We start from the raw sequence: 288,358 nt of genomic DNA, 5'->3' as shown, positions 1-288,358 counted from the left end.
CTAATTAAAAAAATATGAAAGAAAAAAACAAATTGACTGTATCCAAGATGAAAAGAGAGACCTCACCCCTAATGAAGAGGAAATCAAGACAATCATTAAAAACAATTAGGCCCAATTATATGGCAACAAATGTGGCAATCTAAGTGATATGGATGAATACTTACAAAAATATAAGTTGTCTAGACTAAAAGAAGAAGAAATAAATTACCTAAACCACCCCATATCAGAAAAAGAAATTGAATAAGCCATCAAAGAACTCCCTAAGAAAAAAATCCCCAGGTCCAGATGGATTCACAAATGAACTCTATCAAACATTCAAAGAACAACTAATTACAATGTTATATAAACTATTTGACAGAATAAGCCAAGAAGGAGTTCTACCAAATTCATTTTATGACACAACATGGTAGTGATCCCAAATCCAGGCAGGTAAAAAACAGAGAAAGAAAGCTATAGGCTAATCTCCCTAATGAATATAGATGCAATAATCTTAAATTGGATACTAGCAAAAATATTCGAGCAAGTCATCACAAGGCTAATTCACTATGACCAGGTAGGATTCATACCAGGAATGCAAGAATGGTTCACCATTAGGAAAACTATCCACATAATTGACCATATTAACAAGCAAACTGACAAAAATCACATGACTATATCAATAGAAGCATAAGAAGCCTTTGATAAAATACAACACACATTTCTATTGAAAACACTAGAAAGTATAGGAGTAGAAGGACCTTTCCTAAAAATAATAAACAGTATATCTATCTGAAACCATCAGCAAACATCATCTGCAATGGGGATAAACTCGAAGCTTTCCCAATAAGATCAGGAGTCAAACAAGGATACCCTTTATTATCTCTATTATTTAACATTGTACTAGAAACACTAGCAGTATCAATTAGAGAAGAAAAAATTGATTGTATTAAAATTGGCAATGAGGAGACCAAGCTATCACTCTTTGCGAATGATATGATGGTTTACTTAAGGAATCCTAGAGAATCAACCAAAAAGTTACTAGAAATAATCAACTTTAGCAAAGTTGCAGGATACAAAATAAACCCACATAAGTCATCAGCATTTCTATATATCTCCAGCCCAGTTCAGCAGCAAGAATTAGAAAGAGAAATTTCATTTAAAATCACCCTAAACAATATAAAATACTTAGGAATCTCTCTGCCAAGACAAACATAGTGACTATATGAACCAAACTACAAAACGCTCTCCACACAGTTAAAACTAGATCTAAACAATTGGAAAAACATTTATTCCTCATGGGTGGGACAAGCTAACATAATAAAAATGACCATCATACCCAAAATTATTTATCTATTTAGTGCCATACCCATTGAACTACCAAAAAACTTCTTTACTGAATTAGGAAAAAAAAACATAAAAAAAGTTCATTTGGAAGAACAAAGGATCAAGGATATCCAGGGAAATCATGAAAAAAAAATGCAAAGAAAGGAGGACTTGCTGTCCCAGATCTCAAACTGTACTATATAGCAATGGTTATCAATACAATTTGGTACTGGCTAAGAAACAGAAAGGAGGATCAGTGGAATAGACTTGGAGTAAATGATCTCAGCAAGACAGTTTATGACAAACCCACAGACCCCAGCTTTTGGGACCAAAATCCAGTATTTGATAAAAACTGCTGGGAAAATTGGAAGACAGTGTGGGAGAGATTAGGTTTGGATCAACACCTCACACCCTACACCAAGATAAATTCAAAATGGGTGAGTGACTTGAACATAAAGAAGGAAACTATAAGAAAATTAGGCGAACACAGAATAGTATACATGTCAGACCTTTGGGAAGGGAAAGACTTCAAAACCAAGCAAGACTTAGAAAGAGTCACAAAATGTAAAATAAATACTTTCGACTACATCGAATTAAAAAGTTTTTGTACAAACAAAACCAATGTAACTAAAATCAGAAGGGAAGCAACAAATTCGGAAGCAATCTTCATAAAAACCTCTGACAAAGGTTTAATTACTCAAATTTACAATGAGCTAAATTAATTGTACAAAAAATCAAACCATTCTCCAATTGATAAATGCACAAGGGACATGAACAGGAAGTTTTCAACCAAAGAAATCAAAACTATTAATAAGCACATGATAAAGTGTTCTACATCTCTTATAATCAGAGAGATGCAAATCACAACAACTCTGAGGTATCACCTCACACCTAGCAGATTGGCTAACATGACAGCTATGGAACATAATGAATGCTGGAGGGGCTGTGGCAAAGTTTGAACATTAATGCATTGCTAGTGGAGTTGTGAATTGATCCAACCATTCTGGAGGGCAATTTGGAACTATGCCCAAAGGGCAATAAAAGACTGTCTGCCCTTTGATCCAGCCATAGCTCTGCTGGGTTTGTACCCCAAAGAGATATTAAGGAAAAATACATGTACAGGAATATTCATAGCTGCACTCTTTGTGGTGGTCAAAAAATTGGAAAATGAGGGGATACCCTTCAATTGGGGAATGGCTGAACAAATTGTGGTATATGTTGGTGATGGAATACTATTGTGCTTAAAGTCATAATGAACTGGAGGAATTCCATGGAGACTGGAACAACCTCCAGGAAGTGATGCAGAGCGAAAGGAGCAGAACCAGGAAAACACTGTACACAGAGACTGATACACTATGGTACAATCGAAGGTAATGGACTTCACCTTTAGAGTCAATGCAATGTCCCTGAACAATTTGCAGGAATCTAAAAAACACTATCCACCAGGAGAGCATAAACGGTGGGAGTAAAAACACCGATGAAAAGCAACTGCTTGACTACAGGGGTTGAGGGGATATGACTGAGGAGAGACTAAATGAACACTCTTGTGCAAATAACAACAACATGGAAATGGGTTCGAATCAAGGATATATATGATACCCAGTGGAATCACGTGTCGGCTATGGGAGAGGTGATGGGAGGGGGGGAGGAAAAGAAAATTATCTTTGTTTCCAATGAATAATGTTTGGAAATGACCAAATAAAATATTGTTAAAAAAAAGAACTGCTATCAATATTTTTGTACAAGTAGGTGTCCTTCCATTCCTTTTTTTTTATCTCCTTGACATATAGACCTAGTAGTGGTATTATTTATTCAAAAGTTATGCATTATTTTATAGCTCTTTGGGTATAGTTGCAAATTGCCTACCAGAATGATTGAATCAGTTCACAACTCTGCCTACAATTCATTACTGTCCCAATTTTGCCATATCCTTTCCAATATTTATCACTTTCTTTTACTGTCATGAAGGCAAATCTGATTGGTGTGAGGTGGTACTGCAGGATTGCCGTTTTTTGCATTTCTATAATTAAGTGAGATTTAGAATATTTTTTCATAAGATTTTTGATAGCTTTGATTTCTTCATCTAAAAACTGTGTGTTCATATCCTATGACCATTTGCAAGTTGTGGAATGCCTTGTATTCTTATAAAATTATCAGTTCTCTATATTTTGAGGAATTAGATCTTTATCAGAGAAATTAGCTCTAAAGGTTTTTTTTTCCTAAGATTGTAGTTTCCCTTCTAATTTTGGTTTCATTGGTTTTGTTTGCACAAAAACTTTTTAATTATATATAATCAAAATTATTCATTTATATCTTGTAATATTCTCTATCTCTTATTTGGTCATAAATACATCCCTTCTATCAAAATCTGATAGAAAAAAATTTTCTATATTTCCTTAATTTGGTTATGGTGCCACCCTTTATGTCTAAGTCCTATAACTATTTTGACCTTATCTTGATTTAGGGCAGTGATGGTGAAACTTTTAGAGTGCCCAAACTGCATCACTCACTACACATGTGAGCCACCCAGTTACCCCAGGAAGGAAGTGCTCCTATTGAGGTTCTGGGCAGGCAGTTGGGTGATTTAAGAAATATCCTCATGAGCAGTGGGGAGGTGGAGGGAAGCAGCCACCTCTGGTGTGCATGTCATAGGTTCACTAACATGAGATACTGGTCTATACTTTGTTTTTTTCCATATTATTTTTCAATTTTCCTAGTGAAGCATATAATTATTAATGCATTAAATGTTTAAAAGTTCTGTTAATTGAACCTACATGGTTGAGTCCATATAACAAATGTCTTAATACCTTTAGTATGGAATTGATTATGCCTATCTAAGTTAATTCACACTGAGACATAACAGTTTATACAATCAGATTTGGGAGAAGGAAATAAATATGGATATTCTGGAGAGCAGAAAAGACCTCATTAAGGGGATGACATTTTATTTGGAAGGAAACTAAAGTTCTCATATTTTTTCCATATTCCTACATTGTCAAACATTTTAGAGTTATCTACATCTAATATTTCAATATTTGCAATACCCAACCTCCCTAAACCAGGGCCCTATATTCATGAACCATATTGGTATGGAGATGAATCTGGGATATTTAAGGATGGGTTGGTACAATTCAATCTATGGCAAGTTCCATCACCCTAGAAAGGCTTTGAGCACAGATCTTGTGCAGAATGTGTCATATTTCTAAAGACCAAAATAGCTATGTACAAAAATGCTGACACCAGGTGATAGATTCTTTGGCCATGGCAACTCACAGAACAATGAAAAACAGAAATAGTCTCTAAGTTCTATGTGACTCTTTTCTGCTTCTGCAGTGAATCTGACAGTGATAGTGAAAATGGAAGGGGACTATGAATATAAACAGTTTTTATACTGTCTATAAATAGACACATAGAGAGTTTTAAAATTGTCTATAAAAATAACTTAACTTTTTGCACTTAAATATGAAATACTTGTTTGATGACCAGTAAATCTATATACTACTGGAGGAAATAAATAATTTCAAGATGACTATCCTCACTTTAAGTGAAGTCAGAAGCTATAAAGAACTTTCAACTCAACAAAAGAGCGGCTTATATGTTTTCCTTTAAAAAAAGGAGTTAGTGAAGTCAGTCTTCTTATTTTCCAAAGTCAACAATAAGTCATCTAGAAGCAGGTACAAGTTCATACTATGTACCAGCTATTGTGCTAGGTTTGGAGAATAGAAAGAAAAATAAACATTGCCTCATGGTACACTTGGCCATCTCACATCAAAGGGCTTGTGATGACCTTAAATATCATCATGATAATAATTATGGTAGATATGCCTATGTCTGTTGGAAATGATGAGGAAGCAAAGTGATTATGCAGTGAACTACGTCAGACCCTCCAAACAAAATCAACCTACACATTAGAACAAGGTAACAATTGCAAAGGTGGGACTAAGAAAAGATTTTTTTAAAAATCCGAAAATATGACTTAGAGAAAGGAAATAAAAGTTTACATTTTTTTTTTTCACCAAATGGAATAGCATCTAGATTTCTAAAGGAAAAATTGAAGGAGCTCAAAGAGGAAATAGATAGCAAGACTATACTAATGGGCGATCTCAACCTTCCCCTTTTAGAACTCGATAAATCAAACCAAAAAATAAATAAGAAAGAAGTAAGGGAAGTGAATGAAATGCTGGAAAAATGAGTTAATAGGTATCTGAAGAAAACTAAATAGGAACAAAAAGGAATATACCTTCTTCTCAGCAGAACATGGTACACATACAAAGATCAACCATGTACTAAGGCATAGAAATATTGCAAACAAATACAGAAAAGCAGAGATCATAAATGCCACTTTTCAGATCATAATGTGACAAAAATTATAATTAATAAAGATTCATTGAAAGGCAAATTTAAAATTAATTGGAAACTAAATAATTTAATTCTGCAAAACTGATGGGTCAAAGAAGAAATCATAGAAACAATTACAGATTTCATTAAAGAGATTTCATTAAAGAGAATAACTATGAGGAGACAAGTTGAGTGCCTATACCAACAAAAGAGAAAGGGAGGAGATCAATGAATTGGGCTTACAACTTTTAAAATTAGGAAAAGAAAATACTAAAAATGTTCATATACAAACTAAATTGGAAATCCTAAAAATTCAAGGAGAAATTAATCAAATTGAAAGTAAAAGAACTATTGAAGTAATAAATAAGACTAGGATCTGGTACTTTGAAAAAACAAATAAAATAGATAAAATACTAGTCAATCTAATAAAAAAGAAAGATCAAATTAACAATATCCAAGATGGTCTCACCTCTAATGAAGAGGAAATTAAGATAATTAATAAGAAATATTTTGCTCAATTATATGGCAATAAACATGATAATCTAGGTGAAGTGGGTGAATATTTACAAAAATATAAATTGTGTATATTAGCAAAAGAGGAAACTAAATCACCCTTTTTGTCTTAGAAGTTCCTCCCATTTTATCTTGGGCCATTCCCTAGCACCCCAGCTTCTGGCTACAGCCTCTTTCTCAGGCCTGTTTATAACCAATCACTGTGTTTTCTGTCCTTAATCCCCCAAAAGGCATATAAGACCCCCAAGTTCTGTCACTCTTTGGAGAATCATTTTTGGTGGTGCATTTTCCCAGAGACACCATTCCCAGAGTCCCAGAACTTTGGCTCTGTGTGTTATTTAGCATTTGACTCTGTGTGGTAGCCAAATATTAAGAACTTGTCTCTTATCCTGACTATTCCTCTCCTCACATTCTGAGTCTTCTCCTGGGTTTTGAACTATGCACACCCAACTACCTGGGAAGATAATACCCTCATTGAATTTGGGGAATCAGTAGCCAAAGCTAGTCCATCAGACTGTTGGGTATGCAAGAAACACCCACAAAGCCAAGAATCCCCAGTCCCTTGCCTATGGTCTTGGTGCCTCAAAAGTCTACCAAATGCCTGAGGCTTCCAGGAAATTCACATTTACTCTAGTTTTAGCTACCCTCTGTGGGATATCTTAGAGAAGGCCCCCTGCTTTCTCATGAGCAACTTTTCCCTTTGACTGAATATCCCCAGGCCCAGCTCATGGGGATGATGTTCATTCAGGATGGATGGGTTAATCAAAATCCCTTCCAGTATAAGTGCTTTGGTATCGGTTGGTTCACTGACCATTTTCCTTTTAATATGACTCAATGCACTGTGTAGAAATTGCACTGGGAACCCTGTCACCTCCAGGAAGGGAATGATGATATATTCCTCCAATTATACATACTTGTATCCTAATGTAGCATCATAGGCACATAGTCAGGGGGCAGGGCATGCCATAAAATGGGGGGTGGGCCCTGGAAGGCAGTCTGGAGGTGGGGTGGGACATGGCATGAGGTCCCTAAGAAGTTCCAAAAGATTTCCCATCACTGCCCTAGAAGCACAAGTTTTATTATCCCCATTTTATAGATTAAAAAATGGAAACTTCAAGATTTGAAGTAAATGATTTACCGCTAGCATGGCTAGTCACCTTTAGAGCTCAGATTTAAACTTTGATTTCCTGAATGTAACCTTCAAAACTTTTTATTACATAAGTTGTGAGAAACCAATGGTGATAATAATAATGTGCTATCGAAATATCCACATTTCTTTCTATAATAATTGTGCTAAGGACTGAAAAATATCTTCATCTCACACATTTTATTCATTTGTTCATGAAATCATTTGATTCCCTTTTTTTGGTTAAGAATTTCTAATCTGTGACAAATGACAAATTAGAGACAGATTTCATAGATTAGAATTTAGATTCTTAAATTAAATAAAGGTAACATGGAATATTCAGACAACATAAAAGGCACAGGTTACATGAAGAACAGTTTGTTTATCTTATAGATATTTACCTCTTTATACCCATCAGTGAACCCAAATGACATTTTCAGTTGGTTACTAAAGTTTATATTTTAATGATCTAAACTTAGAAGTTAAAGAATTTTAGTAATTGCATGTTGTAATCACACTTGCCCTCTTCTTTGGATACACATTTTAATCGCTTATGTTACTAATTTCTCTCTCTTTCCCTTTTCTATCTCTTTCTCATTTTCCAAACTTTTTATGTAGATCAATTAAATTGTTTTTGATAGTCATTTCCCCTAACATTTAACAAGTAAACAAAAATCTCCCTGTGGCAATTGTCCATCAAAGCTTCTGGATCTTTGTTTACTCCTCGTGGAATATTCTTCCATCTCTTACTGAGGTGTTGATAAGTTTTTGTACCCAAGTTTGAGCAATTAAGGGGTGATTTTCCATTTGATTTCTCTAGCACACATATTGATTGATGTTTGCACCTGGATTGAGTTGAATTTTTTCAAATTACTTTTGTGTTTGGGGAATAATATTCTTTTTTCACAGAAAATTAATTTAGTCAATTTAGAACATTATTCCTTGGTTACAAGAATCATATTCTTTCCCTCCCTCCCCTACCCTTCCCCCTTCACATAGCCAACATGCAATTCCACTGGTTTTTACATGTGTCCTTGATCAGAACCTATTTTCATGTTGTTGAGGTTTACACTAGGATGATCATTTAGAGTCTACATCCGCAGTCATATCCCCCTCAAGCCATGTAATCAAGCAGTTGTTTTTCTTTGGTGTTTCTACCCCCAGTTTTTCCTCTGCTTGTGGATAGTGTTCTTTCTCATAAATCCCTCTGAGTTTTTCAGGATATCTGCATTCCACAAATGGAGAAGTCCATTACATTCAATTTTTCCACAGTGAATCAGTCTCTGTGTATAATGTTCTCCTGCTTCTGCTACTTTCAATCTGCATCAATTCCTGGAGGTCATTCCAGTTCACATGGAATTCCTCCAGTTTATTATTCCTTTAAGCAAAATAGTATACCATCACCAACATATCTCAGCCATTTTGTTCAGCCATTCCCCAACTGAAGGGCATTCCGTTTTCCAATTGTTTGACACCAAAAAGAGCACAGCTGTGAATATTCTTGTAAGTTGTTTTGATTTACCTTTCTCTGATTATACGAGATTTAGAACACTTTTTCATGTGCTTATTAATAGTTTTGATTTCTTTATCTGAAAATTGCCTATTCATGTCCCTTGCCCAATTCAATTGGGTATTAGCTTGATTTTTTTTTTGCACAATTGATTTAGCTCTTTATAAATTTGAGAAATTAGACCTTAATCAGAGGTTTCTGTAATGAAGATTTTTCCCAAATTCATTGCTTCCCTTATAATTTTCTTTCATTGTTTTTGTTTATACAGAAATTTTTTAATATAATATAATCAAAATTATTTATTTAATTATTATTTATTATTGTAATTTTTTCTAACTCTTGCTTGGTCTTAAAATCCTTCCTTTCCCAATGATCTGACATGTATACTATTCTGTGTTCATCTAATTTACTTATAATTTTATTCTTTATATTCAAGTCATTCACCCATTCTGATGTCATCTTGGTATAGGGTATGAGATGTTGATCCAAACCTAATCTCTCCCATATTGTCTTGAAATTTTCCCAGCAATTTTTATCAAAAAGTGAATTTTTATCCCAAAAGCTGGGATCTTTGGACTTATCATAGACTGTCTTACTGAGATCACTTACCCCAAGGCTATTCCACGGATTCTCCTTTCTGTCTCTTAGCCAGTACCAAATTGTTTTGATGACCACTGCTTTATACTATAGTTTGAGATCTGATACTGCAAGGCTACCTTCCTTCCCATTCTTTTCATTATTTCCATGGATATGCTTGATCTTTTGTTCTTCCTAATGAACTTTGTTATGTTTTTTTCCAATTCAGTAAAACGTTTTTTGGTAGTTCACTGAGTATGGCACTAAATAAGTAAATTAATTTGGGTAGGATTGTCATTTTTATTATGTTAGCTCGTCCTACCCATGAGCAATGTTTTTATAATTATTTATATGTAGTTTCAATTGTCGAGAGTGTTTTGTAGTTGTGTTCATATAGTTCCTGTGTTTGTCTCAGAAGATAGATTCCCAAGTATTTTATATTGTCTCGGGTGATTTTAAATGGAATTTCTCTTTCTAATTCTTTTTTCTGAGATGTGTTGGAAATATATAGACATGCTGATGATTTATGTGGGTTTATTTTGTAACCTGCAACTTTGGTGAAGTTGTTGATTTTTTCTACTAGCTTTTTAGTTGATTCTCTGGGATTCTTTAAGTAGACTATCATATCATCTGCAAAGAGTGATAGCTTGATCTCCTCATTGCCAATTTTAATACTTTCAATTTTTTTCCGTGTCTAATTGCTACTGCTAGTGTTTCCAGTACAATGTTGAAATCAAAGAAATGATAATAGGTATATTTGATCCTGATCTTATTGGGAAGGCTTATAGTTTATCCCCATTGCAGATGATATTTGCTGATGGTTTTAGATATATACTATTTATTATTTTTAGCAAAGGCCCTTCTATTCTGAAGCTTTCTAGTATTTTCAAAAGGAATGAGTGTTGTATTTTGTCAAAGGCTTTCTCTGCATCTATTGAAATAATCAGTTAATTTTTGTTAGTTTGCTTGTTAATATGGTCAATCTTGTGGATGATTTTCTTAATATTAAACCATCCTTGCATTCCTGGTATAAATCCTACCTGGTCATAATGCATAACCCTCATGATTACTTGCTTAAGACTTTATGCTAGTATTCTCTATTTAAGATTTTTCTTCTATGTTCATTAAAGAGAGTAGTTTTCTTTCTGTTTTTGACCTGCCTGGCTTTGGAATCAGTACCATATTTGTGTCATAAAAGGAATTTAGTAGAACTCCTTCTTTGCTTATTCTGTCAAATAGTTTATATAATATTGTGATTAGTTGTTCTTTGAATGTTTGATAGAATTCATTTGTGAATCCATCTGGTTCGGGGGATTTTTTCTTAGGGAGTTCTTTGATAGCTTGTTTGATTTCTTTTTCTGATATGGGGCTGTTTAGCAATTCTATTTTTTCTTCTGTTAATCTAGGCAATTTATATTTTTGTAAGTATTCATCCATAACACTTAGATTGGCATATTTATTGCCATACAATTGGGCATAATAATTTTTAATGATTTCCTTAATTTCCTCTTCATTAGATGTGAGGTCTCCCTTTTCATCTTGGATACTGTGAATTTGGTTTTATTTTTTCCTTTTTTAAAAATAGATTGACTTTTATCTATTTTATTTGTTTTTTTCAAAGTACCAGCTTCTAGTCTTATTTATTAAATTAATCATTCTTTGACTTTCAATTTTATTAAATTCTCCTTTGATTTTTAGGATCTCTAATTTAGCCTTTATCTGAGGATTTTTAATTTGTTCACTTTCTAGTATTTTAATTTGCATGCCCAATTCATTGACCCTCCCTACTTTGTTAATATATGAACTCAAGTATATAAATTTCCCCCTGAATACTGCTTTGGCTGCATCCCATAGATTTTGAAAGGATGTCTCATCATCATCATTTTCTTCTATGAAATTATTAATTGTTTCCATGATTTGTTTTTTGACTAACCAGTTTTGGAGAATCTTATTGTTTAATTTCCAATTAATTTTTGATTTACCTCTCCATGTACCCTTACTAATTATTATATTCATTGCATTGTGATCTGAGAAGATTGCATTTATTATTTCTACTCTTTTGTACTTGTTTGCAATGTTTTTTTATGCCCTAATACATGGTCAATTTTTGTGAATGTAACATGTGCTGCTGAAAAGAAGGTGTATTTCTTTTTGTCCCTATTTATTTTTCTCCACATATTTACTAACTCTAATTTTTTAAGATTTCATTCACTTCTCTTACATCTTTCTTATTCATTTTTTGGTTTGATTTATCTAGTTCGGATAGAGGAACGTTCAGCTCTCCCACTAGTACAGTTTTTCTATCTATTTCATCCTTGAGCTCCTCTAGTTTCTCCTTTAGAAATTTAGATGCTCTGCAGTTTGGTGCATACATGTTGAGTACTGATATTTCCTCATTGCCTATACTGCCTTTTATCAGGATGTAATTACCTTCCCTGTCTCTTTTGACTAGATCTATTTTTACTTTGGTTTTGTCAGATATCATGATTGCAACTCCTTTCTTCTTTTTATGAGTTGATGCCCAACAGATTTGGCTTCATCCTCTTTCTTTTACCCTATGTATTCCTACTTTCTTCATGTGTGTTTCTTGTAGACTGCAAATGGCAGGGTTTTGGTTTCTAATCCATTGTGCTTTTTATGGGTGAGTTTGTTCCATTCACATTCAGAGTTATGATTACCAGCTGTGTATTTCCCAGCATTTTGATTTCCAATCTAGTCCTGCCCTTTCTTCTTTCACTATTTCCCTCTACACCAGTGTTTTGTTTTTAATCAGTCCCATTAATTCTCAGAAAGGAAATAATTCCCTTTCTATCCCCTTACCTTCTTATTCCCCTGTTATTTTCTTAAGTCTTTTTAAACTATCCATCCACCCTATACCTCCCTTGTATTATTTGCCTCACCACCAGCCTGTTTTTTTTATCCTTCTACTTTTCTATAGGGCACAAATCAGTTTGTTGCTCCAATGTATTTGCTTTTTCTTCCCTCTTTGAGTCTATTTCAATGCACGTAAGAATTGAATATTTCCTATCTCCAATCTCTTTACCATTCCAGTGTATTGGTGTTCTCCCCCAATCCTGCTGTGTGCTTCTTTATGATGGATACATTTTATCTTCCTATTAACCTCTTTTTTAAAATCTAGTTTTCTATATATGTATACATATATATTTATATACATATATTTATGCATACATATATCTATATACATATTTATGTCTTGACATTTCCTCTTATACTGTTTGTCACTGTTCCCTCTAAGTATAATTCTTCTAGCTACTCAGGTGATAATAATTTTTAAGACTTACCAATGTCCTCTTTTCTTAAATGGATATATATCATTTTAACTTATTGGGTCCCTTAAAGAAAAAAAAAAGTTTTTTTTGTTTATTTTCGTTTTTACTTTTCTTTTTTCCCCTTTCTTAATTAATTTTTGATGATTCTCTTGAGTTCTCTGTTTGGGCATAGAATTTTCTTTTCAGGTCTGTTCTTTTCTTTATGAATGCTTGGAATTCTTCTATTTTATAAAATGACCATACTTTCCCCTGTAAGTATATAGTCAGTTTTTCTGGGTAGTTGATTCTTGGTTGTAGACCTAGTTCCCTTGCTTTCCTGAATATCACATTCCATGCCATACTGTCCTTGTAGATGCAGCCAGATCCTGTGTTATCCTCACTGTAGTTCCATGGTATCTGAATGATTTCTTAGGAGCTTGAAGTATTTTTCCTTGGTCTGGTAGTTCTTGAATTTATTTGGCTATAATATTCCTGGGTGTTGTCAGTTGGGGATTAAGTATAGCAAGTGATCTGTGGATTCTTTCAATCTCTACTTTTCCCTCTTGCTCTAGAAGGTCAGGGAAGGTTTTTTGGATAATTTCCTATAGGATGATGTCCAGGCTTTTTCTTTTGTCATGGTCTTCCAGTAGACCAATGATTCTTATGTTTTTCTCTCCTGGACCTGTTTACTAAATCTTCTGTTTTGTGGTTGAGGCATTTTATATTTTCTTCAATTTTTTTCATTCTTTTGATTTTGTTTTATAGGTTCCTGCTGCCTTTTGGAGTCGTTTGCTTCTAATTGTTCTGTTCTAGTTTTTAAAGACTGAATTTCATCCCTAGCTTTTTGGTCATCCTTCTCCTTCTCATCTGACTTTTTTTGGAGGTCATCTTTCATTTTCTTTGCCTCATCTTTCATATACTTTGCCTCATTTTTAAGTTGATTAATTTTGGATTTCAAGACAATATTTTCTTGTTTTAGTTCAAGTGACTCTGTTTCCAGATGACATATCTTGCCTTTGAAGTTCTTTTCCCAATTGTCTTCAGCCAATTGAATTGTATTTTGAGTTCTTCCTAAGCCTGTGCCCAATTTGCTGAAGTTTCTGTGTTTTTTCTTGGTGTTCCTTGATCTGCCTTGATTTTTCTTTTTCTGTTGTTTGCTTATATTTGCCCCTTCTTTCCCCCCTGGAGTTGCCTGTAGTCTTGCTCTTCTTATTATGTGCTGGATCTGTGGGTTTGGGCTATTCTGTCCTGAAGGGGCTTATTCTCTGCTCTTCTGATTGGTCAGGTCGAGTCCTAATGTCAGATCTTCCCCAGCTATCAGCATAAGCTGAAAAGGAACTGGGATTTCCACCTTGTTATTAAGGTGTTCTATAGTTGTTGTAGCCTTTGCTCTTGGACCTTGATCATTAAGGCTCTCAGAGCAGCCTGTTGGGTAGGGGTGTTGGAGCTTGAGCTTCCCTGATCTCTAAAGGCTTGATGAGTTTAAACCATGGTGGAGTTGAACTTACAGAAATGGATGTGCCCTGAGGCCAAAATCTTGGGAAGGGGCAGTCAATATTGAGTGTCTCAGCTGCAATTGGGCTACCTTCTCTGAGTTTCTTTTCCAGCTGTCTCCCTTCCATCTGTGTTCAACATCCTGAGTCTGGCACTGCTTTGTCTGCAAGGTACTCCCTCCAGACTAGTACCCTTGCCTACCCAGAGATTCCAGCCACTGCTGGAGGCTCAATACTGTAGGTGGGGGAGGGTTCTAGAACCTTCCTTCTTCCTTCCCATTATACTCAAGTGTTCTCGAATTAAGGTTTTTGGGTGTGTACCTTTTAAGTTGAGTCCAGCAGGAGAGTTCCTTAGCTCTGTCCTGTTGTTAGATTTGCTTTTCAGTCCCTTAAAAGCATTTGATTTTTAATTGGTGAGGATCGGTTTTCAGTGGTCTAAACTTTTGCTGCCTCTACACCACCATCTTGATTCTACCTTGGGGAATAATACTCTGTATGTTTTACTGTTTTCAACAACTGGGCAAAATATGTCAACTTTTGTTTATGTTCAAAATCAATTAGATAAATTTTTAGCTATTAGATAGGTAGCATTCGAGGGCACATTTGTTCCAGGTTAATCATATCTCCTTATTTTTTTCTTACTATTGTTCTTGTTATCAGTCTTTGAAGTTGACTGTCCTTTCAAGTCCTAAATTCAAAGGGCCTTTCCCATTTTTGCTGAATCCATACTGAATGAAATGGCCTTATTCTGGTTGAAGTGGCATAACATCATCAAATGACCTTTCTCATCTCCTCAAATATTTATTCTGAGTGATTTCAGATGTCAGTTTTAAATTTTTTAATCACCTACTTCTTTTCTGCTACTGTTGAAATTCTTCAGGTACATTTCTAACTCAAATGTCCCTGGGAAGTGTCCTAATCTAGGTCAGTGGTCCCAGTGTAATGTGGTATTACACTTTATGGTTTGGGAAACATTAACATTTGTAGCTATTTCATACATTTCAAATGGATTTTTATTCCAAGGTAATTCTAATAATTTATCTCCAGATACTCTTTTATTAATTAACATCATTTTAAATCTATGAAGTATCCTTTCTTCCTCTGTGAAAGGTTTGTTATTTTTTGTTCTTTATAATCAGACACCAATCCCTTTATGTTAGGGGAATAAATCCTCAGATAACTTACTGAAAATTAATAAGGTTTTGCCTTTCTTTTATTACATTTTTGTAAATACTTCAAATCTATTTTAATAGCATCTTATAAAAGATCTTCAATATTTCTATTCCTTCATTACCTAACAAAGACTTCTCTGTGTAGCTCTATCTGCATTGTTAATTACTGGTGCTCTAAGTCTATTATCTGTTCTTTGAATCATAGTAATCTATAAATAAACACAAATATTGAAGCTTAAATACTAAAATAACCAACATTATATCACAGGAATTAGTCTGACTTGCAAAAAAGAAAAAAAATATGATGGGGAAACAATCTTTATTAGAAAATAATTTTTCTCTTCATAAATCTTTGTAGTAGTAGGATATCCAATAAATACCAAGTGGTAAGTCCCTTCTAATACTAAGAAATCTCCATGAATTCATAGTTAAACCTACATATAATTAATTTAGCCACTATCTCAGCTTTTATTCTCTGGCGTTTTTCACTTACCCTAATCTTTCCTTACATCAGTAGGCATGGAATTCCTAGAGAGGGATAAGTACAATGACTAATATTTAAATTCTGTTACAATCCCAAGGACCAGTGTGTATGTATGTATGTAGGGTGGTAGAGGTGAATAGGATATATTCCTATTAATTGCCATTGTAGCTTATAAAAACACACTGGAGTTGTTTCCCATTAATATAAAATCAGTTATCATGATACCAAGAATTCAAACATAAAACCTAAGTAAAGATAATTATAACATCATACTCAATAAAAAAGATTCAATTCCATCTATAAGCTTTCTTTCACATTTTTTCACTAATGGAAGTTCTATTCATTCAAAAGAGTGGGCCTACTTCTGTAAAGTATGGGAGGCAAATAGGGAAAGCTATGTACATGGAGGAAACTCACATCTTTGAATTGAATTCCTTAACACCCTTGTTCTCTTTAGAAAATTTAATACAAATAAAGCTGCTTCTTTGCTAGCGGCTTTCCTTCTAGTCCTTAAAATTCTCTTGTGGTAAAAACCTCTTCTATGTTTAACTAATAAAACAGTGCAAAATTTTAAAACTCAGAATAGTCTTCAATAGGGGACTTAGAAAATGTCATCTATTGTAATCAAGTAATTTCCTTTAGAGAGACATACTAATCTCCTTCACTTGGCTCTTTGGCAATCCAGACTAGTCAATCCTCTCTTTAATGAAAAGGATTCTGCATTATGAGTAACATTCAAGCCACTTTTTACATCAAAATATCTATTCAACCTGTCTTTTCTCTTCTATTTTGCCTCTCAAGGTACAAATGACAGTGAAAGGCAATAACTAAATTTGCAACAGATTGCCTCTTTTAGAATGAACTTCAATCCTTTCTTCATCCAATTAACCAACTTCAAGCACAGAAATGGAGATTTCTGTTATCTGATCATCTCTTTCCTCTTCCTCCTCCTCTAGGGAATGCACACTTCCTCGGAAGGCTCCTATAGGTTAATTTATACTCTACTACATTGTTATGATAGGAAAAGGGTTGATTTGAATTATTTGTCTCCTGTCCTTGGAGATTCAAATATTATACTTTCAAGTGCCCTGCCTCAAGAAATCCATGTGAAGCAATTCTTAAACAAATTATGGTAGCTTGAAAGTAATAGAAGGGAATTGATTTTCACATATCTTAAAGATTATAAATTCCTTCCTTCATTCCTTCCTCCCTTCCTCCCTTCCTCCCTTTTCTTTAAAAAATATTTATAGACTTTTATTTCTAAGATTTCTGAATTTAATTTAAATGGAACAGAATATATTAAAAATCACTTCTGTGGGACTTCCGGTCAAGATGACGGCTTAGAGAAAGCTAAAGTTCAGATCTCTGGAAACCCTTCCTGACCGATCTCACACTATAGGCTCCTAGGGCACCGAAATTCAAAACGATCAATAGCATAGACCCTGGGAATCCTCCTCCTGGACCTGGACCTGGATCAAAAGGTACAGCTCCCCTCAAAAGCCAGAACCCGAGAACACTCGGACCTAAGGGGTAGGAGTGCAGAGTCCAAGGCTCCAGGAAGCCGCGGGCCTTCCCCCCTCAGACAGCAGGGTCATCTGAAACAACAATAACCCTAGGGGGCTTCTATCCAAGTCTCAGTGAAAGTCACTGCCCTCGGAGCTTCGAGAAGCCCCGGCCCCTCCGCCCTCAGAGAGCAGGGTCTTCTGAAACAACAGCAATCCTCAGGGCCTGCAAGACAGCCTCACGGGCCAGATTCTTCTATCCAAGTCTCAGTGAAAGTCACTGCCCTCAGAGCTCCGGGAAGCCGCGGCCCCTCCCCCATCAGAGAGCAGGGTCCTCTGAAACAACAGTAACCCTCCAGGGCAGAAAGACAGTCTCAGGGCCAGCTATTCTGAAGGCAACTTCCGGAAATCAACCCGACCCAGTCAGGGGGCACCCAAACAGCAGGGAAACAGAGAGAGAGCCAGGGCGAATGTAACCCCCTGGCCAGATCCTTCCATTCCAGTTCCAGTGAAAGTCACTGCCTTAAGGCATACACAGTTCAACTCAGGGAAAGTTCATAGAACAGACAATCTGCCCAGGACTAAAGCCTCTGAACACCAGACAGAGATAAGAAAAGCTAATACTCCCCATTCAGAGATGGCAAACTCCACAGAAGCACAGAAGCCCCAAAATCCCAAGAAAAATAAGAAGAAAGGGGCAACTTTGGACACATTCTGTGGAGCCAAAACACAAAATACAGAGGAGATAGAAGACGATACACAAGAAAATGCTCCGAAACCTTCCAAAGCAAATGGAAACTCTCCACAAACCCATGAAGAATTTGAATCAGAATTGACTAAAAAGATGGAAGCCTTCTGGGAGGAAAAGTGGGAAATAATGCAAAAGAAATTCACGCATCTACAAAACCAGTTTGACCAAACTGAAAAGGAAAACCAGGCTTTAAAGGCCAGAATCAGGCAACTGGAAGACAACGATCGGGTAAAAGAGCAAGAATTAATAAAGCAAAGCCAAAATACCAAGAAATTAGAAGAGAACATAAAATATCTCACCGACAAGGTGACAGATCTGGAAAATAGAGGGAGAAGAGATAATTTAAGAATAATTGGACTTCCAGAAAAGCCAGAAATAAACACCAAACTTGACATCGTGATACAAGATATAATCAAAGAAAATTGCCCAGAGATTCTAGAACAAGGAGGTAATACAGCAACTGACAGAGTTCACAGAACACCTTCTACACGAAACCCCCAAAAGACAACTCCCAGGAATGTAATTGCCGAATTCCAAAGCTCTCAAACAAAAGAAAAAATCCTACAAGAAGCCAGAAAAAGACAATTTAGATATAAAGGAATGCCAATCAGGGTCACACAAGACATTGCAAGTTCTACTCTGAATGATCGTAAGGCATGGAACATGATCTTCAGAAAGGCAAGAGAGCTGGGTCTTCAACCAAGAATCAGCTACCCAGCAAAACTGACTATATACTTCCAAGGGAAAGTATGGGCATTCAACAAAATAGAAGATTTCCAACATTTTGCAAAGAAAAGACCAGAGCTGTGTGGAAAGTTTGATACCAAAAAAACAAAGAGCAAGGAATACCTGGAAAGGTAAATATTAAGGAAAGGGGAAAGGAGAAAAATGTTATCTTCTTCTTTTATTCAAACTCTCTTCTATAAGGACTACATTTCTATCAATCTATGTATACTAACATGTGGGGAAAATGTAATGTATAAATAGGGGGTAAAGAAAGACCAAATAGAATAATCTTCCTCACACAAAGATTCACATGGGAAGGGGAGGGCAAGAAAACTCCTATAAGGAGGAGAGGAAGAGAGTGTTTTTTACTTAAACCTTAATCTCAGGGAAATCAACTCTGAGAGGGAAAGACATCCAGATCCATTGGGATCTTGAATGCTATCTTACCCAACAAAGGCAGGGAGAAGGGAAAACCAAGGGGGGGAGGGAGAGGGAAAACAAAAAGGGAGGGACTAAAAAGGGAAACATCAAGGGAGGGGACAAGGGGGACTGATTCAAAGTAAATCACTGGACTAAAAGGTAGAGCCAAAGAAGAAAAGGTTAGAATTAGGGAAGGCTATCAAAATGCCAGGGAGTCCACAAATGACAATCATAACTTTGAACATGAATGGGATGAACTCACCCATAAAACATAGACAAATAGAAGAATGGATTAGAATTCAAAATCCTACAGTATGTTGTCTTCAAGAAACACCCATGAGGTGGGTAGACACCCACAAGGTCAGAATTAAAGGATGGAGTAAGACCTTCTGGGCCTCAACTGACAGAAAGAAGGCAGGAGTGGTAATCATGATATCTGATAAAGCCACAGCAAAAATAGACCTGATCAAAAGGGACAGGGAAGGTAATTATATTTTGTTAAAAGGGACTTTAGACAATGAGGAAATATCATTAATCAACATGCATGCACCAAATAATATAGCACCCAAATTTCTAATGGAGAAACTAGGAGAATTGAAGGAGGAAATAGACAGTAAAACCATATTAGTGGGAGACTTAAACCAACCATTATCAAATTTAGATAAATCAAATAAAAAAATAAATAAGAAAGAGGTAAAAGAAGTGAATGAAATCTTAGAAAAATTAGAATTAATAGACATATGGAGAAAAATAAATAGGGATAAAAAGGAATACACCTTCTTCTCAGCACCACATGGCACATTCACAAAAATTGACCATACATTAGGTCACAGAAACATAGCACACAAATGCAGAAAAGCAGAAATAATGAATGCAGCCTTCTCAGATCACAAGGCAATAAAAATAATGATTAATAATGGTACATGGAAAACCAAATTAAAACCAATTGGAAATTAAACAATATGATACTCCAAAATCATTTAGTTAAAGAAGAAATAATAGAAACAATTAATAATTTCATCGAGGTAAATGACAATGGCGAGACATCCTTTCAAACCTTTTGGGATGCAGCCAAAGCAGTAATCAGAGGTAAATTCATATCCCTGAGTGCTTATATTAACAAACTAGGGAGAGCAGAGGTCAATCAATTGGAAATGCAAATGAAAAAACTCGAAAGCGATCAAATTAAAAACCCCCAGCAGAAAACCAAACTAGAAATCCTAAAAATTAAGGGAGAAATTAATAAAATTGAAAATGATAGAACTATTGATTTAATAAATAAGACAAGAAGCTGGTACTTTGAAAAAACAAACAAAATAGACAAAGTACTGGTCAATCTAATTAAAAAAAGGAAGGAAGAAAAGCAAATTAACAGCATCAAAGATGAAAAGGGGGACAGCACCTCCAATGAAGAGGAAATTAAAGCAATCATTAGTAATTACATTGCCCAATTATATGGCAATAAATACACCAATTTAGGTGATATGGATGAATACATACAAAAATACAAACTGCCTAGACTAACAGAAGGGAAATAGAATTCTTAAATAATCCCATATCAGAAAATGAAATCCAACAAGCCTTCAAAGAACTTCCTAAGAAATCCCCAGGGCCTGATGTATTCACCAGTGAATTCTATCAAACATTCAGAGAACAGTTAATCCCAATACTGTACAAACTATTTGACATAATAAGCAAATAGGGAGTTCTACCAAATTCCTTTTATGACACAAACATGGTACTAATTCCAAAACCAGGCAGTTCAAAAACAGCGAAAGAAAACTATAGACCAATCTCCCTAATGAATATAGATGCAAAAATCTTAAATAGGATACTAGCTAAAAGACTCCAGCAAGTGATCAGAAGGGTAATCCACCATGATCAAGTAGGATTTATACCAGGGATGCAGGGCTAGTTCAATATTAGGAAAACCATCTACATAATTGACCACATCAACAAACAAACCAAGAAGAATCACATGATTATCTCAATAGATGCAGAAAAAGCCTTTGATAAAATACAACACCCATTCCTATTAAAAACACTAGAAAGCATAGGAATAGAAGGGTCGTTCCTAAAAATAATAAACAGTATATATCTAAAACCATCAGCCAACATCATCTGCAATGGGGATAAACTAGATGCATTCCCAATAAGATCAGGAGTGAAACAAGGATGCCCATTATCACCTCTACTATTTGACATTGTACTAGAAACACTAGCAGTAGCAATTAGAGAGGAAAAAGAAATTGAAGGCATCAAAATAGGCAAGGAGGAGACCAAGTTATCAGTCTTTGCAGATGACATGATGGCCTACTTAAAGAATCCTAGAGATTCAACCAAAAAGCTAATTGAAATAATCAACAACTTTAGCAAAGTTGCAGGATACAAAATAAACCCACATAAATCATCAGCTTTTCTATATATCTCCAACACAGCTCAGCAGCAAAAACTAGAAAGAGAAATCACATCAAAATCACCTTAGACAAAATAAAATACCTAGGAATCTACCTCCCGAGACAAACACAGGAACTATATGAACACAACTACAAAGCACTCTCTACACAACCAGAACTATACTTGAGCATTTGGAAAAACATTAACTGCTCATAGGTAGGACGAGCCAATATAATATAAATGACCATCCTACCCAAACTTATTTATCTATTTAGTGCCATACCCATTGAACTACCAAAATACTTCTTCACTGATTTAGAAAAAACCATAACAAAATTCCTTTGGAACAACAAAAGATAAAGTATATCCAGGGAAATAATGAAAAAAAACACATATGATGGGAGCCTTGCAGTCCCTGACCTTAAACTATATTACAAAGCAGCAGTCATCAAAACAATTTGGTACTGGCTAAGAAAGAGAATGGAAGATCAGTGGAGTAGACTGGGGGAAAGCGACCTCATCAAGACAGTATACAATAAACCTAAATATCCCAGCTTTTGGGACAAAAATCCATTATTCGAAAAAAAATTGCTGGGAAAGTTGGAAGACAGTGTGGGAGAGACTAGGAATAGATCAACACCTCACACCCTACACCAAGATAAATTCAAATTGGGTGAGTGACCTAAACATAAAGAATGAAACCATAAGTAAATTGTGTGAACACAGAATAGTATACATGTTAGACCTTTGGGAGGGGAAAGACTTTAAAACCAAGAAGACATAGAAAGAATCACAAAATGTAAAATAAATAATTTTGACTACATGAAATTAAAAAGCTTTTGCACGAACAAAACCAATGTAACTAAAATCAGAAGGGAAACAAGAAATTGGGAAAAAAATCTTCATAGAAACCTCTGACAAAGGTTTAATTACTCAAATTTATAAAGAGCTAAATCAATTGTACAAAAAATCAAGCTATTCTCCAATTGATAAATGGGCAAGGGACATGGATAGGCAGTTCTCAGATAAAGAAATAAAAACTATTAATAAGCACATGAAGAAGTGTTCTAAATCTCTTATAATCAGAGAGATGCAAATAAAAACAACTCTGAGGTATCACCTCACACCTAGCAGATTGGCTAACATAACAGCAAAGGAAAGTAATGAATGCTGGGGGGATGTGGCAAAGTAGGGATATTAATTCATTGCTGGTGGAGTTGTGAACTGATCCAACCATTCTGGAGGGCAATTTGGAACTATGCCCAAAGGGCGACAAAAGAATATCTACCCTTTGATCCTGCCGTAGCCCTGCTGGGTCTGTACCCCAAAGAGATAATGGACAAAAAGACTTGTACAAAAATATTCATAGCTGCGCTCTTTGTGGTCGCCAAAAACTGGAAAACGAGGGGATGCCCATCAATTGTGGAATGGCTGAGCAAATTGTGGTATATGTTGGTGATGGAATTGTGCTAAAAGGAATAATAAAGTGGAGGAGTTCCATGAACACTGGAACAACCTCCAGGAAGTGATGCAGAGTGAAAGGAGCAGAACCAGGAGTACATTGTACACAGAGACTAATACACTGTGGTATATTAGAATGTAATGGACTTCTCCATTAGTGGCGGTGTAATGTCACTGAACAATTTGCAGGGATCTAGGAGAAAAAAAAAACACTATTCATAAGCAGAGGATAAACTGTGGGAGTAGAAACACCGAGGAAAAGCAACTGCCTGAATACAGCGGTTGAGGGGACATGACAGAGGAGAGACTCTAAATGAACACTCTAATGCAAATATTATCAAAATAGCAATGGGTTCAAATCAAGAAAACATGTAATGCCCAGTGGATTTACTCGTCGGCTATGGGGGTTAGGGGGACCGAAAAGAAAATGATCTGTGTCTTTAATGAATAATGCTTGGAAATTATCAAATAAAATATTTTAAAAAATCACTTCTGTGATACCTTGAAACATAGCCTAAAGTATTTTCAATGGATTGTAGTTTGAGTTTGATCCGAAGATCATTCCCAAACCTTAAATGAGATAATTAGTAGCAGGGCTTCCCAGAACCTAGATCCTGAAATCGCTTAGGGCTGTTGGTCTTCTAGGAGAGGTCTGGCTTAAAGTTCTTCATTATAATGAATGTGTAAATAATAATTTCTAGTTTTCCACTGCTCAATTTTATTTTGGGTGGGGCTGGTCTGGAGTGAAGTATATTATACAATGGTTTTGTCATGTATCAGTGAGGATATTAGCAGTTTAATGCTAAACAGGAAATGAGGAAGAAAAAAATGACTTACTATATTTATCCTGAAACAAGATTCAATCTGCCACTCTATTTAATGCTATATTTTTCATTATCTCACAAGCATATGTTGGAACTGCTACAGATGATGAAGTTAGCTGCTGGGCAAAGCTATCATCAAGGTTTTGCATCTTTATTTTAATAAAAGGAATGAGCAAATTGTTTGTGACCTTTGTCAAGGGCTTCCTGGAAGAAAAAAAAAACTAGCCATAGTAACACTAGCCTGGAGCCCTGCTGAATATTCAAAACTCCTTTTTCTGAATAAGACAGGTTTTTAACAAAGCTATTGTCTGGTGGCACCTAGTTTAGAACAAAAGGACAAAAAAACTAAAGGCAAAAACATGGTTTCATTTTTCCCCTAAACTAATTCTTTATATAAATATTGGGAGTTATCATGTTTATTTTGTGGTTGATATGGAAATACTGTTTATAAGAAATATTGTCTGCTATATAGAATAATAGGACTCTTAGGATAGCAAAGCCCCTAAGAAGGTATACTTTCTTTCCCTCAAAATTGTGTATAGTATCTTAATTGTTGATAACCATATATATAAATGATATAATATGCAACATAATAACATAATACAATTTTTATGAATCTGCAATGTTACAATATACTTATACAAAACAACAACAAATTCTCACATTAGTTATGTTAGAAAAGCTATATCTTATTTTTTCCCTACTCCCTCCTACTTGCCCTTGTTTCTCTACCTCCTCCCCAAGAAGGCAAGAAAGTTGTATATATATTATCACATAATGCATATTTCCCTGTTCATTATGTTGTGAAATATGATATTGCTTATGCTAGAGAAAAAATATGGTGGAAATTGATAACCTTGTTTAATGGAAACCCCAAATTTAAGTTTGTCCCTTAGGAATTTACTTGTACTTACTATTAGGGAATCCCCAGATTTACCTCAGTCTTAGACTGAACAATGGCCCATCAATTATCCATTAAGAACCCTGAATCCTAGTGATAAAGATACTCAATCCTCAAATACCCTTTTTTTGTCTTCTTAGTCTCTCCTAGACTCTTCCTGGTATTCCAGCTTCTGGCTACAACCTCTTTCCCAAGTCTCCTTGTAACCAGTTAGTGTGGGTTTCTTTTCCTTCATTCCCCAGGATGTAGATAGGACCCCACATTCTTAATTTCATCACCTTTCAAGGTGAATTTTCCCAGAAACAGTTTCCCAAAGTCTAGAACTTGTCTTTGTGTATTATCTTGAGCCCAACTTTGTTTGGTGACCGATAGAGCATTGTCTCTCTTGACCTGATTAGAGACTTTTTCTTTTTAATTACTTTGGTGGTTCTGTGTTTTTCAAGGTTGACAAAATAAAATGAAGGATATATTTCAATCTGTATTTGGACTCCAACTGTTTCTTCTATGCCAGTGGATATATTTTTTTTCTCTTAAGTCTTGGAATTGTGTTAGATCCTTGTCCTGATGATAATAGTTGTCATTCACAGTTGATAAATATTTATTGTTGTTACTACATACAAAGTTATCCTGTTTCTGCTCACATCACTTTGTATCACTTCATATCTTTACAGATTTTTAGTAAATATCTTGTTTGTCATTTCTTATAGTATACTGTCACTTCAATGATATTTGCACATTGTTTTGTCATTCTCTAATTTATGAATATCTCTTCAGTTTCAACTTCTTTGTCACCACAAAAACAGCTGCTATAAATATTTTAGAATATATAGTTGGTCGCTTTGGGGAAACAAATCTAATAATGGTATTATTGGGCCAAAAGGTACATATACAGTTCCATAATTCTTGGAGTATAATTCAAGATTGTTCTGCAGAATGATCAGATCAGTTCACAGTACCTATTTTTCCACATCCCCTCCAAAATTTGCCATTTTTTCATTTAACCTGTTGATAGGTAGAAGATATCTCAGAGTTGTTTTGATTTGCGTTTCTCTAGTCATTGATGATGAAGAATATTTTTTCATATAGTTTTATATAGCTATAATTTCTTCATCCAAAGACTATCTGTTCATACCTTTTGACCATTTATAAACTGGGGAATGACTCATATTAGGTATTTGACAAAGTTCTTTATGTATTTTAGATATGAGTCCTCTTTCCAAGAAACTATTAAATCCCCCCAACTTCCAGATTTCTTTTTAATCTTGACTATAGTAGTTTTATTTCTACAAAAATATTTTCAATTCAGTGTTTTCAAAATTATCTATTTTAAATTTCACAATGTTTCCTATCTTGCTTATTCATAAATTCTTCTCTTCATGAATATGATAGAGAATATTTTACCCTTCTAATTTGTTTATATTCTCTCCCTTGGGGTGAACTCAAACAGCAAAAATTGATTCCTCTGTGATTATCCTTCCACACCAATTGAAAATAAAGTACTTCAATTGGAATAGAAAATCAAATACAATCAAAAGATCAAACTGCAGGACCCTCCTGCTTGATTCAACTTAAAAGCTTTGCAGAGAAGGTTGATTTTTCAGGCATAAGGAAAAGAAAGAAGGAGGGTTCCAATGTCCCTCCTCCACCTACTGTGCTGAGACTCTGGTGGCTGGTGGGATCTCAGGGTGAGGGCTCCAACCCGGACAGGGTGCCTTGCTACTATGTGTAGGTCAGGGCTTTGGCCACAGCTGGCAAGGAGGTAGCTGGAGAAAAGAAGCAAAGGAAAGGGGTAAGACTTCAGCCACTACACCTCCATCTTAGGACTCTGCCAAGGGAAGTTTTGGCCCCGGGGTACATTCAGCTCTCCAGATCAGCTCAACTGGCCTAATCCAGTATAGCATCAGAACAGAGAAGAAGCCTTTGAGGACAGAAAAACTCAAACTCACATAGTCAGTAAACAGCCAGAGAATCAAACATACAAGGAATAAACAACAGGAGAAGAAAAAAAGAAACCACAATTGAAAACTACTATTCAGAAAAACAAAGAACAGATAGGACAGAGGCAGACAACAGAATATTAAGCAAAACTTCATAAACTCCAGTGAACTGGATTCAGGGTCTGGAAAAGCTCAAAAAAGAATTAAAAAAATAAATAACATGAGCTGAAGAAAACTGGTAAAAAAACATAAAAAATAAGATAGGTCATCTGGAAACAGAGGCACATGAACTAAAACAAGAAAATTGCTTTGAAAGTCAGAATTGACCAGCTAGAAAGCAAGGTAAAAACAAATAAATAAATAAAAGACAAAGCAAATGAGTTACAAAGAAAAATAATTCAAAAGGAAAAGGAGGATCAAAAAGTCATGTAAAAAATCCTGGTCTTTAAAAATTAGAACCGAACAACTAGAAGCTAATAATTTTACAAGGTATCAAGATTTTATAAAAAAAAAAAAACAAAATCAAAAGAATGAAAAAAAATAGAATAAAATCTAAAATACCTTATCAAAAAAAAATGACAGACCTGAAAAATATATCCAGGAAAGACAATTTAAAAATTATTGGACTACCCGAAGGCCATGACCAGAAAAAAAGCCTTGACATCATACTACAAGAAATTATCCAAGAGAACTATTCTGATATCCTTGAACAAGAGGATAAAATACACATTGTAAGAGTACACAGATAACCACCTTCATTAAATCCCCAATTGACAACTCCCAGGAATATTTTAGCCAAGTTCAAGGACTCTCAGACAAGTAGAAAATACTATACTATCTCCTTTAATGTCAAGGTCATGTATCTATCCCTTTTGATTTTATCTTGGTAAATAGCATAAGATATTGATCTGTATCTAGCTTTTGCCAAGCTGTTTTCAAATTTCCCCATTAATTTTTAACAAATAGTGAATTCTTATTCCAAAAACTTGGAACTTTACTTTTCTCAAACACAAGGTTACTATAATTATTTATGGCTGTTTATTTTATGTCTATTCTGTTCCACTAATCTACTTTTCTAGTGCTTTGTACCAGGTAGTTTTGATAATTATTACTTTATAATATATTTTGAAATCTGGTACAGCTAGACCTCTTTCTTTAACATGCTTCCTCCCCTCCACATTTTTTTTTAATTTCTATTCTTGACCTGCTGTTTTTCTAAAAGAATTGTGTTTTGTTTTGTTGGTTCAATTTTTTTTTTTAGTAATTGAATTGGAATGGAAATGAATAAATACATTTATTTAAGTAAGATTATCATTTTAATTGTACTGGCTATGCCCACCCAGGAACAATTAGCATTTATCTAAATATTTAAATCTGACTATTTGTATAAAAAGTTTTAAAATTATATTCATATAGTCTATTTTGGCTGATATAAACTTTGGCATTTTATTCTATTTATGGTTAGTTTAAATGAGTTATTTCTCATTACTTCTTGTGGAACATTGTTAGTGATTTATAGAAATGCTCATGATTTAAGTGGGTTTATTATATATCCTGCTACTTTGCTAAAATTATTGATAATTTCTTTTAATTTTTAGTTGAATCTGCAGGATTTTCTATGTATATCATCATATTATCTATGAAGAGAGATAGTTTTATTACCACTTTGATGATTCTTATTCCTTCCATTTCTTTTTCTCCTCTATTACTATTACTATTACTAGTATTTCTAGTACAATATTAAATAACATTGGTTATAATGGGTATCCTTGCTTTACTTCTAATCTTATTGGGAAAGAAAGTAAGGAAACCATAGAATTAATAAATACAACTATGAGATGGTTTTATAAAAGAAAAAACTCAAAATAGACAAACCAATAATTAATATGATTTTTAAAAAGAGAAGAAAACCAAATCACTAAAATAAAAAATGAAAAGGATGAATTACCACTAATGAAAGTAAAATAAAAATAATTGAGTTCTTTTGCCCAATTATATGCCAACAAATTCAATAAATAAAATGGATGAATACATATTAAAATCTAAATGTCCTTGAATAACAAAGGATAAAATTCGTTGTTTAAATACACTTATTAAAAAAAATTAACAGACTCTAAAAGAGCTTCTTAAGGGGTGGGGGGGGGGGGAGCTTTAAGACTGGCTGGATTTTCAAGTGAACTTTACCAACCATTTAAAGATCATCCAATTACAATATTAAACAAATTATTTAGAATGATAGGTAAAGGAGTCCTACCTTATATAAAACAAATATGGTGTTGATACTTAAACCAGGAAGAACAAAATGGGAGAAAGAAAATAATAGTCCTATTTCCTTTAATAAAATACAAATGCAAAAAATAAAATAAAATACAGATGCAAAAATTCTAAATAAAATATTTGTCAGGAGACTATAACAATATATTACAAAGATTATGTATTAGGAACAAACAAGATTTATAAAGGCATGCAGGGGTGGTTAAGTATAAGAGAAACTAAAACTAAGCAAATCCAAGATGGTGGCTTAGCAGCAGCAAGAGCTGAGACTGCTCTGAGTATCCTTCCTAACTGAACTTTAGAAGGCACCACAAAGCAATGGGAGTCAAAGCAGGATGTAGTGAAGGGGTTCTCCCACTGAACACACCTTGAGAGGTAGGCAGAGAGAAAGTTAATTTTCACAAGTGTGAAGATTGGATTTAGCTATCTCCTGATTATAACAATGAAGATACTTAGCTCTTCCTTTATTGTAAAGATAAAATTGGAATCCACAATCTATTTTTAGATTTTACTCTACAAAAAGGTAATAACTCAGTGTTTTAAATACATCTATACATTTAATCACAAAAAGGTGTTAAGTAACTACAAAAGGTGAACTTACCAAAAAAGGTGTTAAGTAACCCTAAAAGATATAATCTAACCAAAGAAGGTGTGAACTAAAGAGTGGGCAGTCCTGGAGAAAAATATCTACTGTGATTGGTAGATATGAAATTTAGGGGAGGTGACACAAGAGAAAAAGATCTTTAAAAAGAGGATCAAAGGCCAGAAGAAGAAATATTAGAGATATATTTGATACAAGGATCGCTGACTTAGAGTTGGACTCGGAGGAGAGACTGGAGACAAACACTTGAGGAGCGACCAGAAGACAGACACCTAGACTTCTTTTCATTTAGATGGTCATTGTTAGTGAGTAAAAGGCTGACTTAGTGACCCTTCTTTTCTCAGAGGTGAAAGTCCAGGAGGCTTGGAATATTATATTGTGGAAGGTAAGGGAACTGGGTTTACAACCAAGAATCACCTATCCATCAAAACTGACTCAATTCTTTCAGGGGAAAGTAAGGTCATTTAATAAAACAGAGTATTTCCAAGCATTCCTTAAGACAAGACCAGACTTAAAAGGAAAATTGAATACCTACATTCAAAATTTAAGAGAAGCATAAAAAGGTAAATTAGAAACAGAAAAAAATACAAGAGTTTTAATAAGGCCAAATAGCTTATATTCCTATATGGAAAGATGATATCTGTAGCTCTTAAAATTTTTGTTATCATTATCATAGTAGTTAGAATAAGTATACATAGAGTATGAGGTAGTAATCTTTTTAGGAGGATATGTCAAAAAATATAAAACTAGGGGTGAAAAAAGGATAATACTAAGAAAATGGGAAATGAGAAGTAAAATGGGTTAAAATATAGCATACAATGAAGCATAGGTTGGTGTTGGGAAGAAGACCAATATAATGGAAGGGAGGAAGGGTTTGGTGACATTTTATACTTAAACTTTATTCTCCATGGAATTGGTTCAGAGAAGGAAAAATCGATTCATTAGGGTATAGAATTGCATATTACTGTATAGAGAAGTAGAGGGGGAATGAGAAATGGGGAGGGGAGTAAAACAAGGGAGAGAGAAGTTTGAGGAGGTGTGATCGAAAGGCCTTTCTGTAAGAGGGGAATGAGAAGGGAGGTAGTTGAAAGGGGAGTAATTTAAGAGAAGAGGAAGTAGGGAGAATGACTAAAAGCAAAATACTGCAGGGAAGAGAAGTAATGAAAGGAGAAAGATCAGGATTAAAGGGGGAAGACAAAATGAAGGGTAATACACAGATAGTAATCAAAACTGTGAATATAAATAGGGTGAATTCACCCATAAAATGGAAACAGATAACTCAGTGGATTAAAAACCAGAATTTTAATATATGTTGTTTACAAGAAACACATTTAAGGCAGAAAGTGTGAAGATGGGATTAACTCTCTCCTGACCATTTTTAGATTTAATCACCAGAAGCATATACACCCCACTTACACTTCAGTGGGGGAGGTCTGTGACTCATATGTATGAAAGTGGGTGACAAATCCGAAACCACTGACTGACCCCGGGCAGTCCTAAGCAAAACTATAGACTATAAATTGTCCATGTAAAAAGTAGAGAAAGGCAGATGAAGTGACACAAAGAAGCATCTTTAAAAGGTTCTTCATTATTTGGAGTTCTGACTGAGTTGGAGGCTGGTGAAGAATCTGCTTACTGGACCTGAGACCTTGGACTTGGTGAGACTGTTCTTAAATCTCTCCATTTGAACTACCACGTGGGTGAGTGAAAAAGGCTGACTAGTAAAAAACCAAATTAAAAATCCCCAAATAAAAACTAAGTGGGTAATTCCAAAAAATAAAAGTGAAATTGGAGAAACTACTAAACTAATTAATAAGACTAGTGTAACCTCAAAAATACGGTTTTCATGACTGTGAATTGCCAAAACTGTAAAGATAATTTTAGTGTCTTGATTTTATATTAAAAATAAATGGTCATCATGGGAAAATTCCCAAATATGAAAAATACCCAAGTCAGCTGGGTTTTATGCAGATTTGAATTGATACAAATGAAGTAATTAAGGGAAGGGAGAGAGAGAGAGTAAGAGGAAATAGTAGGAAGGGACTAGGCCTGAACCTTAAGAGAGACTAGTCAGTCTTTTATCACTCACCTCAAGATTTGTCCCAAGCAAAACTCCAGTCCTTCACTGAAATCTTCAACTTCTGAACTCAGTTCAGAGACCCAGCTCCTCCAACTAATTCCAAACTCCAATCTCCACAGAGAACTCCCAAACTGAACTACAAACTCCAACTAGTCCGAATTCCAACTAACTCAATTTCGAACTCTCCTTCCTTGTAAAGAAATTTTCTCTTGTGTCACCTCCCCTAAATTTTTACGTCTACCAATCACAGTAGACATTTTCCCCAGGACTGACCATTCTTAGTTCACATCTTCTTTTGTTGTCACCTTCTCTGCTTAGATGATATCTTCTGAGTATTTCACATCTCTTTGCTAAGCTTGCCCTTTGTAAATTGCTTGACCTTTTAGTGATTAATTTAACCTTTATAGGTACTTAGTACGTTTTTGTATTAGATCTAAAAATAGACCTAGCTTAAGGTTTTTGCTTCAGTATAAGTATGAGTTGGGGACTTTTCATTGTTCAGTAAGGAGTTTACAACTTTATCTTCCCCTAAAGCACTGTCTGAGCACGGTGAAGTAATTTTAAAATTCCCAATACATTCCTGATCAAGTACCTCCATTTGTTACAATAAGGGAATAGCCTTAACCAAATCTTCTAAGGTAGAGTCTAATTAACAGTATCAAAAATGAAAACAGCAACCTCACTTTTAATGAAGAGGAAATTAAGGCAATTATTAATAGTTTTTTTGCCCAATTATATGACAATTAATATGACTATGTGAAATGGATGAATATTTAGAAAAAATGTAAATTGCCTATTAAAAAAGAGGAACTGAAATACTTAATCCTGTCTCAGAAAAAGAAACTGAACAATCCGTCAAGCAACTCCCTATGACAAAATCCCCAGGGCCAGGTGGATTCACAAGTGAAATCGATCAAGCATTTAAAGAACAACGAATCCCAATATTATGTAAACTATTTGAAAAAATAAGTAAAGAAGGAGCCTTACTAAATTCTTTTTAGAATACAAATATGGTACTGATTCCCAAGTCAGGCAGACAAAAAAAAAAGAGATAGCGAGAAAGAAAACTATACAACAATTTCTTTTATATTCTATACTATTCTCTATCTCTTGCTTGGTCTTAAATTCCTTCCTTTCTCACACATACGACTGGTATACTATTCTATGTTCACATAAATTATTTACTATTTCATTCTTTATATTTAAGTCACTTACCTATTCTGAATTTAGCTTGGTTCAGGGTATAAGATATTGATCTAAACCTAATTTTCACCATACTGTTTTCTAATTTTTCCAGCTTTTGTTCTAATCCTGATATTGATCAGGTCAGGGGCTGTGTACTTGATCAAATCAGGCACACCCTTGATTGTCCTGTCTTGGAGCTCTGCCCTGAGCTTTTCGGTTTTTCTTTTCTTAAAAAAATTGTTTCACTCTGTCTCCTTGTTGGTTCTTTCAGTCCTTTATTCATTTTGTGGAGATATTTTAATCTTGGTCAGAGAGGATTCTCATGGTTCTGGATTACTGCGCCATCTTGACTCAACCCCAGAAGCCTACAAATCCTATCTAAATTAACTTACTTATTCAATGCCATACCTATCAAACTACCAACAAAACTTTTTTATAGCATTAGAAAAAATTATAACTAAGTTCATCTGGAAGAACAAAAGACCAAGAATATCTAAAAAAAAATTGAAGGATGGTGGCCTTAAACTGTACTATAAAGTAATGACCATCAAAACAATATGGTACTGGCTAAGAGAGAGAAGGGTGGATTAATGGAATAGACTAAGGGTAAATGACTTCAGCAACTTAAGTGTTTTATAACCCCCAAATCCCAGCTTTTGGGACAAGAACTCACTTTGTGATAAAAACTGCTCTGAAAATTGGAAAACAGTATGGGAAAAATTAGGTTTAGATTAATGATTCACACTTTATACCAAGATAAATTCAAAATTGGTAAATGACTTAAATAGAAGGAGTGAAATAATAAATAAAGTGAATATTAGAATAGTATACCTGTAAGATCTATGGCAATAGGAAAAATTTAAGACTGAGCAAGAAAGAGAGAACTTTACAAGATGTAAAATGAATAATTTGTTTATGTTAAAATAAAAACATTTTGTACAAACAAAACCAATGCACCAAAAATTGGAAGAGAAGGAATAAGCTGGATAAAAACAAAAAAAAACCATTTATTACAAATTCTCTGACAAATGTCTAATTTCTCAAATATATAAGGAATTAAGAGAAACTCACAAAAAATCAAGACATTCCCCAATTGCATATGGTCAAGGGATATGAATAGACAGTTTACAGAAGATGAAATCAAAACTATCAATAATCACATGAAAAAGTGTTCTAAATCCCTCCTGATTATGGAAATGCATATCAATACAACTCTGAGATACCACTTCACAACTGGGAGATTAGCCAACATGACAGTAAAGTTAAATAATAAATGTTGGAGGGCATGTGGCAAAATTGGAACACCTATGCATTGCTAGAGGAATTGTGAATTGCTCCAAACGTTCTGGAGAGCAATTTGGAATTATGCCCAAAGGGCTTAAAATATTGTATTACCCTTTGACCCAGCAATACCACTACTGAGTTTTACCCCAAAGAGAAAATTAAATGGACATGGTCATTTTTTGTGCAAAAATATTTAGATCTGTGCTTTTTGTGATACCAAAAAATTGAAAAATGAGGGACTGTCGGGGAATTGCTGAACAAATTGTGGTAAATGATGGTGATGGAATACTATTGTGCTATGAAAAATTATGAACTACTTGATGTGTATAAAAACTGGGAAACCTCCATGAATTGATGCAGAATGAAATGACCAAGACCAGGAGAGCATAATACACATTAACTTAAACATTGTGAACAGCATCAAGGATGAAAAGGGGGATCTCACCTCTAATAAAGAGGAAATTAAGGCAATCATTAAAAACTACTTTGCCCAACTATATGGCAATAAATATACCAACCTAGGTGATATGGATGAATATTTACAAAAATATAAATTGCCTAGACTAACAGAAGAAGAAATAGATTTCTTAAATAATCCCATATCAGAAAAAGAAATCCAACAGGCCATCAAAGAACTTCCTAAGAAAAAATCCCCAGGGCCTGACAGATTCACCAGTGAATTCTATCAAACATTCAAAGAACAGCTAACTCCAATACTATACAAACTATTTGACATAATAAGCAAAGAGGGAGTTCTACCCAACTCCTTTTATGACACAAACACGGTACTAATTCCAAAGCCAGGCAGGCCAAAAACAGAGAAAGAAAATTATAGACCAATCTCACTAATGAATATAGATGCAAAAATCTTAAATAGGATACTAGCAAAAAGACTCCAGCAAGTGATCAGAAGGGTCATCCACCATGATCAAGTAGGATTTATACCAGGGATGCAGGGCTGGTTCAATATTAGGAAAACTATCCACATAATTGACCACATCAACAAGCAAACCAACAAGAACCACATGATTATCTCAATAGATGCAGAAAAAGCCTTTGATGAAATACAACACCCATTCCTACTAAAAACACTAGAAAGCATAGGAATAGAAGGGTTATTCCTAAAAATAATAAACAGTATATATCTAAAACCATCAACTAATATCATCTGCAATGGGGATAAACTAAATCCATTCCTATTAAGATCAGGAACAAGGATGCCCATTATCACCTCTATTATTTGACATTGTATTAGAAACACTAGCAGTAGCAATTAGAGAAGAAAAAGAAATTGAAGGCATTAAAATAGGCAAGGAGGAGACCAAATTATCACTCTTTGCAGATGACATGATTGTCTACTTAAAGAATCCTAGAGATTCAACCAAAGAGCTAATCGAAATAATCAATAACTTAAGCAAAGTTGCAGGATACAAAATAAACCCACATAAATCATCAGCATTTCTATATAATTCCAACACAGCTCAGCAGCAAGAACTAGAAAGAGAAATCCCATTCAAAATTACCTTAGACAAAATGAAATACTTAGGAATCTATCTCCCGAGACAAACACAGGATCTATATGAAGACAACTACAAAACACTTTCCACACAACTAAAACTAGACTTGAACAATTGGAAGAACATTAACTGCTCATGCATAGGACAAGCCAATATAATAAAAATGACCATCCTACCGAAACTCATCTATCTATTTAGTGCCATACCCATGGAACTTCCATAAATTTTTTTACTAATTTAGAAAATACCATAACAAAGTTCATTTGGAAGAACAAAAGATCAAGGATATCCAGGGAAATAATGAAAAAAAAAATACAACGGAAGGGGGCCTTGCAGTCCCAGATCTCAGACTATATTATAAAGGAGCGGTCACCAAAATAATCTGGTACTGGCTAAGAGACAGAAAGGCAGATCTGTGGAATAGACTGAGGGCAAGCAACCTCAGCAAGACAGCATATGACAAACCCAAAGATCCCAGCTTTTGGGACAAAAATCCAGTATTTCATAAAAACTGCTGGGAAAATTGGAGGACAGTGTGGGAAAGATTAGGTTTAGATCAACACCTCACACCCTACACCAAGATAAATTCAAAATGGGTGAATGACTTGAACATAAAGAAGAAAACTATAAGAAAATTAGGCGAACACAGAATAGCATATATGTCAGACCTTTGGGAAGGGAAAGACTTCAAAACCAAGCAAGACTTAGAAAGAGTTACAAAATGCAAAATAAATAATCTGGAATACATCAAATTAAAAAGTTTTTGTACAAACAAAACCAATGTAACCAAAATCAGAAGGGTAGCAACAAATTGGGAAACAATCTTCATAAAAACCTCTGACAAAGGTTTAATTACTCAAATTTACAAAGAACTAAATCAATTGTACAAAAAATCAAGGCATTCTCTAATTGATAAATGGGCAAGGGACATGAACAGGCAGTTCTCATCCAAAGAAATCAAAACTATTAATAAGCACATGAAAAAGTGCTCTACATCTCTTATAATCAGAGAGATGCAAATCACAACAACTCTGAGGTATCACCTCACACCTAGCAGATTGGCTAACATGAAAGCTATGGGTAGCAATGAATGCTGGAGGGGATGTGGCAAAGTGGGGACTCTAATTCATTGCTGGTGGAATTGTGAATTGATCCAACCATTTTTTAGGGCAATTTGGAACTATGCCCAAAGGGTGATAAGAAACTGTCTGCCCTTTGATCCAGTTATAGCACTGCTGGGTTTGTACCCCAAAGAGATAATAAGGAAAAAGACTTGTACAAGAATATTCATAGCTGCACTCTTTGTGGTGGCCAAAAATTGGAAAAGGAGGGGATGCCCATCAATTGGGAAATTGCTGAACAAAATGTGGTATATGTTGGTAATGGAATACTATTGTGCTAAAAGGAATAATAAAGTAGAGGAATTCCATGGAGACTGGAACAACCTCCAGGAAGTGATGTAGAGCTAGAGCAGCAGAACCAGGAAAACATTGTACACAGAGACTGATACATTATGGTACAATCAAAGGTAATGGACTTCTCCATTAGTGTCAATGCAATGTCCCTGAACAATCTGCAGGGATCTAAAAAATACTATCCACAAACAGAGGATAAACTGTGGGAGTAAAAACACTGAAGAAAAGCAACTGCTTGACTACAGGGGTTGAGGGGATATGACTGAGGAGAGACTCTAAATGAACACTCTAATGCAAATACCAACAACAGGGAAATGGGTTCGAGTCAAGAACACATGTGATAACCAGTGGAATCGTGTGTCGGCTATGGGAGAGGGAAAGGTGGTGGGAGGGGGGTCGGAGAGGAAAAGAAAATGATCTTTGTTTCCAGTGAATAATGTTTGGAAATGATCAAATAAAATAATGTTTAAAATTTAAAAAAATTTAAAAAAAGTAAAAAAAAAAACTTAAACAGTGTGGGTTCATCAAATTTAATAGACTTTGCTACTAATAGTTTCATTGACTAATACTTAAAACATAAAACAGTGTCCTATCAAAAAGACGTGAAAAAGGCCATTTGTTTCCCCAAAATTTCTATTTTGTTTTGCCTATTGATAGATCTCCAGGAGACTTGTGAGATTTCTGAATACAGTGTCTTTTCCAACCTAGGCCACCAGAAATAGTACTTCAGAGCAACTAATTCCCTCATTTTGACCATTCTTTTGATATTGCGTCTTTTTCTTCATCTTGACCATTTACCTCTCCTGCCACTATCCTTTTTGGCCTCTCTGCAGTCTTTGATGCTCCTTCTCCTGAATAAATTCTTTTCTCTAGGTTTTCATGACATAATCTCTTAGTTCTCTTCCTACTTATGTGATAACCACTTCTGAGCATCCTCAGATGGATTTTCATCTGAGTCACACCTATAGTAGATAACTTCTAAAACTCTGCAAAGTGTTCACTTTTCATCTTTAGTATGCTGTCTTGCTTGGTCATTCTATTGTCCAATTATCATCTCTATTCAGATCATTCCTAGATTTATAAATCTTCCCATAACCTCATTCCTAAGTTCCTTTCTCATATCACTAATCCAATACATTTTAACATCTTGAATTTCATTACACATAGACATTTCATATTCAGCATGTCCAAAACAGAACTGTTTCTCCCCTAACCCCATTCCTACATGACTCTTCCCAACTTTCCTATTACTTTAAAGATCACCATTTTCCCAGTAACCCAAGCATGACACCTTGGAGTTATCTTCAACTCCTTTCTTGTATTCACTCCACGTAGCCAATTTGTTTACAAATATTATTTCTGATGAGATTTTTCATATATGTGTCCTTTCTCCTTTCATAGCAGTCACCATTATGCAGGCTCTCAAAATTTCTGTCCTAGATTATTTTATTAGCCTTTTGACTATTCTCCTGTCAATCTATCTCAGCTGCCAAAGTAATTTTCCTAATGTTCTACTATGATAATCATGTCACATCTCTCCTCTATCTAAGCTCAGGATCACATATAAAATGCTTTGCATTTAAAACTTTTACAAACTTGCTATTTTTTCTTCTTATTATAAGAAACTGATTATAAGAAACTAGGTTTTTTGCTAAATATGAGAATTCTAATGTAATATTGTGATCACTGATTTAAAAATATTCTAACTTAAGTAAAAATGACTTGTAGCAGCTTTATTTACAATCTATTATGGCCAGTAGAATTACCATACACAGTCTCTAAAATTACCACCCCCAGCTTGCTTTTAGGTAAACTAGAAATGTCACTAAAGAGGACAAAGTTGGGAAAAGCTACTAAATTAAAATGTGTATACAAAGAGAATTTGCATCTGAAGAGACAAGATGTCTAAGAATGAGAAGATATTAATATTGTAGAAAAAAATCGATCTACTGAATTTTAAAAAAGCCAATTAGCTTCCTCTTGTTGTTTTAATTTTTTTTTTACAAATATCTAACAATACTTCAAAAAATGATGATGGAATATAATGTAAAATTGTGTTTCTTGGCACTTGGCAATAAAACCCATTAAATCAACTCTTTTATTTGGTTCTTCAAAGTGTACTTCAAAGGAAACCATCCTTTCTTTTTCCTGCAACTTCCTTTCTTTTGTCTTTGTTGATAACAAGAATGTCAATTGATAGAGATATCAATATCTCCACTTGTTGGTCATTGGATAATTATCTTACATTAGACTAACCATCAAATGAAAAATTTTTTTTGTCGTCAATTGACTGCGAAATTACTAGCATCTTCTTTACTCTTTCCTACCACTTGCAAAAATGGAGAATGAGGGACCATATTCTATTTTTATGTTTCATGTCATTGCCAAAACTCAAATGATTATTATGCAGTCAGTCTACCTGTGAGGAACTTCTCCATACTTAGTTAGCTAGTTCTGTCCTTGGAAAATATACATTCTTCTGGGAAAGGTATAATATATGCTCTTCTAGTATATTTAAATATATTAGGTCCCAGAGCTTATGACTTATTGGCATAGAACTCAGGGATCCAAGGTCACTAACAGACTATAATAAGATATTTAGATAAATAATGTAAATAATATTATTAATTGACTTTATGAATGGACTTAAATGTAAGTTTTTTGAATCAAAATGATTATACTGACATTAATATGGAATTGCATGTTAAAGTTTACAATTTGTAATTATCATTATTTTTATTATCATATAAAATTCAATTGGGACTTTTTCAAGGTCTCTAGCATCAACTAATGCACTGAACTTCATCTGCATTGGAAGATTAAACCCCTTGACACTGAATTTCAATCATGTCATTTTATATACAAACATCTGTTAGTTGAAAATTGAATATAAACTGTCAGAATTTTTTTTAAATGAAAGCTGTTTTGTAACATTCAAAATTAAAAGTGGTGAATTCTGTGTTATTCATCTAACTAATTTCATTCTTGTTTATTTTGTTTTTCTAGCTACAGCAAAATATCCTTGTCATAACAGAAAAGAAATATGGACAGTCTTTAGTGTTGCAATTGATAATGACTAAGGGGAAAAGATTATGCTTACTTAAAGCACTTGATGAAAGAAAAATATAGAGTTAAGTGTTAGGATACATTTGAAGTTAATGAGGCAATTGAATTACATCAATTCACTATTTGAATGATGGAAAAGAAAAAAAAAAACCTCATCATATGATGAATAAAAGTTGTTTGAACATTTGTGTGTTTGTGTTCACTAAAGTAAAAAGATTTTCCAAGAAATATGCAGCATAATAGTTTTTATTCATTAAACACCTCTTGACTTTCCATAAATGATGTTTTAAGAATGAGATGCTATCTTGACATAGTGTCTTTCTAACTTTCTGATCTTTTATTCCTTCCTTTATGGTCATATGCTTTTGTTACCTTACTTTTCTTATTTTTCTGTTTCAAGTTTACTTTCAGTAATAGGAACAAGACCCAATCAAAAGAGAATACATTATTCATTTTTCTCCTATCATTTCATCTTTCATTATTGTCTTGGACATTATATCCTATTTCTTCCTTTACATATGTGACTCTGAGGTTATTTTTCTTATTATTTATTTTTCCCTTTTATTTAATATTTAAATTAATGCTACATTTTTATACTGGTGTATTCCTTTCCACTAGGATTTTTAAATACCTTATTCTTATGCATATTATCTTCAGTTATTCACTTTCTTAAATGGGTGCCATTTTCTCTTAGACACAATAAAATATAGGTTCTTTTTAAAAAATGCATTCTGAGGAATGATGACATTTCTTTGATGAATATGTCAGAAAGAAAATGAAGTGGACTATGTAGGTGTGTTATATGTCCATATTCAACCTCCATAGTGGAAGGGCTATATAACATAAGCTCAATATAAGCTGAATGACATTTCCTTATTTTTATTATATTTTGTACCACACCTATATTTCCATTGTCATAAAGAACTTCTGATGAGAAAACTTCCTCTACTGAAGTAGAGCAATACCTTCTCCATAAATGGCAGCCTTAAAGTATTTCTTGGGGTCACTAACTTACCTAGGGCAACATAACCAATATATGTCAAAGGTGTTACTTAAACCTAGGTTGCCTGAAAAGATGGCTTTATATTTCATATAACAGATTATTTTTGCATCTTCTCATTTTAACATTTTATTAGTAGAAGGAGTTTCCTCATTGTGAGTTCCCTATACCAGTGAAATCACAGATTCTAGGGCTCCAATCAGTTTTATTATTTGAGGTCAGTATATTATCAAAGGTCTATTAATGGGCTGAGAGAAGAATATGCTTTGTATGGACTTTTCAGGGAGTATGACTCAAAACATTCATTTTGAGATGAATAAATGAACCTGAAAAGGAAGCTGAGATGCAAATAATTAGTAATGGTGCTATATTCCTTTAGCCTCTATTGACAAATTAACTGTTCCTTCCTTACCCTGAGAAAATTAAGCATTGCAAATTTAGATTCTGTATAAAAGCTGAATAAATGCATTCAAAGGCAGCAAAGCAGCAAACCACCTTTCATTAAACTATTCTTTGAGAATGGAGAGGTGGAGGACCCAACAATCTGCTCTTGTGATTAGTGACCTTATTGCTACCATTAATTAATTTTATTTTGATGCTGAATGCTTGGAAAATATAATTTCTAATATCTAGCAAAATAGTTTTGACATTTCACTAACATTAGTGCGTCTACACTGAACCATCTGCTTGTGAGTTCTGAGAGTTGAAAGAAAGGTATAAACCTGGATTAGGATAGATGGGCTTTTCAGTTTTTTGGCTGATTCACATCTCACTGGAGGTTTTCCAGGGCCCCTCTGAAACCTAGATTGCCATTGTACAGCACAATGCCATATGCTACAATTCATGTGACATAATACCTAAAAGTCATAAATTATTATACCACATCTTATTGGGCTGTGATTAGAAATGTTTATGTAAATGCACTTCAAAAGAAAAATGGCATGCAATGTTAAACAATAATGTGCATGGCAGCTCTAATGAGGTACTTTAAGTCAGAATGTTGTCTTGAAAGCAATCTGATTCCAGGAAAATGAGAAATTAATGTCCTTTCTAACTACATTGATCTTGGCATAGGCAGGAGCTATAGAAGAAATTATTAAGAACTAAAACATGCACCTTTGTCTGTGAAGCAAAATAAGGAAGAGTGGGGATAAAATGCCACATATTAAAATAGTTGATACACCAATTTATAAATGATCTTAAGCAAGTCCAAGTATCACTGAAAATGAATGGGAATTCCATTATTCTGAAAAGAGGATGATGATAAGTGCGGTTAATCTAAGATATTAGACTAGAGGAATTCACAATTGGATTTTTCTCATTATTTAATTGATGGCCCAAGCAGTCTTTATTCATAATTTATATATATATATACATATATATATATATTTATACAGGTATACACACATATATATGAAATTATAAATAAATTTTTCTGTGTTCTTTGGAGATTTTATATATATATATATATTTCCTTATGTAGAGATGGGATGTGCTTTTGGGAATGTTTTCTTCGGAGTGGTAATGAGGGGTTTGTACCAATACAGACAAATGAATAACTGTAGACACAGACAAGAACAAATGGTAATTGTTCATGTGTCTATATATGGGAAAAAAATGGTGAGTGTGATCCCTTCAAATTGTCATAGATATCTGTGGACATGATTTAATATTTAATTCTTGATGATAATTTGAAGTAAACTCTAACTTTGGAAGATCAAAATGTCATTACAGCTAGTTTGCTTATGTCTTCTCAATCCAGAAAATATGTAGCCACATTTATAATGATAACTAATAATGATAGTTAATATTCAAGTGATATATTAATGTCGATAGTGTCTTCTAGATACATATTCTAATTTGCCTTACAACCATACTATGAAGTCAAGTATCATTGTTCCCATTTTACAGAGGAGGAATTTGAGGAGCAGAGACACATTATCATATAGCTAGTACATGTCTGAAACAGATTAAACACAACTCTTCTTAACACAAAGATTGTCATACTACTCACTACATCTCAGTAAAGCACTTTAGGAATTTTGAAGGGATGTACATATGTAATTGTATATGTACACTGAAGATATATATAAATTATATAACTATATATTGTGTAAAGGAAGTTATTTAGGGGACCTTGATCATGAGGACAGAATCTAAGCTCTGGTGCCCCACTGGGGTCAGGAGGAAAGTAAGCAAGTAAGCAATTAAGATGGGAGACAAGTAGGGAGAGCCAGTGATCCCTGGGCAGCCCTAGCAAAGGAGGAAGGGCTAAAAGTTGGCCAGGAGGCATGACATGTGAAAATTTGTGGGCTGGGGAAGGTTTGAAAAATCCAGGTGTCCTTCACTCTCTGGACTTCAGCAAAAGAGATAAGATAGCCACACTGCTGCAGTATAATATAGGGCCTTAGCCAGGCAAATGGAGAATCATATTCTGGTTAATCTTTCTTTAAGGGAAATATATCTATACCTCTTTTCTCTCTCATCTTTTACTCTCATTTTATTAACAAATGTCTGTAATTCTGTCCAGACCCCTTTTTATTCCTAACACCATGTGCCTTTATATATCTGTGTTTATATACACACAGGGGAACACTTATTCCTTCAGCTTACATTGTTTTTGATTGACATGTTCCCAAGACTCAATAACTCTGTTGAGTGAATATGATTGACTGGTACTAGTTTCATGGATGTCTGTCCCCACAGTGAGAAAAACTGCAATAAGGATTATGAAAGGCAGGAATATTCAGATTGCTGTCATGATTAACCCAAACTGTTCTTTGCTACACTCTTGAGACTGAAAGGGTAACACTGGATTTAATTGTGACAATGTGTAACCATATTCCAGACACAAAAATCCATTATGACTTCTTGGAAATCTCATAGACCATTGTGCTATGTACTCTGCAGCAACCCACCAAAGTTATTTTTTAAATGATTCTTTACAAATAGATTTTTTGCTATATTTATCAATATATATTTGCTAAATGATTTGAATATATTCAAGAAGTTTGCTTTTTTTTCTATTATAATAGTTGATATCCAGTGACAATAATGATGAAAAACAAAATAATTCTTCCACTCTTGTGGAAAGATAGGCTTAACATAGACAAGTATACACAAGTAAATTTGGAACAGTTTCCACTGAACCCAAAATATAGTCATTAATGATTTAATGCCAGCTGAATAGCATGTTTCTAGAAAAGTGCCCCAGGGATCTGTTCTTGGCCTTGTGTTGGTTAACATGTATATCTGTGGCTTTAATAAAATCATTGATGGAATGTGTATTCAATGAGACAAACTTGGGAGAGATTTTAACATAGTGGATTAGATATGATATTCAAAAATATTATTAGACTAAAACTCTGAGGCTAAATCTAATAAGATGAAATTCAACTCAAATAAATGTGAAATCATTTAGGTTTTAAAAAATCAACTTCAAAAATAAAAATATAGGTAATAATCAAAAATAACTCCATAGAATCAATGCCCAAAACAGCAAAAACAGACAGGAGTCTGGAATGAAGCTGAAATAGGGAGGGGGATTTTTTAGCTCCTCTGGCCTCAGTTCTTTTGCTGTAGTTCTGGGGGCAGGAACAGAGAAAACAGTGAATTAGCAAAATAGCCTGTGCAGGCAACACCAGAAACATCACCTTGTTTACTGAGCCATGGAGCTTGCATCCCCAAGGATGCCAGTAGGATTGGCAGGTGGAATTCTCTGAGAATAATTGTGTTTGAGGTCTTAACTCTGGAGACCCCTCCTGGTTCACAACTGAGGACTAAAGAAGTGGGTACCACAGAGCCTATGTGTGCCAGGGCCTAAAACAGGAACTCAAATCTTGTGGATAACAAATGAGGAACTTTAGTGGTCCAAAGAAAGCAGAGTAGATACTTGCTCTATCATGGGATCAGACAGAGCAAGAGAAGAAGAGAAGGAATACATAATAGTGAGTGTTACTGAGTGACTAGGGTCCCATCAATTGTGGTCACTCTTAGGAAAATAGAGTCTTTGACTGTTGCCACATGGGGAGGTGGACAGTCTGCTTACAGAGTGGCAGAGCTTCCTATGGACACTGGCTAGAATACCTGAGGTCAATAACAGACTGGAGTTTGAGCTGGGGAATGGGAGTACATCTGCCCCTAAACTATAAAATCTGAAATAACTAAACAGTATCTGGAAAAAACAGACATTAAAAAAATTCTGAAACCTCAGGTAACATATACCTATACACTAAGATCCCTGGGTCTCCAGCAAAAAGCTAATAACTGAATCTATTGACCTGGCCAACAAAATTAAGATAAATAAAAATGAGCAAGCAAGGGAGAAAAACACAGTTATTGATAGCTATTATGGTGACTGAGAAGACCTCAGGTGAAACTCAGAGGACAAAAAACCCCTATTTAAAAAATAATGAAGAGATTAGAAATTTGGGTGCTTCAGGTCAAGATGGCAGTGTAGAAGCAGCGAAAGTTCAGACCTCCGAAACCCTTCCCTACCGATCGCAAACAAAGTGCTCCTAGGCCACCGAAATTCAAGCTGAACAACAGGATAGACCTGGGGAAACCTCCTCCTGGACCTGGATCAAAAGGTACCGCACCCCAAAAGCCAGAACCCTAGATCACTCGGATCTAAGGGGTAGACAGAAAGAAGGTCCCAGGACCCATCCCCCCCAACCCAGAGTGCTGAGCCCAAGGCAGCAGTGGGAACCTCAGGGCTCTGAGGACTCACCTTGAAAGCAACCGGAGCCAGTCTCCGGAGCGCCCAACACAGATGGCAGGGAAGCATAGAAAGAAGGGGGAAGCCTGTGGCCCCCTGGCTGGGTTCTTCCCTCTGGGTCTCGGGGGAGGTCCCAGCTTTGGGGCACCAGCTGAGCCCAATCCCATCGGGAGCCCTCAGAGCTACTGAAAGGACAGAGGGCTCAGGGCTGGCAAAGGGGTGGCTCCGAAGAGCCTACCTTGAAAGTAACCCGGGCCAGTTTCTGGGCACTCAACACAGACTGAGGAAGAGGAGGTTGCTGCTTTTCTCTTTCTTCTTTTTTTTTGCTCCGGGATCATTTGGCCCACACTACCTGAACCTAATCCCATCAGAAGCCATTAGAGTCCAGGCAAGCCACGACCCCTCCCCCCTTAGAGAGGGTCTTCTGAAAGAACCAGCTGAACCTAATCCCATCAGGAGCCCTCAGAGCTACTGAAAGGACAGAAAACTCAGGGCTGGCAAAGGTGTTGCTCCAAAGAGCTTTCCTTGAAAGTAACTCGGCCAGTCTCTGGGCACTCAACACAGACTGTGGAAGAGGAGGTGGCTGCTTTTTTTTTTCCCTTCCCTTCTTTGGCTCTGGGATCTTTTGGCCCACACCACCTGAACCTAATCTCATCAGGAGCCCTCAGAGTCCAGGCAAGCCACAACCCCACACCCCTTAGAGAGCTGGGTCTTCTGAAAAAACAGAAACCTAGAGGCGAAGTCAAGATGGCAGCCTAGAAGGAGCATAGACCTGGCAGCCTGGCCAGAGCTTTACAGATCCTCCATATCTGCTCCAGCCGTCCAGGAAGTTTAAAACTCAGAATAAACCCATCCCAAATAAGCTGAACTCAATCCCATCAAAAGTCTCCAGAACACAGGGAAGCCCAGGCTCCCCATCCATCCTCACTGACTGCTGAACTTTAAGCCAATCAAAAGCCTCCAGAGGACAGGAAAGCTCAAACCCCCAACAACCCTCCCTCAGAGATTACACCAAGAGATCCTCTGTTAAAGCTCCAAGAGGGGAGACTGATAGAAGTCCCTAAAAAACAAAAAAATGAGAGGAACAAGAGCACAGACAAATACAGGGAGGAAAGAAGGGGTGAATTTGAACAAACAACAGAAACAGAAGAAAGAAACTACAATAGACAGCTACTACTCACCAAATGGAACAGAGGGGGAGAGATCAGCAAACGATGAACCAGAAATCCCAGCGAATTGGATACAGGCTGTGGAAGAACTCAAAACACAGCTAAGAGAGGCTGAAGACAATTGGGAAAAGAACTTAAAAATTAAGATAAGTCATCTGGAAACAGAGGCACTTGAACTAAAACAAGAAAATAGTGTCCTGAAAGCCAAAATCATCCAGCTGGAAAATGAGGCAAAGGAGATGAAAGATGAAGCAAAGGAGATGAAAGACGAGATAAAGAGGATGAAAGACAATCTTCAAAGAAACTCAGACCAGAAGGAAAAAGACGACCAAAAAGCCAAAGATGAAATCCAATCTTTAAGAACCCGAGTAAAACAACTAGAATCAAGTGACCTCACAAGGCAGCAGGACACTATAAGACAAAACAAAAAGAATGAAAAAATTGAGGAAAATGTGAAGCATCTCATTCACAAAACAGACGATTTAGAAAATCGTTCAAGAAGAGACAATTTAAGAATAATTGGACTACCAGAAGACCACAACAAAAGAAAAAGCCTGGACATAATACTAGAGGAAATTATCCAGGAAAACTGTCCCGAAATCCTAGAACAAGAGGGGAAAGGTGGAGATTGAAAGAATCCACAGATCACCCCCTGTTTTTAATCCCCAACTGACAACACCAAGAAATGTTATAGCCAAATTCAAAAACAATCAGATAAAAGAACAGGTATTACAAGCTGCCAAAAAGAAACCATTCAGATACCATGGAAACATGGTGAGGATAACACAGGATCTGTCTGCATCCACACTGAAGGACCGAAAGGCATGGAATATGATATTCCGGAAAGCAAGGGAACTAGGCCTACAGCCAAGAATAAAATACCCATCAAAACTGACTATATTCTTACAGGGGAAAGTATGGTCATTTAACACAACAGAGGAATTCCAAGCATTCATAAATAAAAGACCAGACCTGAACAGAAAATTCAAAGTCCAACCACAGAATTCAAGAGAATCATCAAAAGGTAATTAAAAAAGAGGGGAAAAACAACAACAACAAAGGTTTTTTTTTAAGAGACTCAATAAGTTAAAATGATATGTATCCCTATAAGAAAAGAGGTCATTGGCAACTCTTAAAAACTGTTGCTATCACCTAAGCAGCTAGAAGAACTACACTCAGAGGGAAGGGACAAACTGCATAGGACGAAAGGACAAGACATAAATAGGTATATAGAGATATGCATGCATAAATACATATACATGTGTATGTATATATATATATATATATATATATATATATATACATGACTAAAGCTAAAAAAGAAAAGAGGTTATGACTAAAAGAAATGGGAAAAGAAACAAATGGGGGTAAATTTATATGTCACAAAGAAGCTCATGGCGGGAGGGGGGAGAACATCGATACACTGGAAGGGTAAAGAGGTCGGAGATAGGAAATATTCAACTCTTACGTACTTTGAAACTGACCCAAAGAGTGAAGAACAATCCAATCCATTGGGGAAGAGAATAGATTTGCGCCCTATAGAGGAGTAGAAGGGTAAAAAACAGACTGGTGGGGAGGGAAGCAGTACAAGGGAGGGAAAGGGTGGGGGGGAATTTTTAAAAAGACTACAGGGGAAAATAAGGGAGGGAATTAGAAGGGAGGGGGGTAGAAAGGGAAATACAAGGGGGACTGATTTAAAGTAAATCACTGGACTAAAAGGTAGAGCTGAAGAAGAAAGGTTAGAATTAGGGAAGGATATCAAAATGCCAGGGAGTCCACAAGTGACAGTCATAACATTGAACGTGAATGGGATGAACTCACCCATAAAACGTAAACAAATAGAAGAATGGATTAGAATCCAAAACCCTACCATATGTTGTCTCCAAGAAACACACATGAGGCGGGTAGACACCCACAAGGTCAGAATTAAAGGATGGAGTAAGACCTTCTGGGCCTCAAGTGACAGAAAGAAGGCAGGAGTGGCAATCATGATATCTGATAAAGCCAAAGCAAAAATAGACCTGATCAAAAGGGATAGGGAAGGTTATTATATTTTGTTAAAAGGGACTTTAGATAATGAGGAAATATCACTAATCAACATATATGCACCAAATAATATAGCACCCAAATTTCTAATGGAGAAACTAGGAGAATTGAAGGAAGAAATAGACAGTAAAACCATATTAGTGGGAGACTTGAACCAACCATTATCAAATTTAGATAAATCAAATCAAAAAATAAATAAGAAAGAGGTAAAAGAAGTGAACGAAATCTTAGAAAAATTAGAATTAATAGACATATGGAGAAAAATAAATAGGGATAAAAAGGAATACACCTTCTTCTCAGCACCACATGGCACATTCACAAAGATTGACCATACATTAGGTCACAGAAACAGGGCACACAAATGCAGAAAAGCAGAAATAATAAATGCAGCCTTTTCAGACCACAAGGCAATAAAAATAACGATCAGTAATGGTACATGGAAAACCAAATCAAAAACTAATTGGAAACTAAACAATATGATACTCCAAAATCATTTAGTTAGAGAAGAAATCATAGAAACAATTAATAATTTCATCGAGGAAAATGACAATGGCGAGACATCCTTTCAAACCTTTTGGGATGCAGCCAAAGCAGTAATCAGAGGTAAATTCATATCCCTGAGTGCATATATTAACAAACTAGGGAGAGCAGAGATCAATCAATTGGAAATGCAAATAAAAAAACTCGAAAGTGACCAAATTAAAAACCCCCAGCAGAAAACCAAACTAGAAATCCTAAAAATTAAGGGAGAAATTAATAAAATTGAAAGTGATAGAACTATTGATTTAATAAATAAGACAAGAACCTGGTACTTTGAAAAAACAAACAAAATAGACAAAGTACTGGTCAATCTAATTAAAAAAAGGAAGGAAGAAAAGCAAATTAACAGCATCAAAGATGAAAAGGGGGACATCACCTCTGAGGAAGAGGAAATTAAGGCAATCATTAGAAATTACTTTGCCCAATTATATGGCAATAAATATACCAATTTAAGTGATATGGATGAATATATACAAAAATACAAACTGCCTAGACTAACAGAAGAGGAAATAGAATTCTTAAATAATCCCATATCAGAAAATGAAATCCACCAAGCCATCAAAGAACTTCCTAAGAAAAAATCCCCAGGGCCTGATGGATTCACCAGTGAATTCTATCAAACATTCAGAGAACAGTTAATCCCAATACTATACAAAGTATTTGACATAATAAGCAAAGAGGGAGTTCTACCAAACTCCTTTTATGACACAAACATGGTACTGATTCCAAAACCAGGCAGGTCAAAAACAGAGAAAGAAAACTATAGACCAATCTCCCTAATGAATATAGATGCAAAAATCTTAAATAGGATACTAGCAAAAAGACTTCAGCAAGTGATCAGAAGGGTCATCCACCATGATCAAGTAGGATTTATACCAGGGATGCAGGGCTGGTTCAATATTAGGAAAACCATCCACATAATTGACCACATTAACAAGCAAACCAACAAGAACCACATGATTATCTCAATAGATGCAGAAAAAGCCTTTGATAAAATACAACACCCATTCCTATTAAAAACACTAGAAAGCATAGGAATAGAACGGTCATTCCTAAAAATAATAAACAGTATATATCTAAAACCATCAGCTAATATCATTTGCAATGAGGATAAACTAGATGCATTCCCAATAAGATCAGGAGTGAAACAAGGATGCCCATTATCACCTCTATTATTTGACATTGTACTAGAAACACTAGCAGTAGCAATTAGAGAAGAAAAAGAAATTGAAGGCATCAAAATAGGCAAGGAGGAGACCAAGTTATCACTTTTTGCAGATGACATGATGGTCTACTTAAAGAATCCTAGAGATTCAACCAAAAAGCTAATTGAAATAATCAACAACTTTAGCAAAGTTGCAGGATACAAAATAAACCCACATAAGTCATCAGCTTTTCTATATATCTCCAACACAGCTCAGCAGCAAAAACTAGAAAGAGAAATCCCATTCAAAATCACCTTAGACAAAATAAAATACCTAGGAATCTACCTCCCAAGACAAACACAGGAACTATATGAACACAACTACAAAACACTCGCCACACAACTAAAACTAGACTTGAGCAATTGGAAAAACATTAACTGCTCATGGGTAGGACGAGCCAACATAATAAAAATGACTATCCTGCCCAAACTTATTTATCTATTTAGTGCCATACCCATGGAACTCCCAAAAAATTTCTTTACTGATTTGGAAAAAAGCATAACAAAGTTCATTTGGAATAACAAAAGATCAAGGATATCCAGGGAAATAATGAAAAAAAACACTAATGAGGGTGGCCTAGCAGTCCCAGACCTCAAACTATATTACAAAGCAGCAGTCATCAAAACAATTTGGTACTGGCTAAGAGACAGAAAGGAGGATCTGTGGAATAGACTGGGGGAAAGCGACCTCAGCCAGATAGTATACGATAAACCCAAAGATCCCTGGTCTTGGGACAAAAATTCACTATTTGATAAGAACTGCTGGGAAAATTGGAAGACAGTGTGGGAGAGATTAGGAATTGATCAACACCTCACACCCTACACCAAGATAAATTCAAAATGGGTGAAAGACTTAAACATAAAGAAGGAAACCATAAGTAAATTGGGTAAACACAGAATAGTATACATGTCAGACCTTTGGGAAGGGAAAGACTTTAAAACCAAGCAAGACATAGAGAGAATCACAAAATGTAAAATAAATAATTTCGACTACATCAAATTAAAAGGCTTTTGTACAAACAAAAGCAATGTAACTAAAATCAGAAGGAAAACAACAAGTTGGGAAAAAATCTTCATAAAAACCTCTGACAAAGGTTTAATTACTCAAATTTATAAAGAGCTAAATCAATTGTACAAAAAATCAAGCCATTCCCCAATTGATAAATGGGCAAGGGACATGGATAGACAGTTTTCAGATAAAGAAATCAAAACTATTAATAAGCACATGAAGAAGTGCTCCACATCTCTTATAATCAGAGAGATGCAAATCAAAACAACTCTGAGGTTTCACCTCACACCTAGCAGATTGGCTAACATGACAGTTATGGAAAGTAATGAATGCTGGAGGGGATGTGGCAAAGTAGGGACATTAATTCATTGCTGGTGGAGTTGTGAACTGATCCAGCCATTCTGGAGGGCAATTTGGAACTATGCACAAAGGGCGATAAAAGAATGTCTACCCTTTGATCCAGCCATAGCACTGCTGGGTTTGTACCCCAAAGAGATAATGGACAAAAAGACTTGTACAAAAATATTCATAGCTGCGCTCTTTGTGGTGGCCAAAAATTGGAAAATGAGGGGATGCCCATCAATTGGGGAATGGCTGAACAAATTGTGGTATATGTTGGTGATGGAATACTAGTGTGCTCAAAGGAATAATAAAGTGGAGAAGTTCCATGGAGACTGGAACAACCTCCAGGAAGTGATGCAGAGCGAGGGGAGCAGAACCAGGAGAACATTGTACACAGAGACAAACACACTGTGGTATAATCGAATATAATGGACTTCTCCATTAGTGGTGGTTTAATGTCCCTGCACAATCTGCAGGGATCAAGGAGAAAAAAAAGCTATCCTCAAGCAGAGGACAAACTGAGGGAATAGAAACACCAAGGAAAAGCAACTGCCTGACTACAATGGCTGAGGGGACATGACAGAGGAAAGACTCGGAGCGAACACTCTGATGCAAATACTAACAACATGGCAATGGGTTCAAGTCAAGAACACATATGATACCAGTGGAATCAAGTGTCGGCCACGGGGGGTCGGAGGGAGGAAAAGAAAATGATCTTTGTCTTTAATGAAAAATGCATGGAAATGATCAAATAAAATACTATAAAAGTAAAAAAAAATAATGAAGAAATACTATAAATTACCATAAGATCAAAAAGATCTTTTGAAATATCTTTAAAAAGACCTCAAAATCCAACTGGGAGAAGTTGACAAAAAATTGGAAAAAAATGAAAAAATGCAAGAAAATCAAGAATATTATAAAAGATTGCTCAAATGGAAAAAGATATCCAGAAACTCACAGAAGGAAATAATGTATTAATAACTGGAACTGGACAAAGAGAAGCTAACAATTTCCTGTCAATAAGAAATAATAAAGCAAAGTAAAACCAGAGAAATATTAGAAGAGAAAATGAATCATCTTATCACAAAAACAACTGGCTTGGAAAATAAATTAAAGAAAGTTAATATAAGACTAGTTGGACTCCCATGAAGTTATAATCAAAAAGATTTTAGACACCATACTGCAAGAAATCATCATGGAAAACTGTTCAGAAATCCTATATTCAGAGAGTAAAAATAGAAATTGAAAGAATCCACATATTACCACCTCAAAGAGACCCAAAGATGAAAATGCATAGGAACATTCATTGCTCTTTTCTGTAGCTCCCATATTAAGGAGATAATACAAACAACAAGGAAAGTAAAAAAAAAACAAAACAAAACAATTAAAACATTGTGGAGCCACAGTGAGTATAATATAAGGTTTAGAAGCCACAAGATTTCAAGGTATGGAACACATAATTTCATAGAGCAAAATAAATGGGCTTAATAACCAAGGAACAATGATCATAATGAACTAAAGGAGTTTCACCTATTTCTGGGGAAAAATCCAGAACTCATAAGCAACCCAAAAAATAAAAATGCTTGATTCTCATATGGGAGAAAGTCCTCAGTGGCCCCTATGAATGGCATCATTGCCTAGGTGTTTTGAAGGGGCACGAATGAATGAAAAATTCAAGGTCAAGGTGAATTTAATATAATGAGCCAAAATAGTTGTGGAATGGTCCAGGAGGAGGTACAATGGAATGACTCCAACACATTGTAAAATGGAGATTTGATCCCTAGACTTGAATCCCCATAAGTCCTTGGTATTTCCCAGAATTCCATATAATCTCACATGAGTCTCCACCTGGGCGAGATCACAATGAGTATTTAATTGACTCTCTGCCTTACACAAACCTCTCTACTCAGTCATTGCAATGGTGTAGTAAGTAAGCTAAGCGTGGGCATTCTGAATTGGCTAATAAGCCATGGTCATGTGGTGTATTTTCTTTATTCCTTGATTTTCTAATAATCTTTAATAAACCTCACAAAATATAATATTTCTATTACTAAGACTAAATTTAATTTTTACAGTTTTGGTGACCACAAAGGGATGAGAATTTCTCAATTAAAAAAAAAGATAGCCTAGATAATATTTTTTAAGCCACATTTCTCCAAGGCTTTTCAGCAAAGCCTCTTGATTCAACTCACTCCTGCTGCCTGCTTCTACAGCTCCAGTCATCCGATCATCACCTTCTTGACCCAGATTGCTCTCCCGATCCCGACCTGCTCCGGCCCAGCTCCAGCTGATCCTCAGCCTCCAAGCCCGATTGTCCCAGGCCAGCCACAGGACCCAGGCTGCTGGTAGCTGCTCTTGTGTCTTCAGAATCAAAAACCAGCTGGTAAAAATGGGGGTGATTTTTCCTTAGGTTACAATTAGCCTCCACAGTGGCAGGGAACCATAAGGGGGGACAACAAGGGGACAGAAGAGACGTTTCCAAATAGGAAGTTGATTACAAGCAAGGTGTGTTTCAAGGAATATCTTTTGAGTGCACTGATTCTGTTATTTATCTCACCTGAGATTCAGGGGAAAATTTCATCTCCCTGCAACTCTTTGGCCCAATTTGAGATTCCTAAAACCCACCCTCATTATGGGGGGTGTAAACCTCAAAATTTCTTAGACTTATAAATGTTGGAAATTTCACCATTGGGAAATTTCATACTTGGAAAATTTCTTACTAATAGTCTATTGGAATGTGAACCCCATTGGCATGGGAGGTTCCTCCTCCTCCCTTCTTAAGATTACTTTAGGACAGAAACCGTTTGCTGAACAATGGAAAGGGCTTTGACCTATGCTTAAGCATAGAACAGGAATTTCTTTGAGTCATGATTGATTTTAGAATTGATACAATAGAGATACTTGGAATGACAGAACCAGGTCTTGGAAAATACAATTTCCACCCCACTCAGTCCTAACAGGATTTAGGAAAGGCTGCAGCATAGATCAAGATTTAATTATTTGAGAATATGACCTTCAACAGACATGTGCAAAGCCACAGACCTCTGGGCGGTCCTGGGTTAAGGTAGAGCCATCATTGGCACAGGGAAGACATGGACAGTGATTGGTAGATGTGAGAACTGAGGGGAGGGAACTTGGATGGTTTCCTTAAAGATAGAGGGGTCTGAGGACTGAGAGAGGGTGGTTGGAGAGTTTTGGCTCTGAGTGGTTGGAGAGGTGCTCTGAGAAGCTTGCTCTGAAGGAAGCTGGAGGTGGAGGCCCCCGAGACTGTTTCTTCATTTTGGTCACGTGAGTAATAGGGACTGATCTCCTTTCTTTGCCCCAGCTATCTAAGGGCTTGGGCCTTTTGGCCCAGCCTAAACAGAAGGGGTATTTAAGCCCTATTCCCTTCTCTCCCCTTTCTCTCTCCCTCTCTCTCTCTATCTCTAATACCTTTCTTCATCCTGTTTGTAATTAAAATTTATAAAAGGTTGACTGCTGACTTGAGTTTTCATTTAGGAATTACATAGCTGAATTCCTTGACGACCTTAAATTAATATATATCAGTCTTTTAAAGTGATTTCCTTGTCACGGGGGGGGGGGGGGGCAGATCAGTGGCTCAGTGGATTGAGAGCCAGGCCTAGAGACGGGAGGTCCTGGGTTCTAATCTGGACTCAGACACTTCCTAGCTATGTGACCCTGGGTAAGTCACTTGAACCCCATTGACTACTGTAAAAAATAGACTCGAATACAGAACTACAATCCCCGTGAGTCTTTGCTCCACTTCCCCAGAATGCCTTGTAATCTCACCTGGGCCAAGATCGAGAAGGTATTTAAGCTGATTAAAAGGCTTTTGAGGGTCTCTCTTGGCTCTTTTTGGACTTCCGTTTTGGAGCAGGCGTGTCTCTTGCGTGATGTGAGGTCATTTTGTCTAGGCCTCTGGCCTAGGCACATGTTTCTTACTTGTATATTCTTTAATCTTTAACCTTTAATGAACATCTAAAAAATATAATACTTCTTGCAGAGAGAAACTAATTTCTACCTGCCTCAGATGCCTCAGTCTCCCCATATTCCCTAAATTTTAATCTTTATAGTTGGCGACCTAATGAGGAAAAAAACCTTTCAATCATCTGATTTCTTTTCTGATCTTAAATTCAGTTTTAATAGCTAGTACCTAGAATTTATTTTTTTTTTTTGAGCCACATCTCTCTGGTCAAGGTGATTTTTTTTACCCTCGCAAAGCTGTTGCTCAATCCAGACTTGTCGCGTTTGCCGCCCACCCCACCGCACCAGGCTCAGACGCTTTTGCCTGTGGGCTTTCAACCCCACCCCCCATCCAGACCTGATTCAACTAAGATTGCAATCACCTGGTTCCCGATCTCCCGGCCCTCTGGCCCTGGCTGCCTGTTTCTGCACCCCAGACCCACAAGCGTGACACCAGCTGGCTCATCACCCAGATCCTTGGAGCAGATTGCTCAGGACTCATTGTGACCAGCTGGTAACAGTACTGGTCACGTGGGCGGAGGGGAGAGAGGAGAGGGAAAGGAGAACGTTCCCTTAGGCTAAGCCTCCAAGAAAATGGGGATGTTTTGGCTCCAAGTGGGTGGACTGGGGCAGTAGGAGGGATCATATCAGGGGAGAGGGGAAAGAGAGAAAAGGGAGAGGAGAAGAAACCGATTTTTCAAACAGAAACTTAAAAAGCAATGGGCTGTTTAAAAGGATTTTTGACTGTTATGGTAATTTCTTTGATTTTACCTGCCTGTCAGGGAGCAGACTCAGCCCAAAGATTCAACTTTAACTTTGGGGAGGAAAATGGGTGGCTCAGCGACCTGATAGCCAGACATAAAGACATTCAGTCCTGGGTTAAAATCTGGCCTCAGATACTTCCCAGCTATGGGGCCCTGGACGGGTCCCTTGAAACCCATTGCCTAGCCCTTACTACTCTACCTTCAGACAATAGACATTTAAATGGATAAGAACCCAAGGAACTTTGAAGAGACTAAAGGCTATATTCTAAGACATTTCAGACTCCAGTGGTTTATAAAAATCTCTGTATTCTATTGCATTTTTTGTTATGGTTTAACTTTGTGATTTTAAGTTCATATATTACTGGATTCAATATTATTCTGCTTGAAATGAAAGTTGATTGAATTTATTTTGAATGTACTTAGTTTTAAAAATTCTGTTGTTTTTCCCCTATAACTATTGAACAAATATTATTGTGAATAAGCCCATATATGAAAAAACAGACTTTTTCTATTTTGCCGAGGATAGATGGACTTCAGAACTGGTTATAATTGTATTAACAACCTTGGAAAATTTAATGTGCTAAATACCTCAAATGATTTGATATTAAGGGTTTTTTAAATATGATTTTTGGAATTTTTTTTAAACAATCTGGTTATTTTTGCCTGCCCTACCACCAGGTAAGGCCTAGTAGCTGAAGTGAAATACATTTTATAACCCCCAACCTTCCCGCATTTCTAAATATGTGAATGGAAGTTGGGCAGTTAATCTCAGGGCATTTGTATCCCTAAAAGCCTCCAAAAAAGGAGCACCCCTTTATTTATGCTCTTCAGCTCACTATTTAACTTCCACCAGAATGATATATAGATTTCTTGATTATGTTCTTAACCTAAGATGAGTTTTACTTTGTTTAAAAAAATATGTTTAAATACCAAGGTTGAAGGATTGCTATGTTTGTAATAATTGTGACAAATGTCCATCAATTCATAGGCTTTAAAAATGTCATACAGCAACTTATGTGAAATATGAAAGTGTGTTTGTTTGCTATTGTAATTAATTGGGCTATTGAGAATTTTGGGGATTTTGATATATACATATTTGTACTACTGTATTTTTAAAAAATGAAAAATTGTTAACCTTGTTCAATTCATTTGCCTTCTACTCACAGTGATCATGGCCAGATATTAAGAGGAAATGGATCTCATTTTTTGGTGAGAAAGCCTTGTATTTTATATTTTCTTAACTGACACAGAGTGTCAATGATTATAAGCTATATTTTTGAATTTTAAAGCTCTTTTATTATTATATTTTTCTTGCATGTGTAATATACTTTTTCAGTTTTTTTTATTATTTTTCTCTCCTTTTTATATTTGAAGCACATGTCACCAGCATTAAGATTTTCTTTAACCTTTTGATTTTTCAGTACTACAAGTGTAAGATACATTTCTCAGAGCATGCCCAAAAAGCTTGTGACTATAAAAATGATGCCACTAATTATTTAAATAAATTATGGGACTTTGCTTAATGATTCTGTCTGATTCCAGGACAAGATATACACACAAGAGCCATTGCACAGAGCCAAAGAAAGGCCAATCTAGGATGGATTGATGCACTTCTAGGCCAATACAAAGGTCTTGAACCTAGTGTGAAGACTCCAGGTTACTATGTTTAACATGTGTTAAGACATAGGCTTTCCTTGTATCCACACTCACCCTGAAGATACTCACAGATGAGTATCCCCAAAACCTTCGCTCCTACTTGGCTTCTATAATCTGGTCCCTTTCTTTTCTGCCTCTCATAGTGTAGTACCTTTCTGTAGTCCTGGCTACTGACTGGATAAATGCATTATTGCTTAGATCATTTTAATTGGGCTCTGATTCAAGGACCTGTTATAGATTTATTTTTCTTTTACTTGGAATTTTTACACATAAGACTTTGATAGTCTATATTTTCATCCAGAAATTTCTCTTTCCTTTTGATTTTTCTGATGTCTTTTTAATATCTCTTGCCAATTGATTCATATACCTCATACCTCAGCCATGCATCCCTAAGTGATCCCCCTTTTTTATATCACCCTCTTAACGGGGGGAATGTAAAAAAAATATCATTATTTAAATTGCAAAGTTTAAATTCCTTTTGAGAAGAATTTTAGGTAAAGAAGATGCTACTTCCCTGAATCCAGAAACTGAACTGTTGGAGAAGCCATCATGAAGAAGCCTCCAGACCACGAACTGCACAAAAATGAACTTTGGGTGTGGTTAATGAACATTTATTTGCATGCATACTTTCATGCCAAAGGGGACTGCCCCCTAACTGGCTTTCTGTCAATGCGTCCAGTAATTATTGGTTTTATTCTTTTCTTTCTCTTATCCTCAAATTATTGTAATCTTTAAATTGATTATGTTTTCATGATCCTTTGGAAAAAAAATTAATTTTTTTCAAATGATCAAACGGGGGTATGTAAAAAATAGACTCGAATACAGGACTACAATCCCCATGAGCCTTTGCTCCACTTCCCCAGAATGCCTTGTAATCTCACCTGGGCCAAGATCGAGAAGGTATTTAAGCTGATTAAAAGGCTTTTGAGGGTCTCTCTTGGCTCTTTTTGGACTTCCGTTTTGGAGCAGGCGTGTCTCTTGCGTGATGTGAGGTTATTTTGTCTAGGCCTCTGGCCTAGGCACATGTTTCTTACTTGTATATTCTTTAATCTTTAACCTTTAATGAACCTCTAAAAAATATAATACTTCTTGCAGAGAGAAACTAATTTCTACCTGCCTCAGATGCCTCAGTCTCCCCATATTCCCTAAATTTTAATCTTTACACTACCCTTTACCAATCTTCTGCCTTCTGACAATAGGCATCTAAATGGATAAAAAAAATGAACTTTAAAGAGACTGGAGGTTATATTTTTAAGGCATTTCAGACTTCAATGTTTTATAAAAATCTCTATATTTTATTGCATTTCATTGATTGTCTTGTTTAAGATTTAATTTTGTTGGTTTTAAGTTCTATATTAATGTGTTCAATACTATTCTGTTACACTGAATCATTTTAATGTGCTGGGTTTTAACTACTGTTAAATTAAAAAATTCTGTTGTTTTTTCCCTATAACTATACTGAACAAATATTATTGAATAATACTATATAAAAACAGCCCCTTTTCTGTTTTGACTTTGTAAATTGTCACATAGAGGATAGATGGACTTCATCATAACTGGTTACAATTGTATAGCAACCTTTGAAAAATTTAATGAGCTAAATACCTCAAATTGATTTTTAGGGGTCTTTTAGAAATGATTTTTATATTTTTTCCAACAACTCTGGTCATTTTGCCTGCCCCTAACAGGAGGTAAGGTCCATTTTAGTAGCTGAAGTGAAATACAATTATAACTCACACCTCCCACATTTATAAAAATGTGAACAGATAGGACATCAGAGTCTCATACCAAAGGAGCTGGGAAGTTAATCCCAGTACCCCTGGATGACTCCCAAAAGAGGACCATCTCTCATTTATAACTCTTCAGCTCACTTTACTTCCATCAGAATGATCTAGATTTCTCAATGATGTTCTAGACTCAAATAAGTTTTTTTCTTTAAAAATATGTTTGCCAAGGTTGAAACATTGCTGCGTTTATAAAAATTGTGACAAGTATCCATTTTCTTTATATGTCATACAGCAGACTTATGTAAAAAATGATAGTGGTTTTGTTTGCTATTGTAATTAATTGGGCTTTTGAGAATTTTGGGAAATTTTAACTACTTTTCTTTATAAAAAAAACTGTTACTTTGTAAAAATTCATTTGCTTATACTTACAGTGGATCATGGCCAGGCATGGAGAGGAAATGGATCTCATTTTTGGTGAGAAAGCCTTGTATTCTATATTTCCTCAGCTGACACAGTGTGACAATGATTATAAGCTATATTTTTTGAATTTTAAAACCCTTTTATTATATTTTTCTTGCATGTGCAATATAATATTTAAGTTTTTTATTTTTCTCTCCTTTTTATATTTCAAGCACATGTCACCAGTATTAAGATTTTCTTTAACTTTCTGATTTGTAGTAATATAAGTTTAAAATATATTTTCTATAATGTCAATGCATGCCCCAAAAGCTTGAGACTGTAAAAATGATGCCACTAATTGTTTTAAAAACTTATGGGACTTTGCTTAATGATTCTGTCTGATTCCAGGACAAGATAATACAAAAAGAGCCGTTGCACAGGGCCAAAGAAGCACAAAGCTAAACCTGAATTGTGCCAAAAGAGTAAACAGGTAAAAAAAGAAGAAACCAAACCCAAAGTGGTTGATGAAAATTCTAAGCCAATACAAAGGAGTTGAACCTAGTGTGAAACTCGAGGTTGTGATGCTTGACATATGTTAAAACAGGCCTCCCTTGTATCCACACTCTTTGTGAAAATGCTTACAGATAAGAATCTCAAATTTGGCTCCTACCTAGCTCCTATAATCTAGTCCCTTTTCTGTCTTTCATAATGTGGCAACTTTCTGTAGTCCTGGCTACTGACTGGGCAAATGCTTAATTGCTTATATCATTTTAATTGGGCTCTGATTCAAGGGCCTGTTATAGATTTATTTTTCCTTTACTTGAAATTTTTACCCATAAGACTTTGATAGTCTATATTTCATCCAGAAATTATCATTTTTTATTTGGATTTTTTTTAATGTTTTTGATTTCTCTTACCAGTTGATTCATATACTGCATAACTCAGCCATGCATCCCTAAATGATCCATGTGTTTTTCAATCACTGTTTTCAGGGGTAAATGTAAAATTATTATTATTTTAAATTTCAAAGTTTAAATTCGTTGAGAGAGAAATTTTAGGTTAAAAAACATGCTACTTCTCCGAATCCAGAAACTGAACTGTTTGGAGAATACACCATGAAAATGCCTCCACAAACCACAAGCTGAAGGAGAAGATCAAGAATTAACTTTGGTTGTGGTTGATTAAACATTTATTTATGTATACTCTTATGCCAAAGGGGACTGCCCCCTAACTGGCTTTTTGTCAATGCGCCTAGCAATCACTGGTTTTGTTCTTTTCCTCTTATCCTCAAATTGTTGTTATTTCAAAGTTGGTATGTTTACAAGACCCAGAGGAGAGACTAGTCTTCCTCGGGCCTGAGGGAGAAAAGTAAAATGGAGATTTGAGCCTTAGATGTCCCCAGAAGTCCTTGGTATTTCCCAGAATTCCCTATAATCTCACCTGAGTCTCCACCTGGGTGAGATCACAATGAGTATTTAACTGGCTCTCTGCCTCACACACGCCTCTCTACTCAGTCATTGCAATGGTGTAGTAAGAAAGCTAAGTGCAGGTGTTCTGAATTGGCTAATTATCCATGGGCAAATGGTGTATTTTCTTTATTCCTTGATTTTCTAATAATCCTTTCTAAACCTCAAAAAATATAATATTTCTATCACTAGAGACTAAATTTAATTTTTACAACACAGAGAAGGAATGAGTGGAGAAGGAATTTTAACAGAGTAGGGGAGGAGAGGATGGAGGATTAGTAGTAGTAGAAGCCCATTCTTATCAGGCCTGGGATAAAGAGGGAGCAATATACAGAATAAGAAGGATAAAATCTTCTTATTATACAGAGAAACAAGAGGGAAGGACAAGGGGATAAGGGTGAAACTCTGAGTGCTCTTGGAGGATGGAGGGAAAAAGAGAAGGAAGAGTGGGTTAAGAGAAAGGAGGGCAAGGAAACAACTAAAGGTAGGGAAGGGAGGATACCAAGAGGGGAGTATATATCAAGAGATGGAGTAAGGTGACAGCATAAGGGGAGGGATTCTTAGGACAAATTAAGTGAGTTATTTTTAGAATCAAGCAAATATAAAGGAGTAGGAGGACATGGCTGAGGATAAGAAAGGGATTTTTAGAAAGGTGGATAGACTAAGAATTAAAAGTTAAGGAAGAAGGGACAGAGGAGGGGATGTTTGGAAAGGTGGTCTAATTTGGAAATAGGAATGCAATGGGAGAAGATAAGGAAGGATTTTCAGGAAGGGGTATGAATTAGAGAGATATTGGTCAAAGGAGACAATATCTGAACAGTAATATGGGAGAAAGAAAGGAAGAAGAGGACAAATAGTGGGGAGGAATAGAGTTGATAGAAATACATACCTGACAACATTTAGTTAAGTGGGATTAATTCACCTATGGAAAGAAAATGGATAGTAGAAAGAATAAAAAACCATAATCTGACAATGTGTTGTTTGACCTGACACTGAAAATGAGAGACATGCAGAGTGAAGGTGAAGGGTTGAATGAGAATATACTGTGCCTCAGCTGATTCAGAGAAGGCAGGGGGTAGTATTCATGATTTCTGACAGTTGGGGCTAAAATGAATATAACTGGAAGAGATGAATAGGATAACTATATTATGTTGGGGAATACAAACACCAAAAGATTTTTAAAGGAAAAACTAAATGGGATATAGATGGAAATGGATAACAAAATAATAATAGCAGGAAACTCTGATGTTAAGGAGATGAATAGAATCGTAGACAAGTTAAATATGATAGATATTTGGAAAGCACATAGATCTGTGTGAGACTAGTTGTAGATCTAAGCCTAAGCATAGATATAATGCAAACACAGTTTCTGGTGGGAAAACAGTGGTTTAGAGAACATAAATATTCTGCAAAAATCTTACTCTCATTATACTGTGGAGGTAGTCCTGCATTCCTGAGGGATTGGGACTGTAAGGGTTAAAAAATTAAGGTTGGACTAAATATATGAGAATGTGGTCACTGAAATTAATATATCTCAAGTAAAAATGAATTCATAGCAGCTTTATTTCCAAAATAGAGGGAAAGAGCAAGATAGAGAAATAAGAAAGAGGGAAGAGCAAGAAATCCAACCTAAAAAGCTAAATATCTGCTCCAGTGCCTGGCTTTGCTTCGGTAGGGCTCCAGAAGCCCAGCCAGAGGGCCCAGAGGTAAATTAGGTATCACCCATGCGACTTCTGTGAGGGAGGCCTATCTGGTGTTAATCTCTCCAAAAGTAAAGAAAGGAAGGTCAGCTTTTTCCACTCACCAATCCAAAGTCCAAGGGGAGAAGATCCAAGAACAGTCTTACCAGAAGCAGTTTGAGTTCCCAAGCCAGAGCTCCTCTAAGGAGAAGGTCAAAGAAGAAAGAGGTTATCACAGCAAGTTTTTGCCACTTTTAAAGACCCTTCATCACTTCCTGTGTCTCCCCCCACTTTATGGTGACCAAACACAGTTCTAGAATTTTCTTAGGATTGCCCAGGCAGTCATTTCTGAGTCATCACCTCCTTTAGTACATGGGTTGTGGACCTCCCCCCACTTTAGTGTAAAGTGGGGGTGTTTATGCTTCTGGTGATTAAATTTAAAAGTAGATAGGGGAAAGTTAATCCCATCTTCAAAGGGCATTGGAACAAAAGTTCCATTTGGTAAGACCAAGCTGGATAGACTTGCTTTTGGAAAGAGTATGGTCCTGAACACAGATTGTGTCTGCTGCCTTAAATTTGGTTCTCTATAAGGTATGTTAATTGAAAACCAGATGTGTTAAGTTTGAACAAATTAAATACATATAGTAACATGTAGAAATAGGACTAATATTGTATTATTAGAGTAGCTGTGAATTGTTTATAGAAAACAATATAAAAATATACATTAAGAGTTGTAAAGCTCTTGATTCTCATTGACCTAGGGTCATGTTGGTGAACTTATGGCACATGTGCCATAGGGGGCTGCTCCCCTCCTCATCTCCACCACACCTGAAGACATTTCTCATATCACCAAACTCTCTTCCCGGCAGCCCAATGGGAGCACTTCTTCCCTCCCCTTTCTAGGGTAATGGAGCAGCTCACATGCATTGTGAGGGTTGCACCTTGGGCACTTGGTCTCTAAAAGGTTTGCCATCACTGATCTAGGGCATGCTTAGTACCCTAAGGGTATTACTGAGAGGGTAAAATATTATGTATGTATGAAAATATTCATGATAGCTTTGTTTGCAATGACAAAATACTGGAAATAACAATTGCAATGATTAGAAGAAATGACCGAATAGATTGTGATATTTGAATGTAATGGTTGCATTACATTATTAAAAATGATAAACACTGGAAATATAAAGAAAAAAGGGGCAATACATAAAAAGAAAAAAGGTAATAAGAATAATACATACTATAAATACATTAAAAATAGCCACTTAATCAAGAGAAAAAAGTATAAATGACAAATACAAAAGAAACTCAAAAGTAGAGGGTGTATATGTTAGCATACATATATAATTTACTTATTTTAGACAAATTATAAACAATAAGTAGTTTGTGATTTTTGTAAATAATTTTATGCACTTGTTTATTTAAATGTTTTCTCTTGGTGGTGGTAGTATAATAAAAAAAGTAAAATATGGAGGAGGAAAAATTATGCATTTTTTTCTGACAAATAAAAATTCTAGGTGTCCTAGTGAACAATCACACTATAAATTAGCAGTATAGTACATGTATCACAAAAGCTAATGGAACATTAGAGTAGCATGATGTCTTGGACTAAAGAAAACATAGATTTGCAGTAATCTGCTCTATAATATTAAATAAAAAACTTTGATGAGACCAAGCACAGAGGCAAATTTCTAGAGAAACATAAGCAAAATAATGAGAGATCTCAAGTTCATACAGATGATAATTTCAAAGAATTAGAGATGTGCAGATGGGAGGAGAAAAAACTGGGTTGAGATGGGTAATGGATGATATATATCTTTAAGTACTAGAAAGTAACACAAAGAGGTATAGAGTTGTAGTTAAACTTCAGAAGGTATAAGATGCAGAGATGCCACTGTAAGTTTGATGTCAGAGAAAAATAAAACTCTGCAATAGAACAATTTTTTTCATGTATTAAATTGTATTTTTTCCTCAATCATATGTAAAATGGTTTCTAGCATTTTCAAAGAATATTGAGTTTTGAATTCTTTCCCACTCCATCTCCCTCCCTCCCTCCCTGGTCAAGCAAGCTTTTTGTAGAAAGGATCTTAAGTAAAAAACAAAAAAATTAAGAGAGTGAAAAAACGTTTGCTTTGGTCTGGACTCAGACCAATTCCCTTTCTCTGGTTGTAGAAGGCATTTAAAAAAAAATCATGAATCCATTGGGCTAGTTTTGGATTACTGTATTGCTGAGAATAGGTGTTATTCACAGTTTGTCATTGTAAAGTATTCCTGTCATTATGCAGTGCTCTAGTTCTGCTAATTTTACAGCTTCAGTTCATGTAATTCTTTCAGGTTTTTCTGAGCTCCTGATTCTTGCAATTTCTTACAGTACAATAGCATTCCATTACAGTCATATACTATAATTTACTTAGCCATTACCCAATTGATGAGTATTCCCTTACTTTCCAAATCTTCCCCTCCCCTAAAAATAGCTGCTTTAAGTAATTTTATACATTTTTGGTTTTTTATATGTTTTGGACACAAACCTAGTAAGGTAAGATCTTTTGGACATGGACCCAAATCACTCTCCTGAATTAACAAATTCCCCACAATGCATTTGTGTCCCAGCTTTCCCATATTTCCTCCAAGTTTTGTTGTTTTTCTTTTCTGTCATAACAGTCAATATCATAGATGTGGGATGGTACCTCAGAATTGTTTTGATTTTCATTTCCCTACTTAATAGTAATTTAGAGCATTTTTCAATGATTATCAAGAGCTTTAATTGTTTGAAAACTGATTGCTCATAATCTTTAATCACTTATCAATTAGGAAATGACTTGTATTCTACCAATTTCTCTATGTATTTGAGAAATGAAGTCTCTATTAGAGAGACTTGGAAAAAGGGTGCCACAGAAAAAAGATTACTTTCCATCCTACTTATCCCTGTTTGGTTTCTGACCTCCATATCCCCAATTTGCCCTCTTTTCTATCATCCTTATCCCTTTCTCTTATATTCTTCTTATCTATTTTCCTGTTGTATAAGAGAGCTTTCTGTATCCAATAGATAGTATATATGTGTTCATATGTTCTTCCCTCATTGAGTCACATCCCCCATCTTCTGATCCACTGTGAATTCTCTTTCATACTTTTTTTATGAGCACTAATTTGCCCCATTCTATTTTTCTCTTTTTTCCTCCTCCCAATACAATCTTTTCTCATGGCTTAATTTTATTTAATTTTTTATGTCACTCCCATCATATTTAACTCACACCTTGCCTTTTGTCTATGTATACTCCTTCTAACTACCCTAATGGTGGCAAAGTTCTTTGGTGTTATGAGAATCATTTCCCCATATGGGGATATACATAGTTTATCCTTATTGATTATCTTTTGGCTTTCTTTCCAATTTAACTTTTTATGATTCTCTTGAGGCTTGTATTTAAGAGTTAAAATTTCCATTCAGCTCTGGTCTTTTTGCCAGGAATGTTTGAGAATCTCTATTTCATTGAATAGCCATTTATTTCCCTTAAGGAATATGCTGTTTGGTTTTTAGGTAAGTAGTTCTTGTTTTAAATTCTATCTCCTTTGCCCTCTGGAAAATATCCCAAGTCCTCTGATCCTTTTATATAGAATCTGCTAAACTTGTGTTATACTGACTGTGGCTCCATGATATCTGAATTGTGATGGTATTTTTTAGTTGTTTTTTTTTGTTTTTTGACAGTTTGAAATATTTTCACCTTGACCTGGGAGTTTTGAAATTTGCCTATCATGGGAGTTATCCTTTGGGGTTCTCTTTCAGGATTCTTTTTTTCCTCTGGTTCTAGAATATCAGTGTGGTTTTCCTTGATTTCTTGATAGATGATTTGTAAACTCTTTTTGAGCATGACTTTCATGTAGAACAGTACTTTTAAAATGATCTCTCTTGGATTTACTTTCCAAGTCAGTTGGTTTTCCTATGAAATATTTCACATTTTTTTCAATTTTTTCACTCTTTTGATTTTGTTTGATGGTTTATTGATTCTCATGGAGACATTAGCTTCCACTAACCCAATTCTAATTTTTAAACTATGATTTTCTTGACTGAGATTTTGTACCTCATTTTCCATCTGTATTATTCTTCTTTGTAAGGAATCATTTTCCTCAATGGATTGTTATACCTCTTTATTCCAAAGGGCAAATTCTGTCTTTCAAGGTTTTTTTTTCTTTCCCCCAGTGTACTTTTGTATATCATTTTCCCATTTGGCAAATTCTGCTTTTTATTTTTATTTTTTTTAGTTTTTAAAACATTATTTTATTTGGTCATTTTCATACATTATTCATTGGAAACAGATCATTTTCTTTTCCTCTCCTCCCCCAAAACCCCCCACCCCATCACCACTCTCCTAGCTGACATGCAATTCGTCTGGGTATCACATGTGTCCTTGCTCTGAACCCATTTCCTTGTTGTTGGTATTTGCATTAGGGTGCTCTCCTCGATCATGCCCCCTCAACCTCTGTAGTCAAGCAGTTGCTTTTCCTCAGTGTTTTTACTCCCTCAGTTTGTCCTCTGCTTGAGGATAGCTTTTTTTTTTCCTCGTAGATCCCTGCAGATTGTTCAGGGACATTGCATTGACACTAATGGAGAAGTCCATTATGTTCTCTTGTACCACAGTGTGTCAGTCTCTGTGTACAATGTTCTCCTGGTTCTGCTCCTCTCATTCTGTATCACTTCCTGGAGGTTGTCCCAGTATCCATGGAATTCCTCCACTTTATTATTCCTTTTAGCACAATAGTATTCCATCACCAACATATACCACAATTTGTTCAGCCATTCCCCAATTGAAGGGCATCCTCTCATTTTCCAATTTTTTGCCACCACAAAGAGCGTAGCTATGAATATTCTTGTACAAGTCTTTCCCCTTCTTATCTCTTTGGGGTACAAACTCAGCAGTGCTATGGCTGGATCAAAGGGCAGACAGACCAGAGTGGTTGGATCAATTCACAACTCCACCAGCAATGAATTAGTGTCCCTACTTTGCCACATCCCCCTTCAGCATGCATTACTTTCCTTTGCTGTCATGTGGGGCAATCTGCTAAGTGTGAGGTGATACCTCAGAGTTGTTTTGGTTTGCATCTATATGATTATGAGAGATTTAGAACACTTTTTCATGTGCTTTTTAATAGTTTTGATTTCTTTAACTGAAAATTGCCTATTCATGTCCCTTACCCATTTTTCAATTGGAAAATGGCTTGATTTTTTTTACAACTGGTTTAGCTCTTCATAAATTTGACTAATTAGACCTTTGTCAGAGGTTTTTGTTTTCAAGATTATTTCCCAATTTTTGCTTTCCTTCTAATTTTAGTTACATTGGTTTTGTTTGTACAAAACCTTTTTAATTTGATGTAGTCAAAATTATTTCTTTTGCATTTTGTGACTCTTTCTAAGTCTTGCTTGGTTTAAAAATCTTTCCCTTCCCAAAGGTCTGACATGTATACTATTCTGTGTTCACCTAATTTTCTTATAGTTTCCTTCTTTATATTCAAGTCATTCACCCATTCTGAATTTATCTTGGTGTAGGGTGTGAGGTGTTGATCCAAACCTAATCTCTCCCACACTGTCTTCCAATTTTCCCAGCAGTTTTTATCAAATACTGGTTTTTTGTCCCAAAAGCTGGGGTTTTTGGGTTTGTCATAGACTGTTTTCTTGAGGTCATTTACCCCAAGTCTATTCCACTGATCCTCCTTTCTGTCTCTTAGCCAGTACCAAATTGTTTTGATGACCACTGCTTTGTAATATAATTTGAGATCTGGGACTGCAAGGCTCCTTTGTATTTTTTTTTCATTATTTCCCTGGATATCCTGGATCCTTTATTCTTCCATATGAACTTTGTTATGGTTTTCTCTAATTCAGTAAAATAGTTTTTTGGTAGTTCAATGGGCATGGTACTAAATAGATAGATAAGTTTGGGTAGGATGGTCATTTCTTTATGTTATCTCGTCCCACCCATGAGCAATCAATGTTTTTCTAATTGTTTAGATCTAGATTTAATTGTGTGAAGAGTGTTTTGTAGTTGTGTGCATATAGTTCCTGTGTTTGTCTTGGCAGATAGATTCCTAAGTATTTTATATTGTCTCAGGTGACTTTAAATGGAATTTCTCTTTCTAATTCTTGCTGCTGAACTGGATTGGAGATATATAGAAATGCTGATGACTTATGTGGGTTTATTTTGTAACCTGCAACTTTGCTAAAGTTGTTGATTATTTCGATTAGCTTTTTGGTTGATTCCCTAGGATTCTTCAAGTAAATCATCATATCATCCGCAAAGAATGACAGCTTGGTCTCCTCATTGCCAATTTAAATACCTTCAATTTCTTTTTCTTCTCTAATTGCTACTACTAGTGCAATTCTGCTTTTTAAGAAATTCTCTTCTTTGAATATTTGTGCCTTTATTACCAATTAGTCTATTCTGCTTTTTAAGGTATTAAGTTAATTGAGTGCTTTTGTTGACTCTTTTCTTATGGTTTTCCTGCATTGCTCTCATTTCTTTACCCAATATTTCTTTTACATTTCTTATTTGATTTTTAAAATCCTTTCTGACCTCCTCCGTTAATTCTTTTTGGGCTTGGAGGAATTAATATTTTTTTCTCTGAGGCAGCACTATTGACTTTGTTGTCTTCTTCTGAGTGTGTCTATCCTGTCACCAAAATAACTTTCTGGCTTTTATTGTTGTTTGCTTATTTTCCTGCCTTTTTCTTTTCTTTTACTTGATAAAACTGTTATATTTGGGCACGGTAACAGGTGAAGGGAGCACTATTCCAAACTTCCGGTTCTTTGTACAGCTGCTTGAAGAGCTGGTAGTAGGAATCTGTTTTCAGTTTTACCAGGGTAGTATAATACAAAGAAAGGTGTTTTTAATAATCTCTCAGCCTATGCTCTAGTCAGTGAGTAGCCCCAAGTACTCTTTTATGCCTTCGAACTGTGACCAGGGTACCCTGCACCTCTTTGACTGTAAGTGCTGGTATATCCTAGTTTTCCTCCTCACCTATGCCCCAGAACTGTGACCTGGTTCTGATAATGGGCAATGAGACAAGAATCTTACACCCAGAGCCAGAAAAGTGAGCCTGTAATGTTCTTCTGGTCCTCCTCTTACCATCTGTGGCCTGGAAGCCCTTCCTGCTGCCAATAGAATTACTTAAAAGCAGAACTAGTAACCTGGGTAAAGGAAGATTAGGCAGTTTTTCCTGCCTCCTATCATGTAGATGACTAGCTAAATGCACAGGTTGGAATTTAGAAGGACTTTGTAATCTTTGCAAAACTGTTATTATTTAATTATTTAAATGATGAAAACAAGTCACCCAGTTTGTAAAATGACTGCAGTTTAGCAGATTCATTATTACTTCATTAAGGAAATGTCTTTGACTGAAAGACCTTAAAGTAGCTCACCACAAATTAATAAATGATGGCATCAATTATTTTCAAACTTTGTAGTGGAATTTAAATAGCAACTTGATTGAAGCCTATGTCAAAAGTTAAATATGTTTCAGAGAAACCATTCTGAATATTTGGCACAATTTTGGCATAGTGATATTGTCCTTTAATATATAAAAAATATATAAAAGTTTCTATCATGGCAATATATCATATGTATCTGATGGTTATGAATAATGATTTGTTTATTTATGTACTGCTTCCTAGTTATTACATGGTCACATTTTTATTTATTAGGTATACTGAAATTAAGTATTATTACTAAAACTTTTTATGAATATTTCTGATGTAGTTTGTGTCACCTAGAACAAATCTACTTTTTTGAGGCTTTTTTCCTTTTCTATCAAATGATGGTAAGAATACCCATTTTGTCTCCCCTGCTATTTTCATAGGGGTTGTTTCCCAGAATGATAGCTGAGATCTGTGTACAGGAAGAAAGGGTATTTCCAAGGGTCTTAGGCTCAAGAAGCTTTTTCCATCAGGAGATTCTTTGGAAAAAATATTCTTTTGGGAAAAACAATAAGTAAACATGCAAATATTTGTAAAACAAACTTTGATACTCAAAATGGTTTTGTGATCTTATCAGTGACAGTCTCTTCCATCTAGTCAGATCATAACCCATCTATGCCTGCCCATTCTATGTGATTCTCCTCTATATTCTCCTGAGAGTTTATTAGAGGGGGATCACTCAATATACTGGAGGCATACTTTGATTTCTTCTGAGATTGCAAGTGTACACATACACATAGTTGCCTATCAACCCTTACTTATATCACAGGACTAAGTTTATTTTCTCTTTCTGTTAAATAATTGTTTGATGATGACATCCTTATACTTCTTTGAAGCTATTTGTTGGTTATAAATCACAGTATGGTCCCATCCAAAATGCATCTTCCCATCTTTTAAATTTTTTTTCTTGTTGCCCATCTTTATTTTTTGAAGGAAGTTGCATTCCAGGACTCTTTGATATACAGCAATATTGCTAAAATGTGTATATTGAAAAAGCAATCTTATAGATAATTGAATACACTGTTTCAACTTCCTCTTCCCCTGGCAAGTAAAATTGTCAGAGGGTTGCTAGCTACATGGTCCCTAGGGTTCTGTAGTCTAATGCTATTGCATTAATTAATTAATTAATTAATTAATTAATTAAAATTAATTTACTTTTTTCTCACTTATATTAATCTTCAGTTAATGATACTATTTGTACTATATCATTAATTAATTAACCATGATTAACACCCCAATCTCACTAAGTCAATGAATATTGATTAACTTTTTTAAAAAGATATTTGGTGGGAAGATATAGATAGAATAGAAATATGAAAAAATTCTTCTCCCCCCCCCCCAAAAGTGGAGGATCTATTTTCTCTTCCTCCTACCTCAGTTCCTAAGAATGGACTTAAATTTAAAATATTAGCTACATAACAAGTTTGCTTCTACAAAAATCCCCTCCCTAATAGACAAAATCATTTTCTTACTTGCAAGACACAGCATCTTGGTTACTCATGATTTGCAGATAGAATGGATTCTATAGATCACTTCATTAGACTGCATTGGTGCCTCATTCTGACTTGGTGCCCTAAAGTCCTGGTATGAAACTCATCATGTTTTGCTCTTTTGCTCTTTAAAATATCTAATATGCCACTAACATACATACAAATGTTGAAATCTAGGCTATAGACACTGCTTATTAATTTGATTCTTCCTGTATTGATAGACTAAACTTCTTTGAGTAACAAAAATCTCTATAAAACAAATTACAAAATAAAAAGGAAAACACATAACTATATTAAAATATATGCAGAGTAAACATACATAAGGCAGTTTGAAGACAGTGTATGCACAGAGAGAAGCAGCATTTTAAAAAATGCTAAGTAATGGAAAATAACAATATGAATCAGTACTTCAGAAGAGTTAAACTAAGGAGAACTTAGATGTTATAATGGCACCCATAAGATAAGAAAATTAGGGGAATATAAATATATATAAATATATATATGTATATATATATGTAGATCATCTTTATAGGATTGAAGGAAGACATAGGAAAAATCAAATTGGACATGAATCAAGATGGTAGAGTAGGAGAATGAAGTATAGTCTAGCTCCCCTCACCCTAAAAATTCACTAAGATATTAAGATAATAAACTTAAGAATAATTGACTGAGGAGTAACTGAATTCACTGCAGAGCATGGTGAATAAGAGCTAGACTTGGAATGAGGAAGACCTGGGTTTCAGTCTTGACTCCAATCCTTACTAGCTATGTGACACTGGGGAAATCATTTAACTTTGTTCCTGTTTCTGGGATTAATAGGGATGATAAAATTTGTAATACTAACTTTATTAAACCTGTATGCTGTAAACCTTAGAACATTATGGAAATGTGAGCAACAATATGTTGAACTAGGGCTTTATGAACAAACATTAAGATTAGAACAAGAGAACAAAGTTGGGTCATTCTTGGAATTCCAGAGGTAGATGGAAGTGTAGGAAATGTTTTATCATAAAAAATCCACCATGATGCCATCGTCAATGTAGAAGTTTATGTCACTAGTCATTTGTTACATTTCTTTTCATAAAAGAGAAAATATAAACATACATATCTACATATATGCATATAAATGTACATGTGCATATGTATATGTGTTATGTATAATATATATTGCATAATATACATCATATTTAGTTTGCTTTCTTTTGGAACACTTGCTATACCTCCTATCAGCTGAGTTGTTAAATTGGTTTATGAGGGTAGAAAAACCTAGGAATTTTCTAGAGCAAAAACATTCTAAAGTCAGCATGACCTCTAAACAGATATTTTAATGGACAAGATTTCATGAATCATGAATTTCATTTCAGTTTAGTAAAATTTCATGAAAAAAATCATCACCTATTTGCCTCAGAAAACAGTCTATATGATTTCAAAGGTCTCATCCAGCTCTGAAACCCCTAAATTCTGTACATTTATATAATTATAATTTAACAATAGTTTAACCATGAGCAAAAAGTACTCCCAACTTCTATGCCTCATTCTGATGGCAGAACAAAACACAGATCTCAAATGGTCATACAGATAAGCTATGTTCAGAGGATGATCAGTAGTCAAACCTTTCTCCTCTTTCCTTGAAGTCATAATCCAACCTTTGTCCACGGTGTCCTGTACTAGATGCTGGGACATTTTGAGCTTTGTGAGAATGGATTGAGTTTATTTACCCAAAATAATTGTATAGCTCATATCAAGCAGGTCAGGATTATAGATTTAATTGTAATTTTGGGAGATTGAAAGTCTTTATACAGTTATGATAAGTCTATGTAAGAGATAAAATCATTTTCTCAATACAGAGCAGCAAAGTGCACTGATCTCATATCTCTTTCACTAATTCTCATTTAATTTTGATGATAAAAATCCTTCTCGATTTCATCTCAGAGAAATGCACTAAGCTGGTGTTTTGACATCCGGTACCTCAGGTGTGAGAGGCATAACTGTGTCCCACTATAACCCTTATTCCCAAATCTCCCACTCCCCATTCCAGCATTACCCTGGCTGATTTCTTAAAGCTACAGGGTCTGTTTATTTTCTGCCAAGTCAACAGGCACTTATTTATTTTGAGATTTTTTCTTTCCTTTATTTTTCTTTTAAAATGTCATTTATTTATTTTTAATATTCTTTCCTTTTTGAAATTTTGAGTTCCAAATTCTCTCATGTCCTTATATTCTAATCCTACCTAATGAGAAGAAAAACATTATTATACCAATTTTAAATATGTACTAATGCAAAATATTTTTTCCATCTCAGGAAGGATGAGGGAGTAAGGGAGGGAGAAAGGAAAGAAATAAGGAGGGAAAGTGAGAGGGAGGAAGGAATTGATACTTCAATTTACACTCAGAATTCATTATTTTTCCCTCTGGAGTTTGATATCATTTTTTCATTATAAATCCTTGGAACTCATCTTGGTTCATTGTATTGATTAGAGTAGCCAGGTCTTTCACAAACTGTTTATCAGCATAAAAATTCTCTTACTGTGTATAAAAACCTCCCTTTTCTCATTTCACTTTGCCTCAGTTTACAGAAATCTTATAATTTTTTTTTTTTTTTACTGAAAGTCTCCCTCTTCATCACTTCTTATATCATATTAGTGTTCCAGCAAAATACTTTGCCAAATCTGGTTATTTCAACCACAATTAATAAGCATCCTTTCAATTTCTAATTTTTAAATCATAAAAAGAGCTAATATAAATATTTTTTCATACCAATAGGGCTTTTTCTTTATATTCTTTGAAGTATAGACCTAGTAGATATGTATTAATGGAACCAAGGCCTTTGAGCATAATTCCAAATTGTTCTTCAGAATGGTTGAAAGAGTTCACACCAACTAACATTCTTTTTTTTTAAATTTTATAATATTTTATTTGATCTTTCCAAGCATTATTCATTAAAGACAAAGATCATTTTCTTTTCCTCATCCCCCCACCCCCAGTAGCCGATGCGTGATTCCACTGGGTATCACATATGTCTTGATTTGAACCCATTGCCATGTTGTTAGTATTTGCATTAGAGTATTCATTTAGAGTCTCTCCTCTGTCATGTCCCCTCAACCGCTGTAGTCAGGCAGTTGCTTTTCCTCTGTGTTTCTACTCCCACAATTTGTCCTCAGCTTATGAATAGTGTTTTTTCTCCTAGATCCCTGCAGATTGTTCAGGGACATTACACCGCCACTAATGAAGAAGTCTATTACGTTCGATTAAAAAGCAATGTATTAGTCTCTGTGTACAATGTTCTCCTGGTTCTGCTCCTTTCGCTCTGCATCACTTCCTGGAGGTTGTTCCAGTCTCCATGGAATTCCTCTACTTTATTATTCCTTTTAGCACAATAGTATTCCATCACCAACATATACCACAATTTGCTCAGCCATTCCACAATTGATGGGCATCCCCTCGTTTTCCAGTTTTTGCCCACCACAAAGAGCGCAGCTATGAATATTTTTCTACAAGTCTTTTTGTCCATTATCTCATTGGGGTACAGACCCAGCAGTGCTATGGCTGGATCAAATGGTAGATATTCTTTTGTCACCCTTTGGGCATAGTTCCAAATTGCCCTCCAGAATGGTTGGATCAGTTCACAACTCCACCAGCAATGAATTAATGTCCCAACGTTGCCACATCCCCTCCAGCATTCATTACTTTCCTTTGCTATCATACTAGCCAATCTGCTTGGTGTGAGGTGATACCTCAGAGTTGTTTTGATTTGCATCTCTCTGATTATAAGAGATTTAAAACACTTTTTCATGTGCTTATTAATAGTTTTGATTTCTTTATCAGAAAGCTGGCTATCCATGTCCCTTGCCCATTTATCAGTTGGAGAATGGCTTGATTTTTAGTACAATTGATTTAGCTCTTTATAAATTTGAGTAATTAAACCTTTGTAAGAGGTTTCTATGGAGATTTTCCCCCAATTTGTTGTTTTCCTTCTGATTTTAGTTACATTGGTTTTGTTTGTACTAAAGCTATTTAAATTGATGTAGTCAAAATTATTTATTTTACATTTTGTGATTCTTTCTATGTCTTGCTTGGTTTTAAAGTCTTTGCCCTCCCAAAGGTCTGGCATGTTTACTATTCTGTGTTTACCCAATTTACTTATGGTTTCCTTCTTTATGTTTAAGTCATTCACCCATTTTGAATTTATCTTGGTGTAGGGTGTGAGGTGTTGATCTATTCCTAGTCTCTCCCACAACTGTCTTCCAGTTTTCCCAGAAGTTTTTATCAAATAGTGGATTTTTGTCCCAAAAGCTGGGATCCTTGGGTTTATCGTATACTGTCTTGCTGAGGTCGCTTTCCCCCAGTCTATTCCACTGATCTTCCTTTCTGTCTCTTAGCCAGTACCAAACTGTTTTGATGACTGCTGCTTTGTAATATAGTTTAAGGTCTGGGACTGCAAGGCCCCCATCATATGTTTTTTTTATTTCATTATTTCCCTGGATATCCTTGATCTTTTGTTATTCCAGATGAATTTTGATATATTTTTTCTAAATCAGTAAAGAAATATTTTGGGAGTTCAATGGGTATGGCACTAAATAGATAAATAAGTTTGGGTAGGATGGTCATTTTTATTATATTGGCTCATCTTACCCATGAGCAGTTAATGTTTTTTCCAATTGCTCAAATCTAGTTTTAGTTGTGTGGCGAGTGTTTTGTAGTTGTGTTCATATAGTTCCTGTGTTTGTCTTGGGAGGTAGATTCCTAGGTATTTTATTTTGTCTAAGGTGATTTTGAATGGGATTTCTCTTTCTAGTTTTTGCTGCTGAGCTGTGTTGGAGATATATAGAAATGCTGATGATTTACGTGGGTTTATTTTGTATCCTGCAACTTTGCTAAAGTTGTTGATTATTTCACTTAGCTTTTTGGTTGAATCTCTAGGATTCTTTAAGTAGACCATCATGTCATCTGCAAAGAGTGATAACTTCGTCTCCTCCTTGTCTATTTTGATGCCTTCAATTTCTTTTTCTTTTCTAATTGCTACTGCTAGTATTTCTAGTACAATGTCAAAGAGTAGAGGTGATAATGGGCATCCTTGTTTCACTCCTGATCTAATTGGGAATGCATCTAGTTTATCCCCATTGCAGATGATATTAGCTGATGGTTTTAGATATATGGTGTTTATTATTTTTAGGAATGACACTTCTATTCCTATGCTTTCTAGTGTTTTTAATAGGAATGGGTGTTGTATTTTATCAAAGGCTTTTTCTGCGTCTATTGAGATAATCATGTGGATCTTGTTGTTTTGCTTGTTGATGTGGTCAATTATGTGGATGCTTTTCCTAATATTGAACCAGCCCTGCATCCCTGGGATGAATCCTACTTGATCATGGTGGATGACCCTTCTGATCACTTGCTGGAGTCTTTTTGCTAGTATCCTATTTAAGATTTTTGCATCTATATTCATTAGGGAGATTGGTCTATAGTTTTCTTTCTCTGTTTTTGACCTGCCTGGTTTTGGAATCAGTACCATGTTTGTGTCATAAAAGGAGTTGGGTAGAACTCTGTCTTTGCTTATTATGTCAAATAGTTTGCATAGTATTGGGATTAACTGTTCTCTGAATGTTTGATAGAATTCACTGGTGAATCCATCAGGCCCTGGGGATTTTTTCTTAGGAATTTCTTTGATGGCTTGGTGGATTTCATTTTCTGATATGGGATTATTTAAGAATTCTATTTCCTCTTCTGTTAGTCTAGGCAGTTTATATTTTTGTATATATTCATCCATATCCCCTAAATTGGTGTATTTATTGCTATATAATTGGGCAAAGTAATTTCTAATGATTGCCTTAATTTCCTCTTCATCGGAGGTGCTGTCCCTCTTTTCATCTTTAATGCTGTTAATTTGCTTTTCTTCCTTCCTTTTTTTAATTAGATTGACCAGTACTTTGTCTATTTTGTTTGTTTTTTCAAAGTACCAGTTTCTTGTCTTATTTATTAAATCAATAGTTCTATCACTTTTGATTTTATTAATTTCTCCCTTAATTTTTAGGATTTCTAGTTTGGTTTTCTGCTGGGGGGTTTTAATTTGATCACTTTCGAGTTTTTTCATTTGCATTTCCAATTGATTGATCTCTGCTCTCCCTAGTTTGTTAATATAAGCATTCAGGGATATGAATTTACCTCTGATTACCACTTTGGCTGCATCCCAAAAGGTTTGAAAGGATGTCTTGCCATTGTCATTTTCCTCAATGAAATTATTAAGTGTTTCTATGATTTTTTCTCTAACTAAATGATTTTGGAGTATCATATTTTTTAATTTCCAATTGGTTTTTGATTTGGATTTCCATGCACCATTACTAATCATTATTTTTCTTGCCTTGTGATCTGAGAAGGCTGCATTCATTATTTCTGCTTTTCTGCATTTGTGTGCTATGTTTCTGTGACCTAATGTATGGTCAATTTTAGTGAATGTGCCATGTGGTGCTGCTGAGAAGGTGTATTCCTTTTTATCCCTATTTATTTTTCTCCATATGTCTATTAAGTCTAATTTTTCTAAGATTTCATTCACTTCTTTTACCTCTTTCTTATTTCTTTTTTGATTTGATTTATCTAAATTTGATAATGGTTGGTTTAAGTCTCCCAGTAATATGGTTTTGCTGTCTATTTCTTCCTTCAATTCTCCTAGTTTCTCCATTAGAAACTTGGGTGCTATATTATTTGGTGCATGCATGTTGATTAATGATATTTCCTCATTGTCTAAAGTCCCTTTTAACAAAATATAATTACCTTCCCTATCCCTTTTGATCAGGTCTATTTTTGCTTTGGATTTATCAGAAATCGTGATTACCACTCCTGCCTTCTTTCTCAGTTGAGACTCAGAAGGTCTTACTCCATCCTGTAATTCTGACCTTGTGGGTGTCAACCCGCCTCATGTGTGTTTCTTGAAGACAACATATGGTAGGGTTTTGGATTCTAATCCATTCTGCTATTTTCCTTCCCTGCTTCCCCTCCCCTTCCCATGTGAATCTTTGTGTGAGAAAGATTATTCTATTTGGTCTTTCTTTACCCCCTATTTATACATTACATTTTCCCCACATGTTAGTATACATAGATTGATAGAAATGCAGTCCTTAAAGAAGAGAGTTTGAGTAAAATAAGAAGATAGCATTTTTCTCCTTTCCCCTTTCCTTAATATTTACCTCTTCAGGTATTCCTTACTCTTTGTTTTTCGGTATCAAACTTTCCACAGTGCTCTGGTCTTTTCTTTGCAAAAAGTTGGAAGTCTTCTATTTTGTTTAATGCCCATACTTTCCCTTGGAAGTATATAGTCAGTTTTGCTAGGTAGCTGATTCTTGGTTGAAGACCCAGCTCTCTTGCCTTTCTGAAGATTATGTTCCATGCCTTACGATCATTCAGAGAAGAACTTGCAAGGTCTTGTGTGACCCTGATTGGCATTCCTTTATATCTAAATTGTCTTTTTCTGGCTTCCTGTAGGATTTTTTCTTTTGTTTGAGTGCTTTGGAATTTGGAAATTACATTCCTGGGAGTTGTCTTTTGGGGGTTTCGTGTAGAAGGTGTTCTGTGAGCTCTGTCAATGGCTGTATTACCCCCTTGTTCTAGAATCTCTGGGCAATTTTCTTTGATTATATCTTGTATCACTATGTTGAGTTTGGTGTTTATTTCTGGCTTTTCTGGAAGTCCAATTATTCTTAAATTATCTCTTCTCCCTCTATTTTCCAGATCTGTCACCTTGTCGGTGAGATATATTATGTTCTCTTTTAATTTCTTGGTATTTTGGCTTTGCTTTATTAATTCTTGCTCTTTTACATGATCGTTGTCTTCCAATTGCCTGATTCTGGCCTTTAAAGCCTGGTTTTCCTTTTCAGTTTGGTCACACCAGTTTTGTAGATGCGTGAATTTCTTTTGCATTATTTCCCATTTTTCCTCCCAGAAGGCTTCCATCTTTTTGGTCATTTCTGATTCAAATTCTTCATGAGTTTGTGGAGAGTTTCCATTTCCTTTGGAAGGTTTCAGAGCATTTTCTTGTGTATCCTCTTCTATCTCCTCTGTATTTTGTTTATTTTGGCTCCTTAGCATGTGTCCAAAGTCACCCCTTTCTTCTTATTTTTCTTGGGATTTGGGGGCTTCTGTGCTTCTGTGGAGTTTGCCATCTCTGAATGGGGAGAATTAGCTTTTCTTATCTCTGTCTGGTGTTCAGAGTCTTTAGTCCTGGGCAGATTGTCGATTCTATGAGCTTTCCCTGGGATAAACTGAGTATGTCTTAAGGCAATGACTTTCACTGGAACTGGAATGGAAGGGTCGGACCTGGGGGTAACACTCTCCCCCGGTTCTCTCTGTTTCCCTGCTGCTAAGGTGCCCCCTCGACTGGACTGGATCGGGTTGCTTTTCAGAAGTTCCCTTCAGAATAGCTGGCCTTGAGGCTGTCTTGCCACCCCAGAGGGTTACTGTTGTTTCAGAGGACCCTCCTCTCTGAGGGGGGAGGGGCCGCTGCTTCCCGGAGCTCGGAGGGCAGTGACTTTCACTGAGACTCTGATAGAAGGATCTCTCCCCTGCGGCTGTCTTGTCAGCCCTGAGGGTTCCTGTTGTTTCAGAGGACCCTGCTCTCTGCGGGGGGATGGGCTGTGGCTTCCGGGAGCTCCAAGGGCAGTGACATTCACTGAGCCTTGGATAGCAGGATCCAGCTGGTGAGGCTGTCTTGCCCGCCCTGAGGGTTGCTGTTGTTTCAGACGACCCTGCTCTCTGAGGGGGGCGGGGCTGCGGCTTCCCAGAGCCTTGGACTCTGAGCTCCTACCCCTTAGGTCCGAGTGATCTCAGGTTCTGGCTTTTGAGGGGGGCCGTACCTTTTGATGCAGGTCCAGGAGAAGGATTCCCAGGGTCTATGCTGTTGATCGGTCGGGAAGGGTTTTCCGGAGATCTGAACTTTAGCTTTCTCTAAGCTGCCATCTTGACCGGAAGTCTAAAAGTTTTGATTTCTTTATATGAAAACTGACTATTCATGTCCCTTTCCCATTTATCAGTTGGAGAATGACTTGATTTTTTTATCATACAAAACCAAAATCTCCAAATAAAATCCAAGAGAAAATAAAATTAAAAAGCCTATCCTTTGATCTGCATTCCATCTCCAACAGTTCTTTGTCTGAAGGTGGATAGTGTTCTTTGTCATGCATCCCTCAGAATTATCCTGGATCATTGATGTATTGCTAAGAATAGCTAAGTCTTACCACAGATGATCATTTCACAGTATCCCTGTTACTGTATACAATTTTCTCCTGGTTCTACTTATTTCACTCTGCATCAGTTCACATAGATCTTTCCAGTTCTTTTTGAAATCATTCTGTTCATTATTCCTTCAAGCTCAATAGTATTCTATTACCAACCATAGTTTGTTCACCTATTTTCTTTATTTTTTTAAAACATTATTTTATCTGGTCATTTTCATACATTATTTATTAGAAACAGAGATCATTTTCTTTTCCTCCTCGCCCCCCCACCGCTGCCCACCACCCCTCCTCTAGCCAAAGTGCAATTCCACTGAGTATCACATCTGTCCTTGCTCCTGAACCCATTTCCTTTTTGTTGGTATTTACATTAGGGTACTCATTTACCTTCTCTCCTCGATCATGTCGCCTCAACTTCTGTAGTCAAGCAATTGCCTTTCCTTGGTGTTTTTACTCTCACAGTTTGTCCCCTCCTTGAGGATAGTGTTTTTTCTCATTGATCCCTGCAGATTATTCAGGGACATATCATTGCCTTTAATGGAGAAATCCATTACCTTCGATTGTACCACAGTGTATCAGTCTCTGTGTACAATGTTCTCCTGGTTCTGCTCCTTTCACTCTGCATCACTTCCTGAAGGTTGTTCCAGTCTCCATGGAATTTCTCCACTTTATTATTCCTATTAGCACAATAGAATTCCATCACCAACATATACCACAATTTGTTCAGCCATTCCCCAATTGTAGGGCATCCCCTCATTTTCCAATTTTTGGCCACCACAAAGAGTGCAGCTATGAATATTTTTCTACAAGTCTTTTTCTTTATTATCTCTTTGGGGTACAAACCCAGCAATGCTATGGCTGGATCAAAGGGCAGACAGTCTTTTATTGCCCTTTGGGCATAGTTCCAGATTGCCCTCCAGAGTGGTTGGATCAATTCACAACTCCACCAGCAATGAATTAGTGTCCCTACTTTGCCACATCCCCCTTCAGCATGCATTACTTTCCTTTGCTGTCATGTGGGGCAATCTGCTAGGTGTGAGGTGATACCTCAGATTTGTTTTGGTTCACATCTCTCTGATTATAAGAGATTTAGAGCACTTTTTCATGTGCTTATTAATAGTTTTGATTTCTTTAATTGAAAATTGACTGTTCATGTCCTTTGCCCATTTTTCAATTGGAGAATGGCTTGATTTTTTGTACAACTGGTTTAGCTCTTCATAAATTTGAGTAATTAGACCTTTGTCAGAGGTTTTTGTTATGAAGATTGTGTCCCAATTTGTTGCTTCCCTTACAATTTTAGTTACATTGGTTTTGTTTATACAAAACCTTTTTAAATTGATGTAGTCAAAATTATTTATTTTACATTTTGTGACTCTTTCTAAGTCTTGATTAACAAATCAATTAAATCTTTCCCTTCCCAAAGGTCTGACATGTATACTATTCTGTGTTCACATAATTTACTTATAGTTTCCTTCTTTATATTAGTCATTCAACCATTCTGAGTTTATCTTGGTGTAGTCTGTGAGATGTTGATCCAAACCTAATCTCTCCCACACTGTCTTCCAATTTTCCCAGCAGTTTTTATCAAATACTGGATTTTGGTCCCAAAAGCTGGGATCTTTGGGTTTGTCATATACTGTTTTCTTGAGGTCATTTACCCCAAGTCTATTCCACTGATCCTCCTTTCTGTCTCTTAGCCAGTACCAAATTGTTTTGATGGCTGCTGCTTTGTAATATAGTTTGAGATCTGGGACTGCAAGACCACCTTCCTTTGTATTTTTTTTCATTATTTCCCTGGATTTACTTCATCCTTTTTTCTTCCAAATGAACTTTGTTATGGTTTTCTCTAATTCAGTTAAAAAGGATTTTGGTATTTCAATGGGTATGGCACTTAATAAATAGATAAGTTTGGGTAGGATGGTCATTTTTATTATGTTATCTCTTCTTACCCATGAGCAATCAATGCTTTTCCAATTGTTCAAGTCTAGTTTTAGTTGTTTTGGAGAGTGTTTTGTAGTTGTTTCAATATAGTTTCTGTGTTTGTCTTGCAGATAGATTCTTAAGTATTTTATATTGTCTCAGGTGACTTTAAATGGAATTTCTCTTTCTAATTCTTGCTGCTGAACTGGGTTGGAGATAGATAGAAATGCTGATGACTGATGTGAGTTAATTTTGTATCCTGCAACTTTGCTAACGTTGTTGATTATTTCGATTTGCTTTTTGGTTGATTCTCTAGGATTCTTTAAGTAAATCATCATATCTTCTGCAATGAGTGACAGCTTAATCTCATCATTGCCAATTTTAATACCTTCAATTTCTTTTTCTTCTCTAATTGCTACTGCTAGTGCTTCTAGTACAATGTTAAACAATAAAGGTGATAAAGGGCATCCTTGTTTGACACCTGATCTTATTGGGAAGGCTTCGTGTTTATCCCCATGGCAGATGATATTTGCTGATGGTTTTAGATATATACTGTTTATTATTTTTAGGAAAGGCCCTTCTATTCCTATACATTCTAGTGTTTTTAATAGAAATGTGTGTTGCATTCTGTCAAACGTTTTTCTGTATCTATTGAAATAATCATGTGATTTTTGTCAGTTTGCTTGTTAATATGGTCAATTACGTGGGTGGTTTTCCTAATATTGAACCATCCTTGCTTTCCTGGTATGAATCCTACCTGATCATAGTGGATAACCCTTGTGATGACTTGCTGGAGTCTTTTTGCTAGTATCCTATTTAAGATTTTTGCATCTATATTCATTAGGAAGATTGGCCTATAGTTTTCTTTCTCTGTTTTTAACCTGCCTGGCTTTGGGATCAGTATCATGTTTGTGTCATAAAAAGAATTTGTTAGAACCCCTTCTTGACTTATCCTGTCAAATAGTTTGTATAATATTGGGATTAGTTGTTCTTTGAATGTTTGATAGAATTCACTTGTGAATCCATCTGGACCTGGGGATTTTTTTCTTAGGGAGTTCTTTGATGGCTTGTTCAATTTCTTTTTCTAATATGGGGTTGTTTCGGTAATTTATTTCTTCTTCTTTTAGTCTAGATAATTTATATTTTTGTAAGTATTCATACATATCACTTATATTGCTATATTTGTTACCATATAAGTGGGCATAATAGTTTTTAATGATTGCCTTGATTTTCTCTTCATTAGAGGTGAGGTCTCCCTTTTCATCTTGGATACAGTCAATTTGGTTTTTTTCTTTCATATTTTTTTAATTAGAGGGACTTGTACTTTGTCTATTTTATTTGTTTATTCAAAGTACCAGCTTCTAGTTTTATTTATTAAATCAATAGTTCTTTGATTTTCAATTTTATTAATTTCTCCTTTGATTTTTAGGATCTTTAATTTAGTCTTCATCTGAGGATTTTTAATTTGTTCACTTTCTAGTATTTTAATTTCCATGCCCAATTCATTGACCTCTGCCCTTCTTAATTTGTTTATATATGAACTCAAGGATATAAATTTCCCACTGAGTACTGCTTTGGCTGCATCCCATATGTTTTGAAAGGATGTCTTACCATTGTTGTTTCTTCAATGAAGTTATTAATTGTTTCTAAAATTTGTTCTTTAACTAGCTAGTTTTGGAGAATCATATTGTGTAATTTCCAATTAATTTTTGATTTATCTCTCCATGTACCCTTACTAATTATTATTTTTATTGCATTGAGGTCTGAGAAGGTTGCATTTATTATTTCTGCCCTTTTGCACTTGTTTGAAATGATGTTGTGCCTTAATACATGGTCAATTTTTGTGAATGTACCATGTGCTCCTGAAAAGAAGGTGTATTCCTTTTTTGTCCCTATGTATTTTTCTCCGTATATCTACTAACTCTAATTTTTCTAAGATTTCATTTGCTTCTCTCACCTCTTTCTTATTTATTTTTTGGTTTGATTTATATAGTTCAGATAGAGGAAGGTTCAGATCTTCCACTAGTGTAGTTTTTCTATCTATTTCATTCTTGAGCTCCTCTAGTTTCACCTTTAGAAATTTGGATGCTATGCCATTTGGTGCATACATATTGAGTACAGATATTTCCTCATTGTCTATACTGCCTTTTGTCAGGATGTAATTACCTTCCCTATCTCTTTTAACTAGATTTATTTTTACTTTGGCTTTGTCAGATATCATGATTGTGACTCATGCCTTCTTTTTATCCGTTGATGCCCAATCGATTTGTCTCCATCATCTTACTTTCACCCTAAGTGTATCTTCCTTCATCATGTGTGTTTCTTGTAGACAGCATATGGTAGGGTTTTGGATTCTAATCCACTCTGCTATTTGCTTGCGTTTTATGGGTGAGTTCATTCCACTCACATTCAGAGTTATGATAGCTAGCTGTGTATTTATATATATATATATATATATATATATATGTATATATATACATACACACATACATGTATATGTATTTATGCATGCATATATCTATATACCTATTTATGTCTTGTCCTTTCATCCTATACTGTTTGTCACTGTTCCCTCTAAATGTAATTTTCCTAGCTGCCCAGGTGATAGCAACAGTTATTAAGAGTTACCAATGACCTCTTTTATTATAGGGAAACATATCATTTCAACTCATTGAGTCTCTTAAAATGTTGTTGTTTTGTTTTGTTTTCCTTTTTCTCCTCTTTTTTAATTACCTTTTGATGAGTCTCTTGAGTTCTGTGCTTGGACATCAAATTTTCTGTTCAGGTCTGGTCTTTTCTTCATGAATGCTTGGAATTCTTCTATTGTGTTGAATGACCATACTTTCCCCTGTAAGAATATAGTAAGTTTTGGTTGATATTTTATTCTTGGTTGTAGACCTAGTTCCCTTGCTTTCCAGAATATCATATTCCATGCCTTTCTGTCCTTAAGTGTTGATTCAGCCAGATCCTTTGTTATCCTCACTGTGTTTCCATGGTATCTGAATGGCTTCTTCTTGGTAGCTTGTAATATCTTTTCTTTGGTCTGATAGTTTTTGAATTTTGCTAACACTTTTCTGGGTGTGGTCAATTGAGGATTAAATACAGGTGGTGATCTGTGGATTCTTTCAATCTCAACTTTCCCCTCTTGTTCTAGGATATCAGGGCAGTTTTTCTGAATAATTTCCTGTAGTATTATGTCCAGGCTTTTTCTTTTGTTGTGGTCTTCTGAACGATTTTCTAAATTGTCTGTTTTGTGAATGAGATTCTTCACATTTCCTCAATTTTTTTCATTGTTTTTGTTTTGTTTTATAGTGTCCTGTTGCCTTGTGAGGTCACTTGATTCCAGTTGTATTCTGGTTCTTAAGGATTGGATATCATCTCTGGCTTTTTGGTCATCCTTTTCCTTCTGGTCTGATTTTCTTTGAAGATCATCTTTCATCCTCTTTACCTCGTCATTCATCTCCTTTGCCTCATCTCTCATCTCCTTTGCCTCATTTTCCAACTGGTTGATTTTGGCTTTCAAGACACTATTTTCTCATTTTAGTTCAAGTGCCTCTGTTTCCAGATGACTTATCTTAGTTTTTAAGTTCTTTCCCCAATTGTCTTCAGCCTTTCTTAGTTGTGTTTTGAGTTCTTCCACAGCCTGTATCCAATTTACTGGGATTTCTGATTTATCGTTTGCTGATCTCTACCCCTCTGTTCCATTTACTGAGTAGAAGCTGTCTATTGTAGTTTCTTTCTTCTTTTTCTGTTGTTTCCTCAAATTCACCCCTTCTTTACTCCCCATATTTGTCTGTGCTCTTGATCCTCTAATTTTTTTTTCGGGGGACTTCTATCAGTCTCACCTCTTGGAGCTTAAACAGAGGATCTCTCGTTTTAGTCCCTGGGGGAGGGTTGTTGGATGTTTGAGCTTCCCTGTCTTCTGGAGGCTTTTGATTGGCTTAAAGTCCAGCAGTCAGTGAGGATGGGTGTGGAGCCTGGGCTTCCCTGAGTTCTAGAGACTTTTGATGGGATTAAGTTCAGTTTAGTTGGTCTGGGTTTGCTCTGAGTCCTAAACTTCCTGGAAGGCTGGAGCAAATATGGAGGATCTCTAAAGCTCTGGCCAGGCTGCCAGCTCTATGGTTCCCCTCTAGCTCCTTCCTCACCATCTGTGTTGGATGCTCTGAACTTGGCACAGTCCTGCTCTCAAGCTTTGCCCTTCAGACTAGCACCTTTGCCTGCCCAGAAATTCCCTCTGCTGCTGGAATCTCAGCTCTCTGAGTGGGAGGGGGGATGGGTCCTGAGACCTTTCTTCTGTCTTCCCCTTAAACCAGAGTGTTCTCAGATTCCAGGTTTTGAGGTGGTGTACCTTTTGAATTAAGTCCAGCAGGAGGGTTATTTGGCTCGGTCTTGTTGTTAAGTTTGTTTTTCAGTCCCCTGGGAGCATTCAGTTTGTCATCAGTAAGGAACGGTTTTCAGAGGTCTGAACTTCTGCTCCTTCTAGGCCGCCACCTTGTCTCCACCTCCTCAAACATCAACATGACTTGATTTTTCTTTGGACAATTGATTTAGCTCTTTATAAATTTGATTAATTAGAACTTTGTCAGAGATTTTTGTTCTGGAGATTTTCCCCCAATTTGTTGCTTCTCTTCTAGTTTTGGTTGCATTGGTTTTCTTAATATAAAACTGTTTTAATTTAATGTAATCAAAATTATTTATTTTACATTTTGTAATTTTTTATAGCTCTTACTTGGTCTTAAAATCTTTCCTTTCCCAAAGATCTGACAAGTATACTATTCTGTGTTCACCTAATTTGCTTATAGCTTCCTTCTTTATATTCAGGTCATTCACCCATTCTGAGTTCATCTTGGTGTTAGATATTGATCTAAATATAATCTCACCCATACTTTTTTCCAATTTTTCCAACAGTTTTTGTCAAATATTGGATATTTGTCCCCAATGCTAGTATCTTTGGGTTTATCATAGACTGTCTTGCTGAGGTCACTTACCCCAAGTCTATTCCACTTATCCTCCCTTCTGTCTCTTAGCCATTACCATATTGTTTCGATGACCACTGCTTTATAGTACATTTTCAGATCTGGTACTGCTAGTCCACCTTCCTTCACATTTCTTTTCAGTATATATCCCTTGACATGCTTGTTTTTTGTTCTTTCAAATGAACTTTGTTATAGTTTTTTCTAATTCAGTAAATAAGTTTCTTAGAAATATATAGAAATGCTGATGATTTGTGTGGGTTTATTTTGTATCCTACAACTTTGCTAAAGTTGTTGATTATTTCTACTAGCTTTTGAGTTGATTCTCTAGGATTTTTTAAGTAGACCATCATATCATCTGCAAAGTGTTATAACTTGGTCTCCTCATTGCCTATTTTAATACCTTCAATTTCATTTTCTCCTCTAATTGTTACTGCTAGTGTTTTTAATAAAATGTTAAATAATAGTGGTGATAATGGGCCTCCTTGTTTCACTCCTGATCTTATGGTAAAGGTTTCTAGTTTATTCTCAATGCAGATGATGTTTGCTGATGGTTTTAGATATATACTGCTTATTATTTTTAGGAAAGGCCCTTCTATTCCTAGGCTTCCTAGGGTTTTCAGTAGGAATGGGTGTTGTATTTTGGCAAAGGCTTTTTCTGCATCTCTTGAGACAATCATGTGACTTTTGTTCATTTTCTTTATAATATGGTCAATTACGTGGGTGGTTTTCTTAATATTGAACCATTCTTGCATTCCTGGTATAAATCCCTCCTGATCCTAATGAATAACCCTCATGATCACTTGCTGGAATCTTTTTTGCTAATATTCCATTTAAGAATTTTGCATCTATGCTCATTAAGGAGATTGATCTGTAGGTTTCTTTCTGTTTTTGACCTGCCTGGCTTTGGAATCCATATTGTGTCATAAAAGAAATTTATTAGAACTCCTTCTTTGCAAATTATTTCAAATAATTCATATAATATTGTGATTAGTTGTTCTTTGAATGTTTGATAGAATTCACTTGCAAATTCATCTGGACCTGGGGATTTTTTCTTAGGGAATACTTTGATGGCTTGTTCAATTTCTTTTTCTGATATAGATCTACTTGAGTATTCTATTTCTTCTTCTGTTAGTTTAGTGTGATATTGAAATCACTTTAAAAGACTGATATATATTAATTTAAGGTCACCTAGGAATTCACTCATGTAATTCCTAAATGAAATACTCGTCAGCTGCTAAAATTTTTTATGGTGTTTTAATTACAAACAGGAGGAAGAAAGTATTATAGGGAGACTGAGAGAGAGAGAGAGAGAGAGAGAGAGAGAGAGAGAGAGAGAGAGAGAGACAGACAGACAGACAGACAGACAGACAGACAGACAGACAGAGAAAAGGGAGAGAAGTTTAAACACCCACTCTGGCTCAGGCTTAGCCAAAGTGGGCTTTAAGGCCCTGGATAGCCACGGCAAGGAAGGGATCAATCCTTATCACTCATGTGACCAATCTGAAGGAAAACATTCCACAGGGCTCCTCCAACTCCGAGCACCAGCCTCCAACCCTCTCTAGCCCTCCTCACAGGAAGTCTCAAGAACTCCAGAGACTGTTATCTACCTTACTTCCTTCATCGCACATGTGCCAATGATGGCTCTAGCTTGACCTAGGACCACCCAGAAGTCTGTCCTTTTTTTGCACATGTCTGTTGAAGGCCATATTCTCAAATAATTAAATCTTGAGTTTGCTGCAGCCCTTCCTAATCTTGTTACACTGAGTAGGGTGGAAAATGTAGTTTCCAAGACCTGATTCTGTTATTCCAAGTATCTCTTGTTATTGATCAGGAAATAGCTAAATCCACTCTTCTAAAGAATGGTCTGAATAGGATGGAGTAGTTTTAAAATTCACACTAGGCAATTTATATTTTTATAAATATTCATCCATATCACCTAGATTGGTATATTTATTGCCATATAATTGTGCAAAATAGTTTTTAATGATTGCCTTAATTTCCTCTTCATTAGAGGTGAGGTCTCCCTTTTCATCCTGGATACTGTCAATTTGATTTTCTTCTTTCCTTTTTTTTTTATTAAATTGTTGAGTACTTTGTCTATTTTATTTGTTTTTTTAAAAGTACCAGCTTCTATTTGTATTTGTTAATTCAATAGTTGTTTCACTTTCAATTTTATTAATTTCTTCTTTAATTTTTAGGAGCTCTTATTTAGTTTTCATCTGGTAATTTTTAACTGTTCCCTTTCAAGTTTTTTGATATGCATGCATGCCCAATTCATTGACCTCTGCACTCCCTAATTTGTTAACATATGAAATCAAGGATATAAAGTTCCCCCTGAGTAGTGGTTTGGCTGCATCCCATAGATTTTGAAAGGATGTCTCATCATTGTCATTTTCTTCAATGAAATTATCAATTGTTTCTATGATTTGTTCTTTAACTGATTTTGTAGAATTGTATTATTTAATTTCCATTTAAGTTTTGATTTGCCTCTCCATGTACCCTTACTAATTATTTTTTTCATTACATTGTGATCTGAGAAGGTTGGATTTATCATTTCTGTTCTTTTGCACTTGTTTGCCATGATTTTATGACCTACTACATGGTCAATCTTTGTGAATGTACCATGTGCTATTGAAAAGAGGATGTATTCCTTTTTGTCCCTATTTATTTTTCTCCACATATGTACTAACTCCAATTTTTCTAAGATTTCATTCACTTCTCTTATGTCTTTCTCATTTATATTTTGATTTGATTGATCTAGTTTGGATAGAAGAAGGTTCAGGTCTCCTAGTAGTATAGTTTTGCTATCTATTTCCTCCTTCAATTCTATTAGTTTCTCCTTTATAAATCTGGATACTATACCATTTGATGCATACATGTTGAGTACTGATATTTCCTAATTATCTATACTGTCTTTTATCAGAATGTAATTAACTTCTCCTTCTCGTTTGATCAGATCTATTTTTACTTTGGCTTTGTCAGATATCATGATTGTAACTCTTGCCATCTTTTTCTCAGTTGAGGACTAATAGATCTTGCAATGGCCTTTGATCCTTATTCTGTAAATATCTATCTACTTCATGTGTGTTTTCTGTAGATAATATATGGTAGGATTTTGTTTTCTAATCCACTCTGCTATTTGCTTTTGTTTTATGGATGAGTTCATTCCATTCACATTCAGAGTTATGATAACCACCTCTGTATTCAGCAACATTTTGATATCCTCTCCTAGTTCTGTCCTTTCTTCTTTCACTAAATATGTTTACACCAGTGGTTTGCTTTAATCAGTCCCTCTAATCTCCATCCTTATTAGACTTCTCTTTCTGTCCCCTCCATTTTAGTTCCCTTCTTTTTATTTTTTTAGTGTCTATTAAGTTCCCTCCTCCCCTCCTTTTTTTGTACTCCACACCCCACTCCCACACCCTTAGTTTTTCCCTTCTCACTTTCCCTGTTGGGTCAGATAGAATTCTATACCACAATGGATCTAGATATTCTTCCCTCTCAGAATTGTTTTCACTGAGAGTAATGGTTAAGTATTTCCTATTAGAACTCTCTTCCTCTCCTTCTTATAATAGTATTCTTCCTCTCTACTTCCCATGAGCCTCTTTGTGTGATATCGATTAGCCTATTTATCTTATTACTTCAAGTTTCTCTTAGTGCCATCTTCTATTCCCCTCTCCTTTTTACTTTTCTTTGCCTATCATCTTAGACCAATTATAACCCCAATCTATACCTATGAATGATTCTTCTAATTCCTATAATAGTGAATATAATTTATGAGACTTACAAATAACTTTTTTCTATGTATTAATATAAACAAGTTGATCTCATTGAAGCCCTTAAAGAAGAAAATTCAGATAAATAAACATTTTTCTCCCTTTCCTCTCTCTTTCTTATTTACTTTTTTGTGTTTCTCTTGATCTTTGTGTTTGGATATTGTAAAATTGAGATTTGAACTCTGGACTTCAATCCCCACAAGCCCTTGCTCCACTTCCCCAAAATGCTTTGTAATCTCATGGGAATTCTGAGGTGGGCCAAGATTGAGAAAGGATTTAACCTGATTGAAAAGGTTTTTGTCTCTCGTGGACTTCCGTTTTGGAGCAGTCGTGGCTCTTTCCATAATGTAGGTGAGGTCTTATCTAGGCCTCTGTGACCTAGGCACCACGTGTTTCTTATCCTGTATTTTCTTTAATCTTTAACCTTTAATAAGCCTTTAAAAATATAATACTCCTTGCAGAGAGAAACTAATTTCTACCTGCCTCAGTCTCCCCTAAATTTTAATCTTAACAATATCAAACCTTTTGTTTAGTTCTGGTATTTTCTTTACAAATACTTGGAAATCTTCTATTTTATTGAATGTCCATACTTCCCATGGATGTATATAGTCAGTTTTGATGTTTAGGTGGTCTTTGGTTGAAGACTCCGTTCTCTTGCCTTTTGTATATCATATTCCAAACCTTGTGGTCTTTTAGTGTGGAAGCTGCCAAATCTTGTGTGATCCTGATTGGTGCTCCTTAATATCTGAATTGTCTCTTTTTGGCTTCTTGTAAAAATTTTTCCTTAGCTTGGAAGCTCTTAAATTTGGCACTTCCATTCCTGGTTGTTGTCTTTTGAAGATTTGGTGTAGAGGGTGTTCTATGAACTCTTTCAATGCCTATTTTGCCTTCTTGTTGTATAACATCAGGGCAGTTTTCTTGGATACTTTCTTGGAGTATGATGTCAAGATTCTGTTTATTACAGGTTTTTCAGGTAGACCAATGATTCTCAAATTGTCTTTTTCTAGACCTGTTTTCTTGGTCAGTCATGTTCTCAGTGAGATATTTCATGTTTCCTTCCTTTTTGTCAATCTTTTTGATTTTGGTTTATTAATTCTTGCTGTTTTGCCAGATCATTGGCTTCTAATTGCCCAATTCTGGTCTTTAAAGACTGGTTTTCCACTATAATCTTTTTATTTTCCTTTTTGTTTTGATCTATCCTGCATTTCTTGGCTTCCAGCTTTTTAATTTTGGTCTCTAATTTATTTAGGGGTGTATGGGGTGCTCAGGGAGGGGTAGTAAGTCTGGTATGGAGGGCTTGTCGTGCCCTCCTAGGGCAGCTCACCAGCCTCTGAACCCCACCTGACACCCAGCTCTCACTTGTGGCTCCTAGTAGCTGCTAACATGTGGCAGCGGCCACATTCCAGGCAACGGCTTCGACAGGCTGGCTAAACCTTGTGAGAGTAGCCATCGGGTCATCGAACCCTGGCGAACCAGGGCTTTTCTCATACAGCATGTAAAGACTGCTTCAGCAGAACAGGTGGAAGAAACCAATAAGAAGGTTCAACAGCTGAGATGGTGAAGCAGCAAAGCACTGTGGAGTGCTTAGGGCGGGTTGGAGCACAAAAGACAACACGGCCATCAAATGCAGCTGAGAAAGTCTCCAGATATAACAATTTTTTATGCCAATGGACCCAGGCTTCCAACGCCGAGAGAGTGGGACTGTCTCTGTGCATCTACTTTTCCACTGAAGCACAAGTATCTTTGTGCACACTCATCTATCCTAATCTCGTCCACCCCATTCAAGACCTGTGGCGATGGGGGAGTGGCGACGCAGCAGGTGGAGGTGACCACTGGCAGTTGTAGTCACGATCCTGCATGTAGGTGGCCCACAGACCAGTGGTCGCTCAGCCCTGTAGGGCAGCAGGGATGTTTGGCAGCATCCTGGGTGACTGAGCAGCCCTCTCTAGGGCAGCACTGCTCACCCTAGTCAAGGGAGGGGACTAGAAAAGGTGTCCCAAACATTGCCTGCCCTACAAATACCCGGTTAGCACACCATGGCTGGAGGGTCATCCTTTTAAGCGGTCAAAATCAAAAGAAACAAAATACAAAGAAACTCCTACTAGGAGCACGGAACATCAGAACATTACTGGATAGAGAATACCCCAAGACCTGAGAGAAGAACAGCTCTAATCGGTAAAGAATTGGCATGATATAACATCAACATCGCAGCATTAAGTAAAACACGCTTACCAGAAGAGGGATCACTCAGCGAACCCACCACTGGATACACCTTCTGGAAAAGTAGAGCCACAAATGAAGACAGAATTCATGGTGTTGGCCTGGCTATCAAGACCAGTTTGCTCAAACAGCTGCCAGACTTGCCTGTGGGCATCAGCGAGAGGCTCATGAAGATCCGTTTACCTCTCAGCAATGACCGGTATGCCACAATCATCAGCGCATATGCCCCAACACTGACCAGCACAGAGGAGACCATTGAGCAGTTCTACTCTGACCTGAGTGCCTTCCTGCACTCAGTGCCCACAAATGACAAGCTGATACTACTAGGAGACTTCAATGCGCGCATTGGCCAGGACAATGAAAGATGGAAAGGAGTGCTCGGCAAACATGGGGTGGGCAAAATGAACAACAACAGCCTACTGCTACTCAGCAAATGCTTAGAATTCGAACTCACCATCATGAACACTGTGTTCAGAATGGCGAACAAATATAAAACAATGTGGATGCACCCACTATCAAAACAGTGGCATATCATTGACTACATTATTGTACACCAGCGAGACATCCAGGATGTAAAGATTACCAGAGCCATGAGAGGAGCTGAATGCTGGATAGACCACCGATTGGTTAGAGTGACTCTTCACATGTGCATTGTGCCTCGCCATCCAAAATGCGCCCAGACAGTTCACGCATTTTACAACGTGAGTCGTCTTCATCTTATTTGCAAACATTCCAGTCCTGCCTGGAAGACAAGCTGTCTGCCAAGGGACCACTCACTGGAAGCTCAACCGAGAAATGGAACCAGTTCAGAGATGCAGTGAAGGAAACATCAAAGGCAGTCCTAGGCCCCAAACAACGCAACCACAAGGCCTGGTTTGACAAGAACAACACTGCTATTGAAGACCTATTGAGAAAAAAAGAACAAAGCCTTTATGGAGTGGCAAAATAACCCAAACTCTGCTCCTAAAAAGGACAGATTCAAGTCTCTCCAAGCCACGGTGCAGCGTGAGATCAGGAAGATGCAAGACCGATGGTGGGAAAAAAAGGCAGAAGAAATCCAGCGCTTTGCTGATACAAAAAACTACAAACAATTTTTCAGTGCCCTCAAGACTGTCTATGGGCCATTAAAACCCACCACTACTCCCTTGCTATCCTCTGATGGTGACACTCTCATAAAAGATAAAAAAGGCATCAGCAACAGGTGGAAAGAACACTTCAGTCAGCTTCTCAACCGACCCTCTTTAGTCGACCAAAACGCCCTTGACCAGATCCCCCAAAACCACACCATTGAACAACTTGATGTCCCTCCTTCAATAGAGGAAGTCCAAAAAGCCATAAAACAAATGAGTACAGGCAAAGCACCAGGTAAAGATGGGATCCCAACCGAGGTGTACAAGGCCTTAAATGGAAAGGTGCTCCAGGCATTCCACATAGTGCTGACCAGCATATGGGAAGAGGAAGACATGCCCCCAGAACTCAGAGATGCCTCCATCGTAGCCCTATACAAGAACAAAGGCTCATGAGCAGACTGTGACAACTACAGAGGCATCTCACTACTCTCCACTGCTGGAAAGATCCTTGCTCATGTTATACTGAACAGACTCCTGTCATCTGTTTCAGAGCAGAACCTGCCTGAATCACAATGTGACTTCCACCAGATCGCAGCACCATTGGCATGGTCTTCACGGTGAGGCAAATGCAGGAAAAATGCCTTGAGCAGAACCTGAGTCTCTACATTGTCTTCATAGACCTGAAAAAGGCATTCGACACAGTGAACAGGGACTCATTGTGGGTGATACTCAGCAAGCTTGGTTGCCCAGCAAAATTCGTCAAACTGATCCAGCTTTTTCATGTTGACATGACAGGGGAAGTCCTATCTGGTGGAGAGACTTCCAATCGCTTCAACATCTCCAATGGTGTGAAACAAGGCTGTGTCCTCGCTCCGGTACTATTCAACCTATACTTCACCCAAGTATTACAACACGCTGTAGTGGATCTAGACCTGGGTGTCTACATCAGATACCGGCTTCACCACCTGACTGCAAGAACAAAGACAACAGAGAGACTCATCCTGGAAGCTCTCTTTGCAGATGACTGTGCTCTCATGTTCCACCAAGAAAATCATCTTCAAAGCATTGTGGACAGGTTCTCCACCACAACAAAACTGTTTGGCCTGACTATCAGCCTCAGCAAAACAGAGGTGCTGTTCCAACCTGCACCAGGGAGGCCAACTAACCAGCCGTGCATTACAATTGATGGAACACAGCTTTCTAATGTTAACACTTTCAAGTACCTGGGTAGCACCATTGCCAACGACGGGTCCCTAGACCATGAGATTAATGCCAGGATCCAAAAGGCCAGCCAGGTACTCGGGTGGCTGCGCTCCAAAGTCCTCCAATACAGCGGTGTAAGCACTGTGACGAAGCTCAAAGTGTACAACGCAGTGGTCCTCAGCTTGCTTCTGTGTGGTTGTGAGACATGGACACTGTACTGGAAGCACATGAAGCAATTAGAGCAATTTCACCAATGCTCTCTCCAGTCAATCATGAGGATCCGATGGCAGGACCAAATCTCCAATCAGGAAGTCCTTGACAGAGCCAACTCCACCAGCATCAAAGTAGTGGTCCACAAAACCCAGCTACGATGGTCTGGACATGTCGTCCACAAGGACCCATAGCGAATACCAAGGCAGGTATTCTATGGTGAACTGTCAGCTGGACTCAGGAAACAAGGTCGACCAAAGAAAAGATTCAAGGATCCGTTAAAGTCAAACTTGAAGTGGGCTGGCATTATACCAAAGCAACTAGAACTTGCTGCCTCTGTCAGAAGCAGCTGGCGAACCCACATTAACCATGCTGCCACCACCTTTGAAGATGAATGACATCAATGTCTTGCCACTGCACGTGAATGCCGACACCAAGTCACAACCGCACCTCCCGTAACAACTGGCGTCCCATGCCCCATGTGCCACAAACTCTATGCCTCAGTCTTTGGACTTCAAAGCCACATGAGGGTTCATCAATAGATGATAATGCACAAAGGCAATTGTCATTCTTGGTCACCGAGAGACTACCACTACTAATTTATTCATCATTTGATTTCTTGGCTTTTTCTTCAATTGGGAGTTCCTGTCTTTTAAACTGTTATTTTGTTGCGAATATTCTTCCATCTTTTTGATAAACTCCAATATAATTTCTTCAAGAGCTTGTGGCCAATTTCCATTTTTTGGAAGGTTTGGATTAATTTATTTGTATGTCCTCTTCTGCTATTTCCTGTGTAGTCTGGATTTTTCCTCCATAAAAATTATCCAGGGTCAATGCTTTCTTTTTGTTCTTCTTGGTGTTGGGAAGTTGTTGTTCCTGGGCATTTTTTGCCATCACTATGCTGGTTTTTCCTTCCCTGTCCAGTCAGAATTCTGAGTGAGGAGGGCAGGCTCTCTGTGTATGGAGCTAAGGAGTGAGGTTTTTGCCTGAGACTACCTCTTGAGTCTCTGTAGCTTCTACTGTTTCAGCCCCTCTATGTGCTATCTCCTCACCCAAGATTTGTGCTCTTTAGCATGTTGGCGTCTCAAGTCTAGCTGCTCTCAGGGGTAGATCTTTGGTGGTCTTAGTCAGCTGCCAAGGACTTAGAGGTGCCCCTCACTCTCTCACTGATTCTAGTGTGTGCTTGTTCTGAGTCTAGCACACTGGCTTCATAGGTGTGATGGAGGAGGGTAGACCATCTTGTGTTTTGGTAGAAACTATGTACCTTCAATGCTGAGCCCTACTGTAGAGTCCCTTTGTTTATAGGAATTTGATTTTTTTGGCCTTTTGAGGTAGTATATTTTGGTAGGTACTGAAGAGAGGTAGTGTTCTGCATCTAAACTGTAGCCATGTTTACCTGTAAGTCCCCCAAGTGTGTCTTTTGTTTGGGACATATTGTTGGATATGAGTTTCTAATCCATTTTGCCTTTGCCTCAATTTATGGGTCATCTCATTCTTTCACATTCACTGCTATAGTTACTATGTATTTCCCTCCATCTTATTTTTGTCCAGAGACTCTTCTCTGACTTTTTCTGTCTTTATCTCTGTCTCTATCTGTCTATTTATCCTGTCCCTCCTTAAAGTCTTGGTCTTTGAATTTATCCTCCCTTTGACCATCTCTCTCATCTTTTCTCCCTTCTATTTCCCTATGGGGAAAAGTAGATTTCTTTACCAAACTGAGTGTTTATATATATTCTTCCTCTATGTACTAATTCCAAAAAGAGTGAAGTTCAGACATTTTCTACCACTCCTACTCATTTTCCTTTTCATTATAAAAGTTTTTGCTTACATGCCCCTTTTATGTGAGAAATTTTTCCTTATTTTACCTCTCCATTTCTCCTTCTCCCAGTGCATCCATCTTTCCAACTCTTTTGTTTTTTGGAGTGAGATCATCCTAATATAATCAACTCACTCTTATGTCTCTGTTTATATAGATTTCTTCTAACTGACCTAATAATGATCAAGTTCTTAGGAGTCACCTGGAAGAACATTACCTGGAAAAAAATTGATCATGTAAATATTTAACAAAAAAGTTATAAAAACCTTAAGGATTCTCTTTTATGTTTCTTTTTTTTTCATGCTTCTCCTGCATCCTCTGTTTGAATATACATTAGCCTGAATCCTCTGTTTGAATATCCATTAGCTTTTGAGAATTGCCCTGTAAATTTTTCTGAAAGATGCATGAAGAATTGAGCCTGTTAAAGAGTCTAGAATTTCTTCACCATCTTGGGTCAAAGGACCAAATGAATAGGTGGTATTATGTTTGGGAACTGTATTTTCCAACTTTCCCCTTCATGAGAGTTTGTAATAAAGTATTCTCCCTGTTATTGCTTACTGGTCATGGAGATGTTGATTACATGGAGATGAGTGATTACTTTGATGAGAGTAGTGGTTTGTGAGTGTTCTCCCACACTAAATAATTCTGATTAAATGAGAAATTACCTCTGAGTTTTTTGTCATCCACTTGATACCCATGAAAAAAGGACATAACAGTTGAAAAAGAATTTCTTCTATACTTTGGTATATCTTGTCAGTGGCTTCATTTATCCATGCCCTGAACTTTTCCATGTTTTCTCTCTGTTCTTTTATTTATAGCTTTTAATTCTCCCTCTTTCCCAATTCCTATAAAGAAAACTACTGGCTAATCATTCTTGATTTGTAGTTAATATTAATAATGAAGATTGAGATTTAGGCAAAGGTGCTAGTTTAGGTAGAAAGTGCAGTGAGGAATGTGATATAATAGTCATTGCATAATTAGAATGCTGTATGATAGGACTCCATTTCCCAGAATACAACTTTTGTCTTCACTTTAAGTTTTTATGTTTTGGAAATACAGTTTTGGTAACACTGTTACTTTTCTTTTACTCTTCTCCTGATATCACAATTGGGAAAACCTCTTTTCACTCAGGCTTTACTTTTATCTTTTTATTTCCCCTACTTCAAGTGATTATTAATAAATCTTATAAAACATAATACTTGGAGTTATTTGGATGTTAATGTTAATCTTACAGTTTTGGCAACCACCAAAGTAGGAAAAAGAATTCTCTATTTTTTTAAAAATACCTTTGAGCAAAGATAGGGACTTTTCCCTGTGGTGGAGATCAGCCCACCATGAGAGTGTGGTTGCAGGTTATCCTCTCACCTTGTGCCTTCTTTGTGAGTGCTCCTTGTTGCTGCCCCCAAGCACTGATGATTCCTGGAAGTTACTTTGGCAGGAGGTGAGAAACTAAGTAGCTGACCCTCTGTCTCCTGGCACATCTACATCCCTCCCCCTGCCATGTGGGTCTCAAGGGCACAGTAGCCACTTGAATTTCTACCTTGCAACTGAGGTGGTTCTTTTAGACCACTGAACAGCATTTTCCACACTGACCAGCCGGACCCTACTTCTAGCTTCCATGCTGATTTCAAGCTGAAGCTGGGGGTTTTCATGCTCCTGTCTGAGAGGGTGGTAACAGAGTTTCAATTAAATAAAACTGAAAGGTTAGCCTACATGGGGGTTTCCTGTGCCACTCTTTATACCCTAAAACTCAGCATAACAGGGGGGTAGGAAGCATGACAGTGAATTTGAAGCCAAAATTTTTAGAAATTAACCTCTGGGGTTTCCTGCCCCAAACATCCAGTGGAGCCTATATTTTCTATTCAAATACTCCTTTGTTCTCACTGGCACTTTTGCTCCTAGGGAGGAAGGGAAGAAAATGTATTCTTCAGGTAAAGGTCTTTTGTTTTCCCTGTAATCAAAAGCCAGAGAGCTTATCTGAGGAATAAAGATGTTACAAAGCATGGCTGAAACTCTAAGGGAACAGTTTTTGGTCTCAGGGAATTTTACTGATTTGGAAAAGGTTACAAGTTAAGATTGGTTCTTTTTAATTAAGTTTCTGTGGGTTCTTGTATTGATAGGATACCTTGCAGTTGATAGAGGAATCTCATGATTAAGAAGGGAACTTCATCTCCTTAAACCCCATTGCCATTTTGGTCTGCCCAGTCTCTGAAACACATCCTATATAGGGTTCATCCACACTATACTCAGTGAGGGTATGGGGAACCCCAGAAATGTGACCAAAGGAATCTAGATGAATGATGATACTTGGGAGGGAAAGGAACCTTAATGTGTCTGGAGGTGAATTTTAAGCCTTTCAGACCCCATTCCCTTATCAATGTTAATTGTGTCAGATTATTCCCCTCCAAATAGTGAAGAAGTCTCTGTAATGCAGCTTTTCGAACTGGTGAAAAGGACTCTTGGACTGATTGCTCACATGCTGTCACATATATTGTATTTGCTGATTGTTTTAAGATTTAATTTTGTTTTTCAAGTTCACCTATTAATCTAATCTAATATCTTCTGTTACACTATGCCATTTTTAGCTACTGTGTTTTGGTTATTAGCTATATGTTCTGTTACATTGTCTTTATTTGTAACTTCCCCTACGACTGAACTGGAGAAAATACCATTGTAAAAGCCCGTAGTCAACTGCACACAACCAAGGAGCACAAAGTTAATCTGCACAGTGCCAATGAACACAAGGTCAAAGGAGACCAACCAATCCTGGTGGGATTGAATAGATTCTGCACCAACACAGGGGACTTGAATTTATTTTGGGGTTCAAGGAAGCTGCTGTTTGCCAAGTCAGAAGCAGGATTCCCTTATGTCAAATACACACTTCTATGAAGAACCTCACTTTGGCAGCCATTCTGCCTCCCTTATCCCTGAGAACAAAGGTAAAATCAGACCAAGGAAAGGTATTTCCCATCTGCTTCAAAATCTAGTCCTTTTTCTGTCTTTCATAGTGTGGCAATTTTCTGTAGTCCTGGCTTCTGATTGGTTAAGTGCATAATTGCTGCTACAGGCTTGTGAGACCTAAATCACTTTAGTTGGGTTTAATTTTATTTTATTCAGTTTAATTCATTTTATTGCATTAATTTTTATTTTACTTAAGTTTATCTAATTACATTTGATTTATTTATGTTTCATTGTATTTGTTTTATTTTATTTTAAAATTGTCTGCATTTTTACTTTTCAACTGTAGCAGCAAGGTAATGTAGGAAGCAGTCATTTGCCAGTTGCTGGTGCCCTGGCTGACCTGCCCTATCTTAGAAGGAAGAAGTGAGGATTCACTCCAATCTTGTAGTTATAATAAATATAAGAATTAAAATTAGGAATCAAGTCCTTCGGATTTTTATAAAGCTCATTAGAATTACTTGGCTAGGTCAAGCCAGAGTGATAGAGACATATAAGAGTTTTTTTAGCCTAATCTAAGTTCCATGTGGATGCTTCCAACATGGCATCTTGCTTGGTCACCTCAGAAAAAGAGAAAAACTTATTCTAGCTAGCCATGTGGCTTCTACAGTAGCACCCCAGCATGACAGGTCTCCTAGTCTCAAAACTTTTTAACCTCTCTCTCCCTTCCTGTTCAAATTCAGTCAATTCTGGATCAAGTTGTAGGCCCCAGTCCCATGACCCACACTAGGTGATGTAGGTGATGCAGACTCATGTAAACTCAAGTGAGTTGTGTTATCCAGAAAAGGGAGGATAGAATTTTCCTCACACAGAATCAAAATCCCATAGACATAGAAGAATAAACTTAGTCAGTCAATGAGCATTTAGGAAATTAATTCCTACATTAAGTGGCACAGTGAATAGAAATCTGGGCCTGGATCCAGGAAGACCTGAATTCAAATCTAGCCTTGCTAACTGAGTGATGCTGGGGAAGCTAATTAACTTGGCTGTCTTACTTTACTCAACTACAAAATAGGGTCCCCAAGGTTATTATGAAGACCAAATGAGATATTCAAAAAAAGCACTTAACAAAGGGACTGTCATATAGTTGGTACAATATAAATTCTTATTCCCTTTCATTCTCCCTCAACCCTATCTTTTTAGTGACATATTTATTGTTTCCTTGCTTATCCTATTCACCATGAGTTCCTTATCCTGTCTCATTTTGGGCCGTAATACAAGTCTTGACAACTATCTGTCATCCTGTAGTTTGCTTCTGATTGAGTATTTATATGAGTGGGCATAGAACATAACTTGCCTTGATATGTTAGTAAGTTATTCAACAAACATTTAAGGAATGATATTTCACTTTTTCCTGGCACTGGTATAAATATTTCTTTATTGAATGATTCCTCTTGAGGAACCCTTCCAACTTTAAATGTTATGATTCTTATTTGTTGTATTATAAATAACAATTACATTTCCTAATCCAAGAACAATCTATATTTGAACATTTGATGGATGTCTTTAAATCAAACTCTTATGGACACTGAGAAACTGAGTCAAAAACACAGCCAAAGAATTTTAAATTAGGAAGAAATCATTTGGGTCACCACTACCCACTCTTAACACAAGAAGAAAAAAAGGCCCTGAGATGTTAAGCATTTTTTCCAAAGTCACCAGAACAGTTTGTGGCAGAACCATGACTGTAATCCTCTCACATGACTCATTCTGGTGTGATTTCCATCATAGTGATGATTAAGTAAACAATTGTTTGGACATTCTTGATTGAGTTACTGAAATTTGAAAATAGTCTGCAAAGTAAATTTTCTCACTATCATTGGAGACATCTTTACTAGTACCTCTGAGGATTAGAAATTCAAGATTGGAAGAATTCTGTGTTTATTTGGAATTACATTGGAAACCTGACCAGAAAACTTATTTTGGGCTGGTCTTTTTATGATTGTAGAGACTGATTAGAATTTTTGTTGGCTTATTAGTAAACCTTTGATTGCTTCTCAATAAAATGTGGATGATAATATTAGAACGACATACTTTAAAGAGGAAAATGCTATTGAAATGCAAACGCTTATTTTTACTATTTGCAGAGAAACTAGTAGCTCTTTATTATTTGAATGCTGAATTATATGTAGTCAAAAGGAAAAACAGATCCATTAGAATATGTCAGAAGAGCAGGATGTTGGTATTCTAAGGTTGCCAAAAAATGATGCAAAAAGCCATGTGCTAATTATGTTAGCCTAACAACAGACAGATGGGTGGTCACTGGGCAGATTGTATTCCAGTGTTCTTCTCTTGACCTAGCTACCATGAATTTGATGAAGCTTTTAAAATAAATTTTAGTATTTGTATTTGTAAAAATTGGACATGTATTGATACTTTTTTCTTAAGAACATGGTCTATTTTTGACATTTTTATATAGAATATAGCAATATAATGAATACTATTTGTCATAAATGTATAATAAATTATAACACATGTTTTTCCAAGAGAAACAAATTCTCACATTAGTTATGTTCAAAAATTTGTGACACTTTTCTTTTTCCTCAAATTCCTTCCCCTTCCCCAAGAAGCCAGGAAATATGACATATATTTTACATATCTTATCATATAACACATTATTCCAAGTTTTGTTGTATTAATGAATTTAAAAAATATTAATCAAGGAAAAGAGATATTATGACTAAGCAGGATTCTAAAGAAGCTTCGTTTCCTTTTTGAAAGTATATTTTGAACTTCATGTTACATATACATTTGTTCTCATTTTAACCAACATAATCCCAAACTTTCTCCAAATGTGACCCCTACATATCTTAATTTGTGGTGCAGTAAGACATATCCAATCAAGAAAAGGTCTCTACTGGCTTTTGATAGAGAAACTCCCAGAAGGGTTTCAGAACTACAGTGCTTATATAAATAAATATAAAAAGCTTCCACTTTCCAAATAGTTATAAGAATTTTGAATAAGAATTATATAAATAAATTTTATATTTTCCCTCTTCTTCTACAAAATGCCAATGCTGAAATAACTATTGCCAAATAATTCATGCTGCACAGAATTTTTAGTTAAAATTTCCCTCTCTTTTTCCAGAGTGAGTCAAATGGATAGTTGACATGGATTCACTTCTGTAAAAACAAAAGGCAGAAACTGTAAAACTAATGGGAAATGAATTGATTATGGGTTTATAAATTGATTTTGATACTCTGCTTACTGTGCTCACAAAGTATCCTCAGCTAATATAAGTGAAGTGAAGTTCATATGTAACTTCTCTTCAGGGCCATGAGCAAGGACCCTATGGAGACTCTTGTTATATAAAAATGAACTATTTATTGAAAATATAAGGATAAGGGACTTCCAGGTAAAAATGGCTGCAATCTAGATGCCACACGCTACATCTCCCCGGCACCGAACGAAATAGACTACATCAAAGGAGCATAAAAATCACCTTTGGAGGAATAGAAGGACTCCCCAGTACCCCACAGAGACGAAGGTACATGGGGTTTGAACATCTCCACACTATAATAAGAAGGAGGAAAAGCTTGCACAGAAACATGAACTGAGCTGCCCTTTCCCCCCCACCTCCTCCACCAAACCAGAGTGAGCTACTGGAGCGCTCACTGGGACAGCGAGTGAGTGGGGAACGTCTCTGTCTGGGGGGGGCACTTCAGGGACCTTGGGATCTGGGGACTGCCAGGAAACAACATCTCAGGGCAGTTTCAAGGGAGAATCCTGCGCTGAGCACAGGGGGCCCACGGAGCTGTAATAGGGGCAGTTGTGCTAAGCATCTGGGTGGAGCTAAACACCAGGGGAGGACCAGCACTGATTATCTGGGTGGAGCTGAACACCTGGGCAGTTGGGCTGTGATCAGGGGCCCCCCATTCTAAGAGACCTCGGAGGTGGGGAAGAACTATTCTGAGGTAATTCACAGAAAACCCACCCATATCACCCAGACCCCAGACCAAAAAGGAAAGGGGAATAAAACCACCAAAGGGATGGCTCACATGGCCCAAAATCAAGCCTCCAGGAAGAAAGGGAAAAAGGTGACTATTGAAAACTTTTATGGGGGGAGTACCCAAGGAAAAGAGGAGAGAATAAGGATGAAATCCAAAAAAAAAATCAGAACATTCCTCCCAAAAATGGAAACTATCAACAAGCTCTGGAAGATCTCAAACTGGAGCTTACCCAAAAGATGGAAACCTTTTGGAAAGAAAAATGCGAGAAAGAGATCAGCAGTCTGACAGATAAGACTGCTCAATTGGAAAAAGAGCTGGAAGCATCCAATAGAAGGGCAGATAAAGCTGAAAAGCAAAACCAGTCCCTAACGACCAGAATTAAGCAACTCGAAGAAAGTGAGATCATAAAACAGCAAAAATCAATAAAGCACATCCAAAAAATTAATGAATTAGAAGAAAACATTGTTATAATTAAAATAGTTGGTGCCATAAACTGTAATAATTAAAATGGTTGCTGTTGTAAACTGTAGTGAGTTAAAATGGTGGAAGATATAAATTGTGATAAATATAAGAGAGGGTGAGTAAATTTGACTGCAGAAAATATGTTTCACTACAGTGTCTTGGTTTTTAAATCAAATATATGGTGGTCGCCAGGGAAATATTCCCAATTATTCAAATACCCAAGTCAACTGGGTTTTATAGAGATTTTAATTGATATAAATGTGGAATTAAAGAAAAGAGAGAAAGAGGAAATAAGTATGAAGGGCCTTAAGCCAACATGGCCTAGACCTGAGTCTTAAGAGAGAGAGATCAGTCAGTCAGTCTTTTAACACTCACCACAAGGTCTGTGTAAGCAAGGATTCTAGTGACACCAGGCCAGCTCCATCTCCGCTGACTTCACCAGAGAGAATTCCAGACAGAGTCCTCCTTAAAGAGCCTTCCAGACAGAGACTGTTCCAAAGGGCCTCTTTCCAGAGCCTCCAGAAAGACAGAGTCCCCTCAGAGGAGCTCCAGCAAGACCTCCTTAGAGATTGTCCTCCAAGAGCTTCCCTTCTCCAGAGCTTCTCTCAAGAGATTCTTCCCAAGTGATCCTCATCAGAGATCCTCCAAAAGGTTTTTTTTTTTTTTCCGCAAGAGATTCTGCTTTTTCTTATATAGGGGTTTTTCTCCTATGTCACCTCCCCTAAGTCCTTACATCTACCAATCACTGTAGACGTTTTCCAAAGGACTGCCCATCTGAATTCCTGCTAAGTCAACTAATCTCCTCAGTAAGTCTGAACCAGTGAAAACACAGCTGAGTCAACTAACCTCATTAAGAGAAAACTTGCCCGACCCTTTTAGGTACCTAACATCTCATTGTATCAATTCTAAAAAACAGGCATGGCTCAAAGAACTCCTTGCCTTATTATAAGCATGGGTCCAAGTACTTTCATTGTTTAGCAAGGAGTTTTCTCCCCTAAAGCAGTCTTAAGTATGGGTGGAGTAGAGGTCCTCCCATTTCTGATCCTGGCGAGTTCTCACATCAAAATGGGGAAAGTTTCCCAGTAGGGAATTTGTTCCAATAGAGGATTCCTAAATGTGGAAATTTTTAACATTCAGAAGTCTGAGAAATTTCAAGATTTACAACATAAAATATCTCACAGAAAAGGTCAAAGACTTGGAAAACAGAGGAAGAAGAGACAACCTCTGATTTATTGGTCTCCCAGAAAAACCAGAGATAAACAATAACTTCGATGTTATTCTATAGAAGATTATAGAAGAAAATTGCCCAAACATTCTGGAGCAAGGGGGCAAAATAGAAATAGAAAGGGTTCATAGAACACCCTCTACACTAAATCCCCAAAAGACAACCCCCAGGAATGTAATTGTCAAATTCAAGAGCTTCCAAGAAAAGGAGAAAATCCTACAAGAAGCCAAGAAGAGGAGCTTCAGATATAAGGGGGCTCCCATAAAGATCGCACATGACTTAGAGGCTAACACAATAAGAGACCACAAAGCATGGAACACGATATTTAGAAAGGCAAGAGAGCTGGGTCTCCAACCAAGAATCAACAAGCCAGAAAAACTGACTATCTACTTCCAGGGGAAAGTATGGGCATTCAACAAAATAGAAGATTTCCAAGCATTTGCTAATAAAAGACAAGAATTAGTGGAAAATTAGATATCCAAGCACAGTAAGCAAGAGAAACATGAAAAGGTAAATATGAAAGAAAGGGAAAAGGAGATGAATCTTATCTTTTTCTTTAAGTCAAATTCTCTTCTATAAGGACTACATTTACATCAAATTATATATATATATTAATATGTGGGGAAAATATTTTGTGTAACTCTCAAAAATTATATGCATAATTAGAGTAGTTAGAAGAAACATGCATAGGGAAAGATTGGGGCATTAAGAAGATTTGGGGAAAGTGGGGGCAAAGAAAGGAAAAGGGAGGGGGGTAACCATCAATAATACTAAGATTTATTTCAAGAAATAAGGGGGGGACTTAATAGAATAATCTTTCCCATGTAAAGATGCACATGGAAAGGGGAGGGGAAGAATTCTTATATGAGAAGGAGAGGAAGAGAGTGTAAAATGGAATTACTTAAACCTTACTCTCAGTGAAATCAAATCTGTGAGGGAAGAACATCTAGATCCAGTGGGATCCTAAATTCTATCTTATCCAATAGGTCAAGAAAGAAAGGAAAATTAAGAAGGGGGAGTGGAGAGGTAGCATAAAAAGGGAGGTAAGGAGAGGAGGGAGGGGAAGGGAGCATAAAAATGGAGGGGCTAGAGAGGGAAGCATATCAAGGGAGGGGACTAGGGGGACTGACCTAAAGTAAATCATTGGTTCAAAAGGATATAGCTAAAGAAGAAAGGTCAGAACTGGGGGAAGGTATCAAAATGCCAGCGAATCCACAAATGCCAATCATGACTTTGAATGTGAATGGGATGAACTCACCCATAAAACTTAGACAAATAGCAGATTATATTAGAACCCAAAACCCTACCATTTGTTGTCTTCAAGAAACACATATGAGGCGGGTTGATATTCACGAGGTTAGAATTAAAGGTTGGAGTAAGACCTTTTAGGCCTCAACTGATAGAAAGAAGGCAGGAGTGGCAATCATGATATCTGACAAAGCCAAAGCAAAAACAGCCCTGATCAAAAGGGATAGGGAAGGTAAATATATTCTGCTAAAAGGGAGTATAGACAATGAGGAAATATCACTAATCAACATGTATGCACCAAATGGTATAGCATCCAAATTTTTAATAGAGAAACTAGGAGAATTGAAGGAGGAAATAGACAGTAAAACCATATTAGTGGGAGACTTGTACCAACCACTATCAAATTTAGATAAATCAAACCAAAAAATAAACAAGAAAGAGGTAAAAGAGGTGATTGAAATCTTAGAAAAATTAGACTTAATAGACATATGGAGAAAAATAAATAGGGACAAAAAGGAATACACCTTCTTTTCAGCACCACATGGCACATTCACAAAAATAGATCATACACTAGGTCACAGAAACATGGCACTCAAATGCAGAAAAGCAGAAATAATAAATGCAGCCTTTTCAGATCACAAGGCAATAAAAATATTGATCTGTAATGATACATGGAGAGCCAAATAAAAAATTAATTGGAAATTAAATAATATGATACTCCAAAATCGGTTAGTTAGAGAAGAAAACATAGAAACAATTAATAATTTCATTGAGGAAAATGACAATGGTGAGACATCCTTTCAAACCATATGGGATGCAGCCAAGGCAGTACTCAAAGGGAAATTCATATCCATGAATATCCATATATTAACAAATGAGGGAGGACAGAGAACAAGGTATTGGAAATTCAAATCAAAAAACTTGAGAATGAACAAATTAAAACCCCTCAGAAGAAAACCATACTAGAGATCCTAGAAATTAAGGGAGAAATTAATAAAATCAAAAGTGACAGAACTATTCAGCTAATAAACAAGACTAGAAGCTGGTACTTTGAAAAAACAGACAAAATAGACAAAGTACTGGTTAATCTAATTAAAAAAGGAAAGAAGAAAGGCAAATTAACAGCATCAAGGATGAAAAAGGGGGATCTCACCTCCAATGAAGAGGAAATTCAGGCAATCATTAAAAACTACTTTGTCCAACTATATGGCAATAAATATACCTACCTACGTGATATGGATGAATATCTACAAAAATATAAATTGCCTAGACTAACAGAAGAAGAAATAGATTTCTTAAATAATCCCATATCAGAAAAAGAAATCCAACAGACCATCAAAGAACTTCCTAAGAAAAAATCCCCAGGGCCTGACAGATTCACTAGTGAATTCTATCAAACATTCAAAGAACAGCTAACTCCAATACTATAGAAACTATTTGACATAATAAGCAAAGAGGGAGTTCTACCAAACTCCTTTTATGACACAAATATGGTACTAATTCCAAAGCCAGGCAGGCCAAACACAGAGAAAGAAAATTATAGACCAATCTCCCTAATGAATATAAGATGCAAAAATCTTAAGTAGGATACTAGCAAAAAGACTCCAGCAAGTGATCAGAAAAATCATTCACCATGATCAAGTAGGATTCATACCAGGGATGCAGGGCGGGTTCAATATTAGGAAAACCATCCACATAATTGACCACATCAACAAGCAAACCAATAAATATCACATGATTATTTCAATAGATGCAGAAAAAACCTTTGATAAAATACAACACCCATTCCTATTAAAAACACTGGAAAGTATAGGAATAGAAGGGCCGTTCCTAAAAATAATAAGCAGTATATATCTAAAACATCAACTAATATCATCTGCAGTGGGGATAAACTAAATCCATTCCCATTAACATCAGGAGTGAAACAAGGATGCCCATTATCACCTCTATTATTTGACATTGTATTAGAAACACTAGCACTAGCAATTAGAGAAGAAAAAGAAATTGAAGGCATTAAAATAGGCAAGGAGGAGACCAAATTATTGCTCTTTGCCGATGACATGATGGTCTACTTAAAGAATCCTAGAGATTTAACCAAAAAGTTAATCGAAATAATCAACATCTTTAGCAAAGTTGCAGGATACAAAATAAACCCACATAAGTCATCAGCATTTCTATATAATTCCAACCCATCTCAGCAGCAAGAACTAGAAAGAGAAATCCCATTCAAAATTATCTTAGACAAAATAAAATATTTAGGAATCTATCTCCCGAGACAAACACAGGAACTATATGAACACAACTACAAAACACTTTCCACACAACTAAAACTAGACTTGAACAATTCGAAAAACATTAACTGCTCATGGGTAGGACAAGCCAATATAATAAAGATTACCATCCTACCCAAATTCATCTATCTATTTAGTGCCATACCCATGGAACTTCCAAAAAAATTTTTTACTGATTTAGAAAAAAACATAACAAGTTTCATTTGGAGGAACAAAAGTTCAAGGATATCCGGGGAAATAATGAAAAAAAAAATACAAATGAAGGGGACCTTCCAGTCCCAGGTCTCAGCCTATATTATAAAGCAGAGGTCACCAAAACAATCTGGTACTGGCTAAGAGACAGAAAGGAGGATTAGTGGAATAGACTGGGGGCAAGAGACCTCAGCAACACAGTATATGACAAACCCAAAGATCCCAGCTTTTGGGGCAAAAATCCACTATTTCATAAAAACTGCTGGGAAAATTGGAGGACAGTATGGGAAAGATTAGGTTTAGATCAACACCTCACACCCTACACCAAGATAAATTTAAAATGGGTGAATGACTTGAACATAAAGAAGTAAATTATAAGAAAATTAGGAGAACACAGAATAGTACACATGTCAGACCTTGGGGAAGGGAAAGACTTCAAAGCCAAGCAAGACTTAGAAAGCGTTTCAAAATGCAAAATCAATAATCTGAAATACATCAAATTAAAAAAGATTTTGTACAAATTAAACCAATGTAACTAAAATCAGAAGGGAAGCAAGAAATTGGGAAACAATCTTCATAAAAACCTCTGACAAAGGTTTAATTACTCAAATTTACGAAGAACTAAATCAACTGTACAAAAAATCAAGCCATTCTCCAATTGATAATTGGGCAAGGGACATGAACAGGCAGTTCTCAGCCAAAGAAATCAAAACTATTAATAAGCACATGAAAAAGTGCTCTACATCTTTTATAATCAGAGAGATGCAAACCAAAACAACTCTGAGGTATCACCTCACACCTAGCAGATTGGCTAACATGACAGCTAAGGAACGCAATAAATGCTGGAGGGGAAGTGGCAAAGTAGGGACACTAAGTAATTGCTGGTGGAGTTGTGAACTGATCCAACCATTCTGGAGGGCAATTTGGAACTATGCCTAAAGGGTGATAAAAGACTGTCTGCCCTTTGATCCAGCTATAGCACTGCTGGGTTTGTACCCCAAAGAGTTAATAAGGAAAAAGACTTGTACAAGAATATTCATAGCTGCACTCTTTGTGGTGGCCAAAAATTGGAAAACGAGGGGATGCCCATCAATTGGGGAATGGCTGAACAAATTGTGGTATATGTTGGTGATGGAATACTATTGTGCTAAAAGGAATAATAAAGTGGAAGTATTCCATGGAGATTGGAACAAGCTCCAGGAAGTGATGTAGAGCGAAAGGAGCAGAACCAGGAAATCATTATACACAGAGACTGATACACTGTGGTACAATCGAAGGTAATGGACTTCTCCATTAGTGTCAAATCAATGTCCCTGAACAATCTGCAGGGATCTCAAAAATACTATCCACAAGATGAGGATAAACCGTGGGAGTAAAAACAAAGAGGAAAAGCAACTGCCTGACTACAGGGGTGGAGGTGATAGGACTGGGGAGAGACTAAATGAACACTCTAATGCAAATACCAACAACATTGAAATGGTTAGAAACAGGAAAAATATTATAACCAGTGGAGTCATGCATTGGCTATGGGAGAGGGAAAGGTGGGGGGGGGGGAGGAAAAGAAAATCATCTTTTTTTCCAGTGTGGAAATGTGTGGAAATGACCAAATAAAATAATGTTTTTAAAAAAAGAAAATATAAGGATAAAAAAGGATTTCTCACACTAAAGGATTCTAACTCCACCTAAATAAAATCCCTGTTTCTGCAAGAAACCACTTTTGTCCACAGGCTGTTACACTAATCCTTCCTAATATTACTAACCCAAATTTTCCCTATTCTTTAACAAACTAACACTATTATCCTTATACTTCTTAATTTTGTCTCCAATTTATAAAAAATAACAAAGGCCAGGTGGATGAGTCTTAGCAAGAACCAAGTTAGAATTCTGTTCCTTAACAGACTCAGAGTCCAAACCAAAGACCAAGTCTTTCTTTGGTCTTCTCAGATATAAAACAATTTATGTAATATCAATAGACAGCCACTAGTGTTTCCCAAGTTGAAAAAGGAAAAAAAAACACTTAGCTCTCTCAGGTGTTTCCCTCCTTTCCTTCTACCTTCAACAGTGAGAGAGAGAAAAGATGTCTCCTGCTCTAATCACTCCAAGAGAGTGTAACTGCTCACTCCCTCAGAGTAATAGCCACACTGAAAGAGTAACTACCACATAAAAACCATTAAATTGTCAACATTTGAAATTGACACTGTCTTCATATCTGTTTCAAACTCCAATTCTTTCTCAAGCCAGCTTCTCTACTTCTTATCTCTAAACTAATATAACAAGACAATTTCTAATATCATCCTTATACTTCCTCGAGGTGAGGGACTGCCTGATTAATTCATTTGACCAGCACAGAAGATAGCAATCTGAATGCTGCCTATATTATGATTGTTCTCAAAAAGCCCAGCAATGTTTGTTAATTGAATGACATGATGATGATGACAGAAAGAGAAAGTATCATGCTCTTATGAGTGTAGAGAATCAAGTTTGTATCATATTTGAGGAAGAAGAGACACATGGGCTAAGGTAATAACTAGTTAAGAATGTAACAGCATTAATCTAAGTACATATATGCAATCACACACTGCTATAATTTGCACAAAATTACAAGCTTCTTACTTAGTGGAATTTTACCAATCTTTTTAGTTCATAATTTGGATAAAGGTTCTGAGTTCCCACTTTTTTTCTTTTTCTGTGAGGCTAAATTCCAATCTACTAATCATTCCTTCCTCAACTGTGGTTGTTCAACTATTTGTTCAGTTGTGTTCAACTCTTCAACAAACTGGGTTAAATGATTTGTCACATGACTAGCAAATCTCTGGTTCCAGACTTGAATTCAGGATGATGGGTATTCTTGACTGTAGGCTCAACACTTTATCCATTGTACTACTTAAGTTGCAGCTTTCAAAGACAGGGGGATAAATAATTCTTTAATAGTTCAGTCTTTGGGTTTTAATTTAAATTTTATGCAAATGTTGGCGAACCTATAGCATGGGTGCCAAAGATGACACACAGAGCACTCTCTGAAGGCACTTGACCACCCTCCCTGTGTTAAGATTAAAATTAATATCCAATAACTTCAAGAATTATATTTTTTAAGATTTGTTAATAATAAAGAAGTAGAGGAAATAAAAAGACAAAAGTAAAAGCCTGAATAAAGGCAAGTTTTTCCAGCCATGTTAGCAGGAGAAGAGAGTAAGAGGTGGGGTTACAAAAACTTTATCTCCAAAACATAAGGACATAATGTGAGAACAAAAGTGGGATTATGGGAAATGGAGTCCTGGGGTACAAAATTCTAATTACACAATCCCCCCTGTGATTCCAATGGAAAACGAGTATGTAGAAATCTTCCAGATTTACATGCTTAGTTTCCCCATGGAATCAGTACACATAACCAGCTTATATCTCTAATTAAAAGATCTATAATTAGAGGTACATACAATATTGAAGTATCTAAGGGGAAATTACAATAAAATGGTGATAGGAGGGAAATAAAAGAGAAAAAGAACAAAACCAATGATTGCTATATTGACAAAAAAAATCATTTAGGGGACATAAAAGTGTACATTCAAAATAAATGTGTTCAACCCCCCACAGTTCAAATCACCATATCTCAAAATTGACTCTGGATCTTTTGGTGCAGCATGTGGTTTCCACAGGCATTTTCATGGAATCTTCTTCAAACAGTTCACTTCCTTGATTTGGGGAGGTAGCAAGTTTCTTATTCTAAAATTATTCTCAAAAGAATTTAAACTTTGCATTATAGGATAATAACATAATCCCCCACTTAGGAGGGTGCTGACAAACATACAGATCATCCTGGGTTACATGGCAGAGTTATGAGATATATGAATCAATTGTCAAAAGAAATCAAAACCATCAAAAAATCCAAATAAAAGAGAAAAAAATAACTTTTAGATGAAATATAAAGTATCAAAGTCTTATGTGTAAACATTCTAAATAAGGAAAAATAAGTCCGTAACAGGTCCTAGAATTAGGACCCAATTAAAATGATTTATGTCCCACAAGCCTGTAGTAGTAATTATGCACTTACCCAATCAGAAGCCAGGACTACAGAAACTTGCCACATTATGAAAGACAGAAAAAGGACTAGGTTTTGAAGCAGATGAGAAATAGCTTTCTTTGGTCTGATTCTACTTTTGCTCTCAGGGATGGAGGAGCCAGAATGGCTACCAAAGTGAAGTACTTGGTAGAAAGGTGGATCTGACATTAGGGAATCCTGCATCTGACTTGGCAAACAGCAGCTTCCTTGAACCCCAAAATAAGTTCAAGTCCCTTGTGTTGGTGCAGAATCTCATCAATCCACCAGGATTGGTTGGTGTCCTTTTACCTTGTGCTTCTTGGCACTCTAAATTGGCTCTTTAGTGATCCCTTCTCCTAGCCTCAGATACAATCATTAATCAAAGTCCCATAATATTTAACAATAAATGGCAGGTTTCCACAGTCTAAAGTTTGGGGGTATGCATTAAGATTAGGGCCAATGGATATTGTAAACAGTGCAAAATAAAAAAAAAAACATACTGGTAGCATATACTTCAAGTACAAAAAATGAGAGAAAAAAGGAAACAAATACTTTATTTCACATTCAAAAAAACATTAATAAGCTTTAAAAATATATGGTTCATAATCAGTAAAAATATCAACCACATAGAGGCAGAATACAATGGTTTCTCACCCAAAAATGAGATCCATTTTTTTTAACTTGGCCATGATCCACAATGTGAGTGCAAATGATTTTCACCAAGTAACAGATTTTTAAAGCAGTAGTACCGAGGCTAATTCAAAGAAGTTCCAAAATTCCCCAAATCATAATAGCCCATCTAATGGCAATAGCAAAGAAACCTGCTATTGAGTTGTGTGACATTAAAAAAAACCTATGAGCTCATGGATATTTGTCACAATTTCTTCACATCTAGCCAGTCTTTCAACCATGGCTGAAGATATTTCTATCCAAATCTATTACTGCTATCATTTGAAAATGTGGCAGGAGTTCCCAGGAAAACAAATAAACAATAACAACAACAACAACAAAACCTCTGTACTATTGAAGAAAACTTTTTGGGTCTAAAATGTCATCAAGAATCTAGACTATTCTGGTGGAAGGGTAGAGTAAGCTGAAGAGTTAAATGGACTATTACCTTTTGTTAAAAACAACTCAAAGTCAGGCAAATGGTCAGAGGTAGTGGTGCTACTAGATATCTGAAAATCACTTCTGAAGACCTCTTAAAATCAATTTAAATACTAAGGTCATTAAATTCTCCAAAGTTTTTACAAAGGTTATAAAAATGAAATTGAATATATATAATAATAATATTATTATTACAATCAGATCTGACAACAAGAAAAAAAGGGAAAATTAAACTACTTCTCCTTTGCATTGGTAATGAGATATAAAGCAAGAAACACTTATATTATTAGATTCAAGTGACATTTTAATTTTACTTAACTGATTCTTATCTATTTTTAAAACTATTAATTATTACAGGAAATATTTCTCTGGATAGGAAGGGAAAAGTCTTCAGATAAGGATTATTATTATTATTTTTTTACTATTAAAGTTTTAGAGGCAGTACCTTAAAATATTATTTATGTCTACTAAGTCTTCATGTGTGTGTAAGTGTATGTGTGTGTGTGTTTATGTATTATTTATGTGTGTGTGTAAATGTGAGTAGGGCCTTGTGTAAAATTTAACTATAGTTTTTTAGAACTTGAAGTCATATTAAAGCTTATGAAACATCTAGTCCCATGCTTCCCACATAGGAAGAAACAGAGACTTGGAGAGTATATGTATTCCTTGCAGCCAGGTCTCTTAACTCCTAGTCTACTCTTTTTCTACATATTCTCAAAAAACCTCTCCCCTAGGATGGTGTCTGTAGGACCCCTAAAAGTACAATATTCTTTCCTCTTGATGCCTGACTCCCCTTTAAATTTGCTGAGGAGGGACTTTCTATGCAAAATCAGAGCCAAAATAACTTGCTCCCCAGATGGTTCCTTGTCATTGGAAGTACATGAGAAATCTTTAAAATTACTCCCTGTACTTCTTTCAGAGAGCCAGGAGGGGAAAGATCACCCCACCTTTGTAATACTTATAGATATACCAGAGTCTCTTTGGGGCCATAACTTCTTCTTCTTTTTTTTTTAAACCTTTACCTTATGCCTTGGAGTCAATACTGTGTATTGGCTCCAAGACAGAAGAGTGGTAAGGGCTAGGCAATGGGAGTCAAGTGACTTGCCCAGGGTCACACAGCTGGGATGTGTCTGAGGCCAGATTTGAACCTAGTCGGTCTCTAGGATTGACTCTCAATCCACTGAGCTACCCAGCTGCCCCCTTGGGCCATATCTTCTTCTGATGTAGGCTTACTTAAGTCGGCTGTACCTGTGCAGATAAAGCTCACCTCTTTCCATTCCTCAGTATCCCCTCTCAAAAGAGGCAATTGAGGGTATTATCCCATTAATAAACTCATTAATTGATCAGGGAATAATAATCCCTTGTTAATCTAAATACAATTCTTCCATCCTGCCTGTTAAAAAAACAAAAATATGGCCCAATGGCAAGCAGCTCTATAGATTTGTACAGGATTTGAGGGCTGTGAACAATCATGTTATAAAGAGACACTCCGTAGTTTCCAACATACATAAAATCATTTCTTCTATTCCTAGCACAGCTACATATTTTACAGTAGTGGACTTGTGCTCAACCTTCTTTTCCATACCCATTCATAAGGATTCCAGGCATATCTTTGCTTTTACCTGGAAGAGCTCCCAGTATACATCGGGTCATCTGCCCCAGGGTTATGTTGAAAGCCCGGGCTTATTCACACAAATTTTGAGCCAAGACACAGATAATATAACATTTAAAAGCAGTAAATTAATCAAATATGTAGATGATCTACTCTTGGCTTCAACAGATGCAGAAGCATGTCAGGAAGATAGTAAACACCTTCTTTTGGAACTACACAAAAGAGGGCATAAGATCTTGAAGAAGAAAATTCAGTGGTGTCTCCTCCAAGTAGAATATTTGGGCTTTATCCTGACTGCTGGTGCCCATTCTATTTTTCCCAAATAAATTGAAAATATTCAAAACTTAAGAGCTCCTACCACTAAGAAACAGTTACGAGCAATTTTAGAAACAAAAGGGTTTTGTAGACAATGTATTCCTTGCTATGGGGAAATCACTAAACTCCTTATAGCACTAACAAGGGATTTGATCCCTGAACCCCTCAAATTAGAGCCAGAATACATGCAGTTAGAAAATTTAGAGGTATAGGATGATTAAGTTTAGTGATTAATTGAGCAGATTAGTCCCCCAATCATCATCAGAGGGGATTGTGAATTTTAGATTTTCTACCCCCTGATTAGTTTTTTTCATCCAAATTCTTACTTTATTTTTTTTAAATTTTAAACATTATTTTATTTGGTCATCCCCAAACATTATTCACTGGAAACAAAGATCATTTTCTTTACCTCCCCCCACCCCCACTACCTTTCCCTCTCCCATAGCCGACCCACGATTCCACTGGTTATCACATGTATTCTTGACTCAAACCCATTTCCCTGTTGTTGGTATTTGCATTAGAGTTTTCATTCAGAGTCTCTCCTTAGTCATATCCCCTCCACCCCCTTAGTCAAGCAGTTGCTTTTCCTTATTGTTTTTACTCCCACACTATATCCTATGCTTGTGGATAGTATTTTTTAGATCCCTGCAGATTGTTCAGGGACATTGCATTGCCACTAATGGAGAAGTCCATCACCTTCGATTGTACCACAATGTATCAGTCTCTGTGTATAATGATTTCCTGGTTCTACTCCTTTCGCTCTACATCACTTCCTGAAGGTTGTTCCAGTCTCCATGGAATTCCTCTACTTTATTATTCCTTTTAGCACAATAGTATTCCATCACCAACATATACCACAATTTGTTCAGCCATTCCCCAATTGATGGGCATCCCCTCGTTTTCCAATTTTTGGCCACCAAAAAGAGTGCAGCTATGAATATTCTTGTACAAGTCTTTTTCCTTATTATCTCTTTGGGGTACAAACCCAGCAGTGCTATAGCTGGATCAAAGGGCAGACAGTCTTTTATCACCCTTTAGGCATAATTCCAAATTGCCCTCCAGAATTGTTGGATCAATTCACAACTCCACCAGCAATTATTTAGTGTCCCTACTTTGCCACTTCCCCTCCAGCATTCATTACTTTCCTTAGCTGTCATGTTAGCCAATCTGCTAGGTGTGAGGTGATACCTCAGAATGTTTTGGTTTGCATCTCTCTGATTATGAGAGATGTAGAGCACTTTTTCATGTGCTTATTAATAGTTTTGATTTCTTTGCATGAGAACTGCCTGTTCATGTCCCTTGCCCAATTATCAATTGGAGAATGGCTTGATTTTTTGTACAATTGATTTGGTTCTTTGTAAATTTGAGTAATTAAACCTTTGTCAGAGGTTTTTATGAAGATTGTCTCCCAATTTGTTGCCACCCTTCTGATTTTGGTTATATTGGTTTAATTTGTACAAAAACTTTTTAATTTGATGTATTCCAGATTATTTATTTTGCATTTTGAAACTCTTTCTAAGTCTTGCTTGGTTTTGAAGTCTTTCCCTTCCCAAAGGTCTGACATGTATACTATTCTGTGTTGACCTAATTTACTTATAGTTTCCTTCTTTATGTTCAAGTCATTCACCCATTTTGAATTTATCTTGGTGTAGGGTGTGAGGTGTTGATCTAAACCTAATCTTTCCCACACTGTCCTCCAATTTTCCCAGCAGTTTTTATGAAATAGTGGATTTTTGTCCCATAAGCTGGGATCTTTGGGTTTGTCATATACTGTGTTGCTGAGGTCGCTTGCCCCCAGTCTATTCCACTGATCCTCCTTTCTGTCTCTTAGCCAGTACCAGATTGTTTTGGTGACCTCTCCTTTATAATATAGTCTGAGATCTAGGATTGGAAGGTCCCCTTCATTTGTATTTTTTTTTCATTATTTCTCTGGATATCCTTGATATTTTGTTCTTCCAAATGAAATTTGTTATGGTTTTTTCTAAATCAGTAAAAATTTTGTTTGGAAGTTTCACGGGTATGGAACTAAATAGAAAGATGAGTTTGGGAAGGATGGTCATTTTTATTATATTGGCTTGTCTTACCCATGAGCAGTTAATGTTCTTCCAATTGAATTGTTCAAGTCTCGTTTTAGTTGTGTGCAAAGTGTTTTGTAGTTGTGTTCATATAGTTCCTGTGTTTGTCTTGGGAGATAGATTCCTAAGTATTTTATTTTGTCTAAGGTAATTTTGAATGGGATTTCTCTTTCTAGTTCTTGCTGCTGAGCTGTGTTGGAATTATATAGAAATGCTGATGACTTATGTGGGTTTATTTTGTATCCTGCAACTTTGCTAATGGTGTTGATTATTTCGATTATCTTTTTGGTTGAATCTCTAGGATTCTTTAAGTAGACCATCATGTAATTGGCAAAGAGCAATAATTTGGTCTCCTCCTTGCCTATTTTAATGCTTCAATTTTTTTTCTTCTCTAATTGCTACTGCTAGTGTTTCTAATACAATGTCAAATAATAGAGATGATAATGGGCATCCTTGTTTCACTCCTGATGTTAATGGGAATGGATTTAGTTTATCCCCACTGCAGATGATATTAGTTGATGTTTTAGATATATACTGCTTATTATTTTTAGGAATGGCCCTTCTATTCCTATGCTTTCTAGTGTTTTTAATAGGAATGGGTGTTGTATTTTATCAAAGGTTTTTTCTGCATCTATTGAAATAATCATGTGATATTTATTGGTTTGCTTGTTGATGTGGTCAATTATGTGGATGGTTTTCCTAATATTGAACCCGCCCTGCATCCCTGGTATGAATCCTACTTGATCATGGTGAATGATTTTTCTGATCACTTGCTGGAGTCTTTTTGCTAGTATCCTATTTAAGATTTTTGCATCTATATTCATTAGGGAGATTGGTCTATAATTTTCTTTCTCTGTGTTTGGCCTGCCTGGCTTTGGAATTAGTACCATATTTGTATCATAAATGGAGTTTGGTAGAACTCCCTCTTTGCTTATTATGTCAAATAGTTTCTATAGTATTGGAGTTAGCTGTTCTTTGAATGTTTGATAGAATTCACTGGTGAATCCATCAGGCCCTGGGGATTTTTTCTAGGAAGTTCTTTGATGGCCTGTTGGATTTCTTTTTCTGATATGGGATTATTTAAGAAATCTATTTCTTCTTCTGTTAGTCTAGGCAATTTATATTTTTGTAGATATTCGTCCATATCACCTAGGTTGGTATATTTATTGCCATATAGTTGGGCAGAGTAGTTTTTAATGATTGCCTTAATTTCCTCTTCATTGGAGGTGAGATCCCCCTTTTCATCCTTGATGCTGTTAATTTACCTTTCTTCTTTCCTTTTTTTAAATTAGATTGACCAGTACTTTGTCTATTTTGTCTGTTTTTTCAAAGTACCATGTTCTAGTCTTGTTTATTAGCTGAATAGTTCTGTCACTTTCGATTTTATTAATTTCTCCCTTAATTTTTAGGATCTCTAGTTTGGTTTTCTTCTGAGGGGTTTTAATTTGTTCATTCTCAAGTTTTTTTATTTGAATTTCCAATTCCTTGATCTCTGTCCTCCCTAATTTGTGAATATATGCACTCAGGGATATGAATTTTCCTTTGAGTACTGCCTTGGCTGCATCCCATATGGTTTGAAAGGATGTCTCACCTTTGTCATTTTCCTCAATGAAATTAATAATTGTTTCTTTGTTTTCTTCTCTAACTAACCAATTTTGGAGTATCTTATTATTTAATTTCCAATTAATTTTTTATTTGGCTCTCCATGTACCCTTACAGATCAATATTTTTATTGCCTTGTGATCTGAGAAGGCTGCATTTATTATTTCTGCTTTTCTTCATTTGAGTGCCATGTTTCTGTGACCTAGTGTATGATCTATTTTTGTGAATGTGCCATGTGGTGCTGAGAATAAGGTGTATTCCTTTTTGTCCCTATTTATTTTTTCCATATGTCTATTAAGTCTAATTTTTCTAAGATTTCATTCACCCCTTTTACCTCTTTATTGTTTATTTTTTGGTTTGACTTATCTAAATTTGATAGTGGTTGGTTCAAGTCTCCCACTAATATGGTTTTACTGTCTATTTCCTCCTTCAATTCTCCTCGTTTCTCTATTAAAAATTTGGATGCTATAGCATTTGGTGCATACATGTTGATTAGTGATATTTCCTCATTGTCCATATTCCCTTTTAACAGAATATATTTACCTTTCCTATCCCTTTTGATCTGTACTATTTTTGCTTTGTCTTTTTCAGATATCATGATTGCCACTCCTGCCTTCTTTCTATCAGTTGAGGCCCAAAAGGTCTTACTCCAATCTTTAATTCTAACCTTGTGAGTGTCAACCCACCTCATATGTGTTTCATGAAGACAACAAATGGTAGGGTTTTGGGTTTTAATCCAATCTGCTATTTGTCTAAGTTTTATGGGTGAGTTCATCCCATTTACGTTCAAAGTTATGATTGTCATTTGTGGATTCGCTGGCATTTTGATATCTTCCCATAGTTCTGACCTTTCTTCTTTAGCTATATACTTTTGAACCATGATTTACTTTAGGTCAGTCCCCCTAGTCCCCTCCCTTGATATGCTTCCCTCTCTAGCCCCTCCCTTTTTATGCTCCCTTCCACTCCCCCCTCTCCTTCCCTCCCTTTTTATACTCTCTCCCCACTCCCCCTCCTTAATTTTCCTTTCTTTCTTGCCCTATTGGATAATATAGAATTCAGGATCCCGCTGGATCTAAATGTTCTTCCCTTTCAGATTTGATTTCACTGATAGTAAGGTTTAAGTAATTCCACTTCATGCTCTCTTCCTCTCCTTCTCATATGAGAGTTCTTCCCCTTCCCTTCCCATGTGTATCTTTATATGGGAAAGATTATTCTATTAAGTCCCCCCCTATTTCTTTAAGTAAATCTTAGTGGTATTGATGGCTCCCCCCTCCCTTTTCCTTTCTTTACTCCCACTTTCCCCAAATCTTCTTAATGCCCCAATCTTTCCCTATGCATGTTTCTTCTAACTACTCTAATTATGCATATACTTTTTGAGAGTTACACGAAACATTTCCCCCATATATATATATATATATAATTTGATGTAAATGTAGTCCTTATAGAAGAGAGTTTGACTTAAAGGAAAAGATAAGATTTATCTCTTTTTCCCTTTCTTTCATATTTACCTTTTCATGTTTCTCTTGCTTTCTGTGCTTGGATATCTAATTTTCCACTAATTCTTGTCTTTTATTAGCAAATGCTTGGAAATCTTCTATTTTGTTGAATGCCCATACTTTCCCCTGGAAGTATATAGTCAGTTTTTCTGGCTTGTTGATTCTTGGTTGGAGACCCAGCTCTCTTGATTTTCTAAATATCCTGTTCCATGCTTTGCAGTCTCTTAGTGTGTTAGCCACTAAGTCATGTGCGATCTTTATGGGAGCCCCCCTATATCTGAAGCTCCTCTTCTTGGTTTCTTGTAGGATTTCCTCCTTTTCTTGGAAGCTCTTGAATTTGGCAATTACATTCCTGGGGGTTGTCTTTTGGGGATTTAGTATAGAGGGTGTTCTATGAACCCTTTCTATTTCTATTTTGCCCCTTTGCTCCAGAACGTGTGGGCAATTTTCTTTTATAATCTCCTGTATATAGAGTTTATTGTTTATCTCTGGTTTTTCTGGTAGACCGATAATTCGGAGGTTGTCTCTTCTTCCTCTGTTTTCCAAGTCTGTGACCTTTGCAGTGAGATATTTTATGTTTTCTTCTAATTCATTAATTTTTTGGGTTTGCTTTATTGATTCTTGCTGTTTTATGATCTCACTTTCTTCGAGTTGCTTAATTCTGGTCATTAGGGACTGGTTTTGATTTTCAGCTTTCTCTGTCCTTCTATTGGATGCTTCCAGCTCTTTTTCCAATTGAGCAGTCTTATCTATCAGGCTGCTGATCTCTTTCTCCGATTTTTCTTTCCAGAAGGTTTCCATCTTTTGGGTAAGCTCCAGTTTGAGATCTTCCAGAGCTTGTTGATAGTTTTCATTTTGGGAGGCATGTTCTGATTTTTTTGGATTTCATCCTTATTCTCCTCTTTTCCTTGGGTACTTCCACCATAAAAGTTTTCAATATTCACCTTTTTCCCTTTCTTTCTGGAGGCTTGATTTTGGACCATGTGAGCCATCCCTTTAGTGGTTTTATTCCCCTTTCCTTTTTGGTCTGGGGTCTGGGTGATATGGGTGGGTTTTCTGTGAATTTAGTTTGCCTCAGACTAGTTCTTCCTCACCCCCAAGGTTTCTTAGAGTGACGGGCCCCTGATCACAGCCACACAGTCCAGGTGTTTAGCTCCGCCCTGATGTTCAGCACAACCACCCCAAGTACAGCTCCCTGGGCCCCCTTTGCTCAGCGCAGGATTCTCCCGTGTTTTTTTCCTGGCAGTCCCTGGATCCCAAGGACTCTGGAGTGCCACCCCCCCAGACAGAGACATTCCCCACTTACTTGCTGTTCCAGTGAGAGCTCCGGTAGCTCACTCTGGTTTGGTGGGGAGGTGGGGGGTGGGGGAAGGGAGGCTCAGTTCACCTTTCTGTGCAAGGTTTTCCTCCTTCTTATTTTAGTGTGGAAATATTCAAACCCCACGTACCTTCGCCTCTGTGGGGTACTGGGGAGTACTGGGGAGTCCTTCTGTTCCTCCAAAGGTGATTTTCATGCTCCTTTGATGTAGTCTATTTTGTTCGGTGCTGGGGAGAGGAAGCATGTGGTGTCTAGATTGCAGTCATGATTACCCGGAAGTTCCCCTGTTTAGTTGTTAAAATCCTAACAAACAGGAATGTAAATACCCCTACTTAAGGATTAAATGTTGAGGAAGTAAGGCCTATGACAGACCTGTGCTAGCAAATGACAAATAAGAAACAACTGACAGATCCCTGGGCTGTCCTAAGTCAAGCTTAAGCTACCATTGGAGCATGTGAGATGCAGGAAGTGATGTAAAAAAGAGTCTATATATTTCATGGTCTTGCTCTCTCCGGTCTCCCTTTGGCAGTGGAGACATTGAGCTCTGGGTCTCTTTCTAGTGGAGATGTTGGTTTCAGCAGCAGTGTGGCTTGTGGCAGCATGCTGGGTGTCTTGGCGTTTTGGCGTTTTGGCATGCTTGCAGCTCTTGTCTGGGTTTGGCGGTGAACGTCCTTGGTGAGGTGACTGGGAGAAGTTCAGTAGCGTGGGTCAGATGAGGCGTCTTCCCTGAGCTCTCTCTGAGTATAGGCTGATTCCTTTTTCCTTTATCTCCTTAAAGCACTATCCTCTTAGGAGACCTCTCATCTTGGAAGAGGCTTTGTGGCTTAGATCTTTGAAATTTCCTTGCCTTAGGCTACACCAGAGAAATTTTATACCCCTTTCCCTATCTCTTCTTAATTCCTTCTCTCTATATTAATTAAACCACCATAAAATTCCCAAACTGACTTGAATATTTTATTGGGATTTGAATTAATCCTTGGCAACCATTAGTATAATATATTAGTCAAAACCCCTAAATTTACCCCTTACACTGCTAACACATAATGACAACATTTAGGTTAGGATGTTTCACTTAAAAAAAAAGTCTCAGCCTTTTTATTGGTTGGGACCTCCAATTGAGAAACCCCTCTCTACTTATTCTAAATAAGAAACTGTTCTGTGGTTAGTCTTGGGGAATTTTGTGGACCAGCAGATGAAGCTACAATTGATTCAGGAATGGATTGTTATATTTTCCAGTGTGAGTATTTACACCTTAGAAATAACCAAATACTATAATCAGGGCTTAATTTGTTGTCAATTGTCTAGACTGATGCAAAGAAAGAAAATATTATGATATAGATTAACTTTTTAAAAAATCAGTGTATAAATTTTGCTTTTCCCTGAGAGTAAGTTGTTAAACATTTAGCCACCATATCCCTGGTCTGAGGACACTGAGATGTTAAATGACTTGCTGAGGGTCTCATAGTGAATATTTATCAGAGTCCGAATTTAACCTTAAGATTCCCTAGCTGTGGTGGGTTCTCTACCTGCTACACTAGGATGCCTTTGTAGTTTACTTATCATTATATATAATTTAATTCTTCAAAGGTACATTTGAAAACAACCTGTTAGTAATAGATGCAGGGGTAGAAGAATACAGCTAGGGCTTCAGATAGTGGCAAACTCCAGAGGCTTTACCTGCATCTGGAATAGAAGAGAGAAATTAATTTTAACTAGGTATGTACTGTAATCAAGCCAATCCATCTTTGCATGACTCATACAATGAATATGTAGGGAAATGGAGTTCGAATGAAGTTTTGGAGAGCTATGGAAGTTTAGATATGGAAATTTGCCCTTTTACATTTTTCTCAGTGTTTGTTCTGTGTGGGCCAGATGCTGTCTAAAAGATCAGTCTACATATGTACCTGAGATTGTGGGCTGTTTTACTCTTGGGTCCCATCAGAGAGTACCTCAAAGAATGGATGATGAAATGATCTATGGTTTTTTTCTCAAAACAGTGTATGATATTCACTCCAAAAGTATAGCCATGATAGACATTTTAATATGTCAGGGTGATCTCATCTACATCAATTTAATGAAAAAAAAATGTTGCATAAGAGTACTTTAAGACCAAAAGACCTCTGAGAAGAGGACTCATTAAAGTCAAGTGAATACAGAGAGACAGAGTCAATGTTATTGACTTCTGGGTCACTTCATCATTATTCATGCCATCAACCCTTTTACTCCATGACACTGAAGTCACCACAAAGCTGGTAATCTAGGAGTTGTGGTTGATAATGGTCACATACTTTATTTATCAGTTTCAGAATTCACAATAGTCAACTTCTGTAACTGAAAAATCAGTGACTATGTATCCCTCTGGAAGCTCAAATGATCAATAGGTGGGCTAAGCACAGAGGCTATTGGCTCCCCTAAGCATTTTCAGAGAGAAATTCCATTTTACTGATTTTCCATAACTTGGCCTATTTTTCTGCCTGGAGGTCATATCTTGTGTGACCTAAGTTAGCAATGATGGTGACTCAGTTGAGTTCTTTGCATGACTGAAAGCAGCAGTATTGGGATTCTCTGTGAGTTATCTAAGTACTCTGATTATTTCCCTATTATTACCCTCTTTGATTCACCTTACTTTCGATGTGGGTTATTTTAGTGATATTATCTTTTGCTTGGAAGAGTTATTCACTTAAGAAGCTTTCAAAATATTAACCAGTCGCTGAAGGTTCTTTGAAGAAAAATATGACTGCTCGTGTAAACAATTAATGGCTGGTAAGCATGGCAGTGTATATTATGACAAACAACACATGCTTCATGATGCCAGCTGGTGTAATGATGTGATAATGTCTGACTCATTAACTCTGGCACACAGTTTACGATGCCCTTCCATGACAGGATTAATTGATTCACACATACATTAAAACAAAAATAACTAAACTGAAATTCAGCTGGAAGCCTGGCTCCTCATTTGTCATAAACCCCATTGCTGGTGGATGCTAGGGAAGGCCTTGATGCTGCCTAGGTGAAGATTTAACCTTTCTTTGGGTTCTGGATAGGGAAAAAAAATAAAAAAAAATAAAGAAATGATCTCTTCTTAGGAATGCTTCCTAGTAGAAGTTTGTGCTAGAGAAAATTTTGTAGAGAAAAATGCAATGTTGGTCTCAAAATTATTTTAAGCACATTTTAGTGGCTCCTTTAATTAAGAAACTAATGTTCTGGTGACCCTAAGATCTGTAGTTGTTAAAAGAATTGGAGACAGTTTTCATAATTTTTGTTTAGGGCAATAGATGGAAATTTCAAGCACATTTATAAAATGGCATAGTTACACAGTACTTTTCCCTCTTTACATTTCCAATAACTTCCAGCTTGAGTTATGAGGATTGATCATCCTTGTTATTTGAAACCTAGCTAAGGCAACTATGGATGGGATTATTGATCCGTGAATTGAAAATGCAATAACAAGTCATGTTAAATTTGGAGGCAACCTTATGTCTTTTAAAAGATGTCAGTTACATGACTATTATATTTACTGACATTTAATAACAGTTACAAGGCAATTACTTCTCAGGAAATTTTTCTAGTTATCAATTGTATATATAGTACTTAGCACATGGCATTTTGTGCTATTTAATAGAAATGGAATACATATGTGGTACCCATGCACTTAAAAATAAACTTCCATGACAGTTTGGCATTTCAGCTGCTTAGTACTTCCAAACAGTACCCTCAGATGTACAAATGATATAAGGATTAGTGAAGAGGATGATAATTAGAAGATGGAAGGGCTTACAAGCATAATTTAAATGATACAATTGACAAGTAAAATGTATATAAAAAGATAGTGACATGTCAGAATGGGAAGATTGGTTGTTTCTATTTTTAGATATTTTTCTTTCTTTTTCTTCCCCCCCCCCCAGAAGATAGCCTGCTTTCCTTTCATATTTCCCTCAGTTTCTCCCAAATTTTTTCCCTTAACATCTCCACATGTTTTAAACCCTCCAAATACTTAAAGTTTTTTTCTTATTCAGTTCAAATTGTACTTTTCTCTCTCATGTTGAAAATTTCTCTCACAAGAGATGGAAGCAGAAGGAAAGACAGCCTTAATAATTTTAACTATACAAAAGTGAAACAAGGTTCCTCAAGGGATAGTGGGTTTTCCTCCTTTGGAGGGCAGAGGACAGTAGAATGATCATCCTCTTGCTCCTGGGAGCCTCTTTTTTTTAATATAATCCAAAGCAGTGACTGGATGATTAGCTATATTATATCAAGGATTACTCTCAGGAATGAGTTTAATTAGAGGACCACTGTGATCTCTTCCATCTTTAAAATTCTGGGATTCTGTGTTTTAAATTCAATTAGTAAGGGAATCTGTTGAATTTACAACGAAACTCTTTAAAACTAATCAAAACAGTTAAAATATGTCATTAACAATAAGTTTTATCAGTCTTCATTTTAAAACTAACATTAATTTCTGAGAATGAAAGGTTAATTAAGTTGAAAGGTACATCAATAGCCATCTAGTCTAGTAAATAAATAAAAAAGAATCCCCATTGTAATACCCAATAAGTGTTCTTTTATCTACTACTTGAATATCTCCAAAGAAGGAAAACTCATCAGTTCTTGACACAGACATTTCACTTTTGGAAATCTTTAAGTGATACCAAGCTTTTTCTGACATCAAGTCAAAAATTTCCCTCTTTAAAACTTTTAATAATTGCCTGTAGTTCTATACTGCCACCCCAGACCAAACAGAGTAAATCTAATTTCTCTTCCATTTAAAAATCCCTTGGATACTTTAAGACAGCTATCATGTTCCCCCCTGAATTTTCTTTTCTCCAGATTAAATACATCAAGTCCTTAAACAAACCTTGATATGATAAGAAGTCAAGGTTCCTTCTATGTACTTTTCTCAGGATGCTCTTGTGCTTATTAGCATCCTGAAAATGTGGCACCTAACACTGAGTAAAATGTTCTAGATAATGTCTAATGAGGCAGAGGCTGCTAAATACAGCCCGCAGTCTAATTAGCGTTTTTTTTTTTTGCCTGACACTCTGTCTTTCAGAGAAACCGCTATGTAAAATATCTTTCCTATGCCATATTTGTGGAGTCAAATTTTTAAAATCTAAGTGTAGGGCATTACACTTTTTCTCACTGAATTTTATTTTATTAGGTTCAGTCTAATGCTAACTGAAATTTTTTGTTTCTTGACTTTGCCATCCAAAATTAAGGGTTCTCTACAAAACTAAGGATCACAAAATATGTAATGTATAGTGTTATTCAAATCATCTTTCTAAAGTATAAATTAATTGTTAAAAATCACAGGACAGAGAAGGGATCGCTCATTGTACTCTACTGAAAATCTCCATCCAAGTTTACACTTAACCATTATTGACACTTAGAGTCTGAACAAGTTTTGAATCTATTTAAATATATTATCCTAATATTTAGAGGTGTCAAACTTATAGTCACAAAAGTACCCAGTGCTATTAGAAGTGGATTAAAATTCAGTTTTGAAATGTTAGGAAAATGAATAAAAATACAATATAATGTTAGTTTGTGGTCTTATAAGTCATGATGCAGCCCCCAGGAATCCATTTATACATACTTTGAGACCACAGAACTTTGTCATATGTCTTCACATTCTCCACAAAAATACCATGAAATACTTTATCAGACTCTTTGTTTATCCAGATAATTTGTGTCTACAACATTTTTCTGATTACTAATATAGTAATTAAAAAAAAACAAAGTAAAATCAACTTGGTAGGAAGTATTGTTGATTAAATAGTCAATGTGAATAAAGCATAGATAGAGAAGACTGAGTTTGAATCTTGCCTCAGACACTTACTAACTGTATGATCATGGTGAGGTTAGGCCTTAACTTCCTTTTCCTCACCACATAAAATGGTGATAATAGCATCTGTCACACAGGGTTGTTGTGAGAATCAAATGAAAAAAAAAAAGGTAAAATGTTGTGATAACCATAAAATTCTCTATTAATGTTATATGCTATTATCATTGTTATTGGCTCCAAGTAAATGCTACTTCCCTTTCTAGATATCTTAAAACCACCTTTAATGATTCGAACAACATTTTTCCCCTTAGGAATAAAAGTCAAATCATGACTATAGTTTCAGATTCAAACTTTTGCTTTAACCCCACCCCCACCCCAAACTAAGGACATTTGCTTTATTCCAATTTACTGTTGACTCTCCTATGTTCCCCAATCTTTCAAATACTACTTACTATTGGAAAGGTTCACATCTGCCAGAACATCTGCTCAGTAATCCCATCTGCTTGTACTTTCAGCTTCTGATTTTGTTGAATCTAGTATCTTCTACTAAAGCCATCCTCCCATGCCTCATTATTCTGAGGTGGCAACCCTGACTCCTAGAAGCTTACTCTAGCAGAATATAAACTATAGGTTGTCTTAACAAGTTCAGAATTTCCCAAATATGTGTTTGTCATCCAAGGAGGAAACATACACACACACACACACACACACACACACACACATACATTCTGTGATTTTTAGTGGAAACTTGGCTAACTGGTATTGAAAGTCTAACAATTCAAGAATAACAGCTTCTGTGGCTTGGAGGGTCTGCAAATTTGTTGGCAAATTAAACACTGATTAAAAAGTAACTCTTTAGAAACCATGAAAGTAGTTAAAATAATTACAAAATTGAAATATTTTTTCTACTTGAGAAATTAGAGACATTATTGGATTTCAGCTTCTCATCAGTCCTTGCCAGGATGATTTCAAATATTTTCCCTTTCCTAGCCATTGGAATGGCTATTAAAAAGAAATGACCTAAATCTGTGGAAGCAGAATTATTTTAATAAATTTAGCTAAAACTTTGTAGTTATCTATTTTCTAAAGTTAATATTCCTAGTTGTTTAAATTTAGAAATAAAATCCATTTAGATATTAAGAATAATATTGTAAAATTGCAGCATGTGAGGTAATGAATTAGGTATTTATAAATTGACATCTTTTTTATGTTATTATTATTTCTGAACATATATTTTCTCCCCTGAGAATCACCCCTTATGAGGAAAATAAAAATAAAAATAAATCTTTTAAAAGAACAGTTACAAAAGTTTAACCTTTATATCAATTGAGTCTGACAATATATGTGATGAGCCATACCCTTGGTCCCCCCTCCTCCCCAAAGAAGATTCTGGGAACTATGTTCTAAATTTTTCTTAACCAAGGGTCAGGAGTTTTGGTTATTTTAATTATCTTGCATCTAGTTTTGTTTTTCTTATTTTATGTTTCTCCTTTTATAGTATTATAGTTTTTGTATATATTTCCCTTGCTTAGTCCTCCTCACTCTTACATTTAATATAACTCTTTCTTTATTTCTTCATATTCATTATTAATTAGAGCACATCATATCCCATTATATTCATGTACTAAACTTTGTTTAGCCATTCTCCAATTATTGAGCATCTAACTTTTCTAACTTTTCCCATTTCTTTGTGATTAGGTATTTATTTAAATAAAAAATACATTGCCTGGAATTTTGTGTCAAGTTAATTCAATACCTTCTGTAGACATGAGTACAGAAAACTAGGTTTTAATATAAATATTTAAAATATATTTTCATTTCAGAATATTTTCCTCATTTTTTAGGAATTTATGTAGTTTATTTCCATTTTCATATATAGCAATGGATATTTGTATACAAAGCAAATTGCACTCTCTGACTATCCCCCATCTATCTTATATTTAATTTCTCTACATTTATTTTTCATTCTATGTAAATAAATATAATGGAGTTAAATACAAAATAGTTTGTGAAAATAGGCATTGGCATTTAGAGAGAAATGGAGAAAGATTGTTTAGAAGGTGAGTTACTGTTTTGAAGGAAAATACAAGTTCTGTGAGACAGAGCTGAGGAGAAGATGCATTCTAAAGGGCAAAGATGTACAGTCATGGAAATAGAAAACTGAGAGCCATATTTGAGGAACAGAGAGGACCATACAGTTTGGGAAGAAAAGTAATAATATACAATAACCTTAAAAAGGTAAATTTAGGCCATGTGGTGAAAAGCCAAGCAGAAGAGTTTTGATCATAGAGGCAATAGTATCCACATTTATAATTATAATAACATAATTATAAGAGTATCAAAATATATCCACATTTAAATTTAATGACTGGGAAACTAATATATTCAGATTTGTTAGTTGAGCCTTGAAACAGGGAGACCATTAAGGAAACCATTATAATGATGTAGGTAATCCAAATTAAGGTGGCAGTTAAATGAGAACAGAGATAAGAGATGAAAGATTTTCTGGAGATGGTGTTTGGGTATTTCAGTCATGACCAACTTTTTGTGATCCTATTTTGGGGTTTTCTTGGCAAAGATAATGGAGTGGTTTGCCATTTCCTTCTCCAACTCATTCTACAGATGAGGAAATTGAAGCAAATGGTGAAATTATTTGTGTATGATCACAGAGATAGAGTCTAAGTCCTTCTTTATACTTAAGAACATGAGTCTTCTTGACTCCAGTCACAGCACTCTATCCATTCTGCCACCCAGTTATGCCACATTAATATTGTTGTATCATTTTATGGATAAAGCAGCTAAGGCTCAGGGCATTTAGATGATTTGTTAAAGTTCACATGTTTCAGATGCAAGATTTTAACACAGCTCTTCCTGACCTGACATTCAATTTTCTATTACAGAATACTATATCTTTTTTACATTTTTAATCCAAAGAAAGATAACTTTCCATGATTATGTGAAATAATCAGTTTACACAGATTAAAGTTTGTAATTTGATTAAAAGACATAAATGGACAAAGGATTAAAAATAACTTTCTCAATATTTTCTTTGAGGGAAATGATTTTAGAATAAAGCCCAAATGCACACTTTTTTAATGGAATTACTAAAGTGAATCTACATAAGAGTTCTAAATCCATCCAATATATCAAGCCATTCCAAGAAGAAATCAAATTTTCATTATTCCTCAGTTTTATCTGTGATATTCTGCTTAGAGGAAAAATAAGATTGTGCATTGCAGCATAATTTTCCTCCCAATAACTTGTTGAAGAAGGTCCTGAAATACTTTTATTCCCCTTTTAAAATTGAAGCAAATCAGTCATAGAGAGGTTGAGTGAACTTAGATCTCCTAATTTCAAGTTTAATTATCTCTCTAGACTAGGATAAATATTAATTTAGCATTCACACTTTGGGAGCTACCAATGACATATAAATCTCAACTCATTAGATTGTTTTCTTCCTTTTGTAATTTTTTTTCTCAAACCCTTTAAATCCTAATTCAAGTGAAAATTATTCTAGGAAACCACATATGATTCCCATGCAGAAACAACATTATCTCTTAGAACTCACAGGATAAAGTCTTTTTGAACTTTAAAAAAAAGTATCTTAGAACATTATGTAGTCAACTTATTTCTATTGGTATATTGCCTCTCTAGTATATAAAAGTTTCTTGGGGCCAAATGTCATACATTTCTAAATTTATTATCTGCTCTCGCATCTAACCCAACATTTTGTTCATAGCTTTTTATATTTATATATGTATATATATGTTTATATGTATTTATTTATACAAAATATATATTTATAGCTCTTATTTTCCCTCCCTTTGGTATGTTTTTTGTTGGTGTTATTGTCATTTAAAAAAGGTGAGTCTTGCTGACTCCAGGCCCATTAGTCCATCCACTATGCCATCTATTGCCCTCATTTGTCCTCTCTCTTTCTCTGTACACACACACACACACATACACACACACACACAAAGACATACATACATATATACATGATGAGGTTGATGCATGTATTACCATAGCTAGCTCACTGTTCTAGAGACTCCAAAGAAAGTGTGGGAGAGGAGTGGTATTAGGTTGCCTATCAAACTGAAAGTCTGCTGAGTTGTTGTGTGGATCTCATTGCTATATGCCTGTGAAACTTGAAGTATACTAGTGACATGCCAAGAAACTGGATCACTTTTTTAAAAAATTATCTTAGATTCTGAAAATTAACTGGCAAGATAAGATGCTGGAAAATAGTTCCTGGATCTGGACGGCAGTTTTTCAGACTCTTTTGCAGAGAGTGCAACTTGGATAGGCTGGTCACATTGCTTGTATGCCAAACACATTGGATTAAAAGATTGCTTCACGGAGAACACATACAGGACAAGTGCTCACACAGAGATCAGAAGAAGTGATAAAAAGAACACTCTCAAAGCCTCGCCGAAGGATTTAATATAGATTGTGAGACCTAGGAGACACTGGCACAGGACTGTTCTGCATGGTATGCCCACATTGAAGAAGGGATTGTGTTCTATGAGCAAAGCAGAATTGGCCTAGCTCAAAAGAAAGCTGAGATGCACAAATTTAGAGCTATCTCTACCCCAAATATTCATATGGGTTATTTATGTCCAACATGTGGTAAAGCATCCAGAATTCTTATTGGTCTGATCAGTTGAACATTGACCAGACCACTGAATATTGACTCTCACATAGTGACATCATTTTAGACCACTTTGAGTAGAAAAGACAATTATCTATTTATCTGTGTATCTTAGCAAGTTGTGTCATTTCCAAGGTCAATATCTCACATTGGTCTCCTTCACACTGGCCTCCAAAGTGGGAGTTAGGCTTGATTTAAGCCAATCCCCTGATAATCTAGATTTTGTTACTATTTCATTCTTTTTCTTTTTACAAAAAGTTCATTTTTGTTCCTTTCAACAATCAAACTGCTCCCACTGGAAAGAGTAATACTTTTCATATTCTTTTGAGGTAAAAAATAGTAAATTCAGAATGTAAATACAAAATATCTCTTTTAACTAGATTTATTTTTACTTTGGCTTTGTCAGATATCATGATTGCTACTCCTGCCTTCTTTTTATCATTTGATGCCCAATAGATTTGGCTCCATCCTCTTACTTTCACCCTATGCTTATCTACCTTCCTCATGCGTATTTCTTGCAGACAGCATATGGAAGGGTTTTGGATTCTAATCCACCCATGTATTTGCTTGGTTGTTATGGGTGAGTTCATTCCATTCACATTCAGAGTTATGATTACTAGCTGTGTATTTCCCGGCATTTTGATTTCTACTCCTGGTCCTGCCTTTTCTTCTTTCACTATTTCCTTCTACACCAATGTTTGTTTATAGTCAGTCCCCCTAGTTCCCCCCCCTTATTTTACTTCCCTTTCTATCCCCCTCCCTTCTTATTCCCTCCCTTATTTTCCCCTGTAGTCTTTTAAAAATCCCCCCCCCATCTCCCTCCCTTGTTCTGCTTCCCTCCCCACCAGACCATTTGTTACCCTTCTACTCCCCTATAGGGCACAAATCTATTCTCTTCCCCAATGGATTGGATTGTTTTTCCCTCTTTGGGTCAATTTCAAAGTATGTAAGAGTTGAGTATTTCCTATCTCCAACCTATTTACCCTTCCAGTGTATCAATGTTCTCCCGCCAGGAGATTCTTTATGACACATAAATTTACCCCCATTTGTTTCTTTTCCCATTTCTTTTAGTCATAACCTTTTTTTTTAGCTTTAGTCACGTATATATATATATACAAACACATGTATATATATTTATGCATGCATATCTCTATATACCTATTTATGTCTTGTCCTTTCTTCCTATACAGTTTGTCACTTCCCTCTGAGTGTAATTCTTCTAGCTGCTCAGGTGATAGCAACAGTTTTAAAGAGTTACCAATGACCTCTTTTCTTATAGGGATACATGTCATTTTACCTTATTGAGTCTCTTAAAATTTTTTTTGTTGTTGTTTTGTTTTTTCCCCCTCTTTTTAAATTACCTTTTGATGATTCTCTTGAGTTCTGTGGTTGGAAATCAAATTTTCTGTTCAGGTCTGGTCTTTTATTTATGAATGCTTGGAACTCTTCTGTTGTGTTGAATGGCCATACCTTCCCCTGTAAGAATATAGTCAGTTTTGATGGGCATTTTATTCTTGGTTGTAGACCTAGTTCCCTTGCTTTCTGGAATATCATATTCCATGCCTTTCAGTCCTTCAGTGTGGTGCAGCCAGATCCTGTGTTAACCTCACCATGTTTCCATGGTATCTGAATGGCTTCTTCTTGGCAGCTTGTAATATCTGTTCTTTCATCTGCTTGTTTTTGAATTTGGCTATAACATTTCTTGGTGTTGTCAGTTGGGGTTTAAATACAGGGGGTGATCTGTGGATTCTTTCAATCTCCACTTTCCCCTCCTGTTCTAGGATCTCGGGACAGTTTTCCTGGATAATTTCCTCTAGTATTATATCCAGGCTTTTTCTTTTGTCGTGGTCTTCTGGTAGTCCAATTATTCTTAAATTTTCTCTTCTTGAATGATTTTCTAAATCATCTGTTTTGTGAATGAGATGCTTCATATTTTCCTCAATTTTTTCATTCTTTTTGTTTTGTTTTATAGTGTCCTGCTGCCTTGTGAGGTCACTTGATTCTAGTCACTTTATTCTGGTTCTTAAAGATTGGATTTCATCTTTGGCTTTGTGGTTGTCTTTTTCCTTCTGGTCTGAGTTTCTTTGAAGATCATCTTTCATCCTCTTTATCTCATCTTTCATCTCCTTTGCCTCATCTCTCATCTCCTTTGCCTCATTTTCCAACTGGTTGATTTTGGCTTTCAAGACACTATTTTCTCATTTTAGTTCAAGTGCCTCTGATTCCACATGACTTATCTTAATTTTTAAGTTCTTTTCCCAATTGTCTTCAGCCTCTCTTAGTTGAGTTTTGAGTTCTTCCACAGCCTGTATCCAATTTGCTGGGATTTCTGGTTTATTGTTTGCTGATCTCTCCCCCTCTGTTCCATTTGCTGAGTAGAAGCTGTCTATTGTAGTTTCTTTCTTCTTTTTCTGTTGTTTCCTCAAATTCACCCCTTCTTTACTCCCCATATTTGTCTGTGCTCTTGTTCCTCTCATTTTTTTTTTGTTTTTGGGGGACTTCTATTAGTCTCCCCTCTTGGAGCTTTAACAGAAGATCTCTTGGTGTAGTCTCTGGGGGAGGGTTGTTGGGTGTTTGAGCTTCCCTGTCCTCTGGAGGCTTTTGATTGGCTTAAAGTCCAGCAGTCAATGAGGATGGGTGGGGAGCCTGGGCTTCCCTGTGTTCTGGAGACTTTTGACCAGATTGAGTTCAGCTTGGTAGGGCTGGGTTCGCTCTGAACTTTAAACTTCCTGGAAGGCTGGAGCAAATATGGAGGATCTCCAAAGCTCTGGCCAGGCTGTCAGGTCTATGCTTCTTCTAGGCTGCCATCTTGACTCTGCCTCTAGGTTTTTGTTTTTTCAGAAGGAGGGAGGGGCCTCCCTGGGCTTTGAGGGCTCCTGATGGGATTATGTTCAGCTGGTTTGGGCCAAATGAGCCCTGAAGCAAAAAACCTCCTCCTCCACAATCTGTGTTGAATGCCCAGAGACTGGCCCAGGTTGCTTCCAAGGTAAGCTCTTTGGAGCAACCCCTTTGCTGGCCCTGAGGTTTCTGTCCTTTCAGTAGCTCTGATGGCTCCTGATGTGATTGGGTTCAGCTGGTGCCCTAAAGCTGGATCCTCCCTTGAGACTCAGATGGAAGGACCCAGCCAGGGGGCTATAGGCTTCCCCCTTCTCTCTGTGTTTCCCTGCTGTCTGTGTTGGGTGCCCCGGAGACTGGCTCAGGTTGCTTTCAAGGTGAGTCCTTCAGAATAGCCAGCCCTGAGGCCCTTTTGCTGGCCCTTAGGTTCCTGCTGCTGCCGTGGGCTCAGCACTCTGGGTTGGGGGGGATGGGTCCTGGGACCTTCCTTCTGCCTACCCCTTAGATCTGAGTGATCTAGGGTTCTGGCTTTTGGGGGGCCATACCTTTGTATCCAGGTCCAGGAGGAGGGTTCCCCGGGTCTGTCCTATTGTTCAGCTTGAATTTTGGTGTCCTAGGAGCACTCAGTTTGCGATCGGTAAGGAAGGGTTTCCAAGGTCTGAACTTTTGCTGCTTCTAAGCTGCCATCTTGACCGGAGGTCTCCACCCCATAAGTCCATTCTTTTTTCTTTTAAAGGATTAGTTTTCTCTTTGAAGCCTTTCTTGATACTCTTGACTACTAATCTTTCTCTGCACTCAAAGGAGTAGGGATTTATTTACTTTTGCACATAGTATATCTTTAGAGCAAAAGGCAACCTTTTGGGGAGCAGAGATTGTTTAATTTTTTGTCTTTTTATATCCTGAATCTATAACATTACCATACCTATATGCAGATATGTGATAAATGCTTGATGAATTGGACAAAACATAGCCAAAGATATAGAAACATCTGTATGCAGATATGCTAGTGTTTATTTACTCACTCATGGTGATAAAAGCAGTTATAAACTGGGTTAGAAAGAAACCTTTATGAAGAACAACAAGCTTTGAAATATCAGTCCATTAGGAAAAGAAAAGTCCAAGAGGATTTTGCATGCTTCATTGGATTCATTGGTCATGAATTTCCTTATTCTGCTGTTCAGTTTGCACATTTTAAAGGTCTAGTATGACAGTAGATACAAACAGCAAGAGACATGTTTTCTGCTGAGTATATCAATTTTCCATAGTAATAGTGATTCTGAACTCACACAATTGAAATTCCCTTGAGGATGCATAATGTTTGTATATTATTTATTTATTCTTGGCCTTGCACTGTTGACAATAGCAGAAATATGCGTGTATTTTTTGTACAGGCAGGAATGTAAATATGATTAGGAAGACAATGAAAGAACAGAACATTTTCTCTTCAGTGAATGACTTCAGAAACACACATGAAATCATGCTTACCTTTCAGTAGAAGGAATAACACAGAGGACTTATAGTCCTTTCCTCTAAGAAATGTCATTAGGGTCCTATCAATTTTATAGACTAAACTGAATATTAATGTTGCTTTATGTTGCAAAGAAATCTATAAGTAATAAATTATCAATTAGGTTCCAAAATGAAAGGCAAAGTAAACTATCTTACAGGAAATATTATTGTTCATTGAATTAAAAATGGAAGTTCCTTCTTCCTAGCCGATGTTTTTTGAGAAAAAAAAAAAACAACTGTCTAGTATAAGCAGCAAGAGGAGGATTAAAGATAAAAAAGGATCAAATATACCTATTCACTTTGTAGAAGCAAAGAATGAGAAAAAATGTTAGGTGTCCATCATTTTGGAAAAGATCAAACAATTTGTGGTATGTAATGAAATAAGTGTGACAAATTCAGAAAATCATGGGAAAACTGATGTGAATGGATAGAGTGAAGAAGACACAACTGGAAAAAAAATGTAAAGACTATGATAATGTAAATGAAGGAAGAAAGGAAACAAATATTTCTTCAGCACATTGGGCATACAAATAAAATAAAAAGAAGATAGAGCCTGACCTAAAGGAGATTACATTCTAATGAGAGAAAACAAAACATAAAACTGAGCTGAGAAACTGAAAAGCAAAGTGTGAGGGCTTTGTTTGGAAGGTATAGGGAGAGGGATTAATGCCTGCATTGGGGCCTACACAAATGTAAGTTCCAGGAAGAACTCTCAAATGGGAAAGACAGGCCTTAAGAAGGATGTTTATCCCAAAATTATCTCATAGAGCTAGAAAAATATAATAAAACTCACCTGGAAGAACAAAAGACCTAGAATATCAAGGGAATTAATGAAAAATATGAAGAAAGATGGCTTAGCTACACTGGATTTCAAACTATAATATAAAAATATTAACCATCAAAAAAATCTGGTACTTAGAAATAGAGTGGAGGGCCAATGAAATAGACTAGGCATTTTATGTACATAATTACCTGGTACTTGACAAACACAAAGATCCAAAACTATGGATGAAGAACTATTTGAAAAAACTACTGGGAAAACTGGAAAACTATGGCAGAAATTAAGCATAAACAAACACTTCATGCCACATACCAAGGTAAAGTGACAAAGGATAGATGATTTGGAAATGAAGGGTGATACCATGAACAAATTATGGGAGCACAAGAAAGCTTATTGTCAGTTCTATAGATCAGGGAAGAATTTTGGTCAAAACAAGACAGACTATTATGAGAATTATGAGATATAAAATAGATAATTTTAACTGCACTAAATTAAAAAAAATGTTTTTACACAACAAAAGCAATGCAACCAAGATCAAAGCACAAACAATGAAGTGGGAAACAATAACCAAGACTTCAATCCTGAAATAAATGGAGAATCAAATTTATAAAACTAGAAGCATGACAAAATTGATAAATGGTAATAGGATGAACAGGCAATTCTCAGATAAAGAAATTTTTATTTTTTATAATTTATTTATTTATTTTACATATTATTCCTATTTGCAATAGAGTGATCTTTTAACGTCAAAATATTTTCCTTCTACATTTCTGTTCCCAGAGTTCTTTCGCTTAGCCAGTGTCATATTGTTTTGATGATCACTGCTTTATAGTACAGTGTAAGATCTGGTACTGGTAGGCCCCCCACCTTCATAAGATTTATGAGAAAATACTATCCACATGCAGAGAAAGAACTCTCTTTTTGATAATTAAACTATTCCATGTTCCCTTACATTCCTTACAGTGGATTTGTGTGTCTATCTTCCCACATAAATAATCTGATAGGTATCATGATGTCTGAGTTTTTTATTTGAATTTCTTTAATCAGTAAGTAGTATATTTTATATGACTATAGATAACTTCAATTTTTTCTTCTGAAAAGTTGCTGTTCATATCATTTGAGAGGTTTTCAATTTTCAATTGAATTGTGACTCATGTGCATATAGATTTGATTTAGTTATGTTTGAGAGACTGGCCCTTTAGCAAAGAAGCTTATAAGAGTTTTTCTTAGTTTTTGACTTTCCTTCTGATGTTGGCTGCATCGGTCTTGTTTTGCAGTCTTTTTAAATTTAATATAATAAAAATGATCTATTTTATATCTCGTAGTGTTATCTCTTTTTTCTTTAAAAATTCTTTTCTTTTGTAGTAGTAGAATTGAAAATAAGGTAATTAGGTATAGCTAAATAAATAAGATTGTAATAATAACCTTGCAAATATTTATTTAGCAATACCCTTATTTCCAATTCTACCATTACAGTTTTCCATAAATCTGATTGGTAACCTATCCCATGATCTCCTAAAATCCTTATGGTATCACACTTTATGTCTAAATCATACACTAATTTTGACCTTAACTTTGAAAATGGTGTGAGATATTGATTTATACCTAGTTTCTGTTAAACTGCTTTCCACTTTTTCCAAGCAATTTTTGTCAAATAGTGAGCTTTTCTCCCCAAATCTCTGGGTTTATAAAGCACTTGATTACTATGGTCATCTGCTACAGTATATTGTACACCCAATCAATTCACAATCTGATTCACTACGCTATTTCTTAGCTTATACCAGCTGGTTTTGATGGTTACTGCTTTGCAATTCATTTTGAAATTGGGGAATTTCTTTTTTTTAATATATATATATATTATATATATACATATATATTAAAGCCTTACTTTCTGTCTGTTTGTATTGGCTCCAAGGCAGAAGAGTGGTAAAGGCTAGGCAAAGGAGGTTAAGTGACTTGCTCAGGATCACATAGTTCAGAAGTGTCTGAAGTCGTATTTGAACCCAAGATCTCCCATCTCTGGGCATGACTCTCAACCCACTGAGCCAGGTACCTGCCCCCAAGATTGGGAAATTTTTAGTCACCTTCCTTCATATTTTTCCCCTTAACTCTCTTGATATTCTTGACATTTTTTTTAATTCCAGATGAATTTTTTACTATATTCTTAGCTCCATAAAATTATTTTTGGTAATTTTATGGATATATCCTGAAGAGTTAAACTAATTTGGGTAGAATTGTCATGTTCATTATAATGGAAGGCCCTTCTCATGAGAAATTATTATTTTTTTGTTTAAATCTGACATAATTTGCATGAAAACTGTTTTGTAATTGTGTTCATTTAGTTCCTGGGTTAATCTTTGCAGGTAGACTTCCAAGTATTTTATTTTTTATTTATATAGTCTATAGATATTTAAAATGTGTTTTCTCTAGCTAGATTTGCTAGTAATATATGGAAATGGTGATCATCTTTATGGGTTTATTATATCCTTTAACTTTGCTAAAGTTGTTAATTATTTCAACTAGTTTTTAGTTGATTCTATAGATCTCTTTTAGTATGTCATTGTGTCATCTACAAAGAGTGAATCTTTTTGGTTTGATTGTTATGGCACTGAATAAATTAATTTAGGTAGAATTATAATTTTTATTATATTAGCTCATCATACCATGAACAATTAATATTTTTCCAGTTTGTTTAGATCTAACTTTATTTTTGTGAAAAGTATTTTAAAATTGTATTCATATATTTTCTGTATTTGCCTTGGAAAGTAGCTTCCCAGGTATTTTATATTTTTTAGAGTCATTTAAAATATAATTTCTCTAACTCTTGTTGCTGGACTTTGTTGGTAATATATAGAAATGCTGACAATTTATGTGGATCTTTTTGTATCCTGCAACTTTACTAAAGTTATTAATTATTTAAACTAGTTTTTTAGATGATTCTCTAGGATTCTCTAAGTATACATCATATAATCTGCCAAGAGTAATAATTTAGTTTCTTTATTGCCTACTGTAATTCCTTTAATTTATTTTTCCTTATTGATAAAGCTAGCATTTTTAATATAATTTTAAACAATAGTGGTAATAATGGGCATTTTTGCCTCACTCCTAATAAACTTTATTCCCATTGAAGATATTTGTTCAAGGTTTTAGGAAGGAAAGACCCATTTATTATTATTCTTTCTAGTGTTTTTAATAGGAATGGGTGATGTATTTTGTTAAAGGCTTCTCTGTATCTATTGAATTAGTCATTTGATTTCTATTAGTTTGGTTATTGATATGGTCAATTATGTTGACAGTTTTACTAATATTCAACCAGTCCTGAATTCCTGGTGTAAATGCCACTTGGTCATAGTGAATGATCCTTCTGGTAAAGTGCAGTAATCTCCTCTTTAGTATCTAATTTAAAATTTTTGATCTATATCCATTTATGAAATCGACCTACAGTCTTTATTTTTGCTCTTCCTGATTCAAGTAACTCTCTCTCTCTCTCTCTCTCTCTCTCTCTCTCTCTCTCTCTCTCTCTCTCTCTCTCTCTATATATATATATATATATATATATATATATATATATATCTTTCACTAAATATATCTATATCTATATCTATATCTATATATCTTTCACTCTCTCTCTCTCTCTCTTTATATATATATATATATATATATATATATATATATATATATATATATATATATATATATATATATATATATATCTTTCACTAAAAGTGTTTGGTAGTATTCCTTCTCTGCCTATGTTCTCAAATAATCTATGTAGCATCAGAATTAATTATTCTTTAAAAGTTTGATAGAATTCACTTTGTAATTCATCTGCCTCTTGGGATGTTTTCTTTTTTTTTTTTAAATAACCCTTACCTTCCGTCTTGGAGTCAATACTGTGTATTGGCTCCAAGGCAGAAGAGTGGTAAGGGCTAGGCAATGGGGGTCAAGTGACTTGCCCAGGGTCACACAGCTAGGAAGTGGCTGAGGCTGGATTTGAACCTAGGACCTCCCGTCTCTAGGCCTGGCTCTCAATCCACTGAGCTACCCAGCTGCTCCCTCTTGGGATGTTTTCTTTTCTTTTTTTTTTTTAATATATTTTATTTGATCATTTCCAGGCATTATTCCTTAAAGATCATTTTCTTTTCCTCCCCCCCACCCCCCATAGCCAACGCGTAAGTCCACTGGGCATTAGATGTTTTCTTGATTTGAACACATTGCTTTGTTGATAGTATTTGCACTAGAGTGTTCATTTAAAGTCTATCCTCTGTCATGTCCCCTCAACCTCTGTATTCAGGCAGTTGCTTTTCCTCGGTGTTTCCACTCCCATAGTTTATCCTTTGCTTATGAATGGTGTTTTTTTCTCCTGGATCCCTGCAAGTTGTTCAGGGACATTACACCGCCACTAATGGAGAAGTCCATTACGTTCGATTATACCACAGTGTATTAGTCTCTGTGTACAATGTTCTCCTGGTTCTGCTCCTCTCGCTCTGCATCACTTCCTGGAGGTTGTTCCAGTCTCCATGGAACTTCTCCACTTTATTATTCCTTTTAGCACAATAGTACTCCATCACCAACATATACCACAGTTTGTTCAGCCATTCCCCAATTGATGGGCATCCCCTCGTTTTCTAGTTTTGGGCCACCACAAAGAGCGCAGCTATGAATATTTTTGTACAAGTCTTTTTGTCCATTATCTCTTTGGGGTACAGACCCAGCAGTGCTATGGCTGGGTCAAAGGGTAGATATTCTTTTGTCGCCCTTTGGGCATAGCTCCAAATTGCCCTCCAGAATGGTTGGATGAATTCACAACTCCACCAGCAATGAATTAATGTCCCTACTTTGCCACATCCCCTCCAGCATTCATTACTTTCCTTTGCTGTAATGTTAGCCAATCTGCTAGGTGTGAGGTGATACCTCAGAGTTGTTTTGATTTGCATCTCTCTGATTATAAGAGATTTAGAACACTTCTTCATGTGCTTGTTAATAGTTTTGATTTCTTTATCTGAGAACTGCCTATCCATGTCCCTTGCCCATTTATCAATTGGAGAATGGCTTGATTTTTTGTACAATTGATTTAGCTCATTATAAATATGAGTAATTAAACATTTGTCAGAGGTTTCTATGAAGATTTTTTCCCAATTTGTTGTTTCCCTTCTGATTTTAGTTATATTGGTTTTGTTTGTACAAAAGCTTTTTAGTTTGATGTAGTCAAAATTATTTATTTTACATTTTGTGATTCTTTCTATATCTTGCTTGGTTTTAAAGCCTTTCCCCTCCCAAAGGTCTGACATGTATACTATTCTGTGTTTACCCAATTTACTTATGGTTTCCTTCTTTATGTTTAAGTCACTCACCCATTTTGAATTTATCTTGGTGTAGGGTGTGAGGTGTTGATCTATTCCTAGTCTCTCCCACACTGTCTTCCAATTTTCCCAGCAGTTTTTATCGAATAGTGGATTTTTGTCCCAAAAGCTGGGATCTTTGGGTTTATCGTATACTGTCTTGCTGAGGTCGCTTTCCCCCAGTCTATTCCACTGATCTTCCTTTCTGTTTCTTAGCCAGTACCAAATTGTTTTGATGACTGCTGCTTTGTAATATAGTTTTAGGTCAGGGACTGCAAGGCCCCCATCGTATGTGTTTTTTTTTTCATTATTTCCCTGGATATCCTTGATTTTTTGTTCTTCCAAATGAACTTTGTTATGGTTTTTTCTAAATCAGTGAAGAAGTATTTTGGTAGTTCAATGGGTATGGCACTAAATAGATAAATAAGTTTGGGTAGGATGGTTATTTTTATTATATTGGCTCGTCCTATCCATGAGCAGTTAATGTTTTTTCCATTTGTTCAGGTCTAGTTTTAGTTGTGTGGCGAGTGTTTTGTAGTTGTGTTCATATAGTTCCTGTGTTTGTCTTGGGAGATAGATTCCTAGGTATTTTATTTTGTCTAAGGTGATTTTGAATGGGATTTCTCTTTCTAGTTCTTGCTGCTGAGCTTTGTTGGAGATATATAGAAAAGCTGATGATTTATGTGGGTTTATTTTGTATCCTGCAACTTTGCTAAAGTTGTTGATTATTTCATTTAGCTTTTTGGTTGAATCTCTAGGATTCTTTAAGTAGACCATCATATCATCCGCAAAGAGTGATAACTTGGTCTCCTCCTTGCCTATTTTGATGCCTTCAATTTCTTTATCTTCTCTAATTGCTACTGCTAGTGTTTCTAGTACAATGTCAAATAGTAGGGGTGATAATGGGCATCCTTGTTTCACTCCTGATCTTATTGGGAATGCATCTAGTTTATCCCCATTGCAGATGATATTAGCTGTTGGTTTTAGATATATACTGTTTATTATTTTTAGGAATGACCCTTCTATTCCTATGCTTTCTAATGTTTTTAATAGGAATGGGTGTTGTATTTTATCAAAGGCTTTTTCTGCATCTATTGAGATAATCATGTGGTTCTTGCTAGTTTGCTTGTTGATGTGGTCAATTATGTGGATGGTTTTCCTAATATTGAACCAGCCCTGCATCCCTGGTATGAGTCCTACTTGATCATGGTGAATGATCCTTCTGATCACTTGCTGGAGTCTTTTTGCTAGTATCCTATTTAAGATTTTTGCATCTATATTCATTAGGGAGATTGGCCTATAGTTTTCTTTCTCTGTTTTTAACCTGCCTGGTTTTGGAATCAGTACCATGTTTGTGTCGTAAAAGGAGTTTGGTAGAACTCCCTCTTTGCTTATTATGTCAAATAGTTTGTATAGTATTGGGGTTAACTGTTCTCTGAATGTTTGATAGAATTCACAGGTGAATCCATCAGGCCCTGGGGATTTTTTCTTAGGAAGTTCTTTGATGGCTTGATGGATTTCAATTTCTGATATGGGATTATTTAAGAATTCTATTTCCTCTTCTGTTAGTCTAGGCAGTTTGTATTTTTGTATATATTCATCCATTTCTCCTAAATTGGTGTATTTGTTGCCATATAATTGGGCAAAGTAATTTCTAATGATTGCCTTAATTTCCTCCTCATTGGAGGTGCTGTCCCCCTTTTCATCTTTAATGCTGTGAATTTGCTTTTCTTCCTTCCTTTTTTTAATTAGATTGACCAGTACTTTGTCTATTTTGTTTGTTTTTTCAAAGTACCAGCTTCTTGTCTTATTTATTAAATCAATAGTTCTATCACTTTCGATTTTATTAATTTCTCCCTTAATTTTTAGGATTTCTAATTTGGTTTTCTCCTTGGGGTTTTTAATTTGATCGCTTTCGAGTTTTTTCAATTGCATTTCCAATTGATTGATCTCTGCTCTCCCTTGTTTGTTAATATAAGCTTTCAGGGATATGAATTTGCCTCTGATTACCGCTTTGGCTGCATCCCAAAAGGTTTGAAAGGATGTTTCGCCATTGTCATTTTCCTTGATGAAATTATTAATTGTTTCTATGATTTCTTCTTTAACTAAACGGTTTTGGAGTATCATATTGTTTAATTTCCAATTGGTTTTAGATTTGGTTTTCCATGTACCATTACTAATCATTATTTTTATTGCCTTGTGATCTGAGAAGGCTGCATTCATTATTTCTGCTTTTTTGCATTTGTGTGCTATGTTTCTGTGACCTAATGTATGGTCAATTTTTGTGAATGTGCCATGTGGTGCTGAGAAGAAGGTGTATTCCTTTTTATCCCTATTTATTTTTCTCCATATGTCTATTAATTCTAATTTTTCTAAGATTTCATTCACTTCTTTTACCTCTTTCTTATTTATTTTTTGATTTGATTTATCTAAATTTGATAATGGTTGGTTTAAGTCTCCCACTAGTATGGTTTTATTGTCTATTTCTTCCTTCAATTCGCCTAGTTTCTCCATTAGAAATTTGGGTGCTATATTATTTGGTGCATACATGTTGATTAATGATATTTCCTCGTTGTCTAGAGTCCCTTTTAACAAAATATAATTACCTTCCCTATCCCTTTTGATCAGGTCTATTTTTGCATTGGCTTTATCAGATATCATGATTACCACTCCTGCCTTCTTTCTATCAGTTGAGGCCCAGAAGGTCTTACTCCATCCTTTAATTCTGACCTTGTGGATGTCAACCCGCCTCATGTGTGTTTCTTGAAGACAACATATGGTAGGGTTTTGGATTCTAATCCATTCTGCTATTCATCTACGTTTTATGGGTGAGTTCATCCCATTCACGTTCAAAGTTATGATTGTCATTTGTGGACTCCCTGGCATTTTGATTGCCTTCCTTAATTCTAACCTTTTCTTCTTCGGCTCTACCTTTTAGTCCAGTGATTTACTTTGAATCAGTGCCCCTTGTCCCCTCCCTTGATGTTTCCCTTTTTAGTCCCTCCCTTTTTGTTCCCTCCCCCTCCCCCCCTCTCTTTCCCTCCCTTTTTGTTCTCCCTCTCCCCCTCCCCCCCTTGGTTTTCCCTTCTCCTTACCCTTGTTGGGTAAGATAGAATTCAAGATCCCAATGGATCTGGATGTTTTTCCCTCTCAGAGTTGATTTCCCTGAGATTGAGGTTTAAGTAAACCCCCCCCCTCTCTTCCTCTCCTTCTTTTAGGAGTTTTCTTCCCCTCCCCTTCCCATGTTAATCTTTGTGTGAGAACCATTATTCTATTTGGTCTTTTTTTACCCCCTATTTATACATTACATTTTCCCCACATATTAGCATACATAGATTGATATAAATGTGGTCCTTATAGAAGAGAGTTTGAGTAAAAGAAGAAGATAACATTTTTCCCCTTTCCTTAATATTTACCTTTTCAGGTATTCCTTGCTCTTTGATTTTCGGTATCAAACTTTCCACAGAGCTCTGGTCTTTTCTTTGCAAAAAGTTGGAAGTCTTCTATTTTGTTGAATGCCCATACTTTCCCCTGGAAGTATATAGTCAGTTTTGCTGGGTAGCTGATTCTTGGTTGGAGACCCAGCTCTCTTGCCTTTCTGAAGATCATGTTCCATGCCTTACGATCATTCAGAGTAGAACTTGCAAGGTCTTGTGTGACCCTGATTGGCATTCCTTTATATCTAAATTGTCTTTTTCTGGCTTCCTGTAGGATTTTTTCTTTTGTTTGATAGCTTTGGAATTTGGCAATTACATTCCTGGGAGTTGTCTTTTGGGGGTTTAGTGTAGAAGGTGTTCTGTGAGCTCTGTCAGTGGCTGTATTGCCCCCTTGTTCTAGAATCTCTGGGCAATTTTCTTTGATTATATCTTGTATCACCATGTCCAGTTTGGTGTTTATTTCTGGCTTTTCTGGGAGTCCAATTATTCTTAAATTTTCTCTTCTCCCTCTATTTTCCAGATCTATCACCTTGTTGGTGAGATATTTTATGTTCTCTTCTAATTTCTTGGTGTTTTGGCTTTGCTTTATTAGTTCTTGCTTTAAAGCCTGGTTTTCTTTTACAGTTTGGTCAAACTGGTTTTGTAGATGCATGAATTTCTTTTGCATTATTTCCCACTTTTCCTCCCAGAGGGCTTCCATCTTTTTGGTCATTTCTGATTCAAATTCTTCATGGGTTTGTGGAGAGTTTCTATTTCCTTTGGAAGATTTTGGAGAATTTTCTTGTATATCTTCTTCTATCTGCTCTGTATTTTGTATTTTGGCTCCATAGAATGTGTCCAAAGTTGCCCCTTTCTTCTTATTTTTCTTGGTATTTTGGGGCTTCTGTGCTTCTGTGGAGTTTGTCATCTCTGAATGTGGAGGATTAGCTTTTCTTATCTCTGGTGATCCGAGGCTTTAGTCCTGGGCAGATGTTGGTTCTAAGAGCTTTCCCTGGGTTAAACTGAATATGCCTCACTGGAGCTGGAATGGAAGGGTCGGACCACGAGACCACACTCTCCCCCCAGCTCGCTTTCAGGAAGTTGCCTTCAGAATCGCTGGCCGTGAGGCTGTTTCCTTGGCCTGCGGGGGGATGGGCTGCAGCTTTCCCAAGCTCTAGGGCAAGGACTTTCACTGAGACTTGGATAGCAGGATCCAGCCGGTGAGGCTGTCTTGCCCGCCCTGAGGGTTGCTGTTGTTTCGACCAGCTCTCTGCAGCGGAAGCCCCAGGCCGTAACTTTCACTGGGACTCGGGTAGAAGGCCCTGAGGGTTCTACTCTCTGAGCCCGGCCGGCTGCGGCTTCCGGGAGCCTTGGACTCTGCGCTCCTACCCCTGAGGTCCGAGTGATCTCGGGTTCTGGCTTTTGAGGGGAGCCGTACCTTTTGAACCGGGTCCAGGTCCAGGAGGAGGGTTCCCAGGGTCTGTGCTGTTGATCGTTTTGAATTTCGGCGCCTTAGGAGCTTATATTTTGAGATTGGTCGGGAAGGGTTTTCCGGAGATCTGAGCTTTAGCTTTCTCTAAGCCACCATCTTAACCGGAAGTCAGGATGTTTTTTTAGGAAGTTCATTGATGGCTTGTTCATATTCTTTTTCTGTGAAACTATTCTATTTCCTCTTGTTAATCTGACCAATTTATATTTTTTGTAAGCAATCATCCATTTCACTAAAATTTTCAGATTTATTGGAATATAAATAGGCTTAGTTCTCAGGTAGGATAGGGAACTCTCTTAAACTTCAGTCCTTCCTTGATGCTCTCCTTAGCATTTTTTCTGGGTTTCTCCAAGTTTAAGTCCTTCTAAGGTGCTATGATGGCCTGTGGGCTGGGACCTCTGAAAGCTACCTCCCACTGCTGATTCAATCACCCTCTCAGTCTTCTAATGGCCTGAAGAGGTCAGAGAATTGTGAGCTATGGTATGTTGTGGCTCAAAGCCTAGCTTCAGGCATCCTCCTTGAGCTTTTGGTCTCATTCTGACCTTGATAAAGTCAGGTATACTGTAGATTTCCTTGCCTTGAGGCTCCACCTTGAGTTTGGTTCCCATAGTCCATCATCCTGCGGGACTGTCTTTGCCAGATATCTGGGGACCTCCGTTTCCATTTATACCAACCCCAAGAGCTACATAGGCTGCCTCAAACTGGGATTCAGGTCCTCACTACAAGCTTCTGGGCTTGAACAGATTAGGCTCAGCACAGACTGCCTTATGCTGGAATTCTGGACCTACTGTAGACTTGCTTGGGACTTTACAGGGTGTGCATTGGGTTGCACTGCTGTTGGCTTAGGAAGATTCTCAAGTTCTGGATACTGGTTTGGATTCAGGTTCAGAACCTGAAACAATAGACGTGGGGATTTTAGGGCACTTGCTCTTGGCTTGCTCCTATTCCTTGTTGTAAACTCCTGCTGTCTGTGCTCCCATCTCATTCCTGTGAACCAGATACTCTCTGCCTACCTTTCAAGTTGTTCTTTGCATGAGAGTTGCTTCACTCCTTCTCCTTGTTGGTTCTTTCACTGCAGTATTTGTTTTGTGGCATTATTTTAAAATTGGTTAGAAAGGATTCTCATGGTGGTTTTGAGCTTTCCTGCTTCAACTCCACCAATATGGCTCTCAAGATGATATATTAATAAAACAGGTCAATACACTTTTAAACTGTTCTCAAAAATATGAATGAATAAATAGCAACAAAATTATTATATTTTAGCCTTATTAATAATTGAAACTATGTTTTTAACCTTCTACAGATGCATGCATGTATGTCTATATGAAATAAAAGATATAGGCTAGGAGAGGCCAGAGTCTGACTCAGGCAAAAATGAGAACAACATGCTCAATAGTTCTCCTCTTCATAATTATTATTTGGTCTATTGGTATCTAATGCATTTCTGCTTCCACATCTAATATGCCAGACAAACTTCAGTCAAGCCCAGTCTACAATAATCTAGGAACAGTTTAGATGGTTCCAAACACCAGACGCCATGCTTCTCATCCCATACAATGTTTCACTCAAACCACCTCTTGCCCATCTGCTTTACCACAGAATGTTCTGCCCTACTCCTAGCTTCCTGTTTTGAGAATAATAAACAAAGCAATACTGCCATTACTCCTAAAAAGTGCAGATTAATTGACTTCCACATGATTTAATTCATTAATTTTGAGATTTCTCAAAGCAAAACATTCCTCCCTTGTCACCTGCTACAATGTAAAATCTTTGAAGAAAGCTGCTGCCTTGTTTTCTTATGTATATACTTAGCATTTAGGACAATGATCAAAACTTAAAAAGTCTCATTAATGATCTCCATTCATTTATGCTTGTGGCCAATGAAGAAATATGCAGGAATGGAATAGAAATATGGTGAAAATATCTATCTGGAAAAGAAGATGGACAAATAATATAACAAAAGAATATACTCCATAATTATACATCCAATATCAAGAGATATAGAAGAAGGCCTTCAGCATATAAAGTAGACCTTTTAGGGAGGATTAATGTATAAAAGTCAATAGGATCAAAGAGTGTGGAGTGATGGCATTCTCTGTTGGAAAGAATCCCAATAGCTTCATTGGCCAAAAAGTAATAACCTCTACCTAACATCATGATTAAATGAAGTGGGCTTAAGATGAAGGTATAAAGCAACAAAGAAGCAAACAGTAAATTTTAATGAATGTGGGTTACTAGTCCCTCTACAAAGAGAAAATATGATCTTAATTAGAGCAGGGACTCTTTTTTTTCTTTATATTCCCAGTGCATAGCATATCTTTTGATGTTTTTTGATGTGCTGTGTATGTGTGTATGTGCAATTTTGCATTCTTTTCATATTATAAAGCTGAATAATTACCTAGGAATATAAGCGCAGGGCTATAGAACCATTATGTGCTAGAGGAAAGACTTAAACATAGATCTTCCCAATTTTGAGGCTTACTTTCTATTCATTGAACATAATACTCATTATCTAACACAAAATTATAATTTAATGAATGCTTGTCTATTGATGCATTCATTTCTTAAATGAAATGTTCTACTAAAAAAATTTATTCTAGATTAGTTACAGTTTGAACAAAAAGATGCCAAACAAAGCTTCAAATCTCTTCCAAGATATTATTAATTTGACTCAGAGAATAATATTAATATTGATACAGATAACATATTTTAATATTTAAAACATTTTTATGTATTTTCATTAAGATGTGAAATTAGTATTTGATGTTTTATATTGTTTGTCCTGGTTCTGGTTTCCCAAATTAGGAGGCACACCAGATAATGTAAAAGCAAGAGGTATTGCTTTATTATAAGCTCGAACTTGGGTCCCACAGCCTCCTAGGCAATTGGAGTGACTGGGAGGAGAGGATTATATAGGGTAGGTTTGAGTTGCAGAAGAGGACATCTTATCAGAACAGTTGGGTAGGGTTAGGTCTTAGTGGTCAAGTGTCCACTTGTGGTGCCTATTTATGTTTATCTCCTCAGAAAAGTTGGGAGGCCCTAGGTGGATTTAGGGTATGGATCAAAGAAAGTCCTGGGGGTTGAATCCTTTGGTCTTTCAGGTCTTATAATCCCCACTTCTTTTAATTCCCCTTTGGGAAATCTTTCTCAAACTGGTGTATTAGCATCATCATAGGACATATGCCTAGAAAGGGAATGATATTGTCGTCTTAAGATCATGACCTGTGCAGTGCTAATATGATCTTTCACAAAAGCCACTAAGTGAGGAGCCATGAGTGAAGCGGGCTGATGGTGGGGTGGCTTCAGCTGCCTCCACTTGTCCTCCATCCCAATCTAAGGGAGGGTGCAAGGGAGCATATGGGGGTGGTGGTATGGACAAATCTAGGGGGATGCTATTAGAGGCCGACAAGACCAGTGGTGCTGAGGGACCCTGGGGTTTCCATGCCCCTTTCCTCTTTATTTCATCTTTTAGTGCTAAGGCCTGAACAGGGTTCTTTGATCCTGAAAAATCATAAGTCTGTACCCAAAAAGGGGGGTTCAAGACTAGGTCTTTCCAAGTAAGAATATAAGGGACTTGATCAGGATGGCCCTCTGGGCCGGGGTCCAGGATTTTGGTACGAACCTTGGAAATAATATCAAGGTGGAGGGTACCACCCTTAGACTACCAGAGGTTGAAGGTGGGCCACTCAGGTTCACAGTAGGTCACTAGCTTCCCTTTTTTTTACTTGCAAAGAGAGACTGTGAGCACAGGCCTTGAAAATTTTGAAGTAGGAGAGAACAAGGGCCAGTGGAGTAGACTCCGTCTGTCCCATTGTTTCCAAACAGAAATGCCAAGAAATCAGAGGCCCTAATAAAAATAACAATACTCATGATAGGACAAAGGTACAAACAAAAAATGAAAACAGAACTGGACAGTAATTACACAAAAGCACTAAAACTATTCTCTATAACGTTTCCAGAGGACAATATAACATGTCTTTCCCCTCAGTCTCCAAATAGTGAATTTCTGCTCCTGGAAATGCCTTGGTGCATCCACCAGTGCTACCTTTCATGCCCCACGGCCTCAGAGGACTCTAACCTCTGTTACAGAGACCTAGTCTCTGTCCCAGGTCCCCAGGACTATGGGCAAAGGGCCTCCAATCCCTCGAAGTGAGTCTTTCTGCTTGGACTGTTGAAAGGGTCAATTCACTTCCACTTTTTCTTGATAACCAAATGCTTCCCAGCTGTTCTGGCTCAGCTTCTCGCGAAGTCTGAGAAATGTGAATTAGGCTGATCCACACTCAGAAAAAGGCAGAACTGAATCATTTATTGGGATTGAATTTAACAATAGGCCCTCTCTGTATAAACCCTGGAGTCAATGGGACTAGCTGGGCCACTTAGTCATATGTCCTAATCCTGAGATTAGTTCCCCATCAGTAACAGTCACACCCACCCACACATTCTCTGATCCTTTTGTCCTCTGAACCAGTACTTCTATCTATGCGCAGTCCAATCAGGAAATTTTGGGACAGGCCCCCAAATGTTCGATCGGGTTCTTGTTTCCCAAATTAGGAGGCACACTGGATAATGTAAAAGCAAGAGGTACCCCTTTATTACAAGCTCGACTCAGGTCCCACAGCCTCCTAGGCAAATGGAACCTTGAACAAATGGGAGGACAGGAATATATAGGGTAGGTTTGAGTTACCAAAGAGGACATCTTATCAGAACAGTTAGGTAGGGTTAGGTCTTTGTGGTCAACTGTCCACTCGTGGTGCCTATTTCTGTTTATCTCCTCAGAAAAGTTGGGAGGCCCTAGGTGGGGTTAGGTCATGGATCAAAAATAGTCCTGAGACTTCCAGTCAAGATGGGGGCTTAGAGACAGCAAAAGTTCAGACCTCTAAAAACCCTTCCTTACCGATCACAAACTGAATGCTCCTAGGGCACCGAAATTTAAACTGAAAAAATAGGACAGACCCTGGGAACCCTCCTTCTGGACATGGATCAAAAGGTAAACCCCCAAAAGCCAGAATCCTAGATCACTCGGATCTAAGGGGTAGGCAAAAGGAAGGTACCAGGACCCATCTCCCCCAAACCAGAGTTTGGTCGGCAGACAGGGGAGGAAAGACCCTGGGCCTCGCTAGAAAGACAGAAGAGCTGAGGAAAAAGGACAATCTGCCTGGGGCTAAAGCCTCTGACCATTAGACAGATAAATTAAGAGCCAGTCCTCCTCACTCTGATAGAGATGGCAAACAGTACAGAAGTACAAAAACCACCAAACACCAAGAAAAGCAAGAAGTAGGGGGTGATTTGGACACATTTTCTGGAGCAAAAATACAAAATACAGAGGAGATAGAAGGGGAAACACAAGCAAATGCTCCAATACCCTCCAAAGGAAATGAAAACTCTCCACAAACTCTTAAATAATTTGAATCAGAAATGATAAAAAAGATGGAAGCCTTCTGGCAGGAAAAGTGGGGAATAATGCAAAAGGAATTCACGCAACAACAAAACTGGTTTGAGCAAACTGAAGAGGAAAACCTGGCAGACTCAGGCAGAATCAGGCAACTGGAAGATATTGCAAAATGATATTGCAAAAGAGCAAGAATTAATAAATCAAAGCCAAAAGACCAAGAAACTAGAAGAGAAAATAAAATATCTCACTGACAAGGTGATAGACTTGGAAAATAGAGGAAGAAGAGATAATTTAAGAATAATTGGACTTCCAGAAAAGCCAGAAATAAACAGCAAACTCAACATCGTAATACAAGATACAATCAAAGAAAATTGCCCAGAGATTCTAGAACAAGGGGGCAATACAGGCAATTAAAGACTTCACAGAACACCCTCTACACTAAATCCCCAAAAGACAACTCCGAGGAATGTAATTGCCAAATTCCAAAGCTTTTAAGCAAATGAAAAAATCTTACAAGAAGCCAGAAAAAGACAATTTAGATATAAAGGAATGCCAATCTGGGTCACACAAGACCTTGCAATTTTCACTCTAAGGCAAGAGATCTGGGTCTCCAATGAAGAATCAGCTATCCATCAAAACTGACTATATACTTCTAGGGGAAAGTATGGGCATTCAACGAAATAGAAGATTTCCAAGATTTTGCAAAGAAAAGACCAGAGCTCTGCGGAAAGTTCGATATCAAAAAACAAAGAGCATGGAATACCTGAAAAGGTAAATATGAAGGAAAGGGAAAAGGAGAAAAATGTTATCTTTTTCTATAATTCAAACTCTCTTCTATAAAGACTACATTTCTATCAATTTATATATATTAATATGTGTGGAAAATGTAATGTGTAACTCTCAAAAATTATATGCATCTTTAGAGTAGTAAGAACAATCGTGCATAGGCAATGTTTGGGGCATCAAGATGATATGGAGAAAGGGCTGGATAGAGAAAGGGAGGGGGGAATCATTGATGGTACTAAGAAATACTCCAAGAAAAAGGGGGGGAACTAAATAGAATAATCTTTCTCAAACAAAGATACACATGGGAAGGGGAGGGGAAGAAAACTCCTATAAGAAGGAGAGGAAGAGAGTTTTTACTTAAACCTTACTCTCAGTGAAATCAACTCTGAGAGGGAAGAGCATCCAGATCCATTGGGATCTTGAATTCTATCTAATCCAATAGGGGTAGGGAGAAGGGAAAACCATGTGGGGTGGGGGGGGGAGATAACACAAAATGGGAAGGAAGGAGGGGGGGAGGGAACAAAAAGGGAGGGGTTAGAAAGGGAAACATATCAAGAGAGGGGACTAGGGGGACTGATTTAAAGTAAATCACTGGCTTAAAAGGTTATAGCTAAAGAAGAAAGGTCAGAATTAGGGGAAGATATCAAAGTGCCAGGGAGTCCACAAGTGACAATCATAACTTTGAACATGAATGGGATGAACTCACCCATAAAACATAGACAAATAGCAGAATGGATTAGAATCCAAAACCCTACCATATGTTGTCTTCAAGAAACACACATGAAGCAGGTAGACACTCACAAGGTCAGAATTAAAGGATGGAGTAAGACCTTCTGGGCCTCAACTGATAGAAAGAAGGCAGGAGTTGCAATCATGATATCTGACAAAGCCAAAGCAAAAATAGATATGATTAAAAGGGATAGGGAAAGTAACTATATTTTGTTAAAAGGGACTTTAGATAATGAGGAAATATCAGTAATCAACATGTATGCACCAAATAGTATAGCACCCAAACCTCTAATGGAGATACTAGGAGAATTGAAGGAAGAAATAGACAGTAAAACAATATTAGTGGGAGATTTGAACCAACCACTATCAAATTTAGATAAATCACATAAAAAAATAAATAAGAAAGAGGTAAAAGAAGTGAATGAAATCTTAGAAAAATTGGAGTTAATAGACATATGGAGAAAAATAAATAGGGACAAAAAGGAATACACCTTCTTCTCAGCACCACATGGCACATTCACAAAGATTGACCATATACTAGGTCACAGAAACATGGCATACAAATGCAGAAAAGCAGAAATAATTAATGCAGCCTTTTCAGATCACAAAGCAATAAAAATAATGATTAGTAATGGTACATGGAAAACCAAATCAAAAACCAATTGGAAATTAAACAATATGATACTCCAAAATCATTTAAAGAAGAAATAATAGAAACAATTAATAATTTCATCGAAGAAAATGACAATGGTGAGACATCCTTTCAAACCTTTTGGGATGCAGCCAAAGCAGTAATCAGGGGTAAATTCATATCCCTGAATGCATATATGAACAAACTAGGGAGGGCAGAGGTCAATGAATTGGAAACACTAATAAAAAAACTTGAAAGCAAACAAATTAAAAACCCCCAGAAGAAAACCAAATTAGAAATCCTAAAAATTAAGGGAGACATTAATAAAATCAAATGTGACAGAACTATTAATCTAATAAATAAGACTAGAAGCTGGTACTTTGAAAAAACAAACAAAATAGACAAAGTACTGGTCAATCTAATTAAAAAAAGAAAAGAAGAAAAGCAAATTAACATCATCAAAGATGAAAAGGGGGACATCACCTCCAATGAAGAGGAAATTAAGGCAATCATTAAAAATTACTTTTCCCAATTATATGGCAATAAATATACCAATCTAGGGGATATGGACGAATATATACAAAAATATAAACTCCTGGGACCTTCCTTCTGCCTACCCCTTAGATCCGAGTGATCTCGAGTTCTGGCGATCCAGGTCCAGGAGGAGGGTTCCCAGCATCTATCCTGTGGTTCGTTTTGAATTTCAGTGCCCTAGGAGCATACAGTTTGAAATCGGTAAGGAAGGGTTTCCGGAGATCTGAACTTTAGCTTTCTCTAAACCGCCATCTTGACCAGAAGTGAGACATGTTCTTAAGTAGAGCTAATATGTGTATTTTTTGTTTGACTCTCCTTATTTTTTATGAGAAAGATGTTTTCTCGTGAGAGTGTGGAGAATTATGAGGAGAGTCCCTCCAATAAAAAAGAAAGAAAATGGTCAAAGTACTCTAAAATGCATAGAAAATAACAGAAGGAAGTTCAGATGGGGATACAAAAAAGCAAGACAGTGTTTGAAATAATATCTTCTGTTAACATATAGGGGAACTGGATAATGATGGTCCAGTCTTAAAAACATGCTCAAATATCTCTAACCATAGGTATCCCATAGGGATTTTTCCTGTTGATCTTCTCTTCTCTCTCTATACTACTTTATTTCATGTTCTCATCAGTTCACATGGATCTAATGACCATTTTTACGCTTACAATTCTCAGATCTACCTATTTTGCCCTAACTGCTTCTCTGACTTCCAAAATCTTCTCTCTTACTGCCTTTCAGATATCTTGAACTGGATAGTCAGTAAACATTCTAAACTCAATATATCCAAAACAAAATTCATGACATTTCCTACATATCATTCCTGCTTCCACTTTCTCTATAATGTCAAAGCCAATACCATCCTATCAATTTCTCAGGCAGCAACCTGGGTTTCATCCTTAATTCCTCATTATCTTTCACCTCTCCTCCTGCAAATCCAAATTATTACCAAGATCATGCAATTTCACCTTTGCAATATCACTCCAGTGTGTTTTCTTCTCACTTCTGACACAGCCACCATTTGGTATAGGGTACCCTCACCATCTCACTCCTGGATTTGTGCAATAATATTTCAGCCTCAAATCATTCCACACTCAAATATATTAATATAATATAAATAATATATTCAGCCACAAAATTATTTTCCTAAAGGTCAAATCCCACCATATCATCCCCTTTTCTTTTCAGTTGCTCCTTTTTGTCACCAGAATAAAATGCAAAATCCACTGTTTGGCATTCAGTACCTTACTCCTTTCCATATATTCTTTGATCCACTGACACCTTCTACCTTGCTGTTTCACGAACAAGACACTTCACCTTCAGCCCCTGGGCATTTTCTCTGGCTTTTCCCTGGATATTGGATAGTCTCCTTCCTTATTTCTTCCTGTTTGCTTCCCAAACTTTCTTTAACCCTAAATTCCTATTTATCCTGTATATAAATTGTTTTTATACATTGTTTGTTGTTTCTTCCATTGGATTGTAAGCTGTTTGATTCCTTTTTTGCCTCTTTTTTTGTATCCCTGATATTAGCACTATACCTGGTACATAGTAGGCACTTAATAAAGTGAAATTCCTTTTTTGCCTCTTTTTTTGTATCCCTGATATTAGTACTATACCTGGTACATAGTAGGCACTTAATAAAGTGAGATTTGCCCTTCCTGATGATCTGTTCAGAAGATAGATGGGACCTAATTCCAATCCAACATATAAAACTTTAGAAACTAATTTGCTTGACTGAAGGACTGGTTGTTTGTGGTGACAAAATGATTTCTAATTGTCTTTAGTCAACCTAAAAAGGAATCGTGTATTGAAAGATTCAAGGAACTAAGATCCTCTCTTTCATGACCACTTTTAAGTGAGTAGGATTGCTTTGATTTCATGAATGAGAAGTAGTTTGTCATTTACCTTCCTTCCTCCTTCATATACTTTGGTAATTCTGTTTATTTTGTTCTTATCCTTTCCTGATCTTAGGTAAATGAAAATATTTAGAGGGGGAGATAAGGTGAAGAGTGAATTGAGAAATGCATCAGTCATGAGATGTCCCAAGAGCAACTTGAGTCAGTAATAGAGTTTGTTGAGATATTGGGAACAATAACAGAGGAAAGGTCTATAGACAGAAGTAGAAGGGTCTTTCCTGGAAGAGAGTGGATGGGAGTTCCTTGTCACAGAGGGAAATTCTGATTATGATAACTGGAAAGACAACAAACTTCAGAGACTAGAAAAAAAGTCATACCACACAGTCATACCATACAAAGGTGTGCCTCATGAACATCACTGAAGGGGAAAAAGAACTTCCCAACCATGTGTTAGGCATTACTTTGGCCATATATGTTACCTACTCATGTAGCTCACTCCAATTATTCTTTCAGTTTGAGTTTGTTTCCCCAAAATCCTTGTATATAGAAGCAAAGAATCCTAAGTTAAGGAGAATATTTCATAACTATTTAATTTGCTAAATCAATTTAATGTCAACTGGTTCATTATTGTGGTGGGAGCAAGGGACAAACACACCCTATAGGAATTCACAAGCAATCTCCAACCTCCTAGAAGTATTTGAAGAGATCAGTAGGACTTTTCCATTTGGGTACTCAATTTACCAAGGTGAATAAAAGTTAGAAGAATGGCTTCAGAGTAGAGAATGCACTTTTTAATAATTCAAGCTTTATATAAAGAAATTAATGATACCCTATATATTTTTCTTTTTCTTTTTATGAGGAAATGTATTTCTTAATATTTATTAAGTTCATGATAATAAAAAGAAGAAAATAATGTTAAAAGTTCACATTGAAGTTCAAATAAAATTTTGTAAAATTAGATATTTCTTTATGGTGAAGTTTTGAGACACTCCCTCAGAGAAAAGTGCATATGGCAATGTATAGAGATTTTGGACACTACTGAAATAAAAATACATAATAACAAAAAGGAAAAAGGGGATGAATGAATGATAGACAAGTGATGACATGAGTATTTATTATAACAAACATTTGGTCCTCTATTTGTTTGTGATACAACTGCAATGAATGCCATTCTTTGCCACAGAATGCCATGCCAGATCTTTAGCACATCACTGCTGGATGCCCAGTGGGCAGCCAATGCCCAAGTGCCAGTGCCACTTTTCGATGCATGTTCATCTGCAGGATACTAAACAGATTGCTGTTCCTTTTATGTTTGTGAATAGGAAGAGTAAATACCATATGATCTGACTCAATGGAATTGATTGATGGAGGAGAATACATTTATATCTCATCCTTTAAATGAGAAAGAACTGGGGAAATGCTAGGGTACATGAGTCTAGGTACCAAAATTTTTTTCTTGATTCTCAAAGGAGAACCTTTATTTTTTTTAACACCTATGAGTTTTTGTATAGCACTTGAAGAGTTCTATATATGTACTTCACATATGTTACCTTATTTGATCCTTATAACAACCCTGTAAAGTAGGTGTTATTATTATCATCATTTTTCAGATAATGGAACTGAAGTTAAAAGATTAAGTGATACAAAAATGAACAATATGGAAATGTGTTTTGAGTGGCATCACATGCATAACCCAGACTGAACCATCTACCAGCTCCAAGAGGGGGGAGGGAAAGAGAGAGGGAGACAACATAGATCATACAACTTTGGAAAACCTGTGTGAAAACCAAGCACTACATGTAATTGTCAAAACAAACAAACAAAACCCCCCAATAATCACTTTAATTAAACTTTTAAAAATTATTTTTATTTTTAATAACAAATTTCCACATAAGCTCTTCAAAGTCACACAATCCAAATTGTTTTCCCTTCCTCCCCCTGCTTTCCCAGAATTGACAAGAAATTTAATCAGTTGCTACACATGTACCATCACACAAAACATACTTCCATACTATTCACCCCTGTAAGTGAATAATCTTATGAAACCAAAAACACAAAACATATACCCAAATAAACAAGTGATAAATCATAATCTCTCATTTGCATTCCTACTCCAACAGTACTTCCACTGGAGGTGGATAGCATCCTTTGACTGTTCCACAAAATTGCAGTTACTGTGTATAATGTTCTCCCACTTCCTCTTATTTCACTCTGCATTAGTTCCCAAAGGTCTTTCCAGTTTTTTCAGAAAGCATTCTGTTTTTGTGAAAACAAAACCAATGCAAACAAAATTAGAAGGGAAAAGCAAAAAATTGAGAAAAAATCCTTATAACGAATACTCTGACAAAGGCCTAATTACTCAAATACATAAGGAGCTAAATCGGTTGTACAAAAAAATCAAGCCATTCCCCAATTGATAAATGGACAAAGGACATAAATAGGCAAATTTTCATGAAAAAGTGTTCTAAATCTTTTATAATTATAGAAATTCAAATCAAAACAACTCTGAGGTACCACCTCACACCTAGCAGATTGATTAAAGTGACAGCAAAAGAAAGTAATGAATGCAGGAGGGGATGTGGCAAAATTGGGAGATATGTCCCAATTGCTGGTGGAGTTGTGAATTGATCCAACCATTCTGGATGGCAATTTGGAACTATGCCCAAAGGGCTTTTAAAGACTGTCTGCCTTTTTATCCATCCATACCTCTGCTGGGTTTATACCCCAAAGAGATAAGGAAAATACCTGTATAAAAATATTCATAGTCACACTCTTTGAAGTTGTCAAAAATTGGAAAATCCCCTTTGATTGGGGAATGGCTGAACAAATTGTGGTATCTGTTGGTGATGGAATATTATTGTGCTGAAAGGAATAATAAACTGGAGGAATTCCATGTGAACTGTAACAATCTCCTGGAATTGATGCAGAATGAAAGGAGCAGAACCTGGAGAATATTATACAGAGACTGTGCTTCAATCAAATGAAATGGACTTTTCTACTGTAAGCAATACAATGTTCCAGGACAATTCTGAGGGGCTAATGAGAAAGAATGCTATCCACATTCAGAAGAAGAATTGTGGGAGTAGAAGAAGAACACAGAAGAAAAACAACTGCTTGATCACATAGTTTGATGGGGATATGATTAGGGATATAAACTAAGTGATCACCCTAGTGCAAATATCAATTAATATGGAAATATGTCTTGATCAATGACACATATAAAAAACCAGTGGAATTGCATATCAACTATAGGAGGGGTTGGGGGAAAGGGAGGGAAAGAACATGAATCTTGTAACCATGGAAAAATATTCTAAATTAATTAATTTAATAAAATTTTCCAAATTAAAAAAAAAAGATGAGAATACAAGGAAAAAAAGAGAGAAAAAAGAAATCATCCTGCTCATCATTCTTTGTAGCACAATAGTATTCCATCACCATCATATTCCACAATTTGTGTTATACCAGTAGTGTTTTAGTATCCCAATTTTGCCACAATTATTATTTGCTGTTACTTTCATATTGGCCAGTCTGATAGGTGTGAGGTGGTACCACAGAGGTGTTTTGATTTCCATTTCTCTAATCAGACAGGATTTGGAATACTTTTTCATGTGATTATTGATAGTTTTGATTTCTTCATCTGTAAATTGCCTCTTCATGTCCCTTGACCAATTGTCAGTTGGGAAATGGCTTGATTTCTTGTAAATATGACTTAGTTCATTATGTATTTTGGAAATTATACCGTTGGGGGGCAGCTGGGTGGCTCAGTGGATTGAGAGCCAGGCCTAGAGGCAGGAGGTCCTGGGTTCAAATATGACCTCAGACACTTCCCAGCTGTGTGAACTTGGGCAAGTCACTTGACCCCCATGGCCTAGCCCTTACCACTCTTCTGCCTTGGAGCTAATACACAGTATTGACTCCAAGATGGAAGGTAAGGGTTTAAAAAATAAAATAAAGAAATTATGCCTTTGTCAGAGTATTCTGTTATAAATTTTTCCCATTTGGTTGATTCCTTTCTAATTTTTATTTCATTGGTTATGTTTATACAAACTTTTCTTAATTTAATATAATTAAAAGTATTCATTTTATATTTTATAACTATCTCTATCTTTTGTTTGGTCTTAAATTGTTTCCTTTACCATATATCTGACAGGTATACTATTCTATGTTCACTTAATTTGTTCATGATTTTTCTCTATATTTCAGTCAGTTACCCATTTTGAACTTGTCTTGGACTATTATGTGAGATGTTGATTTAAACCTAATTTTCCCATAGTGTTTTCCAATTTTCCCAGCAGTTTTTGTCCCAAAAGCTTTGTCCCAGTCAGTTGCTGTCCCAAATTTCAAGGTCTTTGGGTTTATCGAGCACTAGCTTGCTAAGGTTATTTACCACTATTCTATTCTATTGATCTACCTTTCTATCTCTTCACCATTTCAATATTGTTTTGATGATTATTACTTTGTAGTACAGTTTAAGATCTGGTTTTAAGAGACCTCTATGTCCCATTTTTTCATTAGTTTCCTGGATATTTTTGATCTTTTATACTTCTAGATAACTTTGTTATAATTTTTTTTCTAATATTTCATAGTTTGATAGGTATGGCACTAAGTAAATTAATTTAGATAGGATTGTCATTTTTATTATATTAGCTCATACTACCAATGAACAATTAATGCTTTTTAATTGGTTAGATCTATTATTTGTGTGAAAAGTTTTTCTTGGCAAATAAATTCCTAAATATTTTATATTGTTGGGAGTGATTTTTAAATGGAGTTTCTCTTTTTAACTTTCCCTACTGAGTTTTGTTGGAAATATAAAGAAATACTGATGGTTTATGTGGGTTCATTTTGTATCCTGCAACTTTGTTAAAGTTGTGAGTTATTTCTACTAGATTTTTAGTTGATTTTTTAGGGTTCTCTATGTACACCATCACTTCATCTACGAAGAGTGATAATTTACTTTCCTCGTTGTCTACTTTAATCCCTTCAATTTATTTTTCTTCTCTGTTACTGCTAGCATTTCTAGTAAAATATTAGATACTAATAAGAATAATGGGCATCCTTACTTCACTCCTGATCTTATTAGGAAGGCCTCTAACTTATCCCTATTGCAGAGGATACTTGTTGATCATTTTAAATAAATACTTCTCATTAATTTAAGGAAAGTCCCTTCTATTCCTATACTTCCAAATATTCTCAATAGGAACTGGCATTGTATTTTGTCAAAGGCTTTTTCTCCATCTATTGAGATAATCATATAATTTCTGTTGGTTTGACTATTGATATGGTCAATTATTTGAATGGTCTTTTCTTCAGGAAAAGCTGGAAATCTTCTGTTTTATTAAGTGATTATACTTTCCCCTGAAAGAATATAGTTAGATTTAATGAGTAGGAGATTCATTGTTGCAAATCAAGTTCACTTGCCTTCCAGAATATATTCTGAATATTTTAATGTAGAAACTTCCAGATCCTGTGTAATACTGACTGGGGCTCTATGAAATTTGAATGGTTTCTGGGTACATGCAGTAGCCTTACCTTGGAATTCTTGAAATGATCTGTATCATTCCTGGGAGTTGTCATTTGGGGTTTTAATGTAGGAGGTGATCTGTGGATTCTTTCCAATTCAATTTTACCCTCTTGTTCATGAATATCAGGGCTGTTTTCTTGGATAGTTTCTTGCAATTTTATGTCTAGCTTTTTTTTTTATCATGACTTTCAGATAGTCTAATAATTCTTAAATTGTCTTTCCGAGGTCTGTTTTACAGATAAGTTCTTTAAAATGAGATATTTCATATTTTTCTTCTATTTTTTAATTCTTTTGATTTTGTTATATTTTTTCTTAATGTATCATAAAATTATAAGCTTCTATTCCCCCAATTCTAATTTTAAAGACTGAATTTCTTTTTTTTAATTTCTTTTTTTTTATTTGAGCATTTTCAAACATTATTCACTGGAGAAAAGATCATTTTCTTTTTCTTCCCCTCCCCAACCCTCCCATGGCTGATGCGTGATTCCATTGGGTATCACATGTGTTTTGATTCGAACCCATTTCCACGTTGTTGGTATTTGCATTAGAGGGTTCATTTAGAGTCTCCTCAGACATGTCCCCTCAACACCTGTAGTCAAGCAGTTGCTTTTCCTCGGTGTTTTTACTCCCACAGTTTGTCCTCTGCTTGTGGATAGTGTTTTTCTCCTAGATCCCTGCAGATTGTTCAGGGACATTGCATTGACACCAATGGAGAAGTCCATTACCTTCGATTGTACCACAGTGTATCAGTCTCTGTGTACAATGTTTTCTTGGTTTTGCTCCTCTTGCTCTGCATCACTTCTAGGAGGTTGTTGCAGTCTCCATGGAATTCCTCCACTTTATTATTCCTTTTAGCACAATAGTATTCCATCACCAACATATACCACAATTTGTTCAGCCATTACCAATTGAAGGGCATCCCCTCATTTTCCAATTTTTGGCCACCAAAAAGAGTGCAGCTATGAATATTCTTGTACAAGTCTTTTTCTATATTATCTCTTTGGGGTACAAACCCAGCAGTGCTATAGCTGGATCAAAGAGCAGACACTATTTTGTCGCCCTTTGGGCATAGTTCCAAATTGACCTCCAGAATGGTTGGATCAATTCACAACTCCCCCTGCAATAAATTAATGTCCCTACTTTGCCACATCCCCTCCAGCATTCACTACTTTCCTCTGCTGTCATGTTAGCCAATCTACTAGGTGTGAGGTATTACCTCAGAGTTGTTTTGATTTGAATCTGTCTGATTAGAAGAGATTTAGAACACCTTTTTATGTGCTTATTAATAGTTTTGATTTCTTTATCCGAGAACTGCCTATTCATGTCCCTTACCCATTTATCAGTTGGAGAATGGCTTGATTTTTTGTACAATTGATTTAGCTCTTTGTAAATTTGAGTAATTAAACCTTTGTCAGAGGATTTTATGAAGATTTTTTCCCAATTTGTTGTTTCCCTTCTGATTTTAGTTACATTGGTTTTGTTTGTACAAAAACTTTATAATTTGATGTATTCAAAATTGTTTATTTTATATTTTATGACTCTTTCTATGTCTTGCTTGGTTTTAAAGTCTTTCCCTTCCCAAAGGCCTGACATGTATAATATTCTGCGTTCACCTAATTTACTTATAGTTTCCTTCTTTATGTTCAAGTCATTCACCCATTTTGAATTTATCTTGGTATAGGGTGTGAGGTGTTGATCCAAACCTGATCTCTCCCACACTGTCTTCCAATTTTCCCAGCAGGTTTTATCAAATAGTGGGGTTTTGTCCCCAAAACTGGGATCTTTGGGTTTATCATATACTGTCTTGCTGAGGTCACTTGCCCCAAGTCTATTCATATGATCCTCCTTTCTATCTCTTAGCCAGTACCAAATTGTTTTGATGACTGCTGCTTTGTAATATAGTTTGAGGTCGAGACTTCCGGGTAATCATGGCTGCAATCTAGACGCGGCACGTTTCCTCTCCCCAGCACCGAACGAAATAGACTACATCAAAGGAGCATAAAATCACCTTTGGAGGAACAGAAGGACTCCCCAGTACCCCACAGAGGCAAAGGTACGTGGGGCTTGAACATTTCCACACTAAAATAAGAAGGAAAAGCTTGCACAGAAAAGTGAACTGAGCCGCCCTTCCCCCACCCCACCTCCCCCACTAAACCAGAGTGAGCTACCTGAGCGCTCACCGGGACAGCGAGTGAGTGGGGAGCGTCTCTGTCTGGGGGGGCACTCCAGGGTCCTTGGGATCTGGGGACTGCCAGGGAAAAAACGTCTCAGGGCGCTTTCACTGGAGAAGCCAGCGGACTTCGGGCGGGCTGCGCTGAACAAGGCGCACGGATTATCTGGGCGGAGCTGAATACCTGGGCTCGGAGGCTGGGAAGAACTAGTCTGAAGCAACCTAAATTCACAGAAAAACCACTCTTATAACCCAGACCCCAGACCAAAAAGGAAAGGGAAATAAAACCACCAAAGGGATGGCTCACATGGCCCAAAATCAAGCCTCCAGGAAGAAAGGGAAAAAAGTGACTATTGAAAACTTTTATGGTGGAAGTACCCAAGGGAAAGAGGAGAATGAAGAGGAAATCCAAAAAAATTCAGAACACGCCTCCCAAAATGGAAACTATCAACAAGCTCTGGAAGATCTCAAACTGGAACTTATCCAAAAGATGGAAACCTTCTGGAAAGAAAAATGGGAGAAAGAGATCAGCTGTCTGACAGATAAGACTGCTCAATTGGAAAAAGAACTCGAAGCAGCCAATACAAGGGCAGACAAGGCTGAAAAGCAAATCCAGTCCCTAATGACCAGAATTAAGGACCTCGAAGAAAGTGAGATGATAAAACAGCAAGAATCAATAAAGCAAACCCAAACAATTAATGAATTGGAAGAAAACAGAAAATATCTCACTGAGAAGGTCACGGACCTGGAGAACAGAGGAAGACGAGAAAATCTCCGTATCATCGGTCTCCCAGAAAAACCAGAGGTAAACAACAAATTGGATTTTATTCTAGAGGAGATTATAAAAGAAAATTGCCCCCACGTTCTGGAGCAAGGGGGCAAAATAGAAATAGAAAGGATTCACAGAACACCTTCTATACTAAATCCCCAAAAGACAACGCCTAGGAATGTAATTGCCAAATTCAAGAGCTTCCAAGTAAAGGAGAAAATCCTACAAGAAGCCAAGAAGAAGAGCTTCAGATACAAGGGGGCTCCCATAAGGATCACACATGACTTAGCGGCTAACACACTAAGAGACCGCAAAGCATGGAACACGATATTTAGAAAGGCAAGAGAGCTGGGTCTCCAACCAAGAATCAACTACCCAGCAAAACTGACTATATACTTCCAGGGGAAAGTATGGGCATTCAACAAAATAGAAGATTTCCAAGCATTTGCTAAGAAAAGACCAGAGCTCTGTGGAAAGTTCGATATCCAAGCACAGAAAGCAAGAGAAACATGAAAAGGTAAATATGAAAGAAAGGGAAAAGGAGATAAATCTTATCTTTCTCTTTAAGTCAAACTCTCTTCTATAAGGACTACATTTACATCTAATTATATATATTAATATGTGGGGAAAATGTTTTGTGTAACTCTCATAAATTGTATCATCATAAGAGTAGTTAGAAGAAACATGCATAGGGAAAGATTGGGGAATCAAGAAGATTTGGGGAAAGTTGGGGCAAAAAAAGGAAAAGGGAGGGGGGAACCGTGATAATACTAAGATTAACTTCAAGAAATAGGGGGGGAATCAATAGAATAAACTTTCCCATATAAAGATACACATGGGAAGGGGAGGGGAAGAACTCTCATATGAGAAGGAGAGGAAGAGAGCGTGAAGTGGAAGTACTTAAACCTTACTCTCAGTGAAATCAAATCTGAGAGGAAAGAACATCTAGATCCAGTGGGATCCTGAATTCTATCTTATCCATTAGGGCAAGAAAGAAAGGAAAATTAAGGAGGGGGAGGGGGGAGGGAGCACAAAAAGGGAGGGAAGGAGAGGGGGGAGGGGAAGGGAGCATAAAAAGGGAGGGGCTAGAAAGGGAAGCATCTCAAGGGAGGGGACTAGGGGGACTGACCTAAAGTAAATCACTGGTTCAAAAGGAGAAAGCTAAAGAAGAAAGGTCAGAACTAGGGGAAGACATCAAAATGCCAGCGAATCCACAAATAACAATCATAACTTTGAACGTGAATGGGATGAACTCACCCATAAAACGCAGACAAATAGCAGATTGGATTAGAACACAAAACCCTACCATATGTTGTCTTCAAGAAACACATATGAGACAGGTTGACACTCACAAGGTTAGAATTAAAGGTTGGAGTAAGACCTTTTGGGCCTCAACCGATAGAAAGAAGGCAGGAGTTGCAATCATGATATTTGACAAAGCCAAAGTACAAATAGACCTGATCAAAAGGGACAGGGAAGGTAAATATATTCTGCTAAAAGGAAGTATAGACAATGAGGAAATATCACTAATCAACATGTATGCACCAAATGGTATAGCATCCAAATTTTTAATAGAGAAACTAGGAGAATTGAAGGAGGAATTAGACAGTAAAACCATATTAGTGGGAGACTTGAACCAACCACTATCAAATTTAGATAAATCAAATCAAAAAATAAATAAGAAAGAGGTAAAAGAGGTGAATGAAATCTTAGAAAAATTAGAATTAATAGACATATGGAGAAAAATAAATAGGGACAAAAAAGAATACACCTTCTTTTCAGCACCACATGGCACATTCACAAAAATAGATCATACACTAGGTCATAGAAACATGGCACTTAAATGCAGAAAAGCAGAAATATTAACTGCAGCCTTTTCAGATCACAAGGCAATTAAAATATTGATCGGCAAGGGTACATGGAGACCCAAATCAAAAATTAATTGGAAATTAAATAACATGATACTCCAAAACCATTTAGTTAGAGAAGAAATCATAGAAACAATTAACAATTTCGTTGAAGAAAATGACAACGGCGAAACATCCTTTCAAACCTTATGGGATGCAGCCAAGGCAGTACTTAGAGGAAAATTCATATCCCTGAGTGCATATATTAACAAATTAGGGAGGACAGAGACCAAGGAATTGGAAATGCAAATCAAAAAACTTGAGAATGAACAAATTAAAAACCCCCAGAAGAAAACCATACTAGAGATCCTAAAAATTAAGGGAGAAATTAATAAAATAGAAAGTGACAGAACTATTGAGCTAATAAACAAGACTAGAAGCTGGTACTTTGAAAAAACAGACAAAATAGACAAAGTACTGGTTAATTTAATTAAAAAAAGGAAAGAAGAAAGGCAAATTAATAGCATCAAGGATGAAAAGGGGGATCTCACCTCAAATGAAGAGGAAATTAAGGCAATCATTAAAAACTACTTTGCCCAACTATATGGCAATAAATTTACCAATCTAGGTGATATGGATGAATATTTACAAAAATATAAATTGCCTAGACTAACAGAAGAAGAAATAGTTTTCTTAAATAATCCCATATCAGAAATTGAAATCCATCAAGCCATCAAAGAACTGCCTAAGAAAAAATCCCCAGGGCCTGATGGATTCACCAGTGAATTCTATCAAACATTCAGAGAACAGTTAACCCCAATATTACACAAACTATTCGACATAATAAGCAAAGAGGGAGTCCTACCAAACTCCTTTTATGACACAAGCATGGTACTAATTCCAAAGCCAGGCAGGCCAAAAACAGAGAAAGAAAACTATAGGCCAATCTCCCTAATGAATATAGATGCAAAAATCTTAAATAGGATACTAGCAAAAAGACTCCAGCAAGTGATTAGAAGGGTCATCCACCATGATCAAGTAGGATTCATACCAGGGATGCAGGGCTGGTTCAACATTAGGAAAACTATCCACATAATTGACCACATCAACAAGCAAACCAACAAGAATCACATGATTATCTCAATAGATGCAGAAAAAGCCTTTGATAAAATACAACACCCATTCCTACTAAAAACACTAGAAAGCATAGGAATAGAAGGGTCATTCCTAAAAATAATAAACAGTATATATCTAAAACCATCAGCTAATATCATCTGCAATGGGGATAAACTAAATCCATTCCCATTAAGATCAGGAGTGAAACAAGGATGCCCATTATCACCTCTATTATTTGACATTGTATTAGAAACACTAGCAGTAGCAATTAGAGAAGAAAAAGAAATTGAAGGCATCAAAATAGGCAAGGAGGAGACCAAATTATCACTCTTTGCAGATGACATGATGGTCTACTTAAAGAATCCTAGAGATTCAACCAAAAAGTTAATTGAAATAATCAACAACTTTAGCAAAGTTGCAGGATACAAAATAAACCCACATAAGTCATCAGCATTTCTATATAATTCCAACACAGCTCAGCAGCAAGAACTAGAAAGAGAAATCCCATTCAAAATTACCCAAGACAAAATAAAATACTTAGGAATCTATCTCCCGAGACAAACACAGGATCTATATGAACACAACTACAAAACACTTTCCACAAAACTAAAACTAGACTTGAACAATTGGAAGAACATTAACTGCTCATGGGTAGGACGAGCCAATATAATAAAAATGACCATCCTACCCAAACTCATCTATCTATTTAGTGCCATACCCATGGAACTCCCAAAAATTTTTTTTACTGATTTAGAAAAAAACATAACAAAGTTCATTTGGAAAAACAAAAGATCAAGGATACCCAGGGAATTAATGAAAAAAAATACAAAGGAAGGGGGTCTTGCAGTCCCAGATCTCAGACTATATTATAAAGCAGCGGTCATCAAAACAATTTGGTACTGGCTAAGAGACAGAAAGGAGGATCAGTGGAATAGACTGGGGGCAAGCAACCTCAGCAAGACAGTATATGACAAACCCAAAGATCCCAGCTTTTGGGACAAAAATCCACTATTTCATAAAAACTGTTGGGAAAATTGGAGGACAGTGTGGGAAAGATTAGGCTTAGATCAACACCTCACACCCTACACCAAGATAAATTCAAAATGGATGAATGACTTGAACATAAAGAAAGAAACTATAAGAAAATTAGGCGAACACAGAATAGTATACATGTCAGACCTTTGGGAAGGGAAATACTTCAAAACCAAGCAAGAATTAGAAAGAATTACAAAATGCAAAATAAATAATCTGGATTACATCAAATTAAAAAGTTTTTGTACAAACAAAACCAATGTAACCAAAATCAGAAGGGTAGCAACAAATTGGGAAACAATCTTCATAAAAACCTCTGACAAGGGTTTAATTACTAAAATTTATAAAGAACTAAATCAATTGTACAAAAAATCAAGCCATTCTCCAATTGACAAATGGGCAAGGGACATGAACAGGCAATTCTCAGCCAAAGAAATCAAAACTATTAATAAGCACATGAAAAAGTGCTCTACATCTCTTATAATCAGAGAGATGCAAATCAAAACAACTCTGAGGTATCATCTCACACCTAGCAGATTGGCCAACATGACAGCTATGCAAAGTAATGAATGCTGGAGGGGATGTGGCAAAGTGGGGACATTAATTCATTGCTGGTGGAGTTGTGAATTGATCCAACCATTCTGGAGGGCAATTTGGAACTATGCCCAAAGGGCGATAAAAGACTGTCTGCCCTTTGATCCAGCCATAGCACTGCTGGGCTTGTACCCCAAAGAGATAATGGACAAAAAGACTTGTACAAAAATATTCATAGCTGCGCTCTTTGTGGTGGCCAAAAATTGGAAAATGAGGGGATGCCCCTCAATTGGGGAATGGCTAAACAAATTGTGGTATATGTTGGTGATGGAATATTATTGTGCTAAAAGGAATAATAAAGTGGAGGAATTCCATGTGAACTGGAACAACCTCCAGGAAGTGATGCAGAGCGAAAGGAGCAGAACCAGGAAAACATTATACACAGAGACTGATACATTGTGGTACAATCGAAGGTGATGGACTTCTCCATAAGTATCAATGCAATTTCCCTGAACAATCTGCAGGGATCTAAAAAAAAAAATACTACCCACAAGCAGAGGATAAACTGTGGGAGTAAAAACACCGCTGAAAAGCAACTGCTCGACCACAGGGTTGGAGGAGATAAGACTGAGGAGAGACTCTAAATGAACACTATAATGCAAACTCCAACAACAGGGAAATGGGTTCGAGTCAAGAACACATGTGATAACCAGTGGAATCATGCGTCGGCTATGGGAGAGGGAAAGGCGGGGGGGGGGGGGGAGGGGAGGAAAAGAAAACGATCTTTGTTTCCAGTGAATAATGTATGAAAACGACCAAATAAAATAATATTAAAATTAAAAAAAAAAAATAGTTTGAGGTCTGGGACTGCAAGGCCCCCTTCATTTGTGTTTTTTTTTTTCATTATTTCCCTGGATATCCTTGATCTTTTGTTATTCCAAATGAACTTTGTTATGGCTTTTTTCCAAATAAGTAAAGAAATTTTTTGGGAGTTCCATGGATATGGCACTAAATAGAAAGATGAGTTTGGGAAGGATGTTCATTTTTATTATATTGGCTCAGCCTACCCATGAGCAGTTAATGATTTTCCAGTTGCTCAAGTCTAGTTTTAGTTGTGTGGAGAATGTTCTGTAGTTGTGTTCATATAGTTCCTGTGTTTGTCTTGAGAGATAGATTCCTAGGTATTTTATTTTGTCTAAGGTGATTTTGAAAGGGATTTCCCTTTCTTGTTTTTGCTGCTGAGCTGTGTTGGAAATATATAGAAATGCTGATGACTTATACAGGTTTATTTTGTATCCTGCAATTTTGGTAAAGTTGTTGATTATTTCCATTTGCTTTTTGGTTGAATCTCTAGAATCCTTTAAGTAGACCATCATGTCATCTGCAAAGAGTGATAACGTGGCCTCCTCCTTGCCTATTTTGATGCTTTCAATTCTTTTATCTTCACTAAGTGCTACTGCTAGTGTTTCTAGTACAATGTCAAATAATAGAGGTGATAATGGGCACCCTTGTTTCATGCCTGATCTTATTGGGAATGCATCTAATTTATCCCTATTGCAGATGATATTAGCTGATTGTTTTAGTATCATACTATTTATTATTTTTAGGAACGACCCTTCTATTCCTATGCTTTCTAGTGTTTTTAATAAGAACGGGTGTTGTATTTTATCAAAAGCTCTTTCTGCATCTATTGAAATAATCATGTGATTTTTGTTGGTTTGCTTGTTGATATGGTCAATTATGTGGATGGTTTTCCTAATGTTTAACCAGCCTTGCATCCCTAGTATAAATCCTACTTGATCATGGTGGATGACCCTTCTGATCACTTGCTGGAGTCTTTTTGCTAGTATCCTATTTAAGATTTTTGCATCTATATTCATTAGGGAGATTGGCCTATAGTTTTCTTTCTCTGTTTTTGACCTGCCTGGTTTTGAAATCAGTACCATGTTTTGTCATAAAAGGAGTTTGGTAGAACTCCCTCTTTGCTTATTATGTCAAATAGTTTGTATAGTATTGGGATTAACTGTTCTTTGAATGTTTGATAAAATTCACTTGTGAATCCATCAGGTCCTGGGGATTTTTTCTTAGGGAGTTCTTTGATAGCTTGTTGGTTTTCATTTTCTGATATGAGATTATTTAAGAATTCCATTTCTTCTTCTGTTAGTCTAGGCAGTTTTTATTTTTGTATATATTCGTCCATATCCCCTAGATTGGTATATTTATTGCCATATAATTGGGAAAAGTAATTTTTAATGATTGCCTTAATTTCCTCCTCATTGGAGGTGATGTCCTTCATCTTTGATGATGTTAATTTGCTTTTCTTCTTTCCTTTTTTTTATTTAGATTGACCAGTTCTTTGTCTATTTTGTTTGTTTTTTCAAAGTACCAGCCTCTAGTCTTATTTATTAGTTTAATAGTTCTATCACTTTCAATTTTATTAATGTCTCCCTTAATTTTTAGGATCTCTAGTTTGGTTTTCTTCTGGGGAGTTTTAATTTGATCACTTTCGAGTTTTTTTTATTTGCGTTTCCAATTCATTGACCTCTGCCCTCCCTATTTTGTTCATATATGCACTCAGGGATATGAATTTACCTCTGATTACTGCTTTGGCTGCATCCCAAAAGGTTTGAAACGATGTCTCACCATTGTCATTTTCTTCGATGAAATTATTAATTGTTTCTATGATTTGTTCTCTAACTAACCGAAATTGGAGTATCATATTATTTATTTTACAATTAATTTTTATTTGGTTTTCCATATACACTTACTGATCATTATTTTTATTGCCTTGTGATCTGAAAAGGCTGCATTTATTATTTCTGCTTTATTGCATGTGTATGCCATGTTTCTGTGACCTATGGTATGGTCAATCTTTGTGAATGTGCCATGTGGTGCTGAGAAGAAGGTGTATTCCTTTTTGTCCCTATTTATTTTTCTCCATATGTCTATTAACTCCAATTTTTCTAAGATTTCATTCACTTCTTTTACCTCTTTCTTATTTATTTTTTATTTGATTTATCTAAATTTGATAGTGGTTGGTTCAAATCTCCCACTAATATGGTTTTACTGTCTACTTCTTCTTTCAATTCTCCTAGTATCTCCATTAGAAGTTTGGATGCTATACTATTTGGTGCATACATGTTGATTACTGATATTTCCTAATTTCTATAGTCCCTTTTAACAAAATATAGTTGCTTTCCCTATCCCTTTTAATCATATCTATTTTTGCTTTGGCTTTGTCAGATATCATGATTGTAACTCCTGCCTTCTTTCTATCAGTTGAGGCCAAGAAGGTCTTACTCCATCCTTTTGAGTGTCTACCTGCCTCATGTATGTTTCTTGAAGACAACACAAGGTAGGGTTTTGGATTCTAATCCATTCTGATATTTGTCTACATTTTATGGGTGAGTTCATCCCATTCACTTTCAAAGTTATGATTGTCACATGTGGACTCCCTGGCATTTTGATATCCTCCCCTAATTCTGACCTTTCTTCTTTAGCTATAACTTTTTAAGCCAGTGATTTACTTTAAATCAGTCCCCTAGTCCCCTCTCTTGATATGTTTCCTTTTCTAGCCCCTCCATTTTTATGCTCCCTCCCCCTCCCCCATCTCCTTCCCTGCCTTCTTGTTTTTCCTCCCCCTCCCACCCCACTTGCTTTTCCCTTCTCCCTACCCCTGTTGGATAAGATAGAATTCAAGATCCCAATGGATCTGGATGCTCTTCCCTCTCAGAGTTGATTTCACTGAGAGTAAGGTATAAGTGAAAAGTCTCTTCCTCTCCTTCTTATAAGAGTTTTCTTCCCCTACCCTTTTCATGTGTATCTTTGTGTGAGAAAGATTATTCTATTTAGTTTTTTTTCTCTCTACCCCCCTATTTCTTGGAGCATATCTTAGTACCATCAACGATTCCCCCATCCCTTTTTCTTTCTATCCCCCCTTTCTCCATATCTCCTTGATGCCCCAAATGTTCCCTATGCATGATTCTTCTTACTACTCTAAAGATGCATATAATTTTTGAGAGTTACACATTACATTTTCCACACATATTAATATATATAAATTGATAGAAATGTAGTTCTTATAGAAGAGAGTTTGAATAAAGGAAAAAGATGATATTTTTCTCCTTTTCCCTTTCCTTCATATTTACCTTTTCAGGTATTCCATGCTCTTTGTTTTTCGATATTGAACTTTCCACAGAGCTCTGGTCTTTTCTTTGCAAAATCTTGGAAATCTTCTATTTTGTTGAATGCCCAAACATTTCTCTGGATATATATTTTCAGTTTTGATGGATAGTTGATTCTTGGTTGAAGACCCAGTTCTCTTTCCTTTCTGAAAATCATGTTCCATGCCATAAGGTCATTCAGAGTGGAAATTGCAAGGTCTTGTGTGACCCGGATTGGCTTTCCTTTATATCTAAATTGTCTTTTTCTGGCTTCTTGTAAGATTTTTTCATTTGCTTGAAAGCTTTGGAATTTGGCAATTACATTCCTGAGAGTTGTCTTTTGTGGATTTAGTGTAGAGGGTATTCTGTGAACTCTTTCATTGCCTGTATTGACCTCTTGTTATAGAATCTCTGGGCAGTTTTCTTTGATGATATCTTGTTGTATAATGTTGAGATTATTATTTGTTTCTGGTTCTTCTGGAAGGCCAATTATTCTCAGATTGTCTTTCCATCCTCTATTTTCCAAGTCTATCACCTTGTCAGTGAGATATTTTATGTTCTCTTCTAGTTTCTTGGTCTTTTGGCTTTGATTTATTAATTCTTGCTCTTTTGCAATATCATTTTGCAATATCTTCCAGTTGCCTGATTCTGCCTGAGTCTGCCAGGTTTTCCTCTTCAGTTTGCTCAAACCAGTTTTGTTGTTGTGTGAATTCCTTTTGCATTATTCCCCACTTTTCCTGCCAGAAGGCTTCCATCTTTTTTATCATTTCTTATTCAAATTCTTTAAGAGTTTGTGGAGAGTTTTCATTTCCTTTGGAGGGTATTGGAGCATTTGCTTGTGTTTCCCCTTCTATCTCCTCTGTATTTTGTATTTTTGCTCCAGAAAATGTGTCGAAATCACCCCCTACTTCTTGCTTTTCTTGGTGTTTGGTGGTTTTTGTACTTCTGTACTGTTTGCCATCTCTATCAGAATGAGGAGGACTGGCTCTTAATTTATCTGTCTGAGGCTTTAGCCCCAGGCAGATTGTCCTTTCTCCTCAGCTCTTCTGTCTTTCTAGCGAGGCCCAGGGTCTTTCCTCCCCTGCCTGCTGGCGTTTTGGGAGTTACTGCTCTCAGTTCCCTCCCGTTGCTTCTCTGCTGCCTTACTTCCACTCTCTGGGTCTGGTACAGCACTGTCCCCAAGGTATCTCAGTGCCTTTGCTGGCCCTGAGGTTTCTGTTCTTTCAGAATACCCTGCTCTATAAGGCTGGTGGAGCCATGGCCTCCCTGGGTTCTGAAAGCTCCTGATGGGATTAAGTTCAGATTGTGTGAGCTGAATGATCCAGGAACAAAAAAAAAACAAAAACAAAAACAAAAACAAAAAAACTCCTCCTCTACAGCCTGTGTTGAATGCTCAGAGACTGGCCAGGTTACTTTCAAGGTAAGCCCTTCAGAGCAACCCCTTTGCTGGCCCTGAGGTTTCTGTCTTTTCAGAAGCTCTGAGGGCTCCTTATCAGATTGGGTTCAGCTGGTGCCCTAAAGCTTGAACCTCCCTTGAGACTCAGATGGAAGTACCAAGCCAGGGGGCTACAGGCTTCCCCCTTCTCTCTATGCTTCCCTGCTGTCTGTGTTGGGCGCCCCCGAGACAGGCTCAGGTTGCTTTCAATGTGTGCCCTTCAGAATAGCCAGCCTTTAGGCCCTTTTGCTTATCCTGAGATTCCCACTGCTGCTGTGGGCTCAGTACTCTGGGTTGGGGGTATGGGTCCTGGGACCTTCCTTCTGCCTACCCCTTACATCTGAGTGTTCTACGGTTCTGGCTTTTGGGGAGCCATATCTTTTAATCCATGTCCAGGAGAAGGGTTCCCCGGGTCTGTCCTGTTGTTCAGTTTGAATTTCGGTGTCTTAGGAGCATTTAGTTTGTGATCGGTAAGGAAGGGTTTTCAGTGGTCTGAACTTTCGCTGCTTCTAAGCCACCATCTTGACCAGAAGTCTCCAAAGACTGAATTCCTTACATGACCTTTTGATTCTCCTTTTCAATTTTATCCATTCTACTGTTCTTGGCACCCTTTCTTGCCTCTTTTTCCAACTGAACAATTTTTCTTTTTAAACTGCTATTTTCTTTTTGCTTTACTTTCATTTCTTCCCCCACCCTTGTCTTCCACCTTTCTTAATTTTTTAAACTCCTTTTTAACTTCTTCTAGTACCTGAAACAAATTCCCATTTTTCTTTGACCTTTTTAAATACGTGACTTCTTGTATCTCATCTTCCCCTATTTATTCTGTACCCTGCTTTTTGTATCCATAGAAATTTTCTATATTTAGGCATTTATTTTGCCATTTGCTCATTTTTCAAGTTTTTTTTTCCCCATGAACTGAGTTCTGAGAGCTTATGATTCTCCTCTGTTAATAGCTTCTGGATCTCATTACTCTAGACTATTTTGCCCTGGGGCTAAGGACTTTAGGACAGCACAGTCTTCAAAGGACTAAGTGCTGCAGACTTTTGGGCCTCATTGTAGACTGATCCCAGTCCTTGGAACTTCATAGAGTAGTTGTGGGAGGTTCTATTGTTGATGGTGTAGGCAGACTATATTTTTTTGAGCTATGTCCAGTCTTAGAACTTGGCATCGTTGATGGGAGTGGCCAGTCAACATTCCTCTGTCTGCAGTTTTACTTCTGGTTCCCCTTTATCCCATGAAAATAAATTATCTGTGTTGACCTTTCACATTTTTTTGGGGCAGGAGACTCTTTTCCTTCCCCTCCAACTCTCCTATTCATCTTGGTGTTGGGTTTAAACTACTACCATTTTGATGTGCTTTTATTTTTTCCCATTTGAATTAATTTATTTAGTCAATTTAGAACATTATTCCTTGGTTACATTAATCACATTATTTCATTCCCTCCTCTCCACCCACCCTTCCCTTAGCCAACATGCAATTTCATTGGGTATTACTTGTGTCCTTGATCAGAACCTTTACATGTCATTGATATTTGCTCTAGGAAGTTCATTTAGTCTACATTCCCAAATATATCCCTTCAATCCATGTATTCAAGAAGTTGTTTTCCTTCGGTGTATTTACTCCCAGCATTTTTCCTCTGAATGTGGATAGTGTTCTTTTTCACACATCCCTCTGGGTTGCTCAGGATCACTGCATTGCCAATAATAGAGAAGTTCATTACATTCGATTATACCACAGTGTATCAGTTTCTGTGTATAATGTTTTCCTGGTTCTGCTCCTCTTACTCTGCATCACTTCCTGGAGGTTTTTCCAGTCTCCATGGAATTCCTCCACTTTATTATTCCTTTTAGCACAATAATATTCCATCACCAACATATACCATAATTTATTCAGCCCCAATTGAAGGGCATCCCCTCATTTTCCAAATTTTTTGCAACCACAAAGAGCGTAGCTATGAATATCTTTGTACATGTTTTTTTTTTTTCCTTATTATCTCTTTGGGATACAAACCCAGCAGGGCTATGGCTGAATCAAAGGGCAGACAGTCTTTTTGTGCCCTTTCTTCATAGATCCAAATTGCCCTCCAGAATGGTTGGATTAATTCACAACTACACCAGCAATGAATTAATATTCCAACTTTGCCACACCCCCATAAGCATTCATTACTTTCGTTTGCTGTAATGATATCCAATCTCCTAGTTCTGAGGTGATACCTCAGAGTTTTTTTGATTTGCATTTCTCTGATATAGGAGATTTAGAATACTTTTTAATGTGATTTTTAATAGTTTTGATTTCTTTAACTGAAATTAAATTCTTTGCCTATTCATGTCCCTTGTCCATTTTTCAATTGGAGAATGGCTTGATTTTTTATACAAGTGGTTTAGCTCTATATAAATTTGAGTAATTAGACCTTTGTCAGAGGTTTTTGTAATGAAGATTGTTTCCCAATTTGTTGCTTCCATTCTAACTTTGGATGCATTAGTTTTGTTTGGACAAAAACTTTTTAATTTATGCAATCAAAATTATTGATTTTAAATTTTGTGATTTTTTCTAGATCTTGCATGGTTTTAAATCTTTCCTTTCCCATACATCTGACAAGTATGCTATTCTGTGTTTGCCTAATTTTCTTATAGTTTCTTTTTTTATATTTAGGTCATTTACCCATTCTGAGTTTATCTTGGTTTCGGGTGTGAGATGTTGATCTAAACCTAATCTATCCCATAATGTCTTCCAATTTCCCCAGCAGTTTTTATCAAATAGTGGGTTTTGATCCCCAAAATTGGGAACTTTGGGCTTGTCATCGACTGTCTTGTTGAGGTCATTTACCCCAAGTCTATTCCACTGATTCTCCTTTCTGTCTCTTAGCCAGTACCAAATTGTTTTGATGACCACTGCTTTATAGTATAGTTTGAGATCTGGGACTCTGGCCTTAGAGTATTTTCTACTCCCCAACCCCTCACACACATACTTCTAGATCTCCAGGTAGTTGTTACAATTAGGTTTCCTAGTATGATCTGGAGAAAGTGAAAAATCTCAGGGCCATATGTCATCAGCTTATTGTAAAATTATTATCATAATCTTTAACACTTACATGATCCTTAAGTTAAGTCACAATACATCTTTGCTACTTTCCTTTTTTATTGAGTTTTTTATTGAGTGATAGTATAAAAATGAGTATTAATGCCAATTAAATATATAGGCCAAGTATCACATTCAGTGCTTCCATTGCTCAAATAAATTGTGCCATAAAGGTTTTAGAGGCAACTATGGCAAATATTTAAATATTCTCCTGGTTAAGTTTATTCATTTAATCTTATTGAAGCAATCAGAATGAACTACAAGAGCTGTCATTTTCATAAGAGGTTAGGTTTGGTGTCACTGACCAAGATGGGATCATATTTACTTTAGACTTCCTACAAAATTACTCTTGGGCATCTTATTAGTTCACATGATTATAAACAACTCCATAGAAGCAAATTTTCCATATCAAGCACTCATACAGTGACTGCATAATATTCTCTCTAAACAGGGGTTGTCTAATTTAACATTTAGTCAGAGTGTCTTGGGAATAAGAGAAAAACAATTGTTTCCCTAGGGGATTGTGGGTATTAATAGAACTAATGTACAAAGAGATAATACAGGGTAGGGGTGGGGGATTGGCTGGGAAGTAAGATACTGATCCTCCTAAAGTCTGATTTATTTGGTTACTTTTGCTGAGAGAATAGGGGGGGAAAGGTTTAGTTGCTTAATGCTCCTTCAACAAAGTAGATTCTACTTATAGAGCTTTCAATGAGATTTAATAGTATACCTTGTTCTTCAATTAATTTAATCAAGTCTCCCCTCAAAATCTGTGTGAATTCTTGTACCCCATTCTTCTGCCCCTCCTTCATTGTTTCTTTCACTCTCAATTTTTTGCCAACTGTGACTAACAAAATGTGTTCCTGGAAAACAGGAACCAAAATAGCAACACCATGCTCTCTTGGATACTTATCTAGAGCCCACACTCTGGCTTCAACACATGTATGACATTAAATGATGACTTGCTGTCCTGTACCTTGTGTGTAATGAGGCACCTTCATCATAATTTAACCATGTACTTCTGCTTAGTGGCAATAGAGAGAAATTATTAATTAACCAATTTTATATTAGAATATACAAAGCCACTTTGGTAGCCTGTGCGGAAAAAGTGCCATAATTTACCCATATCAGATGAGTTACAATATGAAAATGAGGCAGACCAAGCCAAAGAGGCAAAAAAATGAATACAATTTTGCTGATTTGCACATTTGCATAAAATAGAGTAAGATTCTCAGAAGGACTTATTCTGATTTCCTGATGGTATCTGGAGTTTGAGACCATTCATAATATCATTTATAATGTATCTCATGTTGAGAATTATGGCCAAATAAAAGAAATGGGAAATTAATTTATTTTAAATGATGCCAGTCATTATCATGCACAACTATAGTCGTTATTAAACTGACTTAAAAAGAAACTCTTCATTGTGCCCTTCAATAGAAATTGGCCCACCCTACCAACACAGCCTGTAAAATCAGTAAGTATGCGCTAGGGCATGTAATACAAATGAACAAGAAATGACACTTTTAAGAAAACTTTTGGTTGAATGCTGCCATATTTCAAATATAAAACAAACAAAAAAATTCTTAAATTTATTGCTAGATGGTCTATATAGAATTACTTAATTACTCTCCAAGAAGAATAGATAAAGCAAGGTGGGCTAATCTCTTTCTCTTTGCAAGCTTTCTCATGCCACTGAAAGCAAGGTAGTGAGTAGGCATCACTGGCATAGAGTGTAGATGGATCAGAAAAGTATTTTGCTATGCTGAGAATCTAGTTCATATCATTAAGCAATAGATAAGAGAATTGTAGTAATAAGTCATTGTATCCAGATGTTGCACTTCATTCTACAAAATAAAAATAGTTTACAGATCTACATTTCCTTCTTGATTACCATTTTTATTCATTGATTATCAGAAGGATGCATATTCCATAGCCAGCCAGTAGTTATAAAGTTTAGACATACTGCCTTTGCTTTTACCTCATTTTATACCTAACTCCTTACCTCATTTTACATTATTTCAAATCTCCAGGGTCCATTTCTTTTGAGTACACAAATAGGATCACACCAACGTATGAAGCAACATCTCTTAGGAGACATGATATTCAAATGGAATAACTTGGTCTTTTTGTATTTCCTCCTAGGGTTGTTACATCTAGTCTCCATATTTAAATGTCTCTTTTGAGTGTCTGAGCATCTTAATTTGTAAAGAATCTGTTCTCTACAAATCTTTCTTTTGAGATATTTTGACTTTTTAAGTGATTGATTATGGTCTTGATTGTGAGATGACCCTTTTCCACATAGCCTAAGCTTTCAAGACCTTGGCCAAATATGCCTTCTTTGGATAAGGGATGTTGAGAAAGATGCCAACAATATTACTAAACAAATGGGTGATTTACAACTATTTACAACTACCTCCTGTAAAATTGGACTTGAACTCTGGACTTCAATCCCCACAATTCCTTGGTCCACTTCCCCAGAATGCTTTGTAATCTTACCTGGGCCAAGATTGAGAAGGTATTTAACCTGATTGCAAAAGCTTTTAGGGCTCTTTTGGACTTCCGTTTTGGAGCAGAGGCATCTCTTCCATGATGTGAGGTTATTTTGTCTAGGCCTCTGGCCTAGGCACATGTTTCTTACTTGTATATTCTTTAATCCTTAATAAACCTCTAAAAAATATAATACTCCTTGCAGAGAGAAACTAAACTACCTGCCTCAGTCTCCCCAATATTCCTAAATTTTAATCTTTACACTCCCCAATATTTATTGATTATTTATATGGTTATATTAATTTTACTTTGGATGGTCAGGAAATCCCAATAATGGAGGATTCATTTTGATTACATTAGACTTTGAACAACATTTTCTTAAAATTACTTACTTAAATCTCTATACCTGCAAGTAAGTTAGGGTTAAGTTTAGAAGGCCAAAATGTTCATGTGTAATTATAGATAAGCTCTTTAAATATTTCACTGAGCAGTTCTGAGCTACCTTTTGGGCTTTTTCCTGCTCTCCCAATGCATATAGACCTATCAACACTACTGACAAAGCAGGTTTCATATTTGGACTTTGTTAATGTCTTTTTTCCTTATTACAAAGCATAATCCCACCATTGTTCTTAGAAAACATCACAGACTTTAGAATGTTAGAGATATAAAGAACCTTTAGACGATTTAGGACTTTGATGGTGAACCTATGGCATGCATGCCAAAAATGATACACAGATATGTCTGTGGGCAAGCCCACTAGATTTAGTTACTAGAAAAGTAGAGGCACTTGAGTGGAGCTGCTCCCTTCTCCTTCTCCACTGTATCTCCCCACCTTTCTGCCCAGCAGCCCAATGGAAGTCCTTGTTCCTTCCCTTGAGCAGAACACTTGGGTCACTCCCCTCCCTTTATCCCTCATCTATCTGAGGTAAGGGGGGAGCAAAACTTGGTCTCTGTGGTGGGGGACAGGGAAGGGCATGTGGTCTCTAAAAGATTCACGATCACTGATCCAGGACAAACCATTCATTTGTTAAGGTTAATACTAAAAGGTTTATTGAAATTCCCAAAGTCATTCAATGACTCTGTTAATATAAGGACTAAGATCTCTGACTCTTAGTCCTTCTTCCAGTCACCTTGAAGTTCATTACAACAACTTTTATTATAAACCTATATGTCTATCAAGAGGACAATGTGACAACAAATAGTTGAATCTATAATGATGCTTAAAAATTAGAGAGAGTGTAAACCTTAAAATTTCTTAGACTTATAAATGTTGGAAATTTCACCATTGGGAAATTTCATACTTGAAAAATTTCCTATTGATAGTGGGAACTCTATTAGAATGTGAACCCCATTGGCATGGGAGGTTCCTCCTCCTCCCTTCTTAAGATTACTTTAGGACAGAAACCTTTTGCTGAACAATGGAAAGGGCTTTGACCTATGCTTAAGCATAGAACAGGAATTTCTTTGAGTCATGATTGATTTTAGAATTGATACAATAGAGATACTTGGAATGACAGAACCAGGTCTTGGAAAATACAATTTCCACCCCACTCAGTCCTAACAGGATTTAGGAAGGGCTGCAGCAAAGGATCAAGATTTAATTATTGAGAATATGACCTTCAACAGACATGTGCAAAGCCACAGACCTCTGGGTGGTCCTGGGTTAAGCTAGAGCCACCATTGGCACAGGGAAGACATGGACAGTGATTGGTAGATGTGAGAACTGAGGGGAGGGAACTTGGATGGTTTCCTTAAAGATAGCGGGGTCTGAGGACTGAGGGGGTTGGATGGAGAGGTTTTGACTCTGAGAGGTGGTGCTTTGAGAGTCGGCTCTGAAGGAAGCTGGAGGTGGAGGCCCCTGAGACTGTTTCTCCATTTTGGTCACGTGAGTAATAGGGACTGATCTCCTTTCTTTGCCCCAGCTATCAAAGGGCTTGGGCCTTTTGGCCCAGCCTAAACAGAAGGGGTATTTAAGCCCTATTCCCTTCTCTCCCCTTTCTCTCTCCCTCTCTCTCTCTATCTCTAATACCTTTCTTCATCCCGTTTGTAATTAAACTCCATAAAAGGTTGACTGCTGACTTGAGTTTTCATTTAGGAATTACATAGCTGAATTCCTTGGCGACCTTAAATTAATATATATCAGTCTTTTAAAGTGATTTCCTTGTCACAAGAGGCAATAGTAGGATGCCTATAGGACATTTTGAAAGTGCTTGCTTCTCTGTTTTAGGAAGAAGGTAATGATACATAACTGTTAAGTTGTTATAAAATAAAACATGTCCATTTATTATGAAGAGAATACATGATTTTATTTTTCTATGAGCAGATATAGATTTGATATAGATTTCATAGGATATTTCATGTGTTGGTTTTTCTATGATGTCCTCACCCCTATGGAGCCCAAGATGTGCACTTGAAGAGGATGACACAAACTCTGAAAGATCCAGTGGCATCAGCCCCTGACTACCCTTCTAGCCAAGCATGGGAAGGACCACTAGACCTCATGGCCTGGCTTGTAAATATATAGAAATCCCCCTGAGAGCTGTTGGTATATATAGGAAGTTAGGATGCAAAACAGCGGGCAGCAGATGATACCTCATGTAGGAATTGGAAGGGACTGTATAGTTCATCCAGTTCAATGAAAATAACATGTGAATGAATGAATAAAAGAATGAAAAAAGGCATTTATTTTGGTCAATTTTCAAAGCAATATGCTAAGCAGTGAGAATAAGAAAGGAAAATCAAGATAGTCCCTGTTCTCAAAGAACTCACATTCTAAAATGTGGAAGATAGAAGTTAGAGGAGGCAGAGTCAAGATGGCAGCCTAGAAGGAGCAGAAGTTCAGACCTCTGAATACCCTTCCTTACCAATCACAAACTGAATGCTCCTATGGGCCTGAAAATCAAACCTAACAACAAGACAGAGCCAAGAAACCCTCTTGCTGGACTTAATTCAAAAGGAATGCCCCCCTAAAAGCCAGAATCTAAGAAAACTCAGGTTTAAGGGGAATGCAGAAGGAAGATCCCAGGACCCCTCCACCCCACCTAGAGCACTGAGTCACCAGTGGCAGCGGGAACCTCTAGGCAGGCAAAGGCACTGGTCTGGAGGGTGTACCTTGTGGGCCGGGCTGTGCCAATGTCAGAGTGTCAAACACAGATGGCAGGGAAGGAACTGGAAAGGGAGCATAAAGCTGGCAGCCTGGCCAGAGCTGTGGAGATCCTCCACATTATTCTAGCCTTCCAGGAGGTTTTGGCCTCAGAGCAAACCCAGCCCAAACCAGCTGAACTTAATCCCATCAAAAGACTTCAGAACCCAGGGAATCCCAGACCCCAACACCCCTCTCTCATTGACTGCTAGACTTTAATCCAATCAAAAACCTCCAGATGATAGGGAATATTAAACTCCAAAAACCCTTGCCCACAGACTGCACTAAGAGATTTTTTGTCAAAGCTCCAAGAGGGGAGACTGACAGAAGCCCCCAGAACCAAAAAAAAAAATGAGAGGAGCAAGAGCACAGACAAATATGGGGAGAAAAGAAGGGGTAAATTTGAGCAAACAACAGAAAAAGAAGAAATAAATTACAATAAACAGCTTCTATTCAGCAAACGGAACAGAGGGGGAGGGATTAGCAAATGATAAATCAGAAATTCCAACGAATTAGAGACAGGCTTTGGAAGAACTCAAAATCCAATTCAAAATATAATTAAGAGAGGCTTAATTGGGAAAAGAATTTAAAAATTAAGATAAGTCATCTGGAAACAGAGGCACTTGAACTAAAATGAGAAAATAGTGTCTTGAAAGCCAAAATCAACCAGCTAGAAAATGAGGCAAAGGAGATGAAAGATGTGGCAAAGAAGATGAAAAATGAGGCAAAGGAGATGCAAGATGAGGTAAAGAGGAAGAAAGATGACCTCCAAAGAAAATCAGACCAGAAGGAGAAGGATGACCAAAAAGTCAGGGATGAAATCCAGGCTTTAAGAACCAAAATACAACTAGAATTAAATGACCTCACAAGGCAGCAGGACACTATAAAACAAAACCAGAAGAATGAAAAAATTGAGGAAAATATGAAGCTTCTCAATCACAAAACAGAGGAGTTAGAAAATCGATTGAGGAGAGACAATTTAAGAATTATTGGTCTACCAGAAGACCATGACAAAAGAAAAAGCCTGAACACAATACTACAGGAAATTATTCAAGAAAACTTTCCTGACATTCTAGAAGAAAAGGGAAAGGTGGAGATTGAAAGAATCCACAGATCACCCCCTGTACTTAATCCCCAATTGACAACACCCAGGAATGTTATAGCCAAATTCAAGAACTATCAGACCAAAGAAAAGATATTACAAGCTGCCAAGAAGTCATTCAGATACAACAGAACTACAGTGAGGATAACTCAGGATCTGGCTGCATCCACAATGAAGGACTGAAAGGAATCAAATATTATATTCCTGAAAGCACGGGAACTAGGTCTGCAACCGAGAATCAACTACCCAGCAAAACTGACTATAGTCTTATAGGGGAAAGTATGGCCATTCAACACAATAGAAGAATTCCAATAATTTGTAAAGAAAATATCAGACCTAAACAGAAAATTTGATGCCCAAGCACAGAACTCAAGAGAATCATCAAAAAGTAATTTAAAAAAGAGGGAAAAAAAACAAAACAAATACCCCCCCCCTTTTTAAAGAGACTTAATAAGTTAAAATGTTATGTATCCCTAGAAGAAAAGAGGTCATTGTTGTTATCACATGGGCCGCTAGAAGAATTACACTTAGAGGGAACAGTGACAAATTTTATAAAATTAAAGGACAAGACATAAATAGGTATATATCGATGCATGCACGCATAAATACATACATACATATATATATATATATATATATACATACAACTAGAGCTAAAAAAAGCCTTTAATACTAAAATAAATGGGAAAAGAAACAAATGGGGGTAAATTTATATGTCACAAAGAAGCTCATGGCAGGAGGCGGGGAGAACATCAATACACTGGAAGGGTAAAGAGGTTGGAAATAGGAAATACTCAACTCTTACATGAATTGAAATTGACCCAAAGAGGGAAGAACAATCCAATCCATTGGGGCAGAGAATAGATTTGCGTCATATAGGGGAGTAGAAGGGTAACATATGGGCTGGTGGGGATGGAAGCAGTAAAAAGGAGGGAAAGGGTGGGGGTAGATGTAGAAAGACTACAGGGAAAATAAAAGGGGGAATAAGAAGGGAGGGGTAGAAAGGAAAGGAAAATAAGGGTGGGAAGTGTGAACCTTAAAAATTCCCAGACCCTACTTCATAAGATTGGATTAAGACCATTCCCCATTTGGGCAGTGAACTCTACTTAGATCAGGAATGTGAGAACTCTACTTCACCTACTTAAGTCTGCCCTAGGGGAAGATAAAGTTGTAAACTCTTTTCTGAACAATGAAAAGTACTTAATCCCATACTTATAATAAGGCAAAAAGTTCTTAAGATAAGTACCTATAAAAGTCAAGCAACTTGTGAATTTACAAGGAACAAAGAGCTTAGAAACTTACTCAGAGCTTTCCTGGTGTGAATTACTCAAAAATGTACACCTTCTTAGGTGTGGACTAAGAATGGTCTTTCCTTTGAAAAACATCTACTGTGATTGGTAGATGGAAGAACTTAGGGGATGTGACATAGGAGAAAATTCCCTATATAAAGAGATGACAGGCTCTTAAGAAAAAAACAGTCTCTAAGGAGGCTGTTGAAAAGAAGAGTCTCTAATGAGGCTCTGAAGAGAGTCTGATGGCTGGCTGAACTGGTGTCTGAATCCTTGCTTGAACAGATCTTACGGTGAGTGATTAAGGACTGATTGATCTTCCTCTTAAGACTCAGGTCTAGGCCATGTTGGCTTAAGGCCCTTCATACTTATTCCTTTCTTACTCTTTCTCTCTTTCTTTAATTCCTCATTGTATTAATTAATTAAAATCTCTATAAAACCCAGTTGGCTTGGGTATATTCATATCCGGAGAAGGATGGCTGGCTGAACTGGTGTCTGAATCCTTGCTTAAACAGATCTTTCTTTTAGGGCCTAGACTGGGGTTGGCCAGGACTGGCCAGGGCCAGTTTATCCCCTTCTCATTATTCCCTTTTTTCTCTCTCTTTCTCTCTTTCTTTAATTCCTCATTTGTATTAATTAAAGTCTCTATAAACCCAGTTGACTTGGGTATATTTTAATAATTGGGAATAATTCCCTGGTGACCACCTTATATTTGATTTAAAAACAAGACACTGTAGTAAAAACATATTTTCTGCAGTCACAATTTACTCATCCACTCTTTTATCTATCACAATTTATATCTTCCACTATTTTAATCACTAAAGTTTATGACACCCAACCATTTTAACTCTTACAGTTTATGGCTGACCACGAGGTTGGTGAGAAAACCCTCAAAAAGTTTCTGTGAAATCTCTTTCCTTTCTTTTCTCTCTTTATTACTTGCTCTATCAGTCAGTTTTGTTTGTTTGTTTGTTTAAACATTGCTAATTTGGCTTAAAAAATTACAGCAGCAAAAACAGGTTAGTAAAAAATCTTTTTGATTCTCCTTAAATCAAGCTGTTTTAGATCTTATCAACAGGGACCTAAGGTCCTGGCTAGCAACTGCCTAAATTAGGACTAGAAAAACCTGGGAAAGCTTTTGACCTTGTCCTGCTTCTCACGTGTTTACTTTAGAAATATGGAGTTACAGACAGTTCAGAACTTAGTTAACAACGGGCATTTCAGTAAATACTTTGTTCTTTTCTTAATACAAGCATTGGTCTACAACTTACTTAACAGCTGGCTCATCACCTCCATGACCAATCTTATAAATACAGAATTCCTTGTCTCTCTGAAAGGACTCATCCCATGGAATTTATGGCAAAATCTAATTGACATACTACTTTCCCCTGAGTTTTTGATTATTGTAGTTATAATATTGGATCTCCTTGAAGAACTCATTTCTCAGTCAAAACAATCAATTGTTCCTTCTACTACTCAACAAAATGCAGAACAAAATACACGGATTGAACTTATAGAGGAAAGTTTGGGGGAGCTCATAGCTTTTATAAGAAACACTAACCCTCCTAATCAAAACACCCCTACCCCTGCCCCCTTGGCCTCAGAAAACCCTACTTATGCTTCTGATCCTACAGCCTCAACTCTAAGTTCACAACCTGACAATGCTTCCGAACTCACACCCTCAACTCTAAGTACACACCCCACCCATGCTTCCAACCTCACACCCTCACATCTAAGTACACACCACACCCATGCTTCCGACCCTACACAATCCACTTTAAGTTCACATTCCAACCTAAATTCACACCCTACGTCTGATTTTTCTGGCACTATGGGACAATAACAAACACTCTCCCTCAGTATGCCCAACTCTTCTATTTCTCTTCCTTACCCACCTAAGAATGGAGCAAGTAGCCTAGAAACAGGAGTATCAAATAATTCAGATAGGTTATTTCCTTTAAGGGAAGTACCCACTTTTAATAAAGATGGAAACTTGGTATCGTTGAGACATCATACACCTTTTAGCCCTGAGGATTTAAATAAATTGAAGGAAGATGTGCCATCATTTGAGGATGAACCAATATTAATTATAAAAAAAATAGAGAACATATTCAGAACTTTTGACCCCACTTTGTTGGATGTTGAGAATTTATTAGAAGCATTATTGACAAAGAGAGAGAAAAATAATATCGTCTCTCTGGCTAATCCAAAACAAGGTAAAAAAGGAAGTTATTGGCCAACCGAAGATCCACATTGGAACCCCAATGTTGAACTAGATCACACAAAACTAAACCAGGCCAGGGAAGCATTATTGATAGCCATGAGAGCTTGCTCTGATAGACCTGAAAAATGGTCAAAATTTGAAAGAACTCGACAAGATATTGATGAAACACCTTCCCAGTTTATGGACAGACTTATTGATATAGGAAATACATATATGGATCTTGATTTATCCAGAGAAAGAGACATTAGGCAAATACATAGGCAATTCGTTGAGAATTGTTGTTCAGTGGTAAAAGACTACTTTAAAACTAGCTGTCCTAATTGGGACTCTATGGACCTTGAAGAATTGAGGAGAGTAGCAACCTATGTTTATAAAGGTTGTGTAAAAAGACCTGAGGAAGACAATACATCAGTGGAAGATTTAAAGAAAGAAATTGAAATGTTAAAGAGACAATTGAAAAATAAGGGAGAGACTATAGCCCCTTTGCAGGAATTTACAAATAAATCAGTAACTTGCTACTTCTGTGAGAAGAAGGGCCACAAAATGATGGAATGTAGAACCTTTCTTAAGATGATTGGAAGAAATACACAGTTTAATAACAATTTTAGAAATAACAACTATAGGACTTCTGGGTATACATGGCTGCAATCTAGACGTGACTCGCTTCCCCTCCCCAGCACTGAACAAAATAGACTACCTCAAAAGAGCACAAAAATCACCTTTGGACGAAAGGAGGGACTCTCTAGTACTCCAAAGAAATGAAGATACGTGGGGTTTGAACATTCCCACACTATAAGGAGGAGGAAAAGCTCGCACAAAAATGTGAACTGAGAAGCCCCCCAAGCCCCAACCAAACCAGAGTAAGCTATCAGAGCGCTCACTGGGACAGCGAGTGAGTGAGGAGTGTCTCTGTCTGGAGAAGGGCACACCAGGGTCCTTGGGATCTAAAGATTGCAAGGAAACGAACTCTCAGGGCGGTTTCACGGGAGAATCCTGTGCTGAGCACAGGGGGATGCAGAGCTGAACTTGGGGTGGTTGCTCTGAACAGCTGGGCGGAGCTAAACACCTCTGCAGGCTGTGCTGATTGCCTGGGCAGTTGGGCTGAACAAAGGGACCTGCGCTCTAAGAAACTTGGGAGGCTGGGAAGAACTAGTCTGAGGCAACCTAAATTCACAGAAAACCCACCCATAACACCCAGACCCCAGACCAAAAAAAGAAAGTGTTATAAAACCACTAAAGGGATGGCTCACATGTCCCAAAATCAAGCCTCCAAAAAGAAAGGGGGGAAAAAGTGACTATTGAAAATTTTTATGGAGGGAGTACCCAAGGAAAAGTAGAGAATGAGGATGAAATCCAAACAAAATCAGAACATGCCTCCCAAAATGGAAACTATCCACAAGCCCTGGAAGATCTCAAACTGGAGCTTACCCAAAAGATGGAAACCTTTTGGGGAAAAAAAATGGGAGAAAGAGATTAGCAGTCTGATAGACAAGACTTCACAGTTGGAGAAGGAGCTGGAAGCATCTAATAGATGGGCAGACAAAGCTGAAAAGTAAAACCAGTCCCTAATGACCAGAATTAAGCAGCTGGAAGACAGTGAGCATGCCCAAAAGATGGAAACCTTTTGGAAAGAAAAATGGGAGAAAGAGATCAGCAGTCTGATAGACAAGACTTCACAATTGGAGAAAGAGCTGGAAGCATCTAATAGAAGGGCAGACAAAGCTGAAAAGCAAAACCAGTCCCTAATGACCAGAAAGAAATAACAACTATAGAAATGATGATAATGGTCATAGAAACCAGAATTTCAGAAATTTTAGAAATTATAATAATGATTATGGAAATAACTATAATGAATATAGAAATAAGAACTTTAGAAACCAAAATTATAGAAATAGGAATTGGGAAAATAATGACAATGCTCAAAATGAAGAAAATTATAATGATAATACCCAACAACAAAATATATAAGAAATGGTGCTCGTCCAAAAAATAGTCGAGGTGCCCTTCAGGAGGGTGCCCAAGGAACTTCACAAACACAATGAAGGTGATTCTTCTTAGACTCTATTGATTTTGTTGATATTAATTAACCTTTTTCCAGTTTTTTCTCCCCTCCAAATAGTAGGAAAGGATGAACAAAAAACTTAAGACTATGTTTGTAAAATTATGCACTGAGACACATTTAAAATGGCCTGCAATCCTACCTCTGGCCCTATTTTATCTTAGAAGCAGGCCTAGAGGAGATCTCACCATTTGAGATGCTTTTTGGACATCCACTTATACAGTCTAAACCTTTTCCCCTGAATATACATCACTATTAGGGGGAGATACTACTATTGCTTCCTATATACAGGAGTTACAGCACAAACTACGTGAACTTCATGAATCTGGAGCTGCAGTACAAGCCAGACCATTAGATTTTTCTCTTCATGACCTGAAACCAGGAGATAAAGTGTATATTAAGAATTTCAAACCTACTGGAGCAACTCAGCCTTCGTGGGAAGGACCATTCCAAATATTGTTAACTACTCCAATATCTATAAAGATTAGAGAAAAGGACTCTTGGATTCACTGCTCACATGTGAAGACAACATCTTCTGTTGAGACTGATTGACTGTACCCTATCATATGAATTGGAAATAATAATCCACTGACAAATGGATGCTGTTTTTCAAGAACACATTGAATTCAGTATTTTTCCCATTATTTATTATTGCTTTTCTTAATTTTTTATCAGAATATTTGATTTTTTCTCATTTCTTGTACTAAAGGTACACATAATATTATTTATCTGCAGTAATAGAAGTTTTATATATATATACATCTATATTCTTGCTATAATGTCAATGCATACCCCAAAACTTTTGACTATGGGAACCTGCCATTTATTGATAAAATATTATAAGACTGTGATTAAGGTTAATGTATAATTCCAGAAAAATGGGATAAAAAAGGAGCACAGATAACCTGAAAGGTGCCAAAAAGAGCACACATGAAATGCTAATGTGAGACTCGAGGTTGCGAGGTGTGACATACGTTAAGTCATAGGACTTCTTTGTATCTACACTCTTTGTGAAGTACTCATACAAGTACAAAATTTAACTATCATGCTGGCTCCCTGTATCCCTGAGAATGACAAAAAAGTCAGACGAGGGAATATCGCTTCCCTATCAAAATAGAATTCTAATTTTTTTTTCTTATATTATGGCAACTTCCTGTAGTCTTGGCTGTAAATGGCTAAATGAAATATTACTGCATTCTGTCCTACAGACTTGTGGATAGAAATTACTTTAAATTGGACCTATAGAAGGACCTATTTTGAATTTTTTTCCTTATGTTTTTGATTGTACTTTTCTATTCTTTTGATAATTGACTCATACATCCCCATAACTCAACATTGCATTCTAAGCTGAACTGGATGTTTTTTACACCAACTTCAGGGGGGATTGTATTTTAATTTAAAATCTAAGAATTTTGATTTTTTGTTTGAGATTGTATTTTATAAAAATCTAAGATTTTGATTTTGTTCGAGAAAATTCAAGGAAGAAGCTTGATAACTCCTAAACCCAGAGAATGAATTGTTGACCATGTATTACGGCATAAAAACATTGCAAACAAGTGCAACAGATAAGAAATAATAAATACATGCAATGTAATGCAATGAAATGTAATGAAAATAATAATTAGTAAGGGTACATGGAGAGGTAAATCAAAAGTCAATTGGAAAATAAACAATACAATTTTCCAAAACTGGTTAAAGGACAAATCTTCGAAACAATTAATAACTTCATTGAAGAAAATGAAAATGATGAGGCATCCTTTCAAAACCTAAGGTATGCAGCCAAAGCAGTTCTCTGGGGGAAATTTATATCCTTTAGTTCATATATTAACAAATAGAGAAGGGCAGAGGTCAATAAATTGGGCATGCAAATTTAAAAAAAAACCTAGAAAGTGAACAAATTAAAAATCCTCACATGAAGACTAATTTAGAGATCCTAAAAATCAAAGGAGAAATCAATAAAACTTAAAGCCAAAGAACTATTGATTTAATAAATCAGACTAGAAGCTGGTACTTTGAAAAAACAAATAAAATAGACAAAGTACTGGTCAGTCTAATTAAAAAAAGGAAAGAAGAAAACCAAATTGACAGTATCCAAGATGAAAAGGATACCTCATCTCTAATGAGGAGGAGATTAAGGTATTCACTAAAAACTACTATGCCCAATTATGTGGCAATAAATATGGCAATCTAGGTTATATGGATGAATACTTACAAAAATATCAATTGCCTAGACTAACAGAGGAAGAAATAAATTACCTAAGCAACCCCATATCAGAAAAAGAAATTGAACAAGCCATCAAAGGACTCCCTAAGGAAAAAATCCCCAGGTTCAGATGGATTCACAAATGAATTCTATAAAACATTCAAAGAACATCTAATCTCAATATTAAACAAACTATTTGACAGTATAAATTCATTTTATGGCACAAACATGGTACTTCTCCCAAAGGCAGGCAGGTCAAAAACAGAGAAAGAAAACTATAGATCAATCTCCTTAATGAATATAGATGCAAAAATCTTAAATAGGATACTAGCAAAAAGATTCTAGCAAGTCATCAGAAGGGTTATTCACTATGACCAGGTAGGATCCATACCAGAAATACAAGGATGGTTCAATATTAGGAAAACCATCTGCATAATTGACCATATTAACAAGCAAACTGACAAATATGACATGATTATCTCAATAGATGCAGAAAAAGCCTTTGATAAAATACAACACCCATTCCTATTGAAGACACTAGAAAGTATAGGAATACAAGGGCCTTTCCTAAAAATAATAAACAGTATATATCTAAAACCATCAGCAAACACCATCTGCAATGGGAATAAACTATAATTCTTCCCAGTAATATCAAGAGTGAAACAAGGATGCCCATTGTCACCTCTATTATTTGACATTGTACTAGAAACACTAGAAATAGCAATTAGAGAAGAAAAAGAAATTGAAAGTATTAAAATTGGCAATGAGGAGACAAAGCTATCACTCTTTGTGGATTATATGATGGTTTACCTAAAGAATCCTAGAGTATCAACCAAAAAGCTAATTGAAACAATCAAGAATTTTTGCAAAGTTACAGGATACAAAATAAACCCTCATAAGTCATAAGCATTTCTATATATCTCCAAAACATATCATCAGCAAGAATTAGAAAGTGAAATTCCATTTAAAATCACCCTAGACAATATTTGCCGAATCTATTTGCCGAGACAAACACAGGAACTATATGAACTCAACTACAAAAAACTCTCCACACAATTAAAACTAGATCTAAACAATTTGAAAAACATTGTTTGCTCATGGGTGCAATGAGCTAACATAATAAAAATGACAATCCTGCCCAAATTAATTTACTTATTTAGTTCCATACCCACTGAACTACCAAAAAACTTTTTAACTGACAGAGAAAAGAACATTAGAAAGTTCATTTGGAAGAACAAAAGATTAAGGATATCCAGGGAAATCATGAAAAAAAAATGAAAAGGAAGGAGGACTTGCTGTCCCAGATCTCAATCTATACTATAAAGCTGTTGTTATCAAAACAATTTGGTACAGAAAGGAGAATCAGTGGAATAGACTTGGGATAAATGACCTGAGCAAGACAGTCTATGACAAGCCCAAAGATCCCAGTTTTTAGGACCAAAACCCACTATTCAGTAAAAATTGCTAAGAAAATTGGAAGATAGTGTGGGAGAATTTAGGTTTGGATCAACATCTCACACACTACACCAAGTTAAACTCAGAATGGGTGAATGACCTGAGTATAAAGATGGAAATTATAAGCAGTTTAGATGAACACAGAATAGTATACTTGTCAGATCTTTGGGAAAGGAAAGACTTTAACAGCAAGCTAGAGTCAGAAAAAGCACAAAATTTAAAATCAATAATTTTGATTACATCAAATTAAAAAGGTTTTGTACAAACAAAACTAATGCATCCAAAATTAGAATGGAAGCAAAAATTTGGGAAACAATTTTCATTACAAAAACCTCTGACAAAGGTCTTATTACTCCAATTTACAAAGAGCTAAACCAATTATACAAGAAAATAAAGGCATTCTCCAATTGATAAATGGGCAAGGGGCATGAATCGGCAATTTTAAGTTAAAGAAATCAAAACTATTAAAAAGCACATGAAAAAGTGTTCTAAATTACATAATCAGAGAAATGCAAATCAAAACAACTCTGAGGTATTACCTCAGAACCAGGAGATTGGCTAACATGATAGCAAAGTAAAGTAATGAATGTTGGAGGGGATGTGGCAAAGTCAGGATATTAATTCATTGCTGGTGGAATTGTGAATTGATCCAACCATTCTGGAGGGCAATTTGGAACTATGCCTAAAGGGCAATAAAAGACTTTCTGCCTTTTGACATACTTGTAGCACTGCTGGGTTTGTACCCCAAAGAGATACAAAGGAAAAATATTCATACAAAATATTTTTTCAAATATTCATACAAAATACAAAATATTCGTACAAAAATATTCATAGCTGCACTCTTTGTGGTGGCAAAATGAGGGGATGCCCTTCAATTGCGGAATGGCTGAACAAATTGTGGTATATATTGGTGATGGAATACTATTGTGCTCAAAGGAATAATAAAGTGGAGGAATTCCATGGGGACTGGAACAACCTGCAGGAATTGATGCAGAGTGAGAGGAGAATAACCAGGAAAACATTGTACACAAAGACTGATACACTGTGGTACAATCAAATGTAACAATCAAATCCATTAGCATCAATGCAGTGACCCTGAACAATTTGGAGGAATCGACGAGAAAAACCAATATCCACATCCAGAGGAAACACTGTGGGAGCAAAAACACCAAAAAAAAAAAACAACAACTGCTTGAATACATAGATCAATGGGACATTTTGGGGATTTAGACTCTAAATGAACATTCTAGTGAAAACCACACCATGGAAATAGGTTCTGATCAAGGACACAAATAATCCTCAATGAAATTGTGCATTGGCTTTGGGAAGGAGTGGAGGGAGAGAAATAATGTGATTATTGTAACCAAGAAATAATTTTCTAAATTGACTAAATAAGCTATTTCAAATCAGAAAAAGAAATGTGGAAGATAAAGCACACATAGAAGATTCCAGCTTTAAGCCATTGGGAAAGGTTCCTTGATAGAGAAGCTAAGTAAATAGTTGTGGCACTTTATTTTAATTTCCATTAGAAAAAGAATCATATCTGTTTCTGAGTGAACTATTTGACAGTGGCAAAGGCTTTGTTGGAAAGAATTTGGGAAGCTTCCATAGATATGCTTTAGTATCTAAAGAAGTATTCCCCGTGCTCTCTCTCTAAGGAATTACTTTTCAAAATGATCATTAAAGACAATGGATTGATAGCAATCTCAGGCCTTTTTGATTCAGGGACCTGTTTACTGAAATATGTATGATGATGTCAATTCAAGTAGTGACAATAGTAACATAACTTGCCTGGCACATGCAGCTACTTATCTGTCCCTTACGGTTGATGGACTTCAACTTCTGCTTGAAATATCTAGTGAAGCCACACTTACTACCTTATTAAATCAGTCTGTTCCATTTATGGACAATTGATAATTAAGAAGAAAATTCTTTACATTGACCCAAAATTTGCCTATGTATCCCCTGGAACCAAACAGAAGTTTATTTGTTCTTTCACCTGAAAACCCTTCATATGCTTGTTAGCTGTCTTCAAATGATCTTTTCCACACTAATATACTCAGTTACTTCATGTTCTGTGCTTTCTAAGCATCTCCATACTGTTTGTAATCCTTTGGATGTTCTTTAGTTACTAATGTCCCTCCTAAAATATAGCAACCAGAAGTGAATACAATACTCCAGAAATAGTCTGTCCAAATATAAAAAGATCACTTTCCTCATTCTGGACACTCAGAATACCTTAATTCAGCACAAGACTACAGTGGTTGGCCACAACCACACCTTCTGATGATTTGCTTCTGAAGCCAATTTTGAAAAATCTACCCTTTTTCCTGTTAAAATGCATCCATTAAAATCATCTTGACTTTTTAGCCTATTTAGATCTTTCTGGATCGTGGCCATCATTTACTCTTTTTTTTAAACATTATTTTTTTAATTTGGTCAATTTCAAACATTATTCCTTGGTTACAAACATCATTTTCTATTTCTCCCTCCCCTGCCCCCCTCCCAGAGCTGATGCGCAATTCCACTGGGTATTACATGTGTCCTTGATCAGAACCCATTTCAATGTTTCTGGTATTTTCACTAGGATGTTCATTTAGAGTCTACATCCTCAATCATATCCCCTTCGACCTATATCATCAAGTAGTTGTTTTTCTTCCGTGTTTTAACTCCCACAGATTTCCCTCTGAATGTGAATAGTGTTCTTTCTTATAGTTGTTCAGAGTCATTACATTGTTACTAATGGAGAAGTCCATTACATTCGACTGTACCACAGTGTATCAGTCTCTGTACATTCTTCTCCTAGTTCTGTTCCTTTAGCTCTGCAAAACTTCCTGGAGGTTGTCCCAGTTTCTGTGGAATTCTACCACTTTATTATTCCTTTGAGCATAATAGTGTTCCAACACCAACATATACCACAATTTGTTCAGTCATTCCCCAATTGAAAGGCATCCTCTCATTTTCTAATATTTTGCCACCACAAAGAGCGCAGCTATGAATATTCTTGTACATGTATTTTTCCTGATTATCTCATTGGAGTACAAACCCAGCAGTACTAAAAAGGCAGATAGTCTTTTATTGCCCTTTGGACATAGTTCCAAATTGTCCTCTAAAATGGTTGGAACAATTCACAACCCTACCAGCAATGAATTAATGTCCCGACTTTGTCACATCCCCTTCAGCATTCATCACTTTCCTTTGCTGTCATGTTAGCCAATCTCATAGGTTTAGGTATTACCTCAGAGTTGTTTTAATTTGCATTTCTCTGATTATAAGAGATTTAGAGCACCTTTTCATTTGCTTATTAATGGTTTTGATTTCTTTGGCTGAAAATTACCTATTCATGTCCCTTGTCCATTTATCATTTGGAGAGTGCCTTGATTTTTTATACCATTGATTTAGCTTTTTGTAAATTTGAGTAATTAGACATTTGTCAGAGGTTTTTGTTATGAAGATTGTTTCCCAGTTTATTATATCCATTGTGATTTTGGTTACATTGGTTTTGTTTGTACAAAAACATTTTAATTTGATGTAGTCAAAATTATTTATTTTATTTTTTGTGACTGTTTCTAAGTCTTGCTTCTTTTAAAATCCTTTCCTTCCCAGACGTCTTACATGCATACTATACTGTGTTCACATAATTTACTCATAGTTTCCTTCTTTATGTTCAAGTCATTCACCCATTCTGAGTTTATCTGAGTAGGGTGTGAGATGTTGATCCAAACCTAATCTCTCCCATACTGTCTTCCAATTTCCCCAGCAGTTCTTTTTTTTTTTTTATCAAATATCAGATTTTGATCCCCAAAACTGGGATCTTTGGGCTTGTCATAGACTGTCTTGCTGAGGTAATTTAGCCCAAGTCTATTCCACTGATTCTCCTTTCTGTCTCTTAGCCAGTACCAAATTGTTTTCATTACTACTGCTTTATAATGTTGTTTGAGATCTGGGACTGCAAGGCCACCCTACTTTTTTTTAATTTTTTTTCATGATTTCCCTAGATATCCTTGATCTTTTGTTCTTCCAAATGAACTTTATTATGTTTTTTTCTAATTCAGTAAAAAGTTTTTTGGAAGTTCGATGGGTATGGCACTAAATAAACAGATAAGTTTGGGTAGGATGGTCATTTTTATTATGCTAGCTCATCCCACCCATGAGCAGTTAATGTTTTTCCAATTGCTCAGATCTAGTTTTAGTTGTGTGGAAAGTGTTTTGTAGTTGTGTTCATATAATTGCTATGTTTGTCTCGGCAGATAGATTCCAAAGTATTTTATATTATCTAATGTGATTTTGAATGGAATTTCTCTTTCTAATTCATGTTGACTTATTCATGATGACTTATGTGGATTTATTTTGTATCCTGAAACTTTGCTAAAGTTCTTGATTATTTGCCTTAGCTTTTTAGTTTATTCTCTAGGATTTTTTTAAGTAGACCATCATATCATCCACACAGAGTGATAGCTTGATCTCTTCATTGCCAATTTTAATAACTTCAATTTCTTTTTCTTCTCTAATTGCTACTTCTAGTGTTTCTAGTACAATGTCAAGTAATAGAGGTGACAATGGGCATCCTTGTTTCACTCCTGATCTTATTGGGAATGCATGTAGTGTATCCCCATTGCAGATGATGTTGGCTGATGGCTTTAGATATATGCTGTTTATTTTTTTAGGAGAGACCCTTCCATTCCTATACTTTCTAGTGTTTTCAATTGGAATGAGTATTGAATTATGTCAAAGGGTTTTTCTATGTCTATTGAGATATTCATGTGATTTTTGTCAGTTTGCTTGTTGATATGATCAATTATGTGGATGGTTTTCCTGATATTGAACCATTCTTGCATTCCTGGTATAAATCCCACCTGATCATAGTGAATGACCCTCCTGATCACTTGCTGGAGTCTTTTTGCTAGTATCTTAATAAGATTTTTGCATCTATGGTCATTAAGAGCATTGGTCTGTAGTTTTCTTTCTGTGTTCCAAAACCTGGCTTTGGAATCAGTACCATTTTTATGTCATAAATGGAATTTGGTAGAACTCCCTCTTTGCTTATTCTGTCAAATAGTTTGTATAATATTGGGGTTAGCCATTCTTTGAATTTTTGATAGAATTCACTTGTGAATTCTATCAGGCCATGGGGATTTTTCCTTAGAGGGAGTTCTTTGATGGCCTGTTGGATTTCTTTTTCTGATATGGTATTATTAAAGAATTCTATTTCTTCTCTGTTAATCTAGGCAATTTATATTTTTGTAAGTATTCATCCATATCTCCTAGATTGGCATATTTATTGCCATACAGTTGGGGAAAATAGTTTTTAATGCTTGCCTGAATTTCCTCTTCATTGGAGGTGAGTTTTCCCTTTTCACCTATGATACTGTTTATTTGGTTGTCTTCTTTCCTTTTTTTATTAGATTGACCAGTACTTTGTCTATTATGTTTGCTTTCTTCAAAACATCAGGTTCTAGTCTTATTGATTAGTTCAATACTTCTATCACTTTCAGTTTTATTAATTTCTCCCTTAATTTTTAGGATCTCTAATTTGGTTTTCTTCTGGGTTTTTTTGATTTGTTTGCTTTCATGTTTTTTGATTTGCATGCCCAATTCATTGACCTGTGCCCTGATTAATTTGTTAATATATGAACTCAAGGAAATAAATTTTCCCCTGAGTACTGCTTTGGCTGCATCCCATAGAGTTTGAAAGGATATCTCATCATTGTAATTTTCTTCAATGAAATTATTAATTGTTACTATGATTTGTTTGCTAACTAATCAATTTTGGAAATTCATATTATTTAATTTCTAATTAATTTTTAATTTGACTCTCCATGTACCCTTACTGATCATTATTTTTATTGCATTATGATCTCAAAAAGTTGCATTTATTATTTCTGCTTTTCTGCATTTGTATGCCATGGTTTTATGATATAGTATATCTTCAATCTTTGTGAATGTACCAGTATGAAAAGAATGTGTATTTTTTGTCCCTATTTATTTTTCTCCATATATCTATTAACCCTAATTTTCCTAAAATTTCATTCACCTCTTTTTCCTCTTTCTTATTTATTTTTCATTTGATTCATCTAAATTTGATAGTGGTAGTCTCAGGTCTCCCACTAGTACAGTTTTACTATCAATTTCCTCCTTCAGTTCTACTAGTTTCTCCATTAGAAATTTGGGTGCTATATCATTTGGTGCATACATGTTAATTAGTGGTCTTTCCTTATTGTCTATACTCTCATTTATCAGGAGGAAGTTACCTTCTCTATCCCTTTTAATCATGTCTATTTTTGCTTTGGCTTTGTCACATATCATAATTGCAACTCCTGCCTTCTTTCTATCAGTTGTGGCCCAATAGGTCTTTCTCCAACCTTTAATTCTGACTTTGTTAGTAACTACCCACCTCAGGTGTGTTTCTTGTAGAGAACATATGATAGGACTTTGGATTCTAATCCACTCTCCTATTAGTTTACATTTTATGAGCGAGTTCATCCCATTCACATTCAAAGATACGATGGTCATTTATGAATTCCCTAGCATTTTGATATCCTCTCCTAGCTCTGACCTTTATGATTTTGCTATATCCTTTTAAACCAGTGGTTTACTTTTAATCAATCTCCCTAATCCCCTCCCTTAATATGCTTCCCTTTCTGGTTCCTCCCTTTTTGTTCTCTTTGTGTTTTTTTAGAGTCTGTTAGGTTCCCTTCCCCCTCTCCTTCCCTCCCTTTGTTTACTCCCTCCCCCTACCACCCTTATTTTTCCCTTCTCACTCTGTAGGATAAGATAGAAATCAAGATTCCAATGGATCTAAATGCTCTTCCCTCTCAGAGTTGATTTAACTGAGAGTAAGGTTTAAGTAATACCAATTAGCACCCTCTTCCTCTCCTTCTTATAGGAGACTTCTTCCCCCCCCCCTTCCCATGTGTATCTTTGTGTGAGAAAGATTATTCTATTTATTTTTTTCCATTTCTTCAAATATGTCTTAGTATCATCAATGACTCCCCCCTCCCTCTTTCTTTCTTTCCACCCTTTTCTCCATATCGTCTTAATGCCCCAATCTTTCCCTAGGAGTGATTCTTCTAATTACTCTAATAATGCATACAATTTTTGAGAGTTACACATTACATTTCCCCACATATTCATATGTATAATTTGATATAAATGTAGTCCTTATAGAAGAGAGTTTGAATAAAAGAAAAAGATAACATTTTTCTCCTCTTCCCTTTCCTTCATATTTGCCTTTTCATGTTTCTCTTGATCTTTGTGTTTGATTATCAAACTTTCCTCTTATTTCTGGTCTTTTCTTTACAAATACTTGGGAATCTTCTACTTTGTTGAATGCCCATACTTTCCTCTGGAGGTATATAGTCAGTTTTGATGTATAGGTGATGCTTGGTTGAAGTCTCAGTTCTCTTGCCTTTCTGAATATCATATTCCAGGCCTTGCAGTCCTTTAGTGTGGAAGCTGACAGGTCTTGTGTGATCCTGATTGGTGCTTCTTGGTATCTGAATTGTCTCTTTTTGACTTCTTATATAATTTTCTCTTTAGCTTGAGAAATCTGGAATTTGGCAATTACATTCCTGGGAGTTGTCTTTTGGGGATTTAGTGTAGAGTGTGCTCTATAAATTCTTTCAATGTCTATTTTACCCCCTTATTCAAAAACATCAGGGCAGTTTTCTTGGATGATTTCTTGTAGTATGATGTCAAGATTTCTGTTTATTTCTGGCTTTTCAGGTAGGACAATGATTCTCAAATTGCTTCATTGTGATCCATTTTCTTGATTTGTCATCTTGTCAGTGAGATATTTTGTTTTCCTCTATTTTGTCAGTCTTTTGACTTTGCTCTCTTAAATCTTACTGTTTTGCAAGATCATTGGTTTCCAGTTGTCTAAATCTTCACCTTAAGGCTTGGTTTTCTGTTATAATCATTTTGTTTTCTGTTTTAATCTTTTGAATTTCCTTTCCGGTTTGGCCTATTCTGCTTTTTGTGGCTTCCAGCTTTTGCTCCAATTGGGAGTTCTTGTCCCTCAAACTGTTATTTTCTCTTTGAACTAGTTCCCATTTTTCTTGCCAGAAGGCTTCCATCTTTTGGATAAGCTCCAATTTAAATTCTTTAAGAGCTTGTGGACAATTTCCAGTTTTTGAAGGTTTTGACATTGTTTGAATTTCCTCCTGTATTTCCTTTGTAGCCTGGGTTTTTCCTCCATAAAAATTTTCAAGGGTAAATGCCTTTTTTTTTTTTGGTGGTGAATGGAGGTTATGGTTCCTGGGCACAATTTGACATCACTATGGGGGTTTTTCCTTCCCTTTTTAGTCATAGATCTGAATGAGAAGGGCACGTTCTCTGTGTATGGAGTCAAGGAGTGTTTTGCCTGAAGCAAGCTCTCAAATCTCAGCAGCTGCTGCTGTTTGCTGTTCTTCTCTGAGCCTCCTTACTGAGAGCACCCACATTTTGCACTCCTCAGCCTGCCAGGGTTTCCGCCGTCATTTCTAGTATAGCTGCTCTCAGGGGTAAATCCTCTGTATTTTCAGTCAGCTCCCAAGGACCTATAGGTGCCCCTTGCTTACTCCAGAGGTGTTCCTTGCTCACTCTATGATTCTGGTGTATGCTGACCCTGACTATGGCTCTGTAGGTGGAGTGGGTGAGGGTAGATCAGCTCATTTTTGGTTGGGAGCTTTTTCACCCCCTTGTAGTGTGGAAATGCCCAAATCCCATGTACCTTCAGTGCTGTGCCCTACTGTAGAGTCTCTTCATTCTTTTGAAAATGTTCTTTTGAATCTTTTAAGGTAGTCTATATTGGTGGGTCTGAGGAGAGGAAGTATCCTGCATCTAGACTGCCACCATGCTTACCCGGAAGTTAAGCATCTTGATTTCTAAAGGAAAAATTAAAGGAGCTCAAGAAGGATAAAGATATCAAGACCATATTAGTGGAGGATCTCAATCTTCCCCTTTGAGAACTAGATAAATCTAACCAAAAAAATAAATAAGAAAGAATAAGGGAAGTAAATGAAATGCTAGAAAATTAGAGTTTATAAAAATTGGAGAAAATTAAACACGGACAGAAAGGAATATATCTTCTCAGTTGTTCATGATACATATACAAAGACCAATTATGTACTGGGATTTATAAACATTGCATACAATTACAGAAAAGTAGAAATAATAAATACATCTTTTTCAGATCATAATGATAAAAATTATACTTTAGAAGTGTCCATGGAAAGGAAAATCCAAAGATTTTGTAAGTAAATAAATAATAAATTTTTTTAAAACTGGTGAGTCAAAAAAGAAATCATAGAAACAATTGCAGATTTCATTAAAGATAATGACAATGATGAGACATCATATCAAAATTTATGGAATATAGTCAAAGCAGTGCTCAGTAGAAAATTTATATCCCTGAATGCCTATACCAACAAAATAGAGAGGGAGGAGATCAATGAATTAGGCTTACAACTTAAAAAATTAGAAAAAGAACAAATTAATAATCCCCAGATAAAAGCTACATTGGAAATTCTAAAAAATTAAAGGAGAAATTAATAAAACTGAAAGTAAAAAAAAAACATTGAACCAATAAATAAGACTAGAAGCTGGCACTTTGAAAAAACCAAATAAAATAGACAAAGTACCGGTTAATCTAAAAAAAGGAAAGAAAAGAATCAAATGAACAAAATCAACGATGAAAGCTGTGATCTCACCTCTAATGAAGAGGATATTAAATACTTACTAAGAACTTTTGCTCAATTATGTGGCAATAAATATGACAATCTAGGTGAAATTACAAAAATATAAATTGCCTAGATTAAGAAAAGTGGAAATAGAATACTTAAGAAAGTACTCATCTCAGAAAGTGAAATTGAAGAAACCATCAAAAAACTTCCTAAGGAAAAATCCCAGGTGCCAAATAGATTCACAAATGAATTCTGTCAAACATTTAAAGAAAAAACTGATCCCAATAGTATAAAACATATTTTACTAAATAAGAAAAGAGAAAATTTTAACTAATAAAACCTGATTCTAAAGCCAGGCAGAGCAAAAACAGAGAAAGAAAACTATAGACCAATCTTCTTAATGAACATAGATACAAAAATCTTAAATAAGATAAGCAAAAAGACTCCAGCAAGTCATCACGAAACTACAGACCAATATCCTTAATTAACATAGATGCAAAAATATTAAATTAGCAAAAAGACTCCAGCAAATTATCATAAGAAGTATTCATTATGATCAGGTGGGATTTATACTCGGAATGAAAGAATAGTTTAATATTAGGAAAACCATCCATATAATTGACCACATCAGTAATTAAACCAATAGAAATCACATGATTATCTAAACAGATACAGAAAAAGCCTTTGACAAAATACAACACCCATTTCTATTGAAAACATTAGAAAGTACAGGAATAGAAGGTATTTCCTTAAAATAATAAATAGTATATATTTAAAACCATCAGCAAGTATCATCTGCAATGGGGAGAAGTTAGAAGCATTTCCAATAAGATCAGGAGTGAAGCAAGGATGCCTATTTTCACCTCATTTATTTAATATTGTTCTAGAAATACTAGCAATAGCAATTAGAGAATAAAAATAAATTAAGGTGATTAAAGTAGCCAATGAGGAAACTAAAATATCACTCTTTGAAAATGACATAGTATACTTAAAGAATCCTAGAAAATCAACTAAAAAGCTAGTGGAAACCCACATAAATCATCAGCATTTCTATACATTTCCAACAAAATTCAGCAGCAGGAGTTAGAAAGCGAAACTTCATTAAAATCACTATAGACAATATAAAATATTTAGGAATGTCTCTGCCAAGACTAACATAGGAAAATATGAACACAACTATAGAACATTTTTCACACAATTAAAACTAGATATAAGCAACTGGAAAAGCATTAATTGCTCCTGGGTAGGATGAGCTAATATAATACAAATGACAATCCTACCCAAAATAATCTACTTATTCAGTGCTATACCTATCAAACTATCAAAAACATTTTTAAATAGACAGAATAAAAATTATAATGAACTTCATCTTGAAGAATAGAATATCCTGAATATCAAGGGAAATGATGAAATGTGAAGGAAACAATATGGTACTAAGAGACAGAAGTGTGGATCAGTAGAATAAACTAGGGGTAAATAACCTCAGCAAATTAGTGCTTAATAAACCCAAAGATGCCAGCTTTGGGGACAAAAACTCACTCCTTCACAAAAACTGCTGTAAAAATTTAAAAACATTATGGAAAAAAAAATTAGGTTTAGATCAACAATTTATACCCTATATAAATTATGAATTCAAAATGTGTAAATGACAAATATGAAGAGTGAAATCTTAAATAAATTAAGTCAACATAGAATAGTATACCTGTCAGATCTGTGGGAAAGGAAGGAATGTAAGACCAAGGAAGACATAAAGAACATTGTAAAATGGATGACTTTGATTGTATCAAATTAAAAATGTTTTGTACAAACAAAACCAATTCAACCAAAATTAGAAGGAAAGCAACAAACTGGGAGAACATTTTATAAGAAAACTCTGACAAAATTTTAATTTCCCAAATATATAAGGAATTAAGTCAAATGTTCAAAAAATCAGGCCATTCCCCCACCAACAAATGGTCTAGGTACATGAATAGGCAGTTTTCACCTTATGAAATAAAAAATATCAATAAGCACATGAAAAAGTATTCTAAATCTCTCCTTATTAGAGAAATGAAAATAAAAACAATGCTCAGATACTACATCACTCCTAACAGATTGACCAATATGACATCAAAGGAAAATGATAAATATTGGAGAGGATGTGGCAAAATTGGAACACTAATGTATTGCTGGTGGAGTTGTGAATTAGTCATACCATTTTGGAGGGCAATTTGGAACTATGCATGAACAGCTTTAAAAGAATACCTGACCTTTAATGCAACCATACCACTTCTGGTTGTGTACCCTAAAGAGATAATAAGGAAAAAAGACTTATACAAAAATATTTATAGGCTCTCTCTTTGTGGTGGCAAAAAATTGGAAAATGTGGGGGTATCAATCGATTGGGGAATGGCTGAATTAAAATTAATTGTAGTATATGTTGGTCATGGCATACTACTGTTCTGAATGGAATAATAAACTATAGGAATTCCATATGAACTTTTCTATAAATCTCTTCATACCTTTGATTCAATGATACCACTTCTAGATCTGCATTCCAAAAAGATGTACAAAATTACCAACTTGTAATGGCAAAGTGGAAATCAAGAAGATACTTGTAAATTGGGGAATGGTTGAACAAGTTGTGGCATATGAATGTAATAAAGAAATGATGAGGGGGTAGTTTCAAATCAAAAGAAATATAATAATACCTATGTGAACTAATGCAATGTGATGTGAGAAAAGTTGGCAGATTATTTTGCACAGTAACAACAATGTTGTAATGATGCTCAACTGTGAAAGATCTGGCTACTCAAATCAATATAATGATCCCAGACAGTTTCAAAAGACTTACTATTAAAAAAAATTTTCTGCCTGCAGAGAGAGAACAGATGAACTCTCAATACCAATTGAAACAATTTTTTCCCTTTGTTTTTCTTGCTTTTTTGAAATGTGGCGAATAAGGAAATATGTTTTGTATTGTTTCATCTGTATAATTGATATCATATCATATCATATAATATAATATCATATCATATCATATCATATCATATCATATCATATCATTGCCTTCTCATTTGGTGGGAGAAAGGAAAGGAAGAGAGTTTGAAGCTCAAAATTTTAGAAAGAAAAGAATGTCAAAATATGTTCAAAAAATTAAAAAAAAATTTAAGAACAGAGGTACTGTGGGTCTGAGAAAAAAAAAAACTATCTGTGGTGCATTATTTACCAGCTACTCATTTGAAAATTATCAACAGGTAAAGTTTAGAAATGTGGAACTTTGAACCCCTAAGTTGTTTTGTGAATTTTGAACAAATGTACATTGTTTGGTTTTTGCTTAGTCCTCAGAGATGATGCTTTAGTAATCTACTTGTTGTAAGGAATTTAGTGTTGGTGATATTTTTGAGTGTACCTAGTCTTGAACCAGAAAAGGTAGATCTAAAATAAGACCTTAGAGCTGTTTGGAAAGAAAACAATACCTATCTGCATTGCTATTATTGCCTGGGAAAGTTGATTCCCGAAAGAGAGGTAATACATTTCTACATAGCCACCTGCTGTCCAGTAGGAGAAAACCAAGGGAACAGAACTAGTGGGGAAATGTAACATTTGTTAAGTACCTACTATATGCTAAGCATTGTCCAAATATCTCATTTGGTTATTTTATCAACTTTGCAATGTAAGTTTATTATTATTTCAATTTTAAATTTAAGAAACTGAGGTAAATAACATAGGTTTTCTCAGGGTTCCCTTAGATGGCAAGTATTTGAGACAAGATTTGAACTCAGATTTTTCTGACTCCATATTAAGTTTTTAGACATATGCCTATCTCTATAACTTGTAAGGATTTAAAATTTAGGTTTTATGCTAATATGAAAGTTCTAAAGTAATATTGTGGTCACCAATTTAAAAATATTATAGCTTAAGTCAAAATTACTTTTAGTAGCTTTATTTACAGAAGTAGAAAGAGTGAAAGTGGAGAAATCCAAGAAGAGGGTAGAGTATTATCTAGCGTATCACCCTAAGACTGCTCTGGTGTGGGGATTAGCCCTGTCAGGGTTTCACCAGTGCCTTGTCCCCATGTGGATTTTCTGGCAACCCTTAGCCAGAATTATGGCAGTGTCTTCAGCAAGGGTTCTACCAATTCAGCCCTACCAAGAAAAGAAAGTCTCTTCAGAATCAATCTCTCCGGAAGCCTGGAAAGGAAGGCCAGCTACTCACCCAGATCACTGACACAGAATCTCCCAAGGAGAAATCTGAAGGAGAAGTCCCAAGGAGAAGGTCCTCCTCCAAAGAAGCAGTCCAAAAGAGAAGATCCAAGCCCAAGATCCAAACCCACGGGTCAAACTGAAGATTCAGGACTTTTTATAGTCCTTTTGTAGAAGGAAATTCAGGACTTTTTATAGTCCTTTTCCCACATCAATTCCTGTCCCTTCCTCCACTTTACAGGAACCAGTTGCAGTCTTTCAATTTGCCTAGCACAGACCAAGGGGCAGTCATAGGTCTCTGGAGTTGTATCCCTGGCAACTGACTTGTGAACTCTCCTAATTAGTGACTGGTAAGGGTTCTTTAAGTTCTTGACTGATTAATTTAAAAGTTGCTGATTGATAGACAAAGTTTGATTCACTCTTTACAAACTAGAGCTTTTTGCAAATATGTATGTATGTTTGGGTGTGCATATATTTATAAATACATATATATGTGTGTACATATATGTATGCATATACCTATACACATTATATAAATATATATGTGTACATATATATATATATATACATATATATACACACTCACACATACACAGTGTTCCCTCTCTAACTCACATCCATCCTCTCACCAACATAAGGTTTTTCCTAGAAACATGAATCTATATATAAATTACAAAATCATAGAAATTGAGAGGAATTTCCATGGGCATTTAGTTTAACTCATACACAAAATCTCCTAACCAGTGGTTGTTCTGCCACTACTTGAAGTCTTAAAAGGATGTGAAACCCGTTGCTACTTAAGGCAAGCCATTCTAAATTGTCTTCTTTGACATGGCCATATATTGCTTGTGGTTCTGTTTTCAGGGGTCAAACACAATGAAACTGACCCTTATTCCAAATGAAAGCCTCATGAGAATATGATATTTAGGCTGAAATGTTTGATAGGCTCTCATGAACTCAAGCCCTCAAGCCTTTAACAATTTAGCCTGCTCTTCTTTGAACACTTTCCAGATTATGAATGTCAGTTATCAATATGAGTGAGAAATACAGTGTCACAGAGATAGCAAGACAATATGAGAGAGAAAGACACACACACACACACACACACACACACACACACACACACAGAGAGAGAGAAAGAGAGAGAGAGAGAGAGAGAGAGAGAGAGAGAGAGAGAGAGAGAGAGAGAGAGAGAGAGAGAGAGAGAGAGAGAGAGAGAGAATAGAGAGAATAACTGGATTTATCTGGGACATCTTTAAGTGAAAGGAGGTGGTCAGATCAAATGAAAGTACGTTCTAGATATGGAGTACACCTATGCAAAAGCATTTTAAAAGATAATAATTTAAAAACCTTCTCCCCATAAGTCCTACTCTTCAAGTGCATAAAATGTCATGTGAAGAGTTGTTTAAAATTTTGAGAATAGAGATGAAGACTACATGTGGTAAAGGCAAATGCCTTTATAACTTTCTATACCACCAGACTTGGAGTTCTTTTTTGTCTTTGTAGATTTTGCCCAGAATGAGTTCCCAGCTGAATGATTTGCTCACCTGAGTTCCCAGAATCTATTTCCATAATTTTTCCCATAATCTGGAATCCATAAACTTTCCATAAAAGTTTCCATAATCTGACTCTATTCCTTGTTGTTTCGTGCCATCAACCTTTAAGTCATTTCCTCTTTTTGGTTTCTAGCTTTCTGTGCCTGTGGCTTTCTGGAATGTCTGGAGTGTCTCTTTCCCTTTCCATTCTATGTATCTTCATTTAGTATCTACTTTTTAAGAGGGGCTTCTTGGCTCAACAATGGTTGGAGGGGATGATGAAGAGTGAGATGCTTCCTTCCTCCTCTCCCCATTTAGAAGCAAAGAACTCTCCACTACATGTAGCTCCTGGCTTGCAAAAGTCTCCCACTCTAGTGAACAACTCAAGTTTAAACTTCATGCAGGGATTTGATTTTTAAAGCCTGGAAAGCAATGCCTAATTTCTTTGCTCAATCAAATACTTGTTCCCATCTTGACTTAATCAAAGAGGTGTTGCTCCCTCCCTCAAAAAGAGATTAGAAATAAGGCAACTTTTACAGTGAATTTTACAACTCAGCATTTTCTATGTATATTTTTTTGGCCTGCTGGGATCATATCAGTTGAGTTCTAGGGATGTTATGGAACTTCCTAATATGTAAAATGAGGTAATTAGTTTAGATGACTCCTCAACAAGCAAATATGACTACTGAATGTGTGTTCTCAAGGTTTTTAGAGTTGATATTTATACCAAATTTCAGGATCAATGAATATTGAACTAATAAGGTGCTAGCTATATGGCTCATTATCAATATATCCTTAGTCATTAAGCTTACCTTGTTGACAATGAATAGTTCTTCCACATGGCTTCCAAATGAAAATATGAATTAATTTTTATATTGAGTAGGATAGTCTTTTTTGAAGATCATAGCCTATTTGAATTTTTCTTCATTTTTATTATAAATGAGGGACAAAGAATTAGTCACTCATATTGTCTACCTGTGAGATTTTGTTGAAGTTTGTTTATAGCATACACTTGTGACCAATTTTCAGGTAAACAAATATGACTAATAGATGAATGAATTTATTCTTCATGAGTTTAAAAATAAAATACTAAATTTATGAATCTCGAAAATTTTGTGTTGTGCATGTCCTTCTTTGTAGTCTTTCTAATGAAAATTACCCCCACACTGATCACAATGTTAATGTATTCCTGCTTACATTCAACTTTGGAATATGTTATAGCTAATTATCATTACACAGGATGAAAGATCAGAGCCCTGAGTGAGATGCTTGGATATGGGAACAAAAGAAGGCTAATTTCACATCTTGGCATCTGGCCCAACAATTGTAATAGAACATCTTGAAACTAGTGAGTTCTTTACCTGATTTTAAAAAAAATTCTTCAACCCCCCTCCTCTCATTTTTGAAGGGGGGTTAGGGGTAAAACTTCCCCTTGAACATGATGTCAATATGTTGGCATGTCTCTTTTTATTAAGATGCCATCCAACTGATAACAAGTCCTGCTGTGTTTTACCAACATAAAAAATTAGACTGGAGACCGAAGAACGGCAGGTTGCTTTTGGCACTAAGAAATAATCACACTTGATGTGGAAAGTAAAGTAAAAGGAGCCATCTGTTCACTGCAGGAGGACGTAAAAAATCACATTAACATATTGTCACTAACATCATGAAATACACAGTTAATAATAAATTTAGTTATCATGGCAAGTCTTGTTGGATGCTTACTCTGAAAATATAAAATGTGAAAGAAGCACTTTCTTGGTCATTTTATTGTTTGAGGGAAAACATACATTTAAAGCACTTCCTCCTCCCCTCCCTCCCTTGGTCCCTTCTTCCCTCCCTCTTCCTCCCTCTATCTTTTTCTTCCTCCCTCCCTCCCTCCCTTCCTTCCTTCCTTCCTTCCTTCCTTCCTTCCTTCCTTCCTTCCTTCCTTCCTTCCTTCCTTCCTTCCTTCCTTCCTTCCTTCCTTCCTTCCTTCCTTCCTTCCTTCCTTCTTTCCCTCCCTCCTCCCTTCCTTCCTTCCCTCCCTCCTTCCTTCCTTCCTTCCTTCCTTCCTTTCTTCCTTCCTTCCTTCCTTCCTTCCTTCCTTCCTTCCTTCCTTCCTTCCTTCCTTCCTTCCTTCCTTCCTTCCTTCCTTCCTTCCTTCCTTCCTTCCTTCCTTCCTTCCCCTGTTATTTCTATTATCAAATTTTGCCAAATATATCAAATTATGCAACTTCTAGATGAATAGAATGACAATCCTAAAACTCTCTCTGCCCATTATCCACTATATATTAGCCATAATGCTTTCTAACTATTTATCTCAACTGGAAGAGAGTTGCATAGGGAGAATGTAGTTAAGGGGGAAAATTCTTTGAAAAAGATGCAGTGCCCAGACCTTTCTCTCTGGAAATGTTCAAGTTTGAAGACATCAGAAGGAGAGGGTAAGAAAAAATGGTGTATACCTTCTTCCTCTTTGTTGCAATGATGGTCCTTTTAAAACATCCTCTGTCAGTGTTATACTGTCAAGGAGCACTTCCCTTCATAGGTTCTCCCACTTCATAGGCATTTTGCAGTTGCTTCTGTGATTAGTAGTTGCCTCACAGGAGATTAAAAGTGCCAAAACTGCATGAGGCAGGATTTTTTTAATGAATTATTTTGCTTTGTGGCTGTTATGCAATGGACATATAAATGTTCTGACTGGAGATATTTCAGCTACTAGAATGGAGAAATACACTTTAAGCCAACTGTGCAAACAGGAAATAATTCTTAACCAATTCATTTTCATATTCATGTTTATACATTATAAAGCTAAGTTTACCGTGGTTGATTGAAACTGCCATTGCCTCAAGTTTTTGAGTAACATGTATCTTTTATTTTCTTAGCATTTTTATATTTCACATTATATAAGATATTGGATTAAGAAATAATTATGCTTCATACTAAAACAAAATTCAAATTCACTTTTACAACAGTTGTCTATTGTTTATAGTGTTCATTAAGAACAGTCTATATAGACATATTCATATATTTATTGACTCTTATTGCTGGAAAGGCAGGGGTATGATGACATCAGCTATTATTGGCTCACTAGAGCCAGTTGTTAAATATTCTCTGTGAGTATTTATACTTTGAAACCTGACAAATGCTACAAGTGCTTAATATAATGTTTATCTAGTGATTGTCTAGACTTCCAAAAGTGATGAAGAAAATGGTAATAATATTGATTAAACTTAAGTCTGTGCCATAAATGTGTTTTCCCCCAGAGGACCTGTTGGTAAATATTTAGCAGCATATTGATAAAAAAATTGGAAATCACCTATCATTTTCTTTACATATGGGAAAACTGAGAAACAGAAAGATCAAATACTTTTCCAAAAGTCACACAGCTTTTCCAAAAATCACACACAGAGGCACATTCTTGGGAATAGAACCCAAGTTGCTTAATTTGAAGACCATTAATACATTGATGTTTTTATTTCCCTTTGTGTATGTATATGCTTATATAGATGCAAAAAAGCCTATTCATTCACAAGAATGTGAGGTGCAAAAGAGCATCTAAAAACCTTGAACCAGAGTTTCAATTCTAACTTTTCCATTAAGTAGCTATAGAATGGTGGTTAAATTATTTAACATTCTTAGAAATCAATTTATTCACCTGCAAAAAGAGAGAATGCTGGACGAGTAAGTATAAGCAGCCATAACATAAGCTGGAAGAGATTTGTATGTTCATTGCATTCAACTCCTTTATTTTACAAATAAGGAAACAGAGTCTCCGAACTATAATGTGACTTTACCAAGGTCACACAGGTTATAAATAGCAGAGCTGAGAATCAGAATATGATCTGAGTCCGTGGCTAACATTTCTCTTTTTCACCTTTGGGTCAAGCTACTTCTCATTTGTAGCTATGACTTCTAACACATATTATTTAACAAATATTTAATAATTTAACAAATATTTCACAAATATAGTTAACTATTATTTTAATTTTAGAGTGGGTAAAGGGAATAATGTTTGAGTGACCAGTCAATTTGGTAATATGCAATTTAAAAATGGAATATTACCAAATGGCAAATTTTATTTAGTTTTGCCAACTTTTGATTAGACAGCTAGTGGATTAGTTATAAGCATATTGAAGTTTTGGCACATCTTTTTCTTTTCTTCTGAAGAAAATGGAATTCTACCATCAATACCCCATTAGGAAGTCATGGCTCCTGAATATAGGAAAAAATAGAATAACAGGTATAGAATGGCTGCCAGATGACTTTTTCTTTCACCTTGTCTTGACTCAGACTATCTTGAAAACTCCAAATTTGGTGGTAGTTGCATCAAAAGCAGTTACCATATTGTACTTCTGAATGTGAAGTCAATCTTTTTGGATGAATAACATCATTTCTGCCTTTTCTGTGTTATAATCACACAGATGGTAACTTAAAATTAGAGCCAAGAGAACTGTCCATATGTTCAGCTACCACAGGCTATTTACATGCCCAGAAGTCATGGTCTTTGCAACAGGCTGGTCTCAACCTAAAATGTGGAACCCTTAAGAAAGCTCAGAAATCCTCATAATGGCTTTGTCAATATATGTATGTTATGGGTCAAGGGTTGATCTTTAAAATAGGATGGGGGACCTTGGTTTTTTATACAGAGAGATTGGGGGGGGGGAAGCAGAGTTCATATATTGTTGTACAGTTTGTTATTGATAAGACCAAATCCTTGGAATTTCTCCTTGTTCTTTCCCATCAGACAGAATACTACAAGGTTCTAGGCCTGGGCTAACTTCACACAAATGCCCTGGAATAAGCTTTTTTTTCTCATAGGATTACTAAATTCATAGTTCAAGATGGATGTGGATATGATTTTACTTCAATTTTAGCAAAGAGTTTGATAAATGCTTAAATATGGAGAGGTATGCTGTAGTTGGATTCAGAACTGGTTGAAAGGATGGACTTAATGAATAGTCATTAAGACATCAGTATCAACTTGGAAGCAAGTTTTTATAAAGAAGAGGCTCAGGGATCTATGCTTGACATTTGCTATTTAACATTTTTATCAAATGACTTTGATAAAAGCAGAAATAGAATGCTTATTAGATTTTGGAATGACAGGAAGCTAGAAGAGAAAGACAGTGTAATGTCTGATATACTAAAACATTGTATTGAATTTAATAAGATGAAATTAAATAGCAAAAATGTAAAGTTTTACACTTGGTTAAAAGAAATTTAATTCACACGTATGAGATGGTCAAGGTATATAGTCAAGTAACAGTCTACCTGAGAAAACTTTGAGGACTATAGTAGGTAGCAAGCAGTAGCAAGCACAATATACATCAATAAATTCAGATAATTAAATCCCAAAATTTAATGTATAAAAAATTCTACCTTCTCTTTATGTGATTAAAAAAAAACCTAAAACTCTTACCTTTTCTCTTAGAATCAATACTAAGTATTGATTCCAAGGCAGAAGAGTGGTAAGGGCTAGTCAATTGCGGTTAACTGACTTGCCCAGAGTTATGTAGCTAGAAAGTGTCTAAGGCCAGATCTGAACCCTGAACCTCCCATCTCCAAATCTGGCTCTCTATTCACTACCTAGCTGCTTCTTCATGTTAAGGCAGAAGAGCAACAAGGATGAGGCAATTGACACTAAGTGACTTGTCCAGGGTCACACAGCCAGGCACTGTTTGAGGTCAGATTTGAACCCAGAATATCCTGTCTCTAAGCCTAGCTCTCTATCAACTGAGCAATTTAGTTGTCCTTTAATACATGTTTTTAATTGAATTGAATGAAAAAGTATGATTTGTACCCAAAAAACTAATACGCTCTTTGGCTACTTTAATAAGCATAGCTTCCAGGTGATGGTCCTGCTATTCTGCCATAATGAGACTATACTGATAGCAATATGTTCAATTCTGGGTAGCACGTAGTTTAGAAATGACATTTACAAAACTGAAAACAACCAAAGGAGAACAATTAGGATAATAAACCTTGCCACATGAGAACCAATTGAAAGAAATAAAAATGTTTGACATGGTCAAGTTTAAGATATCATGGGAGAGGCTGATCTACTTCCCTCAGCCAAGTCAAATAAGGTGCCAGCACTACACTGAGAAGCAATCTGTGGCGTTCAGAACAGCAGGTTCTGCCATGGAAAGATTTGCCCAATTAGCACCTTTTGTATGCACTCTCAGTTCTGGCTTAGTTCCTAGTTTAAAAGATTTTCCTTACCACATAGTAAGCAGAGAGGAAACAGAGAATACATGCACATCCTCTGAAGCAGAGGCTTACCCCCTCATCATACACTTCTAAAGGCAAGTTCACCAAACATCCATGTGCATGTTGTCAAGACCAGACGCTCATCAGCAAGTCCCCTTTTATATATTCAAGTAGGGAATTATGACTAAATTATTTCCTTAGCCTTTTCCAAGAAGTCAGTAGTAGAATTTAGACGTTTAGTGACTCTCAAATGTGTCATATGTAGAGGATGTATGTATGAATAATTGGCAAAATTGGTGATGACCTTAGAACTGTACACCTAGCAAGCATTACTCTACTGTGTATATTTGCTTCTGTATGTTATTTATATTCTTCACTGACCAATTTTCTTTTCTTTTACCAGCACTAAATATTGAAAACTACTTGTAAAATACTTAGAGATCTGATATTGATGAGGCCTTTTACTTTCTTATTTGTTTTTCATTATTTCCATTCACATTGCTGACTTTCAAATGAACTTTGTTATATTTTGTTATATTTTCTAGTTTGATAAAGTATGCTCTTAATAATTTAAATATGATGTAACATAAAATAAACTTAGGTAAATGGGTCATTTATTATTTTCCAAGGACCAAAAATGATTAATTCTATTTTCTCCAACTATTTAGGCATCATTTATTTCTGTAGTGTTTTGTGGCTATATTTGTAAATTTGCTCTGGGTATTTTGATTCCTAACTTTGTTCTTCAGCCTCAAAGTAAGTTCCATTCCTTCCAAATCTGTTCTTTCCTAAGCCTTTATCAACCCTTTTCTCCATTTCCTATTTCAACACAACACTGAGCTCTTAGCTACATTAAAATAATTTGGCCATCATGTAGTTCATGACTCCTTCCTAAACCTAAATTCTAAATAATTTCACCATTTATTTCTTTCATTCTTAGGGTTGCTAAATGAAGCTGGAGAAATTCATGAGATGAGGTATATTGTATCACTCACCTGAAGAATTAGTGTACTACTTCTCCCTACTTCCTCTTCTCACATCATTCAGATATTTTCCCATGCTGTCTCTTCTTTCTTTGAGGGCTCAGATGTTCCTTGGGTGTCCCTTCTTGTAAAGGCCAACTCCTTAACATGGATTTCTGATTCCAATTCCATCCTATTTTTTCAAGTGGTATGAGACCATTATCATTCCTACCATTTCTTATCCCCTTGTGTACTGGTTCCCTTTTCTGACACATTAAAACACACTTATGTCTATTTCAGTAGAAAAACAAACCACCTTGTGTTTTTCTCATCAATGCTGGCTATTGTCCTCTATCCCCCACACTCTACACAAATTTTCTCATTTGATTCTACACTTATTCCCTTAGTGATTTCATGTACTACCATAGGCTTGGTAAATGATGTCTCTTCAGATAATTACTAGCTCCAGTCTCTTTCCTAAATTACAGTCACCCAATGCCTATTGACTTTTGGATATATCAAATCAGATGTCATGTAGGCTTTACATAATATATATATATATATATATATATATATATATATATACAGCACATAATTCATTATCACTCTTTTCAAAATTCCCTCTCTTTCAGACCTGTATCATTATTGAGGCTCCTCTTTACCATTCTCACAGTCATCTAAGCTTTAATGTCATTCTTAGCTAATCACAATCATTCATATCACAAATCCAATTTTTCCAAAGCTTGTCATTTTTACATTAATGACATCTTAAGGTCTATTTCCCTTTCTTTCCACTCACACAACCAACACTCTAGTTCAGGCTTTAATCACCTCTAATTGGTTTCCCTTACCCCACTATACACCATCCTCCACTAAATTGCCAAAGTGATTTTTTAAAATGCATATTCTCTCCTGTCCTGTCCTGTCCTGTCCTCTCCATTATAAATAATGCTAGATTCTGGTTTAAGATAGATATTATTTACCATTTTAATGACGTTTCCTTTACTCTTATGTTTGAAAATATTTTTAAATGGGTCCTATATTTCATATAAAAATTCTTCATTTATCAATATAATCACCTGATTTTATTTTCTGGTAGAAACACATACACATATATGTTGTTACTGGCATTAAGTATATTTATATATATATTAGAAAAATAATAATAACCAACCTTGTGTTTCTGATATAATCCCAGCCCGGTCATAGTATACAAACTTTTAAAAGTGGTTTTATTTCTATAGAAGCTTTGATAATATTTTACATAAATTTTGGCATTGATATTCATTAGGGATATTTGATTTTTGTTTTATTTCTCTGCTTTGTCTTTTTCTTGGTTGATGGATCAAGATTATATTTCTGTCATAGAAATCCATTTTCTGTTTGGGGCATTTTATGTACTACAGAAATTAATCGTCAAATATTTGATACAATTCAAATGACAATCTATCTGATCCTGATGTTTATTTGTCTGTTTTCTAGAGAAGTTCACTTGTTGGTTTTTTCAAAGTTTGTCATTCAAATATCATATGTTCGTGTTAATTAAGATTTTTATATCTTTATAAACATATTCTTTTATTTCCCATTTAATTAAATAACATAGCTTTTATTTAATTCTCTGGTGTTTGGTTTTGTCACATTTTTAAACATAATAGCTAATGTTTTTTTTAAATTTTCCTCATGCAAACCATCCCCTACTTTTATTGATGAACTTAATGTGAATTTTTAAAACCAATTTCATTTATTCCCAATTGCTCTTTTGATGTTCTATTGGAGTTTTGATGCTTTGGTTTTCAAGTAGTTTTAGCTGAATATACAATTCATTATTCTGCTCTTTCTTTTTTGATTAAAAATTTCCTTGACATTCTTACTCTAAGTACTACCTTAATTCTATTGCTAAAATTTACTATTTTTGCATTATTACCATTATTTTGGAATTATTTGTTGTTTCTTTGTTTTGCTCTTTAATCACAAATAATTTTGGATGAAGTTATTTAGCCTTCAAATAAGTTAGGCCTTTCTTCAATTTTCTTTATTGAATAAATTTAATTACTGTTAATATATAATATATTTAAATTTTCCATTTTCTTTAATTTGGGGACATTTATCCCCTAATAAAGATTATTTTTGTATAAATGTAATGAAACACTAAATATATATTTGTGTATATATATATATATATATATATATATATATATATATATATATATACACACTCACACTAGGGCTTTGCTCACCCAGCATGTGAAGACTGCTTCGGCGGAACAGGCGGAAGAAACCAACAAGAAGGTTCAGTGGCTGAGATGGTGATGCAGCAAGGCAATGTGGAGTGCTTTAGGGCGTGATGGAGCACAAAAGACAACACGGCCATCCAATGCAGCTGAGGAAGTCTCCAGGTGTAACGACTTTTCGTGCCAATGGACCCAGGCTTCCAACGCCGAGAGAGTGGGACTGTCTCTGTGCATCGACTTTTCCACTTAAATCTTCATGCACAGGTGTCTTTGTGCACAAAAACGCACAAAGACAATCGTCATCCTCGGTTCGAGAGACAACCAACAATACACTCACAGTCTTATTTATTTCTTTTAGTAGTCATTAGAACTATCATATTTAACTTTTCTAGAATTATCTTCATAATCTTATTTATTTTTTATCTTTTTGGTTAGAGTTATCTATGTCTGAAATGGATATAATCCTTTAAGTAATTAGTTATGTCATTTATATGTGTATAATTCATAATATCTTACATTAATTTAGTTTTTTTAGTGTTTTTAAGCATAAAGTAGGTTTCTTATATCTTTTGAATATCTAATTTTACTGTTATTTTGTCTGAATTCAGTAGTGTTACTTGTGCTTCCTCAGTTACTGAAGCACAACAGATTTTGTTCAAGCCTCTTACTTTATTATTTTTTTATTTTTTAAAATGCATTTAATTTGTTAAGAAAATTTTTCCATAGTTCCATGATTCATGTTCTTTCCTTCCTCTCCTCCCACACCCCTCCCATATCCAATGCTCAATTCCACTGGATTTTACATGTGTAATCATGTGATCAAGACCTATTTCTATATTATTGATATTTGCACTAGGGCAATCATGTAGAGGCTAAATCCCCAGTCATATCCCCATCTACCCATGTGATCAAGCAGTTGTTTTTCTTCTGTGTTTCTACTCTCACAATTCTTTCTTTGGATATGGATAACATCCCTTCTCTCAGAATTTTCCTGGATCATTGTATTGCTGTTAGTAGAGAAGTCCACTACATTTGATTGTGCCACCATGTATCCAACTCTGTGTATAAGGTTCTCCTAGTTCTGCTCCTTTCACTCTGCATTAATTCCTGGAGGTTGTTCACATGGAATTCCTCCAGTTCTTTATTCCTTTTAGCACAATGCTATTCCATCACCAACAAATACCACAATTTGTTCAGCCATTCCCCAATTCTTTGCCACCACAAAGAGTGCAGCTATAAATATTTTTTGTACAAGTCTTTACCCTTATGATCTATTTGGCATATAAACCCAGCAGTGATATGGCTGGATCAAAAGGCAGACAGTCTTTTGGCCTTCCAGAATGTGGGGATCAATTCACAACTCTACCAGCAGTGCATTAATGTCCCAACTTTGCCACATCTCCTCCAGCATACATTACTTTTCTTTGTTGTCATGTTAGCCAATCTGCTAGTTGAGAGTTGATACCTCAGAGGTGTTTAAATTTGGATTTCTCTGATTATAAGAAATTTAGAACTCTTTTTTGTGTACTTATTGATAGTTTTGATTTCTTTATCTGAAAAGTGCCTACTCATGTCCCTTGCCCATTTCTCAATTGGAGAACAACTTATTTTTTTTTTGTACAACTGATTTAGCTCTTTATATATTTGAGTAATTGGACCTTTGTCAGAGGTTTATTGTTATAAATATTTCCCCCAATTTGTTGCTTTTCTTCTAATTTTTGTTGCACTGGTTTTGCGTGTACAAAACTTTTTTAATTTAATATAATCAAAATTATTTATTTTATATTTTGTAATTTTATTCTAACTCTTGCTTGGTCTTGAAATCTTTCCTTTCCCAAAGATCTGACAAGTATACTATGCAGTGTTCACCTAATTTATTTATACTTTCCTTCCTTATATTCAACCTATTCTGAATTTATCTTGGATAGTGTGTGAGATGTTGATCTAAACCTAATCTCTCCTATACTGTTTTCCAACATCCCCAACAGTTTTTGTCAAATAGTGTATTTTTTTTCCTGAAATCTGGGACCTTTGGGTTTCTGTCTTGCTGAGGTCATTTACCCATATCTCTTCCACTGATCCTTCCTTCTGTCTCTTAACCAGTACCATATTGTTTTAATGAACACTGTCAAGCCTCTTACTTTAATTCTTTGTTTCACATGTGTTACTTTTTTTTTCCTCTTTAAACATTATTTTATTTGGTCATTTCCAAACATTATTCACTGGAAACAAAGATCATTTTCTTTTCCTCAACTCCCCTACCACCACCTCTCCCTCTCCCATAGCCAACACATGACTCCACTGGGTATCACATGTGTTCTTGTTTCGAAACCATTTCCATGTTGTTGGTTTTTGCATTAGTATATTCATTTAGAGTCTCTCCTCAGTCATATCACCTCCACCCCTGTAGTCAAGCAGTTGCTTTTCTCATTGTTTTTACTCCCACAGTTTATCCTCTGCATCTGGATAGTATTTTTTAGATCACTGCATATTTTTCAAGGACATTGCATTGACACTAATGGAGAAGTCCATTACCTTCGATTGTACCACATCGTATCAGTCTCTGTGTATGATGATTTCCTGGTTCTGCTCCTTTATCTCTGCATCACTTCTTGGAGGTTGTTCCAGTCTCCATGGAATTCCTCTACTTTATTATTACTTTTAGCACAATAGTATTCCATCACCAACATATACCACAATTTGTTCAGCCATTCCCCAATTGACGGGCATCCCCTCATTTTCCAATTTTTGGCCACCACAAAGAGTGCAGCTATGAATATTTTTGTACAAGTCTTTTTCCTTATTATCTCTTTGGGGTACAAACCCAGCAGTGCTATAGCTGGATCAAAGGGCAGACAGTCTTTTATCACCCTTTGGGCATAGTTCCAAATTGCCCTCAAAAATGGTTGGATCAATTCACAACTCCACCAGCAATTAATTAATGTCCCTACTTTGCCACATCCCCTCCAGCATTCCTTACTTTCCATAGCTGTCATGTTAGCCAATCTTCTAGGTGTGAGGTGATACCTCAGAGTTGTTTTGATTTGCATCTCTCTGATTATAAGAGATGTAGAGAACTTTTTCATGTGCTTATTAATAGTTTTGATTTCCTTGGCTGAGAACTGCCTGTTCATGTCCCTTGCCCATTTATCAATTAAAGGATGGCTTGATTTTTTGTACAATTGATTTAGCTCTTTGTAAATTTGAGTAATTAAACCTTTGTCAGAGGTTTTTATGAAGATTGTTTCCCAATTTGTTGCTTCCCTTCTGATTTTAGTTGCATTGGTTTTGTTTGTAAAAAAAAAAACTTTTTAATTTGATGTATAGCAGATTATTTATTTTGTATTTTGTGACTCTTTCTAAGTCTTGCTTGGTTTTAAAGTCTTTCCCTTCCCAAAGGTCTGACATGTATACTATTCTGTGTTCGCCTAATTTTCTTATAGTTTCCTTCTTTATGTTCAAATCATTCACCCACTTTGAATTTATCTTTGTGTAGGGTGTGAGGTGTTGATCTAAACCTAATCTTTCCCACACTGTCCTCCAATTTTCTAGGCAATTTTTATGAAATAGTGGATGTTTGTCCCAAAAGCTGGGATCTTTGGGTTTGTCATATACTGTCTTGCTGAGGTCACTTACCCAGAGTTTATTCCACTGATCCTCTTTTCTGTCTCTTAGCCAGTACCAAATGGTTTTGATGGCCACTGGTTTATAAAATACTCTGAGATCTGGGACTGCAAGGCCCCCTTCCTTTGTATGTTTTTTTCATTATTTCCCTGGATATCCTTGATCCTTTGATCTTCCAAATGAACTTTGTTATGTTTTTTTTCTAAATCAGTAAAAAAATGTTTTGGAAGTTCCATGGGTATGGCACTAAATAGATGACTTTGGGTAGGATGGTCATTTTTATTATATTGGCTCATCCTACCCATGAGCAGTTAATGTTTTTCCAATTGTTCAAGTCTAGTTTTACTTGTCTGGAGAGTGTTTTGTAGTTGTGTTCATATATTTCCTGCGTTTGTCTTGGGAGATAGATTCTTAAGTATTTTATTTTGTCTAAGGTAATTTTGAATGGGATTTCTCTTTCTAGTTCTTGCTACTGAGCTGTGTTGGAGATATAGAGAAAAGCTGATGATTTATGTGAGTTTATTTTGTATCCTACAACTTTACTAAAGTTGTTGATTATTTCAATAAGCTTTTTGGTTGAATCTCTAAGATTCTTTAAGTAGACCATCATGTCATCTGCAAAGAGTGATAACTTGGTCTCCTCCTTGCCTATTTTGATGCCTTCAATTTCTTTTTCTCCTCTAATTGCTACTGCTAGAGTTTCTAGTACAATGTCAAATAGTAGAGGTGATAATGGGCATCCTTGTTTCACTCCTGATCTTATGGGGAATGCATCTAGTTTATCCCCATTGAAGATGATGTTGGCTGATAGTTTTAGATATATACTGTTTATTACTTTTTGGAACAGCCCTTCTATTCCTTTGCTTTCTAGTGTTTTTAATAGGAATGGGTGTTGTATTTTATCAAAGGCTTTTTCTGCGTCTATTGAAATAATCATGTGATTTTTGTTGGTTTGCTTGTTGATATCGTCAATTAGGTGGATGGTTTTCCTAAAATTGAACCAGCCTTGCATTCCTGGTATAAATTCTACTTGATCATAATGGAATCACTTGCTGTATTCTTTTTGCTAGTATCCTATTTAAGATTTTTGCATCTATATTCATTAGGGAGATTGGTCTATAGTTTTCTTTCTCTGTTTTTGACCTGCCTGGCTTTGGAATCAGTACCATGTTTGTGTCATAAAAGGAGTTTGGTAGAACTCCCTCTTTGCTTATTACGTCAAATAGTTTGTATAGTATTGGAGTTAGCTCTTCTTTGAATGTTTGAGAGAATTCACTGGTGAATCCACGAGGCCCTGGGAATTTTTCTTAGGAAGTTCTTTGATGGCCTGTTGGATTTATTTTTCTGATATGGGATTATTTAAGAAATCTATTTCTTCTTCTGTTAGTCTAGGCAATTTATATTTTTGTAAGTATTCATCCATATCACCTAGGTAGGTATATTTATTGCCATATAGTTGGGCAAAGTAGTTTTTAATGATTGCCTTAATTTCCTCTTCATTGGAGGTGAGATCCCCCTTTTCATCCTTGATGCTGTTAATTTGCCTTTCTTCTTTCCTTTTTTTTTTAATTAGATTGACCAGTACTTTGTCTATTTTGTCTGTTTTTTCAAAGTACCAGCTTCTAGTCTTCTATATTAGCTCAATAGTTCTATCACTTTCAATTTTATTAATTTCTCTCTTAATTTTTAGGATCTCTAGTTTGGTTTTCTTCTGGGGGTTTTTAATTTGTTCGTTCTCAAGTTTTTTGATTTGCATTTCCAATTCCTTGGTCTCTGCCCTCCCTAATTTGTTAATATATGCAGTCAAGGATATGAATTTTCTTCTAAGTACTGCCTTGGCTGCATCCCATAAGGATTGAAAGGATGCCTCACTGTTGTCATTTTCCTCAACAAAATTATTAATTGTTTCTATGATTTCTTCTCTAACTAAATGATTTTGGAGTATCATATTATTTAATTTCCAATTAATTTTTCATTTGTCTCTCCATGTACTTTTACCGATCAATAATTTTATTGCTTTATGATCTGAAAATGTTGCATTTATTATTTCTGCTTTTCTGCATTTGAGTGCCATGTTTCTGTGACCTACTGTATGATCTATTTTTGTGAATGTGCGATGTGCTGCTGAAAAGAAGGTGTATTCCTTTTCGTACCTATTTATTTTTCTCCATATGTCTATTAACTCTAATTTTTCTAAGAATTCATTCACCTCTTTTACCTCTTTCTTGTTTATTTTTTGGTTTGATTTATCTAAGTTTGATATTGGTTGGTTTAAGTCTCCCATTAATATGGTTTTAGTGTCAATTCCTTCCTTCAATTTTCCTAGTTTCTCCATTAAAAATTTGGATGCTATACCATTTGGTGCATACATGTTGATTAGTGATATTTCCTCATTGTCTATACTCCCTTTTAACAGAATATATTTACCTTCCCTATCCCTTTTGATCAGGTCTATTTTTACTTTGGCTTTGTCAGATATCATGATTGCAACTCCTGCCTTCTTTCTATCAGTTGAAGCCCAAAAGGTCTTATTCCAACCTTTAATTCTAACCTTGTGGGTATAAACCCACCTCATATATGTTTCTTGAAGACAGCAAATGGTAGGGTTTTGGGTTCTGATCCCATCTGCTATTTGTCTACATTTTATGGGTGAGTTTATCCCATTCACGTACAAAGTTATGATCGTTACTTGTGGATTCCCTGGCATTTTGATATCTTCCCCTAGTTCTGACCTTTATTCTCTAGCTATCTCCTTTTGAACCAGTGATTTACTTTAGGTCAGTCCCCGTAGTCCCCTCCCTTGATATACTTCCCTTTTTTATCCCCTCCCTTTTATGCTCCCTTCTCCTCCCCCCTCCTCTCCTTATCTCCCTTTTTATACTCCCTCCTCCTTCCCCCTCCTTAATTTTCCTTTCTTCCTTACCCTGTTGGATATGATAGAATTCAGGATCCCACTGGATCTAGATGTTCTTCCCTCTCAGATTTGATTTCATTGAGAATAAGGTTTAAGTAATTCCACTTTACGCTCTCTTCCTCTCCTTCTCATATGAGAGTTCTTCCTCTCCCCTTCCCATGTGTATCTTTATATAGGAAAGATTATTCTATTTAGTCCCCCCCCATTTCTTGAATTAAATCTTGGTTTTATCGATGATTTCCCCCCCTCCCTTTTCCTTTCTTTGCCCGCACTTTCACCAAATCTTCTTGATGCCACAATCTTTCCCTATGCATGTTTCTTCTAACTAATCTTATAATGCATACATCTTTTGAGAGTTACACAAAACATTTCCCCCACACATTAATATATATAATTTGATGTAAATGTAGTCCTTATAGAAGAGAGTTTGACTTAAAGAAAAAGATAAGATTTATCTCCTTTTCCCTTTCTTTCATATTTACCTTTTCATGTTTCTCTTGCTTTCTGTGACTGGATATCAAATTTTCCACTAAGTTCTGGTCTTTTCTTCTCAAATGCTTGGAAGTCTTATATTTTGTTGAATGCCCATACTTTCCCCTGGAAGTATATAGTCAGTTTTGCTGGGTAGTTGATTCTTGGTTGGAGACCCAGCTCTCTTGCCTTTCTAAATATCGTGTTCCATGCTTTGCGGTCTCTTAGTGTGTTAGCCGCTAAGTCATGTGTGATCCTTATGTTCCCACCTATATCTGAAGCTCCTTTACTTGGCTTCTTGTAGGATTTTCTCCTCTTCTTGGAAATTCTTGAATTTGGCGATTACATTCCTGGGGGTTGTCTTTTGGGGATTTAGTGTAGAGGGTGTTCTATGAACCCTTTCTATTTCTATTTTGCCCCCTTGCTCCAGAACGTGTGTGCAATTTTCTTTTATAATCTCCTGTAGAATAGCATAGAGGTTATTGTTTATCTCTGTTTTTTTGGGGAGACCAATAATTAGGAGGTTGTCTCTTCTTCCTCTGTTTTCAAATTCTGTGACCTATTCAGTGAGATATTTTATGTTTTGTTCTAATTCATTATTTTTTTTTGTTTTTCTTTATTGATTCTTGCTGTTTTATGATCTCACTTTTTTTTGAGTTGCTTAATTCTGGTCATTAGGGACTGGTTTTGCTTTTCAGCTTTGTCTTCCCTTCTATTGGATGCTTCCAGCTCTTTCTCCTATTGTGAAGTCTTGTCTATCAGACTGCTGATCTCTTTATCCCATTTTTCTTTCCAGAACGTTTCCATATTTTGGGTAAGCTCCAGTTTGTGATATTCTAGAGCTTGTTGATAGTTTCCATTTTGGGAGGCATGGTCTGATTTTGTTTGGATTTCATCCTCATTCTCTTCTTTTCCTTGGGTACTCCCACCATAAAAGTTTTCAATACTCACTTTCCCCCCCTTTCTTCTTGGATGCTTGATTTTGGGCCATGTGAGCCATTCCCCTTTCCTTTTTTGGTCTGGGGTCTGGGTGATATGGGCGGGTTTTCTGTGAATTTAGGTTGCCTCAGACTAGTTCTTCCCAGCCTCCAGGTTTCTTGGAGTGCATGCCCCTGTTCTCAGCCCAACAGCCCAGGTGTTCCACTCCGCCCTGATATTCAGCATGTGGTCCTCCCCAGGTGCTCAGCGCAACCTCCCCGAGTTCAGCCCCTCAGGCCCCCTGTGATCAGTGCAGGAATCTCCCATGAAACCGCCCTGAGACGTTGTTTCCTGGCGGTCCCCAGATCCCAAGGACCCTGGTGTGCCCCCCCAGACAGAGACGTTCCCCACTCACTCTCTGTCCCAGTGAGCGTTCCGATAGCTCACTCTGGTTTGGTGGGGGATGTGGGGGGGGGGAGGGGCGGCTCAGTTCACATTTCTGTGCAAGCTTTTTCTCCTTCTTATAGTGTGGAAATGTTCAAACCCCATGTACCTTCACCTCTTTGGGGGTACTGGAGAATCCCTCCTTTCCTCCAAAGGTGATTTTTATGCTCCTTTGATGTAGTCTATTTTGTTTGATGACGGGGAGAGGAAATGAGTTGCGTCTAGATTGCAGCCAACTTTACCCAGAAGTCCACATGTGTTACTTTTAAACAGAATTTTATTGGGTTCTGTTTTTTTATCTAATATATTACTCCCCTCTTTTTAAAATATGGTTTCATGCCACCAACATACATAGTTCTGATTTTTAATTCCACATTTTTGTCTATCCTATCCTCTTTGTAAAGTAAAGATGAGGGATAGACATGTTTTTATACTTTAGCAGCATACCACTTCTTGTATGTGTTCCGTACTAACTGTAATTACACCAGAAATTATTTTGTATTTAAATTTTACTTTTTCTATTACCAAACATTTATAGTTTATCTTTCCTACCTCTCCACAACCCAGTGGGAAAAAATCCCTTATAACAACAACAACATCAACAACATATATATATATATATATATATATATATGTGTGTGTGTGTGTGTGTGTGTGTGTGTGTAATAAAGTAAATCAAATTTTTACATTGGTTATATCCCAAACTATGTGTCTTATTTTTCACATTCTTTTAATTGAGGAGTCAAGATGGCAGAGAAAAGGTGGAGGATTACATGAGCTCTCTAAAATGCTGTTCCAAACAATTTTGGAATAACAATTCATAATAAATAATGAAGCAGCAAAACACACAAAAGGATGGAGTGATATAGTTTTCCATCCCCCTGAAACTTAGAAAGTTCTCAAGAAAAGTCTGTTTCACTTTGATGAGAGTGCAACACAATATACCATAGCCTGCACCAAAGCAGGCTCTACATTGGAATGAAAACACACGCAGCAAGAGTGAAATCTAGAGCTCCCAGCCCACAAGATAAGGGGATCAGGCAACTGCTCAGAAGGAGATAAGAGAGGTCCCTTTGCTGGTCCTGGGTATATTACTTTGTTGCATTGCTTATACAAAACTCTAGGAACTAATACTGGACCTGGTATTTACCCAGGGCAAGGAGGAGGATTAGCACACTAGAGCCTTCAAACACAGGGAAGGGGGGATACCAATCACAGTTACAGAGTAGAAAAGAGTATTGTAGTCATTTATAGACCAGAACACAAACCATGAGAGTAGTAAATACCTTACTCCTTCTATTGTACCACCTTGGAAGAATTGGAAACTAATAGAACCCAGATCTAACTCTGAAAATTGATGCACAAAAATCTGGAAATTGGCATATTGCCTCCTCTGTCTCATGAGCAGATCTAAATTTTTAACAGTTTTAATGGTTAAAAATAAGAAATATCCTGAAAAAATATGCAAACAAGAAAAAAAAAGAACCCAATCATAGAAAGTTAGAAGGAGAGTGTCAAAACACAAACTCATAAGAATACAACAAAGTCAAAATTGCTATATCCAAAACCCAAAAGAAAAAGGTGAATTGGTCTCAGTCCCCCCAAAAAATTCCTAAAAGAACTCAGAAAGGGTTTTAAAAATCAAATAAGACATGTAGAACAAAAATTAGGAAAAGAAATGAAAGTGGCATAATAAGATAATGAAAAAAGAGACATGTTCATTAAAAAATCTTGAAATTACTGAAGAAAATAAAAACTTTAAAAAAATTAGGTCAAATTATAAAAGAGATATAAAGTCCACTGAAGAGAAGAACTTCTTTAAAAACACAATTCGACACATGGAGAAACATATACATAAATTCATAAGAGAAAAAGGTTTTTGAAAAGCCAAATTGTCCAAATGGAAAGGAAGGGACAAAATCTAAGGAAGAAAATAATTTTTAAAAAAATTAGAATCTGCCAAGTGGAAGCATTTACTCCAGAAAACATAAAGAAATATCAAACAAAGCTTAAAAAAAAGTAAAATAGTTTATTAGAAAAACAACTTACTGGGAAACTAGATCCAGGATAGATAATTTAAGAGTTATTAGAATACATGAAAGCCATAATAATACGAAGAACCTAAAAACCACTTTTTCTAGAAATTATCAAGGAAAACTAACTAGATATACTTGAACCAGGGGGGTAAAATAGAATTGGAACAAATCTATCAGTCACTTTCTGGAAGGACAAACAAATGAAAACTCATAGGAATTTTATAGACAAATTCTAGAGCTCTCGTGTCAAGGAAAAATATTGTAAATAGTCAAAAAGTAAATAATTAAAATGTTGTGGAGTCACAGTCAGGATAGCACATGATACCACAGCTTCTGCAATGAAATGGAAGACTTTGAATATGTTATTCTAATGGGCAAAGAAGCTAAGATTACAACAAAGTATCATCTACTTGGTAAAACTGAATAAAATCCTTCAAATGAAAACATGGATAGTCAATAAAATGGAGAACTTTCAGGAACTGATGATGAAAAAAAATTATATTTGAATGGAAAATTTAACTTTCAAGTACAAGACTCAAAAGAAAAATAGCAAGATAAAGAAAAAAGAGAAATCATAAATGTGTTCAATAAGATTAAACTGTTTCTTTTACTACCTGGGAAGATTACACTTTTAACTCCTAAGAACTTTTTCATTATTAGGGCAGTTAGAAAGAATATGCATAGACAGAGCACATATATTTGATTTGAATATGAGAAAGGGAGAGGTAGACTGAGGTATCCTATTTCATAAAAGATGTACAGAAAAGCTTTTACAATTGAGAAGTTGAGAGATTTTGGGGGTGGCAATTCATCCTAATTGGAATTGGAATTGGCTAAAGGTGGGAATGCACATAAAGTTGGATATAGAAATCCATATCATTCAACAGAAAAGTTGTAGGGGGAGGGGATAAGAGAAGGGGGAGAGCTGATAGAAATGAGATCAGATTAGGAAAGGTGGTGGTCAGAAGGAAAATACTTCTGAAGATGGACAGATGAAAGAAGAGAAAGAGGTTAGGGTAAAAGGGGAGTAAATAGGATTGAGGGAAATATACAATAATATGCGTGTAAAAGCCTAATTTCTCAAATATAGAGACCTGAATCAAATGTATAAGAACCTCCAGTTAGTAAATGGTCGAAGAATAGGAACAGACAGTTTTCAGACAATGCTATCTACAGTCATGTAACAAAATGCTCTAAGTCACTATTGATTAGTAGTAGACCCTCGGTAACCGAGGATGACAATTGTCTTTGTGCGTTTTCATCTATGGTGTATAGATGAGTGTGCACAAAGACACTTGTGCGTGAAGATTTAAATGGAAAAGTTGATGCACAGAGACAGTCCCACTCTCTTGGTGTTGGAAGCCTGGGTCCAGTGGCACAAAAAAATCGTTATACCTGGAGACTTCCTCAGCTGCATTGGATGGCCATGTTGTCTTTTGTGCTCCAACATGCCCTAAGCACTCCACAGTGCTTTGCTGTGTCACCCTCTCAGCCATTGAACCTTCTTATTGGTTTCTTCCGTCTGTTCAGACAAAGCAGTCTACACATGCTGGGTGAGCAAGGCCCTGGTTCACCAGGGGTCTACAACCCGATGGCTACTCTCACAAGGTTTAGCTGGCCTGTCAAAGCTGTTGCCCAGGGTATGGCCGCTGCCGCATGCTAGCAGCTACTAGGAGCCACAAGTGAGAGCTGGGTGTCAGGTGAATGTCAGAGGCTGGAGAGCTGCCCTAAGAAGGCACGACAAGCCCTCCATACCAGAGATACTACCCCTCCCTAAGCACCCCATACACCCCATTGATTAGGAAAATGCAAATTAAAAAAAAAAAACCTCTGAGTCATGTTCTCACATCTATTAGAAAGTTTAATATGTCAAAAAAGAAAAATGACAAAAGTTGGAGAGGGTGTTCAAAAATTGAGGCACAAATGCACTGTTAGTGATTTTGAAGTGATTCAACCATTTTGGAGAGCAATTCAAACTATGCCCAAAGGGCTGTAAACTATGCATACTCTTTGATCCAGAAATGCCACTGCTCCGTCTTTATAAAAAAAAAGATAAAAAACAAAAAGGAAAAGGACCCCTTGTACAAAAATTTATGGTATCTCTTTTGGTGGTGGCAAAGAATTAGAAATTGAGAGGATACCCATCCATTGATAGGGAAATAGATGAACAAATTGTGTTATATGATTGTGATGGAATACTATTGTGTTATAAGAATTGAATGAGCCAGTTGCTCTCAGAAAAGCCTAGGAAGACTTTTGTAAATGGATTCAAAGTGAAATAAACAAAAGAAGAAGAATACTGTAAACAGTAGCAGTAATATTATAAAATAATCAAATATAAATGACTTAGCTATTCTCAGCAAAACAGTGATCCAGGACTTATGATGAAGAAATTATGATGAAAAATGCTATCCAACTTCTGGAAAAGAATTAATGGGATCTGAATGCAGAAAAAAAGCAAACTTAAAAAAAAATATTTTTCTTGTTTGGTCTGGGTTTTCTTTCACAATATAACTAATATGGAAATATATATTTACATGATAGTACATGTATAAGCTATATAAAATTGCTTGTCATTTTGGTGAGGGGTTTGGAGAGGAATGGGGAGAATTTGAAAGCTAAATTTTTAGAAAATGAAAATTCATTTTATATGTAATTGTGAAAAATATTGAAATTAAAATGATAAATTCCACTATTTTTTCTATCATTTTAAAGCAATCTTTTGGTAATCTATCTGGTCTGTTACTAATTATTAAGCAATTCAGGTAACATCTTTTTTAGAGTACTGTGCAAGACTACTAATGATCATATTAATTATATAAATAACATTGATGTTATAGTAATACAAATGAATATATTTATAATGTTTTATAAAGAAAATATATCTAATTAATATTAATTGTTATTTATATTACATTATATAATTATATATTAATTATTAATATTTCTCTACTTCTTGTATCTGCATTTTCATGATTAAAATTACTGGGAAATTTGAATATTATACACTAGAATTTAGACTTAAGCCAACTCCCTCACCCAATTCCATAATAAGCTAAAAATATTTTATAGTTGTCTTCCAATGTATATATTGGTAGTTAAACACTCAAATATTTTATACATTATGTCGTTTTTTTAAATGGATTCTCATCATGTCTCTTCCTTTTGGGTCTTCTCATCTTATATAGATATAAATTTTGAGGATTTTTATTTATTTTTATTATCTCACTTGCAAATTTGATGATAATATGTATTTTTTCAATTTATTTTGGTGTTTATCTGGAGTTTTCTAAGTATGCCATCACATAATGTTCTTTCCCTTAAATTATTTTTTTATATTGCCAAAATTACATTCTATATAGTAGTAATATTAGAACTTTTTGATTTACACCCTGATATTTCTAGAAAGGTTTTTTATTTCTCCCCTATTACATATAATGCTGGATCTTGTTGTAAGATACACTGTAAGATAAGAGCACTTTCCATGTTAAAGACAAGTCAATTTAGTCTTATTTTTTCTAGTATTTCAAAGACAGAAATCGAAGGGGTTTTTTACATGAAGACATTTCTGCAAATTTTTACTGCTTGTACCATTTTTAAAATCCCTTTCTAGTTCTTTCTTCCATAGTTCTGTTCCCTGAATTTTTTATCAGTACCCTCATTTCACTTATGTTAATCTAAAAACACAAAAAAACTCTTTCTTCATCAGTTTTCAGAAATTTGTCTACGTGATTGAAGTCCACAATTCTACAGCTCTTTCTCAGGTCATTTGCCATTATATGAAATTTTTATTGTGAGCTAGGGAAAAAAAATATCCATTTTAGTTGAGGCTCAGATTTTCTTATCACTCTTCTATTCACAACTTTTCTTTTTAGTTATTTGTAGCAGTAGTTGCAAAGAAAACTGAATTGTACTTCATCTTCACAGTATGCCATCCTGACTGATTTTCAGGTCTAGGGCAACAGATAATGGCTACCATCATGGCTACCAATGCCCTCCTTTCTTTGCTTAATGCCATACACTTGTCAGAACTACAAAAGGATTAATTAATTCTTCCCTATTACTAGAACATTTTGCAATCTCTTGTTGTATTTCTAATATGTGCATTAGACTTAGAATGGTATAAATAATCACTTCACAGGAAGCATCAATGACTACTCATCTCTTGTAAAATTTGGAATAAAATGTATTATTACAGGTTTGGATTACATAAGGACATACTTATAGCATGCAAAAGTACATATACACCCGCAGAACAGAAGAAAATATGAAGTCGAGTAAAACAACTAAGAATATTGCCAATCCTGCAAAATAACTGTGAAGATTGGATTTAGCTATCTTCTGATTGTAACAATGAAGATACTTGGCTCTTTCTTTATTGTGAATATAAAATTGTAATCTCCTGATTGTAACAATGAAGATACTTAGCTCTTCCTTTTGTGGAAGAGAGAAATTGGGAAGCATGCAAAAAGACAGAAGCAGAGGCTGATGACCAGTCAGTCAAACGAAGGTTCTGTTTGGAATGTTACCGAGAAGAGCAGTTGGAAGGAAAGGAACAGACAAACTGAAGGGTTATGTCTTTAAACCTGGAAGACAGACAGGAGGTGATTTTGTGACTGTGAAGGCAGGAGAAAGAAGGACAAAAGTCCAGATATCTCTTTGACTTGCTCTGTTGATGATAGTGACTGAACCTCCAGACCTATCAGACATTTCTCTCAATTTGAATTCTATCTCAACATCCTCCAACCTAAGGCTCACTGTAGTGTTGGGGAAATACCTCATCCTCTTACCTCCATTCTCTATCCTTTCTTGTCTTCCCCAAATAAACCCCTTACTAAAGATAAAAGAAGAGAAAGAGTATACCATTTGAAACATCATAAACTCACTTCTGTGTTGATTTAGAGAAACAAGAAGGAGAATCACCAAAGGCAGGGGGAGGCAAGAGGGAGGCTGGAAGAAGGAGGAAAAAGGAGAGAAGGAGGGAGAAATAGGTCTGATTTTTAGTTATATATTACCTATCAAATATAGGCTACTATTATTATTTACTATACTTTATAGTGAAGTGAAAATTATAATCCACAAAAAGGTTATAACTTAGTATTTAAGTAGATCTCCCCATTTTAATCACAAAAAGTGTTAAGTAACTACAAAAGGTGAACTTACCAAAAAAAGGTGTTAAGTAACCCCAAAAGATAAAATCTAACCAAAGAAGGTGAGAACTAAAGAATGGACAGTCTTAGAGAAAAGAAAAGTGTCTGCTGTGATTGGTAGACATGAAAATTTAGGGGAGGTGACACAAGAGAAAAAAGATCTTTAAAAAGAGGACCAAAAGGCAGAAGAGAAGTCATTGATTTGTATTCAGACATTTGAACAGTCATTCAGAGATTCGGGCACTGACTTGGAGGAGTGACTGGAAGACAGACCCTTGAGAAGTGACTGGAAGGCAGACACCCAGATTTCTTTTAGACTGTCACCATTGGTGAGTGAAAAGCTGACTTAGTGACCCCACCTTTCTGGAGGCGTGAATCCTCCAGGTAAGGCCCATTATCTTGAGACTCTCTTCCCCTGGCTGGGGCTTAGAAATTCTAACTGATATTAGAAGAACCCAGAGTGTTTTTTTTCTCTTTCTTTCATTCCTTAATATCTTCCTTCTATAGTAAATGTTGTACATAAACAACCATAAATTCCATTTATTTTAGTAATTCATTTTGGGATTTAGAAATTAAATCCCTGGTGACCACATAATTAATATATTCACAGAGTCCAACCACAATTAATTTTAACATAACAGAACCCAATTATTGTACTACTTGGGATTCATAACCAAAATAAAGCTTAGATAACATATTTCAAGAAATTATCCAAGAATATCCCTGATATTCTTGAAGAAGAGGATACAATAGAAATTATAAGAATCCACAGATCACTTCCTGCAGTAAATTCCCAAATGACAAATCCCAGGAATGTTATAGCTGAGTTCAAAAGCTCCCAGACCAAGTTGAAAAAACTGCAACAAGCCAGAAAGAAACATTACAAATATCATGGAGCCCCACTCTGTATTACCTAGGATCTGGCATCTTTCACAGTGAAGAACCAAAAGGCTTGGAATATGATATTCTGGAAGGCAAGGGAACTGGGTTTACAACAAAGAATCATCTACCCATTTAAAATAATAGGATTCTTTCAGGGGAAAGTATGGCCATTTAGCAAAATAGAAGATTTCCAGGCATATTTGAAGAAAAGACAAGATTCAAACAGAAAATTTGATATCCAAATACAAAATACAAAGAAAGCATAAAAAGACAAATAAGAAATAGAAAAAAATTTAAGGGCTTCAATAAGGTTAGATTGTTGTTATTCTAATATAAGGAAAATTGAATCTATAATTCTTTAAAATTATCATTAATATAGTAAGTAGTAAGGGGAAGTATGCATTGCTTGAGGGTGTGGGAATAAATCAAAAGTGAAAGAAGGCTGGAAAAGGAGATTGTACTAAGAGAAATGGGAAGAGAAGTAAAATGGGATAAATTATATCACTTAAAAAGGCACGAGGGGGAGGGGGAGTCAAGATGACAGCTATTAGGTAGCAAAAGTTCCGACCTCTGAAAACCCTTCCATACCAATTAAAAACCAAATGCTTCTAGGGGACTGAAATCCAAACCTATCAAGGGGACAGAGCCAAGGAACCCTCCCACTGGACTCAACTGAGTACTCCCCCCAAAAGCCTGAATTCAAGAACACTCAGGTTTAAGGGGAAAGAAGAAGGGAGGTCCCAGGACCACTCCCCCATTTTTAGGACTGATCCTCCAGCTGTGGCTGGAATCTCTGGATGGGCAAGGGCACTAGTCTGGAGGGAGTATCTTGTGGGCAAAGTTGTGCCAGGCTCAGGGTGTACAACACAGGCAGTGGGGAAACAGCTGGAGAAGAAGTGCATAACAGTCAACCTAGTCCCAGTGGAGACACTCCATATTGCTCCCCCACCTTCCTGAGCTTTTGGCCTCAGGACACATTCAGCTCTTCAAGTTCAACTCTACTGGGCTTAATCTTATCAATCTTTCAGAGCATAGGGAAGCTCAAGCTCCAACACCCTTCCCTCACAGCCTGTTCTGAGGGCCTTGCTAAGCTCCAAGGATGGAGGTTGACAGAAATGCCAAAACCCAAAGACACAACACATAATGAGAGGAGCAAGAGTGCAGGCAACTATAGGAGAAAAAGAAGGAGCAAACAACAGAAAAAAAATAAATTACAGCTTCTAACCAGGCAATGAACAAAGATCAAATGTAACAGAGGAGGATCAAAGAACACTAAGCAAAAACAGAAACTCCAGCGAATTGGACACAGGATTTGGAAGAACTCAAAATACAATTCAAAACACAATTAAGAGAGGCTGAAGACAACTGCAAAAAGAATTTTAAAAGCAAGAAAAGTAAGTCATTTGGAAAGAGAAAATAGTGTCTTGAAAGCCAAAATTAATCAACTTGAAAATGAGGCAAAGGAGATGAAAGATGAAGCAAAGATAATGAAAGATGAGGCAAAGAAGATGAAAGATGACCTCAAAGAAAATCAGACCAGAAGGAGAGGGATGACCAAAAAGCCAGGGATGAAATTCTGTCTTTAAAAACCAGAATACAACAATTAGAAGCAAGTGACTTTACAAGGCAGAAGGAAACTATAAAACAATATCAACGGAATGAAAAAAATTGAGGAAAATATGAAGTACCTCATTCACAAAACAGAAGATTTAGAAAGAATATGATTATTGTAACCAAGGAATAATGTTCTAAATTGACTAAATAAAATTTTTAAAAAGGCATAGGGTGGGACTATTATAGTAGAGAGGAGGATAAAGGTGGTGAAGAGTAATACTTAAATCTTATTCCCATTGGAATTGGTTCAGAGAGGGAAGAACAGCCAGATTCATTGGGGTTTAAAATCCTTTCTTACCCAATAGAGAAATATAAGGGGAATAAGAAAAGGGAGAAATAGGGAGGGGAGTAATATAAGGGAGGGGAAGGTGGGGGGGAGTGACTAAAAGCAAAAAAATGGTGTGGAGGAAAAATGAAAAGAGAAAGGGCTAGATTAAAAGAGGAAGTCAAGATGGTTATCATAAATATGAATGTAAATAAGATGAACTCACCCATAAAATGGAAATGCATAGTGGAGTGGATTAAAAACCAGAGTCCTATTGTATGTTGTTTATAAGAATCACATCTGAGGTAGACACACAGAGGGCAAAGGTAAGAGACTGGAGCAGAATCTACTAGGCTTCAGCTAAGACTATTAAAACAGTAGTAGCAATCATGATCTGACAAAGCTAAAGCAAAAAAAGATCTGATTAAAAGAGATAAGAAAGGTAATTTCATCATGATAAAAGGCAGTATAGATAGGAGAAACTAAAGATCTTCAACTGTACTATAAAGCAGTAATCATCAAAACAATAAGGTACTGGCTAAGAAGTAGAGGGGCTTACCAATGGAAAAGATTAGGGGTAAATGTGTATTGGAGGGATGGTTTGCATATAATGGAAAAAGAGTAGATGATCCCAGAAAGTAGAAGGATGGTGAGATGGATTCCCCCTTCAGTCTTCTTCAAATATATCTCTCCACTATCCCTGTCTTTACTCCCCTCTAATGGCTGACTAATGGATGAACCTATCCTTTGGGGAAAGAAAGAAATCAGCTCTCTCCCCCTTCAATATGACAAGGAAGTCAAATTAAGATAAATGACCCTTTATTCTAACAAAAGGTGGTTAGGGGTAAGATAAACAATATGTTTGCAGGTTGGATTTTTTAGGAAAGAGGGTAAGGAAAGTCCCTTTCTGTCTTTCTTTCTCCCTTCCCCCAAAGTTGAGAGACCCAGGCTTGACAGCCTGGTCTCTAAGAGGCTCACAGTTTGGTGACCTCTGGTCTTAGAACAGCAGAGCCAATGTCCAGACTGAGATTATTACAGGAGCTGTGTGAGATCTTCTAATGCTTTTCTTCTTTTTCTCAGCTTTGCCACAACTCTTGATGTCTTTGGGGGGAATGGTGATTAGGATCAATGAAGGATTTGAATGGCTCAGGAGATAAATCTCTGATCAGTCTGTCACTCTTGGCTTTCTCAGGCAAGAAAGAGAGATCAACTGCTTGCCCCTCTGGAATTCCTTTTCCTTCAAGATTCCAAACCTCCTTCACCATCCCCCACTGTGGATGTAAACCTTTGTATGTCCTCCAGGCTCTGTCCCTCAAAGTCTCTGTATCATTCCTCTATCATAAATGACCTCAGCAATCTAGTGTTTCATAAACTCAAAGATTGCAAAGGTATAAGCACTCACTATTTGACAAAAATTACTGGGAAATTTGGAAAACAGTGTGGCAAAAATTGGGGTTAGATCAATGTCACACCATATATCATGTCCATATAAGTTCAAAATGGAAATATGTTTTTATCATAAAGAGTGATATTAAAAGTAAATTAGAGGAACATAGAATAGTATACCAATATCATATCTTTGGAGAAGGAAAGAATTTGTGACCAAACAAGAAATGAGATAGAGAACATTACAAGATATAAAATGAATAATTGTGATTATATAGTAAAACAATTTTTTAACAAACAAATTCAATGCAACCAAGATTAGAAGGGAATTAAGAAACTGAAAAAAAATATAACATTTTTCTAATAAAGATCTTATTTCTCAAATGTATACAGAACTCAGTCAAATTTATAAGAATCAAAACCATTCCCCAATTGGTAAGTGGTCAAAGGATATAAATAGGCAATTTTCAAATGAAGAAATCAAAGCTATCAATAATCTTATTGGGAAAAAATGTTCTAAATCCCTCCTGACTAGAGAAATACCAATTAAAATATCTCTGAGGTACCACCTTACACCTATCAGACTGACAAATTTAATAAATAATAATAAATGTTGTAGGGGATGTGGCAAAATCATAATACTAATGGATTGCTGGTGGAGTTGTGAATCAATTAGACTATTCTGGAGGGCAATTTGAAATTATGCACAAAGGACTAAAAAGAATGCATATCTTTTGATCCAGTAATACCACTACTTGGTCTGTATCCCAAAGAGGTTAAAGGAAATGGGAAAGGACCTGTTTGTACAAAAATATTCATAGCCACTTCTTTTTGTGTTGGCAAAAGTTGTAAACTAAAGTGATGTCCCTCAACTGAAAAATGACTGAACAAATTGTGATACATAATGGTAATGGAATACTGTTGTGCTATGAGAAATAATGAACAGGATAATTTCAGAAAGAAAAATGCCTACCTGAACTGATGCAGAGCAAAATAGGCAGAACCAGGAGAACCTTGTACATGGTAACTGAGATATTATGGGATGATCAGATGTGATAGACTTTGCTACTAACGGCAATTCAATGATCCAGGACAATTCTGAATGACTTATGAGAAAGAATGCTTTTCACCTCTAGAGAAAGAATTGTTGGAGTAGAAATGCAGATAACATATTTATCACTTGTTTATTTGGGTATGTGATTTGGTTTTATAATATTATTCACTAATAAAAATGAATAATGTAGAAATGTGTTTTGCATGATAATACATTTATAACATAGATTGAATTGCTTGTCAACTCTGGGAGGGGGGATGGATGAAGGGATGGAGACAAAACAAATCATATAACTTTGAAAAACTTATGTAGACATTTTAAATTAAAATAAAATAAAGATAAAACATCAAAAATTAAATTAAATTAATTTTTTGAGAAAAGAAAAAAATCTTGTTTATTTTTCCATAAACTGCAAAAATCTAGCTAGCAAGTACCAGAGAATTCAATCTTAGTATTTTGCTCTAATCAGAAAGATAACACTAAAAATGTACACTGAAGAAAACCAAAATGTATTCTATAGGAAATTACCAAATATTTAGCCTTTGGTTAGGACTACTTTACCATAGTGCTTAAAAATATCTTAAACCCTCAAATCCAACAACAAACAAAATCTAACAAACACTTTCTGAGTTGACAGCCCCATCTTACTTTGTATAAGCCTTTCTATTTCCTACATGCTGGGTTTATATGCATTTGCTGAAATCCAAGGCAGATGGGCTTTCTAGTTAGCCTGAGGGTACAGAAGAGTACATTTCAGAGCTCAAGGTACCCTGAGAATCATTCTATGCATCAACCTAGAAAATAGATTCATTGAGGATAGAAATTCAGTGACATACTTTTGGGTGGTGACATACTCACCATTGAAGTAAGTAGTATATACTATACCTATCCCCAGTTTCAAAGGAAGAAATGAAAGAATGCTTCTTTCAATGTGACAGCTGTGCTTTGATAGCAAATAACATTTGAGAGACACTGAAAGTTCTGCATTATGACACTGTTCTCTTTTCCTTAGCCTTTTTTTCCTTTCCCCGGAATCAAAATCAAACTTACTGACTCATATTCAATTCTTCCCTTTTTTGATGATAAAGACCTTTATCCTTCCTCAATTTAAGGTATTAACCTTGTTTTTCATAAGTATTCTCTTATTATCTTCTTATTTATCTTTCATGTCAAATTTCAGCATCACGACTAGATCTACATCCCAAAGAAATCCAAGAAAAAGCATAAGAACTCATATGTACAAATATATTTGTGGCACTTTTTGTGCCAGCAAAGAACTGGAAATTGAGGTGACACCTAGCATTTGGGGAATGACTGAGTAAACTGTGGTATATGATTGTGATGGAATACTTCTGTGTTATAAAGAAGGATGAAGGGGATGATTTCAGAAAATCCTGGGAATGCTTCTATAAACTGAAAGAAAATAAAGTTAGTTGAATTAAAATATTGCACAGAACAATATTTTAATGATAATCAACTGTGGAATATTTAGTTATTCCAGTCAATACAGTGATCAATGATAGTTCCAAAGGACTCATAATAAGTTATGCTGTCCATCTACAGGGATATTATGATGAACTCTAAATACAAATTGCATTTTTTAACTTTATTTTGCTTCCTTTTTTTCAGGATATCTAATATGGAAATATGTTTTGTATGACTTCACATATATAATGAGTATTATGTTCCCTACCTTCTCAATGGGTCAGGGTAGGGTAAGAAAAGAGAACAGATAGAACTCAAAATAAAAGGGTATGCATATTTTAAAAGCTCTTTGGGCATAGTTCTAAATTGCACTCCAAAATGTTGGATTAGTTCACAACTCCACTAACTATGCATTAATGTCTCAATTTGACCACATCTCTTCCAAAATTTATTGTTTTAATTTCCTATAATATTATAGGTCAATCTGATAGTTGTATGAGATGGTACTTCAGAATTGTTTTAATTTGCATTTCTCTAAACAGGAGAAATTTAGAACATTTTTTCACATGATTATTGATAGCTTTTATTTCTTCATTAGAAAAGTACTTGTTAATATTCTGTTTGTCAATTAGGGAATATCTTGTGTTCTCATAATTTTGGCTCCATTCTCAATATATTTGAGAAATGAGGCCTTTATAAGAAAAATGTGTCATAAAACTTTTCCCCGATTTGATGTTTCCCTTCTAATTTTGGTTACAATGCTTATGTTTCTATAAAACTTTAACAATTTAATATAATAAAAATTATTAATTTTACATATTGAATGTTTTCTGTCTCTTATTTGGTCATAAATTCTTTCCTTCTCACTAGATCTGACAGGTATATTATTCAATGCTCCCCTAATTTGCTTATGGTAAAAGGTTTTATGTGTAAATTATATACCCATTTTGACCTTATCTTGGTATAAGGTGTGAGACTTTTGGTATACACCTAGTTTCTGCTATAATGTTTTCCAGTTTTCCCAAGAGTCTTTGTCAAATAGCTCACTGTTTGATAAGAACTCATTCTTATCCCCAAAGCTTGGATCTTCGAGTTTATCAAAAATTAGATTACTATAGTTATTTGCCCAGCGTGTATCAGACTGTTTTGATGATTACTGCTTAATAGTATAGTTTGAGATCTGGTACTCCTAGTCTATGTATCTTCATATTTTTTTCATTAATTCCTTGATCTTTTATTCTTTTAGATGAATTTTGATATTATTTTTCTAGTTCTATAAAATAATTTTTGTTACTGTATAAATAAATTTAGGTAGAATTGTCATTTTTTATTTTATTAGCTCAGCCTGCCATTAGCAATTAGCAAATGATATTTTTCCAATTATTTCAATGACTTAATTTTTTGTGAAAAGCATTTTGTAATTGTGTTTATAAAATTTTTTTTTTTGCTTTGGCAAGTATTTTATATTATTTAGATATTTTAAATTGTAATTTATCTTTCTATCTCTTGGTTCTGGACATTACTGGTAATATAAAGAAATGTAGATGATTTATGTAGATTTGTTTTGTACCTTGCAATTTTACTAAAATTATTAATTATTTTAATTAATTTTCTTATTTTAAATTCTAGGATTCTCTAGGTATATATCATATTATATGCAAAGAGTGATAATTGAATTTCCTCATTACTTGTATTAATTTCTCCAATTTCTATTTGTTTTGCTTATTTCTAAAGCTAACATTTCTAATTCAATATTAAATAATAGTGGTGATAATTGGCATCAATGCTTCCCTTCTGATCTTATCAGGACAGCTTCTGGCTTATTCCTATTACAGATGATATTTGTTGATGGTTTTAGATAGTGACTACTTATCATTTTAAGGAAAGACCCATTTATTACTAAACTTTCCAGGGTTTTTAATTGGAATGGGTGTTATATTTTGTCAAAGACTTTTTCTGCACCTATTGAGACAATCTATGATTTCAGTTAGTTTGGTTATTGATAATGGTCAGTGAAGTTGAAAGTTTTTTTCTAACATTAAACCAGTTATGCATTCTTGATTTTAAAATTTGTATCTATATTCACTAAGGAAATTACCCTATAATTTTCTCTCCTGTTTTTGCTTTTCCTGAATTCTGAATCAGTAAACATCAGATAGTGTTAGTCTACTTTCAAAAAAGAGGGTGTGAGTGTGAGTGTCTGTGTGTAGTATACTAAACACTCTTTCAAATATTTCCATTCAATCAAAAATGACTAAATTCCCAATACCCAAAGCTTTCAAACTAATGTTTTCCAGACTTCTACAAAATTAATATATTGGTTGGAATGTGTAATTGTGTTCACCCAGGGAAATGTATGATTTGGAGATTTGGGCCCAATGGTATTTCTGGGATTCTTCCTTGCATGATAAAGTTAATACAGTGAATGCATGGAGAGAAACAATGTTAAGTGTTACTCTGAAGTGCTAGCTTTTGGCATTGCTTCCTCATAGACTTTAAATATACATGTTATTATGAATAACATTATTAAAGTATAAGTAAATTAACTAATTATGAATTAAATTATCCTATTAAAATAATATCATTATATTAATTAATAATTACATGATTATATAAGAAAATATATAATTTCCAAAGTAATATGAAATATTTTGGGCAATTTCAACTTTTGTGATTACAAATATGGGAGTTTACTTTGTCTAAATTTGGAGCATTGTTTGGACTACTTTATCAAAGCTGCAAAGAATCATGTCTTGTCCAAGACCTTTGAGATAACATGATAAGTGCTTTTGCAGATGAGGAAATTAAGGTTGAAAGAAATAAACTCAAGTGCTCAGTTTACACAGCAAGTAAGAAGTAAGATCAGTTTTATCACTCCCTGAGATTGCCATTTACTTTAACAAAAAAATTAGGTCAATGGCTCTCTGTCTTACTTTCCACTCTGGCTTACTTTCCACTAGTTTTCAGTCCCTCCTCCAACACCAGGAAGCAAGACCCACCTACCACACCTGGAAGGAAGGAAGTGCTAGTCACAATACCCAACTGCCACTCCCAGTTGGCCCCTTACCCCACAAACTGTCAGTCTAATTTCCTTTCCACAATTGTCCCCTTTTTTTGTGACCTTCCAAGGTCACATATTTATATTATAGTTACCAATTTACTAAATCTACTCTAAGGAAAACTTAGCAGGAAAGTTTGGGCAAGGGTAGTTTTGGGGTTTTACAATAAATTCACTACAATAAATGTTTAAACAAAACTATTGCAAGAAATTTGAATCTTAGTGCTAATACTACTTACTCTAACTTAACTAAAACTAATACCTTATTTACAGAAATTATTTACATATAATACAACAATACACATTATTCCACATCATGATGTCAGTGAAATAGAAATATCTATTGATCTTTCTATTTGCCAAAGACCTTATGGAACTAACTACATACATATTTACATTTTGCATAAATACAATTTCAGACACTTCTTTATTTAAACAAGGTCTCTCAATATGTTAGTGGTTTTGGGTTTTGTGTCTAATAGTGTTGTGTTGAATTAATACTTATCAACTCTCTTCAGATTTCCCCTTCTCATATTGACTGATGGATCTCTTCTTTCTTCCATGTTATGTAGTGATGCATGCTATTTCCCTAATATGTGAAATTACTCTTGTTTTATCATTTCAACACACTCAGTCTTACATATAAGTCTCGTTTTTGATCTGTCCTCTTCTTATATCAACAAATTTACAAAGTTCAAAGTCTTAGCTGTCCATTTCAGCTTTTCCTCTTTGTTTCTTCTCTTTAGCATCTTTTCTTGTTGCTTTTCCTCTGGGCTGCTTTAAAATCTTTTCCTCTGGGATGCTTTTCCTCTGGGATGCTTTTCCTCTGGGATGCTTTTCCTCTGGGTTGCTTTTCCTCTGGGCTGGGAAATTGTCTCAAACATTGTTTCACTATTATTTCTTTGTGTTGTATTTTTATGTTAATCAGTTTTTGTTTCCATTTCTCAGCACTATCTGTTGTCTAATTATCTTCAATGTCTGTTACAGTGGTGTTGAACTTTTTCTGGTTTCACATGGGAACAGTGAAACCATGAGTCTTTCCCTGCAACTTTTAAAGCTGTTGGGGTAGTAAGCAATACTTCATGTGGTCCAGTCCTTTTTATGTCTGTAGCCAATTTTCTATTGAAATTTTTTAAGTATACTATGTCTCCTGGTTTGATGTTGTGCAAATTGTAATCCAGGGGTACTGTTTGTTGCCCATTTCATGCAATTCTGCTATTATTGTCTGCAAAGCTTGTATATATTTTGTTAATTGACAGTCTAGTTTGTGAGAAGTTCTATGTCAAAGAAAGGAAGATGTGATAGGAGCATTACATTGTTTGCTTCTTCTTCCTTTTGTTTTGGATCAGGTATATGATTTTCTTGTACTGCAAATTTAGTGTCTCTATCCACTTTATCCACTTCCACATATTTTTCACAAAGTTCTTGTTAATTCTTGACTCCCAATGCTGCCAGCATTTCTTCTAATGAGATTGTGTAGTTTATTTCCTTAACTAACTCTTCTGACTGAATCGTTTGTTCTTGATTTGAGTTGTTAATGAAATCATCTGTCTCCCCCTCTTGTAAAGCTTTGTGATCTTGATCGTAAGGTTTGATATATTCATAAGGTTCTTGGTCTTCTTCATTTTCTGAATCAAACATTATTGAATATAGTGATTCTGTGTGATTTGTGTCTTGCATTGACTCTTGCTTGGTGATTTCTATATTCCCCAAGTCTTTTGCAAGTTCCTGCCTATTAGTCTGTTGTAACTCTGTGTTCTCATTTTGTTGGCACACTTGGATCATAGGAGCCTCTATTTCTATTTTGTTCAAATCCCAGTTTTGTTCTTCTGCTACAGAGTTTTCTTGTTGCTCTGAACATTCATTTTGCAATCCACCATCAGTTTGCAAGGGAATTGCATTATTATGGAGACTTAAGGATGGCATAATGTTTGTGTTTGCTTTTTCTTGTGCATTTACTATTGGTTGGAATTCTTCTGCATAAGGATTTAAAGTTGACTTTTCTATTATGTCAATGGTATTTTCTTTTGTAACATAATCCCTGCTTTCCATGTCATTGTCTCCAGGAGGTCTGCTAATTTGAATTTTTTCTGTTATTGTATTTTCCTCCCCATTGGACCCTTCTATTGTTAGCTCATATGCTTCAATTAATTCATTTACAGTTTGTATATTACAGACTGTTGCCAGTTCTGTTTCTTCCTCTTTCTTTGTAGCTTGTTCCACTGTTCTGAAAATTTTCTCTTTAATCTCAGTTACAACATTATCTAATTGGATTTCTTCTTCTATCTATTCCTTAGTTTTATTTTGTGCTTTTGGCACCCCACATTCTATCTGCATGCTGTCTCCTTCCTTTTCATTTTTCCTTTTTCCTTTCCCATTTTTCCTTTTTGATGTTACCCCATGCACCTGGCTTCATAACTGACTTTGTTTGGCAGCACCTGAGACTACTTGCAAATAACATGGTTTCACTCCTTGTTGGATGTACCTCTCCATGGTTTCTAAATTTGGTGCTAGCAATTATTTCTTGCAATTACAATCACAACATTTTGTATTTGTTTGTGTATTATTACTGCTATACTTTATGTTGCTTTTCCAAGACCTCTGTTTGTTATTAGCTTGTAATAATTGTGCCTTTAAATAACAGTCTCGAACCATGTGACCCATTTTCAACAGAGGAAACATCTGGGTAAATTTCTCCTTTGATTACTTTAAGTGTAATTTCTTGTAGGTTTGTATGATTGCAGAGTGGCTAGATTTTTCATTTCTTCAATTTCTTTATATTTACTTGAGCTATTTGCCTCCTTGAGCTTGGCTTTAAGCTCTTTTATTATTTCATCCTTTTCCTCTAGCATTTCTTTATGACCTGAAAATATGTAAGTTGCAGTTTTTCTTAAATCTTCCAGACTTAGTGTTTCCCAATCTGGGCACTGGCATTTAAAATATGACCTAATAGGTGTGTTACTGCCTTTCACAAATTGTCTCCTTATGTGTTTTTTTTAATTTTATAGTATTTTATTTGATCATTTCCATGCATTTTTCATTAAAGACAAAGATCATTTTCTTTTCCTCCCTCCCAACCCCCCGTGGCCGATGCATGATTCCACTGGTATCATATGTGTTCTTGACTCGAACCCATTGCCATGTTGTTAGTATTTGCATCAGAGTGTTTGCTCAGAGTCTTTCCTCTGTCATGTCCCCTCAGCCATTGTAGTCAGGCAGTTGCTTTTCCTCGGTGTTTCTACTCCCTCAGTTTGTCCTCTGCTTATGGATAGTGTTTTTTTTTTTCTCCTTGATCCCTGCAGATTGTGCAGGGGCATTACACTGCCACTAATGGAGAAGTCCATTACGTTCGATTAATCCACAGTGTGTTTGTCTCTGTGTACAATGTTCTCCTGGCTCGTCTCCTTATGTGTTGGAGATTTTGTTCAGTTAAATTTTCAAATCCGAGCACATCCTCTGCTACTTCAATAACTCTATTGAGGAACTTTGATGGATGTTCCCCACTTTCCTGTCTCAATTTCTCAAATTTTCCCCAAGTATCTGGTCTTTATGAAAAACTTTTCATTTCCTCTAATAGATCTTCTCTGGCCTTTCTTAGGTAATGTAGATTTTCATTATTAGATAACTCTAAGTCTGTTCCTTCCTCTGGCCATGATGTTAAATTTGTATTTTTTCTAGTTTCATCAAGGAATTGTTTTTCCCTTTTTGAAAATAATTCTGAGAGAAGAATTTCAGTGTCTGGGAAATCTGGATCATAAAGCCTAATTGCTCTTTTAAATTCTTTTAAACATCTCATTGGTTCTGAAAACCAGGAAGGCATCCGTCTTTTCAGACTTTCAAGGTCAGCTGTTGTAAATGGTTTATGTGTTTTAATATGAATTATGTCGCTATCTAGTTATAGGCTTATTTGATCTCTTAGTGGTAATATTGGTATTCAACCTTCAGCCCCATCTGTATTTTCTTGCTGAACTACATTGTTATTTTTAGGTATGTCTTGTTGTGTGTTAATACCTTTGCCACATTGTTTCTCTTCAGTCAGTTGCTTCATCATTTCCTTTATTTGCATTATCTCCTCCTTCATGGCTAAAATCGTCATAGCCATTTCAATGTCTTTTGCTTTTTTCCCAAAAATTAGATGCACACCTTTTTTTTAGGCCATAGTATAATTGAGTTAAAAAGAATAATGCTCCAGCATAAGTGGGAATGAATGAAATCAAGTGATACATACTTATATTCAGCCATTGCAAAGTTTCATAGATGCTAAGCAGAAAATAAATATAATCCGGAATCATGACAAAAAATAAGTTGTAAAACATATACAAGAAATATCGAATCCAGGCTAGATAACCCATGGCAAGTAATAGTTTCTTTGCCGTCTTGTATCTTGAAAAGCCTTTTGTAACAGAAAAAATATTTTTAAGTCTGGCCCTTTAAGAGTTGCCTCCTCCCTTCAGGAAGAGTGGTTTCTTTTGGGTGTGGTATCACTAGGCAGATTAGTTGCACTCAGCACTGCTCTCAAATGGTTACTTTTCACAGTCACACAAGCTTTTGAAATGTATGCAGGCCTGATTTTGTTCCAATTCTTGACAAAATAGGTTGGAAAATCTAGCTAGCTCTGCCAAAAACTGTAATATTTATTGGAAAGGAAATGGATTGGAAAAAAGGGGGATAATAGAGAGGTTTGTATGGGTAAGGAGGAGAGAGGGGAGAGAGGGTATATTGCTTGGTGAGGCAAGGGAGGGAGATGCCCCCTGCTGAAAGGAAACAGCAGGGGTCCAATGAGGTCTCTTTGTCTTTGAATGACTGAAACTGAAGTTCAGCTCCCTCTATGACCAGAAATGATAGTCCACTTATCTGACTGCTGTTAAGGTCCAGGAATTCACCCACCACTAAGGGAGACCTTGGGCAATGTAATCAGACATGGAAAAGGCCCTTTATTGTGGAACTAATACGCGCATCAGTGGGAACCTCTGCCATCAGAGTTCCAATTTCCCTCCTTAAGATTCAGTCTTAAATACGCTTCAGCATGAATAGCCTTTGTTGGAAAGTTGCTTTTTGCACCTGGGGTCTAGGGGCTGAAATTTATCAGGGACCTTGGACAGGTCCCAGCACAAGGTCCAAAGCTTAATTTTCTGTAGCGAGGCCTTGGCTAGGTTTGAAGTTTATCTGTCTGTAGCGGGACCTTGGCATTTTTCCTGGCTGAATTTCTCAGGGTAATTTTCAACTTAGATCTCCCTTATTTCCAACTTCTTTTTCTCTTAGAGGGCAGATGGAGTGCTAGCCAGTTGAAGCAACCCGCAGTTCTCAGTCCGGGGCTTTATAATGGCTAGGGGCTGGTACTGTTGTCGGAGGGCCAACACCTGGATGGCGTCCAGCCGGTCTTTCACGAACTGAACAAGGCGGTTAAAAATACAGGGGCCAAGTCTTTTGGGTGGTCGAGGGGGTGGTCTTTTGCGGGGAGGGTGAACTGCTGTCCTCCCTCGGGGAAGGAGGAACTGTAAGGGGAGGAGGTTTGGAGGTCCTGGCCAAACTGGGGTTAACTACAAGATTAAGCCCCACTGGTATGGGCAGGGGTAAGATGGGCTCTTTCCAGAGCATGAATAAGCCTCCCAACTGCGGCCTGTCATTGTGGGATCTGTACCACCGGATTCCCCAGGTCCTGCCCAGTACCCAGGATTGGTCGGTGGTCTGGAGGGGCTCCAGGATGAGCTGACTGCACTCGATTTTCAGGTGCGGGTCACGGAGGCGGCAGTGACGGCCACAGTCATGGGGACCCCATTTCACTTCCAACCAGGAGTCAGGGTTTGAAGGGGTCCATGGATTACAGCTGTGCCGAGTACTTCCTCCGGTGACTATAGTCTCACACCCCCACTTGGCACAGTAGTATTGGTTCGGCTGGTTGCAGTAAGGTTTCCCAGGGTTAGAGGCAGGACAAAGGTAAAATATGCCAGTGTTCTTGCAGATAGATTCAGGGGTTTTACCGGGGGTATGGGGGGGGGGGCTACATACATCCTTAGGTCCCCATATAAGGTCACAAGTCTCGGTTTGAAGACTAGGAGTCCCTGATGTTATGACTGTGGCAAGCACTGTGGAGTGATCAAAGCTGATGAGGGACCATTTCCATGGCTGGTGGGAGAATCCTGCCTGTAGAATAGAGAGGAAGCAAGCGAGAGAAAGGGAGGGCAAAAGGAAAGTCATGCTGTACGGTGAAGTTTAAGCTTCAGAGGAGTGTCAGGATGGGGCGTGACTGTCCAAGTTCCAGTTGCCCCTTGTGGGTCTGAGGTGGCCTCTGGTGGTCTGAGGCTCTCAAGTGGGAGTGGTGAATCCAAGGGCTGATTCCGTCGACCTTAAGAGCTTGATCAGTGGCAAAGTTCCAGTCAGGCCGCTCAGTGGGGAATGCCATGGCAAGGCGTGCTGGGTCAGTGGTGGGTCTCCCATCATCTCCGAAGACCAGTTTTTTACCTTCAGCAGTGATCTGATCACGTTCTTCACTAGTGAAAAGTGTGCAGAATAATTGTTGACAATAATCCCAGGTGGGACTATGGGTGAGAAAAACAGACTCGACCAAGTCTATTAGTTTTGGGGGCTGTTCTGAGAAAGGGGGGTTTTGGTGTTTCCAATTATACAAATCGGATGAAGTGAAAGGGCAGTACTGAAAGACAAGGAGGGGGGAGCTTCTGTCATGGGCCCAACAGTGCGGACTGGCAGGACAGTGGAAGAGGAGGGGGTTTCTTCTGGAAGGGGGGGGTGATGGCTGTATCGAAGGCATCTGGGCTCTGGTGCGGTGAGCAGGAGGGGAGCTGGGCAAGCCTGCTCCCTGCGCGGCTGATGCTTCATTTTCCTCATTTCCCTCATGGGGGAGGGGAGGGTATAGCTGGGGGTTATATGTAGGGGGCAGCAAGAGAGGGTCAGGGAGGGGTTTCTTGGGTGATGGAAGGTCCAGAGGTGGGAGGGGTGGGGTTGGCTTTTCAGGATGATCCTTGGACTTATTGTCCAGGGAGCCACTAAGACGTGGACAGTTTCTGTGTAAGGTTTCAACCAGGGTGGTGGATCTAAGGCCAGATCTTGCCAGGTCAAGATGTAGGGGAACTGGTCTGGGTGTCCTTCCAGCCCAGGAAGGAGGGTCTGGTTCCAGATGGCAGAGATGATGCTGTTCTGCCAAGTACCCCCTTTGGGCCACCAGCACCCAAAGGAGGGCCATTCCACATTACAGAAAGTCTGCAGCTTTCCCTTATGAACCATCAGACCTTGGTTTGCAGCTCTTGATTTAAAGTCAGCATAATGTTGGAGGACCAGATCCAGTGGGGTGGATTGGCTGTGACCCATATTGGGTAGAGAAGTTAGGTAGAGAATGAGGAGATAGATGAGAGAGAGGAAAACGAGGAGTGGGGTGATATTGGGGAGTTTGAATAACCCCAATACAGGTTACTGCGTGTTGGAGTCCGGCCTTCCGGCCCCTCCCTCACACCCAAAAAGGCCCAGTGTGCCTGGAGAAATCTCTGGGAGCCAGGAAAGCTACCTAAAACGGCTCCTCCCCTGTGTGCAAGAAAAGAGACCTGACAGTCTGCTGTGAGCTGCTCAGTGCCCAAAAATCACCTAGAGATTGTGGGGTGTCCCCCAGTTTCTCCTAGGGGTGAAATATCTTCCCAAAAAGGGGTCTCAATCAACAACCCCTTTCTCAACAGACTCAAACTCTGTGCCCAGGGAACCAGAATTCCCAAAAGTGCCAGGGTACCTGACAGGGATGTGAAATCCTTGGCCCAGTGCCTGACAGCAAGACGGAGACTAAAACTCCATGCTCAGGGGCCTCAAACACCCTGAAAGTTCCAATTTTGGGAAGTGCCCCAAACCGTATTACTTCCCCACCCCTGACCACAAATTATTCCTCCCTTTTCCGACTGGATTTCTCATGAAATATTCAGAATTGCGGCAATCAGGAGTCCACACTCAGAAACAGGTGGGAGGGTCAGACCAATGCCTCGGGCCGAACCCCTCACCCCAGAAAGGGATGGGCGTCAGAGCTTGGCATAGAATGTCCTGTATAAACCGCAGGCACGTATCATTCACTAAGCCTTATGCTCATTGAGGGTCCTCTTCTCCCCCATACACATTCGGTCACCATTCTCACACACAGCCACACCACACTCAGCTCACCTGAAGGTCCGATCCAAGGCAGTGCCTTAGGCCCTCCTTCCCAGGGGTTCCAAGGTGGGGGGTACAGGCGAGCCCCCAAATGTTAAGGTCTGGGAATTCACCCACCACCAAGGGAGACCTTGGACAATGTAATTAGACACGGAAAAGACTCTTTATTTTTGAATTGATACACGCATCAGTGGGAACCTCTGCCATCAGAGTTCCAATTTCCCTCCTTAAGACTCAGTCTTAAATATGCTTCAGCATGAATAGCCTTTGTTGGAAAGTTGCTTTTTGCACCTGGGGTCTCAGTGCTGAAGTTTATCAGGGACCTTGGACAGGTTCCAGCACAAGGTCAGAAGCTTAACTTTCTGTAGCGGGGCCTTGGCTAGGTTTGAAGTTTATCTGTCTGTAGCGGGGCCTTGGCATTTTTCCTGTTTGAATTTCTCAGGGCAATTTTCAACTTAGATTTCCCTCACTGAGAATTCAAATAATATAAAATTTAATAACCCTTTGGGATTGGAGTTTTTTCTCAGTTTCAGACCTGAGGCCAGGCCCCAGAGGCTGGCGGAGGGTTCTCCCACTCCTGTCTACTCTATATCAGTGCAGTTTTGTCATTTTTTAGAATCTTAGCAGTAGACAAAGCAAACAAGAACATGTCTAACCATCAGAAGCGATTGGGCCTGAATCTTCGGGCTGAACCAAGAGAAGAGCATGCCACTCCAGACTGGGCTGAACAAGCTCCTACCTTCTCCAACACCAGGAAGCAAGACCCACCTGCCACACCTGGAAGGAAGGAAGTGTTAGTCACAATACCCAACTGCCACTCCCAGTTGGCCCCTTCCCCCACAAACTGTCAGTCTAATTTCCTTTCCACAGATGTAGTCAAAATTATTGATTTTTACATTTTGTGATTTTTTCCTAGCTCTTGCTTAGTTTTAAAGTCTTTCCATTCCAAAATATCTGACATGTATACTATTCTGTGTTCATCTAATTTGTTTATAATTTTCTTCTTTATATTTAGGTCATTCACCCATTCTGAGTTTATCTTGGTGTAGGGGGTGACATGTTGATCCAAACATAATCTTTTCCATACTGTCTTCCAATTTTTCCAGCTGTTTTTATTAAATAGTGGATTTTTGTCCCAAAAGCTGGGATCTTTGCGATTGTCATAGACTGTCTTGCTGAGGTCACTTACCCCAAGACATTCCAGTGATACTCCATTCTGTCTCTTAGCCAGTACCAAATTGTTTTGATGACCACTGCTTTAAAATATAGTTTGATATCTGGGACTGCAAGGCCTCCTTTCTTCACATTTTTTCATGATTTCCCAGGATATTCTTGATCTTTTGTTCTTCCAAATGAACTTTGTTATGTTTTTTTTTTTTTCTAATTCAGTAAAAATGTTTTTTGGTAGTTCGATGGGTATAGCACTAAATAAGTAAATAAGTTTGGGTAGAATTTTCATTTTTATTATGTTAGCTCATCCTACCCATGAGCAATCAATATTTTTCCAATTTTTTAGATCTAGTTTTAATTGTGTGGAGAGTGTTTTGTATTTGTGTTCATATAGTTCCTGTGTTCATCTCAGCAGATAGATTCCTAAGTATTTTATATTTTCTAGGGTGATTTTAAATGGAATTTCTCTTTCTAGTTCCTATTGATGAGATATGTTGGAGATATATAGAAATCCTGATGACTTAAATGGGTGTATTTTGTATCCTGCAAGTTTGCTAAAGTTGTTGATTATTTCAACAAGCTTTTTAATTGATTCTGTGGGACTCCTTAAGTAGACCATCATATCATCTGCAAAGAGTGATAGCTTGCTCTCCTCAATGCCTATTTTATTACCTTCAATTTCTTTTTCTTCTCTGTCTCTAGTGTTTCTAGTACAATGTTAAATAATAGAGGTGATAATGGGCATCCTTGTTTCATTCATGATCTTATTGGGAAAGCTTATAGTTTATCCCCATTGCAGAAGATGTTTACTGATGGTTTTAGATAAAAAATGTTTATTATTTTTAGGAAAGGCTCTTGTATTCCTATGCTTTCTAGTGTTTTCAATAGGAATGGGTGTTGTATTTTGTCAAAGGCTTTTTCTGTATCTATTGAGATAATCCTGTGATTTTTGTCAGTTTACTTGTTAATATGGTCAATTATGTGGATGGTTTTCCTAATTTTGAACCTTTCCTGGTATGAATCCTAGGTGGGCATACTGAATTATGATCACTAGCTGGAGTCTTTTTTGCTAGGATCCTATTTGCAATTTTTGAATCAGAGGAGTCAAGATGGAGGCTTAGAAGCAGCAAAAGTTCAGACCTCTGAAAACCCTTCCTTACAGATCAAAAACTGAATGCTCCTAGGGGACTGAAATTCAAACTTAACAACAGGACAGGGGAGGGGAACCCTCCTTCTGGACTCAAATCAAAAGGTACATCCCCCAAAAGCCAGAATCCAAAAACACTCGGGTCTAAGAGGGAAGGCAAAGGGAAGATCCCAGGACCTCTCCACCCCAAACCCAGAGGGCTGAGCCCCCAGTGGCAGGAGGAACCTCTGGGCAGGCAAAGATGCTCTTTTGGAGGGTATACCTTGTGAGCAGCAGGGCGCCGGGTTCGGAGCGTCCAGCATGGACAGCAGGGAGGAAGCCAGGGAGAGACTGGGCCTGTGGCTGGGTCCTTCCATCTGGCTCGACTCACCAGGAGATTTTTGCCTCGGGGCACATCCAGACCAATACAGTTGAACATAATCCCATCAGGACTCCTCAGAGCTCATGGAGGCCAGGATCCCTCTCCCCCTAGAGTGCAGGGCCTCCAGAAAGGACAGGAATCTCGGGGCAGGCAAAGGCACTGGGGAACATTAAAGGCAGCGGAGAAGCAGCTGGAGAGAACTGGAGAGAGCCTGGGCAGCCCAGTCTTCCAGGAGTCTTTGCCCTCAGAGCACATACAGCCCAACCCAGTTGAACTTAATCCAATCAAAAGCCTCCAGAGGACAGGGAAGCTAACATTCCTCCTCTAGAGACTGTACCAAGAGATCTGACAAAGCTCTAAGAGGGGAGACTGACAGCCCCAAAACCAAAACAAAATGAGAGGAGCAAAGCACAGCCAAATACGGGGAGCAAAGAAGGGGTAAACTCCAGCAAACAACAGAAAAAGAAGAAAGAAATTACAATAGACAGCTTCTGCACAGGTGATGAGCAAAGAGCAAATAAAACAGAGGGGGAGGGATCAGCAAAGGAAAAATCTGAAATCTCAGTGAATTGGATACAAGCTTTGGAAGAACTCAAAATGCAATTCAAAACACAATTAAGAGAGGCTGAAGACAATTGGGGAAATAACTTAAAAACTAAGATAAGTCATCTGGAAACACATGCACTTGAACTAAAACAAGAAAATAGTGTCTTGAAAGCCAAAATCAACCAGCTGGAAAATGAGGCAAAGGAGATGAAAGATGAGGCAAAGCAGATGAAAGATGAGGTGAAGAAGATGAAAGATGAAAAAAGGAGATGAAAGACAAGGTAAAGAGGATGAAAGATGACCTCCAAAGAAAATCAGACCAAAAGTAAAAAGATGACCAAAAAGCCAAGGATGAAATCCAATCTTTAAGAACCAGAATACAACAACTAGAATCAAGTGACCTGACAAGGCAGCAGGACACTATAAAAAAATCAAAAGAATGAAAAAAAATTGAGAAAAATATGAAGCATCTCATTCACAAAACAGAGGATTTAGAAAATCGTTCAAGGAGAGACAATTTAAGAACCATTGGTCTACAAGAAGACCATGACAAAAGAAAAAGCTTGGACATTATATTACAGGAAATTATTAAAGAAAACTGCCCCCATATCCTAGAACAAGAGGGAAAAGTGAAGATTGAAAGAATCCATAGATCACCTCCTGTACTTAATCCCCAACTGACAACACCCAGGAATGTTATAGCCAAATTCAAGAACTATCAGACCAAAGAAAAGATATTACAGGCTGCTAAAGAAGAAGTCATATGGAACCACAGTGAGGATAACCCAGGATCTGGCTGCATCCACACTGAAGGACCAAAAGGCATGGAATATGATATTCTGGAAAGCAAGGGAACTAGGTCTACAACCAAGAATCAACTACTCAGCAAAACTGACTATATTCTTACAGGGGAAAGTATGATCATTCAACAAAATAGAAGAATTTCAAGAATTCTTAAAGAAAAGACCAGACCTGCACAGAAAATTTGATGTCCAAGCACAGAACACAAGAGAATCATCAAAAGGTAATTAAAAAAGAGGGAAAAAAGAAAAACGAAACAAAACAAAACAAAACTTTTTTAAGAGACTCAATAAGTTAAAGTGATATGTACATATCATTTTATATAAGAAAAGAGGTCATTGGTAACTCTTAAAAACTTATTATTACCTGGGGAGCAAAAAAAAATACACTTAGAGGGAACAGTGACAAACTGTAAAGTGTACTATGAAAATCACTTTATTTTATTTATTTATTTATTTATTTATTTATTTATTTATTTATTTTACATCAGGGTGGCCTTTCTTTAATGAGAATCTTTGTGAAATACATTAAGGATAAACTGGGGACAAGAACAGTAGTTGCTTGCTTTTTCATTGTGAAAACTTTATATAGGTTTCTAAGCAATTATGCTTACTTAGCATCAACATAAAAATAGATAATATTTTAGAGCTCCTTCCTATGTGCCAGGTACCATGCTAAGTGCTTTATAAAGATAATCTCATTTGATTCTCACAAGAAATCTTTGCGGAAAGTCCTATTTTTATCCCCATTTTACAATGAAGGAAACATAGACAAACAGATATTTGTTGAAGGTCACACAGATAATGAGTGTCTGAGTCCAAATTTCAAATAAGACATTCTTCACTTCAAGGCAACGCTCCATCTCTTTTAGTATCTAGTAGTTTTATCGAGTATATGAGTGACATATTCACCTGATATATTTTAGGTAGCTTGTCTGGATAATAGTTCAATTGAATTCTACAAATATGTATTTAATATTTTTTAGGCATCCATCACTATTTATCTGCTAGGGTTACAATGATAAAAATGAAACTGTTGATTTCACTAAATAGCTTATATTCTATGTCTGATGGAATTGGGTGGTAGGTCAGGTGACAGAAATATAACATGAAAAAGGAAAAATAAATTAAAAGTTTTACAATGTAAGATAGAATTGACCCACTGATTTCATTGACACAAGAAACTTTTTCGGCACATTTCAACAAGCTATATAGTCTTTGTGATATATAAATTTACCCCCATTTGTTTCTTTTCCCATTTCTTTTAATATTAACCTATTTTTAAGCTCTCTCTCTCTCTCTCTATATATATATATATATATACATACTCGTGCATATGTATTTTTGCATGCATATATCTATATACCTATTTATGTCTTGTCCTTTCATCCTATACAGTTTGTTGCTGTTCCCTCTAAGTATACTTCTTTTTGCTGCCCAGGTAATAACAACAGTTTTTTTTTAATTATATTTTATTTGATCATTTCCAAGCATTATTCATTAAAGACATAGATAATTTTCTTTTCCTCCCCCCCACCCCACATAGCCGACGCATAAATCCACTGGGCATTACATGTTTTCTTGATTTGAACCCATTGCTATGTTGATAATATTTGCATTAGAGTGTTCATTTAGAGTCTCTCCTCTGTCATGTCTCCTCAACTGCTGTATTCAGGCAGTTGCTTTTCCTCAGTGTTTCCACTCCCATAGTTTATCCTTTGCTTATGAATAGTGTTTTTTTTCTCCTAAATCCCTGCAAATTGTTCAGGGACATTATACCGCCACTAATGGAGAAGTCCATTAAGTTCGATTAAAAAACAATGTATTAGTCTCTGTGTACAATGTTCTCCTGGTTCTGCTCCTCTCGCTCTGCATCACTTCCTGGAGGTTGTTCCAGTCTCCATGGAATTCCTCCACTTTATTATTCTTTTTAGCATAATAGTATTCCATCACCAACATATACCACAATTTGTTCAGCCATTCCCCAATTGATGGGCATCCCCTCATTTTCCAGGTTTTGGCCACCACAAAGAGTGCAGCTATGAATATTTTTGTACAAGTCTTTTTGTCCATTATCTCTTTGGGGTACAGACCCAGCAGTGCTATGGCTGGATCAAAGGGTAGATATTCCTTTGTCGCCCTTTGGACATAGTTCCAAATTGCCCTCCAGAATGGTTGGAACAGTTCACAACTCCACCAGCAATGAATTAATGTCCCTACTTTGCCACATCCCCTCCAGCATTCATTACTTTCCTTTGCTGTTGTGTTAGCCAATCTGCTAGGTGTGAGGTGATACCTCAGAGTTGTTTTGATTTGCATCTCTCTGAGTATAAGAGATATAGAACACTTCTTCATGTGCTTATTAATAGTTTTGATTTCTTTATCTAAGAACTGCCTATCCATGTCCCTTGCCCATTTATCAATTGGAGAATGGCTTGATTTTTTGTACAATTGATTTAGCTCTCTATAAATATGAGTAATTAAATCTTTGTCAGAGGTTTCTATGAAGACTTTTTCCCAATTTGTTGCTTCCCTTCTGATTTTAGTTACATTGGTTTTGTTTGTACAAAAGCTTCTTAGTTTGATATAGTCAAAATTATTTATTTTACATTTTGTGATTCTTTCTATGTCTTGCTTGGTTTTAAAGCCTTTCCCCTCCCAAAGGTCTGACATGTATACTATTCTGTGTTTACCCAATTTACTTAAGGTTTCCTTCTTTATGTTTAAGTCACTCACCCATTTTGAATTTATCTTGGTGTAGGGTGTGAGGTGTTGATCTATTCCTAGTCTCTCCCACACTGTCTTCCAATTTTCCCAGCAATTTTTATCTAATAGTGGATTTTGGTCCCAAAAGCTGGGATCTTTGGGTTTATCGTATACTGTCTTGCTGAGGTCAGTTTCCCCTAGTCTATTCCACTGATCTTCCTTTCTGTTTCTTAGCCAGTACCAAATTGTTTTGATGACTGCTGCTTTGTAATATAGTTTAAGGTCAGGGACTGCAAGGCCCCCATCATATGTGTTTTTTTTTTCATTATTTCCCTGGATATCCTTGATCTTTTGTTATTCCAAATGAAATTTGTTATGGCTTTTTTTCCAAATAAGTAAAGAAATGTTTTGGGAATTCCATGGGTATGGCACTAAATAGATAAATAAGTTTGGGTAGGATGGTCATTTTTATTATATTGGCTCGTCCTATCCATGAGCAGTTAATGTTTTTTCAATTGCTCAAGTCTAGTTTTAGTTGTGTGGAGAGTATTTTGTAGTTGTATTCATAGAGTTCCTGTGTTTGTCTTGGGAGGTAGATTCCTAGGTATTTTATTTTGTTTCAGGTGATTTTGAATGGGATTTCTCTTTCTAGTTTTTGCTGCTGAGCTGTGTTGGAGATATATAGAAAAGCTAATTATTTATGTGGGTTTATTTTGTATCCTGCAACTTTGCTAAAGTTGTTGATTATTTCAATTAGCTTTTTGGTTGAATCTCTAGGATTCTTTAAGTAGACCATCATGTCATCTGCAAAGAGTGATAACTTGGTCTCCTCCTTGCCTATTTTGATGCCTTCAATTTCTTTTTCTCCTCTATTTGCTACTACTAGTGTTTCTAGTACAATGTCAAATAGTAGAGGTGATAATGGGCATTCTTGTTTCACTCCTGATCTTATTGGGAATGCATCTAGTTTATCCCCATTGTAGATGATATTAGCTGATGGTTTTAGATATATACTGTTTATTATTTTTAGGAATGACCCTTTTATTCCTATGCTTTCTAGTGTTTTTAATAGGAATGGGTGTTGTATTTTATCAAATGCTTTTTCTGCGTCTATTGAGATAATCATGTGGTTCTTGCTGGTTTGCTTGTTGATGTGGTCAATTATGTGGATGGTTTTCCTAATGTTGAACCAGCCCTGCATCCCTGGTATAAATCCTACTCAATCATGGTGAATGATCCTTCCGATCACTTGCTGGAGTCTTTTTGCTAGTATCCTATTTAAGATTTTTGCATCTATATTCATTAGGGAGGTTGGTCTATAGTTTTCTTTCTCTGTTTTTGACCTGCCTGGTTTTGGAATCAGTACCATGTTTGTGTCCTAAAAGGAGTTTGGTAGAACTCCCTCTTTGCTTATTATGTCAAATAGTTTGTATAGTATTGGGATTAACTGTTCTCTGAATGTTTGATAGAATTCACTGGTGAATCCCTCAGGCCCTGGGGATTTTTTCTTAGGAAGTTCTTTGATGGCTTGTTGGATTTCATTTTCTGATATGGGATTATTTAAGAATTCTATTTCCTCTTCTGTTGGTCTAGGCAGTTTGTGTTTTTATATATATTCATCCATATCTCCTAAATTGGTGTATTTATTGCCATATAATTGGGCAAAGTAATTTCTAATGATTGCCTTAATTTCCTCTTCATCGGAGGTGCTGTCCCCCTTTTCATCTTTAATGCTGTTAATTTGCTTTTCTTCCTTTTTTTAATTAGATTGACCTATTTTGCTTGTTTTTTTCAAAGTACCAGCTTTTTGTCTTATTTATTAAATCAATAGTTCTATCACTTTCGATTTTATTAATTTCTCCCTTAATTTTTAGGATTTCTAGTTTGGTTTTCTGCTGGGGGTTTTTAATTTGATCACTTTTGAGTTTTTTCATTTGCATTTCCAATTGATTGATCTCTGCTCTCCCTAGTTTGTTAATATAAGCATTCAGGGATATGAATTTACCTCTGATTACAGCTTTGGCTGCATCCCAAAAGGTTTGAAAGGATGTCTCGCCCTTATCATTTTCCTCGATGAAATTATTAATTGTTTCTATGATTTCTTCTTTAACTAAACGGTTTTGGAGTATCATATTGTTTAATTTCCAATTGGTTTTAGATTTGGTTTTCCTTGTAGCATTACTAATCATTATTTTTATTGCCCTGTGATCTGAGAAGGCTGCATTCATTATTTCTGTTTTTCTGCATTTATGTGCTATGTTTCTGTGACCTAATGTATCGTGATTTCTAGTTTGGTTTTCTGCTGGGGTTTTTCAATTTGATAGCTTTTGAATTTTTTTATTTGCATTTCCAATTGATTGATCTCTGCTCTCCCTAGTTTGTTGATATATGCACTCAGGGATATGAATTTACCTCTGATTACTGATTTGGCTGCATCCCAAAAGATTTGAAAGAAAGTCTTGCCATTGTCATTTTCATTGACGAAATTATTAATTGTTTCTATGATTTCTTCTCTAACTAAATGATTTTGCAATATCATATTGTTTAATTTCCAATTAGTTTTTGATTTGGTTTTCCATGTACCATTGCTGATTATTATTTTTATTGCCTTGTGATCTGAGAAGGCTGCATTTATTATTTCTGCTTTTCTGCATTTGTGTGCTATGTTTCTTCTGTGACATTTGTGTGCTATGTTTCTTCTGTATGGTCATTCTTTGTGAATGTGCCATGTGGTGCTGAAAAGAAGGTGTATTCCTTTTTATCCCTATTTATTTTTCTCCATATGTGTATTAATTCTAATTTTTCTAAGATTTCAATAACTTCTTTCACCTCTTTCTTATTTATTTTTTGGTTTGATTTATCTAAATTTGATAATGGTTTGTTTAAGTCTCCCACTAATATGGTTTTACTATCTATTTCTTCCTTCAATTCTCCTAGTTTCTCCATTAGAAATCTGTGTGCTATATTATTTGGTGCATACATGCTGATTAGTGATATTTCCTCCTTGTCTAAAGTCCCTTTTAACAAGATGTAATTACCTTCCCTATCCCTTTTGATCAGGTCTATAATTGCTTTGGCTTTATCAGATATCATGATTACCACTCCTGCCTTCTTTCTGTCAGTTGAGGCCCAGAAGGTCTTACTCCATCCTTTAATTCTGACCTTGTGGGTGTCAACCCGCCTCATGTGTGTTTCTTGAAGACAACATATGGTAGGGTTTTGGATTCTAATCCATTCTGCTATTCGCCTATGTTTTATGAGTTCATCCCATTCACATTCAAAGTTATGACTGTCATTTGTGGACTCCCTGGCATTTTGATATCCTTCCCTGGTTTTTACCTTTTAATCTCGGCTCTACCTTTTACTCCAGTGATTTACTTTAAATTGGTCCCCCTTGTCCCCTCCCTTGATATGTTTCCCTTTTTAGTCCCTCCCTTTTTGTTCTCTCCCCTTTCCCCCCTGTCTTTCCCTCCCCTTTCACCGCCCCTTGGTTTTCCCTTCTCCCTACCCTTGTTGGGTAAGATACAATTCAAGATCCCAATGGATCTGGATGTTTATCCCTCTCAGAGTTGATTTCCCTGAGAGTAAGGTTTAAGTAAAAACTCTCTTACTCTCCTTCTAATAGGAGTTTTCTTCCCCTCCCCTTCCCATGTGAATCTTTGAATGAGAACGATTATTCTATTTGGTCTTTCTTTTCCCCCTATTTACACATTACATTTTCCCCACAATACATAGATTGATATAAATGTAGTCCTTATAAAGAGAGTTTGAGTAAAAGAAGAAGATAACATTTTTCTCCTTTTACCTTTCCTTCATATTTTCCTTTTCAGGTATTCCATGCTCTTTGATTTTTGATATCGAACTTTCCACAGAGCTCTGGTCTTTTCATTGCAAAAACTTGGAAATCTTCTATTTTGTTGAATGCCCATACTTTCCCTTGGAAGTATATAGTCAGTTTTGCTGGGTAGCTGATTCTTGGTTGAAGACCCAGCTCTCTTGCCTTTCTGAAGATCATGTTCCATGCCTTATGATCATTTAGAGTAGAACTTGCAAGGTCTTGTGTGACCCTGATTGGTCATTCCTTTATATCTAAATTGTCTTTTTCTGACTTCTTGTAGGAATTTTTCTTTCGTTTGAGAGTTTTGGAAAATTTCAATTACATTCCTGGGAGTTGTCTTTTGGGGGTTTACTGTAGAGGGTGTTCTGTGGGATCTGTCAGTGGCTGTATTTCCCCCTTGTTCTAAAATCTCTGGGCAATTTTCTTTGATTATCTCTTGTATCATGTTGTCGAGTTTGGTGTTTATTTTTGGCTTTTCTTGACGTCCAATTATTCTTAAATTATCTCTTCTCCCTCTATTTTCCAAATCTGTCACTTTGTCAGTGAGATATTTTATGTTCTCTTCTAATTTCTTGGTCTTTTGGCTTTGCTTTATTAGTTCTTGCTTTAAAGCCTGGTTTTCCTTTTCACTTTAGTCAAACTGGTTTTGTAGATGCGTGAATTTCTTTTGCATTATTTCCCACTTTTCCTCCCAGAAGGCTTCCATCTTTTTGGTCATTTCTGATTCAAATTCTTCATGGGTTTGTGGAGAGTTTCCATTTCCTTTGGAAGGTTTCTGAGCATTTTCTTGTGCATCGTCTTCTATCTCCTCTGTATTTTGTATGTTGTTTCCATAGAATGTGTCTAAAGTCTCCCCCTTCTTCTTGTTTTTTTTTTTTAATTTTGGGACTTTTGTGCTTCTGTGGAGTTTGCCATCTCTATCTAAGTGGGTGGGACTAGCTTTTCTTTTCTCTGTCTGGCATTCAGAGGTTTTAGCCCTAGGCAGATTGTCCATTCTATGCAGTTGTTATTCTGTCTTCCCGGGAAGCCAGGAGTTGCTGGTGTGTCCCTGTTACTGCCCTCCTCTCCTCGGCACCCTCCTGATGCTTCTCCGTTGCCTTACTTCCACACTCTAAGCCTAGCTTGGCCCTTGTTCCTGTGCCTTAGCCGGCCAGCGCTTGCACTCTGTGGGGGGAGGGTCCGCGACTTCCTGGAGCTCTGATGTCTCCTAATGAGATTAGCTTTCCCTGGGTTGAATTTTATGCCTTGAGGTAGGGCCTTTTTTCGTGAGACTCCAATGGAAGTATTCAGCCAGGGGGTTACGAACCCCCCCCTCTCTCTCTGTTTCCCTGCTGTCTGGGTGCCCCCTCGACTGGGTCAGGTTGTTTTCAGGAACCAGCCTTCAGAATAGCTGGCTACCGAGGCCCTTTTGCCAGTCCTGAGGGTTGCTGTTGTTTCAGAAGACCCTGCTCTCTGAGGGGGAGGGGCCGTGGCTTCCTGGAGCTCCCCCATCCCTCTCTGTTTCCCTGCTATCTGGGTGCCCCCTCGACTGGGTTAGGTTGTTTTCAGGATGTGGCCTTCAGAATAGCAGGCCTTGGGGCTCTGAGGTTGCTTCTGCTGCCTCGCAGTTGGACTCGGCGCTCTGGGTTGGTGGGGATGGGTCCTAGGACCTTCCTTCTGCCTACCCCTTAGGTCCGAGTGGTCTCAGGTTCTGGCTTTTGGGGGAGGCCGTACCTTTTGATCCAGGTCCAGGTCCAGGAGGAGGACTCCCAGGGTCTATGCTGTTTATCATTTTGAACTTCAGTGCCCTAGGAGCATTCGGTTTGAGATCAGTAAGGAAGGGTTTCAGGAGATCTGAACTTTAGCTTTCTCTGAGCCTCCATCTTGACCAGAAGTCGTCACTCTGTATTTTTAAATCATATGCCCATTGTGACCTTATCTTGCTACAGGGTTAGAGATACTATTCTAAACCTAATTTTTGCCATACTGTTTTCCAAATTTCCCAGCAATTTTTGTCAAATAGTGAATTCTTATCCCTTTGTAATCTTTGGGTTTATCAAACACCAGACTGCTGAGGTCATAATCTATTCCATTGATCAACCACTCTATTTCTTAGTCAGTACCAGATTGTTTTGAAGATTACTTCTTTATAGTACAGTTGAAGAACTGGTACTGCTAGACTACCATCATTCACATTTTTTTCATCATTTCCTTTGATATTCTTGACCTTTTGTTCTTTCAGATGAATTTTGTTATGATTTTTTTCTAGTTCTATAAAATATTTTTGGTAGTGTGATTGGTATAATATTGAATAAATAAATTAATTTAGGTGGGGTTATCATTTTTATTACATTAGCTTGTGGAGGCCATATATTCTAACCATGTAGTCACATTACAAATGTGTATACATTTGTACATGTGTAGTCACATTACAAATGGAGCCTTTATAAGATCAAGTAAATGAGCAAGGATTTGAACCTGAGTTTTGTGAATTTGGCACATCATTGTCCTTTACACAGTACCACATTATTTTTCCATCCAAATATTCAGAGATAACTGTGTGAGAAGAGGAAATCCAGAGACTTTTTGGACATGCAAGAAGCCTGGAATGTATACAAAGGATCCCAGCTGCAGCAGTGGGGAATGGGGGAGAGATCTTGGAATTCTGAGAGAGAGAGAGAATTCAGAGGAAGACAGTTGGTGCCTGGGTCTTTGACAGCTGAGGAGAATTTACCATCTTTGCCTGGGTCCAGATTCTAAGAAACCTCTCTTTTCACTGACTCCTGATACCAACCCCCCCCCCCAAAATCTCCAAAAGTGGACAGAGATTGAGAAAGAAGAAAGGTCCACAAGAAGAAATCAGTCTCCTTTCCTGAACTGAGGTTTCTACTGGGCAGAGTTAAAAGTCAGGGTTCACCACCTTGGACACTTCAGGGGCTTGAGGCTTTTGAACTCAAGTTACCCCAACTTTGGGAGAAAGGGGTTTAACAAGTTAGGGACCCCTCCTTCCTCTTTCCTTTACCTCAACTCACCCCCACTTTCCTCACTCCGCTTTGTTTCATTACCTCAGTAGAATAAACTTGTAATATTATTATTAACTGGCAGTAGACTGAGTGAGGGACCTCTCAAGCTGAGTAGGGAGGGAAGTGACCTATCTTCACTTAAGAAGAGAAGCTTGCTGAACAGCAACAAAGTGATACAGGGCAATAATCTGGCAGACTGGGTGAGGGTCCATAGTTATGGAAGGTTGAAGCAAAACACTCACCTTCCTTTTCTTTCTGGGTCAACTTGTCTTGTCTTGGGAAGAGCACTCTATTCTCCCTCTCTGATTCTTTACCAACTGAAAAATACCCTCTATTATATAACTGATTTCAAAAACTCTGGCTTAGGGGAGTTCATGTTCTAATTCCTGTGACTAGTAAGAAATCTACACAAGAATTCAGCTCAAAGGCTGAATTTCAGTACTGTGAATAGAAAGAAAATTCCATATGAAAGCCTGTCAAGTAATGAATTGATGTTTTATAAGATCAACTCAAGACTTAATGGGTTGCCAGTTTAGTACCTTAAAATAAGTTGTTCCTTATAATTTAACCACCAAAAGGAACAGATTATAGAGCCTGCAAAACATCCTGTCAAAAGACCTCAGTGAGATTAATGGCTTGGAACTGATGCTAAGCTTTCTGGGAGGCCTTGTTGATTTATTGAGTGGTGCCAATCTTTAGCTCCATTGGATGGAGGGTACTTGTCTCTCCTTAACAGGGCTAATATGACTTCAAGCTGTTGTCAGTTGACTTGGTAAAATTGCTTAGACACACTCCCAATGCAGTTAGCTGGTGATGATTACTCTTAAGTATTCATAGAACCGAAGCCCTGGGGAGACACTAATTAACCACCTGCAAAGAAGATGTTCCAGCCATATAAACAAACTCTTGGAGTCCCCTGGCTGTAATGAGGCCCAGGCCCCAGTGACAAAGCCCTCTCTGGGCTGTGCTGTTGCATAGGACTTCAGCAATTTTCAAAGAGAAAGTGATTAGAGTCAGTCCCAAGGATGCACGCAACTTCCTAATCACCATTCAGAGACTTCTGGTGCTCAGGAACAGCAGGAGGGAATTGGCTCATGGGCTGAAGGAGGCACTGGCATATGTTGTTGAGGAGGGGGAGGCAAGAGGACCTCCTGAAATATTTATAGATAAAGGGTACATTGAGATCTTTTCAGGCTGTGATATGTCTGGTGGCTTGTGTCCCTCTGGGGAGCCACACAGACCTGTGTTCCTAGTCCATGTCACGCAGATTCTTATTTATTACTTTCTTCGGCTTTCATTTACATTAAGGTTGGGGTCATTGATCCGGTTAGATGTGGAGGGAGGGGGCCACCAGCATCATGTGTGCCTTTGGCATGGCAGTACATTTGTTGTGGCTTCGTGGGGTGACTAGAGTAACTCTAAATGTGTGATGACTCAAAATTGTCAGGTCTCCATGATGGAAGACTTTGAGAAATGACCGAGGATATACATTTCCCCTGTTTCCTAATGACAACAGAAATTCGTGGCCAAAGGACACGGCTTCCAAAGGAAACTTTGAGCTTGATTCTTTTAGTTTGTGATAAGGGAGGGAAGCAAAGCAGTGAGGGGCTGCTGTTGGTACAAAGCTGAAACTGATAAGAAAGAATAAGGATCATGAACTGATCATGAACTGATGTCTAAAATAAGCTTAGGTCTATGTTTTGCAATGAGGAAAGGAAAGATGTCTTTTCTTTGTAGCATATCAGTAATTCTCAACCACCAAAGTATGGATATAGTTAGCTTTCCTCTTTTTTTTTTTTGGTTGTTGATATTTCTGTCCTGGGCCTTTGTTGGCACCATGGTAGATATTACTCAATTTCTACTTTCATCTTAAAGTCCTCTTTCATGGCTTTACAAGCCCAAAAGAATGATATTTGTTGTTAAGACTTGGCAGAGAAGAACTGAGCCTGAGGCAAGACTGTTTTCCAACCTACAGATTTTGAAATTACTTTAATTTTGTACTAGTATCATCCATGGAATTTTGGGGAGAATACATTTGGAACAGCTGCATGGCATACACATTTGTGGTTTGCATGAGGTTAAAAAAAAACTTGTTTAAGAGACTATGAATGCAGCTGTTGTGATGTGAGGTGGGGAGGAAGTTCATTCCAAAGGGATTGATTAGGATAGGCTCAAAATGATAACAATCCATTTTTTCTAAGGATAAATGAAAAATAGAAAATATTTCCTGGTTGAGATATTTTCAGCCATTTGTTCAAGTATGTAGTTTCATTAAATAATTTTGTTTTGTTAATAAAATTAATATAAAATTAAATTGTTTTCTAGCTGTTCAAAACCATACAACCATGAAGAATTGGGTCATTTATACAAAATGGGCTGTGAATCCCATGAAGCCAGGCCACTACATGGAGTTTTTATGAATGAATAGAAGGATGAATAAACATTTATTAAGTGCTGACTATGCATAAAGCACTGCACTAAGCATTTAGGATTCAAATAAGATTCAATATTAATAAAGATTCAAGTAAGACAATTTTGGTAATCAAAAGATTTATTCTAATGGGGGAGACAACACATACAGAAAGTTTTAGCTACAGGCAGATGGATAGTTTCTATGATCCTTTGGATATAACAGTAAAATATTTTGTAATAAAACTTCTTCACTGTTTTTCCCTAGACAAAATCACATCAATTTGTCATTTTGAACCATTTGACAATGTCAAGGATTTTGGTGAGAAGAATTTACCTTTTCAAGTCTTCTGTATATTGTGTTTAATAGATTTGTTTAATATATTAACCTCTCTTTTTTTTATTTACTAGTGGAGAATTGTTTTTATTATTATTATTATTATTGTGCTGTAGTAGAGTTTTAGAGCTGGACCCCCTTCCTTCCCACTACATATCTTTATTTCTCTTGAGGATTTTGATCTCTATTTTCTAAAGATGTTAATATATTTTCTAGGCCCATAAAGTACTTTTTGGTAGTTTGTGTTTGATATGACACTGAAACAGTAAAGTTATTTAGGCAAAATTAAAATTTTTCATGTTGGCACAGTTTACTAATAAATAATTAATATTTATTCATTTAAGTATGCTTTTGTTTTGTAAATAGTTTGTCAATGAATTGATATTGTTCTTTAAGTATATTGGTAAATAGAATTACAAATATGTTTTAAAATTTTTTTGAATGAAATTTCTCTATTTCTTTTTTTTCTGGGACTGGTAGGTAATATAGGAATATTGGAATGTTGATGATATAGGTGGATTTATATTATGTCCTTTAGCAATGTAAAATGCACAGTTTTCCTTATTAAGGAAAGTGACAACTTTGTTGATATATTCCTGCTGTAAATCCAATCTATTTAAAGTGCATAGTTTTTTTTTCTAATATATTGTAGTAACTTTTTGGTAAAACATAATATTTTTGCATTAATATTCCTTAGGGATATTGGTCTATCATATTTATATCATAAGAAAAGTTTGGACAAATACCTCATTTTCTTATTTTTGCTGATAATTTATATAATACTACAATTAATTATTCTTTGGATATCTTTTTTTTTAATTCATTTTTCCTTTCCCCAATTCCTAACTCCTTCCTATTCTGCAATTTGAGTCATCTTTGAGTCATTACTATCCTTCCTCTCTTAAGGAATTCATTACCTGCGTTCTAGTTTTTCCATCCCAACTTTTGACAACATACTAGTCAACTTCAATAAACATAATTTCTTTCTATTCTAAATTTCCAGTTCCTCAACTTAATCGTTATTTAACTCCACCTCAACAAGAAGAATGGTCACATTTTTTTATCTTGCCATCATCTACCACTTCCATATCCATGAACTTAGAAATTCCTTTATTTGATCATAATCATATATCATTCTCTTTCTTTATGTCTTATGCCCCCAAATCCAGTTTTTTGACCTCACCATGATCTTCAATCCCTCCATTCTTGTTTTTCTTCCAGTCATACTCCTTATATGCTCTCTTCCCAAATCAGTTTCATTATTGGTGGACCAGGTAAATTAAAAACTATCCTTTAATACTCAATGACTGTCTAATTCCAACCTTCCATTACTTCTACCATCCATCTTTTTAAAATTTCTATCCATATTCTGGTTATGGAAGCTGGCAAAAATCATGAACCCATGATGACTAGGTTTACTAGAAACTAATTACCACATAGTCTTAAATGGATGCTCATTGAGGGAAGGCAATATTTTTATGCCTCTATAATCTATTCCAATGGTCAACTAGGTGATACAGTAAAGTGCCAAGATTGGAGTTAGGAAGACATCTCTCTGAGTTCAAATCTGGCCTCAGATACAAGATACTTGACTCTGAGGTAAGTCACTTAACCCCTGGTTGTCTGAATTTCCTCAACTGTAAAATAAACTGGAAAATAAAATGAAAACTCTCCACTGTTACTGCCAAGAAAATCTCAAATGGGGTCTAGAAAAAATTGGACATGGATGAAAATGACTGAAAATCTATTCAAAATGCCACTCCCCCATTATAAGGAAAAAGACTTGTACAAGAATATTCATACCTGTGTTCTTTGTGGTGGCCAAAAATTGGAAAATGAGGGGATGCCCTTCAATTGGGGAATGGCTGAACAAATTGTGATATATGTTGGTGATGGAATACTATTGTGCTCAAAGGAATAATAAAGTGGAGGAATTCCATGGAGACTGGAACAACCTCCAGGAAGTGATGCAGAATGAGAGGAGCAGAACCAGGAGAACATTGTACACAGAGTCTGACACATTGTGGTACAATCGAAGGTAATGGACTCCTCCACTGGTGGCAACACAATGACCCTGAACAACCTAGAGGGGTACAGGAGAAAAAACACTATCCACACCCAGAGGAAAAACTGTGGGAGTAAAAACACTAAAGAAAAACTATAGCTTAATGACATGGGTCGAAGGAGATATGAATGGGGAAATAGACTCCAAATGAACACCCAATTGCAAATACCAACAACATGGAAAGAGGTTCTGATCAAGAACACAGGCGATACCCAGTCAAAATGTGTATCTGCTATAGGAGGGGTGGGAGAGGGGAGTGAGGGAAATAAAATTATTTTTGTAACCAAGGAACAAAGTTTGGAATTAAAAATAAAAATTAAAACAAATTCCACTCAACATAGCATCTTTTCCAAACCAAGTCTCTTCAAAAATTCCAAGGGCAGGGCAGCTAGAAGGATTGAGGGTCAGTACTAGAGACAGAAGGTCATCGGTTCAAATCTGGCCTCAGCAACTTCTAGCTGTGTGACCCTGGGGAGATCATTTAACCCATATTACCTAGTCTTTCATTACCTTACCATAGTTTTTGTTTGTTTGTTTTTTAAAGAATTATCATGTTAAGTTTGAAATATATGTATATATATATAATTTTATTTTATTTTTTTAACATTATTTTATTTGGTCATTTACAAACATTATTCATTGGACACGAAGATCATTTTCTTTTCCTACCACCCCCCCCACCTCTCCCATAGCCAAACACACGATTCCACTGGCTATCACATGTGTTCTTGATTCGAACACGTTACCATGTTGTTGGTATTTGCACTAGAGTGTTCATTTAGAGTCTCTCCTCAGTCATATCACCTCCACCCCTGTAGTCAAGCAGTTGCTTTTCATCGTGGTTTTTATTCCCACAGTTTATCCTCTGCTTGTGGAGAGTGTTTTTTTAGATTCCTGCAGACTGTTCAGGGACATTGCATTGACCCTAATGGAGAAGCCCATTACCTTCAATTGTACCACAGTGTATCAGTGTCTGTGTACAATGTTTTCCTGGTTCTGCTCCTTTCACTTTGCATCACTTCCTGGAGGTTGTTCCAGTCTCCATGGAATTCCTCCACTTTATTATTCCTTTGAGCACAATAGTATTCCATCACCAACATATACCACAATTTGTTCAGCCATTCCCCAATTGAAGGGCATCCCCTCATTTTCCAATTTTTGGTCACCACAAAGAGTGCAGCTATGAATATTCTTGTACAAGTCTTTTTCCTTATTATCTCTTTGGGGTACAAGCCCAGCAGTGCAATGGCTGGATCAAAGGGCAGACAGTCTTTTATTGTCCTTTGGACATAGTTCCAAATTGCCCTCCAGAATATTGGATCAATTCACAACTCCACCAGCAATTAATTAATGTCCCTACTTTGCCACATCCCCTCCAGCTTTCATTACTTTCCATAGCTGTTATGTTAGCCAATCTGCTAGGTGTGAGGTGATACCTCAGAGTTGTTTTAATTTGCATCTCTCTGATTACAAGAGAAGTAGAACACTTTTTTCATGTGCTTATTAATAGTTTTGATTTCTTTGGCTGAGAACTGCCTGTTCATGTCCCTTGCCCATTTATCAATTGGAGAATGGTTTGATTTTTTGTACAATTGTTTTAGCTCTTTGTAAATTTGAGTAATTAAACCTTTGTCAGAGATTTTTTTGAATATTTTTTCCCAATTTGTTGCTACTCTTCTGATATTAGTTACATTGGTTTTGTTTGTACAAAAACTTTTTAATTTGATGTAGTCAAAATTATTTATTTTACATTTTGTAGCTCTTTCTAAGTCTTGATAGGTTTTAAAATATTTCCCTTCCCAAAGGTCTGACATGTATACTGTTCTGTGTTCACCTAATTTACTTATAGTTTCCTTCTTTATGTTCAAGTCATTCACCCATTCTGAATTTATCTTAGTGTAGGGTGTGAGGTGTTGATCCAAACCTAATCTCTCCCACACTGTCTTCCAATTTTTCCAACAGTTTTTATCAAATAATGAATTTTTGTCTCAAAAGCTGGGGTCTTTGTGTTTTTCATAGACTGTCTTGCTGAGGTAATTTACCCCAAGTCTATTCCAATGATCCTCCTTTCTGTCTCTTAGCCAGTACCAAATTGTTTTGATAACCACTACTTTATAGTATAGTTTGAGATCTGGGACTGCAACTCCTCCTTCCTTTGCATTTTTTTTTTTCATGATTTCCCTGGATATCCTTGATCTTTTGTTCTTCCAAATGAACTTAGTTATGTTTTTTTTCTAATTCAGTAAAGAAGTTTTTTGGTAGTTCAATGGGTATGGCACTAAATAAGTAAATTAATTTGGGTAGGATTGTCATTTTTATTATGGTAGCTTGTCCCACCCATGAGCAATCAATGTTTTTTCAATTGTTTAGATCTAGTTTTAGCTGTGTTGAAAGTGTTTTGTAGTTGTGTTCATATATTTCCTGTGTTTGTCTTGGCAGATAGATTCCTAAGTATTTTATATTGTCTAGGGTGATTTTAAATGGTATTTCACTTTCTAATTCTTGCTGCTGAAATGGGTTAGAGATATCTCATACAGAAATGCTGATGACTTTTGCTGGTTTATTTTGTATCCTGCAACTTTGATCTTTGTCTATTTTGTTTGTTTTTTCAAAGTACCAGCTTCTTGTCTTATTTATTAAATCAATAGTTCTATCACTTTCGATTTTATTAATTTCTCCCTTAATTTTTAGGATTTCTAATTTGGTTTTCTGCTGGGGGTTTTTAATTTGATCGCTTTCGAGTTTTTTCAATTGCATTTCCAATTGATTGATCTCTGCTCTCCCTTGTTTGTTAATATAAGCTTTCAGGGATATGAATTTACCTCTGATTACCACTTTGGCTGCATCCCAAAAGGTTTGAAAGGATGTTTCGCCATTGTCATTTTCCTTGATGAAATTATTAATTGTTTCTATGATTTCTTCTTTAACTAAACGGTTTTGGAGTATCATATTGTTTAATTTCCAATTGGTTTTAGATTTGGTTTTCCATGTACCATTACTAATCATTATTTTTATTGCCTTGTGATCTGAGAAGGCTGCATTCATTATTTCTGCTTTTTTGCATTTGTGTGCTATGTTTCTGTGATCTAATGTATGGTCAATTTTTGTGAATGTGCCATGTGGTGCTGAGAAGAAGGTGTATTCCTTTTTATCCCTATTTATTTTTCTCCATATATCTATTAATTCTAATTTTTCTAAGATTTCATTCACTTCTTTTACCTCTTTCTTATTTATTTTTTGATTTGATTTATCTAAATTTGATAATGGTTGGTTTAAGTCTCCCACTAGTATGGTTTTATTGTCTATTTCTTCCTTCAATTTGCCTAGTTTCTCCATTAGAAATTTGGGTGCTATATTATTTGGTGCATACATGTTGATTAATGATATTTCCTCGTTGTCTAGAGTCCCTTTTAACAAAATATAATTACCTTCCCTATCCCTTTTGATCAGGTCTATTTTTGCATTGGCTTTATCAGATATCATGATTACCACTCCTGCCTTCTTTCTATCAGTTGAGGCCCAGAAGGTCTTACTCCATCCTTTAATTCTGACCTTGTGGGTGTCAACCCGCCTCATGTGTGTTTCTTGAAGACAACATATGGTAGGGTTTTGGATTCTAATCCATTCTGCTATTCGTCTACGTTTTATGGGTGAGTTCATCCCATTCACATTCAAAGTTATGACTGTCATTTGTGGACTCCCTGGCATTTTGATTGCCTTCCGTAATTCTAACCTTTTCTTCTTCGGCTCTACCTTTTAGTCCAGTGATTTACTTTGAATCAGTCCCCCTTGTCCCCTCCCTTGATGTTTCCCTTTTTAGTCTCTCCCTTTTTCTTCCCTCCCCCTCCCCCATCTCTTTCCCTCCCTTTTTGTTCTCCCTCTCCCCCTCCCCCCCTTGGTTTTCCCTTCTCCTTACCCTTGTTGGGTAAGATAGAATTCAAGATCCCAATGGATCTGGATGTTTTTCCCTCTCAGGGTTGATTTCCCTGGGTTTAAGTAACCCCCCCCTCTCTTCCTCTCCTCCTTATAGGAGTTTTCTTGCCCTCCCCTTCCCATGTGAATCTTTGTGTGAGGAAGATTATTCTATTTGGTCTTTCTTTACCCCCTATTTATACATTATATTTTCCCCACATGTTAGTATACATAGATTGATATAAATGTGGTCCTTATAGAAGAGAGTTTGAGTAAAAGAAGAAGATAACATTTTTCCCCTTTCCTTAATATTTACCTTTTCAGGTATTCCTTGCTCTTTGATTTTCGGTATCAAACTTTCCACAGAGCTCTGGTCTTTTCCTTGCAAAAAGTTGGAAGTCTTCTATTTTGTTGAATGTCCATACTTTCCCTTGGAAGTATATAGTCAGTTTTGCTGGGTAGCTGATTCTTGGTTGGAGACCCAGCTCTCTTGCCTTTCTGAAGATCATGTTCCATGCCTTACGATCATTCAGAGTAGAACTTGCAAGGTCTTGTGTGACCCTGATTGGCATTCCTTTATATCTAAATTGTCTTTTTCTGGCTTCCTGTAGGATTTTTTCTTTTGTTTGATAGCTTTGGAATTTGGCAATTACATTCCTGGGAGTTGTCTTTTGGGGGTTTAGTGTAGAAGGTGTTCTGTGAGCTCTGTCAGTGGCTGTATTGCCCCCTTGTTCTAGAATCTCTGGGCAATTTTCTTTGATTATATCTTGTATCACCATGTCCAGTTTGGTGTTTATTTCTGGCTTTTCTGGGAGTCCAATTATTCTTAAATTTTCTCTTCTCCCTCTATTTTCCAGATCTATCACCTTGTCGGTGAGATATTTTATGTTCTCTTCTAATTTCTTGGTGTTTTGGCTTTGCTTTATTAGTTCTTGCTTTAAAGCCTGGTTTTCTTTTACAGTTTGGTCAAACTGGTTTTGTAGATGCGTGAATTTCTTTTGCATTATTTCACACTTTTCCTCCCAGAGGGCTTCCATCTTTTTGGTCATTTCTGATTCAAATTCTTCATGGGTTTGTGGAGAGTTTCTATTTCCTTTGGACGATTTTGGAGAATTTTCTTGTATATCTTCTTCTATCTGCTCTGCATTTTGTATTTTGGCTCCATAGAATGTGTCCAAAGTCGCCCCTTTCTTCTTATTTTTCTTGGTATTTTGGGGCTTCTGTGCTTCTGTGGAGTTTGCCATCTCTGAATGTGGAGGATTAGCTTTTCTTATCTCTGTCTGGTGATCAGAGGCTTTAGTCAGGGGCAGATTGTCCCTTCTATGAGCTTTCCCTGGGTTAAACTGAATATGCCTCACTGGAACTGGAATGGAAGGGTCGGACCACGAGGCCACACTCTCCCCCCGGCTCGCTTTCCGGGAGTTGCCTTCAGAATCGCTGGCTGTGAGGCTGTTTCGTCGGCCTGCGGGGGGATGGGCTGCAGCTTCCCCAAGCTCCGAGGGCAAGGACTTTCACTGAGACTTGGATAGCAGGATCCAGCCGGTGAGGCTGTCTTGCCCGCCCTGAGGGTTGCTGTTGTTTCGACCCGCTCTCTGCAGAGGAAACCCCAGGCAGTAACTTTCACTGGGACTAGGGTAGAAGGCCCTGAGGGTTGTTGTTCCGAGGACCCTGCTCTCTGAGCCCGGCCGGGCTGCGGCTTCCGGGAGCCTTGGACTCTGCGCTCCTACCCCTGAGGTCCGAGTGATCTCGGGTTCTGGCTTTTGAGGGGAGCCCTACCTTTTGATCCGGGTCCAGGTCCAGGAGGAGGGTTCCCAGGGTCTGTGCTGTTGATCGTTTTGAATTTCGGCGCCTTAGGAGCTTATAGTTTGAGATTGGTCGGGAAGGGTTTTCCGGAGACCTGAGCTTTAGCTTTCTCTAAGCCGCCATCTTAACCGGAAGTCCAAGAAGCTATCCTGCAACTTTGATAAAGTTGTTGATTATTTTGAGTAACTTTTTAGTTGATTCTCTAGGATTCCTTAAGATCCTTAATGATAATTCCATCATATTGTCTGCAAAGAGTGATAGCTTGGTCTCCTCATTGCCAATTTTAATACCTTCAATTTCTTTTTCTTCTCTAATTGCTGCTGCTAATGTTTCTAGTACAATGTTAAATAATAGAGGTGATAATGGGCATCCTTGTCTTACTGCTGATCTTATTGGAAAGGCTTCTAGTTTATCCCCATTGCAGATGATGTTTGCTGATGGTTTTAGATATATACTGTTCATTATTTTTAGGAAAGGCCCTTCTATTCCTATACTTTCTAGTGTTTTCAATAGGAATGGGTGTTGTATTTTATCAAAGACTTTTTCTGCATCGATTGAGATAATAATGTGATTTTTGTCAGTTTGCTTGTTAATATGGTCAATTATGTGGATGGTTTTCCCAATATTGGACCATCCTTGCATTCCTGGTATGAATCCTGCTTGGTCATAGTGGATGACCCTTGTGATGACTTGCTGGAGTCTTTTTGCTAGTATCCTATTTAAGAGTTTTGCGTCTATATTCATTAGGAAGATTGGTCTATAGTTTTCTTTCTCTGTTTTTGACCTGCCTGGCTTTGGGATCAGTACCATGTTTGTGTCGTAAAAAAGAATTTGGTAGAACCCCTTCTTGACTCATTCTGTGAAATAGTTTGCAAAATATTGGGATTAGTTGTTCTTTGAATGTTTGATAGAATTCTTTTGTGAATCCATCTGGATCTGGGGATTTTTTCTTAGGGAGTAATTTGATGGCTTGTTCAATTTCTTTTTCTGAAATAGGGTTGTTAAGGTAATTTTTTTCTTCCTCTTTTAGTCTAGGCAATTTGTATTTTTGTAAGTATTTATTCATATTACCTAGATTGCCATATTTGTTGCCATATAATTGGGCATAGTAGTTTTTCATGATTGCCTTAATTTCCTCTTCATTAGAGGTGAGGTCTCCTTTTTCATCTTGGATACTGTCAATTTGTTTTTCTCCTTTCCTTTTTTTAATTAGACTGACCAGTACTTTGTCTATTTTAATTCTTTATTCAAAGTACCAGCTTCTAGTCTGATTTATTAAATCAATAGTTCTTTGACTTTTAATTTTATTAATTTCTCCTTTGAGTTTTAGGTTCTCTAATTTAGTCTTCATCTGAGGATTTTTAATTTGTTCACTTTCTAATTTTTTAATTTGCATGCCTAATTCATTGACCTCTGCCCTTCTTAATTTTTAATATATGAACTAAAGGATATAAATTTCCCCCTGAGTACTGCTTTGGCTGAATCCCATAGGTTTTGAAAGGATGTCTCATCATTGTCATTTTCTTCAATGAAGTTATTAATTTTTTCTATGATTTGTTCTTTAACTAGCTTGTTAACTAGCTGGTTTGGAGAATCGTATTGTTTAATTTCCAATTAATTTTTGATTTACCTCTCCATGTTCCCTTACTAATTATTATTTTCATTGCATTGTGATCTGAGAAAATTGCATTTATTATTTCTGCCTTTTTACACTTGTTTGCAATGTTTTTATGCCATAATACATGGTCAATTTTTGTGAATGTACCATGTGCTGCAGAAAAGAAGATATATTCCTTTTTGTCCCTATTTATTTTTCTCCACATGTCTACTAACTCTAATTTTTCAAAGATTTCGTTCACTTCTCTTACCTCTTTCTTATTCATTTTTTGTTTTGATTGATCTAGTTTGGACAGAGGAAGGTTCAGGTCTCCCACTAGTATAGTTTTTCTATCTCTTTCATCCTTGAGTTCCTCTAGTTTCTCTTTTAGAAATTTGGATGCGATGCCATTTGGTGCATACATGTTGAGTACAGATATTTCCTCACTATCTATACTGCCTTTTATCAGGATGCAATTACCTTCTCTCTCTCTGTTAACTAGATTTATTTTTACTTTGGCTTTGTCGGATATCATGATTGCGACTCCTGCTTTCTTTTTGCCAGTTGATGCACAATAGATTTGGCTCCACCCTCTTACTTTCACCCTATGTGTATCTACCTTTCTCATATGTATTTCTTGCAGACAGCATAGGGTAGGGTTTTGGACTCTAATCCACTCTGCTATTCGCTTGCATTTTATGGGTGAGTTCATTCCATTCACATTCAGAGTTATGATTTCTAGCTGTGTATTTCCCAACATTTTGATTTCTGCTCCTTTTCCTGCCTTTTCTTCTTTCACTATTTCCTTCTCCACCAGTGTTTGTTTTTGAACAGTCCCCCTTGTTCCCACCCTTATTTTACTTCCCTTTCTACCCTCCTCCCTATTTATCCCCCCTTATTTTCCCTGTAGTCTTTCTAAAATTAACGCCCCACTCCCTCCCTCTTTTATACTACTTCCCTACCCATCAGATGGTTTGTTACCCTTCTACTCCCCTATAGGGTGCAAATCTATTCTCTGCCCCCAATGGATGGATTGGTTTTCCCTCTTTGAGTCACTTTCAAAGCCCGTAAAAGTTGAGTATTTCCTGTCTCCGACCTCTTTACCCTTCCATTGTAATGATGTTCTCCCCGCTCCCACCATGATCTTCTTTATGACATATAAATTCACCCCCATTTGTTTCTTTTCCCATTTCTTTTAATATTAACCTATTTTTAAGCTCTAGTTATATATATATGCATACTCGTGCATATGTATTTTGCATGCATATATCTATATATGTATTTATGTCTTGTCCTTTCATCCAATACAGTTTGTTGCTATTCCCTCTAAGTATACTTCTTTTTGCTGCCCAGGTAATAACAACAGCTTTTTTTTGTATTAATAGAAATAATTTTATCTTAAGCCCTTAAAGAAGAGAATTTAAATAAAAAACATTTTTTTCTTTCCCTTCTCTTTGTTATTTACCTTTTTCATGTTTCTCTTGATTTTTGTGTTTGGATATCAAACTTTCCATTTAGTTCTGGTCTTTTCTTTACAAATACTTGGAAATCTTCTACTTTGTTGAATGCTCATACTTTACCCTGGAAGTATATAGTCAGTTTTGATGGGTAGGTGATCCTTGGTTGAAGACCCAATTCTCTTGCCTTTCTGAATATCATATTCCGAGCCTTGAGTTACTTTAGTGTGGAAGCTGCCAGATCTTGTGTAATCCTGACTGGTGTTCCTTGATATCTGAATTGTCTCTTTTTTACTTCTTTTAAAAATTTATCCTTAGCTTGGAACCTCTTGAATTTGGTAATTACATTCCTGGGGGTTGTCTTTTGAAGATTTATTGTAGAGGGTATTCTATGAACTCTTTCAATGTCTATTTTGCCCTCTTGTTCAAGAACATCAGGGCAGTTTTCTTGGATAATTTCTTGTAGTATGATGTCAATATTTCTGTTTATTTCTGGGTTTTCAGGTAGACCAATGATTCTCAAGTTGTCTCTTCTTGATCTGTTTCCCAAATAATTTATTTTCTCTATGAGATATTTCATGTTTCCTTCTATTTTTGTCAGTCTTGGTTTTGCTTTATTAATTCTTGCTGTTTTGTGAGATCATTGGCTTCCAATTGCCCAATTCTGGTCTTTAAAGACTGGTTTTTCACAATAGTCTTTTGATTTTCTGCTATAATCTTTTGATTTTCCTTTTCAGTTTGGTCTATCCTACTTTTCATGCCTTCTAGATGTTTAATTTTGGTTTCTAATTGGGAGATCCTGTCTTTTAAAGTGTTGTTTTCTTTTTGAACCATTTCCCACTTTTTATACAAAAACTCTTCCATCTTTCTCATGAGCTTTGATTTAAATTCTTCAAGAGCTTGTGGCTAATTTCCACTTTTTGGAATATTTGGATGCATTTACTTCTTTGTCATAGTCTGCTATTTCCTCTATAGTCTGGATTTTTTCACCATAAAAATTATCCAGCGTCAAGGCCTTCTTCTTGTTCTCCTTGGTATTTGGAAGTTGTTTTTTTCTGGGCATTTTTTGCCATCATTACGCTGGTTTTTCCTTCCCTTTCCAGTCAGAAATCTGAGTGAGAAGGGCAACTCTCTGTGTATGGAGCTAAGGAGTATGGTTTTTGTCTGAGGCTACCTCTTGAGTCTCCCCAGCTTCTACTGTTTGCCACCCTTCTCTGCACTATCTCTGTGTCCAAGGTCCTATTTAAGCTTGCTGGGGTCTCAAGTGTAGCTGCTCTCAGGGGTAGGTCCTGGGTGCTCTTATTCAGCTGCCAAGGATTTAGAGGTGCCCCTCACTCGCTCTCTGATTCTAGCACACTGGCTCTGATTCTGGCTCTGTAGGTGGGGTGGGGAAGGGTTGATTATCTCATGTTTTGGTAGAAGCTATTTCACTCCCTCATGGTGTGGTAATGCCCAAATCCCATATATCTTCAATGCTGAGCCCCACTGTAGAGTCCCTTCGTTCATATGAATTTGGTTTTTTTGGGCTTTTCAGGTAGTCTATATTAGTAGATAATGAGGAAAGGAAGAGTCCTGCATCTGTACTACATACATGTTGACCCAGAAGTCCCATGAGTGGTTTTTTTTTAAACCCTTACCTTCCATCTTGGAGTCAATACACAGTATTTGACTCCAAGGCAGAAGAATGGTAAGGGCTAGGCAATGGGGGTCAAGTTACTTGCTCAGGGTCACACAGCTGGGATGTGTCTGAGGCCAGATTTGAACCTATGACTTCCCATCTCTAGGCTTGGATCTTAATCCACTAAGCTACCCAGCTTCCCCTTGATGTATTTTTTTAAAATATATTTTATTTGATCATTTCCAAGCATTATTCGTTAAAGACATAGATCATTTTCTTTTCCTCCCCCCACCCCCCATAGCCGACGTGTAAGTCCACTGGGCATTAGATGTTTTCTTGATTTGAACCCATTGCTTTGTTGATAGTATTTGCATTAGAGTGTTCATTTAGAGTCTATCCTCTGTCATGTCCCCTCAACCTCTGTATTCAGGCAGTTGCTTTTTCTCGGTGTTTCCACTCCCATAGTTTATCCTTTGCTTATGAATGGTGTTTTTTTCTCCTGGATCCCTGCAAGTTGTTCAGGGACATTACACCGCCACTAATGGAGAAGTCCATTACGTTCGATTATACCACAGTGTATTAGTCTCTGTGTACAATGTTCTCCTGGTTCTGCTCCTCTCGCTCTGCATCACTTCCTGGAGGTTGTTCCAGTCTCCATGGAACTTCTCCACTTTATTATTCCTTTTAGCACAATAGTATTCCATCACCAACATATACCATAGTTTGTTCAGCCATTCCCCAATTGATGGGCATCCCCTCATTTTCCAGTTTTGGGCCACCACAAAGAGCGCAGCTATGAATATTTTTGTACAAGTCTTTGTGTCCATTATCTCTTTGGGGTACAGACCCAGCAGTGCTATGGCTGGGTCAAAGGGTAGATATTCTTTTGTCGCCCTTTGGGCATAGTTCCAAATTGCCCTCCAGAATGGTTGGATCAATTCACAACTCCACCAGCAATGAATTAATGTCCCTACATTGCCACATCCCCTCCAGCATTCATTACTTTCCTTTGCTGTTATGTTAGCCAATCTGCTAGGTGTGAGGTGATACCTCAGAGTTGTTTTGATTTGCATCTCTCTGATTATAAGAGATGTAGAACACTTCTTCATGTGCTTGTTGATAGTTTTGATTTCTTTATCTGAGAACTGCCTATCCATTTCCCTTGCCCATTTATCAATTGGAGAATGGCTTGATTTTTTGTACAAATGATTTAGCTCATTATAAATATGAGTAATTAAACCTTTGTCAGAGGTTTCTATGAAGATTTTTTCCCAATTTGTTGTTTCCCTTCTGATTTTAGTTATATTGGTTTTGTTTGTACAAAAGCTTTTTAGTTTGATGTAGTCAAAATTATTTATTTTACATTTTGTGATTCTTTCTATATCTTGCTTGGTTTTAAAGCCTTTCCCTTCCCAAAGGTCTGACATGTATACTATTCTGTGTTTACCCAATTTACTTATGGTTTCCTTCTTTATGTTTAAGTCACTCACCCATTTTGAATTTATCTTGGTGTAGGGTGTGAGGTGTTGATCTATTCCTAGTCTCTCCCACACTGTCTTCCAATTTTCCCAGCAGTTTTTATCGAATAGTGGATTTTGGTCCCAAAAGCTGGGATCTTTGGGTTTATCGTATACTGTCTTGCTGAGGTCGCTTTCCCCCAGTCTATTCCACTGATCTTCCTTTCTGTTTCTTAGCCAGTACCAAATTGTTTTGATGACTGCTGCTTTGTAATATAGTTTTAGGTCAGGGACTGCAAGGCCCCCATCGTATGTGTTTTTTTTTTTCATTATTTCCCTGGATATCCTTGATCTTTTGTTCTTCCAAATGAACTTTGTTATGTTTTTTTCTAAATCAGTGAAGAAGTATTTTGGTAGTTCAATGGGTATGGCACTAAATAGATAAATAAGTTTGGGTAGGATGGTCATTTTTATTATATTGGCTCGTACTATCCATGAGCAGTTAATGTTTTTCCATTTGTTCAGGTCTAGTTTTAGTTGTGTGGCGAGTGTTTTGTAGTTGTGTTCATATAGTTCCTGTGTTTGTCTTGGGAGATAGATTCCTAGGTATTTTATTTTGTCTAAGGTGATTTTGAATGGGATTTCTCTTTCTAGTTCTTGCTGCTGAGCTGTGTTGGAGATATATAGAAAAGCTAATGATTTATGTGGGTTTATTTTGTATCCTGCAACTTTGCTAAAGTTGTTGATTATTTCAATTAGCTTTTTGGTTTAGCTTTTAAGAGTTACCAATGACCTCTTTTCTTATAGGGATACATATCATTTTAACTTATTGAGTCTCTTAATTTTTTTTCTTTTTTCCCCTCTTTTTTAATTACCTTTTGATGATTTTCTTGAGTTCTGTGCTTGGTCATCAAATTTTCTGTTCAGCTCTGGTCTTTTCTTTATGAATTCTTGAAATTCTTCTATTTTGTTAAATGACCATACTTTCCCCTGTAAGAATATAGTCAGTTTTGCTGGGTAGTTGATTCTTGGTTGTAGATCTAGTTCCCTTGCTTTCCAGAATATCATATTCCATGCCTTTGTTTTTTTTCAGTGTGGATGCAGCCAGATCCTGAGTTATCCTCACTGTGGTTCCTTGGTATCTGAATGACTTCTTCTTGGCAGCTTGTAATATCTTTTCTTTGGTCTGATAGTTCTTGAATTTGGCTATAACATTCCTTGGTGTTGTCAGTTGGGGATTAATTACAGGAGGTGATCTGTGGATTCTATCAATCTCCACTTTTCCTTCTTGTTCAAGGATTACAGGGCAGTTTATTTAATAATTTATTTTAATATAATGTCCAGGCTTTTTCTTTTGTTATGGTCTTCTTAACAGGCCAATAATTCTTAAATTGTCTCTCCTTGAATTATTTTCTAAATCCTCTGTTTTGTGAATGAGATGCTTCATATTTTCCTCAATATTTTTCATTCTTTTGGTTTTGTTTTATAGTGTCCTGCTGCCTTGTGATGTCACTCGATTCTAGTTGTTATATTCTGGTTCTTAAAGACTGGATTTCATCCTTAGTTTT

This window comes from Monodelphis domestica, chromosome 6 (genome assembly GCF_027887165.1).
Source record: "Monodelphis domestica isolate mMonDom1 chromosome 6, mMonDom1.pri, whole genome shotgun sequence".
NCBI lineage: Eukaryota > Metazoa > Chordata > Mammalia > Didelphimorphia > Didelphidae > Monodelphis > Monodelphis domestica.
The sequence above is the reverse complement of the archived record's forward strand: the minus strand, read 5'-3'. Positions refer to the sequence as shown.